This window comes from Carcharhinus amblyrhynchos, chromosome 7 (genome assembly GCF_965287045.1).
Source record: "Carcharhinus amblyrhynchos chromosome 7, sCarAmb.v2.hapA, whole genome shotgun sequence".
NCBI classification, from domain to species: domain Eukaryota; kingdom Metazoa; phylum Chordata; class Chondrichthyes; order Carcharhiniformes; family Carcharhinidae; genus Carcharhinus; species Carcharhinus amblyrhynchos.
This window is the reverse complement of record NC_137330.1, coordinates 106437617-106698908: the sequence shown is the minus strand read 5'-3', so window position 1 is coordinate 106698908 and position 261292 is coordinate 106437617. Positions and strand designations below refer to the sequence as shown.

Sequence of the window (261292 nt, the reverse complement as noted above, 5' to 3'; positions counted from 1 at the left end):
TAATTTCAAATGGGTTCCAATGGTACCTATTTTCATTCATGTACAGAATGTGAGCCAGCATTTTGGTGGCACAGTGGTTAGCACTGCTGCCCCACAGCAAGAAGTCTCACAACACCAGGTTAAAGTTCAACATGTTTATTTGGTAGCAAACACCACTAGCTTTCAGGGCTCTGCCCCTTCGTCAGGTGAGTGGGGAGTTCTGATCACAAACAGGGCATATAAAGGCACACACTCAGTTTACAGAACACTGATTAGAATGTGAGTCTTTACAGCTAATCAAGTCTTAAAGGTGCAGACAGTGTGAGTGGAGAGAGCATTAAGCACAGGTCAAAGAAATGTGTATTGTCTCCAGACAGGGCAGTGAAATGTTGCATCCCAGGCAAGTCATGGGGGTTACAGATAGTGCGACGTGAACCCAAGATCCCAGTTGAGGCCGTCCTCACATGTGCGGAACTTGGCTATCAGTCTCTGCTCAGTGACTCTGCGCTGTCGTGTGTCATGAAGGCCGCCTTAGAGAATGTTTACCCGAAGATCAGAGACTGAATGCCCGTGACCGCTGAAGTGTTCACTAACAGGAAGAGAACAGTCTTGCCTGGTGATTGTCGAGCGGTGTTCATTCATCTGTTGTCGTAGCGTCTGCATGGTCTCCCCAGTGTACCATGCCTTGGGACGTCCTTTCCTGCAGCGTATCAGGTAGACAATGTTGGCCAAGTTGTATGAGTATGTACCGTGTACCTGGTGGATGGTGTTCTCACGTGAGATGATGACTTCCGTGTCGATGATCTGGCATGTCTTGCAGAGGTTGCTGTGGCAGGGTTGTGTGGCATCATGGCCCCACTGCTAGCCCCACAGCACCAGAGTCCCGGATTTGATTCTGAACAGTCACTACTGTCTGAGTGGAGTTCGCACGTTCTCCTCGTGTCTGCGTGGGTTTCCTCCGGGTGCTCCAGTTTCAACCCACAGTCCAAAGATGGGGTTAGGTGGATTGGCCATGCTAAATTGACCTTGAGTGTCAGGGGAATCGTTGAATCTATGTAGTGCAGAAGGAGGCCCATTGAGCCTACACCAACAACAATCCCACCCAGGCCCTATCCCCAGCAGGTAAATACGTGGGGTTATAGGACAGGGCCTAGGTAAGATGTTCTTGGTGCAGGCTTAATGGACCACTGTAGGGATTTATGGACTCATTGCCCCCTAACTTTCCTCTATTTCAAAGGGCATTTCAGGTCAATTACATTGCTGTGGCTTTGGAGTTACGCGTAAGCCAGACCAGGTAAGGATGACAGATTCCATTCTCTAAGGGGGATGGGCTTTTATGACAATTGACAACGGTTTCATAGACTTTTAATTGCAGATTTTTTATATTGAATTCAGATTTTGCCATGATGGAATTCAAACCCGGGTCCCCAGATCTTGCACTGGGTCTCTGGTTTACCAAGCCAGTGACAATACCACTACACCACTGCCTCCCCTGCAGTTTCACTTGGTGAAACTCACTGGCTTTTCTTCTCCAATCCCATTCCCTGAGTCAGAAAGCTTTTGTTTGTGGGCAATGTCAAAGCTGGGCCCCAATCCTATCCTCACCCAAAGGAAGGTACATCCTTGTTGAGGAGAGGAAATTATGCATGGTTCTCCAGGTATGGCCTCACTAAAGCCCAGTACAACCACAGGAAGACCTCCTTACTTCCTTGCGCCAACTTCCTTGCGATAAAGACTAACATACCATTTACCCTCCTGGCATGCCAACTTTCTGATTCACAGATACCTAAATCCTGCTGCATGTGGACATTTACAAGTCTCTTATCTTTTAAAAAGAATGCGACTTTTTTTATACTTCCTGCCAAAGTGGGTAACGATCCCACGTTACACTCCATCTAACATCTTTTTGCCGAGTCACTTAACCTGGCTATAGTCCCTTGCAGCCGCTGTGTGTACTTTTCCTGTCTAACTTTGTATTATCAGCGATCTTGAATACTTGACACTCGGTCCCTTCCTCTCCGTAACTGATATAGACTGTATGTTATTCACAAGATTCAACTATTGAGCAATGAGAGCATATCTTCCAATAATTCTCCAGAGAGTACTAGGGAAACTGTATGCAAGTTTCATAAAGTGGGCCAGATGTGAGGGGGGGGGCTGAGGGAAGTGGTAAGGTAGCAGTATATCAAAAAACCAGAAGTGTAATGAACAGACTTTATCTTGAAACATGCTTTTGTGTTTTCTAAGACTTTTGATTTGATTTATTATTGTCGCATGTATTAGTATGCAGTGAAGAGTATTGTTTCTTGTGCACTATACAGATAAAGCATGCCATTCATAGAGAAGGGAAGGAGAAATTGCATATCATGGTGTTACAATCGTAGCTCGGGTGTAGAGAAAGATCAACTTAATGCAAGGTAGGTCTGACAGCAGCAGGGAAGAAGCTGTTCTTGAGTCGGTCGGTACGTGCCCTCAGACTTTACAGCTTTTTCATGATGGAAGAAGGTGGAAGAGAGAAAGTCAGGGTCGTGGGTCCTTGATTATGCTGCCTGCTTTTGAAGGCAGTGGGAAGTGTAGACAGTGTAAATGGGTGGGAGGCTGGTTTGAGTGATGGACTGGGCTTTGTTCATGATGGTTTGTAATTTCTTGAGTAAATCTGGGGTGTTTGGATGGATGATTCCTGCATGAGGGTACACACGGGAATATTCCGTTCCCAATGCTGGTGATCTCTGACTAAAGGACAACTGTGGCAATGCGCTGACCATGTGAACAGACTGACACACTTAGTGGTTGAGGGGACACTGTTTGCAAGGAGAAGCAGTTAGCAAACTTAGAAAATTTGATTACAACTGTCATAAGGATGCAAATCACATGCGTGACCTGATCTCTCTTCTGGTCCTTCCCTCTCCAAGTGACGGTAAACAATAAGATCTGCTCATTGTGTTTTCAAGGGCTCCTGTAACGCAAAAGCTTAAGCGATAGGCGGAAACCTCCAGTCACCACTGTGCTGTACTGTTGTGAGGGATGTTACCTGCAGTTATTGGTGGGAGTTTATTTGCTGCACAACCTCTTACCCTCTCAAATCACAACACCAGGTTAAAGTCCAACAGGTTTATTTGGAATCACGAGCTTTCGGAGCGCTGCTCCTTCATCAGATGAATGGTCACTCACTTTCACCTTCACTGATGAAGGAGCAGCACTCTGAAAGCTCGTGATTCCAAATAAACCTGTTGACTTTAACCTGGTTGTGAGACTTCTTACTGTGCCCACCCCAATCCAACACCGGCATCTCCACATCATGACTCTGTCCATCGATGCAGGTTGTCTGAAAACTGGACATTTTCAGAATGCCAGGGGCGGGACTTTCTGGCTGTACTCACCCCAAGACCGGAAAATCCCACCAGAGGTCAGGGGACCTTTGCATGGTCTGCCCCTTCCTTCCCCCCCCACCCACCCGTTCCAATTCCCGTGGCAGGTGGAACAGGAAGATTCCGGTGCATGTGTCAATTTTAATTGAGTAAAATGAAAAAACGAAGACCTGGAGATGTTGGCTAAATGTTGCTTTGCCATGAGATGACGCCTGACTTGTTATCCTCTTCGCCGTTTCCATGCCGACACATTGACACACTGCAAGCAACCCTCGACCCCCGCCAACCTGGCTTGACCCGAACTGCTGACGTCCCGAGCCAGCCAACCCGAAATCTGGCAGGCTGTGACATCCAGCATGGCCTGGGTCCCAGGTTGCTATTTCATTGAGATACTGGACGTGCGGACGTCTTTATTTTTTCATTTCACTCCATTAAAATTGACGCATGCACCGGAATTTTCCCATTCCATCCGCCACGGGAATTGTAACGGGTGGGGGCTGGGGGGGGCCATGCAAAGGTCTGTTGACCACGGATGGGATTTTCCAGCTGCGCTCACTCCAAGTCCTGAAAATCCCATGAAAATGTCCAATGAATTGTGCAAATTGATGACCTTGTATTAAAGATCAAACCCTCCCCCACCAATAAACAGGATTTCTTTTAGGACTCCAAAGAGTGAAAATGTTCCTGATTTATGGTCAACACAGTCACTCACGTAGATTTTGCAACCATTGTAATGACAAACCAGAGGATTCAATGACCACAATAACTTCTCATATTTTTAGCCTTTAATTAATTCCATGTTCCCTCCTGTTTCACAGTGCTGTTTGATAGATTGGGTGCACTTACATTTAAGATTTTTAAGATTAAGGTGTAAAATATAAATTAAATTTTTCTGGTATTCTGCTGTTTGAGCCGGGAGGCTTGGCTGCACATTGATAATAGCTTTATGCATATTGTTTCTTATTTTCTCACCCTCCGTACAAGATTCAAGACACTGTAGCCCGGAACTCAAGGTAGGCGCACATCTTCAAGCCAAGGCCTCTTTTCCTGACACAAAAAGCAGTGTGGGAATAAAGTTTCTACCTTTAAAGGAAATGTCATTGCAAAGTTCACTCCAGCATAAGGAGTGTCTGATGGTGCTTCCAAGGCAGTGCTAAATTCAAAACAGGCTCTATTTCAATCCACACAATATGCTCGAGGTGTGCGCTGGGGTTCCTCTGTTGAGTAGAAAACAGGGATTGAGGCGGGTCTGATAACCCGGTCCAGAATCGTGACTTGCATTGAAAAGTTGTTGACCATAAGTCACGCACCTGATTCAACCATTGTGAACTTAGCCACGCAAGATTTCTCACCCGATAACTTTGCACTGTAATCTTCCCACCAGTGGTGTGGACATACCTCAATATACCCCAGCACACGAGTTCGTTTCACTCAATTTATTAAAAGTACCTGTTTTAATCTTGCAGACATCCAGAGCATGATTCCCATCTGCTCCGGCACTTTGCTCAACACATTATCAGAATTTGATGGTGGCGGTTAGAGTAGATTACAGGTCTGTAAACTCTGGTAGTCCAGAATGAGCGCTGTTTAATAGATCTAGGAAACCACTTGACATTGGCAGGCAGTCCCAAACTACCCTCTCCTCATCAACCATCCATAATAAAAATGCATCACGGTGGAAACAAAATAAGAAACTTGCTCGATAACCCTCCCTCCGACCCATGCCCTATTGCACACAGCCTGGAGATACTGAGACCACCTGTGAGGGCATCTAGCTTAAAACAGACTGGGTATCTCTCCATGGGGCAGCACGGTGGCACAGTGGTTATCACTGCTGCCTCAATGCACCAGGGACTCCGGTTTCATTCTGAGTTTGGGTCACTGGCTGTATGAAGTCTGCACGTTCTCCCCATGTCTGGGTGGGTTTCCTCCGGGTTTTCCGGTTTCCTCCCACAGTCTGAAAGACTTGCTGGTGAGGTTCATTGACCCGAACAGGCATTGGACGGTGGCGACGAGGGGAATTTCACAGTAGGGGAATTGCAGTGTTAAATGTAAGCCTTACTTGTAACCAATGAATAAACTTTACTTTTACTTTCATTTCAATGGCTGAGCGTCACTTCAGCTGATACCTCAAGGTGTGGTGGAGGCAGCCCCCAAACAAATCCTTCTTTCACCCAGAGGGTAGTGAGAATCTAGAACTGTCTGAAAGGGTGATGGGACCCCTCACAGCATTTAAGAAATATTTAGATGGGCATTTGAAACGCTACTTCATACAAGGCCAGGGACCGAGTGTTGGAAAGTGGGATTAGAATAGATAGGTGTTTAATGGCTGGTGCCGCCACAATGGGCCGAAGGGCCTCTTTCTGTGCTGTAAAACTCTATGGGCACGATCTTCCCGGCCACACTCATACCCCACCGCAGCGGGGTCAGAAAATCCTACCAGGAACGGAGGTAAGATTCTGGCCTATGACTCTTCTCGGTGCTGTACCTAGAAGCATAGAATCCTACAGTGCAGAAGGAGGCCATTCGGCCCATCGAGCCTGCACCGGCATGCATTTACGCTCGCTAGTCCCCTCCGACGCTAAGGGGCAATTTTAGCCAATCAACCTAACCCGCGCATCTTCGGAGTGTGAGAGGAAACCCACGCAGACACAGGGAGAACATGCAAGCTCCACACAGACGGTGACCCGAGGCAGGGAATTGAACCCGGGTTCCTGGCGCTGTGAGGCAGCAGTGCCAACCACTGTGCCACCCTGATGAAAAGCATCACTAAAGCCAGTGCTCGGGAAAGCTGGAACACCAGTGGATGAAGAGACAGTTTCGCAGCCTGACAAACCCTGTCAGCCGCTGACGTGACAATAGTTTCGTTGTCCTTTTATCTTCAACGGTGGTTGGTAGCTTTGGGACTTATTTTGCACGTTTTCAAATCACTGGACTGGGGAAGAAGGGAGTTCCCCGTCTTATAAAAAGCCCAGAGTTATTTTTGAAAAAAAGATCGTAACATCTGTTGACATCAGGAAACTCTAAAATCCAAAACTTTGCAAATAAAATCTGTCAATGCACCTGAAGAAAAAGGTCAGTGAGGAGCTGGCGCAGGCCATTCGGCCCTTCGAGCCCATTCAATCAGATCATGGTCGCTCTGGGTGTTAAACTTTGCTCTACATGCCTGCCTACCCCTATCAATTTTCGCCCTCTTGCTTATTAAGAATCTAAAAACCTCTGACCTGAAGATGCCACCTCCACTGCCTATGAGGAAGAGAATTCCAGAGACTATCAACCTTCTGAGAAAAGGAATTTCTCCTCATCTCTGTTTTAAGTGTTTTCATTGTTAAACAGTGATTCCCACTTCTAGATTAGGTTCGTTAAGACAACAACAGGAAATGTTGGAAAATCACACAAAGTCTGGCAGCATCTCTGGAGAGAGAAACAGAGTTAATCTTTTGAGTGCGATATGACTTTTCTTCGGAACATCGAGAAATGATTGACTAAGGGCGGGATGAGGTGACAGACGCAATGTCTGCCCCAGCCAGCTATCAACAAAGGCAACTCCTAGGCTCCAATTTGCTGCTAAGCTCTAAGCGCCACCTCTTCCCACACACAATGGTTTTGATCCAGCAAATCCAAGAACAAAAAAAATCCTGACTCCGCAGGAATACATCCTCAAATCCCCACAGTACAGAAGGAGGCCATTCAGCCCAACAAGGCCCTATTCCTGTAACCCTACACATTTACCCTGCTAATCTCCCTGACACAGAGGGGCAATATAGCATAGCCAATACACCTAACCCGCACATCTTTCAGACTGTGGGAGGAAGCGTAAACTCCACACAGACGTGACCAAGGCCAGAATTGAACCTGTGTCCCTGGCGCTGTGGAGTAACAGTGCTAACCACTGTGCTACCATGCTGCCTCGCAGCCTTTGCCTAACATCTAGGAGAAGTGGTTGGAGGTATGCCACATGACTTCACCCAAGCTGCTCGAACTTGTGATATTGCCCTGTGGATCCAAACTCAGGCACTGCTTGTTTGACCTCTGAAGAGATCAGGACTCCAGGCCGCAATCTCTTACCACTGAGCAAGTGGCAGCAGAAAGGACTCTGCCCCTCATCAAAACAGCAAACTACTGGAACTGGTGCCTTCGAGACTAACTCAGCTCTATGTACATAGAACATAGAACACTACAGCACAAACAGGCCCTTTGGCACACTAGTTGCGCCGATCACTTGTATACCTACTAAGCCATAGACCTATCTATAACCCCCAATCCCATTAAACCCCATATACTCATCCAGAAGTCTTTTAAAAGACCCCAGCAAGTTCACCTCCACCACCACCGACGGCAGCCGATTCCATTCACTCACCACCCTCAGTGAAAAACTTACCCCTGACATCTCCTCTGTACTTGCTTCCCTGCACCTTAAATCTGTGTCCTCTCGTAGCGACCGTTTCAGCCCCGGGAAATAGCCTCCGAGAATCCACCCTATCTACTCCTCTCAACATTTTATAAACCTCTATCAGGTCGTCTCTCAACCTTCGTCTCTCCAGGGAGAAGAGTCCCAGCTCCCTCAACCTATTTTCATAAGGCATGCCTCCCAGTCCAGGCAACATCCTTGTAAATCTCCTCTGCACCCTTTCAATAGCTTCCACGTCCTTCCTATAGTGAGGCGACCAGAACTGCGCACAGTACTCCAAGTGGGGTCTGACAAGGGTTTTATAAAGTTGCTATAAAGTACCTTCTCTCCTGGTGGAAGTCTTGGTTCTGGAAAGACAAATCACCCTTCAACAGTCAACATCCCCTCTGGAGAAACATTCCATTAGAGTTTTGATTCCCAACTCTAGACTCACATAAAGTTATAACTTGCAACTTCATTGTGGTCTTGCCCTGAACACCTATTCTTTCTCTTAGCCCTCTTTTAGGGTACGAGCGTAAAAAAGGGGCAAACGTTGTGAATGTTGTATATGTGTGAATTAAACCAGCCCCTTCTATTTTATCTTGTGTTTGCTGTGCAAGTTATTCATATGAGATTGGAACACTCCAAATGCAAGGGTTGGAGAATTATGCCATCACTTACAAAAGAGAGGAAATCAAAAATCTAAAGCACCTTTCTGCTTATGGACAGGTTGTGAGTGGTGAAATCAGTATTACTTAAGTGATCCCCACTCCTGTCAGCAACAAAAGGAATGAGACAATAAAATCTAAGTTGAATTTAAATGAGACTGGGTGACCCACTCAATTAAAACAATAGCATTTCAGCCCTGGCACCTGTATTTATATTTAGCTAAATCACATTGCCTTCTGCTGCCAGATTCAACTCTCTTCCAAATGGGCACAAGTCCACAGCAGAAAACCACCAATAAATCAATACAATTACCAATAATTCAACGCCAACAGGCAATTTCAATCAGAGTTGCCAGACTAGTGTCGTAAATTATGATCTTTTGATACAGTGCAGAATGTGGTATTCTGCTGATGTTGAGATTATGATGCATTGCTGGGGTAAAGCAGAGAGGGGCCTACTCGAAAACTGGCTTTACTCAGCCCGAGACTGCTTGGTACTGACAATTAGTGGGATGATTTCCCCTCAGCGCAATTTGTTAACAGCATTGCAAACAAATGATGTAAGAAATGTCAGTGAAAAAATCCTCCAGCCATGTTTACAAAGAAATTACAGCACAGGAGCAAGCCCTTTGGCCCTTCAAGCCTGCACCGACCATGATGTTCGACTGAACTAAAATTGGGGACCATATCCTCTATTCACGTCCTATTTGTCAAGACACCTCTTAAAAGTCACTATCGTATCTGCTTCCACTACCTCCCCCAGAGCTTATAATAGAGGTAAGCCTTTTAGGACTGAGGTGAGGAGAAATTTCTTCACTCAGGGGGTGGTGAATGTGTGGAATTCATTACCACAGAAAACAGTTGAGGCCAAAATGTTGTCTGATTTCAAGAAGAAATTAGATATAGCTCCTGGGGCTAAAGGAATCAAGGGATATGTGGGGGAATGAGGGATTAGAATATTGAATTTGATGATCAGCCATAATCAAAATGAATGGCATGGCAGGCTCGAAGGGCCAAATGGCCTACTCCTGCTTCTAGATTTTATGTTTCTATGATCTTGCTAATGTGCAGAGAAAATGGAGGAAATCTTTCTCTCCATGGTGGCGAGGACAAAAACGTATTCCATTCTCCTGCTGACATGCAGGAAGTGTAATAAGTCCTCAGAGGTAGAAGTCCCTTCACCGAGCTCCCCTATATTTACAATTCCAACAGCAGCACACAGAGTGCTATCAGTCAGCAGGCTACTTTCGGGAGTGCCAGAGGAACTGACACACCCAGTTCAATACAAGGAAAAGACTCCCTGATTGGCCCATCAATTGACTCCTTAATCAGGGACATCTTTTGTTGTCCAACCAAATAAACAAAATCAAATTAACTTCGGGCCAACTCAAAAGGGGCAGCTCTCTAAAGAGAGGGAAACTGCCCAAAACAAGACAAAGCTGAACTTCTTAATCAGGGAGTTCATATTCCAATAGGCCAATCTCAATGGCCTGGTTGAAGTCATTACAGGAAGTCCTACCAATGAAGCTACTGTGTGGGGAATGGTTCATGAACTGAGGTTAGCCTATAGCTGGAGGATAATTCAGCATCCTGCTTTATCAAGCATTGGATTCCAAAGACCACACTGGATTCTGTACCGACCCTTAGTTTGGTCAGTCCTGTGTTTGGCCCAGAAAACCCCTATTGTGCAACTAGTTTATCTGCAGCAGGACTGTGTGTCATTTCTTTGATGCCTATTGATTTATTATCCTGGAGGATTATGGAATTTGTGCTACGTTAAAATTTAGCTTTGTCCTTAAGCCAACTACAGATCAAATGAGAAGTCAAATGAGATTTGTCTTTGGTCCATGAGCTTCTTTGAAGATGTAAGTTACTGTTTATTGTCTATTCTTTTAGCTTTTTGATATTTCAACATCTCTTGCAAAAATATACAAACACATAGATGTTTCTCAATCTCACCAGCCTGTGATTAAAACAAGTCAGGCGTTGTTCCTCATGGAGCAATGCTGGGACCTTTGCTGTTAGTAATATGTATAAATGATTTGGAGGAAAATATAACTGGTTTGATTAGGAATTTTGTGGACAACACAAAGATTGGTGGAACTGCGGGTAGCGATGAGGACTGTCAGAGGATACAACAGGATATAGATCAGTTGGATACTTGGGCAGAGAGATGGCAGGTACAGTTTAATCCGGACAAATGTGAGATAATGCATTTCAGAAGGTCTAATACAGTTAGGAAATACACAGTAAATGGCAGAACCCTTCAGAGTATTGATAGGCAAAGGGATTTGGATGTATAGGTACACAGGTCACTGAAAATGGCAACACAGGTGGAGAAGGTAGTCAAGAAGGCATATGGCATGTTTATCTTCATCAATCAGGATATTGAGTTTAAAAATTAGCAAGTCATGTTGCAGCTTTGTGGAACCTTAGGCCTCATTTGGAATACAGTGTTCACTTCTGGTTGCCACACTACCAGAAGATGGGGAGGCTTTAGAGGGGTACAGAAAAGATTTACCAGGATGTTCCCTGGCATGGAGGACATTAATTATGAGGTGAGGTTGGAGAAACTTGGTTTGTTCTCAGTGGAACGATAGAGGTTGAAAGGCGACCTGATAGAAATCAACAAGATTATGAGGAGCATGGACAGAGTGGATAGTCAGATTCTTTTCTAGGGGGAAGAGTCAATTACCAGAGAGCATAGGTTTAAGTTACGATGGGCCAGGTTTAAAGGAAATGTAAGAGGCAGGATTTTTACACAGAGGGTGGTGGGTGGCTGGAACTCATTGCTGGGGGAGATAGTGGAAGCAGATACAACAGTGATTTTTAAGGGGTATCTTGACAAATACATGAATAGGATGGGAATAGGATGGGAATAAAGGGATATGGTTCCCGGAAGCGTAGGGGGTTTTAGTTAGTGCAGCATGGTTGGTGCAGGCTTGAAGGGCCTATACCTGTGCTGTAATTTTCTTTGTTCTTTGTTCAAAAGTGCCAAAAATATTGTACAGCACTCAATGCCTGGCACAGTGACTGTGGAGTTTGTGGCCAAGTGCTGAAATGGTAACGATTGTGACCCATGTATGATGTAGAAATGCCTCTACTTCCTCAGGAGGCTAAGGAAATTCGGCATGTCAGTTACCACTCTCACCAATTTTCACAGATGCACCACAGAAAGCATCCTATCCGGATGTATCACAGCTTGCTATGGCTCCTGCTCTGACCAAGGCCGCAAGAAACTACAAAGGATTGTGAATGTAGCCCAGTCCATCACGCAAATCAGCCTCCCATCCATTGTCTCTGCCTACACTTCCCGCTTCCTCTGAAAAGCAGTCAGCGTAATCAAGGACCCCACGCACCCTGGACATTCTCTCTTCCACCTTCTTCCATTGGGAAAAAGATACAAAGGTCTGAGGTCACGTACTAACTGACTCAAGAACAGCTCCTTCCCTGCTGCCGTCACTTTTGAAGTATCTTAAGTTGATTTTTCTTTTCACCCTATCTGTGACTATGACAGTATATTCTGCACCCTCTCCTTTCCTTCTCCCCTATGTACTCTATGAATGGTTCACTTTGTCTTATAGCGCACAAAAAGCAATATTTTTCACTGTATTCCAATATATGTGACAACATTAAATCAAATCAAGAGTCTGGTGAAGTAGAGGTGGCGCTGCTTGAGATGCCAGTGAGTGCTCTAAACAGCCCCATACTGTATTGCAGGATGGCTAGAATGAGGCAGAAATCATGAGGGGAGAGCCAGCCATTAACACCACTGGCAGTGCCAGTCTATGATGTATGTTAGCTACAGGTGTCCCTGCAGCAGAGGGCTCACTTATTCCTGACCCCTCATTGTCACCCACTGTATTTACAGGTATCTCCTCTGGTAAAGCTGAGGTGCCTCTGTCAGTAACTGCGGGTGTGAGGCTACCATTGCGACATGAGGGTTGGCACATGTTTGGCTACCTTGGGGTTGTGCCTTTTTCTTTTCATCCGCAAAGTATACATAAAGGAAAACTTCTTTGTTCCAGCATACTGCACAATCGTATACATGCCCCAAGAAATAACAATACCAAAGCATTTAGCTGCTGACAGAAAAGGTGGATATGTGTCTGAGGAAAACTGCAGACCGACCAGAAAACCCACAGGGGATCCAACATGTGATTGTTACAGGCACAATCAATGGTGGCATAGCGGTTAGCACTGCTGCCTCATGGGATCCGGGTTCAATTCCTGCCTTGGGTCACTGCCTGTGTGGAGTTTGCACATTCTCCCCATGTCTGTATGGGTTTACTCTGGTGCTCCAGTTTCCTCCCACAGTTCAAAGATGTGCATGTTAGGTGAATTGGTCATGATAAACTCTCCCTCAACGTGCCCTAACAGGCACCAGACTGTAGTGAGTAGGGGATTTTCACAGTAGCTTCATTGCAGTGTGAATGTACACTTACTTGTGACTAATCAATAAACTTTGCTTTATTTTTACAGTGTATGTTTATGATAAAAATGTACAGGAGTGTAGTGAGAAAAGTTTGACACCAAGACAAGAAGCAAGGCAGTACACAGAGGAAGCAGATTAAGTAACTAATACAAGATAAAGAGAGTAAATAAGGACAGAATCTTTAACACAGCAAGTTATGACTGGAATGATGTCATCAAATGTTGGTGGAATCAGATTCAATGGCAAAGTTCAAAGGGGAATTGATATTTGAAAAGGAAGCCTTTGCAAGACTCCAAGAGAGTGGGTCTAAACTAGGCTGCTCAGGGAGACAAGAGATGAAATTGCTGGGCCTCTGATGGAAATCTTTGTCTCTTCATTGGACACAGGTGAGGTCCCAGAGGATTGGAGGATAGCAAATGTGGTACCATTATTTAAGAAGGGTAGCAGGGAGCTTGATGTCCGTGGTAGGGAAGTTGTTGGAAAGGATTCTTGGAGATATGATGTATGCGCTTTTAGAACAGAACAATCTCATTAGTGACAGACAGCATGGTTTTGTAAGAAGGAGGTCGTGCCTTACAAATTTGGTGGAGTTTTTTGAGGAGGTGACAAAAATGGTTGACGAAGGAAGGGCCGTGGATGTCGTCTATATGGATTTCAGTAAGGTGTTTGACAAAGTCCCTCATGGCAGGTTGGTTAAGAAGGTTAAGGCTCATGGGATACAAGGAGAGGTGGCTAGATGGGTAGAGAACTGGCTTGGCCACAGGAGACAGAGGGTAGGAGTCAAAGGGCCTTTTTCCGACTGGAGGTCTGTGATGAGTGTTGTTCCGCAGAGCTCTGAACTGGGACCTCTGCTATTTGTGATATAGATAAATGATTTGGAAGAAGGTGTAACTGGTGTGATCAGTAAGTTTGTAGATGACACAAAGGTGGCTGGACTTGCTGATAGCAATGAACATTGTCGGACAATACAGCAGGATATAGATAGGCTGGAAAATTGGGCGGAGAAATGGCAGATGGAATTTAATCCAGATAAATTCGAAATGATGCATTTTGGTAGAACTAATGTAGGGGGGAGCTATATAATTAATGGCAGAACCATCAAGAGTATAGAAACACAAAGGGACCTAGGTGTGCAAGTCCACAAATCCTTGAAGGTGGCAGCACAGGTGGAGAAGGCATATAGAACATAGAACACTACAGCACAAACAGGCCCTTCGGCCCACAAGTTGCGCCGATCACATCCATACCTACCAAGCCATAGAACTATCTGTAACTCCCAATCCCATTAAATCCCATATACTCATCCAGAAGTCTTTTAAAAGACCCCAGTGAGTTCGCATCTACCACCACTGACGGCAGCCGATTTCACTCACTCACCACCCTCTGAGTGAAAAACTTTCCCCCAACATCTCCTCTGTACTTGCTTCCCAGCACCTTAAACCTGTGTCCTCTCGTAGCGACCATTTCAGCCCTGGGAAATAGCCTCCGAGAATCCACCCTATCTATTCCTCTCAACATTTTATAAATCTCTATGCATATGGCATATGCAAATGGTATGCTTGCCTTTATAGGACAGGGTATAGAGTATAAAAACTGGAGTCTGATGTTGCAGCTGTATAGAATGTTGGTTAGGCCATATTTGAAGTACTGCGTCCAGTTCTGGTCGCCGCACTACCAGAAGGATGTGGAAGCTTTGGAGAGAGTACAGAGAAGGTTTACCAGGATGTTGCCTGGTATAGAGGGTCTTAGCTATGAGGAGAGATTGGGTAAACTGGGGTTGTTCTACCCGGAAAGACGGAGAATGAGGGGAGACCTAATAGAGGTGTATAAAATTATGAGGGGTATGGATAGGGTGAACAGTGGGAAGCTTTCTCCCAGGTTGGAGGTGACGATCACAAGAGGTCACAGGCTCAGATATCAGAGGGCCGTTTTTTTACGCAGAGGGTGGTGGGGGCCTGGAATGCGCTGCCAAGTAGGGTGGTGGAGGCAGACACGCTGGGATTGTTTAAGACTTACCTGGATAGTCACATGAGCAGCCTGGGAATGGAGGGATACAAACGAATGGTCTAGTTGGAGCAATGAATAGCACAGGCTTGGAGGGCCAAAGGGCCTGTTTCCTGTGCTGTACTGTTCTTTGTTCTTTGTAGGGCTGGTCAGATTATGGCCTGTGAGCCACATCCAATCTGAGGCGGCTTTTCATCTAGGTCTCAAATTTACTGTGTTCAGAGAGACTTCATAGGCCATCCAAGAGAACCTATGAGGAGAAGGCACTGGAGACTTTCCTAGAACAATATATTGTGGATCCAACCAGAGATCAGGCTATTTGGGATTTGGGTATGTGTAATGAGGCAAGGTTAGTGAACAATCTCAGAGTAAAACCTCACTCACCTATGCCCATGCCAATGCATCGTCCTCTAACCAATCTCCGTGGCTGTTCATGTCTCCTGTGCCGACCCAATAACTCAGGAAGTAATGAGGGCATGTCACAAAGGCAGTACTTTAATCATGGGTGACATTAACCTTCATGTGGATTATCAAAATCAAACTGTCAGAAGTTGTCACGAGGGAGAATTCATCGAGTATATTCAGGACAGTTTCCTCAAGCAATGTGTTGTGGATCCAACCAGGGATCAGGCTATTTTGGGTTTGGCAATTTGTAATGAGACAGGTTTAATAAACAATCTCAGAGTATAAGATCCCCTAGGAAACAGTGACCAGAACATGGTAGAATTTAGCATTCGGTTAGAGAGTGAGAATCTTGGGTCAGAAACCATGCTGCACTTAAATAGGGATATTTCACAGGAATGAGGGCAAAGTTGGCTGGAGTGGATTGGGAAAGCGTAGCAGGAAAGACAGATGGTCAGCAATGGGAAACATTTATGAAAATATGTCACGACTCACAATAAAGATATATCCCAGTGAGGAAGAAAGATTCTAGGAAGGGGATAAATCAACCATGGTTAACCACTGAAGGATAAAATTATTTAATTTGATTTATTATTGTCACATGTATTAGTATACAGTGAAAAGTATTGTTTCTTGCACGCTACACAAAACATATCGTTCATAGAGAAGGAAAGGAGATAGTCCAGAATGTAGTGTTGCAGTCATAGCCAGGGTATAGAGAAAGATCAACTTAATGCCAAGTAGGTCCATTCAATAGTTTGATGGCAGCAGGGAAGAAGCAGTTCGAGTCAGTTGGTACGTGACCTCAGACTTTTGTGTCTTTTTCCCAATGGAAGAAAGTGGATGTAAGTATGTCTAGACTGCATGGGGTCCTTGATTATGTGAGCTACTTTTCTGAGGCAGTGGGAAATATAGTCAGTGTCAATCAGTGGGAGGCTGGTTGAGTGATGGACTGGGCTTCTTTCATGACACTTTGTAGTTTCTTGCGGACTTGGGTAGAGCAGAAGCCATACCAAACTGTGATACAACCAGAAAAAATGCTTTCTATGGTATGCTTTCTATATAAAACTGAAAGAAAAATCATATAATGTGGCAAAGATTAGTGGTAAACCAGAGGTTTGGGAAATTTTTAAAAACCAACAAAAGATGACTAAAAAACAATCAAGAAGAAGAGAAGCCAAACTAGCAAGTAATGCAAAAACAGACAGCAAGGGCTTCTTTATATATTTAAAAGGGAAGAGAGTGGCCAAAGTTGAAATAGGTCCCTTAGAAAATCAGTCTAGGGAAATAATAATGGGAAATCGGGAAATGGCAGAGAGTGGGAGAGTCGGGGAATAGGAGGGTCAGGGAGCATCAGAAAGTGAGAGCAAATGGGAAGTTCAGCAAGCAGGAGAGGGAGTGAATGAGGGTCATATCGAAAGAGTTACCATCATTCTTTTATATTAAATTTATTTTTTTTTAAATATGTCATTTCATTTACAAATACTGTGCAGGAAATTAGAAATGTATTTCAGCTTAAAGAGTGTAATAGTCTACTAAATTTTTCTGAACCTGAACACATTGGTTTTCATGTGAGAATCTTATTGTCAAACTATTTGAAGTTACACATTTCAGGAATGTGTCCCTGTAGGTGCATTCTTGAAATGTAGGTGAGAAATTATTGCATGGGTAAGTTGCAAAATTTACCAGTGACTGTGCCCATCAAACAAGGTCATTGACATGGCAAATATTTAAACCGTTCAAAGTTAAATAGTTTATTGATCAATAATTATTTCATCACACAACAAAAACAACATTGTGAAAAAATCTATTTGTCTGGAGGTAAATACCTGATTTATTAAAAACTTTCATAAAATATTCCAAGTCTTAAATCAGAACTTTCATTTTTTTGAATATGATGAAGTGTTATCATTTACACGGAGGTTTGTAACTGCTCATCCTATCTAACTAATTAGGCCAGCTGATAGTTGATTTGATTTGATTTATTATTGTCATATGTATTGGAATGCAGTGAAAAGTATTGCATGTTATACAGACAAAATATACCATTCATAAAATACATAACGGAGAAGGAAAGGAGAGGGTGCAGAGTGTAGCGTTACAATCATAGCTAGGGTGTAGAGGAAGATCAACTCAATATATGGTAGGTCCATTCAAAAGCGTGATGGCAGCAGGAAAGAAGCCGTTGAGTTGATTTTTTCATGCACAAAATGGTGTAACAAATTTTAATGGTGGGTGTTTTCTTAACATTTTTTATGCTCGGTGCTGAACAGCTTACCAAAATGTCTTAAGCCACCCTCCAGCCCAAATAATTGCCAAACCTTGATCTAAATGGATAGCTCATCCAAAGAGTTGTACATGCATGATGGCCCGCTTCTTTATAGTGAGATGCTACAATGCCTAAAGAACATTAACATATCACTTCCAGCCAACGACAGTCCCATAAATCAATATGAGATGAAAATTGTTCATGACCTTCTTAATGCATTCTTGTGAAATAACCATTTTGAGTTGTTTTGACAAGTTACCAACCTCCATCTTAAATAGGCTGATGACTTAATTAAATTATGCAGATAGAAAGTTGAGACAAGAGCGTTAATCAGTGTACCAAAATTTTACACAACACATTAATAGATATAGTAATCAGATAGTAATCAGCAGAATTCCAACTTGCTGCTGGAGTATCTGCTGGCATGGCTCTGGTATTGAGATTCTGGCTGTGGCAGTGTGTGACAGTCAAACACCATCATTAAGTGAGTATTAATTTGATTCAATCCAGGTTGGTATTTTTCTAGAAAGCGGGATCTCAATACTAACTGCCAAGCAAGAGTGATATTTCACACACATATAGGTCCTTCCTCCATCCCAGTACGGCATCACCACCACTGGCAGGATGTAATTACGATATGGTCAGTTTACAAAAGGCCTTTTTACTTACAGTCTTATGTTTTTTTTCAATATAATATGGAGGTTATGATTTTAAAAATCTAAAAATAAGACCAGAATGTAAGTTTTTTCTAAAATGAGTAATAAATTATGGCACGCTGGTTAGCACTGCTACCTCACAGGGACCTGGGTTTGATTCCTGGCTTTGCTCACTGTGTGTGTGGAGTTTGCATGTTCTCCCCATGTCTATGTGGGTTTCCTCCTGGTGCTCCGGTTTCCTCCTACAGTCCAAAGATGTGCAGATTAGATGCATTAGCCATGCTAAATTCTCCCTCAATGTACCTGAACAGACACCGGATTGTGGCGACGAGGGGATTTTCATAGTACCTGGTGGAAATGGCGGAGGATTATTTGAATTTGGAGACTGGTCAAATAAGAAGTGAGGACAAGGGGGGCCCTAACCAGGTTCTGGGATGGAGGCAAGGGGGTAAGAGCAATGGCCTAAGGGATAGATCGGATATGGTTGAGAGCCCTGTCAACCACAATGGGTGGAAAGCAAAGACTGAGGAAGGAGGAAGGCATATTAGCAGCATTATTTTGGAAAGTGGAAACGCAGCCCAGTCCATCATGCAAACCAGCCTCCCGTCCATGGGCACTGTCTACATTTCCCTCTGCCTCAGAAAAGCAGCCAGCATAATTAAGGATCCCACACGTCCCAGACATTCTCTCTTCCACCTTCTTCTGTCGGGACGTTAGGATTTCTATGAAGTATGGTCCACTCCTCCATCTTTTACCATGGATAGAACATGGAAACAGGCCCCAGGTTCACCTCAGCTGGAACAGGGATTGTTCCCCATGGTCTTAGTATCAATCTGATCCAGATATGCATCCCCAGACATTCTCTCTTCCACGTTCTTCTGTCGAGATAAAGATACAAAAGTTTGAGGTCATGTACCAACCGACTCAAGAACAACTTCTTCCCTGCTGCTATCAGACTTACCTTGCATTTAAGTTGATCTTTCTCTATACCCTAGCTATGACTACGACACTATACAGTAACAGTATACTTCAGCGCTCTCTCCTTTCCTTCTCTATAAATGGTATGCTTTGTCTGTATAACGTGCAAAAAACAATACTTTCCATTGTATACTAATACATGTGACAATAATAAATCAAATCAAATATGATCATTACTCAACTATGTGAAATCTCTGTCTTCACTTGTACTTCCCTGCTTGGGAGACATTCATGATTTTTACCCGTTTGTGCAAATCTGTCTTCTAAAATGGTCTTTCATTCCTTTTCGTTGATTTGTACAGCTTGTCCTTTCCTGTCCAACTGTGGAACACAAACCTCTGACAGTTAAAATCTTTTCTTAGATCGGTGAGTCTTCTGAGCTCTTTGTTGTGAACGAGTGTGTTTTGCTGAACATGAACCACACAGTCAATCATCTGTGTTTCTATTTTTCTTTATCTGGCTTACACGATAATGAGCAGCCTCAGTGTGTGTTAGGCTGAGCAGGAACTTGGCTGCTGCCAAGTTACTTTATGGACTTGAGGCAAATTGAACTAAGAGCTACTTAGCTCTGATGAATGGTCCCAGACCTGAAAGACCTTCCCACCATACCAGGTAATATCCTGGTAAATCTCCTCTGCATCCTTTCCAATGCTTCCACATCCTTCCTATAATGCGGCGACCAGAACTGTACGCAATACTCCAAGTACGGCCGCACCAGAGTTTTGTACAGCAGCAACATGACCTCATGGTTCCTAAACTCAATCCCTCTACCAATAAAAGCTAACACACCGTACGCCTACTTAACAACCCTATCAACCTGGGTGCCAACTTTCAGAGATCTGTGCACATGGACACCGAGATTTCTCTGCTCAACCACGCTAACAAGTAACTTACCATTAGCCCAGTACTCTAATCCTGTTACTCCTTCCAAAGTGAATCACTTCACACTTTACCGCATTAAACTCCATTTGCCACCTCTCAGCCCAGCTCTGCAGCTTGTCTATGTCCCTCTGTAACCTGCAAGATCCTTCCACACTGTCCACATCTCCACCGATTTTAGTGTCATCCGCAAATTTACTGACACATCCTTCTACGCCCTCATCCAGGTCATTTATAAAAATGACAAACAGCAGTGGCTCCAAAACAGATCCTTGCGGTACACCACTTGTAACTGAACTCCAGGATGAACATTTCCCATCAATCACCACCCTCTGTCTTCTTGCAGCTAGCCAGTTAGAATTCAATAAAAAGTATCTGGAATTAAGAATCTACTGATGAGCATGAAACCATTGTCGATTGTTGGAAAAACCCATTTGGTTCACTAATGTCCTTCAGGGAAAGAAATCTGCCCTCCTCACCTTGCCTAGCCTACATGTGATTCCAGATCCACAGCAATGTGGTTGACTTTCAACTACTCTCGGGCAACTAGGGTTGGGCAATAAATGCTGGCCAGCCAGCGATGTCCATGTCCCACGAATGAATAAAAAGATTAGGCCATGCTGTGCTGAAATACATTTAAAATATTCATCCTTGTGTTCAAACCAATCCCTGGCCTTGCTCTTCTCTACTTCTTTAATGTTCTTCAGTCCTACAATTCCTCCAGTTCTGCCTCCTTAACATCCCCAATGTCTTTCCCGTCACCATCGCCTTACAGGCTAGTCAGCAAGTTTTGAGGTTCCCTCTTGTAACAACTTGTGTTTATGTAACTCCTTTAATCTTTCACAAGGCTTCACAGTGTCAGAATCAAGAAATGGATACTGAAACGAAGGACCAAATAATTGGGGGTGGGGGGAGTGGAGGGAGGGAGGGAGGAGAGGCTCATCAAAACATTAATTTCAAAGGTCACTATAAATAGGGTCCTTAAGGAAGAGAGACCACTGGAGAGGTTTTATTGAGAGAATCTAAAGGCAGGTCTTGCATCCAAATGAGAGGTGAAAGCACCAGAGGTTTGAATCAGAGGGACAGTGAGTTGGTTGGGGAGAAAATGGTATAGAGTTGGGAGCTTACTGAGATAAAGAGAGGAATACATTGTAGGACTGAGGAAATACAAATATAAGGATTTTAAATTGGAGGTATTGATGGATGACGTAAGTCATTGCGGTCAGGGCTCATGGGTAATGGGGACCTGATGTGGGTTAGGGTGCAGAGAGTTTTGGAAGAGTTGTATGCAGAGGATGGAGGGGAGGAGTGGAAGCATCATACATAGACATACATGAGGGTTTCGGGATTCTCCCAGTCCTGTGCCTCAACGTAATCTGGTTCATGCCCAGCAAGGGTGCGACCCAGATTAGCATATTTAAATAATCAGCTGAATTCTCCCTGAATTCATAAATTCAGGGAGAACTGGACTAGCCATATAAATACTGTGGCTACATGAGCTTGTCAGAGGCTGGGAATCCTGCAGGGAGTAACTCACCTCCTTACTCCCCAAAACCTCTCCATCATCTCCAAGGTTCAAGTCATTAGCCTGGATGAGTGCAACTCCAACAACTCAAGAAGCTCACCACCACCCAGAACAAAACAGCCCACTTGATTGGCACTCCATCCACAAACATTCACTCCCTCCACCGCTGACACACAATAGCAGCAACGTGTACTATCTACAAGATGCACTGCAGAAACTCAGCAAGGCTCCTTAGACAGCACCTCCCAAATCCTAAATGCTGTCACCTAGAAGGACAAGAGCAGCAAATCCCTGGGAATACCACCACTTGCAAGTTCTCCTCCAAGTCACACACTATCCTGACTTGGAAATATATCATCATTCCTTCATTGTTGCTGGGGTAAAATCCTGGAATTCCCTCCTAAACGCACTGTGGGTGTACCTACTTCACGTGGACTGTAGCAGTTCAAGAATGCTGCTCACCTACACCTTCTCAAGGGCAATAAATGCTGGCCTAGCTAATGAAGTCTAGAACTCTTGAATGAATAAAAAAAATGAATTCATTACCATCTCACGTAAGATGGTTAAAAGACCATCTCACTGGAACTAGGTTTATCTTCAGAATGAAGTTCCTCGCCAGTGAGAATTTACAAAGCTCAGTAGCACAACTGTAAATAATGGCGTTCCCATGGTGAGTTTCACCTCTTCCATGACTTTGGGGTCAGTAGATGTGACTTTCTTCTTCTTGGGGACCTCGCAGAGAGTCACTCAAAGTTTATTAGCAAACACTGTGTCAAGGTTGGATATGACAGGTGGGTGAAGTCTGGAGGTAGGGTGGAAGGGCAAGGGAGGCAGGCAAACAGTGGGGGGGAAGGATGGGGAGAGAAGCCACAAAGCAGGTGTTGGAGGCGGGAAAGTGTCTGGGGAAGAAGGTGGGAGTGTCTTAGAAGATTAGGTTGTGCCGTGGATGGTGAGGTCCGGGAGGGGGACCTGGGGAAACTGGTGATAGGATGAAACAGTCACAGGAGTTGGGGGGGGCATTCGGATGGCATTCGGAGGATTTGGCAGGTCAGGGTCCATTGTTTGGGGAGAGCTGGTTATGGAAAGGGACTAGACAGGTGGCTTGGATAATGGGTGGGCAGGTTCAGGGTGGGCATGGAGTCAGTAGTGGGGTGTTGTCTCTGAAGTGAGGGATGGTGAGGTGAATCATGATAGGATCCAGAGTAATGGGGGAGGTTCAAGGGTCAGAAAGGGGAAGGGACTGCTGATATTGGGTGGGGGATTTGGGGGAATGTTGATGGGTGACAGGGAGAGAGTAAAAGCTGGTGGAGCGAGTTTGAACTGTGACATTTATCATTTTTCCAATCATTTTCCACCACATAGTTAGACAATCAGTCAGATCCCTGGAGATGAGAGGAGAGTCCTTTCAGCTGCTGCTGGAATTTGTAGTCAACACAAGTAGCTAAATGGACACCCTGATAATTATGAGGCATTGGGATGTCAAAGATGCTGCGTCACGTTCTCTCCTTGGTGAAGGCTGCATTGCAGCAGGTTTGTTCCCAACTTGTGACAATCATAACATCCCATTGAGATGTGGAGCTGTCTTTCATTCTGTGCCATTTGTCATCAGCTGCAATCAGAGGCAGGGCTAAAGGGAGGGAGATGGATAACTCCAAGGGTCATAGCTAGTTGATAAAAGCTAACTCATGACTCCAAACCTCTGAATGGTCATGGCTGCTGAGGAATCATGCGATTAATCTTTCTTTATGAAGTTTAAAGTGTGGTGGAGACTAGTGGAAAAACATACTGAGTGAGGCTGCTTGCATATGAGTGGGCATCACACAGGTCAAAGACAAATCCCTCTGTGCAGAGTCACATATGAATGGGAGGAACACAGATCTCTGATCCTCCAGGATGTCCTTTACTAGGAAGGGCTGGGGTGGGATGCCCTCTAAACAGGATCCAGCTGAAGGGCATAAAAGTTTTCTGGCTTTGAGATAGAGGAAAACCTGTAAAGATCATGCTCACTAAATGTGTCACTTCATAAAATCACACAGTGCAGAAGGAGGCCATTCAGCCCATCGAGTCTGCACTGACCACAGTCCCACCCAGACCCTGTCCCCATATCCCTTACGCATCTACCTTAGCTAGTCCCCCTGACACTATAGGGCAATTTAGCATGGCTAATCCACCTAACCCACACATTTTTGAACCGTGGGAAGAAATGGGAGCACTCAGAGGAAACCCACACAGACACATGGAGAATGTGCAAACTCCACACAAACAGTGACTCAAGCCGGGAATCGAACCCGTGTCGCTGGCACTATGAGGCAGCAATACTAACCACTGTGCTGCCATACCAACGACTCAGTCACACATCAACTGACGATTGCAAGCTGCAGGTACCCCTGTCTCGGTAATGGATCTCACTCAGATGAGGGAGTCCATCGCTAATTGGAACAGGGCCAGGAAGAACACGGGGCTACGCAGCAAGAGGCAGTGGGGCCTCTAATGTCAAGATTCTGGTGAATGAGGTCCAGAGCAACGTCAAGCATTGGCCTGACTATGAGCTTATCGCCTTTAAGCAGGGTACTCTTATCTACAGATGGGTGAAAGGCAATGCCAGAGGTGTCCTTGTATGTCTCGGCATGTGGCTGCCCACATCTGCCAGCTTCTCCAGTATATACTGCGGCCACAAGGACTCTGGAGGAGTGGTGCAGAGTTCCTGGCCTGCAGTGAATGAATATCTGACCAAGTTCCATTCAAATATAGCACCAGAGTCTTCGACCCCCAGAGGTAGTGGCAGAATGGGCAGCTTCCTGCCCCTCTGATCAGGAAATTTGCCAAGCTCCTTGCAGCTCCATAACTCATGAGCTCAAAAGCAGAAGATCACATGTGTGTCTCAGTGTGAACATAAGAACATAAGAAATAGGAGCAGGAGTAGGCCATCTAGCCCTTCGAGCCTGCCCCGCCATTCAATAAGATCATGGCTGATCTGTCGTGGCTCAGTTCCACATTCCTGCCCTCTCCCCATAACCCTTAATCCCCTCTCTTATCAAGAACCCATCAACCCGCTTCTTAAAAATATTTAGCGAGGCAGCCTCCACCACTTCAACGGGCAGAGAATTCCAGAGATTCACCACCCTTTGAGTGAAGAAGTTCCTCCTCAACTCCGTTCTAAACCGCCCCCCCTTTTATCTTGAGGCTGTGGAGTGGGGCAGGGGGAGGTGGGAGGGTGGATTGCTTGGAACCTTCAGAGGTCCTTCACTGCTGTTGTCCTCTAGGTCTCAAGGGGTCCGGCAGCTGGTGTGCTTGGTTTCCCTTCTCAGATTCCCCCTTGCTGGGCTTGTGGTCATTTCTCCGTTGAGGGGAAGCTTGGAGGTGGGTGGGAGTGGGTGAGATCACAGGGTCAGCACAAGGGGCAACTGTGTGGTCCCTAAGTACAGTCCCATGAAATGTCAAGCTGCATTGACAGTGGAGGTCTCACAAGGATGGGGACGGGGGTGGGGGGAGGTGGGGGTGGTGTGGGGGAGGAATTGACAGATGCAGTCCAAATGAAAGCTCGCTCTCAGGCCATAAAATGCATCCTCAGGGTATCAACTGTCTGGAAGGGAAAAGCCACTGGTTGTGGAGGCCAGAATGTCAGGGAATAAAGTCAGAGTGCTTGGCTGTTCAAGATGGAGGCTCATTTAATCCTCAGCCAAGCAGCTACTCTGTCCTACACAGCCCTCAGCCTTGCACAATGCACTGCAGAGCTGGAGCACCATCCTGCCCTAACCTAGCCCTCAGCCTTACACAATGCACTGCAATGCACTGCAAAGCTGGAGCACCATCCTGCCCTCAGCCTTACACAATGCACTGCAGAGCTGGAGCAGCCTTCCTGCCCTAACCTAGCCCTCAGCCTTACACAATGCACTGCAGAGCTGGAGCACCATCCTGCCCTAACCTAGCCCTCAGCCTTACACAATACACTGCAAAGCTGGAGCACCATCCTGCCCTCAGCCTTACACAATGCACTGCAGAGCTGGAGCAGCCTTCCTGCCCTAACCTAGCCCTCAGCCTTACACAATGCACTGCAATGCACTGCAGAGCTGGAGCCGTCAATCAATGGGGCGAAGGCGGGGGGGGCGGAATGGACGGGAGCAGCAGCCAATCGGCGCGGGCGGAACCCAGATTGCGCAATAATGGCGCTACAGCCAATGGGGAAGGGCGGGGTGGGCGGAGCTGGCTGTCAACTTACCTGTCAAACCGCAGGTTGGGCCAATCAGAGGGCGGAAGGGGCGGCCAGGACTAGCCAATGGGAGGAAGGGGGCGGGATATCCGACCCCCCGGTGTGGCGGTGGAGCCGGGAGAGCGATGCTGCAGTGCAGCTGTTAGAGAGAGAGAGGGAAAGAGGGAGGGCAGAGAGGGGAGGGACAGAGGGAGAGAGGCTGTGAGGGACACCCACTCTGTCCACAGACACCGGGCCCTGGGGAGGGATGCGCCAGGCGGGTGGGCAGCTGCAGGCCGTGTCGGGAGGATGAGCGGAGCGGCGCCATGGAGACAGCGGCATGGAGACAGGCCCGCAGCCTCCCTGAGCGCTGCACATAGCGGCGGCGGCAGCAGCAGCAGCAGCTCAGCCTGACCCTCAGCCAGTCCTTCCCTCCCTCCCTGGATCCTGACCCTGAGTGAGGCCGTTATTTATTTAAAATATATAATTATATATAATCCCCCCCCCCCCCCCCCCCCCGCCCGGCACTGAGGATGTTGGCGGTCAGGATTGTCACCGCTGACTACTACATGTCCAGCCCGGTCAAGGGTCTGGACGTTTGCTTCTCCGAGTTCCGGGAGAGTGAGGTGAGCCGGGTGCCCGTGGTTCGCATCTTCGGGCCCACCGTAGCAGGTAAGGCCGGCCTGGCTCTAACTGTACTGAAATGTTAGCCCCGCACTGAGGGCAGGGCAGGGGGGAGCTGGGCTCTCCCATTCAGCGCTTGCCATTTTGTCAAGTCCTGTCTGCAAAACACAGGCAGCCATGAAGCAAAGAGCTGTGTAACATATGCAGTGTGTGTGTATGTTATATATAACTATGTGGATATGTTGTATATAACTGTGTGGGCATGTCTGTGTATATGTTATGTACAACTGCGTGTTATATGTAACTATATATGTGTATGTGCATATGTCTGCGTGTTATATATAATTGCACGTCTGAGTATATATTGTTTCTATACGTCTGTATATTACATAATTATGTGTGTATGTCTGTGTACGTTCTATGTAATTGTGTCTCTCATAATTGTGTACACATCTGTATGCATTATATAATTGTGTGCATATATAATATAATTGTGTGTGTGTGTGTGTGTGTATATATGTATGTATGTGTATGTATATATATATATATAAAATGTGTTATGGCCACCCACTGTGTTGTACATGTAATGGTGCTAACCCACCCCGCAATGTGGGAGATCTCCATCTGCGGTGCTCATTCTCTCATGTTTTCACTAGCGGTTTGATTTCTGCTGCAAACTATTTAACGGTTCTGAATGTGTCTGGTGGGAGGGAGGGATATTTGCTGATCTTTTCATTAACTGTTCAGAGAAATTATCCCCCCTCCTCCTCCTCCTCTGTCCCAGGTCACTTTTTTTTGTTTGGATCGTCATCATGTCAGCTCCCTGGTATTAAGTTGAACCGTTACGCAAAAAAAGTGTTGGGGACAGGACAAGCTGTCTTTTAGTTTAAAAATAATGTGAAGCTCAAGAGATAAAAGGAGCGGGTCGTTGCTATGCACACTCGCAATCACGAAAAAAAGGTGTGGTTTTAGTTAACATATTTTCATCTTCCATGCACAGTATTGAAATATTTTATTTGCATATTGTAATAAGTGTTGACACGAGTCGCCATTTTTACAGTGGAGGACCTGCAGATCGTTTTTCTGGTCACAGCCCTACCACGCTTGTCAAATATGGATCTGCTATTGTAAGATGTCAGTTGTATATTTACTGTTAATGAACTGAGGTGATAATTCTCCTCTCATGCTGTCTGCACGTGTTCGATTATATTTTATCGACCTGATGTTTTTTCCCTTGAGAATCCTAATGAGGGGCAGTGATTCCTCCTCTTTGGAAAAGACTTTTTTTTGAAGTGGAGAAACATAGAAGATGGGAGTAACTTCCTGAAATCTGTAGATTAGCACTCTGCCCTGATCTGGGCATTCTTTCTTTCATAGTGTGCATTGGGCCTGAAAAAAATATGTTTGCAGCAAGATATCTATATCAAGCCAATCTCGTAGTGCACTTTATTACTAAGTACAAGTTTAATTTATAAAATTCACAACCACTAAGCTGCCTTGCATTCAGTCAAAGTAAATCTATGTATCCGCCTTCTAAAGAGCATGTAATTATGCTGAACTTCACTAGTATTGTATGTCATTATTTGTGGCACAAATTGGTTTGTCATCTTAAGTGCAGCATAACATTAAGATTATGTTTACATTATATTGTATACATTATTATATATATTATTTACATTATATTACATTATGTTTAGTGTATTTGTGTAAGTTTCCTAATACTGATTGTCTGAAAATGTGGAATCCAACTTTGTTGACTGTAATGTAGCAAATTGAGATGAGGCTTTGGTGCTATGTTGTACTTTTCATCAGCTTAATATCTTGCTGTTGCCAACTCTTGCCATGAAGTTGTTTATTTTGGCAGGTCAAATAGGATGGCAGAATATAATATTAATGGTAGGACTCTTGGCAGTGTGGACGATCAGAAGGATCTTGGGGTCCGAGTTCATAGGACGCTCGAATTAGCTTTGCAGATAGAGGACGTGGTTAAGAAGGCGTATGGTGTACTGGCCTTCATCAATTGAGGAATTGAGTTTAGGAGTCGAGAGATAATGTTGCAGCTATGTAGGACCTGGTCAGACCCCATTTGGAGTACTGTGCTCAGTTCTGGTCGCCTCATTACAGGAAGGATGTGGAAGTCATAGAAGGGTGCAGAGGAGATTTACAAGGATGTTGCCTGGATTGGGGATCATGCCTTATGAGGATAGGTTGAGGGAGCTTGGCTTTTTCTCCTTGGAGAGACGAAAGATGAGGGGTGACCTGATAGAGGTGTGTAAGGTGTTGAGAGGTATTGAATGAGTGGGTGGTCAGAGGCTTTTTCCCAGGGCTGAAATGGTTGCCACAAGAGGACACAAGTTTAAGGTGCTGGGGAGTAGGTACGGAGGAGATGTCAGGGTAAGTTTTTCACTGAGTGGTGGATGCATGGAATGGGCTGCCAGCAACAGTGGTGGAGGTGGATTCAATAGGGTCTTTTAAGAGACTTTTAGATAAGTACATGGAACTTAGTAAGACAGAGGGTAATAGGTAAGTCTAGTAACCTCCAAGGTAGGGACATGTTCAGCGCAACTTTGTGGGCTGAAGGGCTGATGTTGTGCTGTAGCTTTTCTATGTTTCTAACCATAGTTGCTGTCACTATAATGTTGCAACATTAATGTGGAAGCAGATTTGTGGCAGGACCATGACACGTTAGTGTTTCCTGACTTTTCTATGCTGTTACCATTGATGCTGCCATATAAGTCAACCTCTGAAGCCATCCACACACCACCACACCACACACACACACACCCCCCCCGGCAAGAATCCGGATGGACTTATACGTTATGCATTAAAGTGAGTCGCTGGTGTCAATGGTTGCTATTTTGAAATGTTATCAACACTAATGCAAGGGGTGAGTGTGCCTTAAATTCCTGCACATCTTTGTGCCACAGCCCATATCGCTGACTTGTAAACTTGTGCCCAGTTATGAAGTGCTGGGAAGTAAAACATGTATTTATGGGGTGAAAAATTGCATCTGCTATTGCGAGCTGTGGCTTAAAATGACTTATCTGCAGAATATATGCAAAAACATGATTTTGGTATCTCTCGTATGCTATGTTGACTTGTATGTTGCAATTTGCTGTAATTGAAGCTGTCTGTGATTATTGAATTTTTGAGCTTATGGTAGGAGTTGGGTGTTTGTGCAAGTGGCTGTATGACTTATAATTGCCAGCTTATTGGTTGCATTGTGCTGTCCACAAGTGACACTGACTGAAAACTTCAGAACGTGTTGGTGAAAAATATTTGATTTATTATTGTCACATGTATGGGATACAGTGAAAAGTATTGTTTCTTGCGCACTATACAGACAAAGCATACTGTGCATGGAGAAGGAAACAAGAGAGTACAGAATGTAGTGTTACAATCATAGCTAGAGTGTAGAGAAAGAACAACTTAACATGAGTTAGGTCCATTCAAAAGTCTGATGCTAATGTAGTTCTTTTTCACCCTTTCCAAGAAATGAAACTTTGCCCATCAACTTCCCATATCCAATCTAAGCTCACAGTCTGTGTATGCTCCTGCAGTGTGAACTGAACTTCATTTTTATGGACTTGTTACCTCTTCACTTGTGGTTGGCCAGAAGGAGGCATGCTTCAGATTGAATTGTGACTGTGCTGACTTGGTACCTGTCTTGAAATATAGAAGATTTGCAAATGTCATTCAGTAACTGTGACCTGATTAAATTTGAGTGTAATTTGGGTGCCTGGAATCAATTGGTTTAATTTTCTGCTTGTATTGCATTATTACAGTGGTTGCAGTGTGGTGAATTAGCACTACTGCTTCACTGCACCACGGACCTGAGTTCAATTTCGACCTTGGGTGATTGTCATTCTCCCTGTGTCTGCGTGGGTTTCCTCCCACAGACTGAAGATGTGTCGGTAAGGGGGATTGATCTTGCTAAATTGTCCCATAGTGTCCAAAAATGTGCATTATGTGGATTGGTCATAATAAATACACAGGGTTACAGAAATAGGGTGGGGGGAGGGGGCCTGGATAAGATGCTGTTTGAGTTGATGCAGATTCAATGGGTTGAACTGTATGAATTCTGTGGATTATTGGAGATGTTATAACATTTTAAACCTGTGTATTTTGCTTTGATTTTATTTTTGTTGTTGAAAAACCAGATTGTTGTTCTTACTGGCTTTCCTTTGGTTTGGGCAGCAGGCATGATGGCACAATGGTTAGCACTGCTGCCTCATAGTGTCAGGGACCTGGGTTCAATTCCTGGCTTGGGTTACTCTGTACTGAGTCTGCATGTTCTCCCTGTGTCTGCATGGGTTTCCTCCCACAGTCCAAAAGACATGCTGCTTAGGTGCATTGGCCATGCTAAATTCTCCCTCGGTGTACTTAAACAGGCACCAGAGTGTGGCAACTAGAGAATTTTCACAGTAACCTCACTGCAGTGTTAATATGAGCCGACTTGTGACACTAATAAATAATTCCATTGCCTCCCTTTCTTCTTTAAATTTAGGTTTTGTTTATATATTTTTCCGCCTTCTCCTTATTTTCATTTTGTTCTTAATCGTTGTGACCAAGGCAGTGGTTTTCTTGGCCCTTTAATAAGAGTGTGCACAAGTGGTCGAGAATCCTTGATAAGTGAAGAGTTTGTGTCAATCTATGAGGTAAAGTTGGGTAGGTGAGTATGGGGGTTAGAGATATGGAGAGAAGTTTGTATATGCAGGTTGAACACATTAAAGACTGTTTGGTCCAGATTACTGTTTCTGCATTGTAATCTTTTGATTGTCAACTCTTGTTGGGTCTTGGCATTAAACACTAAACCCAAATTCTCATCTATCACCCCTGCAGGTTTTCAGCAAAGGTCAGTGGGGGCTGAATCTTTTTGGTTGGCCCTCTTCTTCCTGGCTTGTGGGCACTGAGGCCAGTTGTGGCTCCCTTTTGCTGTCATACCGGAGTACGTCCCTGGGATCAGTTGACCATGAGACATTTCTGGACTTACTAATATGTGGCTGCAGCATCAGTTCTGTTATATGGACTGACAAGTTTCATGGCGTAAGCACACTTACTGGGGATGGCGTCAGTGAAATGGTTACACGATGGAACAGTGAATTCTAAGCAGTCATTGTCAACGTTGTGTGGCAAAATTCTTTCTTCAAAGGACTTTGTTTATATGACATTTCCACAACCACTGGATGTCTCAAAGTGCTCTCTGCAGCCACTTAAGTGTAATCATTGTTATAATGTAGAAAACACAGCAGCCAATTTGTGTTTTGTAAAGTTCCACAAATTGCAATGTGATAATGATCAGATAGTCTGTTCATTTTTTTTGCAGTGTTGATTGAGGGATGAGTATTTCCCAGTGTCAGAGGTAACTCCCCTGCGCTGCTTTGAAAGAGTGCGCCAGAATAAACAGGGCCTCGCTTTGCCATCTTTTTCAAAAGACGGCTCCTCCGACAGTGCAGAGCTCTTAATACTGCACAAGAGTCGACCTTGATTCATGTGCTCGAGTCCGGGACTGGGACTTGACTCGGATGAGAGTGCTACTGAGTGAACCATGGCGCATATACTCTGACATGCTATGATTGAGCAACAACTGAAACTGTCCCTATATCAAGGCTTTAATGACCAGAAAAACTTTACTATGAATTCAGTTCAGCCCCTCTACTAATGCACCCCTGCTATATGCTTTCATATATTATAACCCTATCTAATTTCCAACCTTTCTTCCCCCACACCACGTCCAAGATCCATTTCTTGTGCGACCTGTTCCATTCTCACTGAACCCATTCTTTCTGAACCCCGATCCTAACTGGTGTTTTCTGTGTTTTTTCTTTTTCCTGCCATTCGTACCAAGCCCATGCTAGATTTATGAAAAAGCAATCTATTAATCCTCCGCGATAACTCTGTATGCTTTCCTCCTTCCAAGTATTGAACTTCTCTTTTGGCTAAGATCAAGTGTAGTATTGACGTGCTGTGCTTAGTTGAAGTCATTAGATTACATTTTAGCTTCATTTGAAGCAATTTTTATAAGTGGCATCTCGGCCTTTTGGCTAAGATGCAAATGAGATCAAGCCTTGGAAGAGGAACATTATCTGCTCCAATCAGCTTGGATCATATAGATCAAGCCCGAGACAGGGGGTGAGACTCCTGTCTTGTCAGTTTGGATTGGGAATGTCTCAACTTGTTGAGACTCTAAATTGGACTTGATTTGATTGAATTGGAATAAAAAACAAAAAAAAACTTCCTTTAAAAGGAAGATTTTCTCCCTCTGTCCATGAAAATTGCTACCTTGTTTCTAACTTCCCTGCACTCTTCAAAATAAATCTGAACACTGTCATTGAGTTGACCTCATGTGGATATGTTGTCTGGGTCAGAGGCACCATTCAGATCTGTAAACACCTCTTTGGTAGTGTAAGTCCATCCCAACACAATGTCTACTCAGATGATGGCATAACTCAGGCTTGTAACAAAAGTGAGGCAGGTGAGAAATTACTATAGAACATAGAACACTACAGCACAAACAGGCCCTTCGGCCCACGAGTTGCACCGATCACATGAACACCTACCAATCTATAGACCTATCTATAACCCCCAATCCCATTAAACCCCATATGCTCATCCAGAAGTCTTTTAAAAGACCCCAGAGAGTTCGCCTCCACCACCACTGACGGCAGCCAATTCCATTCACTCACCACCCTCTGAGTGAAAAACTTACCCCTAACATCACTTCTGTACTTTCCTCCCCGCACCTTAAATCTGTGTCCCCTCGTAGCGACCATTTCAACCCGGGGAAATAGCCTCTGAGAATCCACTCTATCTATTCCTCTCAACATTTTATAAACTTCTATCAGTTCGCCTCTCAACCTTCGTCTCTCCAGGGAAAAGAGTCCTAGCTCCCTCAACCTAACTTCATAAGGCATGCCTCCCAGTCCAGGCAACATCCTTGTAAATCTCCTCTGTACCCTTTCAATAGCTTCTACGTCCTTCCTATAATGAGGCGACCAGAACTCCAGATGAGTCCTGACAAGGGTCTTATAAAGTTGCAGCATTACCTCCCGATTCCTAAACTCAATCCCTCGATTAATGAAGGCCAGTACACCATACGCCTTCTTGACCACATCCTCCACCTGAAGGATGAAGATGAAGTCAGTATTTAATAATCTTCTTTATTGCTCAACAAGTGAACATACAATTGTGATTAGACTCACTCAATTCAGAAAAAGCTTGCATAACACTGCAACCGTATATTTAGTGTTTGCGTAGTCTCGGAGTCAATAGCTAGTCAGTGGCTGTGGAGTTCTTTTAAGTCCATCTGAGTTTAGTCAGCAGACACTCCTCAACAATGGGAGTTATTGTTTGGTCTGCACCATAGCTGCAGCTTCTCTGGTCTTGGTGACCCCACTGATGATGATTGTAAAGAGGCTTTGGCCAATCCAAAAACATTTTAACAGGGTCAGTTATCATAGTGATGACTCAACGCTGGGTGGATGAGCAGTGGGGTCCATAATGAGAGAATGCTTTCTGGTGGGTACCTTCTGCTAATCCTTCTGCTATGGGTCTTCAGCTGTTACTCCTCAGAGTGACTGCTGGTGGGTTGAGACGGGCATCGAATGAGGGCAGGTGTGTGTTGCACGTAGTCTGTTGCAATTTCCATCCTCATATGGAATGGGATTGGGGATGTGGGGTTACAATATTGCTCAGGAATGGGAGCTGTGTTAGTCAGGGAGTTCCTATGATGCACGTTGTTGAGTTGCCTATCGGTAAACGTGGTGTGGGCACATGTTTATCATACTGGCATAAACACAGTAAGAAGTCTCGCAACACTGGGTTAAAGTCCAACAGGTTTATTTGGTAGGAAACACCACTAGCTTTCGGAGGGTTGCTCCTTTGTCAGGTGACTGGCGAGTCATCTGACGAAGGAGCAGCGCTTCAAAAGCTAGTGGCGTTTCCTACCAAATAAACCTGTTGGACTTTAACCCGGTATTGAGTTTTTTTTTACTGTGTTTACCCTAGTTCAACGTCGGCATCTCCACATGACTACCATACTGGGGCACAGTAATCTGCAGTCAAGAATGTGAAGGCAAGAACAGATGTCTTTTTAGGGTCTTGGCCAGTTTACTGAGGTTGTCGGTTTAAGTTTTTTATTCCGCGGTCTTGGTCAGGTACTGTCTATTTGTGAAGATCCCGTCAAGGATAATGCCTAGATAAAATCATGGGAAGTTTGTGGCACGGAAAGATCGTATCTGTGCCAGCCAAAAATGAGCCTTCCGGCCTAATCCCCACTTTACAGCATTGGGTCTGTGGCGCTGCATTTCAGGCGCATATTCAGACACTTTTAAAAATGAGTTGAGGGTTTCTGCTAGGCTTTCAGGCAGTGAATTCCTCACCCCCACAGTCCCCTGGGTGAAAAGATTTTCTTCTCTTTTCTAATCTTTCCATCAGTCCCTTTAAATCTGTGTTCCTCTCTGCTAAAATGAATGTGTCTTTCCACTCCACTCTATCCAAGTCCTTCCTAATTTTATACATCTCATTCAAATCTCTGCTTGGCCTCCTCAAGAACAGTCCCAGCCTATCCAATTTGTCCTCATAGCTATAATTTTCCAGTTCTGGCAACATCCTCGTAAATCTCCTCTTTATTGCAGTTGCATCCTTTCTGTAACGAGGTGACCAGAACTTGGATTATGGCCCAACTAATGCTTTATGTAGTTCCGGCTTAACCTCTGCCCTTCTATGCCTTGGCTAACAAATTAAAGTATTCTGTTTTCTGCCTGCTTAACCACTTTATTGACCTGTCCACCGACCATCAGGAATGTGGGTGTTCACTCCAAGATCCCTCCTTTCCTCTACACAGTATATCACAGTAACTTCATGGCAGTGTTAAAGTAAGCCTTACTTGTGACTAAAAATAAACTTTACCTCTGTATCCTCTCATTTATTGCAAAATCCTTTGCCTTGTTTACCCTCTCCAAATTCATCACCCCAGACTTCTCCATTCTTCCATTCGCCATTTTACTGCCCTCCTGACCAGTCCATTGATATCTTCCTGCAATTTACAGCACTCCTCACTATCAACTGCATAGCTTTGTTTTTGTGTTGCCTGCAAACTTCTTGATCATTCCCCCTACATTTATATTCAAATCATTCTGAATGCCGAATTCTGCTATTTTGTATGTTCGTATATGCTAGAAAAAACCAGGGGACCAAGTACTGAGCCTTGTCGGGCATCAGTGGAAACCACTTTCCAGTCAATAAAACACCCATCAACTGTTGATCTTTGTTTCCTGTCATTGAGTCAATTTTGCATCCAGCTTGCTATATTCCCCTGGATCCCATAGGCTGCTTTTTTTTTAACCAGTCTGCTAGTGGGTCTATGTCAGAAACCTTCATAAAATCATGTTGATCACGTCAACTGCACTACTCTTTTCAACCCTCTTTGTTACTTCCTCAAAAAAATTCAATCAAGTTATTCAGACATATCCTTAACAAATCCATACTGACTGTCCTTTACTAATCCATGCTTGCCTATGTAGCAGTTTACCCTGTCTCTCAATTACTGGCTGGCCTGAAATTATTTGGTCTACACCTCACTGTCTTTGTAAACAAAAGTGCAATGTTAGTAGATCTCCAATCCTCCAGCACCTCATCTGCATTCAACGGAGATTGGAAAATTATGATAAGACCCATCTCAGTTTTCGCCCTGGTTCCTGGGGTATGTTTCAACTGGCTCTGTGATGTATCAACTTTCAAGATGCCAATCCCCACACATTCTTTCTCCATTTCCCACATCAATACTTTAAAACCCTCCTTAACTATGTCTGCATTGTCCCCTTCTTTTGTGAAGACAAAGTATTCATTAAGAGCCATACCCACATCCTTCACCTCCACTAATAGGTTATCTTTTTGGTCTTTTAAAAGCCCGTACTCTTTCCATAGTTATCTTCTTAGTCATAATGTATTGACAGAACTTCTTTGAGTTCTCCTTGATTTTACTTGCCAATAGTCTTTTATGCCACTTGATTGCTTTCCTACTTTTTTGATTTCACCCTCTTTATATTCTCCCCTTGGCTCCCTGTAGTATTGTTCTTGGTGCTGGCATAAGTTTTTCTTTTCTGCCTTATTTTTTCTGTCTTATTTGCCATATAAGTCCTTGGACAGTCAGAGATTTAGCTGTCCTACACTTTTTCTTTGTGGTGGCATCTTTATTGTGAACCACTTGAATCTCCACTTTGCCTCCCATTGCCCTACCATTGATTTACCTTCACGTTTGCTGAATCACTTCTAAGCCTAGTAAAATTGGCTTTCCGCCAAATTTTTGTTTTGTCCTTGTCCTTTTTCATAAATAAGTTAAAAGTTGACTGAACTACGATGGCTATCACCAAAATGCTCCCCCATTGTCACTCCTTCCACCTGGCCAGCTTCATTACTTAAACCAGGAAGAACTGCACTCTGTTATTTTGCTTGCTACATACTGGCCATAAAGTTCACTTTAAAAATTCTGCTCTCTCCATTTCTTCCACGCTAAAACTATCCCAGTTAAGATGGGAGTCATTGAAACCACCTGATATTATTGCTGTACTGTTGTTTGTGTTTAACATAACATAGAACACTACAGCACAAACAGGCCCTTCGGCCCACAAGTTGCGCCGATCACATCTATACCTACCAAGCCCAGGTCTGACAGCATCCGTGGAGAGAGAACAGAGCCAACGTTTCATGAAAGGTCATCCAGACTCGATGTTGGCTCTGCTGTCAGACCTGCAGAGATTTTCTAGTATGTTTTGTTTTTGTTTCCGATTCCAGCGTCCGCAGTAATTTTCCAACATTTTCCAATAACCAGGATATTGGCCGGCAGTTAGGTCATTTTGGGTCTTTGCCTGGTTTTGAGGGGGCCATTGATTTTAAACAGGTACTACAATAATGAATAGGCTATATGTATTCACATTGGCCATCTTGAATGATATAAACAAAATAGTTTGCCCAATGTCAGAATTCTGTGTCTGAGTTTGGCTAGAGTTGTCAGCAAACGTGAAGAGCGAGACAGACATCTCCCAGTACAATGAGTGTGAGATGTTTATTGAAGTGAGCTAATAAATTACTTATTGCATACTGAGGGAACAGAATTCAATGTTTAGTTCTCTGCACAAGTGTTTTCCCCATCGTCACAAATGTTTACCTTTAAAATGCAACACTTAAAGGTGATAATCCTTTGAAGAAAATGGCAAAGTTATCTTGCAGGTATGCTGATGTTGCATTTCATAAGAAATAGGAAATAGGAGCAGGAGTAGGCCATCTAGCCCTTCGAGCCTGCCCCGCCATTCAATAAGATCATGGCTGATCTGTCGCTGCTCAGTTCCACTTTCCCGCCTTCTCCCCATAACCCTTAATCCCCTCTCTTATCAAAAACCCATCAACCCGCGTCTTAATATTTAGCGAGGCAGCCTCCACCACTTCAACGGGCAGAGAATTCCAGAGATTCACCACCCTTTGAGTGAAGAAGTTCCTCCTCATCTCCGTTCTAAACCGCCCCCCCCCTTTTATCTTGAGGCTGTGCCCCCTAGTCCTACTGTCTTTCTTGAGCGGGAAGAGTCTCTCCACCTCTATCCTATCCATCCCATTCATCATCTTATATGTCTCAATGAGATCTCCCCTCATTCTTCTAAACTCTAACGAGTACAAGCCCAGTTTATTCAGCCTCTCCTCATAGCTCAACCCCCTCAACTCCGGTATCAGCCTAGTAAACCTCCTCTGCACTCCCTCCAAGGCCAAAATATCTTTGCGCAGGTGCGGTGCCCAAAACTGCACACAGTACTCCAGCTGCGGCCTCACCAATGCCCTATACAGCTGCAGCAAGACCTCCCTACTTTTATATTCAATCCCCCTCACTATGAAGGCCAGCATCCCATTTGCCTTCCTGACCACCTGCTGCACCTGCAAGCTGGGTTTTTGCGACTCATGCACAAGGACCCCGAGGTCCCTCTGCACCGTCGCCTGCTGCAGTTTTTCGCCCCGTAAGTAATAGTCCTTCCTACCATTCTTCCTACCAAAGTGGACCACCTCACACTTGCCAACATTAAATTCCATTTGCCATTTCCTGGCCCATTCGCCCAGCCTATCTAGATCCTTCTGCAGACTCTCCACACGCTCAGCACAATTTGCCGTTCCCCCAATCTTGGTGTCATCAGCAAATTTCGACACCCTACACTCGGTTCCCTCCTCCAGATCATCTATATAAATGGTAAAAAGCTGAGGCCCCAGCACCGACCCCTGGGGCTCTCCACTAGTCACCATCCGCCAATCCGAATAGCACCCGTTGACCCCCACTCTCTGCCTCCTATTTGACAACCAATCCTCTATCCACGCTAACACCCTACCCCCAACTCCATGTCCCTCGACCTTCTGCAATAACCTCTTGAGGTACTTTGTCAAACGCCTTCTGAAAATCTAGAAAGACCACATCCACCGGCTCTCCTCTATCCACTATATTCAATCATACCACAGCACCAAAACGATAAGCAATGTTGTTTGTGTCTGCCACCACCTTTGGTTATCCCTCCTTGACCTCTGCAGATCAAAAGAGAGAATGCTGGATAATCTCAGCAGGTCTGGCAGCATCTGTAAGGAGAAAAAAGAGCTGATGTTTTGAGTTCAGATTTTGCTTTCAGATTCCAGTATTCACAGTAATTTGCTTTTGACCTCTACAGAGTTTGGCATGTTCAGTGCCGCTGTCGTTCTCCAACACAACTTGTGTTGCCCAGCTCAGTCAGAATGCTGTTTTATTCATTCATGGGACTTGAGTGGCACTGACAAAGCTAGCATTTGTTATCCATTCTCAGTTACCCTTGGCTAGATGACGGTGATCAACCTTAAACTGGTGCAGGCCATGCGTGTAGGTACAGCACAATGGAGAGTAGCAATTATGATTTCAAGTCAGGATGGTAAGCTAGGTAGAGAACTGGCAAGTGGCAGTATTTCCATATGTCTGATGCCTTTGCCTTTCTAGGTGGTTGGAGGGTGTTGTTGAAGGAGCCTTGGCAAGTTGCTGCAATGCATCTTTGGTAATGATGTACATTGTGCCACTGTGTACCAGTGATGGAGGGACTGAATACCTAGGGTGGTGTTTGGAATGCCAATCAAGTGGGCTGCTTTGCCTTAGATGATGCCGCACATCCTGGGTGTTGGAATTTCAGCTGTCCAAACAAGTGGATAATATTCCATTCCTGACTTGTGGCTTGAAGACGGGGGACAGGCTTTGGCGTGACAGCCACTGCAGAATTCCCAACCTCTGACCTGCTCTTGTCATCATTGTATTTATGTGGCTGGTCTGGTTCAGTTTCTGGTCAGTGGTAAATCCTAGGATGTTATGTTAGGAGATTTAGCAATGCTAATGCCATTGAATGTCTTTAAGTTTAAAGTTTATTAGCGCCTTATATTAACGCTGCAATGAAGTTACTGTGAAAATCCCCTAGTCACCACTCTCGGATGCCTGTTCGGGTACATGGAGAATTTAGCTTCATCCAAGCCTGGAATTGAACCCTGGCACTGTGCCAAAGAGGTAGTTAGATTCTCTCTTGTTGCTGATGGTCATTGCCTGACACTTGTGTGGTGGAAATAGTACATGCCACTTACCAATCCAAGCTTGAATGCCCAAGTTTTGTGGGCAGGTTCAGCATCTGTGGAGTTACAAATGGAACAAAGTATAGCACTGCACAGCAACAGGCCATTCGGCCCACCAAGTCTGTGCCATACAGGTGTCTGTCTTATATATTTTCTTGCCTGTTCATGGTCCGTATCCCCCCCCTTCCCTGCCTATTCACGTGTCTATCCAGATCCTTTTGAACATTGTTATAGAATCTGCTTCCACCTCCTCAGGCAGGGCATTCCAGGCATTCATCTCCCTGTGTGTGGAAAAATTTGCCCCTTACACCCCTTTTAAACTTTCCCCCTCACACTCTCAACCTAGTAATTGACCCTTCGACCCTGGGAAAAAGACTCTGACTATCCACTCTATCCAAGCTTATCATAATCTTGTAAACCTTTATCAGCTTTCCCCTCATCCTCTGACTGGCTGCAACATGATTTTCTAATTCCTACACTGTGTCCTGACCGATAAAGTCCAGCATGCCATATGCCGCCTTGACCACCTTGTCCACCTGAGTTGCCACCTTCAGGGAACTGTGGATCTGCAGGCCTAGTTCCCTCTGTATGTTAATGTTTCTAAGGGCTCTACCATTTACTATATACTTTCCTTCTGCAGAAGACCTTCCCAATCGCATCAGCTCACGTTTGTCCAGGTTAAATTCCATCTGCCATCTTTCGGCCTTGATACTAAATATTGTGCAAACATCCTCAGTACTGACCTTGTGATGGAGGGAAAGTTATTGAAGCAACTAAAGGTGTTGGGCCTAGAATACTGCCCTGAGGACGAAGTGTGTCTGTAATGACTGGGCTCCATCGATGACAAACATCCTTGTGCTAGGTATGTATGACTCCAGCCAGTGAGGAATTCTCACCAGTTTGTGATGACTTCAGTTTTGCTCGGACTCCTTGATGCCGCATTCTGTCAAATGCTGCCTTTATGTCAAGAGCAGTCACTCTTACGTCGCCTCTAGAATTCAGCTCTTTGTCCATGTTCAGAGCAAGGCTGTAATGAGATCAAGAGCTGAGTACTTCTGGTTGAATCCAAACTGAATACAAGTGAGCAGGTTATTGATGAATGATAATACTGGCAGTGACATTTTATACTCAAACAGCAAATAGGGTGCAGGAGTCATAGGTCAAGTTGGGCTTATCCTGCTTTTTGTGGACAGGACATATCTAGGCAATTTTCCACTTTGTATATGCTGGTGTTGTTGCTGCTTTGGAACAGCTGGGCTAGGAATGATCTAGATCTGGAGAAGATGGCCAGATGTTATCAGGGTCATAGCTTTTGCTGTAAGAAGTGCCATTTCTTGATATTGCACAAAATGGATTGTATTATCTGAAGACTGGAATCTGATGCTGGGCTCAGGAGGAGGCTGAGATGGATTGTCCAGTTAGCACTTCAGTCTCGTCATTTGCACTACATCATTGAGGATGGGGATACTTGATAATCCTTTTCTGGTTGATTTTAATTGTTCACCGGTTGCGGGCAAAAACCTGGTTGTCAGGTGTGAGACACTCTTGGGGTTGCTGTCCGTGGCGCAGGTCTTGCTCATACCCTGATCCTGTGCTGCAGCAGTCACCTGCGTCATCTCCCAAGTTCATCTGGAGATCCAAAGTGAATCGTATCTGAAGGGACACCGTGCATAAATCTCTGGTTAAGGGAGGGAAAAAATGTACCCAAAGCTGCCCTCATCCTGATGGCCACCTTGGTGCGCGACTGCCTCAAGCTATGTGTGGGTCCTCAATGTGCAAACTCCAGTGTCACTATGTACTGAAGTTCTTCTTGTCTCTGATTTTATCAAGGTTTGGCCTGGCCTCGTTGCTGCAGGATACTCCAAGTAGTTCATAGAATCATAGAAATCCTACAGTGCAGAAAGAGGCCATTTAGCCCATTGAGTCTGCACCGACCACAATCCTACCCAGGCCCTACCCCCGCATCCCTACATATTTACCTGCTAATCCCTCTAACTTAAGCATCTTAGGACACTAAGGGGCAACTTTAGCATGGTCAATCAACCTAACCCGCACATCTTTGGACTGTAGGAGGAAACCGGAGCACCCGGAGGAAACCCACCCAGACATGAGGAGAGTGTGCAAACTCCACACAGACAGTGATCCAAGCCAGGAATCAAATCCAGGTCCCTGGAGCTGTGAAACAGCAGTGCTAACCACTGCTTCTGTGCCACCCTTGCACAGCCCAACAAGTAGTTGGGCCATGCCATATCATAAGTCCCTTGTGGAAACATTTATTCAGAAAACAACTTTGACTACAGGGTGATCAAGCAGCGGACTGCAGGTAAGGTCCTTGAGGTCCTGAGGAGACTGCCAGTCATCTGATAGCATGCTTGATCACGAGATTTTTCAACCTCATGCATCTTTGCAAAGAAAGTCTGGAGAAAGATGTATTTCTCGAGGTTCATCCCAGAGTAGCTCAACAAGGTATTTTTTTATCGAGGTTCATCCCAGGTAGCTCAGTGATACAGGACTTTGTGCTCAACGGGCTTGTTCCCAAAGACACACCGAAACTTGGAGGGTGATCAACTCGGTGAAAGACACTCTTTTCTGCCAGAAATTTATTGATCTTCTAATGCAAAGAGTTGTCCCCAACTGAGTGTTGCAGACTGGCACATTGCAAGGCCCAGGACTACGTGCTGAGGAAACATTCAAGCTTGGTGCAGCTGCTTCCAAGGTGAAGTGAGGAAAGGCCACTGTGTGTCAGGTCTTTCAACCAAAGTACACTGAAGCACAGCAGAGTACAACATGACCAGTGTATGTAGTTTGCAGAGAATTTTACTGTCTCTAATGGAAGTGTTGAAATGTATGTAACATTCACATTCCTGAACTGAAGCATCTCGGAGTGCATCTTGATCTCTGGAGAAAATGCAAATATTGCGCTTTACTGTCATAACATTTGAAATGTTTTGTAGTGTCTTTTAGACTTTATATAAATGAAGTATATTTTTGCAAAAAAAAACTGGAAGCTATGGACTGGATCGTTACTCTGAATCATGGAATCCTACAGTGCAGAGGAGGCCATTCAGCCCATTGAATTTGCACTGACCACAAGCTACCCAGGCCCTATCTCAATAACCCCATGCATTTACGCTAGTTAGTCCCCCTGACAGTAAGGGCAGCTTAGCATGGCCAGTCAACCTATCCTGCACGTTTTTGGACTGTAGGAGGAAACCAGAGCACCCGGAAGAAACTTGCACAGACACAGGGAGAATGTGCAAACTCCACACACAGTGAACCAAGTTGGGAACTGAACCCAGGGCCCTGGCACAGTGAGACAGCGGTGCTACCGCACCGCCCTGATTCAATGGGGAATGCCGGAGAGCATGCATCAGCAGCACCAGGCAGAGCAGCTTCAATACAGGACTACCTGCATGCTAAACAGTAGAAGCAAACTGCAACAGAGCACAGTGATTCCACAACAATGGATCAGGTCAAAGCTCTGAGGCTCTGCCTCATTCGGTCTTGGAGGTGGGCAATTAACAGTGGGAGAGGCTTCATAAACATCAGTGATGGAGAACCCAATATGTCAATACAAATACTTCAGGACCTGAAGTTTTTTGATAATCTTAACCCAATAGTATTGAATGATCCGTCTCTGGTCCACAGCATTACTGATGCCGGTCTTCCTTCACTCGCATGTGATGTCAAATTGCTGAGGGCGCTGGATAAAGGCAGGGCAATGGGCCAAGATCTCAGCTTAATTCTGAAGACGTGTCCTCTAGAACTAGCTGTTTCAGTACAGCTACAAGACTGGCACCAACTGTTAAATGTCTAATTTTATGATTCATATAATTGGGGGTTTAAGTTTTAGCTTTTTGTGCCAGTTAAATGCAAGGCAACTGCCAAAACCTGGGTTTAGAATCTTGTAATTACCGCAAATATATTACAATTCAAAGGGTGCATAAGGGTTAAGAGTATGAAAATGATAAAGAACAGATTATCCTGAAAATGATAACAGATTATCTTGAAAATGATAAAGAATAGATTATCTTTGCTTAGCTTTGTAATGGAACCAGTGATTCTGGTAAGATTGCAGTTTGCCCCATTAGACATTCACATTATTTGCATCATTTCCCTAGATCAGAGGTTTGAAATCAACTGGTAAACAAATGAAGGTGTTAAAGTATCCATGAACTTTCAGATCAAAAGCAAGGGTTGGAGATTAGTTTAAATTTCTGTCTGGAACATCCTGGGTGTGCCATATTGATGTGGGAATACAAGGAAGTATTCTTTTGTTCTGGTTATAAATCTTTGACTTCAGCTGTCCATCATTGTAAGAACAGTGTGGAATCAGCTTTGGGACAAGCATTGAGAAAATCTACCAGTAGCAGAGGGCTACCAGGAACCAAGGTTGCCTTATGGTATGGAGTCACTACAGAGTGCATTGGATGCCATGCTCAAACTGGTAGGGGGAGTGGTTCTGCCAGGGATGCTCAGACCCAGATCTTATTCCAACATTTGTCCAAATATGGGCAAAAGAACTGAACTCCTGAAGTGAGAGGGACTGCTGTTGACATCAAGGCAGCATTGACTTGAATTAGGGCATTAGAACGAGTCAATAGGAATTCTGGAGACCTGGGCTGTTTGCAATTCGTACTGAAGCAGTGTGCCCACACGTGCGTCAAAACTTAATCAACGTTCCCCTTGAGCTGGTATGTGGCAACCAACATTCGCACTACACAAAATCAGGTTATCTCCATTTCCAACAAGAGAGAACCATACCATCTCCCCTTGACCTTCGGTGCATTGCTATCACTAATGTTCCATTAACATCCTGGGGAGGTTACCATTGACCAGAAACTGACCCGACTAGCAATGTAGATACTGTGGCTACTAGATTAGGGAATCCTGAGGTGGGTAACTCACCTCCAGACTCCTGACTCCTGTCCACCATCTACAAGGCACAGGTCAGGCATGTGATGGAATACTTTCCTCTTACAGCTCCGGAGTAAGTGAGATTCCAACAACACTCGATAGTACAGGCTGGATACAGTGGAACCTAGGAAAAGGGGACAACGTTTCAGGTTGAGGAGATGATCATTTACGTACAAACATAAAATTCATGAGCAGTTGTAGGCTATTCAGCCCCTTGACCTTTTTCACCACTTTAAATCATAACCAATCTGATTGTGGCCTCAACTCCAGATTCCACCTAACCCAAATAATCTTTGATTCCTTTGCTGGTCAAGGATCTGTCATTCTCTGCCTTAAAAATATTTGATGACTTTGCCACTACCACTCTTGGGAACAGGGTTCCAAAGATTCATGACCCTCAGAGAAATCATTTCTTCTTATCTCCATCTTAAATGGGCGACTCCTTATTTTTAAACTAAATTTAACACTGAGGAGAAATGTTTTTCACTGGATCTAGAATTCTCTACTCCAGGGAGTCGTGGATGCTCCATCATTGTCTACCCCTTGGCGTCAGGCAATTGAGGGATGTGGGGTGTGAATGGGAGCTTGGAACTGAAGTTACCAATCAGCCATGAGTGTGTTGAATGGTGGGCTGTATGATCAGCTCCTCCTCCTCCTCCCATTTATTAAAAAAATGCATAATTATGTTGCTGAATTAGTTAAGTGAGTGTCATTTGGAAGATATTAAAGTTGTAGTGTTTTGGCCAGACTGCACCTTCAGAACTTTGATTTGGGTCGAGGCAAAGTTTTTTTGAGTTGTGGGAAAGCCTAGAAGAATAGGGTGCAAACTATTGACAATGGAAGGCTGAATTGTACTGATAAAATATTACTGAGCCATGGTAACTTAGTAACTAGATTAGCATCCTGGTCAAGTTTAAATAATGGTAATATAGAAATAGGCCATGTAGCTCTTCTGGTCTGCCTTCAATAAGATCATGACTGATCTGTGATCTTAAACCACACCTTTTTGCTTAATATACATTTGTTAATCTCTGGTTCAGAATTAATGATTGTCCTTGATCACCATTTGCAGCAGAGTTCCAATCATCTTGCACTGGTTGTTGTTTCCTAACTTTAATCCTGGAAGGACTTATATGTAATGAATAGACTATACTTCCAGTCTAGACTTCCTGAACAGTGGAAATAAGTTCTGTATACGCTATAAATTTCCCCTTGATCCTCTTCTTAAAAAAAAGTTTATTTAATAGTGTCACAAATAGGCTCACCTGAACACTGCAATGAAGTTACTGTGAAAATTCCCTAGTTGCCACATTCCAGCGCACTTGGCTACACTGAGGGAGAATTTAGCACACCCAGTGTACCTAACTGGCACGTCTGAGAGGGGAAACCGGAGCACCCAGAGGAAACCCACGCAGAAGTGGAGACTGCAGACTCCACACAATGACCCAAGCTGGGAATCAAACAAGGGTCCCAGGCGCTGTGAGGCAGCAGTGCTAACCACTGTGCCACCATGCTTCTGATTTGATTTATCAACTTATTTCTTCACCTTTTTAAGTTCCATGGAATGCAAATATAGTTTATGTAATTTTTTTTGCAGTATGATCTTTTAAGATCCAGATATCATTATCTCAAATGTATGCTGAAACCTTCCAAGACCAAAATACCCTTCCTAATGTACAGTGCCAGGAGCACCTGTGATTTGGTCTAGCCCATTCTATCCCATTATGAAAATGTAGAAACATCGAAAATAGAAGCAGGTTTAGGCCATTCGACCCTTTGAGCCTACCTACCATTCCATTATGATCCTGGCTGATCCTCCATCTCAACACCATACTCCCATAATTTAGTTCTTTAGATCTCTGTATATCCTATTTGAAAACCAGCATTCCTTCAGCCTTTTGGATTATTTTCATTACCTAGTCATGACATTTTAATCTTGTATCAAGACCTTTAAGTGCCTTTGGACTCTGCTGCAAATGTTTTTCACCATTTCTCTTGACCTAAAAGAATAACTCAAAATGTAATTGAATCCAGTAAATCTGTTAAATTGTGGGCTAGTATCAGAAAGGTAAACATATTATTGCTTCAAAGTTCAATGCCATTAGAGGCGCATCTTCATTAAAGGCTGCAGTGGTTAAAAGCTCACCGCTTGTTTTTCAAGCCTGTAAGAGAAGGGTGAAAAAGTGACCTCCTATTATCCCTCACATTCTGAGATAATGAAAAGCACTGAATCTGTAACCAGGGGGCAGGTGAAAGGTCAAAGAGTTTCATCAAGAAAATTGCCTTGAAAGAATAGTCAATTTTTAAAATTCTTTCATAGCACATGAGTGTCACTGGAAAAGCCAGCATTTGTTGCCCATCCCCAATTGCCCTTTAACTGAGGGTAGTTAAGAGCAAACCACATTGCTGTGGGTCTGGAGGCATAGGTAGACCCATACCAAGTAAGGATGACAGATTCCATTCCCTAAAGAGGGCTTATGTGAACCCCATTTGGGGTTTTACAACAATCTGAGCGTTTCAGGGTCACCATCACTGAGACTTGTTTCGTTTTCCAAATTGAATTTAAATTCCTTGGTGGAATTTGAACCCATGTTCCCAGAGCATTAGCCTGGTCTTCTAAATTATTAGTCTGGTGACATTACCATTAAGCCACCATCTCTAACACCTCATACTGGGCTTCACTTGTAACTAGATTGCTTTCGTTAGCTGCTGTGCTTTTGTGAGAATGATACTGGGAGTTCGACTAAATGGCAATAGTGGAGAAGGCAGATATGAGGAAGGTGCATAGGAATGAACGATATGGAAAAGGAGAATAACCTGAAGGAGGTAGAAGTGGAACGGTATCTTGGGGTGAACTGGCAGCAGCATTTTGAGAGGACAGGTATCTGAATCTTGGGCTGGGTTGGTGTGGGAGAATCCCTGAGTTAATGAGGCTATGTCCTCTTTAAAGGGAGAAAGAGTGGAGGAGTATCATAAATCGTCAAAAAAAAAGCCAGGCCGAAGCACGTGAACACAATTTGGAGGCGAAAGCATCTGTGGAAAAGTTACAAACAGAATCTGTGTTACATCTGGAGGGAGCAAAATATAATTATACTATACTATTAATTGCAACCTGGCCTTCCTGTTTAAATTTTTTTAATTCCAATTCAATCAAGTCCAATTCAGAGTCCAACAAATTGAGAAGCTGGCAAGTCAGGGCTCTCACCTCCTGTCTTGGGCTTGATCTGTATGATCCAAGCTGATTGGAGTAGCTCCTCCTCCAAAGTTTGATCTTATTTGCATCTGAGCCGAGATGCTGCTTTTAAAAATTGCTTCAAATGAAGCTAAAACGTAACCTAATGACCAACCAAGCACAGCATGTCAGTACTACACTTGATCTTAGCCAAAAGGCCGAGAAGTCTTGTGAAGGGCTAGGAGATTCTTGGGTACTGATTGACAGGAACTAAAGCCAGGTTTTGTTACAAACTTAGTGTATATTTTACATTCAGTTTTAGGTAGGTCAAATAATATGAACTCAAAATGGAGCTCTAACTTCCAAAAATAATTTCTAATTTTCAAATGAAGAAGTGAAACCAGTCTTGCTGTATGGAGACAATGGGACTATTTGTAACTGGAATCTAGTCAAATAAGTTTGTTAAATAGCAGAACATGTTATGCAAAATACAAGCAAAGGTTGTAGAAACTTTTTCAACATTCAGACTTTCTCTGAGCCAGTCTGTTTATTCCATGTGCAAGATAAAAGCAAAATACTGTGGGGATGCTGGATGGGAAACAAAAGGGCACTAAATGCACACCGGAACGAACCCCAACCCCCAGTGAATCTCAGTGCAAACTGGAGGAACAGCACGTCATCTTCCGATAGGGCACTGTACAGCCATCTGGGCTGAACATTGAGTTCAGTGACTTCAGAACATGTACACTCCCCTCCACCTTCATCCTTTCCATTTTTATTGTGTTTCATTTCGTTCATCTCATTCATCCATTTTATCATGCTCCTTTCTTCCATTTTACCACTTCTCAATTCCAGCTTTCCTCCCCTCCGCTTTACAGGGCAACTTCCATAATCCCCAAACAGTCCCTCAATCATCTGTAATGCTGTTTTGCCAATCTCACATTCTGATCACTTTAATGGTCATTTTTAGCCTATCCTCATTTACACTCCCTTTGTCCCATTCCAGCCACCCTACCCTCCCTCTTATAGAATAAATCTCTGATTTTCTTTGCTCTTAGCTGACAAATGTCATCTGGACTCAACATTGGCTCTATTCTCTCCTACGGATGCTGTCAGACCTGCTGAGATTTTTTAGCATTTTCTGTTTGTTTTTATTCCATATGCAAGTCTGGTTTTGAAAGCAAGAAGACCTACTACAGTGCTCTTCACACAGAAATGAATTGGTGTAAATCCAGAAACTGCATAACAAAGTGTTTTTCTCTCCCTCTTTGCGTTTACAGATTTAACTGTTTATTTGTTGCTCATGAGCGACAGAACACTAAAGATGGTAACATGACCATGCTTCTGCCCAACAGAGACCAGGTTAAAACATCTTACAAAGGCTGTGTTGTGGTGTTTCTCAATTTTCTATGACAATTTAAGTAGACTTTAAGTTAAGCATTAATAATCCTGACTTTTACAAACTGGTCTTGCCTTGAACTTTCAAAAGTTATCTCTGAAGGGGTAGGGCAAGCAGGTGTGCACATAGTGGTGGTGGGGTGAGGTACAATGTTCAAAGTTTGTCACTGTCCCTGTGTAAATTTACTTTAATTCCCGGTCTACAAGTTGAAAACCCTCCTTAATGAAAAAGATCAAACCTTGATCTTTCTTTAATGACTTTGTATATTTTCATTGACTCACTTATCCTGAAATGTTAGAAATTTGTGAAGACAAAACAGCTTGCAAATAACAAAATAACCTCCATGACACTCTTGCTGACTTTTTTAGACATGGAGTTGTGGCTGAGATGATTTTTTAAGAATGTATATCCTAGCAGGTATTTGAATTTCACTTGTATATTGTTAGCTGTACCCTAACCACGACTGTACTGCCATTAGATTTATTTAAATGTGTGTAGATTTAGTGGACATGATTTGAATAATGGATTTATAGCAATTAGTGAATTGTGGTCACCAGCTGTAGTGATCTCAGTGACTGAGTTTCCTACTGAAGATCAAAAATCTTTGCCATGAGTCTGCAAAAGATATTACTAAACTCCACTTGTCAACCACAACACTGACTCACGCATTTACTCTGTCATAGCAGCCAGCATACTTAAGGACTCCCTGGACGTTCTCTCTACCACCTTTTCCATTGGGAAAAAGATACGAGTCTGAGGTCATGTACCAACCAACACAAGAACAGCTTCTTCCCTGCTATTGTCAGACTTTTGGATGGGCTTACCTTGCATTAAGTTGATCTTTTGCAATACCCTAGCTATGACTGTAAGACTACATTCTACACTCTCTCGTTTCCTTCTGTATAGCACGCAAGAAACAATACTTTTTACTGTACATATGACAAATCAAATCAAGATAGTGAAACAAGGTACTGATTCAGGTTGAAATGGTTGACAGTGTACCGTGAAAGCAGCATGTAAGTGTATTTTCCATTCTTCAAACACATGCTCCCTCCACCCTGGCAAAGTAACAAACACCGCACTTCCTCATCTCTCCTTACTGCATCTAATGTGTGCACAACCTGTGACTGACTATCTTTTGAGCTTCACCTGTGCTCCTGAGGATGGCACTGTCAATACCAAAAATTTATTGTGTGGGGAACTATATGCACAAAATTACAACTTTCAAATTGGAGGTGCAATATCATAGTTCTACTGCAATTGCTTTGAGGGGCATATTGGTAATATTGGGTCAGTTTAGCTCAGCTGGCTGGTAGTGATGCAGAATGAACTGGCTGTGGTTATTCATGAAGAGCTGCCTTCTTGAACATGCCTCTCACCTGAGGTGTGGTGATCCTCAGGTTAAGTCACCACCAGTCAGCTCTCCCCCCTCAAAGGGGCAAGTAGCTTATGGTCATCTAGGATTATGGCAATTTTACTTTAAAAGTGCTCAAAAGGGATGTGTGTTGTTGAAGCTTTTCATCTTGTACTCATCAGAATGCCAAATTTCGAATGATCACAATTTATACTACAGGAGAAAAGGTTGGGAAGTTAACAGTGAAGAAAGGAACTATAGGCTCCCCAAGCTGACAGGTAATTCAAAGTAGGTGGAAGGCTTGAGCATATTCCTTTTGTTTGCAGGGAATGGGTTCCTGAGTAGGAATTATGACGACTGTCTTAAATTTGTTGTTTTTGGTGCACTTGGGGCTGTTCAGAAAGTGCTGCCCCATCACTGAATCACATTTAACAATAGATGTTTGATTTTGAGTTTTGCAGTAGTGGGCTGGAGGATCATATCTATTTGTAAAATGTTTTTAGTGTAATAATCTTCATTGGCTGCAGTGTAGACAAACTCCTTAATTAGTTTATCATTACCAGTCTTTCTGAAATTAGCCAAGGAAATTAAAATTTGAAAAATAGATCTCATGATGGTGCATTTTTGCAGCAAAATTTAAAAAAACTTCAATTTATTCAAGGTAGCGATCATATTCTCATTTAATATAGCTTGTTATAAATTCTGCACATTGCCAGTTACTATGAATCATCCATAAATAGCCTCAAAAGCATAGACATTAATGCAGCTATATTAAGTAATTAGCATTGTTATTGATGGAATATCCTGAGCACGTGCTATTCAAATAAATACTGAAATAAACAGTGTTGCAGAGTGCACATTAGTGTAACTTAATGGCATTTTGTTTTTATATCTTGACATAAAATCAAGATAATTCTTGTACATTGGGTGCTTGTTTTGAATTGTCTTTTACAAGCCTTGTATTGAGAAATCTATAAAGGAAGCCAACTCTCTTGTGCTGTAACCCACATGCAGGTTAGAAGTCAACTGGTTAATCAATAGGTTGTTTGAAAACCTTAATGTTATTGTAACTGTATCCTTACAATTACACATTGCTGCTTAATTAAAATAACTACCTCAGAACTGAGCCTGAAGGTAAGTGGGAGCACAAAAAAAACAGTCTTCTATTGGCCTAATGCTCCAACAGTCTGGTTGTGCGTAATACATAAGCTTGATGGGTTCGTTGGTTCACAGTTGAGACCCTCGGCATTGCACCCACAGGGGAGGCAAACAAAAGGGCTGTTTTGTCTGATATGCCAGAAGTGCACATCTCCAGAGAATTGTCAAAATTGGCATCGAGGAGAATGCCGTTTTATTTGATCACTCTCCAGAGGGGATCGGCTGTTAAAAGGGAAGCATCTAAATAGTCTAAATGTTAATTTGGGGCTGGTAAATGGCACATTGCCATATTTGGTTGACTTTCATTCTATGATCAGGTTACTGACTCATTAATCCACTTTATCCTAGTTTTCTTATTGCTTAAAACATACCCTACCACAGAGGGCAGGTGTGCAGCCTATTTCTACAATTGACTCATTTGCAGGTGTAAACAAGATTCCAAGTTCCAGCTTGTTTAACTCCTATATTGCCATCCCCTCAGGTTCCTGAAAGAGAATGTGCCTCAACATACATAACATTTTAACAGGCATGAACTGAACAGTGTGCACTATTTTAGCTCTTAAAGGTTTACGAAAATGAGTTGTTTTTCATTCAGGGGGAAAGTCACGGTCCCAAGTTCTCAGCTTGCATTCAGTGCTTTCTGTATGATCAGTGTGAATGCAGATGCATTGATGATAAATTAAACCTAGACATCTTCGGTTGTCTTGTGGAGTTGCGTAGATATGTGAAATATTGACTGACCACACAACAGTCCAATCAGGAAGGATAATCATTTTGATCTTGTAGATGAATAAGCGTTTTTTCTTGTCAGTTAGGTCGTAAGAGATGGAGTAAACCACTTTTTTTTAATTGATTGCCAGTGTTTCCTTTCCCCTCTGCTGTTTTGCAGCAACAATCAGACTTTGTGTGGGAACAAACCTTAGACCTAGAGTGGTTTTCTAGAAAAGTGTGGGTGTTTCGTTTTGAGCGGTGTTATAAAGCTCATCTATACCACAAGCTTCTACCCAAAAGTGATTCCCATTTTATGATTGTGCAATTGAACCCATTACAAACTACTACAGTTAATTTGGTGAAACTGTTGCTATTAGATGACGGAAGTAACCTTGAATACAGCACTGCTTGCATTGTGGTGTACGTTTCTCAGTTGCATTTTTTAAATTTCTGCTCTGTTTTCTAACTGTGTACTAGTTGGTCCCGGGGGAATATGATTAGTAGACGGAAACTGGATCACCCCAGGGGAGCAGGCTATTGGTGTACGAGTACAGCTGGGGAGGAGAGATGCTCATGGCTCTTGTTTCTCTGCCAACTTTGCTGTTGTCCACTCCGTTCCTCCCAGGTACTGATGCCACAGACTTAGGTTAAAGGAGCCTCTGACTATATTCCAGATCAGGAATAGGAAGGATACACGTTTTGTTGCTGAGAGAAAGATGCCATTGTACTTTTGGTGTATTACATGCAGAACTTTGGCAGCTAATGGTTCCAATGCAGAATTTAAATCTGGAACTGGTTAGAAACAAGTGTTTTTGAAAAAAAATTACACTTTGACAGACTTGGATGTCAAATATTTCAGTGGTGAAATATTATTGTACAACATTAAACAAGATTCTGAAATTTTGGACAGGCGATTAAAATCAATAGGAACAAATTTCTTCAGCATAAAATCCACTACACCAACTTTTCCAGCCTGTAAATCTATTATTGGGAAACATCCCTTGCAATATTTATTTAGGTCATTTTTACACAGTACTAAACATATGCAAACATGGAAGATGCAGTGTTTGGAAAAGTAAAATCAATTTTATTACTGTTTTTATAATGGTTTATGCTTCAGGTAAATATTTATATCTAAAGTATTTTCTGGTTCTCTCACTTTGGCATTCTACAATCCAAAGCCATCAGAAATGTCTTGGTCCCAAGCATTCCAGATCAGAGAGGTTATTATGTGCCAACTTTGAAAAGGGAATTGGGTAAGTGTTTTGAAGAGGGAATAAATGTTGAAAAGAATAAGAGAGTGGGATTGTAGCTGGATAACATTTCAATTAGCCTGCGCAGACACGATGAGCTGAACGCCCACATTCTGCATTGTGTCATGTACAGAGCACCTAACACTGAAGACTGCTGAATCTTCTGGGGCAGAGGGCTCAGAGCTCCATTTAGTCCCTGTGGAATCTATTGCCAGGCTTAATGATTACTGCACATGCTTAAAAATACAACTACTTTTTTTTGATCAGAAGCTGTATGCCTTTGGAATGAACATGAATATCTCACAACATTACAAGCATTATTTCATCCCAGTGGAAGATGGTTATAATGGCTGCAACTTCAGAAATCATCCACTTGTTCATGAAGAAACCCATGTAATTGTTGCCAGTTAACAATCTTGTCTTTTATTGATTGTTAGTCCTATTTTTCAACTATTTTTGATCACTCACCTATATCCATACACATTGGCTCTTGTAGTTTTACTGTGGACTACGTTCTATAGGTTTATGCCAGTTTGGATTGAACACGCTTGTTTGTAATGATGCATTTCTGTATATAGTAGATGCCCAGCTGACTGGGTGCCTCCTAAAAGATTGCAAGCCTTCTTATTTAATGGAAGCTTTCTTTGCACGTATTCCTAATGTTTCTGTTCTATGAGATGGAAAGCCAGACACAATCTCGGAACTTTGGTAAATTCAATCATTCCTTTTCCTGAAACTCTGTATAAAACTGGAAACCGCTTCCCAGCAAAGGTACACACCAGGCTAAGTGACTTAGAACCTTTTATACCTGGACTGCCACCTTCACCTTTGAGCAATACACGTCAGGCAGCTTTGGCATGATGAAAGTGTAATGGTTGTGCACGGCTGTTCAAATGATGCCTCCCATATCTGATGCTTCCAAAGTGGGTTTGTGCAATAGATACAGTGTCCTCACAAAGACCTGAACAAAAATGAGGAGTATTGATAACTTCACCATGCTTGTTGCTCAATTGGAAAGCATACTCAGCAACCTCCTTCCACATATCTTGTGCTTTTAATTCTACCAGTAGCTTGATTAGCACATCTGACTGAAGCCTAGAGTCTGAGATGATATGGAAATGCCTTATTTTGGAACCAGGAAATATTAGATTTTGTAAACTTTATTCGTTGAGATCAGTAGTGGACCATAAGATGAAACAATATGTAGATCAGTATAACTTTTAAAAAGCAAACCTGTCTGAGACTTTAATGAATTTTCTGCAAAATGTTTAATTGAAGTTGAGCTTCAGGTCTGGCACGTCATAAATTCAGTGAGTCTACAATTCAGCTTCTGTAATTTTGAGAAACCAAAGTGACAGATCAAAGGCCCTTAATGCAGATTACCACCTGTGGCTGAGAAGATAAGAACAGTTATGTCAATAAATCATTCAGATGATGCAAAATATATACATTTTGGATGATGAGACAGCAAAGTAGTTAATTTTAAGTGAATCTAACCATAAGTCTTAGAATTACGCCAATCGGCCCACTGAGTCTGCTCCGCTATTCAATCATGGCTGATTGTTTTCTCATCCCCATTCTCCTGCCTTTTCCCCATAACCCCTGATCTCCTTATTAATCAACAACCTATCTATCTCTGTCTTAAAGACACTCAATGATCTGGCCTCCACAGCCTTCTGCGGCAAAGAGTTCCACAGATTCACCACTCTGGCTGAAGAAGTTCCTCCTCATCTATGTTTTAAAGGATTGTTCCTTTAGTCTGAAGTTGTGCCCTCTGGTTCTAGTTTTTCCTACTAGTGAAAACATCTTCTCCACATCCACCCTATCCAGCCCTTGCAGTATCCTGTAAGTTTCAATAAAATGTCCCACCCCCTCATCCTGAGTACAGAGTCCTCGACCGTTCCTCATATGAAAATCACTTCATTCCAGGGATCATTCTTGTGAATCACCTCTGGACCCTTTCCAAGGCCAGCACATCCATCCTTGGATATGGGGCCTAAAACTGCTCACAATGCTCTAAATGGGATCTGATCAGAGCCTTATACAGCCTCAGAAGTACATCCTTGCTCTTGTATTCTAGCCCTCTCGACATGAATGCTAACAGCTATACTAGGCCAGTTTAAACCTGTGAATTGGCTCTTTGAATGCCTAAAGACCATCAAAAGAGTGCAAGGAGGAGTTGTAAGAACAAGGAGCTTATTGCACATTAGATATGTTTTGAGCTCGGGATAAATTCAGGGGAACACCATTCATAATTGTGATTACTATAGAGATGAGGTGAGAGGGGGAGAAAATACCAACAGACCTGGCATTTTAAAAATGACTTGTATTTAAAAATAAACTTTAAAATAATACTTTTTAAATCAAGTCATTAAAAAAAAATTGCAAATTATAGATGTATTCCAGAGACTGGTGGCTTCTGGTAAGTAAAACCACGCACTAGCTTCATAACTCAGTGCTACAGGTGCAAGGATTGAGTTCACAGCTGCAGATTGCTGTTATTCTGCCATAAGAATGGCGTTGTAGTAAGTTCGAACAGAATGCTGCCGTACTTTTTGCAGCATCCAGCAGATGGATCACTGCATCCTATGATGCAGGGGTCGGGACCTTGAGGCATGAAAAATAGGACTTTGCTTTGAACAAGAACAAAGAACAACCCAGCACGGGAAGCAGGCCCTTCGTCCCAACGAGCCCGCGCCGCCGCATCCTCCTACACCTACCCTGCCCTGTGTGTATGTGAGTGGAACCCCTAACTTAGCCAGATTCAGGGGAGAATAGTGTCAATTTGGTATACCAATCAGCCTAAGAGCACATCTTTGGGGTGTGGGAGGAAACCGGAGCGCCCAGAGGAAACCCACGCAACCACAGGGAGAATGCGCAAACTCCCGCAAAGGCCCAAATCCATGTATCTGCACAGCTAGCAGTGCTAGTCACTGAGCTGTTGCGGCACCCGTCTACCGGTCCAGGATCAAGCACACACACCGACACGAAGTACTAGGCCACTCCCAGAACCTCCAAGAGCAGCCCACGCAAGACCCACCGTGTGCATCCCCCTCGTTTGACAACAAGGTGGACCGACACCTGCGGAATAAAAAGACAAAAACGTTAACATGTAAGTCTAACATTTCCGGTGTCGTCCCGAGGCTCTGACCCTATTTAATACCCTCTACTATAACCCTCCATCCTTGTTTCGCTCATGTGTCTATCTAAGTAAACCTTAAACAAGTCCAACGTTCCTGCCTCCACCACCCTACTGGGTAGCGCGTTCCACACCCCCACGACCCTCTGTGTGAAGAACCTTCCTCTCATATCCAAATTATACTTCTCCCCCCTCACCCTTGGATCATGACCTCTCGTAATTGTCCCCAATCTAGGGAACAGCTACCACTATTGACTCTATCTATTCCGTTCAGTATTTTATATACCTCTATCATGTCCCCCCTTAATCTCCGTCTTTCCAAGGAGAAGAGTCCCAGTTTCTCCAACCTTTCCTTGTAACTCTCCTTCCATGCCAGGCAACATCCTGGTAAACCTCCTCTGCACTCTCTCCAGAGTCTCCACGTCCTTCTGGTAGTAAGGTGACCAGAACTGGACGCAAATGCGGTCTAACCAATGTTCTGCATGACTGAAGCATTAGCCGGCAGCTCCTTTACTCTATACCCCTTCCTATAAAGGCTAGCATTCCATAAGCTTTCCTCACAACCTTCTCTACTTGTGTCACCACCTTCATAGACTTGTGAACCTGCACTCCCAGGTCCCTCTGTATTTCTATACTCCTAATCGGTCTACCTTTTATCATGTAGCTCCTCTCTGCATTATTCCTTCCAAAATGCATCACCTCGCATTTGTCAGAATTAAATTCCATCTGCCACCTATCTGCCCAATATACCAACCTATCTATATCCTGCTGTGTCACCTGCCATTCCTCCTCAGTATCCGCCAATCCTGCCATCTTGGTGTCATCAGCAAACTAGCTGATCACACCACGTACGCTCTCTTCCAAGTCGTTTATGTATACTACAAAGAAGAGAGGTTCCAGTACTGAGCCCTGCGGCACACCACTGGTCACTGGCCTCCAGCCCGAAAAGGTCCCCTCGACAACTACTGTCTCCTATTGCCCAGCCAGTTTTCAATCCACCTAGCTACCTGTCCTTGTATCCCATGTGCCTTAACCTTTTCTACCAGCCTACCATGAGGGACTTTGTTAAATGCCTTACTGAAATCCATATAGATGACATCAACGGCTCGCCCATCGTCAACCGTTTTTGTCACCACCTCAAAGAATTCTACCAGATTCGTAAGGCAAGACCTCCCCCTAACAAAGCCATGTTGCGTATCCCTAATCAGATCGCAACGCTCCAAATGCTCATACGTTCTACCCCTAAGAATTGTTTCCAATAATTTTCCTACCACCGATGTCAAACTCACTGGTCTATAATTACCAGTGTTAACCCTACTACCTTTTTTAAACAGCGGTACAACATTAGCTACCCTCCAGTCTTCTGGGACCTCACCTGTGTCCAAAGAAGAGATAAAGATTTGCATCAGAGGCCCAGCAATTTCATCTTTCACCTCCCTAAGCAGCCTGGGATAAATACCATCAGGCCCCGGAGCTTTATCCATCTTTATGCTACCTAAAAGCCTTAGCACTTCCTCCCTCGTAATGGATATTTTCTGCCACTGATCTACAGCTCCCTCCAAGACACTGCACGACACCGAACCCCCCTCCTTTGTGAATACCGACGCAAAGTATTCATTCAGGATCTCCCCCATTCCCTCCGACTCAATACATAACTCCCCTCCTTTGTCCCAAAGAGGACCAATTTTCCCTCTAACCACTCTCTTGCTCCTAATGTAGGAGTAAAATGCCTTTGGATTTTCCTTAATCCTATCAGCCAAAGCCATTTCATGCCCTCTCTTCGCCCTTCTAACTCCCCTTTTTAGCTCCCTCCTACTCTCTCTATATTCCTCCAGTGCACTCTCCGTACCCAGTTGTTTTGACCTAACATATGCCCCCCTCCTCTTCCTGACCAAGTCTTCGATACCCCCTGTAATCCACGGCTCTCTAATCCTACCTTTCCCATCCTTCTGCTTAACCAGCACATGCCTTTCCTGCAACATTTTCAGTTTGCCCTTAAAACTGACTCTGCTTTCTCAGGAAGCAAGGAAATCTGGCATGTCTGCTGCAACTTGCAACAGTTTTTACAGTTGCGCAATAGGAAGCATCTTTTATGGATGTACCAAGACCACAAGAAACTACAAAGGATTGTGAATGCAGCCCAACTCATGCAAACCAGCCTCCCATCTGCTGACTCAGTCTACGCTTCCTGAATGTTGAAGGCTGAGTTGTAGTCAATTAATAGGGGTCTGACAAAGGTATTGTTGTTATCTAGGTATTCCAAGGTTGAGTGCAGGGCCAGGGAAATGGCTTCTGCTGTGGACCTGTTGCGACGGTAGGCTAACTGTAGTAGATCCAGGCAATCTGGGAGACCGGAGTTGATGTGTGCCATGATTAACCTTCCAAAGCACTTCATAATAATTGATGTCAGAGTCAGCAGGCGTGAGTCATTCAGGCACGCTGCTTAAGAACAAAGAACAACCCAGCACGGGAAACAGGCCCTTCGGCCCAACGAGCCCGCGCCGCCGCATCACCCTACACCTATTCTACCCTCCCCTAACTTAGCCAGATTCAGGGGAGAATAGTGTCAATTTGTCATCTTAGCTATTTGTCATCTTTTTGAAGCAGGTAGGGATCTCAGGTTGGAGTAAGGAGTGATTAAAAGTGTCTGCAAATACCCGGCGGCTGATCCATGCAGGATCTTGAGTACTCATCTGGGTACTCCATCAGGGCTTGTTGCTTTCCATGGGTTAAGTTTCAAGAAAGCTGATCTGATGTCTGCGATGGTGACCTCGGATACTGTTTGCCCAACACATCTGGGGCAGATGACATCCTTCTGCTGACCTCTTGCTCAAAATGGGCATAGAATTCATTGAGCTCATCGGGGAGGGGTGCCTTGTTGCCTGCATTTCTACATACCTTCAACCTGTAGCCTGTTAGGCCATGTAGATCTTGCCATAATTGGTGGGTATGTCAAGATGAGCAACTGTGATGCAACTAAAAATATATCAAAAGCTGTTGTGCCTCAATGGGAAGAAAACAAAACAACCTTTAAAAAGGAAAGAAATGGCAAGTTTAAAAAATATTGAACCAAGTAGCAGTATAATTGATGGTATCCCCAGAAAAAAATCACCGGTGTAACAACTGGTGCAGAGAGCAGGCTTTGGCATGGATTCTGAAAAGATGGATAAAGCAGAAAATGCCAGAGTTCATATTGTGTAATTATTCAGACTGCTACCCTTTAAAATTGATTTGGAACTTGAAGCAGCCCAAGTGTCTTTAGATAATTAGGCTTCATCGCTTTTTAAAAAAAAACTGACCTCTTCACTTCATGAGTTGTATTAATTCTTCCCACAGGGACCAGGTATTCAATTTCATTGGCACAGCAGGGGTTTGGCCTACAGCTGGTGTGCCCTGTCCTACACCAAGCACAGGCTTCCACCTTTGGTTAATAACCATCAGTAGCTTAATGGCCTGATCCCCTATCTTCCAGATTAAGGAGCAGGCTCGGGTGGTGCGGACAGGACTTTTCTGTTCCTTCTGCTGCAAGAGGTTGTCTGTATTTTTAAGTCTAAAACAATCTGTACTTCAGAGCTATAATGAGAGAGTGTGGCTTATGTTCACTGTTTTTTGACAGCTTTCCAGAAAATACTTGTAGGGCAATTGAATGTACTCATCACAAACTTCAGTAGTGAAGGAATTGGGTATTTTGTTGTCCGCTCCCTCTTGAGTTAAAGTATGTAAAGGTGTATTTTGCAATGATGGATGCTTTCAACTTCAAAATGCCCCACGTAACAGTTTTGGCTATAAAAACTGCTGAGGGAACATGTTAAGTAACACTGTGCTGCAAATTACTTTTTGGTGTGAACCAAACAATTGTTTTGAGCTCAGTATCTTATTTACTGCCCATTTTATTAGCTCTGCTCACTGGTTTAAAAATAATTACACTCTGATTTCTTCCCACACTACTGAGCTGCTATTGAAGTTATGTTAAATGAAACTCTGCTGCTGTATGCCTTAAGTCAGCATCCTTCTGGAAATATTGAATAAAAACCTATCTTAATGATAAGAAATATCTTGTTCTTTAACATATCAATGTCAAAACTAATGTGTAACTTGTAGAAGTATACTAATGAGTACAAAAATTATACAGTAGATATAGTGAGGGGCTTTAATTATCCGAATATAGACTGGGATAGTAGTGTGAAAGACCAGAGAGGGGCAAGAGTTCGGAGTGTGTGTTCAGGAGAATTTTCAATAGCAGCATGTTTCCAGTCCAGTGAGAAAGAAGGCATTATTAGACTTGTTTTGTGGAAATGAGGTGGGCAAAGTGAATCAGATGTCAGTAAGAGCACATTCAGAGGACAATGATCATTTGATAGTAACGTTTAGGCTGACAATGGGGGAAAAAAACAAAGAACAGTCTGGATAATGGGCTACCTTTAAAGAAGAGTGTGTGCTGGCATAGCTCAGATGTATTCACTTGAAAGGCAAAGTCAGAGTACTGGATGAGGAGAAAAATTAAGAAAAGGAGCTAATGACCAATGCCAGGATCAATGCATTGAACTTGTCATGGGCTATGTGCTGATGGTTTTCATTATTTTCTACCATTTTGTTTATTATTGTCGCATGTATTGAGATTCAGTGAAAAGTATTATTTCTTGTCTGCTATAGACAAAGAATACCATTGATTGAGAAGGAAAGGAGAGAGTGCAGAATGTAGTGTTATACACAGACCGCAATCAGTCAGAATAGGCAACAACACTTCCATTATCATCAAAGCCAGGCAAGACTTGTCCTCAAAGGGATATTTCTAGCAAGAATGTTGGCCATTTAATGAAGAATTTCTACTTGGCAAGGACAGTAAGTGAATAATTTGTATTCTATTCCTGTCTCCTGCTGAGATTGAGTAACTTTGCAAACATGAAAGGGCAAACCTGGGACTTTTGCCACACCTTTTGATCTGGGACGACAGAATCTCTCTCTTGACCCGGGACGACAGAATCTCTCTCTTGACCCGGGACGACAGAATCTCTCTCTTGACCCGGGACGACAGAATCTCTCTCTTGACCCGGGACGACAGAATCTCTCTCTTGACCCGGGACGACAGAATCTCTCTCTTGACCCGGGACGACAGAATCTCTCTCTTGACCCGGGACGACAGAATCTCTCTCTTGACCCGGGACGACAGAATCTCTCTCTTGACCCGGGACGACAGAATCTCTCTCTTGACCCGGGACGACAGAATCTCTCTCTTGACCCGGGACGACAGAATCTCTCTCTTGACCCGGGACGACAGAATCTCTCTCTTGACCCGGGACGACAGAATCTCTCTCTTGACCCGGGACGACAGAATCTCTCTCTTGACCCGGGACGACAGAATCTCTCTCTTGACCCGGGACGACAGAATCTCTCTCTTGACCCGGGACGACAGAATCTCTCTCTTGACCCGGGACGACAGAATCTCTCTCTTGACCCGGGACGACAGAATCTCTCTCTTGACCCGGGACGACAGAATCTCTCTCTTGACCCGGGACGACAGAATCTCTCTCTTGACCCGGGACGACAGAATCTCTCTCTTGACCCGGGACGACAGAATCTCTCTCTTGACCCGGGACGACAGAATCTCTCTCTTGACCCGGGACGACAGAATCTCTCTCTTGACCCGGGACGACAGAATCTCTCTCTTGACCCGGGACGACAGAATCTCTCTCTTGACCCGGGACGACAGAATCTCTCTCTTGACCCGGGACGACAGAATCTCTCTCTTGACCCGGGACGACAGAATCTCTCTCTTGACCCGGGACGACAGAATCTCTCTCTTGACCCGGGACGACAGAATCTCTCTCTTGACCCGGGACGACAGAATCTCTCTCTTGACCCGGGACGACAGAATCTCTCTCTTGACCCGGGACGACAGAATCTCTCTCTTGACCCGGGACGACAGAATCTCTCTCTTGACCCGGGACGACAGAATCTCTCTCTTGACCCGGGACGACAGAATCTCTCTCTTGACCCGGGACGACAGAATCTCTCTCTTGACCCGGGACGACAGAATCTCTCTCTTGACCCGGGACGACAGAATCTCTCTCTTGACCCGGGACGACAGAATCTCTCTCTTGACCCGGGACGACAGAATCTCTCTCTTGACCCGGGACGACAGAATCTCTCTCTTGACCCGGGACGACAGAATCTCTCTCTTGACCCGGGACGACAGAATCTCTCTCTTGACCCGGGACGACAGAGGTATACAGTATCTACTTTATGGCCCATGAACTCAAGAGTCTCAACTTTCTGGGAAGTCGATATTTTTTACTTTTTAATGGGGAAAGAAGGTAGAAGTAGAGAAACTTTAAGCCTATTGATGCTTAAAATAAATAAAATTCAAAAGACGCTTTCTGATTAGTGAAAATGTGAATACTCATAAATGGGAAGGGATTAATCCCGTAATAATTATCTTAGCACTAGTCTAAAGTTTTGGAAACTTGTGGATAATTCTGAAATATGTTGAAATGTATTTTTGCTAACCATAAAGACTTGTTTTGAAAGATTGGTAAACCCTATTACCAAAGATAGTAAGCCCTATTTTACAAAGACTGCAACTTCTAGCCATTAGTGCAGTTCGATCAGCTTTCATTGTATCAGTCATTTCTTTCTGACAGCAATACGGTGAAGTATAATCAATGATAACAAACCTAGAAATGTGAAAGTGTTGCCTGCCGCACAATCCGTTTTAAACCTTATACGGTGGACAAATAACTACGAGCAGACATCTTATTAGTACAACCGATACTTATTTAAACCCACACTATCAATAATCATGCATCCAACCAACAATAAGTTTCCTTACAGGAAAATACTAAAGTTTCAGTCCAATACAAGACCTTGACTTGACTTCGCGTGACTGGCAAGCACCCAAGCAGATATTAGCCTTTATCTGTGCATCGGACTCAGTCGTCCTCTGCGTAGTCTGGTTGTTTGGTCTGGTCTGGTACTCTGGCTCTGGTCTTCCTCCTTTCCTTCTCGGGTGTAGTGGCTCTCCTTGTGCTGGTCGTTGCTGGTGTTAGTCACCATTGTTGTAGCTCGTTCGTGGGTCAGAGAGAGAGAGAGATTCCTGGTTGCGCAGCACCCTTTATACCCTGTTGGGTTTCACACCCATTTTGGCCATTGACAATCAATTGATCAGGATTTGATCCCCCTGATGTATGAGTCCAATCACATGCTGCCACAGCGATCTCTGGGTGTGTCCCCAATGGCCATGTTTAAGTGCTGGAGCCACACAGTTCACATACCTCCCTCCTAAATAAGGGGTCACGGTGCCCTTATGTCTGGTGCACAATCTACTGTGACCAGAAAGTCCGTTTCATTCTGGAGATGACCCATATCTTGTTTATTCACTCGTCAGGGCTGCAGTCTCTGTCTTTAAACTGCAGCCTGTCGTTTTAGTTGCCCAATTGTCCTAGAGTGTTTTACCATTTTAGATGGCCCATTAGGCCACAAATGAAAATACATTGCTAGAAAAGCCCAACAGTCAGTACCTTAGAGAAAAGGCAAATTGATAGTTCAAGTTTGTATCTTAAGAACATGGAAGTGAAGATCAAATTAATTTCTCTGCTTCCTGATTTGGTATTCAGTCGGTATTTAGAAAGTAAGTTAGGAGGGAGAAATTTACTTCAGTGTAAAATGGTCATAGGTCAAGAGGTATATTCTTTTTAAAGTTTATTTATTAGTCACAAGCAGGTTTACATTCACACTGCAATGAAGTTACTGTGAAAATCCCCTAGTTGCCACACTCTGGTGCTTGTTCGGGTACACTGAGGGAGAATTGAGCACTGCCAATTCATCTAACCTGCACATCTTTGGACTGTGGGAGGAAACCAGAACAGAAACCCACACAGATAACAGGAAGAATGTGCAAACTCCACACGAACAGTGACCCAAGCTGGGAATCGAACCTGGGTCCCTTATGTTGTGAGGCAGCAGTGTTAATCACTGTGCCATCCCTTTTTGTTTGCAGTTGTGTGGAAACTTTGCCCTCCTGTTTGCTCTTTGGGCAAAGTATCTAATTAGTGGCATGTGATCAATCTGTATACTGTCCAATCATGACTTTTAATCAAGGTATGCACATAGCTACAGTTTTGAACTTTTATTTCTAATATGTTGAATGCAATCTACTGTGACCAAACTAGGAATAGACCACCAGCCCCTCGAGCATGCACTGCCATTTAATAAGATCGTAGCTGATCTGACTTTAATCCCAACTCCACGCTTCTCCCTACCCCTAATACCCCCCACCCCCACCTTGGATCCATCTATCTCTGCCATAAAAATATTCAAAGATTCTCTTCCTCAAAAGGCAGTGTTAGCAGAGTTCCAAAGACTCATGTCCTTATGAGAAAAAGATTCTCCGCGTCTCGGTCTCAAATGAATGACTTTTTTTTTAAACAGTGACCCCTTCCCCCCTCAGTTCTAGATTTTTCCACAAGAAGAAATATCCTCATCACATTCACCCTGTCAAGACCCATCAGGATCGTGTAGGTTTCAGTCAAGTTGCCTCTTCTAATCTCCAGTGGATACCAGCCTTTCCTCATACGACAACCTACCTATTCCTGGTATTCGTTCACCAAACCCCTCAACTGCTTACAGTGCATTTACCTACATCCTTAAGCACTGCATCAAGCGCAATCTATATTGAGCATTTGGAGTATTGTTTCTCTGTTTGGGTGAATGTTAGTGTCAAGTGAGTGCTCTCATTTACTTATTTCTAAATGATCTCACTTAGAGGTTCATCTGAATTCGGATTTTTACTTTTCTTCAAAGATTTGTAACAAAATATAGCATATCCGAACATACACATATTCACTGCACTACAGTATGCTACTTTCAAAACACTGCCTCTTTACCTGTATTTCAGATTCCACTATAAACTTGAATCTGCTTCTCTGTTCATTTGATTAGATTTCTTCTGCCATTTGACCAAACTTGACTTTTCCTTATCTGTCTTAAAGCCCATGTTTTTCCTGCATGTAATCTTTTCCCTTAGGGTCTGATATTTAGTAAATTGCAAAAGGAACAGCTTTAACAACACTCTTGCCTTTCAAATTTGTACAGCTAAAGGCTGCCTTTGTGGCAGACTTAACAAGGTCCAATCATTGGTGTCATTAATTACAAAGCACCTTATCTTGCAGCAGTGGTTTTTTTATTCTCCTGCTAAACTAATTTTCTAACTTCTCGGTGCCTTTTTTAAACCCTCATTGCAGTAGATCTTTTGCGATCTGTACCTTATCAACCTGTGGGCTAAATGTTAGTTCAATTCTCACTTTTTTATAATTCTCACTGTTACTTCAGCAGTTAGTGAGACCTTGAACTAAGACCATTCCAGAGCAGTAAGGCAATCCTAATTTAAATTTTTTTTTATTTTCTCCTTTTGTTGAAACTGCAGCCAAGTAAACTTAATATTTAACTTTAACTATTCAACAAGCTTTAACACTGGAAAATGATAGAGTTGGTTACTACATATAGCTGCTAAGAGTGATAATGGTACAATCAATCACACCTCTGAAGCAGCATATGATAGTGAAAGATACAGTTTATCGTATCGTTAATAGATTATGGACATGTTTATCGCTATCCTTTACTCATATGTAGATAAATAATTCTTTCTCAGTATTTTTTCTGTGGAGCCATTGTTCCAATCCAAAGTCATTTCCCTGGTACATGTATTTAAATCCCTTGAATAGGTACCAGTGTGTTTGTTTATTCTGATTGCTTCATTATCCGTCTCAACATCAGTTTCTGAGTATGCTTCAATGCCTTATTGATTTTTAAAAAGTTGTCCTTCTCTGCTGAGTCACATCCATTTCGAGCCATGCGGTTTTCCAAGCTGCTGAACCTGTTATGAGGCCTATTCTTCAGTGTTAATTCTCTTTGCCACCTTTCCATATGTCAGTTGCTTCATATGTAACAAATAACAACATCTCTGCATGCACCCCAGTGTTCCCTTGTCATGCCACACATAAAGATGGGGGTTACCTTATTTGGAGATCACTGTTGATCTCGCCCTATATAGTCCCAATATTTTGGGTAGCGACCAGGCCATCAAATACAATTAAGTTCATAAGCAATATGCAAATATAGCAAGAGAAAGTTAACACTTGAATATTCAACATGTTCCTGACTCATAAGAATATACATTGGCTTTTGTGAATTATGCCCATGTGATTTCTTCTGATTTCAACTAGTAAAATGATTTGAAAAAATTCCTCAGTGGTGCAGTTTTCCTCTTTCTAGCTCCCTTGCATCCTCAGTGGGACATCCCATTAATTAGCATTCTATTTCATTCATGGACCCTGAAGCAATTTTAACTGTTCAATACAATGTGCTCATAATATCTTAAACAAAACTCAAACATTCCCATTTGGTTCAAGTTATTAACATTTGGTTTTTTGATTATTTTACAACCCAGGTTTTTCCTCAGCATTGGTTAAATTTATCTGGATCCAGTTTCTAGATACTTTATTAAGTCATTGACACTTCCCCATAATGGAGAACCCCATTCAACATATAAATTTGAAAAAAGAATTTCCAGATTCTCGGTTTGTTTCCATTTGTTCCAATTCACTGTGATCATTAGTTGCTAGTCTCCTTTATCTGGGATCCCCTGATAGTTGCTTGAATTTTGATCTAATTCAAAGAAATTCTAAGTATCATTGTCTATGTTTGTATCCCTTCTGGTACTTCATCAAATAATCAACCTTTCCTCCCAAAGTATAAATTGGTGTGTTTATTTGAAATTTGGCATTCTTGTGTTTGTCCTGATGAGTGCAAGAAGAAAAGTTTTGGTGATGTGCTTCTCCCTCTTGCTAAGCGACAATGAATCCTTTTACAAGTGGAAACAATTTCTCCTTATCTAATCTGTCCTGACCCCTCATTCTGAATACTTCCGTCAAAGCTTCTCTTGACTTTATTTTCTATTCTAATTCTAACTTATATATCCTGCCACGCATTCATCTGATTTGTTCTCTAACTTCTACACTCACTAGCACATGCCACTGGAAGTAATTCTACCTTTTGAGGTTCTGTTTCTACTTTCTTTCCCAGCTCCCTAAAGTCTGTCTGTAATATCACATCCATCTTTTTACCTATGCCATTGATGATTGATTATGGACCACAGCTGTCTTTTCAACTTCCCCTCAGTACTCTTTAGATGTTCTGTGACATTCTTGACCTAGGCATCAAAGAGGCAAAGCATTATTCTGGATTTATAGCAGCTGCAGATTTCCTCCATCTAATCTCTTATCACTGTTGCTTTTTAAATTTCTTCCCCAATACAGCTGAACCAGTGGATTTGGTTCTGACGGCACTGTCCAGAGTACCCATCACTCTCTCCAGTATTCATCTGAGTGCTGGTTGGAGGGTGATGTAGGCTTGCGCGATCTCCTATGTTACCTGCCTGGTCCCCTCTGACAGCTTGGCATTCATCTATTCCCTGTCTGCCTGCAAACCCTTAAGATGTAGGGTGACTATATTTATAAAAATGCTTTTCATGAAGCACTCAACCTTGCAGGTGTACTGCAGCAATGCCTGATGCTGTCGCTCAAGCTCTACAACCTGGAACTAGACCTGCTGCTGTTGTTAACACTTGTTGCACATGTGGTTGTGAAGGACATAAGGTGAGCAACTCACCTCCTGACTCCCCAGAGCCTATCTACCATCTGCAAAGCACAAGTCACTTGCCTGGATGGGTGCAGCTCCAACAAACACTCGAAGCTTGACATCTTTCAAGCCAAAGCAGCCCACTTGATTGGCCCCACATTCACAAACATCCTCTCTCTCCTCCACTGACGCTCAGTACACACTGCTGCTTCTACCTACAAGATGCACTGCAGCAATTCACCAAAGATCCTTAGATAGCACCTTCCAAATCCACAACCACTTCTGTCTAGAAGGACAAGGGCAACAGAGTCATGGGAACACCACTACCTGTAAGTTCCCTTCCAAGCCACTCACCATCCTGACTTGGAAATAGGTATTGCAATTGCTGGGTCAAAATCCTGGAATTCCCTCCCTAATGACATTTTGGGTCAACCCACAGAACGTGGACTGCAGTGATTCAAGAAGGCAGCTCACCACCACCAGCAACTAAAGATAGGCAATAAATACTGGCCAGCCAGCAACATCCGTGTCCCATGAATGAATTTAAAAAAAAAAGGTCCTTGAGTTCCCACATGGAACACCATGGGGTCAAAGTGTCTTGCCATTTTTCTCTCATCTGTGGAAAAATTTGGCATACATAAATAAAGACTCATCAGTCAGCTGCTGCTTATGCTGAGCACGCCACTTTTTAGGGAGATTAGCTGAAACGTTTTTACTCTTAAGTAAAAACCCCAGCTTTAATTAATTTATTGGAAATTCAGAACACCTTGGCATTAGTGTTACTTTTAATTTTAACTTTATACCCTTGATCACATTGGCTTTCATTTTTATCATTAATCAATGTCATACTGTTTTATATAGTTTAGATTAAATTAAAACCTTCATAGTGTGCCCCCCCCCCCCCCACCCCCGTGCATGCGCGTGGTCCTGTGTCACTTTGCTTTCAGCTCTCAGATCACAGCCTACTCTGCCCCCAACCTGTTCCTTACACTGCTCCACTCCTGGCTCTCTTCCTGTTTATTAACATTGAGACACAGGCATGACCTGAGTAATGGACACCATCTCGCACATGAAGACGATCTCCAATCAGAATTGTTGCTGAGAGAAAGAGAGTATTTGAACTTGGTGTTATACATGCAGAGCTTCAATATCAAGCAGTTCCTGCAGAGAAATTTGATTGGGAACAAGATTAGAAACCTGTTTTGTAAAATGTTGCAAGGATTGTGTCTAGATAGTATAGGATTCTTAAGAGGCTTAACGTGGTAAATGCTGAGAGGATATTTACCCCTTGTGGGAGAGTCTAGAACCAGAAGGCATGGTCTCAAAACAGAGATGTGAGTTTAAGACTCAGATGAGGAAGAAATTCTTTGAGGGTTGAATCTTTGGGATTCCTTGCCACAAAACACTGTGGAGACAGTCCTTGTGTACATTTAAGACTGATGTAGATAGATTTTTGATCAATAAGAGATCAAAGGTTGTGGGAAAAGGGCCGGATTTGAGCAATGTTGGATCAGCTATATCCTATTGAATGATGGAGCAGGCTCGAAGGGTCTGATGGCCCATTCTTGTTACTACTTCTTATAGTCTTATGGATTGGGGTCAGTTCAGAGTAAATGTAACCCTGCCATTTAAGCAAGGAGGGAGGGAGAAAAAAGGGAATTACTGGCCAACTTAGCATCACTAGTAGGGAAGATACTAGAAAAGGATGCAATATTAGGCAGTTAGAAAACACTTGACAACACAGATGACATTGCTAGGTGTGCCCAGAACCAGGGGTCACTGTCTTGAGAATAAGGAGTAAACTTTGTAGTTTTGAGATAAGGAGAAATTTCTTCACCTGCAGAGTGGTAAGCCCTGTGGAATTTGCTATCACAAAGTAGTTGAGGCCAAAACATTGTTTTCAAGAAGGAGTTAGATGAAGCTCTTGGAGTGAAGAGGATAGAGCATATGGGGGGATCATCCAACTCAATACCTGTTGCAGAACAAGGCTCAAAGGTTTGAATGGCCTACTGATATTCCTAGTTTCTATGTTAATAGGTATATAAGAACATAAGAACATAAGAACATAAGAAATAGGAGCAGGAGTAGGCCATCTAGCCCTTCGAGCCTGCCCCGCCATTCAATAAGATCATGGCTGATCTGTCGTGGCTCAGTTCCACTTTCCCGCCCTCTCCCCATAACCCTTAATCCCCTCTCTTATCAAGAACCCATCAACCCGCTTCTTAAAAATATTTAGCGAGGCAGCCTCCACCACTTCAACGGGCAGAGAATTCCAGAGATTCACCACCCTTTGAGTGAAGAAGTTCCTCCTCAACTCCGTTCTAAACCGCCTCCCCTTTATCTTGAGGCTGTGCCCCCTAGTCCTACTGTCTTTTTTGAGCGGGAAGAGTCTCTCCACCTCTATCCTATCCATCCCATTCATCATCTTATACGTCTCAATGAGATCTCCCCTCATTCTTCTAAACTCTAACGAGCACAAGCCTAGTTTATTCAGCCTCTCCTCATAGCTCAATCCCCTCAACTCCGGTATCAGCCTAGTAAACCTCCTCTGCACTCCCTCCAGGGCCAAAATATCCTTGCGCAGGTGCGGCGCCCAAAACTGCACACAGTACTCCAGCTGCGGCCTCACCAATGCCCTATACAGCTGCAGCAAGACCTCCCTACTTTTATATTCAATCCCCCTCGCTATGAAGGCCAGCATCCCATTCGCCTTCCTGACCACCTGCTGCACCTGCAAGCTGGGTTTTTGCGACTCATGCACAAGGACCCCGAGGTCCCTCTGCACCGTGAGTGATCACTGCCTAGAGGTGCACTGAAGGCTAGGCATTCTCCAATTGCATCTGTGTTTACCAAGAAAGAGGATGTTGACAAAATCTCAGAAGCGGAGATAGCAGAATTAATGATTGGTATGGAAATTGATACAGAGGAAGCATTAGGAAGACTGCATGGAAAGGCTGTCTTATTCAATGACTTGGCATCCCAGGTTACTGAATTGGAGCTAGCAAAAGAGCTTGCTATAATCTTCTACTTTCCCTGGTACAGGGTGATTCCAGAGGAGTGGAGAGTGGCGTAAGTGTCTGCCTTCTCCAATAAATGTTACAAGGACAGTCCTAGCTGCTATAGATCAGTGAGTTTGACATCAATATTGGGTAAGGTTTTGTATACAATAATCGGGATAAGACACTTGGAGAGATCTGTCAGCTAAGAAGAGTCAAGACGACTTTGTAAAGGGATGATCATGCTTGACTAATCAAGTTTGAATGTTTTTATGAAGAGAATGAAGTGGATGTTGTCTATATGGATGTTAAGAAAGCATTTGACAAGAGGATGATTACCAAAGTTGATGCTTGTGAAATAAGAGAGTTTGTATTAGTTGTGCTTTAGCACAGAAACCATTGTAAATTGTTGGTAAATGTACCGTTTTATAGTGTGGAGAGACCTGGGGGTTTATGTGCATTCATCTTTGAAGGCAGCTAGAGAATGGTGAACAAATCATATGGGATCTTCTGTAGAAAATCAGGGAAGTTTTGCTGAACCTTTACAATCCATTGGTTCAGCCGCAATTCAAGAATTGCAACCAGGTATTTCTGAATGTGAAGCTGTTTGAGAGGGTGCAGAGGGGATTTACCTAAATGGTTCCAGGAATGAGAGACTTTCAGCTAATGGTTAGGATAGAGAAGCTTTGAACCAAAGAAGATTGAGTGGAAATTTGAGTACAGAATTATGGCAGCTTTAGATAAAATTAACAAGGCTGTTCTTATTAACTGATAATGAGGTATGGGGCCACAGATTTGTTATTGGGCGAGAGGTGTGAATGGATAGTGATGTTAGGAAGAACTTGTTTCTGTAGTGAGTGACAGTAACCCAGAAACTTGCGTGTGATGGAAGAGAGATGATGAATTTCAAAAGGAAATTGTATGGATGCTTAGGGTGTATGAGGTGTCAGGGAGGGGTAGTACCTCTGGTGGATGAACATGTCGCTTCCTTTTCAGGCGGTTTATACACCCTTTGTCCCCACCAGGCACTCAGCTCTCACCTGTGGCTCCCCATAGCTGTTTGAATGTGACAGCGGTCACACCCTGGGCAACGGCTTCGACAAACCGGCTAAACCAGGTGAGGATAACCAACGGGTCTCAACCCTCTGAGATAGGGAGATGTCTATCCCAGCATGTGAAAGCAAACTCCAGTGGATTGAGCGGACGAGACCAATGGAAGGTCCAGAGGTCAAAAAGGCGGTCGCTAAGTGTTGTGGAACGCAAAAAGCAGGATGAGCAGAAGGATCTTGGGGTCCGGGTCCACAGGACTCTTAAATCGGCCTCGCAGGTGGAAGAGGTGGTCAAGAAGGCGTATGGTGTACTGGCCTTCATTAATCGAGGGATTGAGTTTAGGAGTTGGGAGGTAATGCTGCAACTTTATAAGACCCTTGTCAGGCCTCATTTGGAGTACTGTGCGCAGTTCTGGTCGCCTCACTATAGGAAAGACGTAGAAGCTATTGAAAGGGTACAGAGGAGATTTACAAGGATGTTGCCTGGACTGGGAGGCATGCCTTATGAAGTTAGGTTGAGGGAGCTGGGTCTCTTTTCCCTGGAAAGACGAAGGTTGAGAGGCGACCTGATAGAGGTTTATAAAATGTTGAGAGGAATGGATAGGGTGGATTCTCAGACGCTATTTCCCCGGGTTGAAATGGCCGCTATGAGAGGACACAGATTTAAGGTGCGGGGAGGGAAGTACAGAAGTGATGTTAGGGGTAAGTTTTTCACTTAGAGGGTGGTGAGCGAATGGAATTGGCTGCCGTCAGTGGTGGTGGAGGCGAACTCGCTGGGGTCTTTTAAAAGACTTCTGGATGAGTATATGGGGTTTAATGGGATTGGGGGTTATAGATAGGTATATAGATTGGTAGGTGTGATGTGATCGGCACAACTCGTGGGCCGAAGGGCCTGTTTGTGCTGTAGTGTTCTATGTTCTAAGATACAGAAGCCGTCCTGGTCATCCACTGCACCTAGTCCCATCTCCAGCTGTCTTGACTCTTGTCTTGCCACTGGATCCAGAGGGGAATTGGGAAGAAAGAGTGAGGCTGACGCTGCGCAAGTCTCCCTCACTCTAATCCAAATCAAGCGTTAGTCTTGACACCATCATCATTGTCATCCTGTTCAACCTTTGAAGCCCTGTGGTGATGGGCAAACGACAAAGCAGCAGGTGCAGATACACTGGGAGCTGTAGCCACGGACCTGCACGCAGACGGCTCAGGTCTAATGGTCATTTTCTGCTGACCGAAGCAGCAGTGAAACTTGCTACCTGGGCAACTGAGCAGTCCTCTTCGGGAACGCACTGCTGACCTCCGTAGAATGAGGAAAGGGCTAGAAAAGGTGCCCTAAACATTGCCTGCTTTACTACACCCTGGCCAGTTTATCACAGCTGGCGGGGATCCCATCTTGTGGTCGAACAAACAAAATAAAACACAAGGTGACACTGCTCACAGTTGGCAGTCGGAATGTGCACATGCTTTTGGGCAACCCTACAGCAGACAAACCAGAGAGAAGAATGGCCTTAGTTGCCAGAGAGCTTGCAAGAACATTGGCATTGCAGCCCTGAGTGAAACTCGTCTTGCCAACGTAGGTCAGTTGACTGAAACTGGAGGTGGATGCACTTTTTTCTGGAGCGGTCACTGCAGCGATGAGCGTTGTGATACTGGATTCACCTTCAGGAGTCACCTTGTCCGGAAACTTGCTAGTCTACCCAAGAGTGTGAACGACCAGCTTATGACATTACAACTTCCGTTACAGAACAGAAGTCAAGCCACCCTGATCAGTACCAATGGCCCCACAATGAACAACCTGGACGAAATGAAAGACAAGTTCTACGAAGAACTAGATGCCATACAATCAACAGCGAGCAGTACCGACAAGCTAATCTTGCTTGGCAATTTCAATGCAAGTGTAGGGTGTGACTCTGCAATCTGGCAGGGAGTCACAGGGAGGCATGAAGTGGGCAAGTGTAACAGTAATAGTCTACTCTTAGTGAAGACCTGTGCAGCACACGACCTCCTCATCACCAACACAACCTTCAGTCTGCCTACCTGTAACAAGATCTCCTGGATGCACCCCCCCACTCTATGCACTGGCATCTTATCAACTATGTCATCGTCAGGAGAAAAGACATGCAGGATGTAAGAGTAACCAAGGCCATGTGTGGTGCTGACTGCTGGACAGATCACAGGCTCATTGTCTCCAAAATGAGGCTCTGCATCAGACCCAAGAGGCGACCACATGGAAGCAAGGATATGAAAAGAATCAATGTGGCCAAGCTAAAGAATCCCAGCATAGCTTCAGCACTGGCTGGATACTTAAAAATCAAGCTTGCTGATCTACACCTCACAGGCAGCACTGAGGACGACCGGGAATGCTTCAGGGATGCTGTCCATTCATCTGCACTGGAGATGCTCGGGCCCTCTATCCACAAGCAGAATAATGAGGAGATACAGGCTCTACTTGTTGAAAAGCACCATCTTCATTGGGCCTGTGAGAACGACCCACCATCTGCTGCCAAGAAAAGTGTTTTTACCAGTGCTTGCAGGACAGTCCAGAATAAACTGTGTGTAAAATGTAGGGTGCCTGACTGAGGCAGATGAAATACAAGGATACGCTGACAGAAGTGACTTGAAATGGTTCTACAAAGCCCTCAACACTCTCTATGGCCCTCAATCTCGTGGGAGTTCCCCACTCCTGAGTACAGATGGTACAACACTCATTACAGAGAGGGGCTCAGATCCTACAGAGATGAGCTGGACACTTTGAAGTCATCCTCAACTGACCGTCATCAATTAACAATGAGGCAATAGACAGGATTCCCCAGGTTGATATCAACAGCACCATGGATGACCCACCAGTAGTAGCCGAAGTCACGAAAGCTGTCAGCCAGCTATCCAATGGCTAAGCCCCAGGGGCAGATGCCATACCCACAGATCTTCAAAGCTGCTGGTCCTGTATTTATCGAGAAGCTCACCGAGTTGTTCCAGTCCTTTTGGAAGCAAGGATCCATTTCCACCCCCCCCCCCCCCCCCCACACACACACACACACACACACACACACACACACACACACACACACACACACACACACACACACACACACACACACACCCCACAAAATTCATTCAGATGGTATGCCAGTTCCATGATGACCAGAGCACTGGATGGCGGAGAATCCTCTGAGGCATTCCCAGTCACCAGTGGCGTCAAACAGGGCTGTGTGCTCACACCCACAGTGTTCATGATGTTTACTGCCATGCTGAATGATGCCTTCCAGGACCATTTTGCTGGAATCAGCCTCAAGTACAGAGTGAATGGAAAGCTCTTCAACCTGAGGAGATTTCAAGCTATTACCAAAGTGAAGGAGACTGTTCTGAGAGATTTCCTCTTTGCCGATGACTGCGCCCTTTATACTGGCTCAGAGCCAGAGATGCAAGTCAGTATGGACAAATTTTCCACGGCTTGTGACAACTTTGGACTCAACATCAACATTAAAAAGACCAAAGTCATGCACCAGCTGCTCCTCGTGCACGGTACACAGAACCCATAATCACAATCAAAGGGCAGAAACTACAGACAGTGGACTGGTTCACTTATCTTGGCAGCACCTTCTCCCAAGCAGTGACTATTGATGCAGAAGTTAACTGCAGAATGGAAAAGGTAAGTTCTGCTTTTGGTAGACTGCGCTCCACTGTATGGGAATGTCGAGGAATCAGCGCAGCAACGAAACTGAATTCCACAGCGTCATGGTACTCATGACCCTCCTGTATGCCTGTGAAACGTGGACTGTGTATCGAAGGCATGCAGGACAGCTCAATCATTTCCACGTGACTTATCTTTACAGAATATTATGCATCAGATGGCAAGACAAAGTACCAGAATCTGAAGTTCTCTTGAGCAAGTCTACCGTTAGTCCACACACTGCTGATGGGAGCGCAAACCCGGTGGGCAGGTCATGTTGTCCGTATGCCAGGTGAGCGCATACCCAAGCAGCTCCTTTTTGGGGAATTCTCTGCTGGAAGACGCTCACATGGAGGGCAGAAGAAACATTACAAAGACACACTCAAGGCCTTTCTGAAGTTGCTTGACGTTGACACGACTACCTGGGAAACGCTGGCACAAAACTGCCCTATCTGGTGCTGCCTCATCCACAAAGGCTGTCAAGCTCATGAAGCAAGATATGTTGCTGAAGCACAACTTGAGCGCGCGAATTGCACAAGTCAGCGCCACCAGCACAACAACTACAGTGTCTACACAAGTCTGCCCAATATGTGCCAGGACATTGTGTCTGAATTGGCCTGATCAGTCATCTTCGGACACACTGCATCCAGCCTCAAAATGGCTAATGGTGTCAAGGTCCTCATCAACGATGGACGAACAACAACATGTATGGATGCTTGGGACAAATAAATTTGTAAAGCTGCAGGGTTAAAGTAGGAGTGGAATGTGACTGGATTGTTCCACAGAGCAAAATGGCTATGCCGTATTTCCTAATCTTAGATGAGTGCCTGTGAGAACTATCCTACTTGACTACTCTTTTCTATCCACCTATATTTTGGCAACATATAGAATCCATTGGTTTGTCCCTTGCCATATTTGTAGTAAAAGCCTTCTGCAGGATCGGGTCTGTGCAAGGTTAGTGTCTGGGAGAGTGCTTTTTTAGACTTTCAAGTTCTTGCCAAGATTCTAAGCTTCAGTTCTCGAGTACTGGTCTTTACCAGGATTACCTGGTAGAGGGGTTGTTATCCCATGAAATCCCTCAATAAATTCTCTGCAAAATCCCACAATTCTGAGACAACACTACAAAGTGCTAACTGCACAAGACCTTTTGTAGTTCTGTCGCAAATTATATCTTGGCTGGACAGGGGGATTTTTGATTTTGATCCTGTTTGTTTCCTCCATAAGTACGATGTTCTTTAGTTTGGTCTTAAAACTAACTCAGCACTTTCTCTCGAAGCAGATAATGCCCTCCCCGTCGTTTCCAATTGCGACAAAGTCATCAATATACTAGATCACATCCGTTTGTTAACGTGACTGCAGTATATCTGCCGTACACTGATTATAGCAATGTGGGCAAGTTGTGAAATCCCTGGAACAACCTCGTCTTGCGTTGATGTCCACAGAACTGAAATATATCCAATGTCTCCTCTGCTCCCCAAATATATTTAGCGCTGCTTGCACATGTCTAGGTTCTTTTATCCTCTGCCCGACTGCCTAATTAGCATTACGCTGTTGCCAATTTCGTACAGCCTGTCTCCTGTTTGGACCTGATGGCCGCCTGGCTCTCCAAAGAGATCAGGCTGTGGTGCGTGATGAATTGAATGTTTTCATTTCAGTTGAAGTGCTGAGGGGTGAAAACATCTAATCTTGCAGAATCTTTTTTATTCAGTATGCTAGGCTAAACTTCCCAGCTTTCTGCCTGTCGAGCTCATTGCTCATTTACTAACTGTCGCCTCTCCTGATGCACCATGTTCCCAAGAGTGAGACAGGACAACAGCAAGGGCTTGAAAGTACAAGTGCGACAATAGATCCAGAAAGACAACCTCCTATTTAAAACATGGTAAGCTCCCTTGATTCAGTTGTGATCGTGCAATTAAACGGCACAGTGACACGTTGGGTAGCACAGTGGTTAGCACTGTGGCTAGGGACCCAGATTCAATTCCTGGCTTTGGTTATTGTCTGTGCGGAGTCTGTGCATTCTCCATGTGTTTGCATGGGTTTCCTCCGGCTGCTCTGGTTTCTTCTCTACAGTTTGAGAGACATGCTTGTTAGGTGGATTGGCCATGCTAAATTCTCCCTCAGTGTACCCGAACAGGTGCTGGAGCGTGGCAACTAGGGGATTTTCACAATAACTTCATTGCAGTGTTAATGTAACCTTACTTGTGACACCAATAAATAAATTTGAGATGGATATAATATATATCTACTGTGTTTAAGAAAATGTTTAAAAATTCAGCTTTATTGTACAGGTAGTCAGTATGCCTGGAGGAATGCATCTCAGATGATGGGAGAGAGGATAATTCCTAATTTTAGCCTTGCAACTGATTACGTTAAGCACAGTTAAAGGACTTTTTTTTTAAACTTGAGTTCTCCTGGGATTTCTGATTAAAGTGATCGACAGAGTCATGTGATGATGTGGTTTATGTGCAGAGCTTGGTCTGTAGCAGAAAGCACAAGTTTTTGCGGAAAGCAGTTAGTTCTAGCTGGGAATTGTTTGAAGGCGGGATTCTGCAAGCTGCTCTGAAACTCGTTTTCTCTGAATGCTTCAAGGTTGTCTACACTCTAAATGCAGTCAGCAACCATAAATATACTTGCTATAAAGTGGCATTTAAGTCTGTCAGAGGAGTGTTGCTGCTTTAGAATTGAATCGGTGATAAGTTAGAAATTAAAGTTGTTTCCTTTTTGTTTTTAAATATTGTTGAACTGTTAATAGTTAAGTTGCTTCATTTGTTATTTATATTTAAACTATTATTAGGTAAAGTTTGTTTTTAACGGTAAAATATCCCTTGTTTGTCAGTAGAATTACTCCTGGAGGGAAGCATCCTATCCTCACTTTTATGCCAAGGTAGATAAATTGTTGGGGTCTAGTCTGGCTTCGCAGAATTCCTTGGGGTTCTAGTCCGGTATCCTAACACAGTCCTAAACCTATAACCATAACTTCAAAGAGGGATACCTGCCCTCAAGATCAAATACGTTTATGATCATTTTGAGACCTCTATTGGCACAGCCGCTCTGTGATCATGGAAATCGTTCAAACTAAAATAAAATGCAGTTGTGTGACTTGAGTTTCTAATCTTCCGTCAAAAAATTGTTTTCATTAGCACCGCTGCAGATGACTTGATAGGGAAAACAACTTAATCAATATTTCACATCAGGATGTGAGCCAAGGTCAAATTTGTGATTCTTTGATTATATCATGCAACATAATTAGACTTCAACATTGTAACCAAGTCTGCACAAATCATCCTTGCTGTTAGAAACATAAATTCTACCCTGGTGAAAATTGGATAATCTTGCTTTCAATAAAATCACCTTCGCTGTGTCCTCCACCATCACTGAATTGCACTGGAACAGCCTTATCAAGGATGTGGTTGTAAGATCATAGGATAGGAGCTGGGGGCAGGCCTTTTGGCCCATCAGACCTGTTCCATGCTTCAGAAAGATCATGGCTGATCTGATTGTGGCTTTAATTCTCTTGTTGATCAAAATCTGTTTAATTAGGACTTGAATATATTAGTAACCCAGTCTCCTCTGTTTTTTGTGGAATAGAGTTGTAAAGAGTAATGAAATTACCCTCTGAAAGAAAAGGTTCCTCATCGTCTTAAATAGGAGTCCTTATTTTTAGGCTGTCTCCCCTAGTTCTGATGCACATGCACACACCTGACCAAACACCCCACTGTGCACACACGCGCACACACACACACCTGCTCTCTATGGTTTGAGTCATATTGCGCGGTGTAGTGTCCTGGGCGGATGCTAACACAGCATGCTGTCTCAACACATCTGCGACAGAACCATGTGCTTGACTGATGCTGCTAATGGACTACTATAATGCTACCAATGGACTAATTTCCCAACACCTCCATGACTAGCATACAAAGGCTGCAGAATCTAAATTTACAGAATGCATTGCTTTCTGCAGCTTCAATAGTGCTTACTGACCTTCTGCTTTGTGTAGGGCAAGAACAAAAAAGTTATGGCACCAGCAAACCTATTTTCCCCTCTATGGCATGTACTGTGTTGACTTGGAAATTTATTGCTGTGTCTGCATTTCTGGGTTGGTATCCTGTGGGTTCCTACTCATGTTCACGTGCAGGGCACAATCACCAGAATGACTGCAACAGACAGCTGTGTTCCACTATTATTTCATAGTAGCTGGACAATTCCATTGATGTGACATTTTCCACCATTTTTAAACAATTATTTTTAAATGGTCCTTGGAAAATTAAAGTTTATTTATTAGTCACAAGTAAGGCTTACGTTAACCCTGCAATGAAGTTACTGTAAACTTCCTGTCGGTGGAACCACCAATATTAAATCTGACTTAGTTGAAGATTCTTTCACTGTGATTTAATTTGATTTATTGTTGAGTGTACTGAGATACAGTGAAAAGTATTGTTTGAAATGTGTGAGGTCCTTAATTAAGCTGGCTGCTTTCCTGAGGCAGCGGAAAGTGTAGACAGAATCAGTGGATGGGAGGCTGGTTTGTGTAATTGACTTGGCTACATTCACAACCCTTTGTAGTTCTTTGTGGTCTTGGACAGAGCAGGAGCCATACTGAGCTATGATATAACCAGAAAGAATGATTTCTGTGATGCATCTGTAAAGGTTGGTGAGTGTCGTAGTGGACATGCCAAATTTCCTCAGTCTTTTGAGAAAGTAGAGATGTTAATGAGCTTTCATAACTATAGCATTGGCACGGAGAGTCTGGTGATGCTTGTGTCACTAAAATCATTTGTGTGTATTTTGCAGTTGTTTCAACCTCAATCATAATTCTAACACTAAAAGAATTGTTTGAGATTAAATAACATCAGACCTGATGGTTTTTACACCTTTCTCCCATGGTAAAGCACAGTGTAGGAAAATTTGGCTGTTTTAAATTTTTATATTTTTATAGCCCAAGTATTTCACTATAAATAGAAATGGTTTGAAGTTGTTACATTCATTTTTAAAATCCTGGCTAATTTGTCAGCTTCCTGATCAGATTCCTCTGTGGTATTTTCTGTCTGGTGTGTCACTAGTCTTCATCTTTGCTTCTCCCTGTGAGGTTTGTATTCTGAGCAATGTTTTTGCGTATAATCCCAGCATTACGTAAGATTGCAAGCCATTTGGTCCATTGATTAATCAATTAACAATGCTTAAAGTAAAAGTATGAACTTTGAGCACGTGACAACTTTCGGGCTCGGGTGTTGTCCAGGAGGCTCGACTCTGAGGTGTGTGGAAGAGGATGTTACAACATTGAAATATTGCCTGAGCGTTCCAGATTTGACTGAAAAATAAATACTTGTAGTTCAGCGCAGTATTCAGTTGACCCTGTTTTTAATCACGTGGCTGCTTACTGCTGCCTGTTTTAACCTGCTGTGTTTGTTGCTTTTAATCACACTTTCCCCATGTTGGACTTGGAGCAGATTGGAAAATGTCTGTCTTGACAGTTTCTAAGACATGACGAATCACAAAACAAACTTGTGTTGGTACTGAAGTATCAGTATCCTGGCGATGATCTTTGCGTCGTCAATGGAGACGGGAGAGGTTCCGGAAGATTGGAGGATTGCGGATGTAGTCCCTATTTTCAAGAAAGGGAACAGAGATAGCCCGGGAAATTACTGACCGGTGAGTCTGACCTCAGTGGTTGGTAAGCTGATGGAGAGGCTTCTGAGGGACAAGATTTACGAGCATTTGGAGAGGTTTGACATGATCAGGAATAGTCAGCATGGATTTGTCAAGGGCAGGTCGTGCCTTACAAGCCTAGTTGAGTTCTTTGATAATGTGACTGAACACATTGACGAAGGAAGTGCTGTGGACGTGGTGTACATGGACTTCAGCAAGGCGTTTGATAAGGTCCCCCATGCAAGGCTTCTTGAGAAGGTGAGAGGGCATGGGATCCAAGGGCCTTTGGCCTTGTGGATCCAGAACTGGCTTGCCGGCAGAAGGCAGAGAGTGGTTGTGGATGGATCTTTTTCTGAATGGAGGTCAGTCACCAGTGGAGTGCCCCAGGGATCTGTTCTAGGACCCTTGCTGTTTGTCATTTTCATAAATGACCTGGATGAGGAAGTGGAGGGATTGGTGAGTAAGTTCGCTGATGACACGAAGGTCGGTGGTGTTGTGGATGGTCTGGAAGGATGTCAAAAGTTGCAGCAGGACATAAATAGGATGCAGGACTGGGCGGAGAAGTGGCAGATGGACTTCAACGCGGATAAATGCGTAGTCGTCCATTTTGGCAGAACCAACGGGATGAATGAGTACACTATCAAGGGCAGGAGTCTTAGTAGTGTTGAGGAGCAGAAGGATCTTGGGGTCCGGGTCTACAGGACTCTTAAATCGGCCTCGCAGGTGGAAGAGGTGGTCAAGAAGGCGTATGGTGTACTGGCCTTCATTCATCGAGGGATTGAGTTTAGGAGTCGGGAGGTAATGCTGCAACTTTATAAGACCCTTGTCAGGCCTCATTTGGAGTACTGTGCGCAGTTCTGGTCGCCTCACTATAGGAAAGACGTAGAAGCTATTGAAAGGGTACAGAGGAGATTTACAAGGATGTTGCCTGGACTGGGAGGCATGCCTTATGAAGTTAGGTTGAGGGAGCTGGGTCTCTTTTCCCTGGAGAGACGAAGGTTGAGAGGCGACCTGATAGAGGTTTATAAAATGTTGAGAGGAATGGTTAGGGTGGATTCTCAGAGGCTATTTCCCCAGGTTGAAATGGTTGCTACGAGAGGACACAGATTTAAGGTGCGGGGAGGAAAGTACAGAAGTGATGTTAGGGGTAAGTTTTTCACTCAGAGGGTGGTGAGTGAGTGGAATCGGCTGCCGTCAGTGGTGGTGGAGGCGAACTCGCTGGGGTCTTTTAAAAGACTTCTGGATGAGTATATGGGGTTTTATGGGATTGGGGGTTATAGATAGGTGTTGATGTGATCGGCGCAACTCGTGGGCCGAAGGGCCTGTTTGTGCTGTAGTGTTCTATGTTCTGTGTTCTATCACAAAGCTGTCAATGCACGCAACCTGAAGGGCAAATGAGGCATTCCAGTTTTGTACATTACATTCCTGTGATGTGCAGTGCATTCCCCTCGATGCTGGTATGTTCCACTTTGTAAAGTGACTTTCAGTTCATGTCCTGTGGTTGTATAATTCATGGTTACATGTATTCAGTGGTGGTGTTAAGAGTGCATTCACCTTTTATAAAGCAAACCTCCACTTTAGGTAGTGCAATGTAGTAAATATGTTCCTGGAAACCACTGCTTTATATTGTAGCAAGGTTTCCTGTTTAAATGTATGTAAAATCAGGAGATGCATTCCCAACCCAGGATTTTCATTCCCAAAGGTGGAAATATGCATTATTTCTCAGTTTAAAATATTAACACCCGACAGTTTACACTGTACAATTCATAAAACCTGATAATACGCACAATCAGAGAAGTGGGTTTTCTTTTGTCTGATTGTGTAGGTTTGAAGAATGCTTGAATAAATTGTTACACATTGCCCTTCCTTTGGTACAGCTACCTGTAGCAGCTGGGAAACTTCCAAAATGTGTTGCAGGTATGTTACTTCGTAGAATCATAGAATCCTACAGTGCAGAAGGAGGCCACTTGGCCCATCAAGTCTGCATCAACAACAATCCCACTCAGCCTTATCCCCATAACCCTATGCATTTGCCCTCGCTAGTCTCCCTTGACATTAAGGGGCAATTTAGCATGCCCAGTGCATCTAATCCGCACATCTTTGGACTGTGTGAGGCAACCGGAGCACCCGGAGGAAACCCATACAGACACGGGGAGATTGTCTATGTGGAGTCTACACAGTGACCGGAGGCTGGAATTGAACCTGGGTCCCTGGCATTGTGAAGCGGCAGTGCTTGCCAATGTGCCTGATGTTCCTGCCTCCTTTTCACATTGTGATAGAGCGCACGTTTTTCTTTGGTTGAAATATGTGTCCTGTTGGGTATTCAGCTCCAAAAAAAAGCCAGTCTCATCCACATTGAAAATTGGCTGTGGTGTGTAGCCTACCTCAATAATAGCCTTCAGCTTGGAAGGATAATTACTGACTGCTTCATTCTGTATTGGCAGCTTCGCCACTCATTCTGGTTAGCAGAAAAGAATAAGAATAAATAGGTCTTTTTTCAGGTGGCACGTAGGAATAGGTGCTGGGATTCCAGCTATTCACAATGTTATTTATTACAATTAGTTCCTTTATTTAAATATCTCCAGATTTGCAGATGATACACAGCTGGATGATTGGGTAAGCTTTGAGGTACTTGCAAATGGCAGCACAGTGTCTAGCACTGCTAATGCAGCACCAGAGACCCAGGTTCAATTCCAGCCTTGGGTGACAGTCTGAGGAGTTTGCGCATTATCCTGTGTTTGCGTGAGTTTCCTCCGGCTGTTCTAATTTCTCCCCTCAGTCCAAAGATATGCAGGTTAGGTGGATTTGCCATAATCGATGTGCGAGGATAGGATGGAGGAATGGGCCTCGATCGAGTACTCATTTGGAGGGTCGGTGGAGAATTGATGGCTTCAGTGTGTTTTGGGTAAGTTGAGTGAGTAGGCAAATGCAAGGCATGCTGAATAATGTGGACAACCCCACATTTATCCACTTTTGTAGCAAAAACATGAAGACACATTATCAGAATGACTGTAGATTGAGAGAGGGGAATGTGCGCCAAGACCAGGGTATCCATGTGCACTGGTCACAAAGTAAGCGTGGAGGTGCGGTAGGTGGTTAAGAAGGCAATTAGTCTATTGACCTTGATAGCAAGAGGATTCGAGTACAAGAGCAGGGATGTCTCGATGTAAGTATTGAAGGCCTTGGTGAGACCACACCTGGAATATTGTGTGCAGTTTTGGTGTCTTTATCTGAGGAAGAATGTTCTTGCTATAGAGAGAGAGTGCAGTGAAGGTTTACCACACTGATTCATGGGATGGCAGGTCTGTCATATGAGGAAAGATAGAGTTGGTTAGGATTATATTTACTGGAGTTTAAGAGAATAGAGTTTAGGAGAATGAGACTTTTGGACGACATGGTAGCACGTGGTTAGCACTGCTGCTTCACAGCTGCAGGGACCTCAGTTCAATTCCCACCTTGGGTCACTGTCTTTTGGAGTTTGCACGTTCTCCTCATATCTGTGTGGGTTCCCTGCGGGTGCTCTGGTTTCCTTCCATAGTTCAAAGATGTGCAGGTTAGGTTGATTGGCTATGGTAAAAAATTGCCCCTTTGTGTTCTGACTTGTGTAGGTTAGAGGGATTAGTGGGTAAATGTGTAGGGATATGGGGGTAGGGCCTGGGTGGGATTGTGGTTGGTTCAGACTCGGGCCAAATGGCCCCCCTCTGCACTGTAGAGCATCTGTTCTATGAAATAAAGAACAGCACAGCACAGGAAACAGGTCCTTCGGCCCTACAAACCCACGCCGCCCATTTTAAGAGTGAGTGCCCTATTCCTGTCTGCCTTCTACCTATGACTTTTGTCTACCTCTAGTGGACTCCACAATAAAAGGGTGCAAATTTAGGGAATTATATGTGTGCCAGATTAAGGGAGATCCAATTTAGGGACAATTTTATTGACACCGATCAGCCTAAAAGCACTTTCATCAGGTGAATGATCTGAAGAAGCAACATTCCAAAAGCTCATGATTCCAAATAAACCTGTTGGACTTTAACCTGGTGTTGTGAGACTTCTTACTATTTTCAAGGAGATGGATATTGCTTTTGGGGCTAAAGAGATCCAAGAATATGGGATGGGGAAGAGAAGCAGGAACAGGTTACTGAGTTGGATGATCAGCCATGATCGTAATTAATGATGGAGTAGATTTGAAGGACTAAAGGACCCACTGTAGCTGCTGTTTTGTATGTTTCTGTTAGTGGACACACAAGAGAACTGTGTATGGCTGCTGCTTATCAGTGTCACCACAAACCTAACACTTAATTTCCGTTGCAAAGTAATGGTTTGCCACCTCCTTTTTTGGGAATAATGCAGTTCTTGTCATTTAATGCATGCTTGCTAGCCATGTTGCAGACTTTACTCCCATTTTACAGGGTCAAATTGAGTAGCAAAATAGAACAATATCTTGGGCGACCTTGCCAGTTGCCCATCTTCTGGGGCGCTCTTTTCCAAATGTGGTGCACTTGTTGTAAACTGTCTGAAGGGCTGTCTTGACCTTTTAATGCACATGTATAAAAATTTACTACTTTCATATTTTTGGAAGAATTCCCTCGAGCTGTATGGAATGTTGATTCTGCAGTTGTGAGCCTGGGCCCTTAGGCTAGCACAGAACGTTGAGTACGCAAAGGCCCACTCAAGCACTCAAAGTCCAATATCTTTTTGAACTGTGCCCATGTTTACCAAACATTTGACAAACTGCTTTGTAACGAGATAACTTATATGCTAAGTGAAAAAACTGATAGTAAATTTTTAACAACATCAAAACAAAGTGTTATTCAGGATCGCTTAGAAACAGGATCTAGCTGCTCCTTGGCAGGGAGATTTGGACTGTCCTCCCATCCGTGTCAGTGTAGATAGTAAAAAGGGAGATCTCATTGTAAAGGTTTGGGTCGGCTGTCGGAAATCTTTTTGAAAACCATATCAAGGATCCTTTGGTTTTGGAGGGAGGTGGTTTTGAATGAGGGATGGTACTTTCTACTCTGAGAAAGTTGAGTTTGTACCCTGAAAGCTGGCACTATGCCCTGAGTTGACAAATTGTTTGATGTACTTGTTGTTTGAGTGGAAAAAAGTGTGGCTGGTAGTGCATTGCATTGTTAGAGACCTGCATTCAGTTGAGTGCTCCTTGTGAAAGTTAAAATTAAAAATAAGATGAATCTCTCAGCGTATTTGACCCATCATTTTGCTCAGGCTCTTATTGGAAATGCTATCCAATGCAACGCTGACTCTCCATGGCCCTGCAAATTTCTCCTCCCAACTATTTCAAACTTAATGTTGAATCTGCTTGCATCCTCTTTCACACACTGCATCCCATCCATATCTTCACGATCCACTGTGCAAGAAAATAAAACTCCTCATTCTCCCTTGACCTATTTTGTTAATCATAACTGTGTTCTTTGGTTACTCACTGTCCTACCACTGAAAATAGTTTCGCCCTATCTATTCAGCTCATAATTTAGCATCAGTGAATTATCCCGTTAACTTGCTTTGTGCTGAGGAGAAAAATTGCAGTTTCTCCAGTCTGAAACTCATCTTTCCTGGAACCATTTTGGAAAATTGTATACATTGGTTTATTTTGCCCCCCCTCATTTTTCCTTCCAGAATGTATCATTCCATTCACTCCATCACTCCAGATACTACCAGAAGGATGTGGAGGCTATGGAGAGAGTACAGAAAAGATTTACCAGGATGTTTCCTGGTATGGAGGACATTAGCTAAGAGGAGAGATTAGAGAAACTTGGTTTGTTCTCACTGGAACGATGGAGGTTGAGGGGTGACCTCATAGAAGTCTACAAGATTATGAGGGGCATGGACAGAGTGCATTGTCAGAAGCTTTTTCCCAAGATGGAAGAGTCAATTACTAGAGGGCATAGGGTTGAGGTGCGAAGGACAAGGTTTAAAGGAAATGTGCGAGGCAAGTTTTTTTTTCATGGAGGATAGTGAGTGCCTGGAACTCGCTGCCAGAGGAGGTAGTGGAAACAGATACAGCAGTGACTTTTAAGAATCATGTAGGCAAATTCATGAATAGGATGGGAATAGAGGGATATGGAACCAGAAAGATAAGGGTTTAATTTAGATGGACAGCATGGCAAGGGACCTGTTCCTGTGCTGTAATTTTCTTTGTTCTTTGTTCATTCTTTGCTGCTACGTGGGGGGCTATTTTTCCGCTCCTGTTCTCCTGAAGTTTGTTACTAACCCCTTTGTTTAGTAAAGCTCACAGCTGTGCATCATCTTCAAACATGAAAGAAATGCCTCCAAACATAATTCCAGCTCATTATTGTATATTAGAAAGCACTGTGGTTCTGACACTAACCCATGGAGTTTTGATAAATAATTTGTTGAATGCTTTGTGTCTCAGCCAATTTTGTATTTCTGCTGCCATTGCTTCTTCAATCCCATGAACTTCAATTTTGCTGATGAGTCTATTGTGGCACTTTATCAACATGCTTTGCGAAGAGCTATGTATATATGTTAACACCTGTTAACGATGACTCTTTAAAAAGTAAATAACTTTTTCACCAAAACCTGTTGAACAATTTGCAATTTCTGTAAATCAAAATGGTAAGATTTATGTAATTTAATCTTATGAAGTGGATATGGTTTAAGAAAAGTTTTGATTGGCAGCACTTTACGCTGTTCTAAAGCAATATCTGAGCTGACAACTTGTTATGAAATGTTAACACATAACTACAAGGAGAGGTGATGGCCTAGCGGTATTATTGCTAGACTATTAATCCAGAAACTCAGCTAATGTTATGGGGGCCTGGGCTGAAATCTGAAAAAATGAGGAAATGGCCATGGCATTGAACAGGTATTTTTGTGTTGGTCTTCACAGCAGAAGACAGAAATAACATGTCAAAAATAAATGACAGCGAGAATATGGCAGGTGAGGACTTAGAAATTATCATTATCACCAAAGAGCTAGTTTTGGGCAAGCTATTAGCACAGACTATTCTCCTGGCCCTGATGGAATGCATCCCAGGGTGCTAAAAGAGATTGCGGGGGAAATAGCAAATGCGCTCATGGTAATTTGCCAAAATTCGCTGGACTCTGGGACAGCTCCAGCAACTTGGAAAGCAGCACATGTGGCGCCACTGTTTTTGAAAAAGGAGGTAGTCAAAACAGGTAACTATAGACTGGTTAGCTTAACTTCTGCAGTAGGGAAATGCTTGCATTTATTATCAGGTAAGAGATAGCAAGACGTCTGGATAGAAAATTGTCCTGTTGGGCAGACGCACTACGGGTTCATGAAAGATCATGTTTAACTAATTTACTGGAATTCTTTGAGGACGTTACAAGCACAATGGACAACAGGGAACCAATGTATGTGGTGTATCTAGATTTCTAGAAGGCATTCGACAAGGTGCTGCACAAAATGTTGCTGTATAACGTAAAGATGCGCAGTGTTACAGTAGTGTATTAGCATGGATAGAGGATTGGTTAACAGAAAGCAAGGAATGGGGATAAATGGGTGTTGTTCTGATTGGTGATTAGTGGCTAATAGTGTGCCTCAGGGATCAGTATCGGGATGCAATTGTTTACCATTTACATTGATGATTTGGAGTTGAGGACCAAGTATAGTGTGTCAAAGTTCACAAGATGACAGTAAGATGAGTGACAGAGCAAAGTGAGAAGAGGGGACACAGTCTGCAGAGGGATTTAGATAGTTTGAGTGAGCAAGAGTCTGGCAGATAGAGTATGATGTTGGTAGATGTGAGGTTATCCATTTTGATAGGAATAACAGCAAAATGGATTATTATTTAAATGGTTAAAAAAATACAGAACGCTGCAGTGCAAAGGAACCTGGGTGTCCTTGTGCACAAATCATAACGTTGGTTTGCAGGAACAGCAGGTAATTAAGGAGGCACATGGAATTTTATCCTCCATTGCTGTAGGGTTATGTTGCAGCTGTATAAGGTGCTGGTGAGGCATCACCTGGAGTACTGTGTACAGTTTTGGTCTCCTTACTTGAGAAAGGATATACTGGCACTGGAGGGCGTGCAGAGGAGATTCAGTCGGTTGATTCCAGAGTTGAGGGGGTTGGCTTATAAGGAGAGACTGAGTAGACTGGGGCTATATTCCTTGGAATTCCTAAGAATGAGGGGAGATCTTATGGAGGGAATAGATCAGATAGAAACATGGAGGTTGTTCCACTGCCAGGTGAAACTAGAACTAGGGGGCACAGCCTCAAAATAAGCAGATTTAGGACTGAATTGAGGAGAAACTTCACACAAAGGGTTGTGAATATGTGGAATTCCCTGCCCAGTGAAGCAGTTGAGGCTACCTCGTTGAATGTTTTTTAAGGCCAAGATAGATTTTTGAACAGTAAAGGAATTGAGGGCTATGAAGAATGGGCGGGTAAGTGGAGCTGAGTTCACAAAGATCAGCTATGGCCTTACTGAATGGCAGAGCAGGCTTGAGGGGCTGGATGGCCTACTGCTGCTCTTGGTTCTTATGTTCTTATGAATCCTACTATGACAGATGTTGGAATTGGAATCCAATATATTTAAAGAATCTGGAATTTAGAACCTACTAATGACGATGAAGCCATCATCGATTGTCAGAAAAACCCATCCGGGTTCACTAATGTCCTTTAGGGAAGGAAATCTGTCGTCCTTAGCTGGTCTGGCTTGCATGCAACTCCAGAGCCCTCTGAACGAGGGCAACTAGGAATGGACAATTAATGTTGGCCCAACTAGCGATGCCCGTGTTCTGTGAATTGATAAAAAAACTTCTACAAATTGCAATAAGTTACCAGATTGAAACAACTGATGCACCATGCTAGTCATGAATAAACATGAGTTTGATGCTTCATTTAAACCTGTAATTGATCTTTCTGTACATTTTTGCTTGATTTCCCCCCCCATTGTTTTGTTTCCAAAGTTTGGAAACAGCTGTGAGGTAAAGAATGCTCATTCTTGAAATTTTTCATCGACTTTGAGTCTATTTGTTAGATCTTTTTAATTGAATGAATGGGAAGCTTTGCTTTTTTTGCTCATGTCCTAGCGTTCATAGTGTGTTCGCTGTGCGAGGGTAAACTATACCTCTCCTAGGAATCCTTAGAGCGTTTGATAACATTTGTAGTCTAGACAGATGTTTGATCCCTTCAGGGCTTGGAGCCTGCAGAAATCATCCTATTCAATGAGAAGATGACTCCATTTCAACACATAATTAGTTGGAAAAGCAGTGTACCAAACTATAATGGAGTAAGGATTTCAGTAATCACCAGTGCATCAAGTCATGTCTAGGGAAGCAGCCACTGTCACTTTGACAAAAAGGATAGTTCGATTTTGTTTTTTGAGGGAGTTTTGCTATTAATCTGTTTCTTGTCTTCCTTCCCTTGTGGATGTTTTAAAATCATTGTTGATGTTTATTGATTCACAATTTCCCTGTAGGGTGGCATGGTGTTGCTGTGCTTCACATAGTGCAACAGTGCTTCACAGCTCCAGGACCCAGGTTCGATTCCTGGTTTAGATCACTGTCTGTGTGCAGTTTGCCTCTTTAATATCCTTTTTAATAAATAAACTTTAACTTAATATTGCTGTGCACAAATGGGATATGTGGGCATTTATCTTCTGCAGTATACAATTTATTCCATTACTGCTTCACGTCACAAGTAAGGCTTACATTAATACTGCAATGAAGTTGGTGTGAAATTCCCCTAGTCACCACACTCCGACGCCTGTTTGGGTCAATGCACCTAACCAGCATGTCTTTCAGACTGTGGGAGGAAACCGGAGCACCTGGAGGAAACCCTAGACGTGGGGAGTATGTGCAAACTCTACACAGACAATGAGTCAACCCAGGAATGCTGGGGAATCTTTGCTTTCAGAGCTTCTTAAGGAAACAGATTTCTACTCCTACTCTAGTCTGTATTTTGTTTTTGGTGACTTCTGAGCTAATTGAGATGAGATACGTTAAATGGAATACTTTCATTTGGATTAGGTACAGCCCTGCTGTTAAATAAAAAAAATTAACCTCCCTTTTACTTTTCCCCTACGTTTCCTGTGTTTCAACTGCAGGAAGGACAGTTGTACCTATGTGGTATTTTTCCACTTCTCTCACCTGGTTTCCTGTGGTTTGAATGAGGTTACCAATAAGTGCTAAATTAGGTCGCTTATTGTGCATGACCAACTAAAATCATACACAGTGGTTTCAACAATGGCCTTTATAACCAGACGATAGAAGAGACTTCAGTCTTGGGCCCTAAAAAGGAAGCCCAGTAGACCACCTTGCCCTTTTTGCTCAATGAGGCGCACTGTCAAAAATCCTCTGTCATGCGTAGGTAACCAGATGTGAGCAAAAACATGCCTAACTTTAGAAACAATTATTTTAGAGCATTGCACTTTTTATACTTCAGTCCTGCTTAATTAGAAATGGTCTGCCATTTGAAGCAAATTGTCTTGATTTTTGATCTGTTTCATAAGCCATTGCCAACTTGCTTGTTAAACAAGAAATTCTGATTAGAGGCACAGTGTCACTATGGAAAATCCTCAATTTGTCTGTCTTATCCTGCACACTTGTATTTTGGAGGAGCGAGCCTTTGGCTAATTGAAATATATGATAATCATGTTTATAGTATCTTCAGAGATAGGCAACCACCAAGCAGATTAATAAATGAAGGTTTATTGGATGAAAATCACTATTTACAGAGTGATATGAAGGTTACTGAACTTCACAAATCCAGACTCCTAACTGCAGGGAAAACCTGTGCTCAGCCCTAGGATCAATTACTGGGGGACACAGGTTTAAGGTGCGAGGGGCAAGGCTTAAAGGCAGATTTTTTACACAGCGTAGTGGGTGCCTGAAACTTGTTGCCGGGAGAGGTAGTGGAAGCAGATACGGTAGTGACTTTTAAGGGGCATCTTGACAAATTCATAGGATGGAATGGAGGGATATGGTCTCTGGAAGTGTAGGGGGTTTTAGTTAAGTCAAGCAGTCAGTGCGGGGTTGGAGGGCCGGAGGGCCTGTTCCTGTGCTGTAATTTTCTTTGTTCTTTGTTTTATTTGTGTGCTCTGCTCCAATTGGCCAAACAGGTCACATGATCTACCACGAGCTCACCCCTTAAAGGGATGCGATACCACAATATTGTTTTAATAAAATGATAGGATGTTGCTAGGCACTGTGGTAGGGTCATTTGAGGCACCAGGTGGTCTTTGCATGGCCAAGGAAAGGTCCTGTGCTCGTGGTTGAGTCATGGCCAAGGCAGAACAAGTGAATTTTCGTTGATGATGGAGGAGGAGCTAGAATCTCAAGGAACTACAGCTGCTGGATCCTTGGGTAAGAGGATTGTTTTCTCTTGAAGCATGTATGAGAGAAAGGCATTGGGAAACCACCTCGTACTTTTTTTTTCCCCTTTTGTTCACTGTGCATTGAAATTGGAAAATGAGGGGCTTGTGTAAGCAACTGAAGAGGAATGTGCAGCAACATCAGCTGTGAAGAAAGGAGCAGAAGACATGCCCTCTGCTCATAAGCACATTCTGCACTACTTCAACTCTGTCCTCTTGTACATCTTCCATTTTCATTGCTTCATTGTTGGTGATTGCCTTCAGTTGCCAAGGCCTTCAGCTATGGAATTTTGTCCCTTAACCAGGGAGAGGGGCAGACTGGTTATTTCTCAGTACCTACCCACTTTGACCAAGCTTTTGCTCACCTACCTCTACCTCCTTAGGTGGTTTATTTTCAAATTTTATTCAAAGCTCCTGTGAAGCATCTAGAGATGATTAGGCCAAGTTAAAGGTGGTATATAAATGCAAGCTGTCTTACCTTTTGTTCACATGAGGTGAAAGAAAAAACATTTGAAGAAATATAATTGTATTGGCAATTTGTACTAAAGCCGTAGATTCCTCACTGCAGAAGGAGGCCATTTGGCCCATCAAGTTTACACCGACTCTGAAAGAGTTGTCACGGTCGGCCCCAGCCAACTAATTCACCTGACCGTAACACCTTTTGGACTGTGGGATGAAACCCACAAACACAGGCCGGAATCGAACTGTGGTGAGGTGCAGCAGTGCTAACCACCGTTGCACCGTGTCATTGTGCCACCCTTGGGGAACCACAGCCAATATTCATATAATATATAGAATGTATTTTTGCAAGATTTTTTACTTGAATTATTCTAGTTATGATTCAGTAGCTACTTTTATGTTGTGCTTTTAACAAAGTAAAACTTCAAATGGTGCCCAACAAATTATCAATAAAAGCACCTTGCCACAAAAGGAGATATCAGCACAAATGCTCAAAAACTTGTTAAAAGAGGAGCTCCTTAAAGGAAGTGATACTTGGAGAGGAAATTTCAGTGCTTGGGTCCAAGACAGCTAAAGGCACAGCTGTTAATGGTGGAGCCATTAGAATCAGGTCAGGAAGAGGCTAGAATTGAACATGCACAGAGCTCTTTTTTTTTTTGGGGGGCTAGAGGAGATTAAAGATATGGAGCGCGAGGCCATGGAGTAATCAGAAAACAAAGGTGAGGAGTTTTTGGACTAGGAGCCAGTATATGTTGGGTGAATGAGTTTGAGTAAAATAAGATAAAGCAGCAGTAGTTTAAGTGGCCTTCAGTTCCATTAGGGTGGCAGATGTGAGGCTGGTCAGGAGGTATGGATGAGGATTTCAGCAGCGAATGAGTTGAGGCAGACATGGAGTCAATTACCAAAGCGGGTTAACTAGTGGCCGTACAGGGATGAAGTAGGGTACTTTAAAACAGATGAATGTGCTCCTTCCTGTTCTAAGAAACTCATTTTGGAGATCTAAACCTGCCGACTGAATAAGCAAGAAGTATAGACGTCACATTGAAACCCTCACCATTGGATGACAGAGTTCTGTGTTTTATTTTAGAAGCTCATCTATACCATTGTTGAAAGGTGTTGGCTATTTTAAGTATGCATTGATTCTTAACTGACTCAAAGCTGAACTGGAAAATTTAGCTTGGTGTTCAACACCTAGCCTTGTGGTTTGAAGAAAACTGTATTCTGTTACTATTTGCTGACCAAAAGCCATTCATTGCAGCTTCCTGCTGTTTCAGCCCCAGAGTTTACAAATTGCATGTGCCAATCTCTAATTATCTGTTGCAGTTTACAATAATTGCTTAAAAGCCAGGCTGTCGTCCACTCTTTAATGGGTATCTCCTATATTTTTCTCAACTCTTCCTCAAGATATTAGGTTTTTTGTATTTTAGATCACAGTAAAAGAGAAATAAATGCTGCTAAACTACCTCGTAATTGTAGTACAAGAATCTTCACACTTGTATCTCAATTATGACTTGATTTCAGCAACAAATGAAATCCAAAGATGTTTTATAAATACATTAGAACAAAAGGCTAGCAAAGGAAAAAGTAGAGCCAATTAGAGACCAAAAGGGTCATTTCCTTTTGTGCGTGACTGACATGGGCATGATTTATAATGAATACTTTGCATCTATTTTCACAAAGCAAAGTGAGATGCAGAAATTGTAGTCACAAAGTGTGAAATGTTGGTTGGCATAATCACAGAAGATGTATTAAGAGGTGTAGAGTATTTGTAAATAGCTTTCTGCAAAGGTGTCCCTCCCATGCTAAGAAAAGGAATGGAAGAAATAGTGAAGATTTTAACCATTTTCTGATCCCTCCCCCTGCCTTGTTGCAGGTGTGGAGGTAGAGGGCTGTCAACATTGTACCAATGTTTAAAAAGGGAAGGAGGGATGCACCAAGTAATTGCAGGCCAGTCAAGTCGACCTTGATGGCAAATCATTGGAGAAATTCTGGGGGGAGTATAAATTGTTATCTAGGTACAGATTTATTAAGGTCAGTCAGCATGGGTTTAAGGAAGAGTCTGATTGTGATTTGAATTTTTTTGAAGAACAGAAGGATCAATGAGGAAAGCACATTTGATATAGTCTATATGGGTTCTGTGTGGCAGACTGGTCAGGAAAAATACCATGCAAATGTCTGTGCAATCTCAGGACAACTAGAAAGCTGGATGCAAAATTGGCTCAGTGACAAGAACAAAGGATAACTATTGGGCGGCAGGCAGGAGGCGGCAGTGGGGACATGGCACCCAGTGGATAGGGAGGGCTCAGTACTGGGTCTTTTGTTTTTCATGCTATTGGAGTGTTTGGGACTGTCAGAAGTTTTATTCTGTATCTCGCATGCTATACCACCTCTGGGAGTTTTGGGACAGTGAGAACTTTTGCCTCACCCACAACCCACAGCAGTTGTTTTCTACCCAATCCCAATACTCATTCCTCCAGCACACTCCCACTGTTGAAAACAAATGAACAATCCACCTGTATCCATTGAACTTGCCGTACTGCATGGCCCCTGCCAGAAGATGTTCGAAACTTACCCAGCAACTAATGATGATCTGCTCATCCAATCATAGGATGCTTTCAATCTATGCAATACATGGAGAAAGCAGCTGGAAATTGGCTGAGCAGATATTGAACATTTTTTGAAGTTCTTTGAAAAGTTTTGAAGTTGGGAGCTGTTACCTACACTTGGACCACTTAAAAATGCCTTGGGACAAGCTTGGCTTAAATCTAAGAGAAGCCTACACCGTAATGGATATCGTACAGTCACAGCAAGTATCTAACAAATATCTGTGTCTCAGTTATGAAAATTCCAGTTGTCTATGCAACCACAACATTTTCAGAGTGAGTTTCGTATTTCTGCTACCCTTTTTGTGGGAAAGTACTTCCTAATTTTTTCTGCTAACTAGTTAAACTCTAGTTTTGATTATATTTAAGCTTCACAATTCACCCACTGGAAGAAATCGATTTTTCATATCGACCCTTTCAAAGACATCTAATACTTTAAATACCCTGGCACTTGAGCCAAATGTGTGCATGTCTTCATTTAACACTTCAAGCCCTGGTATTATTCTGTTGAATTGGCACTGCACTCCATAGGCGGCACAGTAGCACAGTGGTTAGCACTGCTGCCTCATGGTTGTAGGGACTGGGGTTCAAATCTGACCTCGGGTGACAGTCTGTGTGGTGTTTGCACATTCTCCCCGTGTCTGCGTCAGTTTCTTCCAGATGTCCTGGTTTCCTCCAACGGTCCAAAGATGCGTGGATGAGGTTGATTAGCCGTGGTAAATTGCCCCTTTGTATCAGGGGGGCTAGCAGGGTGGATTAGTGGGGTTATGGAGAAAGGGTCTGGGTGGATTGTGGTCCATGCAGACTCGCTAAGCCAAGTAGCCACCTCCTGCAGTGTAGGGCTTCTGTGGTTCCTCCAAGGCCAGTGCTTCCTTCCTGAGGATTGGATACAGCATCTACAGGGGAATCTAACCAGGGCTCCTTACAACCAACGTAACTTTCACCCCTTTTATTTCACGATGACTGGAATTCAAAGCCATAATTTTGTCTTAATTTTTGATTATTTTTGTTAATTGCACATTGGGTGTGGGCATACTGGCAAGGTCAGTATCTTTTACCCTTGAGAAAGTTGTGGTGTTCCCATTGCATCTGCTGCCCTTGTTCTTCTAGGCATTAAGAGATCTCTGAATTAATCATTGCCTTCATTGTGCCAGCTCAACCTTCACTGACTGAGGAAAATAATATTTGAGGATCAGAATCTGAAACCTTAGACTAAGATCATGGTTTGATGGGCAGCAGTAATCTCTGCACTACCATATGCATGGAGACTTGGGCAATCTATAGCAGGCACTTCAAAGCACTAGGGAATTACCACCAGATCTTCCAAATCCAGTGGCAAGAAAGATGACTGAACAGCAACATTGTTTCCCAAATCAGAATGCCCTGCATCAAGTTCGTAATCACTCAAAATGAGCATTGCTGGGCAAGGCTGATCCAAGGGACTTGAGATTAAAGGTCTGAAAGAACTTTTTGTCAGTAAAAACGGAGGACTGACCGAAAGTTGCTAAATCCCCTGAACCTGATTATGTGTGAGTCACCATTGAGAGGTGGTTGGAGAGATAGTGAATATGTTGGTAATGATCCCTCTTTTCTTAAATAGTGAGGTTATATTTGCTACTTTCAAATCTGCAGCAACTATTCCAGAATCAATAGAATGCTAGATGATGATCACATGACTTGCCCCATGGAGATGGTGTAGTGGTATGGTCACTGGACTGGTAATCCTGGCACCTAAGCTGATAATCTCGGAACCCAAATCACCAGATCCAGATCAGTGTGTATAGATCACTAAGAACCTATCCTGGTTTCCCCCCATGCTGGCACTATAGTTAAGAAAGCCCATTAACGTCTCTACTTTCTCAGAAGACTAAGGAAATTTGGCATGTCAGCTATGACTTCCACCAGCATTTTACAGATGCACCACAGAAAGTGTTCTTTCTGATCGTATCACAGTTTGGTATAGCTCCTGTTCTACCCAGGACCACAAGAAGCTACAAAAAGTTGTGGATGTATCAGGCAAACCAGCTCCTGTCCATTGACTGTCCACACTTCCCACTGCCTTGGCAAAGAAGCCAGAATAGTCAAGGACCCCATGCATCCCGGACATTCTCTTTTCCACCTTCGGTCGGGCAAAAGATAGAAAAGTCAGAGGTCACTACCAACCGACTCAAGAACAGCTTTTTCCCTGCTGCTGTCAGACTTTCGAATGGACCTATCTTGCATTAAGTTGATCGTTCTCTGCACCCTAGCTATGACTGTAACACTACATTCTGCACTCTCATTTCCTTCTCTTTGAATGGTACACTCTGTCCATATAGTGTGCAAGAAACTGTACTTTTCGCTGTATGCTAGTACATATGACAATAAATCAAATCAAAACACAGGTTCAAATCCCACCATGGCAGATGGTGCAATTTGAGTTCAATAAAAGTCTGGAATTAAAAGTCTAATGATGACCATGAAACCATTGTCGATTGTTGTAAAAATCCATCTGGTTCACCGATGTCCTTTTAGGAAAGGAAATCTGCCTGAAATTCTTGCCGGCTGGCCGACATGTGACTCCGGAGCTAAAGCAACGTGATTGACATTTAAATGCTTTCTGAAACGGCTGAACACGCAGTTCCAGGGCAATTAGAGGTGGGCAAAAAATACTGGCTGAGCCAGCAACGTTCAAGTCCCCTGAGCGAATTTAAAAACGATCAAAACCGTGCTCGGTCACTCTAACCCTAATGGCAAATTTTCCAAGCTTCTTAGCTAATGTTAATGGGGGATATTTTACAACAGAAAGAAGGACAGGAAATTAGGAATTGCCTACAACAAGAATTCTGTTGGCTCTCGCAAAAGCAGAAATTTGGCTTGCAAGCTGATTGTATTCTGAGTCATTTGAGTGGCTAACCACATAGAGAGGCATGTGGTCCTGACATTTTACTTTGTTTGGTCTTAAGGAGGAAAATCTTAAAACCAGTCCTGAAAGTCCTTGGGACAGAGATATCATAGCAAGGAAGCTTTGTCAGCAACTAATTTGTAAACCTGGGGGACCAACCTAATGATAGAAGAAGCCAGTATGCCATTCTAGTACTTGAATCACTCCATTAATTTTAACATATACTGTTTGAAGCCGTTACATGGTAAAATCCTTTGAGTGAATACTAAGTGTGCTGTCACCGAGTTAACAAAATAACCATACGTTCAAATGGACTACAAAACTCTAAAATATAGAAAGATCATTTATCTTACTCTATTGTTGTCTGATCTCAGCAATTGTGGCACTTTCTGTTCTGATATCAGATGTGAGTGCTATATTTTAAGTATTGTTGGGAGGGAAGCGATGTTTAATGAGGGCCAATGTCCTGCTCAGGTTTATAAATGGTATTCCACAATGTTACTTCCTTTATTCATCATAAATCTCAGACTTTACAAAAAGCCATTTATCCCATTCAGCGTTGCTCCTCTTGTGGAATTAAAAATTTTGACACAAGAGCCTACAATGTGTTCACTGGTGTGGTTATCCCAAGTGTTTATGCCCCAAAGTAAAGATATTTCTGACATGTTTATCAATATATTCATTAGTTTAGTAATTTGGAATTAAATTTAATTGTAAATTTCAAATTAGTTCCAAATTTATGTGTAAGTTGTAAACCACAGGGCAGGAAGGCACGGAATTTGTTAAAATTCTGAAAATTAGCTGGAGCAGAGTAAGCAAAGGACATGTATGAATGGAGCTTTATCAAATGGGCGAGAAATCACTCCTGGGTTTAGCAGTTATAATGCTGTTGAGTATCATGGGCAGTGGTTAGGCTCTCTGGAAATGGTTATTGCGTCGCACTTGCATACAAATATTACTTGTCCCTTACTGGCCCAAGCCTGAATGTCATCCAAGTCTCGCTATATGTCAGCGGGAGCTGCCTCATTACCCCCAGGAGATGTGACCATTCCCACTTCTGACCTTGCGATGAATAGAAAGTCCTCAATGGATGTCATGGGGATATAATTAGACATCTTTGAAAGTAGAAATTGATGAAGTAGCTGAAGATGATTGGGCTTTGGACATCTCCGTAATGTTGAAACCACCTTTCCACAGCTCGTGGAATAAATTTTGAGCAATAATTCAGGTGTCATATGCTATTTGGGAATGGCCTTGAACCAGCTGTGCTGTTACACAGTGACTAATGAACTCAATTCAGTTTCTTTGAGTTGATGGTATAGTGTGTGGTTCCACAGTAATGACAACTGGTTCAATTCCCTCCTAACCACAGAATTTAAAATTGTTACTGTATTGCTGTGGACAGATGCTGACTGCAGGTGTTATCACCTGAGATTATCTGATGCATCTCTTTGGAGCTGGCTGAAGATGGCATTGGATGGAGCCTGGAAGTAAGCGTGACTAAGTGATGTGGTCTGGGGACGCAGGAATAGGAAGTGGTGTCCCTCAGATTGGAATAATACTGATTTATATAACTTTTAAAATATAACATCCTCACTGCACTAACGTTTCAGACTAACGTATTCAGATATTTTGTATTATTGAGTGTTGTTGTGTGGTTTATTTTCCAGTGAGGGTTTGATGGCTTGTTTTGTTGTTAAAATTTACTCCTTTTCCCTGCCTCCCTCTCTAGGTCAGAAGACATGTCTCCATTTGCACGGCACATTTCCATACTTTTATGTTCCATATGATGGTTACGGACAACGGCCGGAGCGGCATCTTCGTCAGCTGGCTTTCAGTATCGACCGAGCATTAAATGTATCCTTGGGAAATCCTTCCTCTGCTGTCCAGCATGTGTTCAGGGTATCACTTGTAACTGGCATGTAAGTAAAACCCTTGTCTTACAACAGGTGCTGTACTGATTCATTGAGTTTGGCCAAGAGTGAGTGTAGTAATGTGAATATAAGCTTTGCCATTGTGTTTTTCCTTGGCTTTTAATAAAATCAATAATACAATTCTCAGTTCTGCCTATGTATTTTGAATAATTTTTAAATGCCAAAATATAATTTAAATGAAAAACAACAATGCTTACAATTGTTCCAGGACCTTTTCAGGTAGATGGTCTAATAGTAAGCTTACGATCACAGAAACATAGAAAATAGGTGGCAGGAGTAGGTCATTTGGCTGTTCAAGCCTGCAACAGTATCTGTCTTGTACTCTAATGTTCAGAACACACTGTACTATTGATAAATGGCAGATGTGACCAAGACACACCTCTACAAGCTACAATCCTACAAGGTGCATCCCTATGGGGGTAGGGCCTGTGTGGGATTGTGGTCGGTGCAGACTCGATGGGCCAAACGGTCTCCTTCTGCACTGCAGGGATTCTGTGGCTGTGGGCCATATGGTGGAAAATGGGATTAGAATAGATAAGTATGTGATGGTCAGCGTGGACATGATGGGCTGGAGGGCTTCTCCGCGCTGTAAAACTCTGACTCTGAGATCCATGAATTTTTCTGCAGCTATCTAGGTGGAGTCACTATCCTCTCAGTTCCATTATCTTGTTAAAACTTGCCTCCCCCATAAGGGATTTCCAGTCCTCAGCAAAGATCTAGCCTCTGAACTTCCTGCAAAGATCTCCAACTTGGACTAGATTAATGACTGCTTGCTTCTCAGGGTTTCAGTCTTGTCCTTCAAGTCTTTCTTCCCTGAATTCCCAAGTCTGCACTCCAGCACTGACACACAACCAAACTGAGCAGAACACCATTGCTCCAGAGGGTTACCATTACCCCAATAGCTCAGGGCAAGGAGTTGCCAACCTTCCAGTATCTTCTCGGCTCTGCAGGCCTTTTCCCAAACCCTCAGCACTTGGAGCTTTTCATCTGCTGCACTTTTATTGCTGAAAGTGTCTTTTAAGACAGATATAGAAAGGATCTTGATTGATAAAGGGATCAGGGGTTATGGGGAAAAGGCAAGAGAACAAGGATGAGAAAAATATCAGCCACAATTGAATGACAGAGCTTACACCTTGGGCCAAATGGCCTAATTCTGCTCCTATGTCTTATGGGAGCCTCTTTCTTTTGTTCTTCTCCCTGTGCTAGTTTCCCCCGTGGTGTTTCTTATCAGTGGTCACCACCATCTGGTGCCATACTCCCTATGGCTCCTTCCGTAGCCCCCTCGTGTTCTGTCACACATTCTCCTCTGATTGGAGTTGCGTGTCCCCCCCACCCCCCCACCCCAATGCATTTATGAAAATCTAGAGGTGGATGCCAACGTACAAGTGGAAGCAGACTCCATGGTTTGCATGTGTTGCCAAGGGGTTGCATGTGGATAAGAGAGGAGGCATTCATGGAGTGATCCTTGAGGGACTGCAAAGACAACTGTGTAGGAACAAGAAGTAAAACCATTGCTGAAGATGCTCTGACCATGATTGGATGGGCAAGAGTGCAGTCAAATCCTACTGAGCAGGAGAATAGACAAGTGGCATCAGAGGAGAGTGGTATGGCTGTAGCAAAGAATTACAAGGAGAGTTAGCGTACCATGGTCACAGTGAACAAAGAAAATTACAGCACAGGAACAGGCCCTTCAGCCCTCCGAGTCTGCATCAACCATGCTGTCCAACTGAATTAAAGCCCCCTACCGTTTTGGGACCATATTCCTCCATTCCCATCCTTTTCATGCATTTCTCCAGACGCACCTTAAAACTCACTATCGTATCTTCCATTACCTCCCCCGGCAGTGAGTTTCAGGCACCCACCACTCTGTTTAAAAAAAAATTCCCTCATTCATCACCTTTAAACCTTGCCCTTCGCACCTTAAACCTATGCCCCCTAGTAATTGACTCTTCCACCCTGGGGAAAAAGCTTCTGATTATTCATTCTGTCAGTGCCCCTCATAATCTTGTAGATTTCTATCAGGTTGCCTCTCAACCTCCGTCATTCCCAGTGAGTGGATGTAATTGATGTAATGTGGGCTATTTTTGTGTTATAGCATATTAGTAATTGAAAGGAATTACATATGGAATTGAGGGGAAAATGAGCAAGAGCTTCTGAGCTTATTTTACATTCAGGGTCTTTGGAGAGGAAAGGGCAGCTGAAACAGAGATTGTAATGGCTGTTTTCAGAAGGGAGGAAAAGCAACATCTGCTGAAAGAGCCTTTAGAATGTCAGCTCGCTTTGTTTGGTGCCAGATGAAAAGTGTGATTGTCAGTGAAGACAAGGTTATTCTTAAAAGATGCAGACTTGCTTTAGGACACAACCTTTATGTCTGTAAATCATCTGAACTGGGAGATAAAGTGTGTTTAAAGGGTTGTAGTTGTTCAGATTAATAAACCCACCTTGGCTCAATTATGTGATTCCTAAAAGAGTTTTTTTTTTAAAAAGACTGGAAAAAAGCTTTTCAGCTTTGGTTTAAGGCAGAGGCTTTAATTCTTAATGAAACTAGAAGCTTTACATCAGGTGTTAGCTGCTGCATTGGCCTAGCATTCCATTGAGTGTTGAGGTTTTTAATGTGTTAAACCATCAAATGTTCCATTTGTGATATATCGTTCTATACAGTGAGATGGAGTGTAACCTATTTATGTTCTGTGGTAGGCTTGACAGATTCTGAGGGCCATTTCACATTACATTTCAAGTATCTTGCTGATAAAACTGTTTTTTTCTCTCAGATTCCCCTTTGCCCCAGTTTCTCCTTCCTCTTGTCCCCACATCCTTCCCCACCGCCACCACCCCCCCTCCCCCCGTCGCCAAGACTTTCTAACGAACATTGCACATTACTTTGCATAAAATGGCTAAAATTGTACTGTTATGTTACAGGCCTTTTTATGGTTTTCATGAGAAAGAAAAGCAGTTCATGAAGATTTATCTGTACAATCCTCTGATGGTTAAAAGGTACAGTGAAATTAACTAGGTATTTACATGTTGTTTTTCAATTGTCATAAACCCTGAACTTACTTATCCGTGCCATGATAACCAGAGAGTTTCGGCTATTGCATAACTTCTGATAGATTGGCGAGATGTTAGATATACTTCTGTTATTTGATATCTGTTCTGAGTGATACCTTTTCTTTGATTGCAAGAGGTAAAAAAAGTGGAGTAAGTCTTTGAACCCATTAGCGCAGTGTCCCCATACTGTCCCTTGCCATATAAACCATAGAATCTCTACAGTGCAGAAAGAGGCCATGAAGTCTGCACCAACTGTCCAAAAGAGCATCCCACCCAGACTCTGCCCACTGTTTTATCCCTGTAATCCTCTGCATTTATCACTTAACCTACATATCCCTGGACACGAAAGGGCATTTTAGCATGCCCAATCCACCTAACCCACACAGCTTTGGACTGTGGAAGGAAACCGGAGCACCCAGTAGAAACCCACACAGACACGGAAAAGATACAAACGCCCCACAGTCACTTGGTCCCTGGCAGTGAGGTAGCAATGCGAGCCCCTGGTCCACCCTGATGAGCCGAGAGGAAGCTGTCTTGCATAACATTCCTGTATAAAGCCTGGTTCCACCCTGCTTGTCAGTTTTAATAAAATACTACTTTCCATTGTATTGAACTCAATCTAAGACTGTACAATCCCTAACTTCAAAATTGGAACAAATTGGAAAAAGGATGTAGCTCCCAATAAATGTGACACATTTATTGCAGGTCCGTTCGTCCATTTAAAAAAAAATCCGGAAGATGTAATGTTCCTGACTCGTATTGGAAATGGAAATCTAGCCTTCCAGTGAACTTGTGCACTCCTAATTCATTAACAATTGTTACAGCACTAGTAGGATGTTTATTTATAAGTGATTTGAGTAAAAGAACACCACAAGATCAGGCCCTTTGGCCCTCCAAGCCTGTGCTGGTTACATTGTCCTATCTAGACCAACTGCTTATATCTCTCTATTCCCCATCTCTTCATGTCTACCCAGATGAGCCTTAAATGTCACTAACGTGTCTGCCTCAACCACCTCACTTGGCAGTGCATTCCAGGCCTCCACCGCCCTCTGTGTAAAAATAAATCTTCCCCCGCACATCTCCTGAAGTTTGAAAGTCTTGATAATGTTTTGCTTCTGCTTCCATATCTTCCTGACTGTTGTATAGCTCCACAAATGTGAATATTTGTAAGTTTAGTCCTTACTATGATATTAAAGAGCTATTGAGGCATTTTGCTGCTAACTGCTCTTGAGGAATCTGAATGCCATTAGAAGGGCATTGGATGCTGTCAACTTTCTGAAGGAGTTGTTTGTTGAGTGCTTTCTTCCAAATCCTCAATTTTCTTTCTCAAATATCCGCTTTTGAGTCGTATGCCACTATCATTTTCTTAATATTCTAATAAGTCTAATTAAAAATATATTCTCTTGATATCTCTGTGTAATTTATGCCTCCTGTTAACAACTGTCCAGTGGAAATATTGCACCTAATGAGAACTATTAATTTTGAACGCCTCAGCAGTTGTGTAGCGCTTCTAACAGAAAATATCCTCATCTGCATATAATCGTACAAAAAATTAATATTGAACCAAAGCAGGAGATATTAGGGTAGAGTGTGATTTTAAAGAAGGTCGTGGATAGGCAGTGATTTAGGGATGCACTTTCAGAGCATGGGCTATTTGTAGTTGAAGGAACAGCTACTTTGATGGAACGGTGTAAGAGGTATGTGAGGTTAAAGTTGAAGAAATGGATAATTCCATGTGGCATGAGGCAGGAGAGGTTATGAAGATGGGCAGGGGAGAAGAGTCCATAGATTGAAAAATGACCGAATTTTTGAACTGGATTTGGTTGACCTGGGAGCTACTGTTAGGTTGGCAACACCAGTAATAGGTTACTGTGATAGTATGATTAGCACACCAGCAGTGGCTTAAATAAGATGAAATTTAAAGAAGGTAGAAAATGGGTGATAGCTCAGGGGAGCATTAGAATAGTCTAGTCTGGAGGTAACAAAATATGGACTGTATGGATGGAGGTGAACAAAATACCCAGGTGGAAGTGACTGGACTTCGTGTCATGGTGGATGTGGATTTAGAATCTTAACTTGGGTGGCATTGTGGTTAGCACTGCTGCCTCGCAGCACCAGGGCCCTGGGTTCAATTCTTGGCTTGGGCCACTGTAAAATCTGCGTGCTCATTCCATATCTGCATGGGTTTCCTATGGGTGCTCTGGTTTCCTCCCACAGTCCAAAAAACATGCTGGTTAGGTGCATTGGCCATGCTAAATTCTCCCTCAGTGTACCCGAACAGGTGCTGGAGTGTAGCAACTAGGGAATTTTCACAGTAACTTCATTGTAGTATTAGTTTAGGCCTACTTGTGATACTGATAAAAAATAATTAGGGTGTCAAGGTTATGACAGTCTGATTCAGCTGAGATGGTGGTGGCCTGGTGAAGGAGATGGAATCAGTGGCAAGTGTCAATGGCTATGTCTTCGGTCTTTCCAATGTTTAATCGGAGGAAATTGCAACTCACCCAGAACTGGACGTTGGAAGAAAATTCTTGCACAATAGAGGAAGTGGAAGAATGAGAAAGGTGATAATGTGATAGAGCTAGGTGTTGTCATGTCTCCGCACGACGTTTGAGAGGTGACATGGAGCTGAAAAATAGAAGCCACTGAAGTAAAGTTTCATTGAGGGACTTCAGAGATCATAGCGCATGGATGGGAAGAGAAGCCTTTGCTGCAGGGATCATCTATTTATTACCGAATAGATTAGAGTAGAATGAGAAGAGGGAGCCCCATTCAGCTGGATGGCAAATGAGGATAGTGTGTGGTTAGCCCTGTTAAAGGCTGCAGGCAGAGAGATAATACAACATATTCCTAGAGGATGTAACTTGTGACTTTGCTCGGCCTTTTCAGTGTTATGAGTGGTTTGACAGGTGACAACAGGTTTACAGCATTGAAGCCACAAAAGAAAGTTAGGCGGTTAACATCTTTGATCAGATCTCCTCTTGACGACCTCCAATGAAAGAAATGCAATATTCTCCTTTTTCTCCTTAATTAAACATCCTGATCCTCAATGCCTTCTTCCTAACTGTCTTCTCAAACCCACCATGACTTTGAGACCCTTCATCAGTACGATACTCAGAACTGGGCACTATATTTTAGCTACCATTTCACCCTTGTACTTGCTTGCTGTTGTCTTGTTGCCTTTGTACTCCATACCCCCATTTGGTAAAATCTAGCATTTCATGTTCTTTTTACATTTCTATCAGCTTGTCTTCATTTTTTTTGTAATGTGCTTATTTCCTCCATCTCCATCAAGATGCATTGCCTCAGTTCTATACCATTACACAGAAACATAGAAGATCGGTGCGGGGGAGGCCATTTGTACCTTCGAGCCTGCTCTGCATTCATTACGATCATGGCTGATTGTCCAACTCAAAAGCATTGTTTACATCCCTTCAGTTTGAAATCTACTGACTGCTTTCCATTCTTTGTATGAGTGCATTCTGTAACACCTTAACTTCAGCAAATGTTTTTTATTCATTCATGAGACATGGGTGTCGCTGGCTGACCAGCATTTATTGCCCATCCCTAGTTGCCCTTGGAGGGCAGCTGAGAGTCAACCACGTAGCTGTGACTATGGAGTCAAATGTAGGCCCACCTAGGTAGGGATGGCAGATTTCCTTCCCTAAAGGACCAGATGGGTTTTTCCGAAAATCATCAATGGTTTCATGGTCATCAGTAAATTCTTAATTCCAAATATTTTTGAATTCAAATTCCACCATCTGCAGTGATGGGGTTTAAACCCAGGTCCCTAGAATATTTAGCTGAGTTTCTGGATTAATTGTCCATTGATAATACCATTAGGCCATCGCTTCCTCTATAAACCACTTGGCTTGAAAATCTGTACAACTGTTGAGAGAGTTTTCTGTATCAGTGCATTCAATGAACACTTTTTCCTTTGTCATGCATGCCTTATTTTCAAATCCATCAAATATTTAAAGAGAGATTTAGTTTGCACAGTTCAGAATTGACACTGAGCCAAAGGTGAATTGTGTCATTACTTAATGATGAAAATTAAGCCAATGGATTGGTGTCTGGATTGAACCTTTGAGACTTGTGTTTGGAATTGACCCTGACAGGTGCCAAGAATATATCTCCTCTCTAATGCTTTGTGAAATGAAAGCTTCTCTACAGTCTCCAGTCTATTGCACATTCAATTATTGTATTAATTTGATATACCATTCTAAACAGAGATGCTCGGGATAAATAATGTGGAAAATGGTCATGCTAACATGTAGAGGTCACTGGAACATTTACATTGTTTTGGTATGTTAAGTGAAGATTGGAAGGAAGTGGGAGGTGTTGTGGCTATAGCAGTGTTCACAGAAAACTTTTCCTTGTATTTACACAAAGGGTGTGACAGTAGCAAAAATAAATTTACATAGAATATAGAATAGAACAGTACAGCATCGTTCAGGCCCTTCGGCCCTTGATGTCGTGCCAAGCTATGTCCGAACCCAAGATCAAGCTATCCCACTCCCTGTCAGTCTGGTGTGCTCCATGTGCCTATCCAATAACTGCTTGAAAGTTCCTAAAATATCTGACTCTGTTATCACAGCAGACACTGCGTTCCACACCCCAACACTGTGAGTAAAGAATCTACCTCAGACATCCCTCCTATATCTCCCACTATGAACCTTATTGTTATGTTCCCTAGTAACAGCTACATCCACCCAAGGAAGAAGTCTCTGTACGTCCACTCTATCTATCCCCCTCATCTTATAAACCTCTATTAAGTCGCCTCTCATCTTCCTCCGCTCTAAAGAGAAAAGCCCCAGCTCCTTCAAGCTTTCCTCATGAGACCTACCCTTCAAACCAGGCAACACCCTGGTATATCCCCTTTGCACTCTCTCCAATGCTTCCACATCCTCCTTACAGTGAGGTGACCAGAACTGCACACAGTATTCCAAATGTGGTCTCACCAAGGCCCTGTATAGTTGCAGCATAACCCCACGGCTCTTAAACTCAAACCCCCTGTTAATAAATGCTAACACACTATAAGTCTTCTTCATGGCTCTATCCACTTAGGTGGCAACCTTCAGAGATCTGTGTTCCTCCATATTCCTCAGAAACTGTTCACCCTGTAATCCGCATTCAAGTTTGTCCTACTAAAATGAATCCAGCATTATGCTGTCAAAAAACAGTACTGAGATTCCAAGTGCATTTGTTTGGATCGATTATCATAACTTTTTTGTATTGCTTTTTAGGGTTTGTGAGCTGTTACAAGGAGGAGCTGTTATGAACAAATCTTACCAGCCATATGAAGCTCATCTGCCTTACCTCCTGCAACTCTTCATTGATCATAATCTGTATGGAATGAATCTTATTCACCTTGCAGCAGTAAAATTCAGAAAAACCCGAAGAAAAGGTAAGTTGCAATCAGTAGTATTTAGAAAAGAGCCCTGGGATAAGCATGTGAGATAGCAAAATCTAACCATCGGCCCTTGAGATTCATTGGCATTAAAGTCACTGAATTGCCCACTGTTAACATCCTGGGGATTACCAGAACAAAGAACAATACAGCACAGGAACAGGCCCTTTGGCCCTCCAAGCCTGCACCGCTCATGTGTTCCTAACTAGACCATCCATTTGTATCCCTCTATTCCCAGTCTGTTCATGTGGCTATCTAGATAAGTCTTAAATTATCCAAGTGCCTCTGCCTCAACCATCTTGCTTGGTAGCACATTCCAAGTTTGTCATTGCTGACCTGGGGAAAAGCTTACAACTGTTCATCCTATCTGTTTCCTTCGTACTTTTATAAACGTGTATTAAGTCGCCCCTCAACCTCCACCTTTTCAGGGAGAGCAACCCTCGTTTACTCAATCTCACCTCATAGCTAATACCCTCCATGCTAGGCAACATCCTGGTAAACCTTTTCTGCGCACTCTCCAACGCCTCCACGTCCTTCTGATAGTGTGATGATCAGAACTGGATGCAGTATTCCAAATATGGCCTAACAAATATTCTATATAACTGCAACATCATATGCCAACTTTTATACTCTATGCCCCATCCAATAAAGGCAAGCATGCCATATGGCTTCTTCACCACCTTTTTCACCTGCGCTGCCACCTTTAAGGATCTGTGGACTTGCACACCCAGATCCCCCTGTATCCATATGCCTGATGGTTCTGCCATTTATTGTATAGCTCCTCCCTGCATTAGATTTACAATACCACAGCCAGAAACTGTACTGGACCACCATATACATATTTTGGCTACAAGAGCAGGTCAGAGACTAGGAACTCTGTGGCGACTAACTCACCACCTGATTCCTGAAAACCTGTCCACCACGAACAACAGGCTGTCCAGACTTTAGTGACTTGAAGTCTACTTTTTTTTTTGACATACACCATATCGTGATCTACCAGCTTGGAATTTCCACACACAGTCTCGGGGACATTGAAGTACAATACATAATATCGGCTTTATACTGCCTGTCTATGGATCAAAAGAAGAAAAACGCACTATTATGCCAAGATTTCCTCCCCTAAAGGGCATTGGGAAGGCAGGTGGGTTCTCACAACAATCTGACACTTTTGTGATCAACATTTCCAGAATTTTAACCTAGTTTACTTGGATTTAAATTTTCCAACTGCATGATGAGATTTAAACTCTTGTCGTTCAGATAATTATAGAACCCCTGTGGTGCATAAGGAGGCTATTTGGCCCATCGACTTTGCACCAACAACAATCCCACCTAGGTCCTAATCCCGTAACCCCATATTTATCCTGCTAATATCCCCCTGGCACTAAGGGGCAATTTAGCATGGTCAGCCTACCTAACCCACAGATCTTTGGACTGTGGGAGGAAACCAGAGCACCGGGAGGAAACCCACGCAGACACGGGAAGAACGTGCAGACTCCACACTGACAGTGACCCAAGACCATGAACCCGGGTCCCTGGCGCTATGAGGCCTCTGGATTACAAATCTAATGATATAACACATGCTACTGTGCTTCAAGTAGCAAAGGTTTAATGTTGTGTAATATTCAGTTGATATTTATACCATGGGTTCAGGATATCTTTTATTTTTAAAATGAATACAAATAAATGAGGACAGTTTTGTGCTGCTGATCCTTACCCACTCTGAATTGCGTTGTGATTCAAAGATAAAATTTTACAATAGTACAGGAAAGACTGCTGTTTTTGCACAAGGCTTTTGCAGCCAACTGGAGTGGATGGGAGTTACTTCTCATCAGCCCGAACAAAATCTAAGTTCAAAGCTGCAAGGCCAATGTCTAACCCAGTTAACAAGTGAAAGTGTTCTAAATCTGTGTTAACTGTATTCTGCTTACATAGAATCATGGAATCCTACAGTGCAGAAACCCATTGTGTCTGCACCGACCACAACCCATCCAGGCCCTATACCCATAATCACATGCAGTTACCTGAGCTAGTCTTCCTGACACCAAAGGACAATATAAGAACATAAGAAATAGGAGCAGGAGTAAGCCATCTAGCCCTTCGAGCCTGCCCCGCCATTCAATAAGATCATGGCTGATCTGTCGTGGCTCAGTTCCACTTTCCCGCCCTCTCCCCATAACCCTTAATCCCCTCTCTTATCAAGAACCCGTCAACCCGCTTCTTAAAAATACTTAGCGAGGCAGCCTCCACCACTTCAACGGGCAGAGAATTCCAGAGATTCACCACCCTTTGAGTGAAGAAGTTCCTCCTCAACTCCGTTCTAAACCGCCTCCCCTTTATCTTGAGGCTGTGCCCCCTAGTCCTACTGTCTTTTTTGAGCGGGAAGAGTCTCTCCACCTCTATCCTATCCATCCCATTCATCATCTTATACGTCTCAATGAGATCTCCCCTCATTCTTCTAAACTCTAACGAGTACAAGCCTAGTTTATTCAGCCTCTCCTCATAGCTCAATCCCCTCAACTCCGGTATCAGCCTAGTAAATCTCCTCTGCACTCCCTCCAGGGCCAAAATATCCTTGCGCAGGTGCGGCGCCCAAAACTGCACACAGTACTCCAGCTGCGGCCTCACCAATGCCCTATACAGCTACAGCAAGACCTCCCTACTTTTATATTCAATCCCCCTCGCTATGAAGGCCAGCATCCCATTCGCCTTCCTGACCACCTGCTGCACCTGCAAGCTGGGTTTTTGCGACTCATGCACAAGGACCCCGAGGTCCCTCTGCACCGTCGCCTGCTGCAGTTTTTCGCCACGTAAGTAATAGTCCTTCCTACCATTCTTCCTACCAAAGTGGACCACCTCACACTTGCCAACATTAAATTCCATTTGCCATTTCCTGGCCCATTCGCCCAGCCTATCTAGATCCTTCTGCAGACTCTCCACACCCTCCGCACAATTTGCCTTTCCCCCAATCTTGGTGTCATCAGCAAATTTCGACACCCTACACTCGGTTCCCTCCTCCAGATCATCTATATAAATGGTAAATAGCTGAGGCCCCAGCACCGACCCCTGGGGCACCCCACTAGTCACCAACCGCCAATCCGAATAGCACCCATTGACCCCCACTCTCTGCCTCCTATTTAACAACCAATCCTCTATCCACGCTAACACCCTACCCCCAACTCCATGTCCCCTGACCTTCTGCAATAACCTCTTGTGAGGTACCTTGTCAAACGCCTTCTGAAAATCCAGAAAGACCACATCCACCGGCTCCCCTCTATCCACTGCCCTAGACACATCCTCATAGAACTCCAGTAAATTTGTCAGACACGACTTCCCTTTAATGAAACCGTGTTGCGTCTGCCCTATCAAGCAATTCCCTTCAAGATGCCTCGCAATTTCCTCCTTAATGACGGATTCTAACATTTTACCTACCACAGACGTTAAACTAACCGGCCTATAATTCCCCGCCTTTTGCCTGGCACCCTTCTTAAACAACGGCGTAACATTAGCCGTTTTCCAATCTTCCGGCACTTCCCTGGAATCCAGCGACGTCTGGAAAATAACCACCAAGGCATCCACTATAACCTCCGCCATTTCTTTCAGAACCCTCGGATGCATTCCATCCGGTCCTGGGGACTTGTCCACAATCAGCCCCTCCAGTCTGTCGAGCACCACCTCTCTAGTAACAGTAATGTCATTAAGACCCTCCAGTCCTACCACCTTTCCATCGCTAACACCCGGCAAATTATTCACGTCCTCCTCCGTGAAGACAGAAACAAAAAAGTTATTCAAGACCTTAGCCATATCCCCATCCCCTACCACTAGCTCCCCTTTCTCATCCTCTAAAGGACCAACGTTCACCCTAGCCAGCCTCTTCCTTTTTATATATTTATAAAAACTCTTGCTATCCTTTTTTATATTAAGTGCTAGCCCAGCCTCATAGCTTCTCCTACCCTCCTTTATCAACTTCTTTGTCAATCTTTGTTGACATTTAAACCTTTCCCAATCCTCTTCTCGCCCACTGCTCTTAGCTACTCTAAATTCCTCCGCTTTTAATTTAACACTTTCCTTCACCTCCTTCGTTATCCACGGCTTATTACCTCTCCTCCTACAGTCCTTTTTGACCATCGGAATAAATTTCTGCTGAACACCAAGAAAGATCTCCTTAAAGATCCGCCACTGCTCCTCAGCAGACCTACCTTCCAACGCGCTCCCCCAGTCCACATTCGCCAATTCTTCTGTCATCCTACCATACTCCCCTCTATTCAAACAAAGGACGCGTGTCCGGGAACCCACTTTCTCCTCCTCCATCTGCAACAGAAACTCCACCATGCAATGATCACTCTCTCCAAGAGGATCCTTCACCGCAAGGTCCCTAATTCTACCCGCCTCATTACATAGCACCAGATCCAAGATAGCTCGCTCCCTCGTCGGCTCCAACACACACTGTTCAAGGAAATTATCCCGGCAGCATTCCAAGAACTCCTCCTCGAGCCCACCTCGTCCAACATTTAGCATGGCCAATCCACCTAACCCGCACATCTTTGGACTGTGGGAGGAAACTGGAGCACCTGGAGGAAACTCACGAAGACATGGGGAGAATGTGCAAACTGACACAGACAGCAACCCCAGCCAAAATTGAAACTGGGTCCCTAGCACTGAGGCAGCAGTGCAAACCAGTGTGCCACAATGCTGCTCCAACATACTGGAAGTATTTTATTCAGGATTTTAGCAGTTGCCTTTACCAAAAGTGCACAATAGCACCTAATTTGGTTTCCATTGTCTCATAAAGTTACTCTTAACCTTTTCCATGCAGAAAGCGTGCACTGTTTGCACCAACCCTGTATATGTGCAATGCACAAGAGCGCACTGCTGACTCTAAATGTGCAGTGCACAGAGAATGTGCGGTCGACTGCAAACTAGTTCCTGATTGGTCAACCACAACCATTGTTTTGGGCACCTTTGATCTACAGGTTGCGTGGATGATTACAGCTCCAACAAAGCAAGAAGCTCGACACCATCCAGGACAAAACAGTCATAAAATTGGTATCCCACTCTCAAGTATTCACTCCATCCACCACCGGCGCACAGAGGGAACCATGTGTACCCTCTACAAGATGCACTGCAGGAACTCACCAAGTCTCCTTAGACTACACTTTTCAAATCCACAACCTCTACCATCTAATAGGACTAGGGAAGCAGACAGATGTAAATACTGCCCCCACCTCCAAGTTCCCCTACGTGCCACTCACCATCCTGGCTTGGAAATATATTGTCATTCTGCAACACCTTCCTAAACAGCACTATGGGCATACTGCACAACATGGATTATGGTGTTTCAAGAGGGCAGCATATCACCACCTCATGAAAAATTTAAGGATGGACAATACATCCTGGTCTAACCAGCCCACGTCCCATGAGCAAGTATTTTAAAAAAAACACAGAAGAATTGTCACCGATTTATTGATTCTGAGTAATGTACTTCTTGATGTTTTCCTGTTCACAATTCTCTTGGGTACCTTTGTCTATGGTGTGGAATTGGCTAAAGCTTGTGGATTGAGTGCTTCTGTATATTTTGGTTTGGGACAGGTGTAACAAATGAAAGCGCCCAGAAGCTAAAAGAAATTACAAAATTATCTGAAAAGTCTTGAAATGAAAGTACATTTTGAAAGCCACTGAGGAGTTTCTATACTTGCCCAGTCAAGCTGTATGAGGATTCCTTTTTAGATAAATATATGCAACACAATGGTAAACAATCCCAACTATGCTTCCGAGGTAGGATAACCTGTTGAAGCGTTCATGTAATGTCCATGGGCACCACCAGAGTTAAGTAACAAAAGCAGCATAATTGGCTAAACTGCTGTTTGTGTCCCACCAACACACTGGCTCTAATCCAACTTGGTTGTTCTGCATCACCTTTACCATCCTAATACCACATAACTTGAAGGAATTAGTGTAATAGTAACGTGAATTTGACCTAAGGATAGGTACAGGCAATCCATATGCATACATCCCTGAGTAGAGCAAGTCAGTTCTAGTCTGATACCATGCTTCAGTGCTGCGCTGTACCAGTACGAAGCCTGACTATGTGACATGTTCTCTGCTAGCTTCTCTTCTGTTCAAAGGGGCAGCACTGTAGCACTGCTGCCTCAGTTTCCAGCTTGGGTCGCTGTCTGTGCAGAGTCTGCACATCCTCCCTGTTTCTATGTGGGTTTCCTCCGGGTGCTCAGGTTTCCTCCCAGAGTTAGAAAGACGTGCTGGCCAAGCGCTTTGGCCATGCTAAATTCTCCCTCCATTACCTGAAAAGATTTTCACTGTAACTTCATTGCAGTGTTAATGTAAGCCTACTTGTGTCACTAATCTATAAAATAGAACTAAACCCTCTGAGCGACAGTTCAAGGTCATCAGAAAGTGATTTTAAAACAGGTGTGATGAGACATAGTGGCCAGAGTTCTCCCAAAAAAAATTCTAAGTGTTGAATTCTTATGAAAACTGGAGTAATTAAAACATTTTTTCAGTAGAATCTCCCCCACTCCTCACTGTAAAAGCCACCAGTGTGAATATCATTATAAATCAGTAGGCGGGCCCTATTCCCACCCAGGAAGCTGACACCAGTCAGCCTCTGCAAATCCCAATTGCTGGCCAGTCTGGGGCCTCCAGGCCAGCCCCAGCCCATCCTGATCGCTGGCCTCCCTCCTTATTTGACCGATCCCAATGGCAGAGTGGCAGTGGGACCCTCTGCCCCCTTGGCATTGGCAGTGCTGGGGGCAGATTGCACTGCCAAGATGCCCATGTCACCAGGTTAGAGTCCAACCAGTTTATTTGATAGTAATCTCACAAGCTTTCAGAAACGGTGTTCCTTCGTCAGATGTGTGGAAGGTTCTGATCATAGACAAAGGAACACCATTTCCGAAGGCTTGTGTGATTACTATCAAATAAACTGGTTGGACTCTAACCTGGTGTTGTGAGACTTCTTACTGTGTTTACCCCAGTCCAACGCCGGCACCTCTATATCAGGATGCCCATGCTCAGGGAGCACCATCCACCACCCCCTGACCCCTGAGGAACCCCGACTGATGCCCGCCCCCCCAACTGCACTCCAGCAGGCTCATTCCTCTAATGCCCCAAAAGTTTGGGGGGAGTTGGGGGGGGGGGGGGGGGGGGCAGTGCTGTTGTAAACCACATGAGTGAAACATTTTGGCAGGGTGGGAGAGGCGAGCAGGCCTGGAAAATTTAGTCCCAGGCCTGCTAATAGTATTTAAATTATAATTAAAATACCATTGAAATGGTGGGTCTGCTTCCCTGTTGATTTCCAGCAGACTGTGCCAGAGGTCTGGCACTGGGAGATACTGTGAAAAGTCTGACAACACCAGGTTTTAGTCCAACCGATTTATTTGATAGTAAACTCACAAGCTTTCGGGTTAGCCCCTTCGTCAGGTGAATGGAGAGTTCTGGCCTCAGACAGAGCATATAAAGCACAGACAGTTTAGAGATTACTGACTAGAGGTCTCTAAACTGTCTGTGCTTTATACGCTCTGTCTGAGGCCAGAACACACCATTCACCTGACGAAGGGGCTAACCCAAAAGCTTGAGTTTACGACCAAATAAATCGGTTGGACTAAAACCTGGCGTTGTCAGACTTTTCACTGTGTTTACCCCAGCCCAACGCTGGCACATCCACATGATGACTGGGAGATACTAGCAGAGCGTGAATCCTGCACGTTGCCCACCCCTGTTCCCCAGGCAATTCTCCCAGCCCGCTGCGCTAAATTAGCTCAGTGGGATGGGAGAATCACAGCCAGGAATCCTAGCACAACAAAGCTCTCGCTGACCAGCACAGTGCAGACCATGTTTACAATTTCTTGCAACAATCTCTGATGCTGGCCTGGTGGAGAGGATGCAAACAGTGGTTTCAGCCACAAAACCACAGAGGGATAAATGAGCAGAATGGACATTTAGCATGCATTTGCGCATGCCCAGTTAGACCACATCTACACGCCTGTGCATCTGGTCAATCAGTTGGTATTTAATCTTTGTGTCTAACTTTGTGTGAAATGTCAGTGAACCCATCTGTACCCTGTATTCAAAGAACCTTTGACACGACTGTTATACTTCAGATAGCTGGTTGATGGAGGATAGTTCTGGAACCAATCTTTTCTTCAGCTAAACATTTGTTTATAGAATGAACAGTTACAAGTATACATCTCCTCCTACTCTATGGTTTCAGTGTCTCTTTATATGTATTTAATTGACTCCAGATAATGCTGATTACCTGCTTATAATTAAACACAACTGATAGACAATTAACAAGCAGTTTACACCCTAGTTTTCCCCAGAGGCCAGTTCCAGGAGGGAAAAGCTGTTGTGTTACTATCTTCATGATATGTCTGTGGTGTGTTGCGAGTGACCTGTGTTGCAAGGGAATTGGAGATGAGGTTATTTTTCCTCTGTTGTTTGACATGTGTTTGCTTACGGTGACATGGCAAGTTCAATGGGCTTTGGTTTTAACCACAGGTGATCAACAAGAAAAATGCCCTCCTGAAAAAGCTGGTTCAGAATTTGGCAACACCAGTAGCAAAGAAAAAGAAAAGTCATGGAAAAGCCCTGTCTCTGCCAAGTCTAAGGGATCACCAACATCAACGGAGAAGTCCTTTACTTGCTCCTTTGTGAGATGGGAAGAAGATGACATACCAAGGTTAGCCAGTAATTAAAAATATTTTGCTTTTCATCTTTGAAAGCCCAAATTTGGCTTTCAGCTTTAAATTTCTCTTTGTTGTGATTCCTGTATTGAGCTATACACGATTACAATATTATTTTGCTATTTAACATGTACACAGTAGAGTAGTGTAACCTGGAAACCTGGACTAATGACCCAGAGATATGAGATCAAATCCCTTCATAAATTCAATGAAGTTTAATTAAATTAAGGGATAGGCATTGGGTGGGGATAGTGGACATTGGGATGGTGGCATAGTGGTTAGCACTGCTGCCTCGCAGTGCCAGGGACCCAGGTTCGATTCCTGGCTTGGGTCATTGCGCAGTTCATACATGCTCACCGTGTCTGTGTGGGTTTCCTCTGGATGCTCTGGTTTCCTCCCACAGTCCGAAAGAAATGCTGGTTATGTGCATTGGCCATGCTAAATTCTCCCTCAGTGTACCTGAACAGTTGCCAGAGTGTGGTGACTAGGGGATTTTCACGGTAACTTCATTGCAGTGGTAATGTAAGCCTATTTGTGACACTAATAAATAAACTTTAAGTAAATATCTGGAATTTAAGAAACTAGTATCAATAGTGGTGACCATGAACCGACTGAATTGTTAGAAGATATTTGTTTCACTGAAACCCTTTGAGGAAGAAAATCTGCTGTTCATACCCATGAGATTCCCACGTAATTAATCTTGAACTGTCCTCTGAAAAGACTTACCAAGTCACTCTTATGTTCAAGAGGGCAACATACCACCACTATCTCAAGGGCAATTGAGGATAGGCATGGGCTTTTCCAGTGATGCCCACGTTGCTTAAGTAATAGTGAGAACCGTGTTTTGTTTTCAAAAAAAGATGATTGGTTTTGGAATCCTGAAGTGTGACACCTTTGACTTATCCGAATTGTTCATTCTCAACATAACCCCGTAACTTTGAGGGAAGATGTGCTGAGGCGAAGGCAGAAACTTGCTGAAAGAGTAAGTTGCCCAGGTTTCGCCTCTACATTTCCCAGTGCTTGGAGTAAGAGTGGTGTTGTCAGATCTTGATTAAATCTGGACGGCATGGTGGCACAGTTAGCACTGCTGGCTCTGAGCACCAGGGACCTGCGTTCAGTTCTGGCCTTGGGTCACTGTCTGTGCGGAGTTTGCACTTTCTCCCCATGTCTGTGTGGGTTTCCACTGGATGTTCTGGTTTCTTCCCACGCTCCAAAGATGTGTGGGTTAAGTTGATTGGCCATGCTAAATTGACCCTAACTTCAGGGGAGTTAGCAGGGTAAATGAGGGTTACAGGAATAGGGCCTGGAATAGGTACAGACCAGATGGGCTACATGGCCTCCTCCTGTATTGTAAGGATTCTATGAAGTCACTTGCCCTTTAGTATATTGCAATGGGGAAACAAGAGTATTTTGAGATAAAAGCTCATTCTTGTGATCCTCTGTTTTAGGAAGGATTTCTGATATATTGAACAAGGTGGTGTATTATTGAGTCATACTTGTTTACCCTCCCATGTATTTCCAGGAATGGACCGAAGGATTTCTACCCATTGAGTTTTTTGTTTCAAGTCATTGAACTGAAATATTACCCCTCTCCCTCCACAAATGTTGCCTGACCTGTTTGCCATGTTTCCAGATTTATTTCAGATTTTCATCATCTACAGTACTTTGCTTTTATATGGGGAGTTTGTATGCTGCTCTGGGCAGTCCTTTACTGTATATCACCCAACCGTGCCTTCAGTCTATTTTTTTCTCCTTTTTATTATTTGAAGGTGTTTTCCCAAATCTTTAAAACTGTTCTAAACTTGGTCAGTTCTATCTGGTGGTACTTCAGAACTTTTCTTGAAGGTAGAGTGGCTTTGCTCAGTCTGCTTCTATTCACTACCAGTCCAGCTTTTAGAATTTATGTTCCTGATAGAGTAGCTCTTCAATCATTTCCATCTTCTTTGAATTCCACCAGCTTCCTGTCCTCAATATCGAGATTATTTTTTAATTTTCCATTTTACAAGTTCATCCAAAGCACTAACCAGTTCTTTGGCCCCAAGCTCGCGCCTTCCATCCTTCCAGCAGTGTCACTTCACTTATTGCTCCACTGCTCCCTTTGCACCATTTTCAATGCTCCTTTCATGGCTCTGCAGTTTAAAGAACAAAGAAAAATAGAGTAAGAAGTCTCAACACCAGGTTAAAGTGCAACAGGTTTATTTAGTATCACAAACTTTTGGAGTGCTGCTCCATCAGGTGAAAAGTACAGTACAAGAAAAGGCTCTTCGGCCCTCCAAGCCTGCTCCGATTATAATGCCCTATCTAACTAAACTACAATTGCATGCACTTATGGAGCTGCATCCTTCCATTCCCTTCCTATTCATGTGTTTGTCTAAATGCCCCTTAAAGTTCTCTTCCATTGCACCTCTCCCATTACATTTCTCTCCACCTTTGGAATTCCTTTTTAAAATGCACGTTTTGGCTATGTCTAGGGCCATCTAACCAATTTTTTTCTAAATGGTACTTGAATTTAATTCTCTCTCTTTCTGCTGTCTTTTTTCCTAATTCCAAGTCTTTTTGCTGTGCTTAAGGTATTTTATCAATGCAAGTTAACCAAGACTTGTTTGGCCTTTGATATTTTGTGTCCATTTCAAGAGTACCAGTCAAGACTCAGCTCTGTTTTGCTTTGCACAAATGTCTTCTGTGATTCATCATTTTTTATTTCCCCAGTCTGGGTTCAGAATCTGAGTACCAGACTTTCAGTTGGGTGCCTGGACCAAGCCAACAGTGGGAGTTTTACCAAGCTTTGCCAATGAACAAACTGGCCAGGAATCAGTTCAGTTATGGTAGATCTTCCAGCTGATATGAGTGGGCTGTTAGAAATTGTATTGGGCCTCTTAAGCCAAAGTTTTCCTACTACATGACTAGAACTAACATTGAGAATATCAACCTCTTTTGCCTCCTCCACTCTCTATCTTTCCAAATGGAAGCCTTTGTTGTATTTACTCCTGTGATTTGGAATACTTAAATTTCATTTTCTTTTATTGTGTTGCCATAACTACCAACACTGGTTTTCTCTGTTAAAGTGGACTGATAATTGACAGGGGAGTGGTGGTACTGTATAGTATTTGATTGGTTTTCAGAGTATAGAAATTAGCTGATATTTAAGGCAGAAACAAGGTCACCAACCTATTTATTGGTATCTGCTTAATTATTCAATACTGAGGAATGAAGGGGCATACAGGAAGGAAGCTATCCTACAGACTTGGGGGAATGTATGGTTTGGGGCGTCTAAAGGAATCCAGGGAGTAAAGAAGCTCTGTTCCTGCTGTCCGTTCTATCCTGAACAGGACTGGCGGCACAGTGCTTAGCGCTGCTGCGTCACAGCCCCAGAGACCTGGGGTTCTGTCCCTGGCTTGGGTCACTGTCTGTCTGTGTGGAATCTGCCTGTTTTCTCCATGTCTGCATGGGTTTCCTCCAGGTGCTCTCACTTCTTCTCACAATCTGAAAGCTGTGCTGGTTAGTGCATTGGCCACTCTAAATCCTCTGTACCTGAACAGGCACCAGAGTGTGGCGACAAGAGGGTTTTCACAGTAACTTTATTGTAATGTTAATGTAAGTCTACTTGTGACAATAATAAATAAACTTTAAACTTTAATTATATATTTATAGTACCTGTGAAAGACTTAAAGTGGAGGATATATGTATTGATGACAAGTTAACTTTGTAAAACAAAATCCATGGCAGATGTGAAATCTAAACTCAATCCAGAAGAAATGTTGAAAGAAATCCTGGCCCCTGCTTCCACCACCTTTTGAGGAAGAGAGTTCCTGAGCTCCAAGAGAAAAATAATTCTCCTCATCTCCGTCATAAATGGGCAACATCTTATTATTAAACACTGATCCCCTGGTTCTAGATTCTCTGACAGGAGGAAAACATCCTCTCCACATCCACCCCGTCAATATCCCTCAGGATCTCAAAAGCTTCAATCAAGTAACCTCTTGCTCTTGTAAACTCCAGGTCTTCAAACATAACCTGTCCAACTTTTTCTTGCAAGACAACCTGCCCATTCCAGGGATTAGTCTAGTGCGCCTTCTCTGAACTGCTAACACATTTACATCTTTCCTTAAATAAGGAGAGCAATACTGTACTGTCCTCCAAATGTAATCTCACCAATGCCCTGCACCACTGAAGCAAAATTTCCCTACTTTCATAATCGATCCCCCCTTGATAAATAACATGCTACTAGCTCTGCTAATTACTTCCCTGTATGCTTTTTATATTTCATACACTAGGGTACCCAGATCCCTCTGAATCACAAGCGGTCTGCAATCTTGGCTGAATTATGACGTTCCTGGTATCATTTTTCCATTTTTTTTAGTGGGAAACCTATTTCCAATGGTATTGTGACACAACTGTGCAAATTATCCACTGTCATGTTGGGGCTCCTTCACATTGAATTTCTTCCTGAGAGTACATTGTGTGATTTTATAACTATTTCTGTTTGAAGATGCTGGATTTGATCAGTTTGCACTGATCCTAGTGTATGTGAATGATGTGCAGTTTTATTGAATAAATTAGTAATGAAAATATTCTCGTTTGCACAAGGCATTAATTCAACTCTTGGTTATGCTGCAGTTCCTTAGTGCTTGAGGATATTGATCGGCAAAGCACCTGTGAACTTGAAGTGGATGCTGTTGCAGCTGATATATTAAACCGTTCAGAAATTGAAGGTATTATAAATATATATAGAATACATTAGAGGATAAAATTCTCTAGCTTTCTCACTGTAATGTTTGCCTCATGTAGAAACAGTATATGATTTACATCTTGCAAAAATAATTTTATATTGAACATATTTTGTATGAGCAGTCTGGTTCAGCAATATGTCCAAATACCTTCAGGATTTCAAGTACAGTTTAATTTTTTTAGAAGTTGTATGCATACTGTGTTTTAATTTGCTCTAATTTAGAGATGGGGCCTGTTTGGTTGCTTTGGGAAAGGAGTTTTGACTACTTTCCTCTGTTTTTCCTCTGTAGCTCAGATTGGGAGAAACCCTGGTTTGCAGGCCATATGGGATGATGAGAAACAGCGTCGTCGTGAAAACAATATGTCCTCACAGATCGAGTCACCGGATTCACAGGGTAACTGCTGTGACTTACAAAGACACAGGTTTTCTGTCATCTGTACTGATCGAGAGAACAGTAAAATGTCATGGTTACTCCGTAGCTCCATCTATAGTATAAATCACAATAGTTGAGACCAAAAAAGTAACGTCATCAATGTACACCAAAATATTCAATTTTGTCACTTCTCCCTCTGCATATTCTACCTGTGTTGCTGCCAGAAATGGAGTTGGGTTGTCAGTTGAAATACAACTTGTATAGTCAGTTTAAATGACCATTTGTAAAACTCATTAGTTATTGGATTTGAATTTTAGCCCCACCTCTTGTGGTTTAAGAGCAGTGTCAGTATGACTGCTGAGTTTTCCACTAATCGGCTTCTTGTTCTGAGACTGTGTCCATGGTTCTGGAATCACCTGCCAGGAAAAACATCTATCCTGCATCTATTCTGAGCCCTTTTCAGAATGTTATATATTTCAATGAGATTGCTTCCTTCTGACCTTTAAGGAGACAGGCCCAGTCTCTTCTCATAAGGCAATCTGCCATCCCAGGAATCAGTCTGGAGAACCTGTGTTGTCCTCTTGCAATAAAGGCCATCAAATGATCTTCTGTTCCATTTGGAGCATGGCCTTTTCTGCATCCCTCTGGATTATCACTTAACTTGGAGTTTAAACAGTAAGAGCTGTAGGAATGTTTACAGATACGAGGGAAGTTATGGATGAAGTGAGTAAATGCTCACAGTTAAGAGTTAATCACTCAAAGGACAATGAGAAGAAATCCTGAAAGTATTACAGCAAGGGATAAATGGATAACCTTGATATTAAAAACATTTGATGTTCATTCTTGTGACTTCCTTCACTGTTCACACCAATGTTTTCCTGTAGTATTCTATATACTATTTCTTTGACAAAAAAAACTTAATCTGTGCTCTATACTATTTTTACTGTAATTTTTCTTGGAGCGTTTAAAAGGAATTTGAGGTGTCCCTTGGGGTGCCCTGTATGTATTGACCTCACTCAACCAATACATAAACTGTGAAAGTCAATATATATTTAAAGAATGGAAAGGAACACATGCATCAGGAGGGAGTCACAGACAATGAGGGTTGACTGTCCTCTGAGCTAATGTTGCAAGGTAAAATTATTATATTATTCTGAACGTTTCAATATCCCATCTGGTCTTGTCAATCAGACTGGAGGGTCCAATCACGATATTAGACATTATTACCTTAACCCCAAACCATTCATTCCCCCAAGTCTGTAGGATAGCTTCCTTCCTGTATGCCCCTTCATTCCACCTGTCAATAGGAATAGATTATTAGCTCACTGCCCGTGTAGATTCCTCCCCCTTTACCTAGAAAGCCTGACCCATGTGATTACTAGTGTCCAAGGCATGATTAACATTTGTGATTTTTAATTGGTGAAAGGAGTCGCTCTCTCGCTAGAATGGGGCTGCTTTTATCAGCATGCGACTACTCCAGCCTTGCTACCCACGAACGAATTTACTCCCTTAAATACCAGGCCTATTAAACTTGCCTTTTGCGTATCCAAAAACAGATAACAGAAGCTGTCTTTCTGTGCTGCATTGTTTGAAAAGAATTTGGCCAGTCTACCCCTGTTTCCCATCATGCTGCATTCAGAACTAACTTGGCCAAGGCGCACAATACATATATATTGCAAATACAATTTAAGGCACAGTATTATAGTAAAATTAAAATGAAGGGCCTCATACTAAGAATTCTATACTACCCCCCCTCCCCCAATCAGAGAGCATGTATAAAATATAGCAGCTATGAGATTAAATAGGGGACTGACAGAAAAATGGAGCTGAGACTGCTGCCAGATCAGTTTTGATCTTACTGAATGGTGGAGCAGATTTGAATGGCCAAACGGGTGTATTTATTCTACTGTGTTCCTATGATAAGGTACCTCACGTCAAATAAATTATTTGTAGGCAAGCAGCGGTGGCACAGCAATTAGTACTGTAGCCCCTCAGCGCCAGTGACCTGAGTTCAATTCGTGGCTTAGGTCACTGTGCAGAGTCTGTACATTCTCCCCATATCTGTATGGGTTTCCTCTGGATGCTCCAGTTTTTCCGCCTCAGTCCGAAAGATGTGCTGGTTAGGTGCGTTGGCCGGGCTAACTTCTCCCTCGGTGTACCCGAACGAGCACCGGAGTGTGGCGACTAGGGGATTTTCACAGTAACTTCATTGCAGTATTAATGTAAGCCTACTTGTGAAACTAATAAATAAACTTTTCTGAAGCCTCCAGAATGATATCAATATTTTTTCTGTAGATCGTGGAGCTGTAAATGTTACTGAGCGTGAAAGGATCTTCCAACGCAGAATAAAGGAGATTCTGCAGCAAAATAACTATTCAGTGTAAGAAGCTTCTTTTCTCATTTATACACATTTTGATTATTTTGATCAAGGTTTTTGAAAGATCTCTTTGCTGTTGTAAACTAGATTTTTGTCGCAATCGGTGGAGGAAAGTGAAGATTTTGAAGCATTCCCTTCTAACTTGACATTGCATGTAGACACGACGTCTCCTGAAGCCCTTACCTGTACACCCGCTAATCTGGTTGAAATACACAGTGATGAGAGAAGTAAGAAATATTAGATCTAAACTCATTTGTTGTAACTTGTGCTTTTAATTTACTTGTACTGCCAGACTTGAGCTAAAGGGTAAAAATGATACAGGTCCTATCCATCTTTATGTATTTCACTACCAATTTATTTTGAATGATGCTTCCCAGTTTCACATTTGTGAATTTCGTAGTTGAGGCTGGTAATTGTGTTAGAAATGGCAGAGTAATCATTATTGACTCAAGAAAGCATGACTCAGCAGAGAGCAAAACTATCTGAACAAAGAAAAGTACAGCACAGGAATAGGCCCTTTGGCACCTTTCTTAAGACCTTTTGCCTGTACAGAGTCCATATCCTCTCATCTCGACCTATTGATGCATCTGTCAGGGTGCCTCTTAGATGTTGCTATTGTATTTGGTTCCACCATTCCCTCTGCCAGCACATTCCAGGCACTTGCCACCTTCTGTGTTTAAAAACATCTCCTTTAAACTTCTCCCTTTTTAGCTTAAACCCATGTCCCCTAGTATTTGACATTTCTACATTATTAAATGGATTAACATTAACGAGACAAAAGCCTTTTTTAACAACAGTTAGTCAAAAGTCCTCATTCAAAAGGCTAGGTACGTAACTTCACCCTCTTACAGTTCTGATCTGTGACCACAGGAGAAGCGATTCTAAATAGTGAGTAAGATAGCTTTCACTCAATGCTGATTTTTATGTGGCATTCAAACAATCAGATGCATTCACTCTTAGTTAGGAGGAGGGCTCTTGTTTAATAAATAAATAATGCTAGTTCATACTGAAAAACATGGGAAAGCTTTTTCCTGCAATAACTAATACAACTGCACTTATATTAAGAGCTTTGTGGTATAATCTGTTCCTCTGAAAATCAAAGATATTTAAATCAAATTATCTATATTCAAATCTTTAATGCAAGTATGACTTGGAATTGTAAAGAATCTATTCTAAGTAATAGATTTATCAGTTAAGTCTATAAAGTGAACTACCATAACTTTATTTAATTTTTTAATTGAATTTTTCAATTCCTAAAAAAACTGCAGGAGTGAGTCAAGGAAATGCAGAGACTGAAGAAGCAATAGTTGATGAAGGAACCATTCTAAACCTAATGGAGAGCAGTCAGACGTTCCAGCCCTCTTCACAAAGGTTAATTCAGTCTCCAGTTTTCAGTGAGTATGTAAGATTCAACACCAATTTTGTACCATTGACATTCTTAACAAAACTGAAATTCAGTATTAAGAAAATCCTCTTAATTATTCCTCTCCCTGGTGGGTATCCTACTCTACCTTAAACTGTTGTATTTTCCCTTTCAGCAAAACCTTGTTCAAAAACCACACTTCCTCAACTTAATTTTCCTCTCTAGTCCTTGTGCATATTGAGCCTTCCACTTGTGTGCTAACCTTTCGCACAGTTGTTACTTCGGTGTACTTCACATCAAGTAAATTACTTGTAGGCAAGCAGGGGCAGCATGGTAGCACAATAGTTAGCACTGCTGCCTCTCAGCGCCAGGGTCCTGGATTCAGTTCTTGGCTTGGGACACTCAGTGCAGAGTCTGCATGTTCTCCGTGTCTGCGTGGGTGCCCTCCGGGTGCTCCGGTTTCCTCCCACAGTCCGAAAAAGACATGCTGGTTAGATGCATTGGCCCTGCTAAATTCTCCCTCAGTATACCTGAACAGGTGCCAAAGTGGGGTGACGAGGGGATCTTCACAGTAACTTCATTGCAGTGTTAATGTAAGCCTACACTAATAAATAAACTTGAATTTTAAACCTCTCCTATGATTCAAGTTTGAATCCTACCATTCAAGTTTCCTGTAGTCCTGAGATGAGCTATAATCAGTCAGTTTTAGCTTTTATTGGTAAAGGGATTGAATTTCAGAGCCATGAGGTCATGTTACAACTGTACAAAATTCAAGTGCAGCCACACTTGGAGTATTGTGTACAGTTCTGGTCGCTGCATTATAAGAAAGATGTGGAGGCATTGGAAAGGGTGCAGAGGAGGTTTACCGGGATGTTGCCTGGTATGATGGGAAGGTCTTATGAGGAAAGGCTGAGGGACTTGAGGGTATTTTCATTCGAGAGAACAAGGTTACGAGGTGACCTAATTGAGGCATACAAGATGATCAGAGGATTGGATAGGGTGGACAGTAAGAGCCTTTTTCCTCGGATGGTGATGGCCAACACGAGGGGACATAGCTTTAAATTAAGGGGTGGTTATTATAGGACAGATGTCAGAGGTAGGTTCTTTGCTCGGAGGGTAGTAAGGGATGCCCTGCCTGCAGCAGTTGTGGACTCACCAACTTTAAGGGCGTTCAAATGGTCAGTGGATAGGCATATGGATAAGATTGGAATAGTTTAACTTAGAGGGTCATTAGATTGGTTCCACTGGTCGGCGCAACATCGAGGGCCGAAGGGCCTGTACTGCGCTGTAATGTTCTATGTTCTGGATAAGATACTGTATGACTATGGACAGGGTGCACTGTTCCTCTTGCCAAACTTTTTGTAGCTGTAGGAACCTAAAAAGTGGTCATGTTAACTTGCTTTTAATTCCCAGCTGAAAAAAATTCAAAGTCCACTATCTCCCATGCCCCTGTGCCCCTGTCGTGCTTGTCTGAATTGCTCAAGGAATAGCACCTAGATGGGATTATGGTTGATGCAGATCAATGGGCCAAATAACCACCTCCTGCACTGTAGGGATTGTATGACCCTTTCACCCTCTGACACTTGGACATCTGGGCTCTCTATCATCTTATCCATTCCCTCTTCTTAACCCTTTCTGTTCTTCCCCCTCCTGGTGCTGTCTTTCTTATTTGTTTTCAACTGCTATGTCAGCATGACCATCATAAATAACATAGAAGTATCTACAAGGTACTCAAACCAAAAGAGGAAATGCTGGAAAACCTCAGCAAGCCTGGCAGCATCTGAGGAGAAAAAAGACCTGATGTTTTGAGTCCAGATGAAAATGTGGAGATGGGGGGGCAGATAGATGGGAGAGAGGTAGAATTGAAAAAAGGGGAGGAAAGAATTGTGGGGCATGGGGGGAGAGGAGAAAAACAGAGTAAGACAATAATGAAACAAAAAGTAGAGAACAGTTAAAAATTTAATGAAATGGCTCTCCCCATATCCACCTGTCGCAGCTTACCCTCTGATTTCAGCTCTGCTGTTTGGCCAGTCACACCCTTTATTCTCTCTATGGACTGCCATTAGCGGCCTTTCCCCTTGTTTTTGTAACTATGACTCATTTTTCATTCCCTCACGCTATAGTATAAGTATCTCCCACTTCCTGTGCCTTTTAGCTTTGACAAAGGGTCATTTGAACTCAAAACATTAGCTCTTTTCTCCCCTTACAGATGCCGCCAGACCTGTTGAGATTTTCCAGCATGTTCTCTTTTGGTTTAAGATTCCAGCACCTGCAGTAATTTGCTTTTATCTCAAGGTGCTCAGTTTTGTAAGCGGGTGAGATTTAATATTTGCAAACTAACACTTTTCAATATGTAATCTATTCAAATAGATGCCAGTCAGGACCAGGCAATGGTGCATCTGTTAGCTGGGTTAGAGGAGGACGGATTCGGGAATGCAAGATCCCCGTTTGCACTTGGTCGATCTTCACAACAATCTGCAGGAAACTGTAGCTATCAACAGAATAGTGATGATGAAGAAAATGAGCCCAAAATTCAAAAAGAAGAGTTGGAACTCAGTCTAATCATGTCTCAGCGTTGGGACGATGATTTTTCAGATAATGTTGGGAAAATACGGTAAGAAATTTATACATCTCGTGTATCAAACTCTTGGAAAAGCCAATTTTTAGCCGCTTTGTCAGTACTTAATTTTTATTCTTATATAGAATCATAGAAACCCTACAGTGCAGAAAGAGACAATTCAGCCCATTGAGTCTGCACTGACCACAATCCCACCCAGGCTCTATATATTTACCCGCTAATCCCGCTAATCGATATGTCTCAGGACACTAAGGGGCAATTTTAGCATGGCCAATCAACCTGCCCCGCATACCTTTGGACTGTGGGAGGAAACCGGAGCACCTGGAGGAAACCCACGCAGACATGACGAGAATGTGCAAATCCACACAGTGACCCACGCCAGGAATCGAACCCAGGAGCATGGTGCTGTGAAGCAACAGTGCTAACCACTGTGCCACTATGCTGTCCATCTATAGACAATATCTATTTGATATTGAACCAAAGGAAGGACAGTATGATAAAAGTTTTAGCTCTAATATTAGCACTCTCTACCACCAGAGCACAAATGCTGTCATGTTATCTGCATTTGTTATTTAATTGTTGACATGAAATATTTGTTTCAGCCCACCGGTATTAGATGTTCTGATGACCAAAGTCACCTCCTTTGGCTCTTGGTAAAAACTCTTCTTGCAACCTCCTCCAGTGCTATCTTTCAGCTGAATCAGTTTGCTTGCAATCTGTATGCCCTGTCCAGTTGAACTCTAAACCCCATAACCCTTCCATTTTTCTGACTGTTTGGGGAGGGGGGTGGAAATTGTTATCGAAGCCAGAGACTTATTGGAATTCTCAATGCAGGTATGCATTAAGAACATAAGAAATAGGAGCAGGAGTAGGCCATCTAGCCCTTCGAGCCTGCCCCGCCATTCAGTAAGATCATGGCTGATCTGTTGTGGCTCAGTTCCACTTTCCCGCCTTCTCCCCATAACCCTTAATCCCCTCTCTTATCAAGAACCCATCAACCCGCTTCTTAAAAATATTTAGCGAGGCAGCCTCCACCACTTCAACGGGCAGAGAAAATCTGCTTTTTTAAAATGAATTGTACAGATATATACGTTTGTTCAAAGTTGCTTAATTCACGAATTTGAATTGTACCTAAAAAGGCCTTTGCATAATTTGATGTGGATTTAAAGAAAAATAGATTATCAAGGGTAGTTCATTATGCAAAAAGTTAGGGAATGGATTGAAGAGAACTTATAGAACATAAGAACATAAGAAATAGGAGCAGGAGTAGGCCATCTGGCCCTTCGAGCCTGCCCCGCCATTCAATAAGATCATGGCTGATCTGTCGTGGCTCAGTTCCACTTTCCCGCCCTCTCCCCATAACCCTTAATCCCCTCTCTTATCAAGAACCCATCAACCCGCTTCTTAAAAATATTTAGCGAGGCAGCCTCCACCACTTCAACGGGCAGAGAATTCCAGAGATTCACCACCCTTTGAAGAAGTTCCTCCTCAACTCCGTTCTAAACCGCCTCCCCTTTATCTTGAGCATGTGCCCCCTAGTCCTACTGTCCTTTCTGAGCGGGAAGAGTCTCTCCACCTCTATCCTATCCATCCCATTCATCATCTTATACGTCTCAATGAGATCTCCCCTCATTCTTCTAAACTCTAACGAGTACAAGCCTAGTTTATTCAGCCTCTCCTCATAGCTCAACCCCCTCAACTCCGGTATCAGCCTAGTAAACCTCCTCTGCACTCCCTCCAAGGCCAAAATATCCTTGCGCAGGTGCGGCGCCCAAAACTGCACACAGTACTCCAGCTGCGGCCTCACCAATGCCCTATACAGCTGCAGCAAGACCTCCCTACTTTTATATTCAATCCCCCTCGCTATGAAGGCCAGCATCCCATTCGCCTTCCTGACCACCTGCTGCACCTGCAGGCTGGGTTTTTGCGACTCATGCACAAGGACCCCGAGGTCCCTCTGCACCGTCGCCTGCTGCAGTTTTTCGCCACGTAAGTAATAGTCCTTCCTACCATTCTTCCTACCAAAGTGGACCACCTCACACTTGCCAACATTAAATTCCATTTGCCATTTCCTGGCCCATTCGCCCAGCCTATCCAGATCCTTCTGCAGACTCTCCACACCCTCCGCACAATTTGCCTTTCCCCCAATCTTGGTGTCATCAGCAAATTTCGACACCCTACACTCGGTTCCCTCCTCCAGATCATCTATATAAATGGTAAATAGCTGAGGCCCCAGCACCGACCCCTGGGGCACCCCACTAGTCACCAACCGCCAATCCGAATAGCACCCATTGACCCCCACTCTCTGCCTCCTATTTGACAACCAATCCTCTATCCACGCTAACACCCTACCCCCAACTCCATGTCCTCTGACCTTCTGCAGTAACCTCTTGTGAGGTACCTTATGCTCTGATGAAGGGTCATCCTGACTCAACGTTGGCTGTATTCCCTCTCCACGGATGCTGTCTGACCAGTGAGCTTTTCCAGCATTTTGTATGTTTCAGATTTCAGCATCCGCAGTATTTTGCTTTTATGTTATTGAAGAGACTTCAATCCATGTTTAAAGAATTTTTATTAAATTCTGAGGAGACATCACACCAGCGGTTAAATGCAGCAATCCACCTCTCTGGTCTTTTGATCACCGTGCAGCAGTGATCTGGTAACTGGTCTCCGATCTCTGTCAAGGCATGTGGCTGAGGCACAAGCATCCAATAATTTGCAGTTGTGTGAAATTTCAACTGACCAATTGACACAGAATTTAACTCACTTTGAAGAATTCTCAGTTACAGGGAGAACACTGGGTTTACCTTCATTCGTTCAGGATTTGAGATTGACCCTGGGAAATCATAGCTTTGGTGAATAGGTCTCAAGTGAATATGAAATAGGAGCAGGAATAGAACCATATGGCCTTTCAAGCTTGCTCTGTCATCCAATACCAATGATGATTGAACTGCCTTAACTTCATTTGGGTCCCAATATTACTTGATTCCCTGAAAAGGCAAAAGTCAGACTACCCCAACCTATCTGGTAAACTCTTGAGGATCCACGATCCTTGGAGTTGGAGAATTCCAAAGTTTTGCAACTCTTCAGTGAAGAAATTTCTCGTCTTCCTCAGTTCGGCATGTTAACACAATGGTCAGCCTGCTGCCTCCAGGTGCCAGGGACCTGGGTTCAATTTCTGGCTTGGGTCACTGTGGAGTTTGTGCGTTCTCCCTGTGTCTGCGTGGGTTTCCTCCGGGTGCTCCGGTTTCCTCCCACGCACTGGTCAGGTGGATTGGCCATGTTAAATTCTCCCTCCGTGTACTCGAACAGGCGCCGGCATGTGGCAATTAAGGGATTTTCACAGCAACTTCATTGCTGTGTTAATGCAAGCCTACTTGTGCCACTAATAAATAAATTTTAAACTTTAAAATGTTTGATCCTTTATTCCACAGCCCCCAACCAGGGGAAATAACCTTTTGTGTTATCATATAACCTGGATGCAGTAAGTTTTTCAATGAATAGGCTATTGCTTATGCTGAAAATGCATGAAGTTGATGAATATCTTTGGTGCAGAGTTATTTGAAAAGGTGTAATGTTTCAGATTTTCAGAGAAGAATCTAAGTGATTGCTCATCAGAGGAAGATAACGCATTCTCTGATGGTCAGACAGAGTGGCGAGGAAATCGAAACATGATGGCTAATCTTTCCATCCCTCAACTTGATGGAGCTGCAGATGAGAACACTGGTATGTGTCTTTGTTGTCTATGCTGTCACCCATTGTGATTTTAAGGGCTAAGATAAGCTTGCGTAGCATGCAGGTATTTGATGGTTTGGGAGGGGAGGTGGATAATTACATTCTTAATGCTATGGATTAATTTCAAGCTGTGGCAAGATTGAAGATCCCCTTCAGCTACGTGTTGTTACATCCTTGAAGATCCAATAGATTTGTCAAACAAAATTGTTCTATTCCAGAAAGCCAGACACTAGGATAGAGCTGGAACCTGTACTGTTTATAGATTTTCATGTACAGGCGTTCACATTACAAGCATGCTCTTCCTAACTCAAGCCTCCACTGTTTCAATCTGTTCTCCTTTAAAAGCGCACAGTGAATCCCCACTTAATGGTTCAGTAAAGTTATGTTGACTCTGCCTAATCATTTATAATTTTCAACTTTGACAAAGGGTCATCTGGATTCGAAATGTCGGCTCTTTCCTCTACTTACAAATGCAGCCACACCTGCTGAGATTTTTTCTCTTCAGTTTCAGATTCCAGCATTTGCAGTAATTTGCTTTTTTTATAATTTTCTATGTGCCCTAACAGTTTAGTAGATTCCATCATTTTCTTGACAACTGGGGTTGAGGAAGTATGAAACCTTGGAGTGCAGATCCACAGGTCCCTGACTTTGGTGGAATAGGTGGACAAGGTGGTCAAGAATGTTTTCCTCTGTTGGATAAGATATTGAATGAAAAGCAGCAAGGATTGTAACGATGGAATGGTATAAAATGCTCATGTAGCCACAGCTGGAGTTTTGTGTACAGTTCTGGCCACTACATTACAGGAAGAGCGTAATTGTTGTGGTGACAACAGGAGATGTAAAGAATGTTGGCAGGGCTTGAAAACTGCAGCCAAAAAGAGAGATTAGGATTGTTTCCTTAGAACACAAGAGGCGAGTGTTGATCTAATGGAAATGTTCAAAATTGAGGGGCCGAGAATGGGTTGACAGGAAGGACTCGTTTTCTCCTAGCTGAGGGGTCAGTTATCGTTGATCACATGTTGATAGAAGAATTACAAGGGACACGAGGAAAACCTTTTTCACCCAGAGGGTGGTGAGCATTTGGAATTCACTGCCTGAATTGGTGATTGAGGTTGAAACACTCGACTCATTTAAAAGGTACCTAGATCCGCACGGATTCGTTAAGGGGAAGTCGTGTCTGACAAACTTATTGGAATTCTATGAGGATGTGACTAGTGCGGTAGACGGAGGGGAACTGGTGGATGTGGTGTTTCTCGATTTTCAAAAGGCGTTTGATAAGGTGCTGCACAAAAGGTTGCTTCAGAAGTTTAGGGGGCATGGAGTTAGGGGGAAGGTGTTAGCGTGGATAGAGGATTGGTTGTCTAATAGGAGGCAGAGAGTGGGTATCAATGGGTGCTATTCTGATTGGCGGTTGACTAGTGGAGTGCCCCAGGGATCGGTGCTGGGGCCTCAGCTATTTACCATTTATGTAGATGATCTGGAGGAGGGGGCTGAGCGTAGGGTGTCGAAATTTGCTGATGACATGAAGATAAGTGGGAAAGCAAATTGCGCGGAGGGTGTGGAAAGTCTGCAGAGGGATCTAGATAGGCTGAGCGAGTGTACTCCATCTGCCAGGTCCTCGCCCAATGTTAGCAAGTGTGAGGTTATCCACTTTGGCAGAAGTAATAGGAGGGATTACTATTTAAAGGGCGAAGAGCTGCAGCATGCTACGGTGCAGAGGGACCTGGGGGTCCTTGTGCACGAGTCGCAAAAACCCAGTCTGCAGGTGCAGCAGGTGATCAAGAAAGCGAACGGGATGCTGGCCTTTATAGTGAGGGGGATAGAATATAAAAGTAGGGAGGTCTTGCTGCAACTGTGCAGGGCACTGGTGAGGCCGCAGCTGGAGTACTGTGTGCAGTTTTGGTTGCCGCACTTGTGCAAGGATATTTTGGCCTTGGAGGGAGTGCAGAGGAGGTTCACTAGGCTGATACTGGAGATGAGGGGGTTGGACTATGAAGAGAGGCTGAATAGACTGGGCCTGTACTCGTTGGAGTTTAGAAGGATGAGGGGGGATCTTATAGAGACGTATAAGATAATGAAGGGGCTGGATAGGGTAGAGGTAGAGAGATTCTTCCCGCTCAGAAAAGACAGCAGGACTAGAGGGCACAGCCTCAAGATAAGGGGGGAGCAGTTTAGAACGGAGTTGAAGAGGAACTTCTTCAGTCAAACGGTGGTGAATCTCTGGAATTCTCTGCCCGTTGAAGTGGTGGAGGCTACCTCGCTAAATATATTGAAGACACGGGTAGATAGGTTTTTGGTAGGCAAGGGGATTAAGGGTTATGGGGAGAAAGCGGGAAAGTGGAACTGAGCCACTTGAGATCAGCCATGATCTTATTGAATGGCAGGGCAGGCTCGAAGGGCTAGATGGCCTACTCCTCCTATTTCTTATGTTCTTATGCACCTGGAATGCAGTAACCAGCAAAGCCATGGACTAGCTGTTAGAAAATGGGATTAAAATGACTGACGAGTTTCTTTCTGGTCTTTTTCTCTGGCCAGCGCATTCATGATGAACTGAATGGTCTCTTTCTGCATAGTAACTTTTCAATGGTTCTATAGTGGTGTTCCCTCAGGGCTCGGTATTTGGACCATTGCTTTTTAAATTTATGTTAATGACCATGATGTGGGTGTGTGAAGCATAATTCCAATCTTTGCAGGTGTCACGAAACTTGGAAGTATTGTGAATTGTGGGGAGGATAATGGTAGACTTGCACATAGAGGGACTGGTGGAAAGGGCAAACACATGGGAGGCTAAAATGTGATGTGGTGAAGCTTGAGGTGATTTATTGTGGTACAAAGAGCGAGGAAAGGCAATATTAAAAGAAAAAGGATTCCATTCTTAATGTTGCTGAGGAACAGAGGGACCTGGAGGTAAATGTACGCAAATCATTGAAGGTGATAGGGCAGGGTTGAGAAAGTGGCTAATAAGACACACCGGGGCCTGGGCTTTGTAACCAGAGTACAAAAATAAGGAAATGATGGCTCAGTCTGAACTGGAATCGTGTGTCCAGTTCTGGCAGCACACTTCATGTGGGAAGTGAAAAAAATGGTTCTTGGATGAGGGCTTTCTGTTGTATGGATAAATTGGTTTTTAAAAAAAGACGAGGCTATCCCCCAAGAGATGAGACGATTGAGAAGCGATTTGATTGAGGTGTTCAAAATCATGAGAGTTCTGGACAGAGTAGATGGAAACGCTATTCATGTTAGTGGAAGGGCTGAGACAGATTTGAGATGATTGGCATGGTGAGGAAATACTTCTATGCAGTGAGTGGTTAGGATCTGGAATAAATTGTCTGAGAGGGTGATAAAGGCAGATTTAAATCGGGGCTTTCAGTAGGGAATTGGATAATTATCCAAAGAAAGAATCTGCAGGGCTCTAGGGAAATGAAGGGCAAGTGACATTAGCAGCGTAGTTCAGTTGAATAGCAGAGGTCAAATGGTGGCCTCCTCCACTGTAGCCATTTTACTGTTCTTGAAATAAACCTCATAGAATGCAGGCAAATATATATTACGGGATATTTCATTAACACTGAAAATTCAGTCTATATTGTAGTTTAAGGAGGTAGGAATGATGGTGATTTTATTCGCAATGTTTATATTTGAATTGGTATCCAATACAATAGCAGAATAAGCATACTGAGGTAATGGGAAAGCACTTCAGGCAGCATTCCTTTGGAGAGAGTGGCCCTTTAATCTGTCTCCAATGTCAAGGAAACAGGAGCTGTGGGTCACAGTGACTGCAAGTCAGTTGCGATAAGCTCCTTTTTCTTAATCAAATAAGAGTGTAGCCAGGACCTGTCACCCTCACCACACTGTTCTCAGTATCTCCTTTTCTCTCACTTCCCCTGCTGCCTTCCCACTTTTTGCACCTTCAGACCTCATGTTAACAGTTCATTGGATTGGTCAACTCTCTTAGAGCTGAAATGTGAAAAACATTGTTAATTTTCCTAAACTAAAACAGAAATGGCCTGCCATGACCCAATGGTAAGGGTTGATTAGATAAATTCCCCAGAGCTTTAACTGCTACTTTGCAATCGGAATTTGCTTTTTATTTTGCACATTGTTGTCTTTGCAGCCACTAACTGGATAAATTTGTAGACTTTTTTGGTTAATGTTATTATTTAGCGAAGTGCTTCTATTGCTTTTCAAGGAGGTGGAAATGCAAATAAGGTATAAACTTTAATTTATAAAGTGCCTCTTGGGGTATCCCTGAGGGCATCATAGGGTTAATTAGTTTGATTTTTTTCCAATGATTAAACTGCTGAAGGGCGTTGGGGCACTTTCAGATTAGACAAGGTAGTTTTATAGTTCAATGAGCATTCAGTTGTGGAGTTGATATTTATGAAACACGAAGCTTTTAATATTGGCAGCATATCGAAAGCATCTAGAAATCTCCAATTATCAAGCTCCCAGCATGGTGCCATTTATATCAAACCAGTGCTGTTTTTGATGCCACAGTGACATCCTTTTGTCACCTCCAGTCATTTTTGGGATGAGCTGTCTGCTTTATTTCTACGTTAAGCAAATAATCAAGCTCTCACACGTGGATCTGAAATGTTCTCTCACTTTTTCTGAGATAGACACCTATCTCCTCTTCCCCGTTCTGGCTGCATGGATCCCGTCAGTGTTGTGTTTAAATATAATTCAAAAGGGATGTGTTTGTCCAGAAATTGTCACTTCCTTGCAGTTTTGCCCAGCAATTTATTTCCCCCTCTTGTTAGTTCCTCTGACCACATGCCACATCTACTTGAAAAGGAGTAAGGTTATAGGGAAAGAACAGGGGAGTGGGTCTAAATGGTAGCATTTTGAAAGTGAGTACAAGCATGAAAGGCCTGAATGACCACCTGTGCTGAGTGATTAACGCTCGAGGAATACTTGCATCCTACTTGGTCAAAGGCCTTTGTCAATACTTTATAAACTTACAACAAGGTGATGAGTGCAACATCAAGCATGACTTGGCCTTAGCTCTTGTGGGCAAGTACTCAGTGTAAGTTAGCCTGAATAAACAACTTTGCATATGTTGAACACGAGACTGTTGCAATTGCTTTAAATTTGACAATTTTACTTTGTTTATTTTGGGGAGGGAAAGGAAATTGCACAGTGACTGCTTTGAATACTTTTCAAAGATGCTGATGTGTGAAGATTTGTCCCATGAACTAACCTCAGCTTAGATACAAGTGGACAGCATAGGAAGAGAAAGAGAGGGAGAGTGCGAAAGTTGGTGCCAATGTGTTTTCAATATTACAAAATCTGTTGGCATTTTATTGCATTGAGTTGAGCTATTTTCATGTTCTTATCCTTCAGTAATTCCATGGCTGTTTTATTGAACTTATTGAATTTTAGATAACACTTTAAATGAAGATGGTTCAAGAACTCATTCTACGTTAGCAGTGCGAGACAAAGTGCTGACAAAGACTACGTTTCACAAAGAGCCTGTGATATTAGACCTGCCATCATCTGATCATGTTGAACTACAGTACAACCATGCAGGTACCACACCGCATACGCTTGATGGCTTGAACTCTACAGAATTACCTTCATATCAAAATTCATTCATCACAACAAAAAAGCCTGAACACTCTGTTTCTAACTTTACGAATGAAACCGGTTATGATTTAAAATACAACGCACCTAGTGAAGAAATCGGCCTTTGCAATATGAAGTTTGCGGATGCTAATATGATAGATGGATCTGCAGATGCAGTCTGTGAAAACAAACGTATAACCAGTGACTATGAAAGTCATGTGCCATCACACACTGATAGACTTCAAAGGGTAAAGCATTATATCAGCATTAACTGTGAGAAGCATTTGTCATTTACACACCAGACACACCTAACCAGTGAAGATGAATTTCATAGTAACTCAACTCGCAGTTGCTTAGTTGGGCGGATAGCTAATAAAGTGCCTCATGTATCTAATAAAAAAGAAAACAATGTGTATGATAAACCTTTGATTCCCCTAATAGGTCTAAAAAATGGAGTTCAGCTTTTTGAAGAGCATAAAACTACTGCAACAGATACTGAAAGCAACATTGAGAAAAGCCGTAGTGAACTTAAAATCAGATATGAAGACTTCCAGGCAACCCAAAGAGAGAAGACTGTTATTGATCAGCATGAGGCACAGTACACATTTTTCCCCAGTGTGGTACTTCCCAACTGCTTGAAATGTCCAGAAAAAGTCTTCAACAGGACGTCTAAACTTCAGAAACAAGATGACCGCAGGCTAAAGCTCAAGTTGAGTAAAAAGAAATCAAACATTAACCAGTTGACAGAACACTGTACAGCTGCAAAAATAAAAAGTGCCCAATCCACTGAACTGAACTCTTGTGGCAACAGGACACTGCAAAATGACACATCGCCAGATCATCATTCGCTAACATCTTTAGATAACGGTCTTCCTTTGGAATCTCAGGCTTTTAACAAGGAAGGGTCGCTAGACAATAACCTCGAGGGGCAGTCGTTTCGGTTAGCTTGCAGCAAGTATACACTCCGAACAAAGCGGAAAGTAAGCTACGACACTGAAGAAGGTGAACATGGCCACGGTTCAGAAATCTTCAAGGCCAATCCGATTCGGCCAGAATATTCAAAAGCCAATGATAACAGTACAGACCGTTCTCAGCGATCACGCAAAAGGAGAAGGCTTAACAAGAAGGAACCCCCTGTGATTATAAAATATATTATTATTAACCGATTCAAGGGTAGGAAGAATATGCTAGTTAAGATCGGGAAAGTGGATTCAAACGAAGACCACGTTATTCTCGATGAAGATAAACTGCAAAAATATCACAAGATTTCACCATTAAAAGACTGGTGGCCCAAAGTCACTGAACCTCCTCTTGTTATCAAGCCTTTTGCAACACCTACACCAAAGAGAGGGAAAAAACCAAAAGTTCAGTCGAGCTTAAAAAAGAGAGCTGGAAGATTCAAAAGAAAGGAAAAAATTAGCGTCACGAGCCAAACTCAAGTAAAAAGAAGTGCAAAGAAAGTAGAATTTTCGCCACTTTCCCCACCTTCGCCTTGTTACAGTGCTGAGGCTGATGACTGTACAACTGAATATAAAGACGTAATGTATAAGCTTGGTTTTATGTCCGAAAGACTGCCAAGTCCTTCTAAACCATCACCACCTCGTTGCTGGTCACCAAGTGAAATGCAAGAGGATGGAATGCCATCCATTGCATCAACAGAAGACGACGTACTTGTAAGAGATAGTGACCCCTGTGTTTTAAACAGTTCTGACCATTTGTTGCAAGGCAGTAGAAATCGTGGCAAAAAGCAATGTTTAAAATCCAGAAAAAAATCCCCTTGCACGGCTGGCACTACAGTTAAAAAGAGGAGAGTATCCCAGAAAGCCAAGCAAGTGACAGATGATGAAAAAGATGATCAGCAGTTAAAGCAGCACAAGAAAACAAGAAAAAGATGGACTCGGAAACAAAAAAGCACAGTTCTCGAACCTGCTGAGAAGCAGGGAACACTTCAAAGTTCAGAACAGCACGAGCAAAAGGGAAGCCCCGAGCTCATTGCTAGTGAACCGAATTTGTCCTCCAAAGAGAGAGCCATCAATAAGTTTTATGGAAATTTTGATAATGTGCATGTTGCAGAATCAGACCCCATTTCCAACACTGATGAGCAACCCAACATCCCCCTGAGCGTCTGTTCCACAGGGCATGTTCCTTCAACACAACCTTATTCTGAGGAAATTCAGGGCGATTCTGCGGGCTACTATTGTTCTCTGCTGGAAGCCGATGATAACACAAACCTGCCTGACTTCTCTTATCCACCAGGTGAGCACGTCTCAGACTCTCTATCTCAATTGGCCACATGTTCTCAGTCCCAACTGCATTCCAGTCTGCCTTTCAGTCTAAGTAAAACAAGTTCTTCATGCGGACATGCCGAGTCTATTTATGTGTTGGATAACAAAGCTCAAATGACGGAGAATTTCCCATTGTCAATGGGCACAAACCTCGCGTCACAGGCACCGTTGAGCCTTCCTCAAAGTGAGCATTGTTTTGATCACTTAACAGCCCCTTCGATAGATCAGCCTCACCCTCAGTCTTTACAGTACTCTAACCTGCCAGTTCAGTCAACCGAAGACATGTTCAGACTACAGAGAAACAATCCAATGCAGCAGAGGTCGCAGCTTATGAGCCGCACAAAAACTGGCGGTGGTCTGCATGTTTCTGAAGCACGAGGGAGGCAAAATGGAGAGAACGTGCAAATGTATAAATCTGACCAGAAGTCCACATATTCTCAATCAGAGCTGGAGATTGATGGCAAAGTAAATTATCCACCCCAATCATGCCAACGATCCAAAAGTCATCAACAGTCAAAACCCGCTTTACTGATTTCTGAGGTAAATCAACATTCAGCGTGTCCACAAGCAAACAGTGTCACAGATTTGCCTGTCAGGATTTCTCCACTAGCCAGTGAAAAGGACAGTCAGTGTCTTAACTTTACGCCATGTAGCCATAGTAACTCGAAGAAAGTTTTGGAAAGGGAACAAGAAACTGGCAACATTTTGGATATATCAGATTTCACGCCTCCAAGAATAAAGCCAAGATCTGTGTCAGAAACTTTCCTGGAAGCCAATATCCTGCCACATTCTCAGAAACCTGAACTCAATATAAGGATAGATGGCCAAGCATCTGTTGGTAATAGTCAGTCTAGTCTCACCGTTTTGAGAGAGTTGCTGCAGAAAAGGCAGCAGAAAGCACACCAAGGGAATGTTCAAGCCCCTTCACCTAAAGCACCGTTTCATCGAAGTATTTCTTGCCCAAGTGAACAAAGTGAACTCAATAAAAGTTCCACTAACATTGATTTTTCTGGTTTTCTCCCGGCTGCTGATTCCAAGTCCCCAAAGGATGCTGGTTCTAAAAAGACTAAAAACACTAGAAGTGCAAAGATTGCACCAAAAAAGGCCAAACCTTCAAAAAGAGAGCTCACTAAGAAATCTCAGACTTCACAATCTAAATGTCCCTTTTCTGACGATAGCCCTGTTTTTCATTCAGACGCAGGCTTTGATAGTTACAGTTTTGACAGTTTATCGCCTGAGCTCCCGCCATCTTACAACTTTGACATTAACACTGTTGGACAAACCAGATATTGTACCATATATTCTGGGTGTCAGTTCATGCCAGCAGCTGAGCAAAATCTGCCTCAGAAATTTTTGAGTGATGTTGTTCAGGAATCTGTTCCATCCCAGGCCGCTATGGAGACCTGCGCTTACAAGTCCCAGAACAGTAAAATGCAGCACCCTGACCAAGTGCACCAGTCTGCAGAAAGTACTGAGTGGGCCAGGTCTGGCTCGATCAGCCCCGATCTGTTTGAAAAGTCCTTTTTAGACAACGGAGACAAGTTGAAACAATTAAATGAAACATCTGAAATGCCCATTCAGAATGCACTGTCAAGCTCATCAGAATCATCTAGCACCCATTTGTCTGGAATGTCGACTGTGGAGCTGAAGGATCAAACCCCAGATCATTGTTACGACTCTTTGGAGAATGGAACTTCCTGTAGTCCTGCAAAGTCATCCAGCTGCCAAATGATGCTGCTGGATGAAGGAAGTGGAAGAGAATGTGACCGCTCTGATGTTTGTTTGTCTGCCCTCTCCACTGGTTCAAGTCCAAATGGAGCTGTAGGGTTTATTGGGGATGACATGGCAGCAATAAGCTGTGACGATCCAGAGCTCTGTGCTTCCAAGTACAGCAATGGTTCCCCAGCGACATCTCATAGCTCTCCAGCGTCCGTTAGCTCCCCGTTACAGACCAAAAATAGCTGTTACATCAGCCGCGTGTCGGGCGCTCACATTTTAAAGCCTTTAATGTCTCCACCAAGCCGAGAGGAAATAGTGGCAACTCTGTTTGATCATAACCTGGCAGAAACTGTCTACCAAGAACCATTCTGCAGTGATCCTTCGGATGCTCCGGAGAAACCCAGGTGAGAAGTCTAACTGCCCCTCCAGCAATGTAAAATCATGAACTTATTAACTAAGAAAAGTCCTTTTTTAGAATTAATTATATGATGTTGCCCCATAGTGACAGGAACATTGGTTTAAACTGTTTGGTTTGTAGATTGATAAAGGTATGATATTCAGACTGTATAGTGTAACTTAATTTTTTTCTTGTTTTTGTATAAATATTGATGCTCTAAAACTGGTTCTTCCGGAGTGATATTTAACATATACAATCTCTGCACCCTCTTAGAAATTCACTCTTTCAATAACTTAGGTGAATTCTTAACTACCTGGAATCAAGCTCTAATCATTTAATACTCTTGCCAATAAATTTCTTGTTGCCATAATGATTATTGTATTTGTTTAGCAGTTTTATTAATTTTTGCATAAGTAAATTATTTTAGAAAGTAGATCAGAATCAGGAAACTGTTAGAGCACAGAAGAGGACTATCTGGCTGATTGGAGTCCACACTGGCTCTCTGCTAAAGCAGTTTAGTCAGCCCCATTTCGTGCCCTTTCCGTGTAATCCTGCAGTTCCTTTTCCTTGCAGGTGCTTTTCACAGTATTTGTCTCTACCTGTACATTTCAGATTGTACACATTTTGCTATGTTTTAAACAAAAGTTTTCTTCCTGTTGCATTTGATTCTTTTGCTCATTACTTTAAATTTATCCTCTGGTTTTTGGCCCTTCCAACGAAGGGAACAACTTTTCTCTCTACTCTGTCCAGACTCCTCATGATTTTGAAAGCATCTATCAAATCTTCTCAAACGTTCTCTTTAAGGAGAACAGCCCCACTTCTGCCATCTACCTTCATCCTGGAACCATTCTAAATCTCTGCTGTACTCTGTAAAGTTTCATATTCTTCCTAAAATACTGTGCTGGAATTGGTAGCAGATACATGGGAACACAACCACTTAAATGTTCCCCTCCAAGCTCCACACTCTCCTGACTTTTTTTTTTATTAGTGTCACAAGCTTACAGTAACACTGCAATGAAGTCACTGTGAAAATTCCCTCGTCACCACACTCCGGTGCTCGTTTGGGTACAACGAGGGAGAATTTAGTATGGCCAATGCACCTAATCAGCACGTCTTTTGGACTGAGAGGAAACCGGAGCACCTGGAGAAGACCCACCTAGACACGGGGAGAACATGCAAACTCTACAGAGACACTGACCCAAGCCGGGAATCTGTGCCACCATGCCGCACCTAAATACTCATCAGCCAATGATTTATCTGGTTCTCTGATGTCCCACTTGATTTTCTCTGTATGTGGACTAAGTCCTACCACTGGCAGCATCAGCACCATGCCTGTTCTCTGTCTCACCCCCTCTTCTGCATTTTGAAGCCTCCGGATCTGTTGAAAGTCTGCCCCACCCTCCGTGCTTCTTGAAGTCTGTCAGCTGGATGATACGCTGTTTGTTTGGTGCTTCGCATCCAGAATGCTTGCAGATTCCATATTTGCCTCCCTTGAAATATGTTTCTTTCAGAATTCATGTTTCAAAATCAATCTCTCCCTTCTGTGCTGTAACATTCTGATCCTTCAGGTTTATTCCTCCTGGTTCTGTTTTGAGAATTGTTGGCATTTTGACCACTCACTTTTGTACTACAAGGTAAACTGGGCTGAGTATGCAAAGGAGTGCTGAACGTAGCTTTGTGCTGGCAAATTGAACATTTTTTGTTTTTTGCTAACCTCTGTTTAATCTCTCAACTTTGGTGCAATGTGTGAGGCCCTATAAATTTAAATTGTGTGCACTAATATCAGGCAAATAACCCATCTTTGATTTTGTACTGCCTTGTTTGGTGGTGAATGCTTTCTATAGACAACCAGTGTCACCTGAGGTTTTTAACCCTGGTGGTTTCCTAAGAGTGGTGATGAAAACCCATGTTAGGTGTTAGAAAACTTGGAATAGGTGCTGACAAATCAACAGGAAATTGTTGTTATAAGAATTTCCACAGGGCCCTGCTTCAATGTTGTTTCTTTTGTAAAGGTAAATGCAGATAATTTCTTGCAAAAGAAATACAACTGCGATTGTTTCCCAATTTAGTCATTCTGCCTGAGTGCTGGATACAACACTTGGGGCATAATGGTTAGCTTTGCTGCCTCACAGTGCCATGGACCCGGATTTGATTCCCAGCTTAGGTCACTATCTATGTGGCATCTGCGTATTCCCTCTGTGTCTGCATGTGTTTCCTCCCGTAGTCCAAAGACATGCTAGTTAAGTGCATTGGCCATACTAAATTCTCCATCTGTGGCGACGAGGAGATTTTCACAGTAACTTCATTGTAGTGTTAATGTAAGCCTACTTGCGACTAATAAACAAACTTTTAACTTTTTTTGTTGTAAAGAATGTACCAAAAACACCAACAAAAGTCTCAGTGAGATGAGTTTTATAGATTTATAGATAAATTTATCTGTTAGATTCTTCAAAACAAAGCAGACTCTCAATCTTTCTTGACTTCTGCAAAATGGAAGTTTAGGGTGATTATCTCACCTGATTAGAACAGAAGAGGTAAGCAAGTGATGAACCACAAGAGTCAGATGGTAAGAATTCCGCGGTTTTTATAATTGCACATGCGCACAGGATGTAGGAAGATTTTAACTTGTAACTGGTGTGGCTTTGATTAGAGTGAGATGAGGAATATCCAGCTGACTCAATTTTTTTTCCTTCAATGCCAGGGAGATAGGAGGACGGCTATTGATGGTTGAAACTAGATTAGCTAATGAATTGCCGGAGTTCGATGGTGATTTTTCGTTGGAAGGGCTGCAGTTCTGGAAGACAGCTTTGTCAGCGATGACGCAAAATGCGAGACCTGGCTCCCCAGCTTTTACTGCCAATAGACATTATACTGTGCAAAAGCTGGGGGCTGGTCTAGGAGCTTCTGAAGACCGAAAGATTATAATCCTGCCATGTAAAAGTCCACCTAGTTTACAGCGCGTGCAGTTGTGGCTTCAGGCTAAAAGAGAATACGAGCATTCGAAGAAACGCTCAAAAACTCTGCCTGGTCTTGCTGAGCATACCAACCAGAATCCTTGCTTACAGCCTTCACAAGAAAATAGGACTTCTCCGGCTGAAGAGTTGCCTGTGGCGATTTCTGCAGTTGCAGAGCAGGAGGAAGCACAGCCAAGTGAAGCTTCCTCCTCTCCTGAAACACCGCTGCTCAAAGTCGCCGAGCAGAACAATGTGAAACCTCTCTCTCCAGCAAGCCAGTTACCAAAAGCAACACAGCCGCTTGAAGATGATGATGATTACTACCGTGGCTACAGTTCGCCTGATTCACCGCTGTTATCCCCGTGGCAGCAACCAGCTTCTCCGAATGCAAGGCATTGGGAATCAAACGAAGAAGGTAGGGATATCCTTAAACCAACAGTAGCCTCCTGCACAGAGACAGCAGCAGAAGATTGTCCATCACCGACCAACAATAGCGTGCCTTCAAGTGCGGGACAGTGTGATGAGCAACAGCCACCAAGGCCACTTCCTCAGTCTAAAGAAAAAACTGCTGAGAATTCTGCACCTGTTCGACATAGCACACCTATCGCACAACGGGTTAGAAGTGATGGAATCCCTGATGTTCTTTACTGCACCCCTATACAAATGGGTGAGTAGTCATTCATTTTCAGCTCTTAAACTGTTTTATTAGATATTACTATAATTCTCTGCTGCTAATTTCGTGTTGAAATTTCAGTATAGCACCTTTTGTATAAGTTTTAGTAGGACCCCCTTGCAAAAAGTGCTCAGATTTAATTTCAACTGGGTTTAATTGCTCCCTTTATTGTCAAAATGTAAATGACTATAGATTGTATTATTTGAGGTTTTGTTTAAACGAAGTGTGAGTGTTTTAATCCATTATTAAAGTCAGAGATTTGGGCACTTTATTTTGGTCCAGTGTTTTAAAGTTTAAAAAAAAAATTAGGTTTTGATGAAATGATGTCAAAATTATCTTTATCCTCCAGAACCTGGAGCCTAAATATCAGACTCTGATTTCTGTAGACTAGGGATTTCCTCCATTTTGAAAACTGTAGCCAACGGAAAAAGTAGCATATTAATATGTTCAACATTTAAATTTGGCGTTGCCGGTAAGAAGCGTGTTCTCATTCTCTTACCTCTGTTCTTACCACATTGTAATTTTAAAAGTAGCTGCTTTGTTTAGCAGTGTGCTATAACCAGGTTAAAATAAATTCTGTTTTAGGCAAGCTGTCTGTCAACTCCACTCAATTGCTGCTGCTTCCACTGAGCCATCCTGCTTTCAAACAGTCATTATCAGATACTTTATCATGGGATTCAGTGTGCTGTAAATCTGTTGTGCTTGTATTTTCTCATGTTGAACTTCCTACCGTCACCTGAGCACTGCCCATACAAACCTGATCTATCCAGTTACTATATGGGCAAAAGTAAATTGGGTTATTCCAGCTGTCTTTAGGCATTAAAGTAGTTCAGTAATGATGCCATTGAGAGGAACCGCTTCACTGGTTGCAGATTTAATTAAACCACAAGCAAGCTAAAATATTGAACTATCAAGAGAATTACAGAATGAGCATCACCTCCTTAAATACCGCCTCCATCTGTTTACCCCCTCTTTAAACTCCTTTATAACACCACTTTGACCTAGTCTACAATAATGCTTCTTTTGCTCAGCATTCATTCCTCTTTTGAACGTGACCTCTACTGTTTCAAAGGACAAGGGCAACAGATGCATGGAAGCAACTGCAAGCTCTCCTTAAGCCCCTCACCATCCTTAGAATTATATCGCTGTTCCTTCACTGTCAAAATCATCGAACTCCCTTCCTAATGGCACTGTGTGTACCTGTATCACTCCATTTAGATGCACTTGCCTGACCACCTGCAAATAGTTAAAATCTCTGTCCAACCCAAAAGAAGGCTTTTTACTTTTTGCTCCCTTGTGCTGTTCTGAGTCAGTACTAGGAAATGCAAATGAGCAGAGTGTTTTGCCTTTTTGTTCACAACCCCCAGAACTGCTTTTGAAAGTACCTGATAGGAATGGTTCCTTGTTGACTCAGTTGACCTGCTCTGGATGGGAAGTCACAAGGCACTATGTAGAGGCTTTTTTTTACTCTTTCATATGATGTGGGTGTCACTGGCTTGGCCAGTATTTATTGCCCTTGAGACCCCCACTTTGAACCACTGCACCGCAAGTGCAAATACGTAGTGCCGTTAGGAAGGGAATTGCTTGATTTTGATCCAGTGATTGAAGGAACAACGACGTAATTCCAAGTCTGGATGGTGTAAGGCTTGGAGGGGAACTTGCATCTGTTGCCTTGTTCTTCAAGGTGGTTGAGGCCGTGTAATCTCGGAAGAGGTAAGCTTAGTGATCTTGTCACTAGACTAGTAAACCTGAGACTCAGAGTAATGCTCAACCAGGGCAGATGGTGAAATTTGAGTTGTTTTTTTTAAAACTGAATTAAGAATCTACTGATGACCACGAAACCATTGTTGATTGTTGTAAAAACCCAACTAATTCACTGATGTCCTTTAGGGAAGGAATTCTGCCATCTTTACCTGGTCTACGTGTGACTCCAGAGCCACAGCAATGTGGTTGTCTGTTAAGTGCCCTCAGTTCAGGGCAATTTGGGATGGGCAGTCAATGCTGGCTCAGCCAGTGACACCCGCATCCCCTGAACAAATATTTCAAAAATCTAACAGTATTGGGTGCTGAGCTAAGAAAGGGTTATTATTGTACACTTGGTCAGAGAAGTGTTATTAAAAAGGAGCTTAAAAGAGAAGAAGGAGGTAAACAGATGGAAGAGGTGATGCTCATTCGGACATGAGAACAAGGAGCAGGAGTGGATATTTGGCTGATTTTTTTTTGTTTTTGCGGACTCGACTCACTTACCCACCTGCTCACCATAACCCTTAAGAACATAAGAAATAGGAGCAGGAGTAGGCCATCCAGCCTTTTGAGCCTGCCCCGCCATTCAGAAAGATCATGGCTGATCTGAAGTGGATCAGTTCCACTTTCCCACTTTCTTCCCATAACCGTTAATTCCCCTGTCTATCAGAAACCTATCTACCTGTGACTTAAATATATTCACTAAGGTAGCTTCCACCACTTCAATGGGCAGAGAATTCCAGAGACTCACCACCCTTTTGAGTGAAGAAGTTCCTCCTCAAATCCAATCTAAACTGCCCCCCCGTCTTATTTTGAAGTTGTGCCCTCTAGTCCCGCTATCCTTTCTAAGAGGGAAGAATCTCTCCACCTCTACCCTATCTATCCCCTTCATTATCTTGTATGTCTCTATAAGATCCCCCCTCAGCCTTCTAAACTCCAATGAGTACAGACCCAGTCTATTCAATCTTCCAGTCTTCAGTAATTCCATTACTGTTCAAAAATTTATCTATCCTGCGCCATAAAAACGTTCAATGAGGAAGCCTCAATTGCTTCACTGGGCAGGGAATTCCACAGATTCACAATCCTTTGGTAAGGAAGTTCCTCCTCAACTCAGTCTTAAATTTGTTCCCCCTTATTTTGAGACCGTACCCCTAGTTCTAGTTTCACCTTCAGTGGAAACAATCTCCCTTATCTATTCCCTTCGTAATAGAACATAGAACACTACAGCACAAACAGGCCCTTCGGCCCACAAGTTGCGCCGATCGCATCCATACCTCCCAGGCCATAGAACTATCTGTAACTCCCAATCCCATTAAATCCCATATACTCATCCAGAAGTTTTATAAAAGACCCCAGCGAGTTCGCCTCTACCTCTACCACCACCGGTGGCAGCCGATTCCACTCACTCACCACCCTCTGAGTGAAAAACTTACCCCTAACATCTCCTCTGTACTTGCTTCCCAGCACCTTAAACCTGTGTCCTCTCGTAGCGACCATTTCAGCCCTGGGAAATAACCTCCGAGAATCCACCCTATCTGTTCCTCTCAACATTTTATAAACCTCTGTCAGGTTGCCTCTCAACCTTCGTCTCTCCAGGGAAAATAGACCTAGCTCCCTCAACCTATCTTCATAAGGCATGCCTCCCAATCCAGGCAACATCCTTGTAAATCTCCTCTGCACCCTCTCAATAGCTTCCACATCCTTCCTGTAGTGAGGCGACCAGAACTGCGCACAGTACTCCAAGTGGGGTCTGACAAGGGTCTTATAAAATTGCAGCATTACTTCCCGACTCCTAAACTCTCCCTCGATTAATGAAGGCCAGTACACCATACGCCTTCTGATATGTTTCTATAAGACCTCCCCTTATTCTTCTGATTTCCGATGAGTATAGTCCCAGTCTTTCCTCATAAGCCAACCCTATCAACTTTGGAATCAGCTGAATGACCCTCTTCGTTCTCTTGATAGTCCAGTATTTTAGCTTGCTCATTGTTAAATTAAGTCGACAACTCATGAAGCATTTCTTAGGCTCCTCTCAATGGCATTATTACTTGACTATTCCAAGGCCATGAGACAGCTAGATGCAACAAATGATGTATAATGTGTCCTTTTACTTATAAAAATGCATTGTACTGGATGAGCCATTCAAACCACAGGGATGTTACAGCATTTAAAGATTCTATAATTTCATTCAGCAATAAGAGGTGATGTTTAAGGTTTATTCTGATTCTCGGTCAGATGTCAGCTTGGATTTAATAGCATCTCCTCACTTATATTACCAAATTCTGGTCCTAGCTAAACTGGATATAGCGTACACCTCGGTGAATGTTACTGGTTTGGATTTATGATTTTTTTTGTTTAATGTCTGAATTATTTTAATATATTCAGAGCCCAGGCTTCAGAAGACAAGTCAAAGAAGGGCAAGTAATTCTGATACTTTGAGGAGAGTGCTACTGACGACTCAACTTAAGGTAATGCACAAGCTGAATGTTCATGTACTGCAGTGTTTTTAAATATGCGTGGCTGCAGGGTTTGTTCCCCTGCAGGCATTTGAAGATGCTAATTAAAAGTTTATCCAGCCTGTGTCTTTTTTATTCCAATTCAATCAAATCAAGTCCAATTCAGAGTCTCAACATGTTGAGACATTCCTGATCTAAGCTGACAAGACAGGGTTCTCACCTTCTGAATCAGGCTCGATCTACATGATCCAAGCTGATTGGCGTAGGCATCACTTGCATCTTAACCAAAAGGCTGAGATGCTGCTTTTAAAAATTGCTTCAAATGAAGCTAAAATGTAACTTAATGACTTCAACCAAGCACAGCATGTTGATCTTAGCCAAAATGCATTCTTATGTTTCTGATTTATTGTTAATGTCTTAATGGCGATGAGACTGGTTAAAATGTTACCTACTGCTTGCTGTGCAGCATAGTGGCTAGTACTGCTGCCTCACAGCGCCAGGGACCTGGGTTTGATTCCAAGTTTGGGTCACTGTCTGTGTGGAGTCTACGTGTTCTCCCTATGTCTGTGAGAGTTTCCTCCAGTTGTTCCAGTTTCCTGCCATAGTTTGAAAGATGTGCTGGTTAGGTGCATTGGCCATGTTACATTCTCCCTCGGTGTACCTGAACAGGTGCCAGAGTGTGGTAACTAGGGGATTTTCAAAGTAACTTCATTGCAGTGTTAATGCCAACCAACTTGTGACATTAATAAATAAATTTTAAGAATAAATTAAATGATAAATTTGCCGTTTAATAATTTTGGAGAAAAACTGATCGGTGAGGAATGCAACATTTGTAACTTTTATTCCATGTTGCAAAGAGCTGAATTAAGTAATTAAGATCTCCCTCTTGCCTAGGGGCCTGCCTTAAGTGTAAAATTGTAAAGGGCCAAGGTGGAGATATCTTCTTGCTGAAAAGAGAGACATGTTCCTGAAGCATTTCATCTTGCACTCACCGGGTCAAACACAGGAGCACCAATTATTTGTCCTGATGAGTCCAAGATGAAAAATTCAGCAACAAGTCTCTTTTCTGCAAGATTCAAGATCTGTACTTTATCTTTACATCTAAAATTGATATAAAATGTCACTTTATAGAATAAACATTCATAGTTCTATAAATTTATTGTACAAATTATATCATAGATTCCCTACGGTGCAGAAGAAGACCATTCAGCTCGTTGTGCCTGCATCGACAACAATCCTACCTAGGCCCTATCCCCGTAACCCCACATATTTACCCACTCAACTCTCTAACCTACGTGTCCCAGTGCATGATCAATGCAGCTAACCCGCATGTCTTTGGACTGTGGGAAGAAACCAGACCACCCAGAGGAAACCCACACTGATATGGGGAGAACGTATAGACTCCACACAGACCCAAGCCGGGAATCAAACCCAGGTCCCTGGAGCTGTGAGGCAGCAGTGCTAACCGCTGTGGCACTATGCTGCATTATATGTGTATTATGATCTAAATTTGTATTATCCACATTTTTCATTCTATTCTGTCACATTTATTCGATTCCAGTTATTCTTCCATTTGTTAACTGAAAATGTTCAAGAATTTGGCCTCCACAGTTCCCTGGGGTAAAGAATTCCAAAGATTCACCTCTCCTCAAGAGAAGACATTATTCCTCAAATCCTTAAACGAGGACCCCCTTATTCTGTCCTCTGGTTCCGCACACTCCCATGAGTGGAAACACCCTCCCAATATTTGTCCTGTCTAACTCCCTGAGAATGTTTGAATCATTTCATTCTTCTGAACGCCAAGGAGTACTGACCAAAGCTATTGAATCTTTCCTCATTTGACTGTCCCTCCATACCGAGGATCACCCTAGTAAACTTTCTCTGCACTGCCTCCAATCAAGATGTATGTTTCCTTTAGTAAGCGATCAAAACTGTATCTATAAATTATAAACCTATAAAAGCTATAAATCAAATCAAGTATTCTTGAAAAGAAAGGGCTCAGAATGTAGCATTACAGTCATAGGTAGGGTGTAGAGAAAGATCAACTTAATGCAAGGTAGGTCCACTCAAAAGTCTGATGGCAGCAGGGAAGAAGCTTTTCTTGAGTCAGTGGGTGTACGTCCCCAGACTTCTTTATCTTTTTCCCGACTGAAGAAGGTGGAAGAGAGAATGTCCGGGGTGCGTGGAGTCCTAGATTATGCTGGCTGCTTTGCCAAGGCAGCGGGAAGTGAAGACAGAGTCAAGCAATTGGAAGTTGATGGACTGGCCTTCATTCATGACACTTGTAGTTTATTCCAGTCTTGGATAAAGCAGGATCCATACCAAGCTGCAGTACAATCAGAAAGAATGCTTTCTATGATGCCTTCTGAGAAAGTGGAGGTGTTGGTGGGCTTTTCTCACTATTGCATAGGTGTGGAGAGACCAGGACAGGTTATTGGTGATCTGGACACCTAGAAACTTGAAGCTCTCGACCATTTCCACTGCATCCCCATTGATGTAGACAGGGGCATATCCTCCACTGCGTTTCTAAATTGGCCTCACTAGTACCTTGTACAGTTGCAGCCACACCTTCTGTTTGAAGGCCTCCACCTTCAACAACCAGTTCTTCATCCAGATACATGCAACAGCCATGGAGAGGGACCAAATTTGAACCTCAGTATGCCAACATCTTCATGCACAGGTTCGACACGGATGCCATCATCTCACATGAGAACACCATCCACCAGGTACATGGTACGTACTCTTGCAACTCTGTCGATGTTGTCTATCTGATACGCTGCAGGAAAGGTTGTCCTGAACCATAGTACATTGGCGAAACCGTGCTGACGCTGCGACAATGGATGAATGGAACTACTTGACAATCACAGGCAGGAGTGTTCCCTTCCAGTTGGGGAATGCTTCAGCAGTCAAGGGCATTCAGCCTCTGATCTTTGGGTAAGCGTTCTCCAAGGTGGCCTTCATGACACACGACAATGCAGAATTGCTGAGCAGAAAGCAATAGCCAGGTTCCGCGTACATGAGGATGGCCTCAACAGGGATTTTGGCTTCATGTCGCACTATCTGTAATCCCCACAACTTGCCTGGGCTTGCAAAATCTTACTGGATGTTCTAGTTTGAGACAATTCATACCTCTTAAACCTGTGCTTAACCCTCTCTCCATTCGGATTGTCTGCATCTATAAAGATGTGATTACCTGTTAAAACTTGCATTCTAACCATTATATTAAGTCTGTGTCTACGTATGCCCTGTTTGTGAACCCAATTCTCCACTCATCTGATGGAGGGACAGCGCTCTGAAAGCTTGTGCTACCAAATAAACCTGTTGGAGTTTAACCTGGTATTGAGACTTCTTACTGTCCTTAGCCAAGTCCAGCACTGGCATCTCCACATCTTGCTGCTGACACTGGTGCCGAAGGGTGTGAATGTTTGAAATGGGGGTCAATCAAGTGGGCTGTGTAGTCCTGAATGGTGTTGAACTTCTTGAATGTTGTTGGAGCGGCACTCATCCAGACAAGTGGAGAATATTCCATTACACTCCTGACTTGTGCCTTGGGGAGTCAGGAGTTGAGTTGCTGCATTATGTAAGATGGATATTGTAATAGGTTTCAACAGACCATGCCTTTTGTTTGCCCCTCATTGTTCACTCCTTTTGTCGCCAGCAACATAGGTGTTTAATCTTGGAAATGTTTGAGTCAAATACAGTATTTGAACTACTTAGTGCACGATCTTATCCCACCGCTTCTAACTAATCTCTGTGGAACTGTCAACTAACTTAACTTTAGAACTCTTGCAAAGCCTCACCCACACTCTGATTTACGGCTATTGTGCTGATGATCAGTGGGCGTGCGCTGCATGTACAATTCGTTATTTAAGTCACAGGTAGATAGATTTCTGATAGACAAGGGAATTAAGGGTTATGGGGAGCAGGCGGGAAAGTGGAACTGATCCACTTCAGATCTGCCATGATCTTATTGAATGGCAGGGCAGGCTCGAAGGGCTAGATGGCCTACTTCTGCTCCTATTTCTTATGTTCTTATGTGCTGGATATTACAATAAATTGTTGCTGTTGGAGACCTGAAATAAAAACAAAGTACTAGAAAAACTCAGCCAGCCTGACTGAATTTGAGAGAAACAGACAAACTGACATTGGTATTCGTGCAATTATCCTGATGAATGCAAGATGAAAAACTTCAACAAAATGTGATTTTCAATATCAAGAACAAAGTATAGTGAAGCACAGGAACAGGTCCTTTGATCCACCAAGCTTGCACTAATCACTTTGTCCTACCTAGACCTGTATCCCTCTATTCCCCACCTATTCATGTGTCCATCCAGGTAAGGCTTAAATGTCGCTAACGTGTCTGCCTCAACCACCTCATTTGGCAGTGCATTCCAGTGCCTCACCACCATCTGTGTAAAAATCTTCACCCACACGTCTCCGCCCCTTACCTTGAACTTGTGTCCCCTTGTAATTGTCATTTCTGCCCTGGGAAAAAGCTTCCAACTGTTCAACCTAACTACACCCCTCATAATTTTATAAACTTCTGTCAGGTTTGCCCCCTCAACCTCCGTCTATTCAGGGAGAGCAATCCCAGTTTGTTCAATCTCTCCTCATAGCTAATACCCTCCATACCAGGCAACATCCTGGTAAACCTTTAATGTTCTGTACTTCAAACCCTCCATGTCTTTCTGGTTATGTGGCGATCAGAATTGGACAAAGTATTCCACGTATGCCCAAACCAGCATTTTGTATGATTGTAACATGATTTGCCAACTTTAATACTTCATTCTCTTGCTAATGAAGGTAATATCCAAAATGGCTCTTCAGAGCTGAGCAAACATCTGCTTAAACCAAACTAATTGTCATTCTGAAGGTTCTTTGATTTGTTGACAGACTGTAACTCATGCTTTTACTATTCTAATGCTGGATAGTCCTTTGGAGCTAGCTTGTTGGTTACAGTGGTTATTGACGCAGAGCCCAGTGGGTTTTGCATGATGCATCTGCAAACAAAGAACTTGCTTTAAGATAGCATCTGAAACTGGTGTTACTGCAGATACAAGCAACATCCCACAAACACACTGTTGTTCGATGGACATTTGTCAATAAAGTCATGGTATACAATGTGCAGATTTATGACTACTAGTTCATTTCACATTGAAGTAGATCATGGTCTTGAGTGGTTCTCCTATTGGCGAATAAACATCTAGAAACACAACTGCAACAGGTGGGTGCAGTGGTCCCGTGGTTCACACTGCTGCCTCACAGCATGAGGGATCCAGATTCAATTACAGCCTCGAGTCACTTTCTGTGTGGAGTTTGCACGTTCTCCCTGTGTCTGCGTGGATTTCCTCTCTCACTCCAAAGATAAGGTTGATTGGCCATGCTAAATTGCCTTTTAGTGTCAGGGCGAATAACTGGGTAAATACGTGGGATTACAGAGATAGGATCTGGGTGGGATTGTTGTCAGTGCAGGTTCGATGAGCTGAATGGCTGCCTTTTGCGCTGGAGGAATTGTATGAATTGAAATACTGTACATCAAAGTAAGTCTGTTTTTGGCACTTGAGTAGCTGCATCTTGATGCCCAGTTTGGGTCACTATCTGTATGGAGTTTGCACATTCTCCCCGTGTCTGCGTGGATGTCCTTGGGGTGCTCCGGTTTCCTCCCACAGTTTGAAAGATGTGCGAGTTAGGTGCATTGGCTGTGCTAAATTCTCCCTCAGTGCTTGCGAACAGGTGTCGGAGTGTGGCAACAAGAGAATTTTCACACTAACTTCTTGCAGAGTTAATCTAAGGCTACTTGTAACATTAATAAATGAATGAACTTTAAAATAAAGTTTAAACTTTGCATTTTATTCCAGAACCAGTTTGCTTTTCAGTCGGCAAAGAAAAGCATGTCTCAGATAGAGGGGCCAACCCTGAACAACTCTTACGGCTTTAAAATCAGCCAACAAAACCTCCAGGAGGCAAAAGCTTTGCATGAGGTATTGTACTTTGTCTATGCAGGTTAAGGTCATTTTTTTAAAAAAATAAGCAAAGCACGGCTTTCTTTGTATAGAAAAAGAATTGAAAAGATAAGTTGGTTTTAATTTGTATAGGCTCTGCTGCACTTGGGGTTCTGGGAACATTGCTGGCCTCCACTCTTTAAAAAAAAAGGAACATGGAGGCATTGGAGAAGATGCATAAAAGATTCACTAGAATGATACCGGACTGAGGTACTCATCAGAAAAGATTGAACAAGTTGGGGCCCTCTTAGAGGGCCAACATAGGAGTAATATCACTGGATTAGTAATTGAGGTCCAGGTCACTGCTCCAAGGACATGGGTTCAAATCCCACCACGGCAGCTGGTGGAATTCAAAGTCAATTGATAAATCTGGAGTACAAAATTTGTCTCTAACGGTGACACAAGACACTATAAAAACCCACCTAGTTCACTAATGCACTTTGTGTGACTTCAGACCCATGGCAATGTGATTCTTAACTACTATCTGAAATGACCTGGCAAGCCACTCGGCCCAAGGGCAACAGAGGCTGGCTTTGCCAGTGATGCCCACATCCAGTAGTTTTTTAGGATAGATATAGTGTATCCACTGGCTGGGGAGACCAACACTAACGTCTGTAAGTATAAGCTAATTAATAAATCCAAGTGAAAATTCAGGAGAAACTACTTTAACCACATGGAACTCCGTACTACAAGTGGATGGTGAATCAACAAGCAAAGACGTATTTAAGGAAAAGCTAGATGAAAATGAGAGAGAGGAGCAGAAAAAGATTAGATGAAGATTTGTTTTACTTTTAAGGTTGTATCCCCTTGTACTTGTTTACCCAACCCATCAAGGGTCATATTTTCTTATCTACCTTTTTGAATCCCTTTATTATCTTGACTTAAACAATCTGATTAGATAATTTGTCAACTGTTCATACTTAAAGGGGTACCAACCAATTTATGGTACTTGTCCTTTTATATACCCCCCCCCACCCCCGGCCAAAGACCAATATACCTTTTGAAGTTTGGCTCTGTTCACTATCCAAGAAGGTTAAAAGTCCTTTTTGTTTTAGAATATAGTTTTGAGCACAATTCCAGATGGGTTGAAACTTTGGTTTTGCATGCCTCAGTGCACTTTCCTAATTCATGTTGGAATGTGGGTGTTGGAAATCGAAATAAAAACAGAAAATGCTGTAAACACTCAACAGGTGGGCGACACAGTGGTTGGCATTGCTGCCTCACAGTACCAGGGACCCAGTTTTGATTCCAGCCTTGGGTCACTGTCTGTGTGGAATCTGCATGTTCTCCGTGTTAGCATGGGTTTCCTCCGGGTGCTCAGCTTTCCTCCCACAGTCTGAAAGACGTGCTGGTTATGTGCATTGGCCATGCTAATTTCTCCCTCAGTGTACCCGAATAGGTGCTGGAGTGTGGCGGCAAGGGGATTTTCACAGTAACTTCATTGCAATTAATGTAAGCCTATTTGTGACACTTTTAAATAAACTTTAAAACAAAACAGGTTGGACAGCATCTGTGGCAATGTTTCAGGTCTCTGAAGAAAATTTTCAGACCTGAAATGTTAATTCTGTTTTTCTCTCCAGATGCTGCCTGACCTACGAAGTATTTCCAGCATTTTCTGTTTTTATGCATTTTTTTTTACACCCTCTGCTTGAAGTAACGCTTAGAGTTTTTATAATTAATGTTTAACTGCATTAGTCCTCTGACCTGTTTGTCCTTGCAGGTGCAGTACCTTGTACTCATGAGTATGGAGCTACATGCCCGTTCCAGGCGTGATTTGGAGCCTGATCCTGAATTTGATCCCATCTGTGCCTTATTCTACTGCATTTCTTCTGATGCACTACTACCACAAACAAACAAAACTGAAGTTACCGGTGCTATAGTAATTGATAAGGGCCGTATCTGCTCCAACAGAGGTGCCTCTCCTTCCGGTATGAAGCAATAGGCCAAATAGTCACTTGTTGTTTATTGTTGCTGTTAATAGTTGACCATAATTGGCATCAATAATTGTTGGATACAGTATGATAAATAATTAAAATAATATCATTAGCATGCATGGATACTGGAGAATACAGAAACTGTTCAATAAGCCGCACATTATCACCAGAATCAATGGCTATTATGTACTTGCGGTGCCAATGTTTTACATGTTGAGGGAGAGCAACCCATTTCTGTTCACATTTGTTTTATGAAGACAAATATTCATTCAGGTGACTAAGTGCACTTCAGTATTTACATTTACTCAATTTGCTGCTGGAATCCACTCGGGACCTCTTATGCTTTACTCATTTGAAAAATTATAGTTAAATGGAATGAATTAATTGCAGTAATTAATTCACTGCTTCTTAAATTAATCCATAATTTGGTGGTCTTGAGCCCCGCTAAACAAACCCTGTGAACGATATTATTGTACACAGGTGGCACAGTTGTTAGCACTGTGGCCTCTCAACACCAGGAACCCAGGTTCAATTCCAGCCTTGGGTCACCGTCAGTGTGGAGTTTGCACATTCTCCCCGTGTCTGCATGGGTTTCGTCCGGGTGTGGCAGTTTCCTTCCACAGTCCAAAAATGTGCAAGTTAGATTGATTGACCATACTAGATTGCCCTTTAGCAACGGGGGCTAGCAGGGTAAACACGTGTGGTTATGGAGATGGGGCCTGGGTGAGATTGTTAATCAGACTCAATGGGCCAAATGGCCTCTCCTGGCACAGTAGGAATTCTGTGATTAGAATAGCAACCTGCATTTACATGGTGCCCTTTAATGTAGAAAAATATCCAGTGACTGTATGCTATTTATGCATGAGCCAAGGTCGGACTGTACAGATGTCCACTTCAAGAACGTGAAATTGGAAAATGCAGAATCTCTTGTGATTAGCAATTCTTGAACATGGTGTCCCCATACGTGTCAATTTTTCTAATTCACCGAATTGCTGAAGTAGTCATTCTTGTGTCACTTAGTATTATAAGGACATTGCATTAATGACTAATCCTGTCCTTGCCAACATGACGACTTTCTAACTGGAATAACTGCATAGCAACCACAGATAGCAATCGTTTCTTCCGTTCCTACAATTGGACACTGAGACCAGTTTCAGTGCCCAGCTGTAAACCCACAGATGTACAGTGGGGGAGACTCCACGTTAATACTTGGATACCAGAAAATGATACCTTAATAATTTAAAAATCGGACATCGCAGATTGACTGACTTAGCTGATAAAACATTAGATTCCCTCCTGTAAAATTTTGCTCACCATCTATTTAAAGCTGCATTGTTCAATGTGCATGCTGCCTTCTAGCTGGTAATATTTTATATCGTTTCCTCTCTAAGATCATCTGGGGAAAATAAGTAAACCACGATTTCATTTTAATGAATAGCAGAGGCCTTGTTTTACACCAGATGCTCTGAGCTGATGTACTGTTTTTACAGCACCAGGTGTTACTCTGAATTTCCAGGCTTCGTTATGTTAATGGCAAAATGTTTATTCACTATTTCAGGAGTCAGGAGCAAACCCCCACTGCTCGTTCGATCTGGTGTCACAGGTCTTCAGGTTTCTTACGTGAATGACGAGAAAGAGCTATTTCAGGAACTCATTAATAACATCAGAAGGTATTTTTTATAACCATCTCAGAGCCTCCACTGTTGCCGCAACCCCCACGTTCCTAACTTAGTCATTGTGTCCTGCAATGACAATAATGAATATTTCACTTTGGGTAATAAAATCTGTTTCTTTGAAAGGGAATGAAATTGGGTGGTGTCTTAATGCTGATGGAAATAACTTTACCTGGTGGGCCCACAAAGCTAATGCTAACATACTCTAATGATTGATCTGCATTTGGCATGTGTTGCTGATTGTTGCTCAGTGATGGTATCTGTTTGTGTTAATGTTTTTGATTAATGCATGTTCTGTATAGAGAGAGAAGAAGCTACTATTCTTCACTAGGGCAATGTTCTACTCTCAACAGAAGCTGTAAAGAAATGCTAACTCTGCTTGTCTCCACAGATGCTGTCAGTCCTGCTGAGTTTATCCAGTATTTTCGATTTTAATTTCAGATTTCCAACATTGCAGTATTTTGATTGTATTGGATTTGTTAAAGACAGATTGTGCTTACCTATCTTGATTCAGTGTTTTGATACACCAGAGGTGTTTGAGGATAATGTGTTGACTTATACATGGACTTCCAAAGGGCATTTGGTGAAGTGCCATTAATTGGCTTATCAGCAAAGTTGGTCGAGTCACAGAATATAGAATTACAAAGAAACATGTAGAAGCAAGAGTGGCCATTTGGCCCTTTGAGTCTGCTCTGCCGTTCATTATGATCATGGCTGATTATTGAATTCAGTACCTTGATCCCCTGCCATTTTTCCTCATATCCCCTGGTCCCTTTAGCCCCAAAGGCTATATCTAATTCCTTCTTGAAATCATACAACATTATGGCCTCAACTAAACTCCAATGAGTATAATCCTAAATAACTTTGCCTTTCCTCATGACAGACCTGCCATCCCAGAAATCAGTGATTGATGCATAAGGACGCCAAGGTCTTGCTGAATGTCTACCTCTCTCAATTTACACCAATTCAAATAATAATCTGCCTTCCTATTGCTACCAAAGTGGATAACCTCACATTTATCCATATTACACTGCATATGCCCACACACTCAGCCTGTCCAAATCACGCTGAAGCATCCATGCATCCTCGTCACAGCTCACCCTCCCCCCCACCCCCCACCCCAATTTTGAATGATCTGCAAATTTGGAGATAATGCATTTAGTTCCTAAGTCCAAATCATTAATAATACAAACAGTTAGGGTCCTAGCCCTGATCCCTGTGTACGTACTAGTCACTGCCTGCCAATTGGTAAAAGATCCATTTACTTCAGCTCCATTTCGTGTCTACTAACCAATTTTCTATCCATTTCGACTTGTTACCTGCAATCCCATAAGAACATAAGAAATAGGAGCAGGAGTAGGCCAACTAGCCCTTCGAGCCTGCCCCGCCGTTCAATAAGATCATGGCTGATCTGTCGTGGCTCAGTTCCACATTCCCGCCCTCTCCCCATAACCCTTAATCCCCTCTGTTATCAAAAACCCATCAACCTGCGTCTTAAAAATATTTAGCGAGGTAGCCTCCACCACCTCAACGGGCAGAGAATTCCAGAGATTCACCACCCTTTGAGTGAAGAAGTTCCTCCTCAACTCTGTTCTAAACCGCCCCCCCCCCTTTATCTTGAGGCTGTGCCCCCTAGTCCTACTATCCTTTCTGAGCGGGAAGAGCCTCTCCACCTCTATCCTATCCATCCCATTCATCATCTTATACATCTCAATGAGATCTCCCCTCATTCTTCTAAACTCTAACGAGTACAAGCCTAATTTATTCAGCCTCTCCTCATAGCTCAACCCCCTCAACTCCGGCATCAGCCTAGTAAACCTCCTCTGCACTCCCTCCAAGGCCAAAATATCCTTGCGTAAGTACGGCACCCAAAACTGTGCACAGTACTCCAGCTGCGGCCTCACCAATGCCCTATACAGCCGCAGCAAGACCTCCCTACTTTTATATTCAATCCCCCTCGCGATGAAGGCCAGCATCCCATTCGCCTTCCTGACCACCTGCTGCACCTGCAGGCTGGGTTTTTGCGACTCATGCACAAGGACCCCGAGGTCCCTCTGCACCGTCGCCTGCTGCAGTTTTTCTCCACGTAAGTAATAATCCTTCCTACCATTATTCCTACCAAAGTGGACCACCTCACACTTGCCAACATTAAATTCCATTTGCCATTTCCTGGCCCATTCGCCCAGCCTATCTAGATCCTTCTGTAGACTCTCCCCACCCTCCGCACAATTTGCCTTTCCACCAATCTTGGTGTCATCAGCAAATTTCGACACCCTACACTCGGTTCCCTCCTCCAGATCATCTATATAAATGGTAAGTAGCTGAGGCCCCAGCACCGACCCCTGGGGCACTCCACTAGTCACCATCCGCCAATCCGAATAGCACCCATTGACCCCCCACTAATCCCATGCACTGTAATATTACATAGCAGTCTGTTAATGAGAGCTTTTAGAAAGTCTAAAACTACATCCACAAGTTCTCGGTCAACTCTACTAGTTACATCTTCAAAGAATTCCAGTAGATTTGACGAGCATGATTTTCCTTTTGTAAATCCATGCTGACTTTATTTGATGTCACTGTTTTCCAAATGCTGTGCCATGAAATCTTTGATAATGGACTCTAGCAACTTCTCTACTACTGGCATGAGGCTCACAGGTCTATAGGGGAGGCGATGGCCTATGGTATTATCGCTAGACTATTAATCCAGAAACTCACTAATGTTCTGGGGACCCAAGTTTGAATCCCACCAGGGCAGATGGTGGAATCTGAATTAAATTAAAAATGCCTGGAACTAAGATTTTACTGATGACCATGAATCAATTGTTGGAAAAATGCATCTGGTTCACCATTGTCCTTCAGGGAAGGAAATCTGCCGTCCTTATCTGGTCTGGCCTACATGTGACTCCAGATCCACAGCAATGTGGTTGACTCTTAAGTACCTTCGGGCAACCAGGGATAAGCAATAAATGCTGCAATGTCCCACAAATGAATAAAAAAAAGTTCCCCCTCTCTCTACCTCCCTTTTTGAATTATGGACTTATGGCTCTCTCCAATCTCTAGGAACTATTCCCGAGTCCAAAGAATTTGGAAAATTACCACAAATGAATCCACCATTTTTAGGACCAGTTCCTTAATATTCTGGGATTATCAGGCCCTGGAAATGTATCCGCCTTCAATTCCATTAATTTCCACGTAACGATTTTTCCACTAATACTAATTTCCTTCAGTCCTCACTAAAACTTACACTTCTCACAACTTCTGGTAGGTACATTGTTTATGCCTTCCTTTGAAGACAAATAGTTCCTTAGCCATTTCTTTGTAGTGGTAAATGATTGTTTCAGACTGTAGGAAGGTATAGTAAATTTGTCTGGGGTTTAGAACATAAGAAATAGGAGCAGGAGTAGGCCAACTAGCCCTTCGAGCCTGCCCCGCCATTCAGTAAGATCATGGCTGATCTGTCGTGGCTCAGTTCCACATTCCCGCCCTCTCCCCATAACCCTTAATCCCCTCTGTTATCAAAAACCCATCAACCCGCGTCTTAAAAATATTTAGCGAGGTAGCCTCCACCACTTCAACGGGCAGAGAATTCCAGAGATTCACCACCCTTTGAGTGAAGAAGTTCTTCCTCAACTCCGTTCTAAACCGCCCCCCCTTTATCTTGAGGCTGTGCCCCCTAGTCCTACTGTCCTTTCTGAGCGGGAAGAGTCTCTCCACCTCTATCCTATCCATCCCATTCATCATCTTATATGTCTCAATGAGATCTCCCCTCATTCTTCTAAACTCTAACGAGTACAAGCCTAGTTTATTCAGCCTCTCCTCATAGCTCAACCCTTTCAACTCCGGCATCAGCCTAGTAAACCTCCTCTGCACTCCCTCCAAGGCCAAAATATCCTTGCGTAAGTACGGCGCCCAAAACTGCACACAGTACTCCAGCTGCGGCCTCACCAATGCCCTATACAGCTGCAGCAAGACCTCCCTACTTTTATATTCAATCCCCCTCGCTATGAAGGCCAGCATCCCATTCGCCTTCCTGACCACCTGCTGCACCTGCAGGCTGGGTTTTTGCGACTCATGCACAAGGACCCCGAGGTCCCTCTGCACCGTCGCCTGCTGCAGTTTTTCGCCACGTGAGTAATAATCCTTCCTACCATTATTCCTACCAAAGTGGACCACCTCGCACTTGCCAACATTAAATTCCATTTGCCAGTTCCTGGCCCATTCGCTCAGCCTATCTAGATCCTTCTGTAGACTCTCCACAGCCTCCGCGCAATTTGCCTTTCCACCAATCTTGGTGTCATCAGCAAATTTCGACACCATACCCTCGGTTCCCTCCTCCAGATCATCTGTATAAATGGTGAATAGCTGAGGCCCCAGCACCGACCCCTGGGGCACTCCACTAATCACCAACCGCCAATCCGAATAGCACCCATTGACCCCCACTCTCTGCCTCCTATTTGACAACCAATCCTCTATCCACACTAACACCCTACCCCCAACTCCATGTCCCCTGACCTTCAGCAATAACCTCTTGTGAGGTACCTTGTCAAACGTCTTCTGAAAAGGCTGAAAAGGTTTGTATTGGGATAACTGCTAATGAGCTAGACTGGGTACAGAGAACAATTTCAAACTTCACAGATGTCATGAAATTTGGTGTTGTAGACTGTGAGGTGGATCATGGAATCCTTACAGTGCAGGAGGCAGCCATTCAAGTTTCTTCAACAGAGCATCCTGCCTGTTACCAATGTATTTATCCCACTAATTATCCCGCAGATTGAAAAACAGCAAATGTGATGCCACTGTTTAAAAAAGGAAGTAGGCAAAAGGCAGGTAACTATAGGCCGGTTAGCTTAACTTCTGTAGTGGGGAAGATCCTTGAATCTATCATCAAGGAAGAAATAGCGAGATATCTGAATATAAGTTGTCTCATTGGTAAGACGCAGCATGGGTCCATGAAGGACAGGTCGTGTTTGACTAATTTGGGGGAATTCTTTGAGAACGTTACATGTGCAGTGGACAATGGGAAACCTGTGGATGTGGTGTATCTGGATTTCCAAAAGGCATTTGACCAAAGATTGCTACATAAGATAAAAGTGCACAGTGTTACGGCTAATGTATTAGCACTGATAAAGGATTGGTTAACTAACAGAAGGCAAAGAGTGGAGGTAAATGGATGTTTTTTCTGGTTGGTGATCAGTGACTAGTGGTATGCCTTAAGGATCACGATTTACAAAGATGATTTGGCATCTGGGACCAAGTGTAGTGTGTCAAAATTCACAGATGACACTAAGATGGGTGGAGGAGCAAAGTGTGCAGAGGACGCTGAAAGCCTGCAAAGGGATATAGATAGTGGGCGAGGGTTTGGCAGATGGAGTATAATGGTAAATGTGAGGTCATCCATTTTGGTAGGAATAACAGCAAAATGGACTATTATTTAAATGGTAAAAATTGCAGCATGCTGCTGTGCAGAGGGACCTGGGTGTCCTTTGCAGGAATCTCAAGGAGTTGGTTTGCAGGTACAGCAGGTAATTAAGAAGGCAAATGGAATTTTGTCCTTCATCGCTAGAGAGATGGAGTTAAAAACAGCGAGATTATGTTGCAGGTGTATAAGATGCTGGTGAGGCCACACCTGGAGTACTGTGTATAGTTTTGGTCTCACTTGAGAAAGGATATACTGGCACTGGAGAGGGTGCAGAGGAGATTCACTAGGTTGATTCTGGAGTTGAGAGGGTTGGCTTATGAGGAGAGAAGTCAAGGAATTCAGGGTTCTGGTGAGTGGGTGGGTAAGTGGATCCAGTTCCATAACAATCAGCCATGATCTTATTGAATGGCGGAGCAGGCTCGAGGGGCCAGATAATCTACTCCTGCTCCTAGTTCTTATGTTCTTATGTTCTAATCCCCCTAACCATACATCTTTGGACACTAAGGAGCACTTTAGCATGGCCAATCCACCTAACCTGCACACCCTTAGATTTTGGATCTTTGGACTGTGGTAAACTTTGAGGACTTTGGCTGGCAGAATGTGTGAACACTTGGCAGAGCAAACTTAATGCAGAGAAATTTGCATTTTGGTAGGAAGGACGAGGAGAGTAAAAGTGTGATTCTGAACTGAGCGCAGTGGCTTTATGTGATCAACTCATCGTGGTGGTGTAAATTGAGAAACAGATTGAAAAGGCAAATGTATTCCTCGGCTTTTTAAATAAAGACTAGGATATAAAAGCAAGGAAATGAGGATGAATTGCCCAGTTCTGGGCACTGCCCTTGAAGGGAGTCAAGGCATTAGCAAAGATGCAGAAAAGATTCACAAAATTGGTTTCTTGATGAATTGGAGAAGCTGAGGTTGTTCTCCTTGCAGAAGAGAAAATTAAAAGATTTGATAGAAAATTTTGAACATGAGATGTCGAGACAGAATAGGTAGAGAGACTATTTTTAGCAGAGGGTTTGAGAACCACAAGGCACACATTTTAAGGTGATTGACCATAAAACCAAAGGAAACATAAATTATGCAGCACGTGGTTAGGTCTGGGGGAGACTGCCTGAGTGTGCGATGGAAGCAGATTCTTTCAAGTCTTTCAAAAGGGAATTGGATAACTACATGAAGATGAATGTGTGGGGCTGTTGTAGAGAGGTAACATGAGCTTGGACATGATGGGCCAAATGGCCACTTTCTGCGCTATTATGATTCTATTTTCAGTATTTCATGGGCTGTGCTCACCAGTGGCTATGGACCAAATGTTGGGCTGAAAAGATGGGTTCTGAAAGAGTTGATAGAGGGGACAGGAGTTCCTGAGAAGCGGGGCTGTTGTGGAATGAATGGAAAGGGAGGTGCATAAATGACCAGGTAGATAACAAAGGGCATGAGAGTTGACATTAGAGTGATGTAAGCTGCAACTCCTTAAAGAGAGACCATAAATGAATTTAAAGACCAGATTTCAATGGTGAAGCTTTTTAAAAGAAAATTAAGACTTGCATTCATGCCTATGGGAGTTTACAACCAACGAAATACTTCTTGAAGTGTTGTCGCTGTTGTTGTGACATATGTGGCCCCCCAAGTGTTTCCTTTGCTAATTCCTTTTTACCAGGAACTGTCGAGGACTAGTACAAAGAACAAAGAACAACCCAGCATGGGAAACAGGCCCTTCGGCCCAACAAGCCCACGCCGCCGCATCACCCTACACCTATTCTACCCTGCGTGTCTACGAATAGAACCCCTGACTTAGCCAGATTCAGGGGAGAATAGTGTCAATTTGGTAAAACCAATCAGCCTAAGAGCACATCTTTGGGGTGTGGGAGGAAACCGGAGCGCTCGGAGGAAACCCACGCATCCACAGGGAGAATGCACAAACTCCCACAGACACAGGCCCAAATCCATGTATCTGCACAGCTAGCAGTGCTAGTCACCGAGCTGTTGCGGCGCCCTTCTACCGGTCCAGGATCAAGCACACACACCGACACGAAGTACTAGGCCACTCCTGGAACCTCCAAGAGTAGCCCACGCACGACCCACCGTGTGCATGCCCCTCGTTTGACAACGAGGTGGACCTCCACCTGCGGAATAAAAGACAAAAACGTTAATCACAAGCCTGCCTTTCCGGTGTCTCCCGAGGTTCTAACCCTTATTTAATAACCCCTACCATAACCCTCCATCCTCGTTTCACTCATGTGCCTATCTAACTGAACCTTAAACGAGTCCAATGTTCCCGCCTCCACCACCCTACTCGGTAGCGCGTTCCATACCCCTACAACTCTCTGCGTAAAGAGCCTTCCTCTCATATCCAAATTATATCTCTCCCCCCTCACCCTTAAATCATGTCCTCTTGTATTTGTAACCAATCTAGGGAGCAGTCTCTCACTATTGACTCTGTCTATTCCCTTCAGTATCTTATATAGTACTTGAACAATTTTCCACAAACCTTAATCTCCATGTTCCCTCAGAATTCATTGAAGGGCGTTCTATTGAACTTTTGAAATTAATGTGACTGTTGCCTGCATTCGTTGTGTACCTCCTGTGAAAATCCCTTGGTGGAAGACTACAGAGGGAAATGTTATCAAGTACCAAGCTAATTTGCAAACTCCCAAGCAGCCATGTGATAATGACCAGATAATTGTTTGTATGATGTTAGTTGAAGGATCGATATCAGCCAACAAACTGGGGATTAACTCCCAGGCTCCCCTTCTAAATAGATCTATCATTTACAGCCACCAAGTAGGCTGTATCGTTTTAACGTCTTATCTGAAAGATGGCATCGCCAACCCTTCAGCACTCCCTCAGTACTGTTCTGGACTGTCAGCCTTGGTTTTTGTGCTCAAACCCTGGAGTGGGACTTGAATCTGGAAGCTTATGACTCAGGAGAGTATGCCAACAACTGAGCCACAGATGATGCATTTTATAGCAATTAGCACTGTGAATATATGTCGACAGCAAACATTGATGGGCTGAGATGGATGGTGTTACAATAATGGAAGTTGGCAATATTTGGTGACAGAGTAAGATATGGGATCAGAGACTCAATTTGCAGAATGGTAAGCCACTGAGATTGTGAAAAGTTGAGTTTAGCCTGAGACAGTGACCGGGGAAGGAGATTGAATTGGTGACGAGGGCTGGCGGATTTGTGGTAGTTCTGAAGGTGGCTGAGGAAATTGCAGCTCCTCTATGTTTGGATGTTGGATGAAGAAACAGACAGGCATGGGGTCAAGAGAAGCAGTGGAGAGCTGAAGCTGTTAATCATCAGTGTGTGCATTGAGACTGGCATCATGTCATTGGGAGATATCATTGTGGGTGAAGAATAGGGAGACGTTGTAACCTTGATAAGAACTCTGCAGCTAGCTACGTGAGGAGAGATGAAAATAGAAGACATTGCTGCAAATGCTCTTCTCCCTTTTACTAGTGCTTTCATGTGTTCTTTGAAAGAACTGAGGGAGGGTATGCACATGTGCACACATCGTGTACAGACAAGGTGTCAGGGTGAATGCAAGGGTAAGGCACCAAGAACACCTGAGAAAGTGTCTTTGAAATGTTCTCACTGTGCAAATTCTGGCTTTCCAAATGATTTGTGCTTCTCGTATTTTAATCTTTCTGCACAATGAAACTGAATGGATAGTTAATTAAATAATCATATTGAACTTGTGTTAGGTACGATCCTGATATCCTGCTGGGATATGAAGTCCAGATGCATTCTTGGGGCTACCTTTTTCACCGAGCTGCTGCGTTAGAATTTGATCTTTGTCGAATGATCTCCCGCATTCCAGGTAACACTGATTTAAAATTGGCAAATACACCTTGAGAAAAAAGAAGCCAAGACATTAAATACTGAAGGAGGGATACCTGTGAATAAGTTGCCTTGCATAAAAGAACAGAATTTGCAACATAGAAACATGCCCTTTAGCCAAACAGATCTGTCAGTATTTCTGCTCCACACAAGTCTCCTCCAACTAATCCTGTCAGTAGACCATTCTATTCCCCTCTCCCTCATACTTGCCTTACTTGTTTTAATCATTTCAGCACAATGGCATTTTTGACGTTTAGTTTGCCACTGGGAGACCAGAACAGACTTGCTGAAGGGAGAGAGAAATTAAAGTGATGGTTGGGGTGGAATTGAGATTCATAGGAAGTGTAGAAGATAGCGAGTCAGTTTACAGAATGATTCATGATTTTTATTTTGCTATCAAAAGTACTGAGGTGAATCACCTATGTTTTCAGCAATTAAATGTAGCTAGCAGATTGTCTGCAATTTTGCCAAAGGTATCTGTAGTGTTCAGTGGTTTGATTGAGATGTCTGCAAACCTGACTGAGCACTCCTTAAAATGAGGTGATGCTTTACTGTGCAGGATGGTGTACACATTTTACCACACATTCAGGCAGAGACTCTTCCAAGAGTCAAACCAATGAATTCTTATTCAACAGCCTGCATATCTTTGCAAAACGGTTCCAGTCAAAGCATGTGTTACACTTAAATGGCTCGAAGCGTATTTCCGCAATTTGAATATTGTTTAAAAGGTATGTGACCGTGATAGGGTAATGTTGATGAGAGTGCTTGAGATCACTTTGTCTGTAACTCTTACCCTAGAGCTGGTTGGGCTTAGACTCTGAGTCTATGGATGCATTGCTAATCATCAGTGTGTGCATTGAGACTGGCATCATGTCATTGGGAGATATCATTGTGGGTGAAGAATAGGGAGACGTTGTAACCTTGATAAGAACTTTGAACTTAACATGGCAAGTTCAATTTGGACTGTCAAGTTTGTGTTTTTTCCATGAGGAAACATTTCCTAATTCATTCAGAGTGAGCTACTAGGGCTTAGGTTCAAAGGGCTTTGGAGAAAAGGGCCAGGTAAGTTTGCGTTGCATTCGTTCAATATTACTACAGGGAATAATGGAGAGGCATGTGATGTGCTGTTGCTGTATGATGTGGGAGCTGGTGGACCCCAGGGTCCTTCCATGTGACCATGTCTGCAGTAAGCGCTGGTTGCTGGAGGAGCTCCAGCTCAAAGTAGATGAGCTGGCCTCTGAGCTACAGACACTGAGGCTCATCAGGGGGAGGGAGGGTGCCATTGATAATGGGGTGCAAGAGACATCCACCCCCCTAGACTGGCTAACTCTAAGGGTCAGGAACAGGAGGGGGCTGCAGAGAGGAAGGAGGGTGGGGACCGGAGGAAGGAGGGTGGGGACCGGATGCCTCAGCGCCTCAATCTGCATAACAGGTTTGAAGTTCTTGCGTCCAGTGTGGACGAGAACGAGGGCGGTGAGCTTGGTGAGCAAACTGCACCCGGTACAGTGATGCAGTCACAGGTCATAGGCAAAGAGAAGGTGAAAAGGAACGTAGTTGTAATTGGGGATAGTGTGGTTAAGGGAATTGACACTGTCCTTTGTCACAATGACAAAGTGCACAGAAGGTTGTGTTGCCTGCCTGGTGCTCGGGTCCAGGATGTCGCATCTGGGCTGCAGAGGAACGTGGAGTGGGAGGGTGAGAATCCGGTCGTTGTAGTCCATGTGGGTGCCAACGACGTAGGCAAAATGAGAACTGAGGATCTGGGGAGGGAGTTTGAAAAGCTGGGAATGGAATTAAAAAGTAGAACCGACAAGGTGGTTATCTCCGGACTACTGCCTGAACCAAGTGCAGACGGGTGTAGGGTTGATAAGATTAAGGAAATGAATGGGTGGCTCAGGGATTGGTGTGGGAGGAATGGGTTTGAAGTTATGGGGCATTGGCATCAGTATTGGGGTAGGTGGGACCTGTTCAGGTGGGATGGGGTTGGTCTGAACCGTGCTGGGACCAGAGTCCTGGCGAATCGTGTAAATAGGACTGTAGTTAGGGCTTTAAACTAATTGGAGGGGGGAGGGTATGAGGGTAGGTGACATTACGGGGCCTAAAGTAAAGGAGAGGGTGCAGGTAAGGGAGGAGGCCAAGGATGTCCCAATAATAAATGGAGTAGGGGGCGTGAGTATGGTTGGTGACATTCTGGCAAATAGGGTACAGGTGAAGGCTGGGATGAAGGCACTTTATCTGAATGCACGAAGCATTCGGAATAAAGTGGATGAGCTGGTGGCGCAGATCGGCACAAATGGATATGATCTGGTGGCCATTACAGAGACGTGGCTGCAAGGTGACAGGGACTGGGAGCTGAATGTTCAGGGGTATCAAGTGTTTAGGAAGGAGGAAAAAGGGGGGGGGACATAGCTCTGCTGATTAAGGATAGCATCAGGGTGGTAGTAAGGGATGATATAGGAACCAAAGAGCAGAACGTGGAATTGTTGTGGGTGGAGATTAGGAACAGCAAAGGAAGGAAGACGCTGGTGGGTGTCGTTTATAGGCCCCCGAAAAATGATCTGAAGGTGGGGCGGGCTGTTAACGTGCAAATAAATGCAGCGTGCAGGAATGGAACGGCGATAATTATGGGGGATTTCAATCTACATATTGATTGGTCGACTCATGTTGGACGCGGTGGGCTTGAGGAGGAGTTCATGGAATGCTGCCGGGATAGTTTCCTCGAACAGTGTGTGTTGGAGCCGACGAGGGAGCGAGCTATCTTGGATCTGGTGTTATGTAATGAGGCGGGTAGAATTAGGGACCTTGTGGTGAAGGATCCTCTTGGCAAGAGTGATCATTGTATGGTGGAGTTTCTGATGCAGATGGAGGAGGAGAAAGTGGGTATCCCGGACATGTGTCCTTTGTTTGAACAGAGGGGAGTATGGTAGGATGAGAGAGGAATTGGCGAATGTTGATTGGGGGAGTGTGTTGGATGGTAGGTCTGCTGAGGAACAGTGGAGGATCTTTAAGGAGATCTTTCTTGGTGCTCAGCAGAAATTTATTCCGATGGTTAAAAAGGATCGTAGGAGGAGAGGTAATCAGCCATGGATAACGAAGGAGGTGAAGGAAAATGTTAAATTAAAAGCGGAGGCGTTTAGAGTAGCTAAGAGTAGTGGGCAAGAAGAGGATTGGGAGAGGTTTAAATGTCAACAAAGAATGACAGAGAAGTTGATAAAGAAGGGTAGGATAAACTATGAAGCTGGGCTAGCGCTTAATATAAAAAAGGATAGCAAGAGTTTTTATAAATACATAAAAAGGAAGAGGCTGGCTAGGGTGAACGTTGGACCCTTAGAGGATGAGAGGGGGGACTTAGTGGTAGGGGATGAGGAAATGGCTGAGGCCCTGAATAACTTTTTTGTTTCGGTCTTCACGGAGAAGGACGTGAATAATTTGCTAGGTGTTAGCAATGGAAAGATGGTAGGAGTGGAGAGCCTGAATGAAATTATTGTTATAGAGAGGCAGTGCTCGACAGACTGGAGGGACTGATTGTGGACAAGTCCCCAGGACTGGATGGAATGCATCCAAGGGTTCTGAAGGAAATGGCGGAGGTGATAGTGGATGCCTTGGTGATTATTTTCCAAATGTCGCTGGATTCCGGGGAAGTGCCGGAAGATTGGAAAACGGCTAATGTTACGCCGTTGTTTAAGAAGGGTGGCAGGCAAAAGGCGGGGAATTATAGGCCGGTTAGTTTAACGTCAGTTGTAGGAAAAATGTTAGAATCCGTGATCAAGGAGAAAATAGCGAGACATCTTGAGGAGAATTGTTTGGTAGAGCAGATGCAGCACGGTTTCGTTAAGGGGAAGTCGTGTCTGACGAATTTATTGGAGTTTTATGAGGATGTGTCTAGGACGGTGGATAGAGGAGAGCCAGTGGATGTGGTCTTTCTTGATTTTCAGAAGGCGTTTGACAAGGTGCCTCACAAGAGGTTATTACAGAAGGTCAGGGGGCATGGGGTTGGGGGTAGGGTGTTAGCGTGGATAGAGGATTGGCTGTCAAATAGGAGGCAGAGAGTGGGGGTCAATGGGTGCTATTCGGATTGGCGGTTGGTGACTAGTGGAGTGCCCCAGGGGTCAATGCTGGGGCCTCAGCTATTCACCATTTATATAGATGATCTGGAGGAGGGAACCGAGTGTATGGTGTCGAAATTTGCTGATGACACCAAGATTGGTGGAACGGCAAATTGTGCAGAGGGTGTGCAGAAGGATCTAGATAGGCTGGGCGAATGGGCCAGGAACTGGCAAATGGAATTTAATGTTGGCAAATGTGAGGTTGTCCACTTTGGTAGGAATAATGGTAGGAAGGACTATTACTTACGTGGCGAAAAACTGCAGCATGCGACGGTGCAGAGGGACCTCGGGGTCCTTGTGCATGAGTCGCAAAAACCCAGCCTGCAGGTGCAGCAGGTGGTCAGGGAGGCGAATGGGATGCTGGCCTTCATAGCGAGGGGGATTGAATATAAAAGCAGGGAGGTCTTGCTGCAGCTGTATAGGGCACTGGTGAGGCCACAGCTGGAGTACTGTGTGCAGTTTTGGTCGCCGCACTTACGCAAGGATATTTTGGCCTTGGAGGGAGTGCAGAGGAGGTTTACAAGGCTGATTCCGGAGTTGAGGGGGTTGAACTGTGAGGAGAGGCTGAATAAACTAGGCTTGTACTCGTTAGAATTTAGAAGAATGAGGGGAGATCTCATTGAGACGTATAAGACGTTGAATGGGGTGGAGAGACTCTTCCCGCTCAAAGGACAGTAGGACCGGAGGGCACAGCCTAAAGATAAAGGGGGGGGCAGTTTAGAATGGAGTTGAGGAAGAACTTCTTCACTCAAAGGTTGGTGAATCTCTGGAATTCTCTGCCCGTTGAAGTGGTGGAGGCTGTCTCGCTCAATATATTTAAGACGCGGGTTGATAGGTTTTTGATAGGCAAGGGGATTAAGGGTTATGGGGAGAGGGCGGGAATGTGGAACTGAGCCACGTCATATCAGCCATGATCTTATTGAATGGTGGGGCAGGCTCGAGGGGCTAGATGGCCTACTCCTATTTCTTATGTTCTTATTTTCATTAAATTGAACTTTAACCAACAAACTCATTTATAACCGATTGATTTAATAATGTGCCAAATTGACATGTAGAAGCCAGTTGCCGCAATGCTGGCATATATTATTTGATGGGTTCGCCAATTCCCTGGGACTTCTAGCAGAATAAGAACATAAGAAATAGGAGCAGGAGTAGGCCATCTAGCCCCTCGAGCCTGCCCCGCCATTCAATAAGATCATGGCTGATCTGAAAGTGGTTCAGTTCCACTTACCTGCTTGCTCCCCATAACGCATATCGTTGGATCATCATACTTTTCCTTGGTCCTAAGAATCTTTCAAGAGCAGTTACTGCTGTATTAAACGTAAATGTACTTTCTATAGCTGCTTAAATATTTGCTGGCTTTCTGCTCTAAGACAATGTGCGAGTATCACTGATACATCCAAGCTGTCCATTGTTGTAGTAAGCAATCGGTATTGCTCCCAGGACATGGGGGGGCCTCCTGGTTCTGGAGTTGGTAAAGTTGAACTTTTCTCAACTATTCCTACCCTCACTTTTTGTAATATATTCACCATCTTGTTTCTATGCCTTTATATATCTGTCTTATCTCAGTGCAGAGATGAAATTAGTTCTAAATCTACAGTAGGTTTATTTATAGTATTTAAAGTACCTCAGCAAATACAGGATTTTTTTCACATGCTCTCAGCCAAGATTCTAGAAACGCCTGGATGGTGGCAGTCACTTAATACTCTACCTCCATCTACAGGTTTAAGCAATCAAGTGCCATGCATAGAGATTAGTGAACAGACTAGCATAACCAAACACAGATCAATCAAACTATTGAACAGTACGGTATCAAGTATTGCAAAATGGTATTGTAGAAGCAGAAATGTACCAGCTGTAAAAGTTGACACGGTAAGGGGGACCATTTGAAGTTTAGTGATCACAGTTTTTGAGCATCTGAGCTGATCTTGTCCATTGCTGTTCATTGCATGGGTGGAGTCTAATGTAGGTGACATTGTCTCACCCATGTTATCCCTATTTGGGAAGGCCTGCTGCATTAACTAGCTATTGGGCACTAAACTAGGCCTTCCCTCAGATCAAGGACCTCAAGGGCAGAAGTCTTGCCCATTGACAGCAGCCAGCAAATAGGAGGCTGGCAGTTCTGTGTTACTCGGCAGTACAATGTTATATGCAATCCTGAAAGTTGGGCCATTTGGCTCATCAATCTGCCTGATCTTGCAGCATTACACATTTAAACTGACAGGGCATTTGTACATTTCAGCACACCATACCTTCTATCCATATTGATCACCAGTTGATTACTGCCAGGGGGGTGTTGGCAGTAATAGAAGGAGGTGACTGTCCCCTGCCCTTGATCAGATCTTTGAACAAGCCCACTCCAGAGGTCTGCCAGCAACACCAACAGGAATCCACTGCTGCTGCTGCATAAATACCAGGCACTGGCCTTCCTGTCCCAGACTTGCATAGAAACATAGATGATAGGAGCAGGGGGAGGCCATTTGGCCCTTTTGAGCCTGCTCTGCTGTTCATCATGATCATGGCTGATCATCCAACTCAATAGCCTAATCCTGCTTTCTCCTCATAACCTTTGATCACATTTACCACAAGTGCTTTATCCAGTCACTTCTTGAATACATTCAATGTTTTGGCATCAACTACTTCCTGTGGTAATGAATTCCGCAGGCTCACCACTCTTTGGGTGAAGAAATATCTCCTCACCTCCATTCTAAATGGTCTACCCTGAATCCTCAGACTGTGACCCTTGGTTCTGGACTCCCCCACCATTGGGAACATCCTCCCCGCATCAACACTATCTAGTCTGTTAGAGGCTTAATCAAGGCAAAGGGGTCCCCACCTGCTACCTTTCTGCCCCACCTCCAAACTTACCTCAGAGAAGGGCATTAAATTCCACTCTCTGCTTCTCCATCTTATTCCCATTATCTGGCTGATAGCCCAACTTCTAGACCTGGCCCTGTGCAGGGTAACCACCCTCCACCTGCAGAAGTTACAACAAATTGAATGTGTTTAAAATTTCCATTACTTGAAAGGGAATAATGAATTACAGATGTTTAAATTTATCCAAATAAGTTGAAATATTTACATGAGCTTTAAAGTAAAATTGCTTATTTTGATTTCTCATTTATGATCGAGACCTAGTTAAATTATATCAAATCCATTTGTACTTAAAATGCTTAATCAGGCGTGGATAAGTATATAAATTATCATTGCTACACAGAATACAAAGAACAAAGAAAATTACAGTACAGGAACAGGTCCTTCGGCCCTTCAAGCCTGCACTGACTATGCTGCCCGACATAACTAAAGCACCCTACCCTTCCGGAGACCATATCCCTCTATTCATGTACTTGTCAAGATGCCCCTTAAAAGTCACCATCATATCTGCTTCCACTACTCCCCGGCAATAAGTTCCAGGCACCCACTACACTCTGTAAAGAATCTGCTTTGTGCATCTCCTTTAAGCCTATGCCCCCTAGTAATTGATGCTTCCACCCTGGGAAAAAGCTTCTGACTATCCACTCTGTCAGTGCCTCTCATATTCTTGTAGACTACTATCAGGTCTCCCCTCAACCTCTGTTGCTGCAGTGAGAACAAACCAAGTTTCTCCAATCTCTCCTCATAGCTAATGCCCTCCATACCAGGGAACATCCTGGTAAATCTTTTCTGTACCGTCTCCAATGTCTCCACATCCTTCTGGTAGTGTGGCAACCAGAATTGAATACTATACTCCAAGTGCGGCCTAACTAAGGTTCTATCAAGCTGCAACATGACTTGCCAATTTTTAAACTCAGTACCCCAGCCGATGAAGGCAAGCGTGCCATATGCCTTCTTGACTATCTTCTCTACCTGCATTGCCACTTTCAGTGACCTGTATACCTGTACACCCAGATCACTTTGCCTATCAATACTCTTTAGGGCTCTGCCATTTATTGTGTATTTTTATCTGTATTCGACCTTCCAAAATTCATTTCCTCACATTTGTCCTGATCTAAACTCTATCTGCCATCTCTCCACCCAAGTCTCCAACTGATCTATATCCTGCTGTATCCTCTGATGGTCCTCAACGCTTTCCGCAAATCCACCAACCTTTCTGTCGTCTGCAAACTTACTAATCAATCCAGTTATATTTTCCTCCAAATCATTCATATATTGTATATACAATATAATATATGTATTACAGCTAAAGTCCCAGCGCTGATCCCTGAGGAATACCACTTGTCAAGCCCTTCATTCAGAAACGCACCCTTCCACTGCTACCCTCTGTCTTCTTTGACTGAACCAGTTTTGTATCCACCTTGCCAGCTCACCGCTGATCCCGTGTGACTTCACCTTCTGCACCAGGTTCAGAATACAAAGCAAACATTATTTTAAGACTTATACAAAAGTATAAAGAGGTTCCAAAAAAACTTGGCACAAGTATGTTATGGAATTCTGACACTTTTTATTTTATTAGATGATGATAAAGAGAATCGGTTTGCTGCAGAGAGAGATGAATTTGGTGCCACTGCCATGTCTGAGATAAATGTTGTGGGACGGATCATTCTCAACGTATGGAGAATGATGAGGAGTGAGGTAACTGCTCATTTTTGTAATATACAAGTGGCCGAAACTGGATAACTTTGCATTAGCTAAGATAGAAACTATATCAACTTTATCAAGCTTAGTTGAATGAAAAAGAAATTGAAGGGATGTTGAAATGGGTAAATTATTAAATCTGTTTGTTTATAGAGCAAACACTGGTAATGATTCATAGAATCATAGATGGCCATTCAGCCCATCGAATCTGCACCTACCGAATTCCCACCTGAACCCTATCCCCATAACACCATGCATTCCCCCTGACACTAAGGGGCAATTTAGCATGGTCAGTCATCTTTGGAGCGTGGGACCCGTGCACCTGGAGGAAACCCACACAGACACGGGGAGAAGGTGCAAACTCAACACACAGTGAACCAAATCGGGAATCGAACCCGGGTCCCTGGTGCTGTGAGGGAGCAGTGTTAACTACTGTGTACCGTGCTGCCCATTTTGTGTTGAGTGCCCTGCTGTCATGTTATGAGTTTTACTTTGTGGTGTCCTGTGCATTATGTCACAACAATACACAGTAAAATAACCTTGCAATAAATGATGTCCATGATCACCAGAAAACCATGTGCTCAAGTTTACAATACACAGCTCCAAAATATCTGTATGCCACTCTCCTTTCATATTATTCTGGAGAATCAATGTCTCTCTGCTAGGCCCCACTTCTTTATGGGTTTCCAAAGAGTTAAACAATCCTACTTTGGCTGCTTTACACTGACAAAAAATCATAAGCAATTGGTTCCTATGTTTTGCCTACACGCAATTCAGTCAAAGGAAGGTATCCTTACATCTGCAAACAGCTGCATTTCTACAGTGCAAAAGTGGTTCTGAAAGAACAGTTGTCCTTTCTTTGGGAGAATGAGACAGGTTTAATCTCTTCGTGTAAACTTGAACAAATTATCTGTTGAGGCCAACGTCTTTCCTAAACTGTGCTGTGCAGCAAAGTGTTCTAAATAATCTCCTTTTCCTTTTGGTTCCAAAGTCTTTGTTGCAACTTCCTGAGTGTTTTAATTGGATTCCATAGCTTCTAATAGAATTGCCATTGAAATTCCAGCTGAAATGATGGCAGATGCTTGGTTACGCTTCACTTTAGAACACATTTGTAGGACATTTTGAAATAATTTGCAGCACAGGCCAAAACTGTCAGGGGAACATTGATTAGTGGTGTTGAGCAGGGATCTGTTCTGGGTTTCTTGTCCTTTGTGTTATGTAAATTTACTTCCGTTATCCTTTAGTTTCTAAACGGACAACTTGGGCAGATCGAAGAGAAATCATTGGATTTGTTCACGAGCTTTCTCTCTCTTTTACCATAGGAACTCTGGTTATATTTAAAAGCAAAACATGAGGTTTAATTAATTAACTCAAGTGAGTAGCAGTTTGTATCGAATAAACAATTTTTTACATTTTGACCTGCACTGCGGTTTATTTTGAAGCATCCTGCAGAAGCATTTTGAGATTACATGTCTAACCAAACAGTTGTTGGCATTCAGTTGCTTAAAAGAAATGCCACTCAGCAAACTCACTGCCAGTTACAATAAAAGACTTTAGAAGCTGAATAAAATGGGAGCTGTTTAGTACACTTTGCAACTGAGTACAGTTCATGCGGAAAGCATTGAACTCAAAATATGATTCAATCATTGTTACACGTTTGTAATACCATACTTTAATTGCCATAATTACATTGCATACTGGCCATCTTTAGAGGAACAATGTAAAGTTTACATCTTCTAATCGGTTTCAGTAACTGACAGGTGTCAGATATCTTCCCTGTCTGGACCATGATAGTAAAAAGTCTGACAACACCAGGTTTTAGTCCAACCTATTTATTTGATAATATTCTCATGCATTTAGTAGATATTTCATCTTTTTGTACCCAAACCTATCTCAATGGAGCAAATTTCAACCTGAACGTTATTGTGTGATACCTTCACTGGCATACTGTTAATTACCTTCATGTTATGCAGAGACTTGGTGAGACCACGTCATGAATACTGCATGCAGTTTTGGTCTCCTTATTTAAGGAAGGACATAAATGTATTGGAGGAGGTTTAGTAGACTGATGCTTCTAATGAGCGGGTTGTCTTATGAGGATAGGTCGGAAATGCTGATCTTGTTTCCATTGAAGTTTAGAAGAGTTGAGGGCTGACTTGATTGAAGTAGATAAGATCCTGAATGGTATTGGTGAGGTGGACACTGGAAGGATGTACCCTCTCATGGGAGAGTCCAGGTCCTAAGGAGTACTGTTTTAAAAGGAGGGATCGTCCTTATAGAACTGAGGTGAAGAGAATTTTTTTTGAGTGGTTGCAACTGCAGCTGTTTGCCTCAGAAGGCTTTAGAAGCTGGGTCACTGAATATTTTTTCAGGCAGAGGTAGATCAATTCTTGTTGGCAAAGTTATCGAGATTGATGAGAATGTGGAATTCAAAACACAAACAGATCAACTATGACATGGAATGGCAGAGTAGGCTCGAAGGGCTGAATGGCCTACTTGTCCTATTTTGTATGTCCTGATAACTGTCTAGAAATGTGTACAAAATGCAGTGATTTTTGTACAGTATTGTTTTTTCCTCTGACAGATTGCTCTCAACAATTACTCCTTTGAGAACGTAGTCTTTCATGTTCTTCATCAGCGGTTTCCACTCTTTTCCTTCCGTGTCCTGTCTGACTGGTTTGATAATAAGACCGATCTGTACAGGTAAATGTTTTGGAGCTATATTTTAGTAGTTAAGTAGAAAGCTTAGATCTGGATTATTTTTAGATTCCAGTTTACAACTCTTTGATCCATATTAAGTTAATCTAGCTAACATTAAATGAAGAAATAAAGCAACCACACCAAGAACCAGTAGTAGCAGACCTGCAATACAAAGTAAAAATGGTTAACTAAATTAAACTTGGGCGCACCTTCCTTTTGCTTCTCCAAACGTTTGCTTGACAGAGTTGATCGGGGGGTAGGGCCTGGGTGGGAGGTCGGTGCAGACTCGATGGGTCAAATGGCTTCTTTCTGCACTGTCGAGTTTCTGATTCTATGAAACAATCTGGTGTGGTGGGAGGTGCTGGAAGGTGCAGAGAATTTGGTTCTGGGCCTGCGAATAGTGTGCTAAATACGATGTAAGTACTGACCCTGCCTCCCAGCCAGTTTCTGGCACGGCTCAGACACTCCAGAAATCTGCCTTGGGAGGCACAAACGCAGCGCAAACACTCACGGGAAACTGGCGAGTCTGCCGACACGTGATTCTCCTGGCAGTGCAGCGGGCTGGGAGAATCATGGCCTATGAAATCCCTACAGGGCAGAAGGAAGTCATTCGGCCCATCCAGTCTGCACAGACCAAAATCCCACCCAGATCCAATTCTTGCAATCCTATATATTTGCCCTGTTAATCCCCTGACACTGAGGGGCAATTTAGCATGGCCAGTGCATCTAACCCACACATCTTTTTACTGTGGGAGGAAAATGGAGCACCTGGAGGAAACTCATGCAGACAAGGGGAGAATGTGCAGACTCCACACAGACAAGGACCCAAGCTGAGAATCGAATCTGGGTGCTGAGAGGCAGCAGTGCTAACCACTCTGCCAGCCTGTATTTCTGCACTGAGCAAAAATGAATTTAGAAGAATGTTCATGACTTTGAATAAGACACAATCGAGAATTTCTTTGTAGTCAGAATTCCATAATAAACCCGATAACCTCAAGTGTTTTGGTGCTTCCAACGTTTAGGAGTTCCTTTCATGATTGCAGGTGGAAAATGGTTGACCATTATATTTGCCATGTACGTGGAAATCTACAGTTGCTGGAACAACTGGATTTAATCGGAAGGACAAGTGAATTGGCACGGTTGTTCGGTATCCTCTTCTACCACGTGCTGACGAGAGGCGCACAGGTTAGTCGTTTAAACTCTGTGCCTGGTGCAGAAGTGATCCTGTGGTTCTTGTATATTACCATTTATTATAATTAGACTTTCTTTGCGTTATGTAAATTGAATGCAGACGGTTCAGAAGATGTTAGGGTAATATATCTGTGTGAAAAACATAAACTGATGACTTTTTACCTTTTTCCTGTGCACTTGTAATTTGCAAGTATTCAAATTCTCTTGAACAAGAAAATCATTGAAGAAAATCATGCAAAGTTTTTCTGGCACTTTACGTTTTGTCTGCAAGTAGAATTTTTGTTCAGTTGAACCTTTGACAGTGAGGCACGACTGCAGCCCTGTCCTGCACTGCCTCTTACCTAAGCATCATCTAGGCAATCTTGTTCTCTGAAATTTAAGCTGAACTATCTTTTGGAAATCCCTCTTGGAAAAGGGGAGGGAAAAGTGTTGGTGTAGTGGTAATGCCGCTGGGTAGTAATCTAGAGGCCCAGGCTAATGATCTGGGGACGTGGGTTCAAATCCTAAGGTAGTAGCAGGTGGAATTTGAATACCATTAATAACTGCAGTTAAAAGTTACAGTAACTATATGACATTGTCATAAAAACCCAACTCATGTCCTTCAGGGAAGGACTCTGGCCTGTATGTCACTCAGTTGGATCAAACTGCTACGAAGTGTAATAAAAGAAATGAAACTAGACAGACCACACAGCATCAACCTAGAAAACAACAGCAAACCCAACCCTGTTACTAACATCTGGGGACATGTGCCGAAATTTGAACAGCTGTCCCACAGACGAGTTAAGCACCAGCCTGATATAGTCACGGAATCACACATACGAAACGCTGACAGCACTATGGCACCCCCATCCCATGACAGAATAAGAAGATTTTTAATACATTGCATAAACCATCTGGATTTTTGTGTTTTAAAGCAATAAACTAATTGTAAATCATCTTCCGTTTTGCATCGACTTATCAGCTAGGAACATAATAATACTTGATACTAAATCCACATCCTACAGCAATAGTCAAAAAACAATATTTTTTACTCTCCCAGTAAAATATTTAAAGTCTTGTTTATTATTCACAAGCAAGGCTTACATTAACACTGCAATGAAGTTACTGTGAAATTTCCCCTAGTCGCCACAGTCCCAGCATCTGTTCGGGTACACTGAGGGAATTTAGCATGGTCAATGTGCCTAACCAGCACATCTTTAAGACTGTGGGAGGAAACCAGAGTACCCAGAGAAAACCCACGCGCGCACAGGGGGACTCCACACTGACAGTGACCCAAGCCAGGAATCGAACCCAGGTACCTGGCACAACATAAGTGACAATAAATCAAAGCAATAGCCTGGGCCTCTGGATTCTCACAATTGCATTATTTCACCAATAATAAAAGGTGTATAAAATTTTTGAATGACTGAATAAGGTGCAGCCTACTGTTTGCTTTGTGTAGCAGAGGCCACAGCATTGGCAATGCTGTTTCCCTTTTAACCAAAGACTTACTGTTTGAGTTTAATCATAACTGTGGCCATAGTTATGCTAATTAAACTTTACTTGCATGGGTTAAAAGGAAAAAAAGAGCCTCATGAAAAGTTGGGATATGTTGTGATATTACTAGAGAAGGGATATATTGGCACTGGAGGAGGTGGAGAGGAGATTCACTGGGTTGATTCCAGAGTTGAGAGGATTGGCTTATGAAGAGAGACTAAGTAGACTGGGGCTATACTCATTGGAATTCAGAAGAGTGAGGGGATCTTAGAAATATATACAATTATGAAGGGAATAAATAAGATAGAAGCAGAGGAGTTGTTTCCACTGGTAGGTGAAATTACAGTTAGAGGCTCAAAATAAGGGGGAGCAAATTTAGGACTGAGTTGAGAAATTCTTCACACAAACAGCTGTGAATCTGTGGAATTCCCTGCCCAGTGAAGCAGTTGAGGCTACCTCTTTGAATGTTTTTAAGACGAGGATAGATTTTTTTGAACAATAAAGGAGTTAAGGGTTATGGTGAGCAGGTGGGTAAGTGGAGCTGAATCCATGAAAAGATCAGCCATGATCTTAGAACATAGACATAGAACATAGAAAAACTACAGCACAAACAGGCCCTTTGGCCCACAAGTTGCGCCAATCATATCCCTACCTACTAGGCTTACCTATAACCCTCAATCCTATTAAGTCCCATGTACTCATCCAGAAGTCTCTTAAAAGACCCTATCAAATTTGCCTCCACCACCACCGACGGCAGCCGATTCCACTCACCCACCACCCTCTGAGTGAAAAACTTACCCCTGACATCTCCTCTGTACCTACTCCCCATCACCTTAAACCTGTGTCCTCTCATAGCAACCATTTCAGCCCTGGGAAAAAGCCTCTGAGAATCCACCCAAGCAATACCTCTCAACATTTTATACACCTCTATCAGGTCACCTCTCATCCTTCATCTCTCCAAGGAGAAAAGACTGAGCTCCCTCAACCTAACCCCTGGCCCCCCCTGTTGATTGAAGAAATTAAGGCTTGGACTTCAAGGACAGAGGAAGATCCCTTAGTCTAAGGAGCCAGGGAGGGAGAAAGGCTGCAGCGAGTGGGGATGGGTAGGCAAGTGTCTGAATGTCCTCCTTCCCCCTTCCCAGAGAGAAAATGTAATCAGTTACAAAAAGAGGAAAGGGCAAAAGAGCACTGCTGAAATAAGGGAAAGATAATCAGAGGTTAGCAGGAAGGGTCAGAGAATATAAACTGAAGAGTAAGGCAAGAAGTTGCAAAAATAATAAAAGAATCAAATCCACTGATTTTATTGCACACCACTCTGGCAACAAGGTAAGTGAATTGATGGCACAAATAGATGTAGTCAAATATGACTAAATAATCATTATGCCGATATGATGCAAAGTGACCAGGGCTGGGAACTTAATCTTCAAACATGTTTGACATTTAGGAATGCTAGTCAGTAAGGAGAAGGAAGTTGGATAATGTTAATAAAGGAAAGGACCCGCCCATTAGCGAGAAAGGATCTTAGATTGGTGAATCAGTTTCGGTGGAGCTAAGAGTAGCAGGGGGACAGCAAATATGGGTAGCAGATATTGGATGGGATCCTGTTCATTATACAAAATTGTTAAATGTAATGTAATAAGTGGGCTAAAAGCCCGATTCAGGGGCCTCCAGCCATGCACCTGACTCCCCAGAGGGAGGTCTGCCTGGTGGGCTTTATTGTTGCTCATGAAATACAGGGACCTGACGCCTTGGATTTGGGGGTGGAGGGGTGTTGAGTGGCAGAAGGGCAAGGAGTGCCCATGTGCCCCTCTGCTACTGCCAGGCTGAAGTGGAAAGGTCCCCCAACAGTCTTGTGGGTTGGGAGAGTGCTGGCTGGGGGTAAGGAGTTTGTTATACTACAGGTTAGAAACTCCAAAGTGTTTCCTGAAGTCCACCTGAATCATGAGTTCTGCAATCTGAATTTGGCTGGCGTGAACATGAGATGTTTCACTTCCAGTATTATTCAGCTAACTCACTAAGGAGCTTTCATCAAACTATTTATTTAAGTATATTGCTAATATGTATAGAAAGAAAATTAACAATAACTTTCATAAACAAGAGAATATAGGAAACGCCCCATTCAAACAAACATCCCATAAACAAAAACTTTTTCTGCAGGTTTAACATAGCAAAGACTATTGCTCACGTGATACTGGAATTTAATCCTTTGGTTGAACGCTGCAGTTCTCTTGAGGCACACACAGGCAAGCTTGGAGTCAGAACATCTCCCTAAAACACCAGGGAGAGAGATTCTAGTCAAGCCAGTGTCCAACAGCAGATTTTCTGCCCCAGGAAGGCCAGGAACCTTTCCAGCTAACAGCACAATTTCCAAAACCAGACAGAGAGGGAGAAACACTACTTTCCAGTATAATGGTCAGCCCCTTCTAAACTAAAACAGCAACTCAAAATTGAAACCGAAAGAGTTCTTGTCACCTGACCTATCAAGCAGTCTTCCTCCTAACAATGCAGGGTCATAAAACAAATTCCAAAAAGTACCTGAGGCCCACAGTAAAAATAAACAAAACCCCATTGAAGCATCAATAAAGGACTTCTCCAGGAAGCCTGGCAGCAATAAAAAAAAATGAAGCTGTGGCTGCAGGGAACATGACTTTTTTTTAAAAAACTTCTTAAAGGTGGACAAATGTCGAAAGCTGATCTTGGGTTCTTCCTTCAGATGGCGATCCCATAGTTGGGCTGCCCCTCCTCCCCCTGGAAAACCTGACAATCACTCTTGACATGGTAATTTCAGGCAGCTTCTGTTTGGAATCTTCATCCTTTTCTGTATGCTGTGAAATCTTTGAGGTGCCCTGGTCACTTTACCATCCATGCTCCCGGACACCTAAAAGCATTCAGAATCACATCCACACTCCATTGTGTGGAAGAGATTGCCCTTTATCTTTCAGATGCCCCAGATGTGAGAAGATCCTTTGAAGTGCTCAGACTGACAGGGAATGTCAGTTTCAGTAAAGGAAATGTTAATTTTGTACTCTGAATGAGCAGCAGGTGCAGTCTGGTCACTTTGACCTACTCAGACAGCTGAACAGCAGACCACACATTTCACTGTTGTTTCAAGCTAGCAGGTATCTTTCCCTTTTCACCAGGCGGCGCAGGCTCATTGGGCCAAAGGGCCTGTTTCCCGGGCTGTTTTTGTTCTTGTGCTCACTCGGTTTAGACATTGTCTGAGCCTTCCTAAAAAGCTGAAAGCCCTTTAAAAGCTTTGAATCCCTTTGGAAAGCTTTGTTTGCATTCAATTTCTCACTCCAATACCTTTAACTAACCTTTGACAGCTTGATGCTTTAACACAGCAGAGGAGAGCTTTTGGTTGCTCCTTTATAATGGCAATGTTTAGAAACATCCTTGTTTCAGTAGGTCCAAATAGCCAGAGAAATTATGTTTATAAATATTGTTTAGAAAAGAGGAACTGAAAGCTCTTTCCTGTTGAGGTAAAGCATCAAGCTGTCAGTCAAAAGCTGTGGTACTGGAGTGTAAAATTGAATGAAATCAAAGGTTTTCAAAGCTTTTGAGCTTTCTAGGAAGACTCAGAAACTTAGCCTCATTGTTTGAACACGGCATTGTTTTTGAGTGAAAGGGAAAGATACCTACTAACTTGTAAGAACAATGAAGTGACTGATCAGTTGTCAATCACAGTGGGTCAAAGTGGCCAGGCTGCATTTGCTGCTCATCCAGGCTACAAAAGAGATTCCCCCTGTTATTCTGAGGACTTCGAAGGGATCTTCTCACATTTGGAACATCTGACAGAGAGAAGGGGTAATCACTTTTACAGAATGGATTGCTATTATAATTGGGGGTCATGAATTTTAAAGTGACCAAGCCACTTGAAAGATTTCAGTACACAGACAAGAATGAGGATGTTGAACAGAAAGTTGCCTAAAATCATGTCAAGAGTGATCTTCAGATTTCCCAGGGCTAGAAGTGGCAGCCTAGCCATGGAACCCCCATCCAGGGGGAGAATCCAAAGGCTAATATCTTCCCTTAGCTCATGCTCACTCAACCCCCAAGCCCCTCCCCTGAGGTCACAGTATCACTGCCAAGATGTCAATGTCAGGTGTCAGTACAAGGTTGGCACTGCCAAGGGGCAGAACCTGAAAGAGGTGCCTGAGGGGGCCCCCATATTGGACTGCTTTTCTTGGGCGGTTGGTGAGGCCTATGAATGGGGCAGGGGGCACCCTCATGCCTATATGGTGTTAGTCAGCTATTCTTTTAGTGGTGGGGGGAGGATGCTTCTTTTGCTATGGAGTTGGGGGGTGCTCCCCTTGCCATTTGTGGGGACCAGGGGTAAAGTGTCACCATTTCTATTGTGGGGAAATGGGAGGGCTGTCTCTGGACGCTGAGATCAGTGTGTCCGTTTAAAAACAGCGCCCTGATCTCTCTGAAGGTGGGCTGGTGGGCTTGTTCTGCGGCATGCCTTTATTTGCATTGTTCAGGGAGGTGAACCCCATCCTCTCAGGCACTGCTAATATCAGTGGGGAGCATGCTGGTTCTCCCACTGGTGGGAACACTTGGAATCAATTCAGATGAATCGTGCCCAGTGTCACGTTGGTGCGGTACCTGTCTTTCATAACTTGAGCAGACTGAGCCACCTTGTTGGATTGGGTGGAAGAGAGCTTCATTCTGCTGCAAGTGCAGTATTTGCCCTGGAAGAGGGTCTTTGAAATTCTTGCCTCACCTCAGAGTTCAGAACTCCCCAAGGTTGAAGGTGACATAGTGGCACAGTGGTTAACGGTGCTGTCTCACAGCGCCAGGTTCAATTCCGGTCTTGGGTGGCGTCTGTGTGGAATTTGCAACTTCTCCCCATGTCAGCAGGATTCCTCCGAGTGCTCCAAAGATGCGCAGGTTGGTGGATGGGCCATAATAAATGCTGGGGGTGGGCTTGAGTAAGATAATCTTTTGGAGAGTTGGTGCTGACTCGATGAGCCAAATGGTCTCATTTTGCACTGAAGAAATTCTGTGATTCCATAAAGGAAGAAAATGGGCAAAACGAAACTGTTATGGTTGACCAACAAGCAGTCTGTGTAACACATTGTTATGTTTCCAGTATCGTGTGGAGTCAATGATGATGCGTGTTGCGAAACCAATGAACTACATCGCTGTAACTCCCAGTGTCCAACAACGATCTCATATGAGAGCTCCTCACTGCATTCCTCTGGTGATGGAACCTGAATCACGCTTCTACAGCAACTCGGTCTTGGTTCTGGATTTTCAGTCCCTTTACCCTTCCATCATCATCGCTTACAACTATTGCTACTCTACATGCCTGGGCAATGTTGACTATCTTGGAAAGTAAGACCTCTTTCTTTTCTATTTGTATTGTGAGTTGTACTGTCCACTGATACAGCAGAAGGGACTCCCGCGCTCAGGGCACTACCTGGTCTGGAGTAAGAGAGATTGTGATAGGGCCGGTGGCAGAGTCTTACTGCCCATTGTCCCACATGGAACCAGAGGAAATCTCTGTTCACTGACTGGCCTCAATGACGATTGGATTTGAGATGGTTCTGAAAAATAACGTTAAAACCAGACTGCCCTCAGGTGGCCATTTAAACAGCTTAAATTTTATTCCAGTTGGACAGTAAATGATTCTACTGCAGCTGATTTGCATTCTATTTAATAATAATATTCTGTAAAATAACACAGCTATATTGCAGCAGAATTTATTTTCTGTTGAGGATCAATCAACTTAGAGTCATAGCGGTTTACAGCATGGAAACGGGCCCTTTGGCCCAACTTGTCCATGCTACCCAGTTTTTAACCAGTAAGCTAGTGTCGATTGCTGCGTTTGGCCCATATCCCTCTATACACATCTTACCCATTTAACTGTCTAAATGCTTTTTCAAAGACAAAATTGTACCTGCCTCGCTACCTCTGGCAGCTTGTTCCAGACTCTGTGTGAAAATATTCCCCCTCTGCACCCTTTTGTATCTCTCCTCTTTCACCTTAAACCTATGCCCTCCAGTTTTAGACTCCCCGACCTTTGGGAAAAGATGTTGACTATCTAGCTGATCTATGCCCCTCATTATTTTATAGACCTCTATAAGATCACCCGTAAACCACCTATGCTTCAGAGAAAAAAAAAACTTAAAATAAGTGATACAACCAATGTAATAGTGAGACAAAGGTCAGTTCATCTTGTAGGAAAAAGTGAAGATTTGCTATATAACTGAAAATACGCTAATTGAAATTGTTTAACTGAGATTTTTAACACGTGGCCATGGTCAGCTGTCCAGCTATGTTCAGCTAAATGAGGCAGTAATTCCCTTTAAAAATTAAGTTTAAACTAACTGTACAGTATAATTCCTGCCAATTTATCTCATTTTCAATAGTACCATGAGGGTGCAAGTATCTCAGCCTTTTGGGTTAGATCAAGCGTTGGTCGGATCAAGCCAAGATTGGGTCTAATGCCTTATTAGCTTGGATCTTGTTTGCCTCTTTTGTGGGGACTTTGAATTGGATTCAGTTGGAATTTGAATTTGGTTTTTGGGGCGAGTAAGGAATGGATTTGGGTTTGTCTGGTCCACTCTGAGCATTGGCTTTGTCACTTTGAGAATGGAGTAAAAAGGAATTTAAAAACCATGAAGGTCTAATTGTTCTAGTACTTTCAATGTAATCAACTGGTTGTGAAATATTGACTTTTAACAGTTTTTGTTTTTGTTTGAGCTTCCAGCCTGAAACTTGTTTGCAATTTGAGAATCTGGAAGTCGTTTCAGAAGCGACCTCTGTCTCTATCCACCCTACAATGTCGATTGCTCCCTAACCAGGAGGGAAATAATACGAGATGAAGTGGTGCCATTCACTGGCAGCCTGTTGTCTTTCATTGCTAATCACAGTCTGTGCTCACAAGCCAGATTTGCTTGTTTCCTCATAAAATGAGAAAGGAGAAAAGTGGCTGTGAAGATGCCATCACTTTGTCATAAGAACTAGGAGCAGGAGTCAGCCATCTGGCCCCTTGAATCTGCTCCACCATTCAATAAGATCATGGCTGATCCTTTTTTTTTGTGGACTGAGCTCCACACACACACACACACACACACACACACACACCCCCCCCGCCCACGCTCACTCACCATAACCCTTAATTCCTTTACTGTTCAAAAATCTATCTATCCTTGCGTCAAAAACACTCGGGTAACCTCAACTGCTTCAATGGGCAGGGAATTCCACAGATTCACAATCCTTTCTATGAAGAAATTCCTCCTCAACTCAGTCCTAAACCTCCTTCCTCTCATTTTGAGGCTATGACCCCTAATTCTCGTTTCACCTGCCAGTGGAAACAACTTCCCTGCTTCTATCTTATCTTTTCCCTTCATGATCTTATGTTTCTATAAAATCTCCCCTCATTCTTCTGAATTCCAATGAACATAACCCCAGTCTACTCAGTCTCTCCTCAGCCTCTCCTCATAAGCCAACCCTCTCAACTCCAGAATCAAACTAGTGAATTTCCTCTGCACCCCCTCAAGTAAGGAGACCAAAACTCTGCACAGTACTCCAGGTGTGGTCTCACCTCCTTATACAGCTGCAACATAACCTCACTGTTTTTAAACTCCATCCCTCTAGCAATGAAGGATGAAATTCCATTTGCCGCCTTAATTAGCTGCTGTACCTGCAAACCAACTCCTTGAGATTCCTGCACAAGGAGCGACAGGTCCCTCTGCATAGCAGCATGCTGCAGTTTTTTACCATTTAAATTTAGTCCATTTTGTTGTTATTCCTACCAAAATGGATGCCCTCACTTATACCAACATTGTACTTCATCTGCCAGACCCTCGTCCACTCACTTATCTATATCCTTTTACAGACTTTCAGCACCCTCTGCACACTTTGCTGTTCCACTCATCTTAGTGTCATCTGTGAATTTTGACACACTACTTGGTCCCCAACTCCAAATCATCTATGTAAATCGTAAATAATTGCAGTCCCAATACTGATCCCTGAGGCACACCACTAGTCACTGATCGCCAATCAGAAAAAGACCCTTTACCCCCACTCCTTGCATTCTGTTAGTTAAACAATCCTCTATCCATGCTAATACATTATCCATAACATTGTGCCCTTTTATCTTATGTAGCAGTCTGGTTCGGCACCTTGTCCAATGCCTTCAGGCCCGTGTCCAGTACAGTCTGCTGGAGAAAGTGCAGAGTTACACTGATGGCGCAGGAGGCAGGGAGAGGGAAAGGTTCTGTTTTGTGGTATCTACCAGGAAAAACAAAACAAAACCACTCTGACAAAGGGTCATCTGGACTTGAAGCATTGGCTGTATGGATGCTGTCAGACCTGCTGAGATTTTCCAGCATTTTTGTTTTTGTTTCAAATTCCAGCATCCACTGTATTTTGTGTTTATCTTAAACATTGTCCTTCTATCTTTCATCAGGGAAGAAGAGTTTAAGTTTGGCTGCATTTCCCGGAAAGTGCCTCCAGAACTACTTCATCGACTTTGGAATGATATCACTATATCACCTAACGGGGTGGCCTTTGTTAAGGTCTGAATTGATCAACTTAATACAGTACTGAAGATAAAAACTAGTTGAGGGATGTTTTAAAATCAATCCAAGGATATTGAATGCTCTATTATTGGGGTTATTATCGATTGAAATACCTCAGTATAGGGTGCTGTGGACAGTATGCAGTGAACTAAACACACACTGCCTGGTTCAAATTAAATAGGGGGACCAATTCTGAGCAGAGAAGTTTATTGATGGCCCAGAATCAGCAAAAGTGGCCAAAAGCACAAATCTCACCTGTTCATGCATTGTCGATCCTAAACCTTGATTTAAAAATCATCTGCTCCAAAAATAAAGTCTCTGCACTGGTGGCTGGGGTTGAACATTGAGATATGTATATGAAGAGTTTGTTTGTCCTCTTCCCAAGCACCAGTGAACAAAGAGGCTAATCTCTGTCCCATATCTTCTCAAGGAACCGTGTTCAGTTGAGAGTCTTCTCTGGCATGACCCTGCAATGTACCAGGGACAGGCTAAAAAAGTCAGTGGCAGCTCTGGCACCAGAAATCGCTTTCATTAGTCAGGTAAAGACTGAACTGGCTGGGGCTCTTGAGCCTGAGTGAAGTTTGAGGAGTGATTTGACCCAAAGTATTTTAAAATTGGTAGGATAGATAGAGATGTTCCCACTGTGCAGGAGACTAAAACTAGGAGTCCTTAATAAACCTAATAAGGAACTTGAGAATAACTTCATGTATACCGAGTGGTTAGAATGTGGAATTTGCTACCACATGAGTAGCTGAAACAAATTGCATTTAAGATGTAAGTATATGAGGACAGAAACAGGAGTCATGGAGGTTTACAGCATGGACACAGGCCCTTCAGCCCAATTTGTCCATGCTGCCCTTTTTTTTGAAACCCCAAAGCTAATCCCAATTGCCTGCATATGGCCCATATCCCTCTATACCCATGTAACTATCTAAATGCTTTTTAAAAGATAAAATTGTACCTGCCTCTTCTACTACCTCTGGCAGCTTGTTCCAGACATTCACCACCTTCTGTGTGAAAAAATTGCCCCTCTGGACACTTTTGTATCTTTCACTTTAAACTTATGCCCTCTAGTTTTAGATTGCCCTATCTTTGCAAAAAGATATTGACTATCTACCTTGTCTATGCCCCTCATTATTTTATAGCCCTCTAAGGTCACCCAGCAACCTTCTATGCTCCAGAGAGAAACGTCCCAGTCTATTCAGCCTCTCCTTGTAACTCAATCCGTCAAGTCCCGGTAGCATCCTAGTAAATCTCTTCTGCACTTTCTAGTTTAATATCTTTCCTATAATAGGGTGATCAGAATTGCACACAGTATTCCAAGTGTGGCCTTACCAGTGTCTTGTATAACTTCAACAAGATGTCCCAACTCCTGTGTTCAATGTTCTGACCAATGAAACCAAGCATGCTGAATGCTGCCTTCACCACTCTGTCCACCTGTGATTCCACTTTCAAGGAGCTGTGAACATGTACCCTTAGATCTTTGTTCTGTAACTCCCCAGTGCCCCACCATTAACTGAGTAAGTCCTGCCCCAGTTCAATCTACCAAAATGCATTACCTCGCATTTGTCTAAATTAAACGCCATCTGCCATTCATCAGCCCACTAGCCAATTGATCAAGATCCTGTTGCAATTGGAGATAACTTTCTTCACCGTCCACTATGCCACCAATCTTGGTTTCATCTGCAAACATACTAACCATGCCTTCTACATTCTCATGCAAATCATTAATATAAATGACAAATAACAGTGGGCCCAACACTGATCCCTGAAGCACACTGCTGATCACAGCCCTCCAGTTTGAAAAACAACTCTCTACAACCACCCTCTGGCTTCTGTCAAGAAGCCAATTTTGTATCCATTTAGATACCTGGATCCCGTGAGATTTAACTTAAACAACTACCACCATACAGTACCTTGTCAAAGGCCTTTCTAAAGTCCATGTAGACAGCGTCAACTGCACTGCCCTCACTGACCTTCTTGTTACCCCTTCAAAAAATTCAATTAAATTTGTGAGACATGGTTTTCCACTCACAAAGCCATGCTGACTGTCCCTAATCAGTCTTTGCATCTCTAAATGTCTGTAGATCCATGCAGGCATTTAGAGATGAGGGCATGCAGGTTAAATGATGAGGGGTAGGAGGTGCATTAGTACAGCGTAACTTAGTTGGCCGTGTTCCTAGTGAATGGTAAAGCATGCTCAAAAGGCCGAATGGCCTATTCCTGTTCCTGTTTCTTATGATCTCATGATCGATGTCAGTAAATTTCTAAGCATTGAATTCACTTGTTTCTCAACTGATTCAAATTAAGGAAAACTGCAAAACAGAGGTTGATACAATGATGTGGGATAATGTTTAAATGTCTTTCTAAGATACTACTTTTTCGGTAACTTGTTGTTGGATTTGCAGCCAACTGTGCGCAAAGGTGTGTTGCCAAGCATGCTTGAAGAAATACTGAAGACCAGAATAATGGTGAAACAGTGCATGAAAGCCCACAAGAAGGACAAAGCACTTACAAAATTGCTTCATGCTCGACAGCTGGGCCTGAAGCTCATCGCCAATTTCACTTATGGTTATACCGCTGCTAACTTTTCTGGAAGAATGCCATGTGTTGAGGTATGTTAATGATCTGTCAAACACATTTTCCAAAATGATGCTTTCTCAATATAAAGCCTTCATTTTAGTCAAACGTGGGCTGCGTCAATGTATAGTTATGCAAATGTATTGAGTGGCTTTGAGCTTTATTTATGCCATTTATTTGCTGTAATTCGTATGCAAATATAGTGAAATTGTTTATTGTATGCTATTATTATTGCTGGAATGATACAGCAATAAGTTTTAGGAGGACTGACATTAGTGGTATGAGCAGCTAGGTGACACGTGCAACTTAATGTAGACAAGTACAAGTGTGAGCTAATAGATTTGGGGAATTAAACCAGGAATGGGCATTTAACATTGAATGGAAGTATGTGGCTGTATGGGAGACAAGTGATGCAATTACATAAATCACTTTGGGATTTATAACAGTACTTGGAAGAGGTAATGATGAATATGTACAATGGAATAGTTAGGCCACCTGAGACTACTGTGCAATTTTAAATATCCTAATTTCTCTATTAAATGAAAGTTTTGACTTTATGGCGCCAGTCGCAGAAACTTCAAATCCAAGAAAACCGTTCTGACCAAAATTTCTCAAAAACCTTCATAATTCCCAATTTTATTAAATTTACACTTCGCCTTTTCCGCTCCAGTAGAAATAACTCCTACATTTTGAGCTTCGCTTCCCGTCTCTGTCATTATTCTCATGAACCTAGGTTTCACTTTGCACTGGTAGAACTGGTCCCTTTCCAAAGGCCATGGATCTGAGCTCAGTTTACCTTCGTACAAATAACTGTTAATCCACTGGAGTAGTGTGATCTAAATTTTCATTTTCTAAGTCCTGATATACATTAATGATCTAGATCTTGATGTGCAGGGAACAGTTTCAAAGTTGCAGATGATACAAAACTTCAAAATATTGCAGACTGTGAGGAAGATGGTGAAGAACTTCAGAAGGACATGGGCAAGTTGGTGGAGTGGGCAGATAGGTGGTAGAGAATGCTGAGAAATGTGTGGTGATGCATTTTGGTACATGGAATATGAGGAGACAATACAAAAGTTAATAAATAAATTGTTAAGGAGTGCAGGAGCAGAGGTACCTTGGTGTATATGTGCATATATCATCAATGGTAGGGCAGCTGGAGGGAGCAGTTAAAGCTTACTGTATTCTGAGCTGTATTAATAGGGACACAGAGTACAAGAGCAAGAAGGTTATGCTGAACTTCCTCAGCTGGGGTACTCTGTACTGTTCTGGGCACCACACTGTCGGAAGGATGTGAATGCATTTGAAAGAGGTTTACAAGAGTGGTTCCGGGGATGAGCAACTTCAGTTACGAGGGTATATTGGAGAGGTTGGGACTGTCCTCCTCAGAGGAGAAAGTTCAGAGGAGATTTGATAGAGATGCTCAAAATCACGAGGGGGCTGGACAGAGCAGATAGGGAGAAACTGTTCCCCCTCATAAAAGGATCAAGAATGAGAGGGCACAGATTTAAAGTGATTTGCAAAAGGAGCAAATGTGATGCGAGAAAAACTTTTTCACATGGCGAGTCGTTGGGGTCTGGAATGCACTGCCTGGAGGTGTGGTGGAGGCAGGCTCAATCAAGGCATTGAAAAGGTGTTAGATGTCTCTCTGAATAGAAACACTGTAAAAAGTCTGACAACACCAGGTTTTAGTCCAACCTATTTATTTGATAATATACTCACAAGCTTTCGGGTTAGCCCCTTCGTCAGGTGAATGGAGAGTTCTGGCCTCAGACAGAGCATATAAAGCACAGACAGTTTAGAGATTACTGATTAGAATGCGAATCCTTACACCTAACCTGCTGTTCAAGACCTGAAGTGGCTGATAATGTGAGTGGAAGGAGCACTGATCACAGGTTAAAGAGATGTGTATTGTCTCCAGACAGTACAGTAAGTGAGGTTTTGCAAACCCAGGCAAGTCACGGGGGTTACAGATAGTGCGACATGAACCCAAGATCCCTGTTGAGACCGTCCTCATGTGTGCGGAACTTGGCTATCAGTCTCTGTTCAGCGACTCTGCGCTGTCGTGTGTCGTGAAGGCCGCCTTGGAGAATGCTTACCCGAAGGTCAGAGGCTGAATGCCCGTGACCACTGAAGTGTTCGCCAACAGGAAGGGAACAGTCTTGCCTGGTGACTGTCGAGCGATGTTCATTCATCCGTTGTCGTAGCGTCCGCATGGTCTCCCCAATGTACCATGCTTCGGGACATCCTTTCTTGCAACGTATCAGGTAGACAATGTTGGCCGAGTTGCAAGAGTATTTACCATGTACCTGGTGGACGGTATTCTCACGTGTGATGATGGTACCCATGTCGATGATCCGGCATGTCTTGCAGAGGTTGCTGTGGCAGGGTTGTGTGGTATTGTGGTCACTGTTCTCCTGAAGACTGGGTAGTTTGCTGCGAACAATGGTCTGTTTGAGGTTGTGTGGTTGTCTGAAAGCAAGAAGTGGGGGTGTGGGGATAGCCCTGGCGAGATGTTCGTCTTCATCAATGATATGTTGAAGACTCCGGAGAAGATGTCGTAGCTTCTCTGCTCCGGGGAAGTACTGGACGACGAAGGGTACTCTGTCCACTGTGTCCTGTGTTTGCCTTCTGAGGAGATCGGTGCGGTTTTTCGCTGTGGCGCATCGGAACTGCCGATCTATGAGTCAAGCACCATATCCTGTTCTTATGAGGGCATCTTTCAGGGTCTGGAGGTGTCTGTCACGATCCTCCTCATCTGAGCACACACGGAGCAGTTGAACCAGGGACACTCCTCGTCACAATGGATGTCTCAGCGCTCTACACCAACATCCCCCACAACGATGGCATTGCTGCGACTGCCTCAGTACTCAATGCTGACAACTGCCAGTTTCCAGATGCAATTTTACAACTCATCCGCTTTATCCTGGACCACAATGTCTTCACCTTCAACAACCAGTTTTTCATCCAGACACATGGAACAGCCATGGGGACCAAATTTGCACCTCAATATGCCAACATCTTCATGCACAGGTTCGAACAAGACTTCTTCACTGCACAGAATCTTCAACCGATGCTGTACACTAGATACATCGATGACATTTTCTTCCTTTGGCCTCATGGTGAACAATCACTGAAACAACTATATGATGATATCAACAAATTCCACCCCACCATCAGACTCACCATGGACTATTCCCCAGAATCAGTTGCATTCTTGGACACACGCATCTCCATTAAGGACGGTCACCTCAGCACCTCACTGTACCGCAAGCCCACAGACAATCTCACAATGCTCCACTTCTCCAGTTTCCACCCTAAACATGTTAAAGAAGCCATTCCCTATGGACAAGCCCTCCGTATACACAGGATTTGCTCAGATGAGGAGGATCGTGACAGACACCTCCAGACCCTGAAAGATGCCCTCATAAGAACAGGATATGGTGCTCGACTCATAGATCGGCAGTTCCGATGCGCCACAGCGAAAAACCGCACCGATCTCCTCAGAAGGCAAACACAGGACACAGTGGACAGAGTACCCTTCGTCGTCCAGTACTTCCCCGGAGCAGAGAAGCTACGACATCTTCTCCGGAGTCTTCAACATATCATTGATGAAGACGAACATCTCGCCAGGGCTATCCCCACACCCCCACTTCTTGCTTTCAGACAACCACACAACCTCAAACAGACCATTGTTCGCAGCAAACTACCCAGTCTTCAGGAGAACAGTGACCACAATACCACACAACCCTGCCACAGCAACCTCTGCAAGACATGCCGGATCATCGACATGGATACCATCATCACACGTGAGAATACCGTCCACCAGGTACATGGTAAATACTCTTGCAACTCGGCCAACATTGTCTACCTGATACGTTGCAAGAAAGGATGTCCCGAAGCATGGTACATTGGGGAGACCATGCAGACGCTACGACAACGGATGAATGAACATCGCTCGACAGTCACCAGGCAAGACTGTTCCCTTCCTGTTGGCGAACACTTCAGTGGTCACGGGCATTCAGCCTCTGACCTTCGGGTAAGCATTCTCCAAGGCGGCCTTCACGACACACGACAGCGCAGAGTCGCTGAACAGAGACTGATAGCCAAGTTCCGCACACATGAGGACGGTCTCAACAGGGATCTTGGGTTCATGTCGCACTATCTGTAACCCCCGTGACTTGCCTGGGTTTGCAAAACCTCACTTACTGTACTGTCTGGAGACAATACACATCTCTTTAAACTGTGATCAGTGCTCCTTCCACTCACATTATCAGCCACTTCAGGTCTTGAACAGCAGGTTAGGTGTAAGGATTTGCATTCTAATCAGTAATCTCTAAACTGTCTGTGCTTTATATGCTGAGGCCAGAACTCTCCATTCACCTGACGAAAGGGCTAACCCGAAAGCTTGTGAGTATATTATCAAATAAATAGGTTGGACTAAAACCTGGTGTTGTCAGACTTTTTACTGTGTTTACGCCAGTCCAACGCCAGCATACCCACATCATTAGAAACACTGTGCAGAGGTATGGGGGAAAGGTAGGGGAGTGGCACTAAGTCATGACTGGAAAAGCTTGTACAGACCTGATGGGTCAAATGGCAGCCTCCTCTGCCACAACCCTTTTTTTGATACTTTGAAATGTTTATCACCTCTGGGTAAATTTAACGTTTTCTACTTTTAATAAAACAAATGAAAGAATGCTGTGAAGAATTTTTTTAATCAGATAAAAGTTGTGTCAAATTAGGATGTAATATCAAATATTTGTTTGTACTGATGTTTTTGATTTTTTTATATATAGATTGGTGACAGCATTGTTCTCAAAGCAAGAGAGACCCTTGAGCGGGCAATAAAGTTGGTGAATGAGACAAAGAAGTGGGGAGCCCATGTTGTGTACGGAGACACTGATAGGTATCAACTGTTGATCAAACTACAATCAACTACTGTGTTAAATAGCTATTTAATAGTTAATGTAGCCAATACCAGATTTCCATGTACCTGGCAAAGATCAAAACCAAAATACAAATGTTGGTAATCTCATCTGGAAATATAAGAATCCCTCGGTGCAGAAGGAGGCCATTTGGCCCATTGAGTCTGCACTGACCACAGTCCCACCCAGTCCCTATTCCCATGACCCCACACATTTACCCTCCCAATCCCCCTGACTCTAGTGTCCATTTACCATGGCCAATCAACCTAACCGGCACATCTTTGGACTGTGGGAGGAAACCGGAGGAAACCCACGCAGACACAGGGAGAACATGCTAACTCCACATAATGTTCCAAGGTCAGAATTGAATCCAGGCGCAGTGAAGCAGCAGTGCTAATGATTGCTGATCTACATGTAAAGAGGAGTAATGTTTTGCATATCACCTTTCATCCAAACTGTTTTTGACATGAAAACCTGATTACTGGGTTTGCAGGATGTGGCTGCTCAGAGGAAGCCCAGTTTTTAGAACATAGAACATTACAGCGCAGAACAGGCCCTTTGGCCCACGATGTTGTGCCGACCAGTTACAAAACAATGACCCACTAACCTAAACCAATCCCTTTTCATCCATAAACCTATCCACGGATCTCTTAAACGCCCCCAAACTAGGCACATTTACAACTGCAGCAGGCAGGGCATTCCAATCCCTCACCACCCTCTGGGTAAAGAACCTACCCCTGACATCCGTCCTATAACTACCCCCCCCCCCCCCCTTAATTTAAAGCCATGCCCCCTCGTGCTAGCTTTCTCCATCCAAGGAAAAAGGCTATCACTATCCACCCTATCTAAACCTCTAATCATCTTATATGTTTCAATAAGGTCCCCTCTTAGCCGCCTTCTTTCCAGCGAAAACAACCCCAAATCCCTCAGCCTCTCCTCATAGGACCTCCCCTCCATACCAGGCAACATCCTGGTAAACCTCCTCTGCACCCTCTCCAAAGCCTCCACATCCTTCCTGTAATGTGGGGACCAGAACTGCACACAGTACTCCAAGTGCGGCCGCACCAGAGTTGTGTACAGTTGCAACATGACGCTGCGACTCCTAAATTCAATCCCCCTACCAATAAACGCCAAGACACTATATGCCTTCTTAACAACCTTATCTACTTGATTCCCAACTTTCAGGGATCTATGTACACATACACCTAGATCCCTCTGCTCATCCACACTATTCAAAGTCCTCCCGTTAGCCCTATACTCGACACATCTGTTATTCCTGCCAAAGTGAATTACCTCACACTTTTCCGCATTAAACTCCATCCGCCACCTCTCGGCCCAGCTCTGCAACCTAAGTCTTCCTGCAAACTATGACACCCCTCCTCACTATCTACCACACCTCCGACTTTGGTGTCATCAGCAAATTTACTAATCCACCCAACTATACCCTCGTCCAGATCATTAATAAAAATTACAAACAGCAGTGGCCCCAAAACAGATCCCTGAGGCACACCACTCGTAACCGAACTCCATGATGAATAAGAACATAAGAAATAGGAGCAGGAGTAGGCCATCTGGCCCTTCGAGCCTGCCCCACCATTCAATAAGATCATGGCTGATCTGTCGTGGCTCAGTTCCACTTTCCCGCCCTCTCCCCATAACCCTTAATCCCCTCTCTTATCAAAAACCCATCAACCCGCTTCTTAAAAATATTTAGCGAGGCAGCCTCCACCACTTCAACGGGCAGAGAATTCCAGAGATTCACCACCCTTTGAGTGAAGAAGTTCCTCCTCAACTCCGTTCTGAACCGCCCCCCCTTTATCTTGAGGCTGTGCCCCCTAGTCCTACTGTCTTTTTTGAGCGGGAAGAGTCTTTCCACCTCTATCCTATCCATCCCATTCATCATCTTATACGTCTCAATGAGATCTCCCCTCATTCTTCTAAACTCTAACGAGTACAAGCCTAGTTTATTCAGCCTCTCCTCATAGCTCAACCCCCTCAACTCCGGTATCAGCCTAGTAAACCTCCTCTGCACTCCCTCCAAGGCCAAAATATCCTTGCGCAGGTGCGGTGCCCAAAACTGCACACAGTACTCCAGCTGCGGCCTCACCAATGCCCTATACAGCTGCAGCAAGACCTCCCTACTTTTATATTCAATCCCCCTCGCTATGAAGGCCAGCATCCCATTCGCCTTCCTGACCACCTGCTGCACCTGCAGGCTGGGTTTTTGCGACTCATGCACAAGGACCCCGAGGTCCCTCTGCACCGTCGCCTGCTGCAGTTTTTCGCCCCGTAAGTAATAGTCCTTCCTACCATTCTTCCTACCAAAGTGGACCACCTCACACTTGCCAACATTAAATTCCATTTGCCATTTCCTGGCCCATTCGCCCAGCCTATCTAGATCCTTCTGCAGACTCTCCACACCCTCCGCACAATTTGCCTTTCCCCCAATCTTGGTGTCATCAGCAAATTTCGACACCCTACACTCGGTTCCCTCCTCCAGATCATCTATATTTACCATCAACCACCACCCTCTGTCTCCTATCCGCTAGCCAATTCCTGATCCAATTCCCTAGATCACCCCCAATCCCATACATCTGCATTTTCTGCAGAAGCCTACCATGGTGAACCTTATCAAACGCCTTACTAAAATCCATATACACCACGTCCACTGCCTTACCCCCATCCACCTCTTTGGTCACTTTCTCAAAAAACTCAATAAGTAAGGCATGACCTACCCGCCACAAAACCATGCTGACTATCTCCAATCAATTCATTACTCTCCAAATAACTATAAATCCTATCCCTAATAATTTTTTCTAAAACCTTGCCCACAACAGAAGTGAGACTCACCGGTCTATAATTCCCGGGAAAGTCTCTGTTCCCCTTCTTAAACAATGGGACAACATTCGCTAACCTCCAATCTTCCGGTACTATACCAGAGGCCAACGACGACCTGAAGATCAGAGCCAGAGGCTCTGCAATCACTTCTCTTGCCTCCCAGAGAATCCTGGGGTAAATCCCATCCGGACCAGGGGACTCATCTATTTTCAGACCCTCCAGAATATCCAGCACATCCTCCTTATCAACTGTAACACTGTCAATTCTACTCCCCTGCAACCCACTGTCCTCCTCAGCTATATCCATGTCCCCCTGCGTGAACACCAAAGAGAAATATTGGTTCAATGCCTCTCCAATCTCCTCCGGTTCCACACATAACTTCCTGCTGCTGTCTATAACTGGCCCTAATCTTGCCCTAACCAACCTTCTATTCTTGACATACCTATAGAACGCCTTAGGATTCTCCTTAACCCTATCAGCCAAAGTCTTCTCATGTCCTCTTTTAGCCCTTCTTAGCTCACTCTTCAACTCCCTCCTAGCCAATCTAAAGTTTTCTAGTGCACTACCCGAGCCCTCACGTCTCATCCGAACATAAGCCTCCTTTTTCCTTTTAACCAACGAATCAACTTTTTTGGTGCACCACGGTTCCCTAGCCCTACCAATTCCTCCTTGCCTGACAGGGACATACCTATCACGGACTCGCAGTAGCTGCTCTTTGAAAAAACTCCACATTTCGGACGTTCCCAGTCCCTGTAATCTCCTAGTCCAACCTAAAGTTTTTGACTGACGTCATTCTGACTTCCTCATACGGGCCCAGTTGGCCAACCTAAGAATATTTGTAAAGGATAGAAATCTCAGTAGTGAGCTGCCATTGGAACCTTGATCTTGGACCATCTTGACCCAGTAACTGAGAAGAGTATTAGCATACCAGTACACAAGTCAACCAAATGTCATAAGTACAAGAACGTCCTAAAAATCTGTGACATCAAATGTATCCTGGCCATATACCCAGACCATGATTAAGACTGCCTATTTCCACCTCTATAAGCTCATCTGATTCCACTTCTGTCTTAAATTACCTGCTGCTGAAACCATCATCCATGCCAGTGTTATCTCTAGACTTGACTAATCCAACACCAAACAGCCTCTTTCGTTCTATCATCTGTACTTCTTTTCACACATTCCGATCACTTAATGGACACTTTCAGCACCTTTCTCAGCCTTCTGTATCCTCATTTCCATTCCCTTTTTCCCATTCCATCCCCCCACTCTCATAGTATAAATCCCTATTGATTCCCTGGGCTCTCACAAAGGGTCATCTAGACTCGAAACGTTAGCTCTATTCCCTCCTCACAGATGCTGTTGGACCTGCTGAGATTTTCCAGCATTTTCTGTTTCTGTTATCCGTTCCAGGTATTAGTTGAGTAAACTTTCCCAGAATTGCTTCCAATGCACTTAAATAAAGTGTCTGATACTGTACAATGTATTCCAGATCTATTCTCTCTAATAATCCATATAACTGAAGCATAACCTCCCTATTCATGTATTCAATTTGCCTTGCAATAAACAATAACATTCTGTTAACTTTGCTGTATTACTTGCTGTACCTGCATACTTTTGCAATCCATGCCAGATCATTCTGCATCTCAGCTGTGCAATCTCTCACCATTTAGATCATATACTTTTTTTATTGTGGGCACTCTCACATATTCCCACATCATATCTATTTGCCACATACCTCACCTGTCTTTATTATTTTGTAGCCCCATATTGTCCTCTTCTTAACTCACTTTCCTCCCTATCTTTGTGTCATCAGCAAATTTAGCAACCATTCCTTTGTTCCTTTTGTGCAAAACATTATTTAATTGTCAAAACCTGAGGCCTTAGCACTGATCCCTGTGGCACCACACTCATCACATCCTACCAACCAGAAAATTACCTATTTATGCCTACTCTATTTCCTTTTACAAAACCATGATTACCTTGAATTCTTCTAAGTACCCTGTTCTAACGTAGTTTCTAACGTTTTCCCTATGATAGATGCTAAGGTAACTGACCTTTTGTTTCCTTTTAATTGCCCTCTTACTACATTCTGAAAAGGCCTAACAAGCTATTCAGTTTAGGAATTGAATGCCTTGCCAGCAACATCTTCATTTTATGAAAGAGTACGTGAAACATTTCCAATCTCCTCTAGCTCCCACAACTGAGAGAACTGCAGTCACTGAGACCATAGAAACCCAATAGTGTAGAAGGAGGCTATTTGGCCCATTGAATCTGCACCAACAACAAACCCACCTAGGCCTTATCCCCACCCCCACATATTTACCTCACTAATCCCTCTAACCTGCGTATCTCGGGATACTAAGGAGCAATTCAGTGTAGCCAGTGCACTTAACCTGCACGTCTTTGGACTGTGGGAGGAAACCAGAGCACCCGGAGAGAACCCATACAGACACAGGGAGAATGTGCACACTCCACACTGACAGTAACCAAAGCCAGGAATCGAACCTGGGTCCCAGACACTGAGAGGCAGCAGTGCTAACCACTGTGCCCCCATGCTGCCTCTCAGTAAATGCTGGCCTAGCCAGCAACGCCCACATCTGATAAAAAATTAATTTTAAAAATTCTCTAACTCTGGGCTTTTGAACATCCTCAATTTTAATCAGTTCACAATTGGCAGGGCTGCTAACCTCTGAAATACACTTCCTAAATGTCTTCATCTCTCTACCCTTTTCTCATTAAAACCTAACTCAGTGACTAAGCATTGGGTCATCTGCCTGAATATCTCTATGTGGCTCAGAAGAGGCATATAATTTTAATGGTGTTTTGTGGGATTTCTTATTCCATTCCGGTACAACAGAAGCTTAAAATCCTGAAAAGACATCACCGATCTGTCACTCACCTGATGAGGGAGCAATGCTCAAAGTTTGTGATGCCAAGCAAACCTGTCGGACTTTAACCTGGATATTTTGAGACTTCTTACATACAATATTGTCATTGGTCTAGCACTCACTTTCATAGGACACCTTCAAGACAACTTGGGATGGGCAATAATGCCTGTTTTTCCAGCCACTCAAAACAAGTAATGATTCAGGTCATCTGTTTTTTTAAATTGAAAGAACCATAATGAGGGAATAAACTGCTTCATTACCAAACAGTAGTGCTAAAAGACCATTTATAATTCCATAACCAGAAAAAATAGCAAAATGTGGGAATGGTGGGCGATTGAAACATTAGCACGTTAGAAATAGAAACAGGAGTAGATTGAATGTCCTGTGTAACCTGCTCCGACACTCAATATGCCCATGGCTGATTGTGGTCTTCCCTCCAGTTGCCCATCCTGCTCTGTATCTCGTGATTCCTTGGTCAATAATCTTTCCAAGTCTGTGGTAAATACATTTCAGTGGGCGGTGGGGGGGGGAGGGATAGATAAAGAATTTCAAAGATTCACAGCCCTCCTGAGGGAAAAATGTCTCTTCGTCTCAGTCTGAAATGATCGTTCCTTCCCCCCGAGGCTTTGCACTCACGCTGTGGATTCCCCAGTGGGAGAAATAACCTCCAAAAAAATTCTGAATGATTTTGATGAGATGTTTCAAATGGGATTATCCCTCATTCTTCTAAACAGAAAAAAGTATCGGTGAGGCTGGCACAAAGTAAAACAAGAAAAGCTAAGCTGCAAATGTAAATTGAAAACAGAAAACGCTGTTACTATTTGCTGTGGTTGTCTGAGTTGATTTTGTTCTTGTGCAGCATGTTTGTGCTATTGAAAGGAGCCACCAAGGAACAGGCTTTCAGGATTGGACAGGAGATTGCTGATGCTGTGACTGCCACAAACCCAAAGCCTGTGAAGCTAAAGTTTGAGAAGGTAAGGTGTCCCCTTTTCAATTACAGGCAGAAAGTAGAGCACAGATGTAACTACATTACTCTGCATTTCCTGCTGAGTAAGTTAGTTTACAAAGCATTTGATAAAGTTCCACATAAGGGATTTCGCGCAAGATTAAAGCGCATGGGATTGGGGGGAGTGTATTGAGATGGATAGAAACCTAGTTGGCAAAGAGGAAACAAAGAGTAGGAATTAATGGGTGCTTTTCAAATTGGCAGACAATAACTTGTGGGGTGCCACAAGGATCGGTGCTGGCCCCCAACTATTCACAATATGTATTAATAATTTGGATGAGGGAACAAAATGTAACATCTCAAAGTTTGCAGATGATCCCAAGTTGGGTAGGAGGGTGAACTGTGACCCTGAGGATGCAGAGATCCTTTAGCATGATCTGGACAGGTTGGGTAAGTGGGCAAATCAATAGAAGATGCAGTATAATTTGAATAAATGTGAGGCAATTCACTTTGGAAGTAAAAAAGAAAGCAGATTACTATCTTAATGGGAAAAGGGAATGTACAGTGGGACCTGGGTGTCCTTATGCACCAGTCACTGAAGGTAAGCATGCAGGTGCAGCAGGCAATAAAGAAGGCAGATGGTATGTTGGCCTTCATTGCAAGAGGTTTCAAGTACAGGAGCAGGGATGCAATTATACAGGGCCTTGGTGAGGTCACACCTAGCGTATTGTGTGCAGTTTTGATCTCTCCTTCTGAGGAAGGAGGAAGTGCAGCAAAGGTTTGCAAGGCTGATTCTGAGGGATGGCAGGACTGATGGATGAAGCAGGATTGATTCGGATAGGATTATTTTGGCTGGAGTTCAGATGAATAAGGGGGGATCTTGTAGAGACTTATAAAATTCTAACAGGACTAGATAGGATAGATGCAGGGAGGATGTTCCTGATGGTGGGGGTGTCCAGAACCAGGGGTCACATTCTGAGGATGCAGACCATTTTAGGACGTTTCTTCACCCAAAGAGTGATGAGCCTGTGGAATTCATTACTACAGGAACAGTTGATGCCACAACATTGAATGTATTCATGAGGTGGCTGGATATAGCACGTGGGGCAAATGGAGTCAAAGGTGATGGGGCGAAAGTAGGATTAGGCTATTGAGTTGGATGATCAGCCATGATTGTAATGAATGGCAGAGCAGAATTGAAGGGCCAAATGGCCTCCTGCTCCTATCTTCTTTGTTTCAAAGATCTTGCTGACCAAGTTGTCTGATCTTGATCATACAGTTTTGAAGGGATATTAACATATTGAAGATCAGGTAATGCCAGTAAATTCCTAGGCTCTTTTTCAAGTTCCAGTTTCTTTGAAAGTTTGAGAGTCTGCCTGAGAAGCAGCAAATAACATAAGTAGTGGTGAAGAAGTTCTGAGATTTTGTACAACTAATTCACCTTCAACATCCTTGACCAACTATCACAAGATACTGCTTTTAATGTACAAGTAATTTAACTGTTTAGCTTAAATTGAAAGGGATACTCTATTCTATCCTTAGTAAGGACAACATAATGATGTAAATAGGGTTGTGGCTTCTATTACTCTTGCACATCATTCCAATATGATGAAAATGAAGAAGATTTCGTCACATCCTCAATATTTCATAATAATTTGACAGTTTAAACAGCCTCAGATTAATCACAATTGCTTTGCTTGTGATGTTCTGTTGCTTAACCAAAAGTCAAACTCTAAAGAGTTATGGGATGTTTTGTTTTGTTCTAATAGGTTTACTTACCGTGTGTTTTACAATCGAAGAAAAGATATGTTGGTTATATGTATGAGAGTTTAGACCAGAAAGATCCTGCATTCGATGCCAAGGGAATCGAAACTGTGCGGAGAGACTCCTGTCCTGCTGTCTCCAAGGTAAGATGTATATATTTTTATTGCATAGAATCAGAGCTAAAGTTTTGAGGACCCAAATTCAAATCCTGCCATGGTAGATGGTGGAATTTGAATTCAATTTTTAAAATAAAATCTGGAATTAAGAATCTACTGATGACCATGAAACCATTGTCAATTGTTAGGAAAAACCCATCTGGTTCACTAATGTCCTTTTAGGGAAGGAAGTCTGCCATCCATACATAGTCTGGCCTAATGCCAGTCCACAGCCACAGCAATGTGGTTGGCTCTCAACTGTCCTCCAAGGGCAGCAAGAGATGGGCAATAAACACTGGCCAGCCAGCGATGCCCATGTCCAATGAATGAATGAATTTTAAAAAAAAACAAAAGCCATGTTTATAATCCAGATTGTTGACATTTGATTGCCAGTGATGCTGATAAAATGGGACTTCACTTGAAGACAGTCAAGGGCCCGCCTAGGTTATGTAAGTTTTGGTGTGGGCCTTCAACCTACAACCTTCTGTCAGAAGTGAGAGTTCTACCTGAATCGTCTGGCATTCAAATTTTGAAATTAGTTTGGCTGCTTTAGCTCATAGGGTTAATACTGCACAACTTCTGGATAAGTCCAAGAATGAACTCCTGCTGTTCCGTATCATAAGCAAGCAGCAGAAATGAATGAATTTTAATAGTGTGGATGGACTGCTGAGTGACATGTGGGATGGATAGTTCACGGCTGACCTGGTTCTCTGCAGTTATAAGAGTGATAGCCGAACAAAGTTCTGATCTTCTGTTCTTTATCTGAAGTCTCTTGAAAGAGACTTGGAATCCAAGAAATGAGATGTGTGCGTGTGAAAGATGTTCATTTGCTTTTTAAGGTATGTTCCCAAACCTATCCAGAGGTATCATGAGTCCAGTAATATGGGTGTTATTTTAATGCAGTACAAATATGTTTATATAGCTAGTTTTGAGCCAAATGCTTTGTGTATCACAGGGATATCTGCTGTTGTTTCATTTGTGAACCTTTCTACAGATTCTAGAGCGCTCAATAAAGCTGCTGTTTGAAACAAGAGACATCAGTCAGATCAAGCAATATGTTCAGAGGCAATGCACCAAGGTACTGGAAGGGAAAGCCAGCATGCAGGATCTGACTTTTGCCAAAGAGTACCGTGGAAGAGATTCCTATCGCCCAGGGGCATGTGTCCCTGCTCTTGAACTGACCAGGTGAGTGGTGCTGATATTGGTTTCAGGAGGGATGAATGGTTGTTGGTTCTGTTAAGTGGTTTGAAAAGTAACTCTGTGAATGTAACATTTAGGCCAATGGAACTCGGTTGGGGGGGGTGGGGTGGAGATGCCGCCTGGTTAGAACAAAGCAACCAGTGCACTATGGTAAATTACATCTCACAGCTGTGTCTCATCCTCTGGAGGATTTATAAATCTTATTTGAATAAAAATTGTAATTAAAAGTTTGATTAGGCTACTAATAAAATTAGAAGGCTATTTAAGTACCAGCTCTCGAGTGGATGAAAACTTATTAGCGCTGTTGAATATAAACAGAAAAGTTGAAACACATTCAATTAACATTCACAGAAGTATCCCCCAGGATATTGCTAACTTGTGGTCTAGTTCCAGCATTCAGCATCCTCCTCCAACTTATTAAACTAACAAATCCTCATGGCCACATCGTGTACACACCAAATTGTTGATGAAAGGTTGAGTAAGAGGAACGTATTGGTAGAATTAAGCAGTAGTGAGAATAAACGGGACTGGACAACGGTGGCTGGACTGCAAAAGGATGATGGTATAGTTCCAGGCAGATGTTTCCTCTTGTGGAAGTGACTAGAACTAGGGGCGCAGTTTAAGGATAAGAGGCCTCTGTTTTAAGATGGAGATGGGAATGCCCCCACCCTTGCCAATCAAAATGAGTCCAGACTATCTTGTTGACCCTGATGATGCATACTTTTGGTACGAGGTGACCTCTGGCCCAGGTGGAGACCGATCTAATTCTTTATTGAAAGTACCCAGTGAAGCAGCATTCAACACTCAAGCCTATTCCACTGGTTTATTCTTCTGTAGGAAAAAAGAACTTCCTAATACCCAACCTATTAGATTGTAAGCTGCTCCTCTAATCCATCTGATTTAAATAATTTATCGCCATAAAAATAAATTTTTCCAAATTAAACCCTGACCAAAGGCCAATTCCCCAGAGCATCTAAATCTGTTTGTAGTTGAGCAACTCCTACACTCCCAACATTTTAGAGCAGTAATAAAATAATAGCTATTCAAATTGAAACCACTGGAGTGAATGAAAGCTTTCTTCAGTGCAGTTACACCACCATTGAATGCAAGTGAATAGTTACAATAAGTGTACAGTCAATAGAAACAGACCTCTCGAGTCTGCCCCACCATGGCTGATCATCAAGCTCGATTCCACTTTTCTCCCAATCTCTATGTTCTTTGGTTCCACCTGCCACAAACCCAGTCTCGCAGCAATGTCCTTGGCCAGCTCCATCAGTAATGGTGCTACCGAGCCAATCCTGATAGACGTTGAAGTCCTCCAACCAGAGAACGGTCTCTGCCTTTCCAACACTCTACACTACCAAATGGTGCTCAATGTGGAGGCGTACTGATTCACATTTACACACATTTACCCCACTAATTCCTCTAGCCTACACATCTTGGGACACTATGGGCAATTTATCAGAGCCAATCAACCTAACCTGCACAGCCTTGGATTGCGGGAGGAAACTGGAGGACCCAGAAGAACCCATGCAGACATGGGGAGAATGTATAAGCTCCACACAAATAGTGACCCGAGGCCAGAGTCGAACCCAGGTCCCTGGAGCTGAGAGGCAGCAGTGCTACCCACTGTGCCGCCTATCAGTAAATTCAGTAAATGTAAGTATGATTTAGTAAATGTCAGGCTTTTGCTTGGCTCACTGATGAGATTGTTCCCCCAATTTTGGCAAATGACACAGACTTTGCAAGGCTGAGTATGCCATTGTTTCCAGTGCCCAAGTCAATGCCAGGCAGTGTCCAGTTTTTATTCATTTTTAATTTTACTGTAGCTGTTTGATATGACTGAGTGACTTGCTGGGCAATTGCAGAGAGCTGTTAAGACAACCACATCGCTGTGGGTCTGGACTCGCTTGCAGACTAGGTAAGCATATTGTCCCCTCTGAAGGACATTAATGAAGCCCCCAGATGGGTTTTTATAGCAATTAATAGCTTCAAGATGCATTTTGAGAGCAGCTTTCAATTGAATTTAAGTAAATGAACTGAATTCTGCTGGTTGCTGTGCTGGATTTGAACCAGTGACCCCCATGGTATGAGCCTAGCCCTCTGGGTCACCAGTCCAGTGCCACCATCTCCTCTCATCAGTCAGGTCTCCCTCACTGAATGTGACCACAATTCCCTTTTCGTCATTACTGATGTACTCTGTTGTCTTTTGACAAGGTCCCACACAAGATTAGTGAGCCAAATTAAAGCTCACAGTATGGGGGGTAATGTATTGACGTGGATAGAGAACTTGTTGACAGACAGGAAACAGAGTGGGAATAAATGGGTCCTTTTCAGAGTGGCAGGCAGTGACTTGAGGTACCGCAGGGTTCAGTGCTGGGAACCCCAGCTATTCACAATATATATCAATGATTTGGACGAAGGAATTGAATGCAATATCTCCAAATTTGTAGACGACACTAAGCTAGGTGGCAGTGTGTGCTGTGGAGTAGGATGCAAAGAGGCTGGTTGGTGACTTGGACAGGCTGGATGAGTGGCCAAACATTTGGCAAATCAATACAATGTGGATAAATGTGAGGCTATCCACTATGGTGGCAAAACCAGGAAGGAACATTGTTATTTAAACGGTGGCAGTTTAGGCAAAAGGGAAGTGCAGTCTGACCTGGGTGTTATGTGGAACAATCGCTGAAGGTTTGAATGCAAGAGGATTTGAATATAGGAGTAAAGATGTCTTGCTGCACTTGGAAGGGCTTTAGTGAGGCCACGTCTTGAGTATTGTGTGCAGATTTGGTCTCCTAGGAAGGACATTCTTGCTATTGCAGGAGTTCAGCAAAGGCTCAGCAGACTGATTTCTGGAATGACAGGACTGACAAATGAAGAGAGACTGGGCTTGTACTCACTGCAGTTTAGAAGAATAAGAGGGGATCTCATTGAAACATGTGAAGTCCTGATGGGACTGGACAGGCTAGAAATGGAAAGAATGTTTCCAATGTTGGAAAAGTCCAGAACTAGGGGTCACAGTCTAAGGAATAAGGGGTCAGCCATTCTGGACTGAGATGAGAAAGAACTTCACTCAGCAAGCTGTTGGGCCCAGTTCGTTAAATATGTTCAAGAGGGAGCTGGATGTGGCCCTTGAGGCTGAAGGGATCAAGGGGTATGGAGAGAAAGTGGGAGTGAGATACTGAAAGTGCGTGATCAGCCATGATCATATTGAATGGTGGTGCAGACTCAAAAGGCCAAATGGTCTACTCCTGCACCTACTTCTCTCTCCAGCAATTAACTTGGAATATCAGTTCTTGTATTCAATTTAACATCACTCAATGAACAATTCTGTAGATTATCCTTTTTTGGTAAATAAATATATTCATCGTTCATGATGAGGGAGCATAACTCAATCCAATTTTTCTTTTAAATTGCCCACGGTTGATCAGACAAAATCTGTCCCTTCCAGATTTGTTGGCTGCCATTGGGTTATTGTCAGATGGGTGTCCTTCCACCTAGTTCCAAACGGCTGATTCAATTTGTTTTCTGAATTTGAGGTGATTTTAATGAGCCTGTGGGTTTGCCTCTGCCCCGCTCTCTGAATGTGGGGCAGTTTATTTTTTTCACTCTCATCTTTCAACTCACTCAAAATGGCTGACAGCACTGAATACTTGTGTTTAACTTTGATCAGCAGTTAACATGGTTTAGAACAAAGAAAATTACAGCTCAGGAACAGGCCCTTCAGCCCTCCAAGCCTGCCCTGACCACGCTGCCTGACTGAACTAAAACACCCTACCCTCTATTCCCATCCTATTCATGTATTTGTCAAGAGACCCCTTAAAAGTCATACCGTATGTTACAGGAAAATCGGAAAAAGACTAATCCAAATGTGAAGGTTTGAGGGGAAAATTGCAGGAGCATGAGATTTAAAGTCAATGAAAAGGTAGTTATGGGAAGAAGACTGCAATGTATTAAACAGAGTATGGATCCAGTAAACGTTACCTCAAAATACCAGAATCAGAGACTGAATTATGGTTGGTAAATACATTTAATGCAGCTACCAAACAAAAAGTATTTGCTCATACTACTGAGAATTTGAAACTTTTTTTTCCGGGTAAGGGAATGAAGGTGGAAAGATAAATGAGTGTATTGTACAGTGCATCATAAGTTAATGAACCATTCGGGTAGGATCTGGGCAAAGAACTTATCCTCAGCCCCAACCCTTTGTTTTGAGAGTTTACTTTATAGAAAACTGCTACTGTGGTCCAGGTGTGGGTGGGCTGTGGGTCACTGGCTAAAATGCATCATGAGGATTGTGAGGAACAGATTCCACCCCTGTGGGAGCTGAGACAGCAAAAGGCAAGCGTTCTGATGCAGCACTGCTACTGAAGCACCTGAGAAGAATGCCATTCCACCTGCAGCCCTGCACCCGCTCTTCTTGGTGACTGCACTTTGTTCAGCGCCATCTTGACAGTGTAAATGGTCACATTCCATTGGAAATGACCCTTTTTTTTGTCCCCACTCTTGCTGAAAATTAATTGCATTAATATCATGGCTCACCCTTCAGAATGATGTTGGAACATCAGAAGATACCAAATCGAGTCATAAAACATTCAAAAAGAAAATTGTTCCAGGGGCTGCTGTGAATTCAGACTGAAGCACTACCTGAGATGCAAGGTCTCATTCTGATGTGTCCTTTTTATGGAAACAAGCGCTGAAACTTTAAGTGGAGGGGGAAATATTGATTCTTTACAATCTACACAGTTACACTGCTTTTTTTAAATTGTTCCATTGTGCTTTCAAATCTTTCTAGTTCACATCCCTTTTACCTTTTATTTATTAGTGTCACATGTAGGCTTACATTAACATTGCAATGAAGTTACTGTGAAAAACCCCTAGTTGCCACACTCTAGCACCTGTTCGGGTACACTGAGGGAAATAGCATTGCCAATGCACCTAACCAGCGCATCTTTCAGACTGTGGGAGGAAACTGAAGCACCTGGAGGAAATCCATAAAGACACGGGGAGAACGTACAGGCGCTGCACAAACAGTGACTCAAGCTGGGAATTGAGCATGGGTCCCTGGAGCTGAGACAGTAATGCTCACTACTCTGCCACTATAGCTTTTAACATACAGAAAAGCAATCCTAAAATCCATGCCCAACGGATAGTTTTTAGGTTGTCATTTGTATCACATTTGTTCCTTCAGATTGGAAAATGGTGAATCCAGGTCCATATATTCCACTTAAGTGAGCAATAAATGCAATGTCTGAATTTGTTGTTTTCAAACATCTCCTGCATTTCTTAAGTCTTTTTTTGGTGGGTGTGGGAGTTGGACACTGGCCAACTTTGCTTATACCTTTATACTGTTCTGTACCACTTGCTGCTGTGGTGGGATTTGAACTATTCTGTGTTCAGTAGGTTGGCTCTACAATAACTCAGCGTATTGAAAGTGGGCCAGAAAAGGAGGTGGTTCCACCGACATGCAAACAAATTCACAAATATGAATGGTTTTACTTGATCTCTGATTTCCTCCAGCCCCAATATTCCAGCAGGAATCTTCCAGGTCTTCAGTGCTATCTCGTTCCTCCTTCTGCCCTCATTGCTCCCTTCCTGGCACCTGTATCTTGCAACATCCCTTCCTGTTTTTTGAAAAATATATATTTTGTTAAACACCAGGTCCATTGCTGTAAAGTTCTGAGATGCATTTACATTTCCTGTGTGCTACGGGAATGTATAATTTGCGAAGCAACACTCTGGAAGGGTTTGTCTCTGTTTAATTTGTCATTTTTTTTCAGCCTGTGATTGAAGGATGCTTCCATGTGACGCCATCTGTTGGTTAATGCAGAATTTGCAGTGTCCAGTGGAGCTGCATTGAACCAATTTGAATCGAATATTTTAAAACACAAAACGTTAACACAAATGGGCCTTCAAATCCCATCAGTGCAGTGAATCCTGATGAGTGCATCCAGGTAGAGGAAAGGGGCGAAGGAGCTATTGAAATAATGCTACTCTTGCCAGGTCCCCTCACTGAGGGAGTAAATATTAACTGCACAAATTGCTAACACTGGCCTTGTTTCTAAATAGGAGGATGCTGTCATACGATCGCCGTTCTGAACCCAGGGCAGGCGAGAGGGTTCCTTACGTCATTGTGTATGGAGTCCCAGGCCTGCCCCTCATTCAGCTAGTCAGACGGCCGATTGAGGTGATGCAGGATCCCACCATGAGACTGAATGCTACCTACTACATCATGAAACAGATCCTGCCACCCCTCAACAGGATATTCTCTCTGATCGGTGTGGATGTCTTCAGCTGGTACCATGAGTTACCCAGGGTAAGAATCACTCCGACTTATCAAAGCAAGCCAAAAAAAAGAAAATGCTGTAAAATCTCAGCAAGTCTGGCAGCATCTGTAAGGAGAGAAAAGAGCTTTGACATAGGGTCATCTAGATTCGATGTCAGCTATTTTCTCTCCTTACAGATGCTGCCAGACCTGCTGAGATTTTCCAGCATTTTCTGTTTTGGTTTCAGATTCCAGCATCTGCAGTAATTTGTTTTTTTTTCCTCAAAGCAAGCATTAGATTGTATCTTGTTTTCATTGATCTGCTCACTGAGTTGTATTTAAGTCTCTCATATATCGGGAATCTGAACAAGACACTAATGCAAAGGCGTTTGATAAGTTCCCCCGTGCAAGGCTTATTGAGAAAGTGAGGGGGCAGAGGATCCAAGGGACTGTTGCCTTGTGGATTCAGAACTGGCTTGCCCACAGAAGGCAGAGAGTGGTTGTAGATGGGTCTTTTTCTGCATGGAGGTCGGTCACCAGTGGAGTGCCTCAGGGATCTGTTCTTGCTGTTTGCGATTTTTATAAGTGACCTGGATGAGAAAGTGGAGGGATAGGTTGGTAAGTTTACCGATGACACAAAGGTTGGAGCTGTTGTGGATAGTTTGGAGGGATGTCAGAAGTTGCAGCAAGACATTGGATGCAAGACTGGGTGGAGAAGTGGCAGATGGACTTCACCCCAGATAAGTCTATGGTGGTTCATTTTGGCAGGTCAAATTGGATGTAGGAATATAATATTAAGGATAAGACTTGTAGCAGTGTGGAAGATCAGAAGGATCTTAGGGTCCGGGTTCACAGGACTCTCAAATCGGCTTCGCAGGTAGTAGATGTGGTTAAGAAGGCATATGGTGTACTGGCCTTCATCAATTGAGGAATTGAGTTTAGGAGTTGGCAGATAATGCTGCAGCTTTATAAGACCCTGGCCAGACCCCACTTGGAGTACTGTGCTCAGTTCTGGTCACCTCATTACAGGAAGGATGTGGAAGCCATTGAAAGGGTGCAGAGGAGATTTACAAGGATGTTACCTGGATTGGGTGGCATGTCTTATGAGGATAGATTGAGAGAGCTCAGTCTTTTCTCCTTGGAGAGACGGATGAGAGGTGACCTGATAGAGGTGTATAAGATGTTGAGAGGTATCGGGTGGATTCTCAGAGGCTTTTTCCCAGGGTTGAAATGGCTGCCACAAGAAGACACAGGTTTAGGGTGCTGGGGAGTAGGTACAGAGGAGATGTCAGGAGTAAGCTTTTCACTCGGTGGTGGGTGTGTGGAATCAGCTGCTGGCAGCGGTGATGGAGGCGGGTTCAATAGCGTCTTTTAAGAGACTTCTGGATGAGTACATGGGACTTAATAGGATTGAGGGTTATAGATAAGCCTAGTAGGTAGAGATATGTTTGGCGCACTTTGTGGGCAGAAGGGCCTGTTTGTGCTGTAGTTTTTCTATGTTCTATGATCCCTATGGCCCTCCACTAGTTACTGCCCTTATTGCTATTTGCTGCTACAGAATTAGCATCAGAATTAACACCGGTTTAAATCTGAGCTAACGCTGCTTCTTTGTCACAACTCAGATCTTCTGTTCCATGGATTAATTCCTCACTCTGTTCCAAACCACCTGCACAATGCGACTCTGTATCCTGTTTTTGTTCGGAATGTCTGAAAGCACTCAACCTGATCTCTTTCTAATACTCATCCAGAATAAAATGACCTTGCGGATCCATTAATGTTTCAACTATTCTAACTAGTGTTTTTGTAATTATAAGTAGCTTGCATTTTAAATTTTTGATCCACTTGGATGAATGGCTGTACAGAGCACGGACAAATCTGGAACAATATCAATGCAGACCAATGCCTATAGTCAGAGTAAAATTCTACTGAGGTGGGGGGGGGGGGCTCATGTTGAATGTCAGGTTTATAATTCAGTACAGATTCAAAGTGAACCACAGAGTACAGAAAAGGAAAAGGTTAATATTGAACAAAGAGGAAAATAGTCACCCAGTCTGGATGGGATGTATTTAGGATGCTGAGGGAAATACATGTGGAAAGTATAGATGTTCTGGTTGCAATTTTCTAACCCCCCCTCGTATTCGAGAGTGGTGGCACAGGTCTGGAGAATTGTAAATATTTAAATCTGCTTTCAAAAAAGGGGAAATGATTAAACCCAAGGACTCGGGCTGGGTAGGACTGGCATCGGCCCAAGGACTCGGTTGGCCTGGCGTCAGGCTCGGGGGGGCCGGGTTGGCCCGGCGTCAGGCCCAAGGGAATGGTTTGAGATGTATTTGTGGCTTGGAAAAATATGACCTAATAAATGAAGGCTGCATAGATATGTTGAAGGCCTATTATGTTCGACTAACTTAATGATGACATGGTTGATGTTGTATCATGGACTTAGAAAAGACAATTGATTAAGTATCATATAATGGACATTTTATCAAAATTGAAGAGCATGGGATTAAAGTGGCTGCTTAAGAAATTGGCTAAGGAATGAAAGGTAGAGGGTAGAATAGTTCTTCAGTCTGGGCAGGGGATACATTGTGGTCCCCCAGGGATTACTGCTTGTTTTGATGATGTGGACAATGGTAATCAGGACAGTCTGCTTCTTAATTCCTTACGGTTATCTACCTTCTGTAAAACGCAATGTTCAGTTTTCACTTGAAGGAATTCAGCAAACCCAAACACTGCCAAATGAGAGAGGAGCTTGTTCTCTGGTAAAAGACCACCACCTGACAGATGGCCGAGATCATAAAATTATAATACCCCTCCCCCACCCACCAGAGCTGTTTAATTGGACCACAATTCAACCCTCCTTCATATTACAAATCACAGTCAAATCACTCCTAAGTTTACACTTCTATAAAGAGTATCATTTGCCTATTGTGATAACTAAGATGTTTTGAACTGAGAATTAGTCTTCATCCCATTCACCCTTTTCCAAAGCTTCTAAACCCACTATGTGCGGGAACCAAAGTAGACTCAGTATTTTAGGTAAGGGTTAACTGAGGTTTTGTCAAAATAGCGTGCTGTGTCTTGTAATTAACTTCTAAGTGTACCCCAACATCTTGATCTCTCCAGTTAACACTTCACAGAATTGCATGTGGGCTTTTACACTTCAGCACTAAAGGTGTCATTCCATGAGCACAGACTTGTGGACCTATGTCTAAGTTTGTTATAATGGATAGCCTTGTTACCTTGTAGGTACGGAGCCTGGGTTACAGCCCAGTGACAGCAACATTGTCAATATTTCAGATTTCCAGAACTGCAGCATTTTGCTTTTATTAGAAACATTGCCAATCGTCTGTCTGCATTGAAGTGTCTGTAATGAGCTGCCAGGGGAGGTGATGGAAGCAGATACAATAGCAATATTTAAGTGGCATCTTGACAGCTACATCAATAGGCTAGGAATAAAGGGATATAGACAGCGTAGAGGCGAAATGGGTTGAGAAAGGTATTGTGTTGATGCAGGCTTGGTGGGCCGAAGGGCTTGTTCCTGTACTGTTCTGTTCTTTGACAGTCTAATTCATGATGGATGTGACTGTTACGTACTTCCATGTAAAGATATAATTAATGATTTGGCATTAGCATTGCAAAGAATGACAGTCAGCAAATTGTAAAGTTGCTTTTTTGCCCCCTGGAGCCTATCATCTCATTTTAATTTTATCTGAATACTTCAAAAGAAAGTAGAAAGAAACTTAAGCAAGGAGAAAGGAGGGCTAAAAGGAGTCAAGAAAAATCATTGGCCAGCAGGGTTAAGGAAAATCTCAAGGCTTTTTATACATGTAAAAAGAGCAAGAAGGTAGCCAGGGAGAGGGTTAGCCCACTCAAGGACAAGGGAGGGAATCCCAGAGGAAACGGACGAGGTATTAAATGAGTATTTTGCATCAGTATTCACCAAAGAAAAGGACTTGGTGGATGATGAATCTGGGAAAGGATGTGTAGATAGTTTGAATCATGTTGAGATCAAAAAGGAGGTGGTATTGGGGTTTTTGAGAAACGTTAAGGTAGACAAGTCCCCAGGGCCTGATGGGATATACCCCAGAATACTGAGAGAGGCAAGGGAGGAAATTGCTGGGGCCTTGAGAGAAATCTTCGTATCCTCACTGGTTACAAGGGAGGTCCCAGAGGATTGGAGAATAGCCAATGTTGTTCCTTTGTTTAAGAAGGGTAGCAAGAATAATCCGGGTAATTACTGGCTGGTGAGCCTTACATCAGTGGTAGGGAAATTATTGGAGAGGATTCTTCGAGACAGAATTTACTCCCACTTGGAAATAAGTGACCTTTTAGCAAGAGGCATCATGGTTTTGTGAAGGGGAGGTCGTGTCTCGTGAACTTGATCAAGTTTTTCAAAGAAGTGACAAAGATGATTGATATGGGTAAGGCAGTGGATGTTGTCTACATGGACTTCAATAAGGCTTTTGATAAGGTCCCTCATGGCAGACTGATGCAGAAGGTAAAGTCGCATGGGATCAAAGGTGAGCCGGCAAGGTGGATACTGAACTGGCTTGGTCGTAGAAGACAGAGGGTAGCAGTGTAAGAGTGTGTTTCTGAATGGAGGGCTGTGACAAGTGGCATTCCTCAGGGATCAGTGCTGGGACCTTTGCCGTTTGTCCTCTAAATCGTTTATATATATTACAGTGTAACTGGTTTGATTAGTAAGTTTGCGGATGACACAAAGGTTGGCGGATTTCCAGCTAGCAATGAGCATAGAGGATACAGATCGATTGATGGCTTGGGCAGAGAGATGAAAGATGGAGTATAATCCGGATAAATGTGAGGTAATGCATTTGGGAAGGTCTAATACGGATAGGAAATATACAGTAAATGGCAGAACCCTTCAGAGTATTGATAGGCAAAAGGATCTGGATGTACAGGTACACAGGTCACTGGAAGTGGCAGCGCAGGTGGAGAAGGTAGTCAAGAAGGCATACGGCATGCTTACCTTCATTGGCTGAGGCATTGAATTTAAAAATTGGCAAGTTGTATTGCAGCTTTATAGAACCTTAGTTAGGCCACACGTGGAATATAGTGTTTAATTCTGGACACCACACTACCAGAAGGATGTGGAGGCTTTGGAGAGATTACAGATAAGGTTTACCAGGGTGTTGCCTGGTATGGAGGGCATTAGCTATGAGAAGAGATTGGAGAAACTTGGTTTGATCTCACTGAAATAACGGAGTTTGAGAGGCAACCTTACAGAAGCCTATAAGATTGAGGGGCATGAACAGAATGGATAGTCAGAAGCATTTTCCCAGGGTGGAAGAGTCAATTACTAGGGGACGCAGGTTTAAGGCGCAAGGGGCAAAGTTTAAAGGAGATGTACGAGGCATGTTTTTTACAGAGGGTAGTGGGTGCCTGGAACTTGCTGCTGGGGGAGGCAGTGGAAGCAGATACGATAGTCTCTTTCAAGGGGTGTCTTGACAAATACATGAATCAGATGGGAATAGAGGGATTCTCCCTACCCTGGAGGGTAGGGGGGTTTTAGTTTAGTCAGGCAGCATAGTCAGTGCAGGCTTGGAGGGCCAAAGAGCCTGATCTTGTGCTGTAATTTTCTTTGTTCTTTTATTTTTTTTAAACTGTCTTCTACACTACAAACCGACCGGGGCCTGATGGCGTTTATCCTAGGCTGCTTAGGGAGACGAGAGATGAAATTGCTGGGCCTCTGACGCAAATCTTTGTCTCTTCTTTGGACACAGGAGAGGTCCCAGAGGACTGGAGGATAGCGGACGTGGTACCATTGTTTAAAAGGGTACTAGGAATAACCTGGGTAATTATAGGCCGGTGAGTTTGACGTCAGTGGTAGGGAAGTTGTTGGAGAGAATTCTTAGAGATACGCATTTAGAGCATGGCAGTCTGATTAGTGATAGGTAACATGGCTTTGTAAAGGAGAGATCGTTCCTTACGAATCTGGTAGAATTTTTTGAGGAGGTGACGAAAACGGTCGACAAAGGATGAGCCGTGGTTGTCTGTATGGATTTCAGTAAGGTGTTTGACAAGGTCCCTCATGGTAGGTTGGTGGAAAAGGTTAAGGCTCATGGGAAACAAGGACAGATATCTAGATGGATTAAGAACTGGCTTGGTAACAGGAGACAGTAGTAGTGGAAGGCTCTTTTTCTAGCTGGAGGTCTGTGACTAGCGGTGTGCCGCAGGGCTCAGTACTGGGACCCTTGCTATTTGTAGTATACGTAAATGACTTGGAAGAGGGAGCAACTGGTGTGATCAGCAAGTTTGCAGATGACACGAAGATGGCTGGACTTGCTGATAGTGATGAGCAGTGTCAGGCAATGCAGCAGGATATAGATAGGCTGGTAAATTGGGCAGAGAAATGGCAGATGGAATTTAATCCAGATAAATGCGAGGTGATGCATTTTGGAAGAAATAATGTAGGGGGGAGTTATACAATAAATGGTAGGACCATTAAGAGTATAGAAATGCAGAGGGACCTAGGGGTGCAAGTACGCAAGCCCTTGAAGGTGGCAGTACAGATGGAGAAGGTGGCGAAGGTGGCTTATGGTATGCTTGCCTTTATAGGGAGGGGTATAGAGTATAAAAGCTGGCGTCTAATGTTGCAGTTGTATAGAACATTGGTTAGGCCGCATTTGGAGTACTGCGTCCAGTTCTAGTTGCCTTACTACCGGAAGGACGTGGAGACCCTGGAGAGAGTGCAGAGGAGGTTTACCAGGATGCTGCCTGGTATGGAAGGACTGAGTTATGAGGAAAGATTGGGCAAATTGGGGCTGTTCTCCTTGGAAAGGCAGAGGATGAGGGGAGATCTAATAGAGGTGTATAAGATTATGAAGGGTATAGATAGAGTGAACAGTGGTAAGCTTTTTCCCAGTTTGGATATGAAAATTACGAGGAGCCACGGGCTTAGGGTGAGAGGGGCGAAGTATAATTCGGATATTAGAGGGAGGTTTTTCACACAGAGGGTTGTGGGGGCTTGGAATGCACTGCCAAGTAGGGTGGTGGAGATAGGTACGCTAGAGTTGTTTAAGGCTTACCTAGATAGGCACATGAGCAGACTAGAGATGGAGGGATACAAAAGATTGTTCTAAAGTTTGAGCTTCTGGGGATTCCGCGAATGTCTGTTTAAGTTGTGCATGTTGATTGATGTCTTTTCTTTTTAATCCACAGGTGATTCGGTCCGCCTTGTTCCCCAACAAGGGGCATACACGCGATGGGTCGTGCGAGGGCTGCTCTTGGACGTTGCTTCGAGAGTTGCCTAATGCTTCACGTTGTTAGTGTACGCTTACACTGGACCATCTGACGGGCAACATGACAGCTCAGTGACTATCACTGTTTGCTGTGCAGACACATGGATTTGGGCCAGTGTCTGTGGGAGTTTGCACGTTCTCCCTGTGCTTGCATGGGTTTTCTCCGGGTGCTCTGGTTTCCTCCCACACCCCAAAAACGTGCTCTTAGGCTGATTGGTGTTAACAGATTGTCCCTAAATTACGCATCCCTCAATCTGGTTATCATTCCTTTATTGTGGAGTCCAATAGGCATAGAAAAGGTCATAGGTAGAAGAGGGAACTCAATGTTAAAATGGCGGCGTGGGCTCATTGGGCCAAAGGGCCTGTTTCCTGTGCTGTGTTGTTCTTTGTTCAAAATGTAAAGTAACTAAATCAAGTGCTCCTAATTTTTATGTTTAATCTGTTTTTATTTTAGGTCCAGAAGGCGTTTTCCACAGCTTGCAATGTACAGGATAGTCGTAAAGGGACTATCTCTCAGTATTTCACCACCCTGCACTGTCCAGTCTGTGATGAGTTGACCCAGCTAGGTATCTGTAGCAAGTGTCGAAGCAATCCTCAGCAAGTGGCTGTGATCCTTCACCAAGAAATTCGAGAGTGGGAACGGAAACAAGCTCAGCTGCTGAAGGTACTTGTGCTCAATTATTAAAACTAGAAGGTTGGCAGGTGCTCTGCCGAAAAATCAAAGACAAACAACATAATGGATCTAAATGGACAATCATTTAAAATTCTCTTAATGAATCTCACCAACAATTTTAACAATAAATAAATAAATATTTGAGGCTAGATTTTTCTCCTCATTCTACCCCAGAATAGCAGTGTGACTGATGGTGAAGCCTACTCCTGCCTAGCCCTGACTGCAATTACAAAGAACAAAAACAGCCTGGGAAACAGGCCCTTCGGCCCAACGAGCCCACGCCACCATTTTAACATTACCAGTCCCCCCCTCCACCCATGACCCTTATCTATTGTTTATGGCATTCCACATTGAGGGAAACTAATTTAGGGACAATTTATTACCTCCAATCAGCCTAATAGCACATCTTTGGGGTGTGGGAGGAAACCGGAGCACCCGGAGAAAACCCACGCAAGCACGGGGAGAATGCGCAAACTCCCACAGTCACTGGCCCAAATCCATGTGTCTGCACAGCAAACAGTGATAGTCACTGAGCTGTCGTGTTGCCCAGCATCTGGTCCAGTTTAAGCACAAGGTTTCTCTCCGTTTCTCCCTCATTTGAGGTCCTTCCTTTGGGGCCTCCCCTTCTCTCTCTCTCTCTCTCTCTCTCTCTCTGTTTTAATCCCCTTATTTGAGGAGAGATTTTCTTTCATTAGAAGCAGTTCAGAGAAGGTTCAGTAGGATGTTTGCTGGTATGGAGGGATTGTCTTATGAAGAAAGGTTAAACTGGTTGGGACTCAGTGAAATTTAGAAAAATGGGAGGTGATCTCATTGAAATACTTAGGATTCTTAAGGGGCTTGACAGGGTGAAGTCTGAGAGGATGTTCCCCTCATGGGAGAGCCGAGAACCAGAGGACATAGCCTCAGAATAAAGAGGCACCAATTGAAGACTCCTCGTCACAGAGAGCTATGGGAGCAGAGTCCTTCGGTATATTTAAGGCTGAAAGATTTTCCATCGGTGAGGGAATCAAGGGTTATGATTGGGAAATATATATGGGAAAGAGCAGGAAAGTGGACATGAGGAATGTTGGATTATCCATAATCCTATTGAATGGTGGAGCAGGCTTGAGGGGCCAAACGCCCTACTGCTGTTCCTTGAATATTTACCTTTAGTGGTTATCTATAAACTTGGTGGACTGAGAACTAATTCCGAAGACTTACTTTCAACATCCCTTATTTATACAAGTGTCTGAGATTTAAGTTTGAGGTTTTCTTTTGGTGTCCTGATGAACATGGCTGAAACGCCATCAATTCTATGATTCAAGTTTATGAGAGCTTCCAGCGTGTGTAATGGCTCTTTGCAGTGACAACATTTCAAATAGAAGTTTATTCCTTCCTTGTCTTATCTCCACTGTCTCATTGTCCCATCCCCTCTACCTCCCTCCTTTCTGTGCCTTTGAGAGTCTATAAGAATATACAAACTAGGAGCAGTAGTAGGCCATCTGGCCCCTCAAGCCTGCTCTGCCATTCAATAAGATCATGGCTGATCTTTTTGTGGACTCAGTTCCACTTACCTGCCTGCTCACCATTATCCTTAATTCCTTTACTGTTCAAAAATTTATCCTTGCCTTAAAAACATTCAGTGAGGTAGCTTCAACTGCTTCACTGGGCAGGGAATTCCACAGATTGATAAACCGTTGGTTGAAGAAGTTCCTCCTCAATTCACTCCTGAATCTGCTTCCCCTTATTTTGAGGCCATGCTCCCTAGTTCTAGATTCACCTGCCAACGGAAACAATCTCCCTGTTCCTATCTTATCTATTCCCTTCATAAACCAATCCTCTCAACCCCAGAATCAACCTAGTTAATCTCCTCTGCACCCCCTCCAGTGCCGGTATATCCTTTCTCAAATAAGGAGATCAAAATTGTACACAGTACTCCAGGTGTGGCCTCACCAGCACCTTATACAGCTGCAACGTAACCTCACTGTTTTTAAACTCCATCTTCTAGCAATGAAGGACAAAATCCATTTGCCTCCTTAATTACTTGGTGCACCTGCAAACCAACGTTTTGTGATTCTTGCACAAGGACACCCAGGTCCCTCTGCACAACAGCATGCTGCAATTTTTTCCTACTTAAATAATAGTCCACTTTGCTGTTACTCCTTCCAAAATGGATGACCTCGCAGTTACCAACATTGTACTCCATCTGCCTGACCCTCGTCCACTCGCTTAGACTATCTATATCTCTCTGCAGACCTTCAGTCTCCTGTGCACATTTTGCTGCGCCATCTTAGTGTCATCTGCGAATTTTGACACACTACACTCAGTCCCCAACTCCAAATCATCTATGTAATGCATGTATTTTTCACCTCCCCCTCTCCTCCATGCCACTTCTAGCTCTCCCACTTTGAAAACCAAATACACCAAGATAATGGCTTATGGAAAGTCACAAAGTTAAGCTAACTTGCATGAGTTACATTCTTGAACTGTGATGCCAAACACCATTCTGTAGTTGGTTTGCTGTGTATTTCTAATGCCTAACAGACTGCAGTTGTTAGGACCTCTGCCTTCTTTTGACTAGCTGAGTAGTCATGAATTTTTTTTTGTTTTTAGATTTGCAGGAATTGCACAGGCTGTGTGGATAAACAAGTTCAGTGTGTGTCACTGGATTGCCCAGTCCTGTATAAGCTGTTCAGCGTCACTCGTGACCTTACAAAGGCCCCATATCTTCATCAATTGTTGGACCAGTTTTAACACTCAAATCCACTTGGGGCATTGGCTGGTGCGTGTGTCTCATTTTGCTCATTTGCATTTTAATTGTGTGTACAGCAACCCTGGTCGTGGTTGAGTTGTGCCATGACTGCAAAAGCTGAGCTTTTACAGCCTACTCAGTTGAAGCATTTGCCATATCTATTTTCGAGCGTGAACAGTACGCTGTCTGTTGCAGTGCCGAGGAAGGGTTTATTAGGTAATCACTTCACTTGTTGGGAGATCATTTTTTTAAAAGCTAAAAATGTGAGCCTGTATCATTTCCATTGTAATGGGTGATTTGAACAGCCCTGTAAATAAGTGTACAGTAATATTTCATATGCAATTATGGTAAATGGAGTTTTGATCTATGGGCACTGAAATGGGGATAATTATCAATGGTGCAAATTTCAAGCTGCATATGTTTACAGATGATTTTCTACTATATATTGAAGTTTTATGTGTTGTATGTTTTAACAACTTTTTTCAATTATATATATTTTTTGTTTACTTTTTTTGATAGTTGCTTTCTCTAGTGTGCACCGTAGTAAACTTGCAGTACAAAATGTAGCAGTTTGTTGAGAGCACTGTCATGTTGATGTTTCTGGGTGCTTTGCTACGAAAACAATCATGGCTAGACAAGATTTTGGAAACAGTGCTGTGTGGGGTTGTTGCAATATCTTGATTATTTATTCGGATTATATATTATGGCACTTCATGTCCTTTTTAAAAGTTTATATTGTTTTCAAAGAAAAGCTTAACAAGTTTCTCATTATGTCCAGTCTGATTTGCCAAAATTTGTACAAATGAGGTACTTTTTTTCAATGGTTGTAAAGTTGTATGGAAATATAAAGGAATTATATGATCCTGTTTATTTTGTAGCTTCTGATTTGTTGGACTCTTCTAACCATCCTGTGAACTTTGGAATTTTTCTTTCAAAAATATTTTTTGACATTGTTGCTGAATTAGAATAAATCAGATTATTAAAAATGTACCTTGTTTGAAAAACCAGGTGGTCTGTTTTTTTTGGGGGGGGTGGAATCAAACTGTGGGACATACATGGACTGGCAAAGACCATGGGAACTTACACGTGAGAACTCCTTATGTCCCCTATTCCACATTTGTTTCTATGCCTCTCAAGTCTTAAATGTTGTTAACGTGTCTGCCTCAACCACCTCACTTGGCAGTGCTTTCCAGGCCTCCACCACCCTCTGTGTAAAACAAAACCTTCCCCTGCGCATCTCCACCAAACCTTTATTTCCCCCTTATCTTGAACTTGTGCCCCCTTGTAATTGTCATTTTTGTCCTGTGGGAGAAAGCTTCCAACTGTTAACGCTATCTGTACCCCTCATAATTTTATCTGGTCGTCCCTCAGCTTTGTCTTTCCAGGGAGAACAATGTCAGTTTATTCAATTTCTCAAATTGAAAGAATCTTCAGGACAGTTCTGAAAAGAATTGGTACTGCTTTGATTTGCTGCACAGTGTAGGTTAAAAACCAACCTGGAGTGGGTCCAGGTTCCTAAAACCAGGATATTGTTCCTAGGGATGTTTCTTTAACCAGTTCAAGATTCTTCATTTTCAGTAGGAAAACTGCAACTTAATTTTGTGATTCAACTCCAGATAGCTGATAGTTATTTTGGTTTCTGGCCATAATAATTTTAAAAGCATCTTTATTCAATGGGTATTGTGCCATCAACATTTGAGACTTGTGAAAAATCCAGGAAAAGGATCAGGGTCACAGTGTAACGTTGGTTTTGCAGGTTTGAGTGCAATTCCAGCAACATGCACATTTACTCAGTTGCTATATAAGTTGAGATTTGTGCTTTTTTTTACATAGATTGAACAATACAAATCAATCAGTAAATACAGAATTCTTCCCTGGTGGAAAGGCTTTAATTTGTAGATTTGCATTGGAATATGGATTCTGTGGTTAAATGTCACAAAAGGTTCAGACAGCGAGTAAATGAAAGGATTTGTTCAATACACTCATTGAAGAAACAAGTACATTCATTTCTCATCTCAGTGGAGATGTAAATGTAGAAGAATCTGATTCCAGCATGCTGACACACACACTTTACATAACTTGGAAGCTCTGTTACCTTTTGAAAGGATTAATAAAGCTCCTCTAAGTTCCTGAAGTTACATGGGTATCACAAACTGCAGAAATTTTCACCCATCCACTCAACAGCAGATCAGTGTACTTGTTAAGGAGGGTGCCTGCAGTTTCATGTTAAGATCTATATCAAAATAACAATCTTTATCTATCAATCAGTGAGAGGTATCCTAATATTCACACCTCTATTCATTATCAAAGTACAGGACTCATGGCAATCAGCTAGCAATTCCATCATACATCTAATGGACAGTAAGTAACTAGTTTGCCATTCAGAATTATTAATCTGCCTAAAAGATCACAGTGGAACTCTGCCTCTCATGGGATGAGGATTCAGACAGATTCATTTGGGGGTGGGGCATGTGAAATGGCACATTTTAGGAGAATGTTTCCAGTATGCAATAGCTGCTGTTCAATAAAACAGATTACAGCAAATTGGTATTATGATTTGTGACAATTTGTCAGTAATTAAAGCAGAGTTTCTTTGTTAGATATAAAGGAGGCATTGGTAGCTGATTACATTTCATTGTAAGCAGCCATTTGTACAAGTTTGATTTTCAGTGTAAATAAATTCTTGGAATTCATTTGGCACTCATTTTAGTCAAGGCAATAATGACCAAGTCTGGTATATGTGTGTTATGGTATTCCCCTCACTTACCCAATCTAAAGGCTTGCTATGCACAGCTCGAGGGTTTGTGCAAGCCATGTCCAAATCCATAAAACTGAATATCGTTGGGTTGTTTTTCTGGTTGAACAAGGACAGGACAGGAATAGGCCCTTCAACCCACCAAGCTTGCGCTGATCATGTTGTCCTATCTAGACCAACTACCAGTATCCTTCTATTCCCCATCTATTCATGTGTCTATCTAGATAAATGTCACTAACATATCTGTCTCAATCATCTCACTTGGCAGTGCATGCCAGGCCCCCACCACCCTCTATATAAACTTCCCCCTCATATCTCCACTGAACCGTTTCCCTCTTGAACTTGTGCCCCCTTGTAATTGTCATTTCTGCCCTGGGAAAAAGCTTCCAACTATTCACTATATTTATACCCCTCAATTTTATAAACTATCAAGTCACTCATCTTTCCAGGGAGAACAATGCCAGTTTATTCAACCTCTCCTCATAGCTAATATCCTCTGTATCAGGTAACAGCCTGGTAAACCACCTCCCTCCAAAGTTTCCACATCCTTCTGGTAGTGTGGTGACCAGAATTGGATGCAGTATTCCAAATGTGGCTTAACAAATGTTTTATACAATTGTAACATAATTTGACAACTTTTGTATACAAAAAAGTGTTCCTAAAAATGTAGCTTCAACTGAATGGATTGGAAAGCACATTTAATTAAACTGCTGCACTGGGAGGCTGAATTGTGAAACTGATAAGCAGCTGGATTCCAGTTCTTACAAATTCATAAATATTAATATCCAGAAAGAAAACTGAAAAACATAATAGGTTAGAGATGTGTACAGTCCAAATCACATTTACAATAAAATTGCTGTAATTATATGTAAACCATAATTTCTTTTATAAACTATCTCCCAATCAACCAACTATTTACAAATCAAACTGCTTTCACATACCAGAGACTAACTTCCACTTATATATAGTTGATTGATAATTTTTTTTAAAAAATTCAGTTTGCAGGGTATCCCAATGTGATTATTCAGCACAATATTCAAATCTCACAGCTTGTACGGTCAGTTCACAACATACACAAAACTTTCCAAACATTCCAATGAGGGACTTTTCAAATTTTCAGCGGTTCTGGTATACTACACTGTTACCTTGGATGGTATAGCATCAGCAACCACAACTTATAATAAAGTGACTAATTCATTTGGAATAATGGAAATGTAGTTTTGATATTTCAATCCCACAGAATCTGTTTTGCATGGAGTTACTGATGTAATTTCAGTTGCTTGTTACTACATTTCAAACCTGCAGACTTTCTTACCACCCCCCACTTCCCCAAGTGCACACCCTTCCAGTCAAGACAAGCCTTATATACAGACAGACCAGCTTGTGCATTCTTTTTAAGCTAGAACAGTAGTGCTGTCAGGGATTGCATCTGCTCCCAAAAGCAAGCCACATTTCTGAGACATTCAAAATCTTTGATTTCCTATGCTTAACATTGCCATTAGGTGGACTACAACCTGAGAATTTCTGTTCCGATGACTTTAAAATGCAATTCAGCCCACTGGCTCTTAACAAATACCAAATGGGTCTTTTTTAAAGATAAGTGCATGGAACCTTGGAATGAAGCAGTACAGAAGCTGGCTATTTAATGCATCATATCTGGACCAGCTCTCCATCTTCCCTGCTCTTTAACTTCACAATTTTGTTTTTCATTTTCAAGTCATTATTCTTGTATTTCCAGTATGTTTCACACACACAGCACCCACATGAAGCTGAGTGTCTGAAAACTGAATTACACATTTCACATCCAACCTTTTCCCCAAAAAGTGTAGTGACACAGGTTTTTCGGGATTCCCTCCTGCAGTAAGGTAAGTGAATTACAGAGAATATTTGCCACACGATGTTCTTTCTCAAACTAGTTCTGCAACCCAATGGGTGGACCAGTTGAAGGGAGACGAGTGTTAAAAATCTGACATAAAGAGAAACAATATAGAGCATAACCAGGACTAGTTCCCCACAGATTGAGTCTGTAAATCTGCTGTCAGCAAAACTTCCCTGCACCCGAGCCAGAAATTGTCATGCAAATTCAGACATCAACATCAACATAAAATCTACTCATTTAAACCAATGCTAATTTAGCCTAATAATCACAGAATTACAAGCAATCTGCTTATGTAGTCACATTTTAAAAACAGACACACGAGGATTAAAATCAGTTCAAGTATCAAGTCATCTTGAATTCTTCCAGCCTGTCATCTGCTGACACACCTGTAAACATACCCAAATTTCAGCTTAGTTTTTTAGTGTTCAATCATTTTTTTCTCTCTCCAAGTGAAGTAGTTTCTTTCTTGGTGAGCCACCGAGATACACAGGGGAGGAGAGTGAAGGGAACGCGCTGTGTTCTGGAGAGACTCGCTCAGTGGACTTTGTAGAAGCATTTCTAGCTGGCGTGCCATCTGTGTCAATCTTTACGTCGCTCATTTCAATCACTTCAAAATCAGCATCATTCCAATCCTCGGGCAGCTCCTCACTGATTTCATCTTCATCAGGCCCTGACCCCAGCAGAGCTTTCCGGTCATCACTGACGGGCTGGATGCTGCTCGGGGATGAAGCCAGCTTGTACATCACTGGGAACAAGATGGCTGTCATTGCTGAGGTCCCTAAAGCCGTCAGCATCAAGATAGGGTAATGCTTGATGGCACTGATGCCCTGGAGAAATCCTACCAAAGCTGGAACCACCATTTCGCCCAACGCAGCACCAAAGACGAACAGAGCTGCCGCCTTCCCGGTGGTGTTTGTGTACTGCTTGATCCAGGACACACCACTGGGAAAGGTGGCTGCCATTGAGATTCCATAGAAACCGCTGCCCAGCCACAGAGCGATGACATTAGTGTTGTAGAGCGTCAGAAGCAGGGAAGAGATGGTGCAGCCGATTAGACTGAACAGTATCAGAGTTCCCGGGTAAAAGCATGTGGCTAAGAATATTGCGATTCCTCTTCCAGTGGCAAACGTCCCCCAGAACAAGGAGTTTAAGCCCGCGGCCTGGTTGTCACCAAAGTGAACGAAGTCTTTGGCGTAGGTAAAGATGTAGGATCCATAGGCCACCTCAGCACCCACATACCAGAAGAAGAAGGAGGAGAGGAGGAAGACAATAGCATTGTGGTACCTCGCGAATTGAGCCTCTGCTGAAGAATTACCAGGCCTGCTCCGGCTGGAACCGTTCTTTACATAAATAATGAAGAAGGATATAGAAATTAACAAGACAAAGCTTCCAATAACAAGGTACGTCCAGGTGAAAGGGTCAGCTTGTTTCAGCATGTCCACCATTCTGGCCACTTCACTTTGCGAGCTGTTTCTCGTGTTGGTCAAGAGGTTATTCCCGGTCCCGTTGAAGCTCTTCCCCAAGTTCCCCAACAGCGGCTTTGCCAGGATCGGAGCCACGAACGCACCCAAAGCAAAACTGAAGTGCAGGGCCTGCATGTAGGGCCCGACTTTCCTGCCCCATATCAGCAAAATCAGCAAATTGCCACCTGTGAACAAAGCAGTAAGAATGCTTATTGGCTGCAACGGTTTCAAACCCCAGGCAAGGTCAGCACTTCTCAGTTATCTGAAAAACTAATGGTGTTATCATTAAAACACAACAGCTATAAGCATACAGAGCAGCACAGGCTATTTTTTAATATTTACAGGAGCCTCCCTCCTGCATTTTTGCCCATCCCTAGTTGCCCTCAAGAAGCTAATGATAAGCCACCTTCTTGAAACACTGCAATCCCTAAGGTGTAGGTACATCCATTGTGCTGTTAGGGAGGGAGTCCCAGGATTTTGATCCAGTGACAGTGAAGAAACGGCGATATATTTCCAAGTCTACACTTTTCTCTGAAGCGTAGGAGGCTTAGAGGTGATCTTATAGAGGTCTATAAAATAATGACGGGCATAGATCAGCTAGACAGTCCACATCTTTTTCCAAAGGTGGGAGAGTCTAAAACTAGAGGGCAAAGGTTAAAGGTGAGAGGGAGGGGGTACAAATGGGTTCACTCAGCATTTTTTTTCACACAGAGGGAGGCAGTAGCACAGGCAGGTACAATTTTATCTTTTAAAAAGCATTTAGACAGTTACACGGGTAAGATGGGTAGAGGGATTTGGGCCAAACATAAGCAATTGGGGCTAGCTTAGTGGTTTAAAAAAAAGGGCGGCATGGTCAAGTTGGGTCGAAGAGTGTGTTTCCATGCTGTAAACCTCTATGACTCTTAGTCAGGATGTGTCCATGTTCTGCTAATCTCGGTGACGGTGACAACAAGTTTGGATGTTGCTGGCAAGTTCAGATATAAGAATTTGATGGTGGTGGCAGCTCCTCAGATTCACACACGATCCTAACTGATCGAATGAGCTGGCGCAAGATTAGTGTAGGGAAGACCTTCACAAGTACGAATACGGAGGTAAATGGACAGTCTTTGCAAACACAGTTTGATAATGGAATCTGAATTTGATCTGCATCCCCAGGATGGTGGGAGAACGTACTGCACGGCCAAACTGGTATAGAAGCTTAACGTCAAGAACAAAAACGTTTATTGTTGAAACCTAAAACACCAACACAAAATAACTGTCAGGATATTCGGGACTGTCAAACTCAGCTTAATGTGGCAAAGTCTACTAGCACAGTAGCCAAAGTTGATGTAGTGGTATTGTCATCTCATAATCCAAAGACCCAGAGTAATGTTCAGAGGGAACCTGGGTTCAAGTCCTGCCACAGCCGGTGGCAAATTATAAAGTTTAATGATGACCACTGTCACCCGGTTCACTAATGCTCCTTTGGAATATTGCTGCCCCTTTGACCCACTGATTCTGAACTTCGGCCACATCCACACGTCTGCTCAGCGACATACGACAGCGCTGAGCAGAAACTGATAGCCAAGTTCCGCACACATGAGGACAGTCTCAACCGAGATCTTGGGATCATGTCGCACTATCTGTAACCCCCATGACTTGCCTGGGTTTGCAACATTTCAGTTAGTGTCCTGTCTGGAGACAGTACACATCTCTTTAAGCTATGCTTAATACCATCTCTACTCACATTGTCTGCACCTTCAAGACTTGGTTAGGTGTAAAGAATCACATTCTAATCAGTATTCTGTAAACTGTGTGTGCCTTTATATGCCCTTTTTGTGATCAGAACTCCCCACTCACTTGACGAAGGAGCAGCGCTCCAGAAGCTAGTGGCGTTTACTACCAAATAAACCTGTTGGACTTTAACCTGGTGTTGTGAAACTTCTTACTTCTATACAAGAAAGCCAGGTACGATCTAAAGAGATCCATCAAAGGTGCCAAAAGACAGTACCAAACCAAGCTAGAGTCCCAGGCTTGCCATACCGACCCCCACCGGCTATGGCAAGGTCTGCAAGACATAACAGGCTATAAGATGAAGGCACGTAAAATTGCCGGTTCCAATGCACCCCCTCCCTGATGAGCTCAATGCACTCTACGCCCATTTTGAGCACGAGGTCAGTGAGAGCATGCCCTCCAACCTGGAAGAACCTGTATCTGAGGTCACCATTGCAGACGTCAAAACAGTCTTCTTGAAGATCAACCCATGGAAAGTGCCTAGCCCAGAAGGGGTACCCGGACAAGCACTCAGATCCTGTGCAGATCAGCTGGGGGGGGCAGTATTCACAGACATCTTCAATCTCTCTTTACACCGATCAAAGCCCCTATCTGCTTCAATGAGACGACTATCATCCCGATACCAAAGGAAAACCAGGCAGCGTGTCTTAATGACTATGGACCGGTTTCTAGGAGATCCCCTCTCACATTTCTAAACTCCAATGAATATACAAAATTAGGAAACATATTCAGACAGGAGACAGTTCAGGTGAGGGTCCACTAATTAATACAAAAGAACAACACAGCACGGGAAACAGGCCCTTCAGCCCAACAAGCCCGCGCCACCATTTTAACATTATGAGTCCCCTCTCCACCCATGACCCTTGTCTATGCTTATGGCATTCCACATTGAGGGAAGACTAATTTAGGGACAATTTGTTACACCAATCAGCCTAAGAGCACATCTTTGGGGTGTGGGAGGAAACCAGAGCACCCGGAGAAAACCCATGCAGGCACAGGGAGAATGCGCAAACTCCCGCAGACACTGGCCCAAATCCATGTGTCTGCACAGCAAACAGTGATAGTCACTGAGCTGTCGTGTTGCCCAGCATCTGGTCCAGTTTAAGTGTACACTAACAACATGAAGTACCAGGCTACTCTCGAAACATCCAAGAGCAGCCCTTGTACAACCCATCGCGTGTATGCCCCTTAATGGACAAGGTTTGGAAACCCTTAACTCTCACACAGAGTTCCGGAATCTTGATCTTTTCACACGTGAAAAGAAATTTGGGATGATTTGAGTGAAATATTTAATGCTGGACTCAAACACGTGTTTGAATAAACTAAGTCCAGAAGAATGAGGGGATGTGAGCACAAAAACCAGCTGCAAACACTGGGAGAGTTGCTGGATGAGACTGTGGAGAAAGCTGGAATGATTGTGTACAAGGGGCAGAGGACAGACCACGTAGTCATAGAGGTTGACAGCATGGAAACAGGCCCTTCAGCCCAACATGTCCACGCCACCCTTTTTGTTTTAGTCACTGTGATCTTCTGAAACACATTATCAATTTAGGAATTGAAGGATTTACAGAAAATTCCTTACCGCTGAAAAAAACAATTTGCACACAAGAAGCGCTCGATTTGCACAGAAGAAAGTGGTCAAGAGCAAATGGCCCCTCATGGTCACTGAGGGGTAAAGTTTGATTAGGACACTGGGTATCAGACAGGTAACTCAGGATGTTTTATGGCCTTCTGAGGGTAAACATTTCAGCCGAACAACTGAACTTGATTTTTGTCTTGGGAGTCGTACTTGAACCTGGAACCTCATGACTCACACATAGTGCCAACTTGGTGTCTGTGTGCTACTCTTGCTTCTGTTTAAAGTTTATTAGTTTCACGAGTAGACTTACATTAACGCTGCAATGAAGTTACTGTGAAAATCCCCCAGTCACCATACTCCGGCACCAATTCAGGTACACAGAGAGAATTTAGTATGGCCAATGCATCTGACCAGCACGCCTTTGGACTGTGGGAGGAAACTGGAGTAAACCCGGAGGAAACCCACGCAGGCACAGGGAGAACGTACAAACTCCACACAGACAACGACCCATGGCCGGAACTGAATCCAGGTCCCTGGCGCTGTGAGGCAGCAATGCTAACCACTGTGTCACCCAGAAAGCCTACGGCACCTGATATTCCCAAACAGTCTCCCATCCAAGTGCTAACCAGGCCTGAGTCTGCTTAGCTTCCAAGATCAGGCGTTTTCAGACTAGTATGGCCGTAGGCTGAGGAAACGAGCTGGAGTTTTGAAGAATGACTTAATTGAAACTAACAAAATTCTCACAGGGCATGACAGAGTAGACGTGGATAGGATATCTCCCCTGGTTGGTAAGTCTGGGGTCGGGGACACAGTTTCAGAATGAGGACGGCCATTTAAGACCCAGATGAGAAGGGAGTTCTTCACTTGGAGCCTGATGAAGCGATGGAATTCTCTACTCTGAAGGGGTGTGGAAGCTCAATCACTGAGCATGTCCAAAGCAGATAGATTTCTGGAGACTGACATCAAGGAATATGGAGTTAGTAAAGGAAAGTGTTGAGGTAGAGAATCAGCTAGGATTTGAACTGAATGATGATACAGACTTAATAGGCTAAATAGACGGTGGAAGAAGATCTGGGTGGTTGTACTGCAGGCTTGTGGCGGACTGAAAAGATTGAGTAGGTGGACATTAACAAAGAGGATGTGTTGGAAATTTTGAATAGCATCGAGATAGATAAGTCACCGGGACCATTTGGGACATACCCCAGGTTACTGTGGGATGCAAGAGAAGAGATTGCAGAGCCTCTGGCGATGATCTTTGCATCGTCGACAGAGACAGGAGAGGTTCCGGAGGATTGCGGATGTGGTTCCTATATTCAAGAAATGGAATAGGGACAGCCCAGGAAATTACTGCCCGGTGAGTCTAACCTCAGTAGTTGGTAAGTGATGGAGAAAATCCTTACGGACAGGATTTGTGAACATTTAGAGAAGTTTAGTACGCTCAAAAGTAGTCAGCACGGCTTTGTCAAAGGCAGATCGTGCCTTATGAGCCTGGTTGAGTTCTTTGAAAATGTGACTAAATTCATTGACGAAGGAAGAGCGGTAGATGTGGTTTATATGGACTTCAACAAGGTGTTCGATGAGGTCCCCCAGCAAGACTTCTTGAGAAAGTGAGAGGGCATGGGATCCAAGGGGCTGTTGCCTTGTGGATCCAGAACTGGCTTGCCTGCAGAAGGCACAGAGTGGTTGTAGATGGGTCTTTTTCTGCATGGAGGTCAGTCAGCAGTGGATTGCCCCAGGGATCTGTTCTGGGATCCTTGCTGTTTGTAATTTTCATAAATGACCAGGATGAGGAAGTCGAGGGATGGGTTGGCGTGTTTGCCGATGACACGAAGGTTGATGGTGTTGTGGATAGTTTGGAGGGAAGTCAGAAGTTGCAGCATGACATAGATAGGATGCAAGACTGGGCAGAGAAGTGGCAGATGGACTTCAACGTGGATAAATGTGTAGTGGTCCATTTTGGCAGGTCAAATGGAATGAAGGAGTATAAATCAAGGGTAAGACTCTTAGCAGTGTAGAGGATCAGAAGGACCTTGGGGTCCGGGTCCATCGGACTCTTAAATCGGCCTCGCAGGTAGAGAAGGCGTACGGTGTACTGGCCTTCATCAATCGAAGGATTGAGTTTAAGTGTCGGGAGATAATGCTGCAGCTTTACAAGACCCTTGTCAGACCCCACTTGGAGTACTGTGCTCAATTCTGGTCGCCTCATTACAGGAGGGATGTGGAATGTATTGAAAGGGTGCAGAGGAGATACAAAGAACAAAGATTTACAAGGATGTTGCCTGGATTGGGTGGCAAGCCTTATGAGGATAGGTTGAGGGAGCTAGGTCTTTTCTCCCTGGAGAGACAAAGGATGAGAGGTGACCTGATAAAGGTGTATATGATGTTGAGAGGTATAGATCGGGTGGATTCTCAAGAGGCTTTTTCCCCAGGGCTGAAATGCTTGCTACGAGAGGACACAGGTTTAAGATGCTGGGGAGCAGGTACAGAGTAGATGTCAGGGCTAAGTTTTTCATTCAGAGGGTGGTGGGTGAGTGGAATCGGCTGCCGCCAGTGGTGGTGGAGGCAAATCGATAGGGTCTTTTAAGAGACTTCTGGATGAGTACATGGGATTTAATAGGATTGAGGGTTGTAGGTAAGCCTAGTAGGTATGGATATGATCGGCGCAACTGTGGGCCGAAGGGCCTGTTTGTGCTGTAGTTTTTCTATATTCTAAATGGCCTCCTCCTGTTCTTATGTTCCTAAGGGTGGCGTGGTGGCACAGTGGTTAGCATTGCTGCCTCACAGCACCAAGGCCACAGGTTCAATTCCCAGTTTGGGGCACTGCCTGTGTGGAGTTTGCACTTTCTCCCCTTGTCTGCATGGATTTTCTCCGGGTGCCTCGGTTTCCTCCCACAGTCGAAAAGACATGCTAATTGGGTGCATTGGCCATGCTAAATTCTCCCGCAATGTACCTGAACAGTAATCTCATTTCACTGATAATATAAACCTACTCATGATGCTAATAAAGTTCAACTTATTCTTATCACATGGTTTCTTATAGAAGAGTGAGTTTCCTTTAGTAAGCGGTTTTTAAAAAGACATTAGGTGTGCTAAACAAGGGACAGTCGTGCATTTCAAAGGATTTTACTAACTTGTGTCCAGGAAGCCCATTGAAATTCCGATGAGGGACATCAATGCCATCAGTAGTAGAGCCTTCGTACACCACGGAATAGTGAACATTCCTAACGCAGTCATCAGCATCGAAATCCCTGAGGAGGTTTCCATAGGAACAGTGTCAACTACTAAGTCAGGATTCGTACAACACAGGTTCTCATATCTCTGAAGATTTGAGGCAGCTCAGATCCTCGAGTTGTTTCATTCATCCCTTTGCACCTGGTTAAAGTGTAATTACCTTAGTGAGGAGTCTGCTGCTAGTTAGGAGAGGCGGTTAATAGGTGAGCTTTGCAGGTAACAAAGATTTTGGCTCCACTGTTCATGTATAATGAGCAAATTGTGTTTGCTGTAAAGGTGGGATCGCATTGACTGCTTTCCTCCCTCAATAGCAGATTCATTTTAACTTGCCGATTTCAGGCAGCACCTGCTCACCAGTTTTCAATTCTAGACTGTCCAAGAAAGGTCAGTGAGGCAAAAATCATCTTTTATTCTCTCAAATGATCAGTGTGGGCGTGGATGCAGAATGATTAGCACTGCTGCCTCACAGCGCCAGGGACCCGGATTCAATTCCTGGCTTGGGTCACCGCCTGTGCAGAGTCTGCACGTTCTCCCTGTGTCTGCGTGGGTTCCCTCCGGGTGCTCCGGTTTCCTCCCACAATCCGAAAGACATGCTGGTTAGGTGTATTAGCCAAGCTAAATTCTCCCTCGGGGATTCTCAGTAACTTCACTGCATTGTTAATGTAAGGCTGCTTGTGGGATTATTAAATAAACTTTAAAATCAGTGCCAAGTGCCTGAAATTGGGGTTAGGGAGAGAGCAATCGACAAGGAAGAAATCCAGGGACTGGTGAAAGAGACAGAGAAATTAACCAATGGGAGAGGATGTCAAGGTGGTAACACTAATTCTCTCGGTCTGTACAATCCTATAATGTACCGACCCACCGTTTATAGTGGGTGTGTTGGTGCTAACACTAATGCTCATTATACATGGTACCAAACCTGCAGAGCTCACCTATTAACCACCTCCCATATCTAGCAGCAGTCCCAGCCAGATCCTCCTTGTCAGGTGGATTACACTTTAACAGGTCACTGAAACAGCTTGCGGACCTGACATGGGCTAAAATCTGCCAGCTGTGCCCATGTCCCACAAATAAATATAAACAAAATCAAATGGCACAAAAGGCAACCATTTGGCCCATCACACTCATGACAGCTCTTTGAGATTGTCAAACTGCACCCATTCACCGCTCTTCATAGCCCTGCAACTCTTTCTTTGAATCACTTACTGAATCGCCCAAAATAATCGGCACCATTAATCAACTGGCACCTTTGTAATCAACATTTGTGTTAATAGTTTACCCAATAGAAAGTGAACGATTAAACTGCTTCTAAATGAATGTCAATGCTGAAATCATACTGCCTCAGGTGTGACATTCAAATACTCATCATTAGGCAGTCAGCTTAAAATTTTCTAACCCAACTCAGACTGTGATCATTTCACACCATTCGCCATTCAGACAGTAATCGGTTCACACCGTTCTCCATTCAGACTGTGACCATTTCACACCATTCTCCATTCAGACTGTGACCGTTTCACACCGTTCTCCATTCAGACTGTGACCGTTTCACACCATTCTCCATTCAGACTGTGACCGTTTCACACCGTTCTCCATTCAGACTGTGACCGTTTCACACCGTTCTCCATTCAGACTGTGACCGTTTCACACCGTTCTCCATTCAGACTGTGACCGTTTCACACCATTCTCCATTCAGACTGTGACCGTTTCACACTATTCTCCATTCAGACTGTAATCGTTTCAAAGAACAAAGAACAAAAACAGCCCGGGAAACAGGCCCTTCGGCCCAACAAGCCCGCGCCACCATTTTAACATTACGAGTCCCCCCTCCACCCATGACCCTTATCTATGCTTATGGCATTCCACATTGAGGGAAAACTAATTTAGGGATAATTTATTACCACCAATCAGCCTAATAGCTCATCTTTGGGGTGTGGGAGGAAACCGGAGCACCCGGAGAAACCCACACAAGCACGGGGAGAATGCACAAACTCCCACAGACACCGGCCCAAATCCATGTATTTGCACAGCAAACAGTGATAGTCACTGAGCTGTCGTGTTGCCCAGCATCTGGTCCAGTTTAAGCGTACACTAACGACATGAAGTACTAGGCTACTCTCGAACAACCAAGAGCAGCCCTTGTACGACCCATCGCGTGTATGCTCCTCGTTGGACAAGACACCATTCTCCATTCAGACTGTGGCCGTTTCACCTCATTCTAGAATCAGAGAAGCATCGAATCCTACAGTATAGCAGGCCGTTCAACCCATCGAGTCTGCACAACCACACTCCCACCCAGGCTCTATCGCCATAATACCAAGCATTTACCTTAGGTACTCCCCCTGACACTTGGGATCTATTTAGCATGGCCAATCCAACTAACTTGCACTTCTTTGCACTGTAAAGGAAACCAGAGCACCCGGAGGAAACTCACACAGACATAGTGAGAACGTGCAAAATCCACACAGACAGTGTCCCAAGCCAGGAATCAAACCTGACACTGTGCCACCGCGCCGCCTGTGGTCATCTGACAAGACCATTCTCTGTTCATTCTTCTGCTGATGTCTTGAACTTACCAATTAATAAATGAGGATTTATGTGGTCAAAGAGTACCCCGCCAGTCAGGCAGCCTCCTAAATAGCCCAGAGAACGACCCACAAAGATATAGGAGATGTCACTGATATTTTTGTCAACGTTGGTTGCCAACTCTTTAAACGTAGGTCCCAGAATAGCAATCGTCATCCCCTGAGCAGAGAGAAGGAAAACAGTAGTCACTAGACATTATAGATGAGAGATAGCACAAGTAAGCAGCTTTCGTCAGCACTGAGCTGTTAACTCCACAATGCTCCTCAGTACCAGCTTAACCTGCCTCATGTCATCCCCACACCTTCTGCCTACATTTCCAATTTGCATTTTATTTTTCATTCTTCAGTTTTGCAATGTGCTTTTTTTTAAAAAAGTAGGATTGCGACAAGGAATGGGAAGACTTCTTTCTGGGAGTTTGGTTTCTTAGAGGAGAAGGGATGGGAAGGGAGTGTGGATCTTCCTTGGGAGAGCCTGTTAACCTGAGGAAACTCCAACTGGAGAACGTGACCAGGGGCTGAGCAATGATCATGAGAGGAGCATACTCAGGAAGTGAGGATAACTGAGCCAGCCCGAGAGAGGGGCTGAAGTTTCTTTGGCAGTGGAGTGCTGGAATAGTTACTTATTTTGTATTTTCTTTTTAGAGTCACACACCGATCTTTTGGCTGGAGGTGGTGGTGGTGGTGGTGGTGGTGGGAGGGTGGGGGGTGGGTGGAATCTGACTAGCACTCTCTTGTACGTATTTTTTTAAATTTTTTAGTCACAAGTAGTCTTACATTAACACTGCAATGAAGTTACTGTGAAACTCCCCTAGGTGCCACATCCCAACGCCTGTTCGGGTGCACTGAGGGAGAATATAGCAATGGCCAATGCTCCTAACCAGCATGTCTTTCGGGCTGTGGGAGGAAACTGGAGCACCCGGAGGAAACCCATGCAGACACGGGGAGAACATGCAGGCTCCACACAGACAGTGACCCAAGCTGGGAATTGAACCTGGGTTCCTGACGCTCTGAGGCAGCAGTGCTAACCACTGTGCCACTATGCTGCGTGTGAGTTGCGTCTCTTCAACACACTGGGATCAATGGGTTTAATCATTTGGAAGTTTAGAGCAAATCTGGGTTATTCTTCTGCTTTTATTTGATGTACCTGCCAGTCAGTCCCACAAGGAATCCGAGGCTGGGTTCCCAGACCAGGGGGCTGCTGTCCCTCCTCCCAGTCAGTCCCACAGAGTATCCAAGGCTGGACTCCCAGGCCAAGCAGCTGCTCTCCTCCCAGTCTCCACTTGCCTGCCCTCTGCCACCCTTCAAGCTTGTGCAGCTATTGACTATAAGCATAGTAAATGTGGTGTTTATGAGCAATCGAATCATTTGAAAAAAGTGGGTGCGCCATGGAATTGTTAGTCTCATTGAAGAGTGCCAGGTTACTGAAAAGGTTAGGAACAACTTGTGTAAAGGATAATAATCAGGCAGCACAGTAAAATTCCACCCTGTTACTGATTGTGATGCTTGGTATTTCTCTGGTGAGGGAATTGTAATCACCCGAGTTTACTTTAAAGAGTGAATCACACAAAATCAACTGAAAAAAATTGATGTCTCAGGCCCAAAATAAATAAAATGTTAATGTTTTGGAAGAAACAAAGGATAATAAAGATAATTAATACTTAAACGGAAAACATGCATCTTTCACATTCCCAAGTGCCCTCGGGCGGCACGGTGGCACAGTGGTTAGCATTGCTGCCTCACGGCACCAGGGACCCGGGTTCAATTCCCAGCTTGGGTCACAGTCCAAGTGGAGTTTAAACGTTCTCTCCGTATCTGTGTGGGTTTCTTCCGGGTGCTCCGGTTTCCTCTCACAGTCCAAATATGCGTGGGTTCGGTGGATTATAGAGTCATACAGTTATGGTAATTTACAGCATGGAAACAGGACCTTCGGCCCAACTTGTCCGTGCCGCCCGTTTGTTTTTAACCACTAAGCTAGTCCCAATTGCCCACATTTGGCTCATATCCCTCTATAGCCATTCTACCCATGTAACTGTCCAAATGCTTTTTAAAAGATAAAATTGTACCTGCCTCTACTACTAGCTCTGGCAGCTCATTCCAGACATTCATCACCTTGTGTGTGAAAAAATTGCCCCTCTGGACCCTTTTGTATCTCCCCCCTCTCACCTTAAACCCATGCCCTCTAGTTTTAGGCTCCCTAACTTTGAGAAAAGATATTGACTATCTAGCTGGTCTAAGCCCCTCATTATTTTACAGACCTCTATAAGATCACCTCTCAGCCTTCTACACTCCAGAGAAAAAAGTCCCAGTCTATCCGGCCTCTCCTTATAACTCAAACCATCAAATCCCGGTAGCATCCTAGTAAATTTTTCCTGCACTCTTTCTAGTTTAATAATATCCTTTCTATAATAGGGTGATCAGAACTGTACACTGTCTTCAAAGTGTGGCCTTACCAATGTCTCGTACAACTTCAATAAGACATCCCAACTCCTGTGTTCAATGTTCTGACCAATGAATCCAAGCATGCTGAATGCCTTCTTCACCACTCTGTCCACCTGCGACTCCACTTACAAGGAAGTGTGAATCTGTACCCCTAGATCTCTTTTTTCTGTAACTCTCCCCAATGTCTTACCATTAACTGAGTAAGTTCTGCCCTGTTCAATCTACCAAAACGCATCACCTCACATTTATCCAAATTAAACTCCATCTGCCATTTGTCAGCCCACTGGCCCAATTGATCAAGATCCCACTGCAATCCGAGATAACCTTTTTCACTATCCACTATGTGGGTGGTAGTCATGATGTGGAGATGCCAGCGTTGGACTGGGGTAGGCACAATAAGTAGTCTCACAACATCAGGTTAAAGTCCAACAAGTTTATTTGGTAGCACGAGCTTTCAGAGCCCTGCTCCTTCATCAGGTGAGTGCTGGGGGAGGCTAGGGAGGCTTGTATTCACCTGTTAAGGTGTACTCACCAAATAAACCTATTGGACTTCAACCTGGTGTTGTGAGACTACTTACTGTGACTGTCCGCTATGCCACCAATCTTGTGTCATCTGCAAACTTACTACCCATGCCTCCTAAATTCTCATCCAAATCATTCATATAGATGACAAAAACAGTCCCTGAAGCACAACGTTAGTCACAGGCCTCCAGTTTGAAAAACAACCCTCTACAATCACCCTCTGACCTCTGTCATCAAGCCAATTTTACATCCATTTAGCAACCTCACCCTGGATCCCGTGAGATTTAACCCTTATGCAACAATCTACCATGCAGTACTTTGTCAAAGGCCTTGCTGAAGTCCATGTAGATAACATCAACTGCACTGCCCTCATCACCCTTCTTGGTTACCCCTTCAAAAAACTCAATCAAATTCGTGAGACATGATTTTTCACTCTCAAAGTTATGGTGACTGTCCCTAATCAGTCCTTGCATCTCTATATATCTGTAGATCCTGTCTCTCAAAATACCTTCTAACAACTTACCCATTAAGATGTGAGGCTCACTGGCCTGTAGTTCCCAGACTTTTCCATGCAGCCCTTTTTAAACAAAGGCACGATATTTGCCACCCTCTAATTTTCAGACACTTTACCTGTGGTTGTCGATAATTCAAATATTTCTGCTAGGAGACCCGCAATTTCTTCCCTAGCCTCCCAGTGTCCCGGGATATATTTCATTAGGTCGCAGGGACTGATCTACCTTGATGCACTTTAAGACTTCTAGCACCTCATCTGTTATGTGTACACTCAACACATCACTATTATGGATATTTACGGATGCTAAATTGACCCTTTGTTTCGGGGCACTAGCTAGGGCAAATGCACGGAGTTACGGGGATAGGGCCTGGGTGGGATTGTGGTCGGTGCAGACTGGATGGACTGAATGGCCTCCTTCTGTACTGTAGGATTCTATGACTCCGATTTGAAGCACTGACACTGTTGCTATTGACAAAAGCAGCCAGTTTGCTGGCTGAGGAATGAGAGACCAGGAAAATTCCTCTAGTCCTCCTCTTCAGATGGTGCAGGGGGATCTTTGAAAGGCAGCACCGATAACATGGAAGCACTCCCTCAGTAACGCACTGGGGTTTTAACCTGGAATGGGAGCTCAGGGTTGAAGCTTGAACCCACCAAGGCCTTTTTGACTGAGAATGCTCTCACCAAGCCGAATTGAGAGGGGTTAATGGATGTTGTTATTTACAGTCACCCTCAACTCCTTTCCCCAGCCCTACGGAAGTGCACATGATGTTGATACCGCCTCTCACTAATGGACCCATCACAACGGAGCAAAGGCAACAAACACCAACTCTTTCAGCACCACTTCATCAAGGAAATGGCTTTTATTCTGATTAGAAGCATGATTGGAACTTATCCAAATGAGAATTAGCAGGTTTAATTGGATTAAGATCAAAATTGCAAAGCAAGCCTCCAGCAGGCTGGCTCACTTCACTCTGAAGTCAGGCAGCAGCGAGTACCAGAGCCTGCATACCTACATAGCTCATGCAACTTAATTCCTGCTCATTTAGCTACAACAAATGACCTTTGTCCTTCTGCTATGGAGGGGATGGAGCAGATTTCATGTAATGTCTGTGTGGCTGCCAATATGACAGACCACTGGCCCTTCACAATATGGTTCTCCCACAAGAGAGTTCCAAAAACCACATCAGCACCCCATGTCTGAAATCAACTCTGAAATTTAACTTGCAAAGTTATGGATTAGTATGCAAATAGTCTCAGTGTAATTGTATATTTGTATTTCTCTGCAGCTGAAAGAATTTCAGCAAAGATATAATTACCTGGGTTCTCTCATCATAATCTCTCTCCCCTCATCATCTTCCCACTGAAGAATAGTACCCATCCTAAAATAATCCTGGCCTGCTGCCTTCCATGGACTCAACCATTCTACCCAAAGTTCTAGTGGGCTATGTGTTGCATTGCATTCTCTCAGTCTGTCCCTGTTTTCTTGTCATTTCCAATTCCATTCCCAATAAAATACTCATCCAACTCGGATACGAAAGTTTTTTGATTTGATTAATGAGCGTAATGTGAAAAGTATTGTTTCTTGCAGGCTATACAGACAAAGCATACTATACATAGAGGAGGAGAGAGTGCAGGATGTAGTGTAACAGTCATAGCTACAGTGTAGAGAAAGATCAACCTAATGCAAGGTATGTCCATTTGAAAGTCTGATGGCAGCAGGGAAAAAGCTGTTCTTGAGTCGGTTGATACATGACCTCAGATTTTTGTATCTTTTTCCTGACAGAAGATGGTGGAAAAGAGTATGTCTGGGGTGCATGGGGTTCTAGAACATAGAACACTACAGCACAAACAGGCCCTTCGGCCCACGAGTTGCGCCGATCACATCAACACCTACCAATCCATAGACCTATCTATAACCCCCAATCCCACTAAATCCCATATACTCATCCAGAAGTCTTTTAAAAGACCCCAGCAAGTTCACCTCCACCACACTGACGGCAGCCGATTCCATTCACTCAGCACCTGGTTATGCTGGTTGCTTTTCCAAGGCAGCTAGAAGTGTAGACAGCATCAATTGGTAGGAGGCTGTTTTGAGTGATGGCCTCGGCTTCCTTCTTGCGATCTTGGACAGAGCAGGAGCTATACCAAAGATACACCCAGAAAGAATGCTTTCTATGGTGCATTTGTAAAAGTTGATGACAGTCATAGTGGACATGCCAAATTTCCTTGGTGTCCTGAGAAAGCAGAGCCTTCGGTGAGCTTTCTTAACTGTAGGCAGGGGGGACAGGACAAGTTGTTTGATTTGGACACCTAAAATCCAAAGCTCCCAACTATTTCTACTTTGTCCCTATTGATGTAGACAGGGGCATGTCCTCCACTGCACTTCCTTAAGTTGATGACCATCTCCTTCATTTTGTTGACACTGAGGGAGAGATTATTTCATTTCACCAGTTTCTCTATTTCTCTCCTGTACTCGGTCTCATCATTGTTTGAGATCTGACCCACTACAGTGATGCATCAGCAAATTTGAAAATTAAGTTGGAAGGGAATTTGGCCACACAATCATAGGTGTATAAGGAGTATAGTAAGGGGCTGAGGAGACAGCCTTGCGGAGCACCTTGTGGGAAAGTGTTAACTAATTAACTTTTTGGGGAATCTGTTGCACACTGGCACTATCCGGTGGTGGTGGTGGGATTATAGTTTTTGTTCACTAAGTGAGCACTTGCCTAGTTTTACCTGAATCATCCTCATCATTTGTTCTCTGAACATTTTTAGAATGTACTAATGTTCTTCAGGAAGCTCGATAGTCCCAAACAGTCCCAACTCTACATGTATCCAGGGTTGGATTAAATTAGATTAAATTCTCATCAAAGAATCCACTCTGGTATTCAACGAGACTTGATCAGTTTCACATTGACTGGAAATCTTTAGCGCAGTCACGAATCACACCAGATCCTTCCCAGATTTCCTAGCCATCATTTTCACCTCTATATGCGTCTTGACCTAACAAAATCACTCTGCATTAGTCAAAATTAAAATCCATCTGTTATTCCATAACCCTAACCCACAACAAGAGCAATGTTCAAATATTCTAGTTCTGCCAATCATTTCACTAACACAATGTGCTAATCTCGGAAGCAACTACCTCATTGACATCATTTTTAATGGTTCCTTAATAAAGTGAGATTTTGTTTTAGAAAAGCAGTGCCTCCTGTCACATGGCAAAGTGAAGCAGCCAGCATCGCAATAGCATCCACAGGAGACTCAGATAATTCACCTCAATTTAACAAAACCACAAATCCCTGAGTAGAAACGATTCTCAAGGCTATAAAATAGCTCTTGGCATCAGATGTCTGTCCGAAGCTGCCCCAACCACTGATCCCAGAGCGTGCTCACCGTCTTGTATCCTCTCCAACACTGCCTGAATAAACAATGCAAATCCTCCATCATATCTTCTCTGCACAAGGAGACAGCAACAAAGAGAAAGTGAGTTCCACAGGCAGGGCAAGTAATATGTGACATGTGCCCATGACACTGTGGGTAGCACTGCTGCATCACAGCGCCATGGACTCGGGTTCGATTCCTGACTTGGTTGACTGTGTGGAGTTCGCATGTTCTCCCCATGTCTGTATGGGTTTCTTCCGGGTGCTCCGATTTTCTTCCACAGTCCAAGATGTGCGCGTTAGGTGGATTGGTCATGCTAAATTGGCCCTAAGTATCAGGGAAACAAGATAGGGTAAATACATGGGATTATGGGGTTAGGACCCAGGTGGGATTGTTGTCAGTGCAGGCTCGATGAGCTGAATGGCCTTCTTCTGTACTGTAGGGATTTCATTACATGATTACATCACATGATGAATCTTTGTTGGCATCATGCATACATTCACTGTCCAATACAAAACACAGACCTATTACTTGCCATGTATATAGCTCCTAGATGGTCAGTAATGGAGCAGAAGTGCCAGTAACATACCAACAAGACTTCATCTATCTGATTCCTTACACAATTGACACCTCATTAACAAATGCACAACCAGTTAACACAAACTATTTGCATAAGTACTTCCAGAATTTGCCAGTAAAACCTACCAATTAAGCGCACCATAGTCAAATATTGTCATTATTTCAATCTAAATCTAAACCTGCTTTCGAATTCGCAAGATGGCAACACGGTGACACAGTGGTTAGCACTGCTGCCTCACAGCAACAGGGTCCCGGCTTGGGTCACTGTCTGTGTGGAGTCTGCGCGCCCTCCCCATGTCTGCGTGGGTATTCTCCAGATGTTCCGGTTTCCTCCCACAGTTCAAAGATGGGCAGGTTAGGTGGATTGGCCATGCTTAAATTGCCTCTTAGTGTCCACGGTTAGGGGGATTAGTGGGGTAAATATGTGGGGTTATGGGGTTGTGGAGATGCGCCTCGGTAAGATGTTGTCAGAGAATCAGTGCAGACTCGATGGGCCGAATGATCTCCTGCACTGTAGGGATTCTATGAGTTAACAATTGAAATCAAGCCATGTATCCCTACTCCTCACACTAATCCTCAATAAATCTTCAACTAGCTATGACTTTGCGCCGCACTAAGTGGAATCATGAAGTTCTTTCACTCACAAAGTCCACTCAAGAGCCAGAGAAAACAGTGCCACTCAGCACTTCTGAGGAAGCACAGTTGAGAGAGCCCCATCTAGACTCCATACTGGAGCACGACATGAGTCTGTGGGTCTTCTGACACTCAGTGCTCTGACCTGTCAGCACTCAGTAGCTGGTGTCACCAAGAGGATGGGGCTTGGGTCAAGGGTAGAGGAGATTTTTTTTAATTCATTCTTGAAACATTGGCATCACTGGCAAAGCCAGCCTTTGTTGCCCATCCCTAACTGCCCTTGAGGAGGTGGAGTGAGCTGCCTTCTTGAAACGCTGCAATCCATGTGGTGTAGGTAGACCCAAAGTGCTGTTAGAGAGAGCTCCAGGATTTTGACCCAGTAATTGCGAAAGAACAGCGATATACTTCCAAGTCAGGATGGTAAGTGACTTGGAGGGAACTTGCAGGTGGTGGTGCTCCCGTCTAACTGCTGCCCTTGTCTTTCTAGATGGTAGTGGTTGTGGGTTTGGAGGTGCTGTTTAAAGAATCTTGGTGACTTCCTGCTGTCAGTAAGCATCACTGACGGAGGGAGTGGATGGTTTGTGGATATGGTGCCAATCAATGGACTGCTGTATCCTGGATGGCTTTGAGCTTCTTGAGCGTTGTTGGAGCTGCACCCATCCAGGCAAGCGAGGAGTATTCTATCACACACCTGACGTGCCTTGTAGATTGTGGACAAGCTTTGGGGAATCGCAAGGTGAGTTATTTGCCAGAGGATTGCTAGCCTCAGACCTGCTCTGATAGCCATGGTAATTATATGGTTCATCCAGTTCAGTTTCTGGTCAATGGTGATCCCCAGGATGTTGACAGTGGAGGATTGAATGATTGTAATGCCATTGAATGTTAAGAGGTGAAGGTTAGATTCTCTCTCTTGCTGGTGACAATCATTGCCTGACATTTGTGTGGTGTGAATGTTATTTGCCATTTGTCAGCCCAAGCCTGGATATTGTCCATGACTTGCTGTATTTGGACATGGACTGCTTCAGTATCTGAGGAGTTGTGAATGGTGCTAAACATTGTGCAGTCATCAGCAAACATCCCTACTTTTGATCTTACGAAGGAAGGGATGTCATTGATGAAATAGCTGAAGATGGTTGGGCCTAGGACACTAGCCTGAGGAACAGCTGCAGTGGTGTCCTGGAGCTGAGATGAGACGATTGATCTCCAACAACCACGGCCATCTTCCGTTGTGACAGGTATGATTCCAACCAGCAGATGGTTTTCCCCCTGATTCCCACTGATCCCAGTTTTGCTCTGGCTCCTTGATGCCACACTTGGTCAAATGCTGCCTTGATGTCACCTCACCTCTGGGGTTCAGTTCTTTGGTCCACATTTGAACGAAGGCTGTAATGAGGTTGGGAACTGAGTGACCTTGGCAGAACCCAAACTGAGCATCTGTGAGCAGGCTGCTTGGCAAGTGTCATTTCAGTAACTGGTGTCACCAACAGGATGGGACTTAGAACATAAGAACATAAGAACATAAGAAATAGGAGCAGGAGTAGGCCATCTAGCCCTTCGAGCCTGCCCCGCCATTCAATAAGATCATGGCTGATCTGTTGTGGCTCAGTTCCACTTTCCCGCCCTCTCCCCATAACCCTTAATCCCCTCTCTTATCAAGAACCCATCAACCCGCTTCTTAAAAATATTTAGCGAGGCAGCCTCCACCACTTCAACGGGCAGAGAATTCCAGAGATTCACCACCCTTTGAGTGAAGAAGTTCCTCCTCAACTCCGTTCTAAACCGCCTCCCCTTTATCTTGAGGCTGTGCCCCCTAGTCCTACTGTCTTTTTTGAGCGGGAAGAGTCTCTCCACCTCTATCCTATCCATCCCATTCATCATCTTATACGTCTCAATGAGATCTCCCCTCATTCTTCTAAACTCTTAACAAGTACAAGCCTAGTTTATTCAGCCTCTCCTCATAGCTCAATCCCCTCAACTCCGGTATCAGCCTAGTAAACCTCCTCTGCACTCCCTCCAGGGCCAAAATATCCTTGCGCAGGTGCGGCGCCCAAAACTGCACACAGTACTCCAGCTGCGGCCTCACCAATGCCCTATACAGCTGCAGCAAAACCTCCCTACTTTTATATTCAATCCCCCTCGCTATGAAGGCCAGCATCCCATTCGCCTTCCTGACCACCTGCTGCACCTGCAAGCTGGGTTTTTGCGACTCATGCACAAGGACCCCGAGGTCCCTCTGCACCGTCGCCTGCTGCAGTTTTTCGCCACGTAAGTAATAGTCCTTCCTACCATTCTTCCTACCAAAGTGGACCACCTCACACTTGCCAACATTAAATTCCATTTGCCATTTCCTGGCCCATTCGCCCAGCCTATCTAGATCCTTCTGCAGACTCTCCACACCCTCCGCACAATTTGCCTTTCCCCCAATCTTGGTGTCATCAGCAAATTTCGACACCCTGCACTCGGTTCCCTCCTCCAGATCATCTATATAAATGGTAAATAGGAGGGTGGGGATAGAAAACTCAGTATGATTTAAAAGTAAGGGTCTGTTGACAGAACAAACAGATAAACACGTGTGCTGTGGATCAGTTAGTGTAAACTAGTAAATCCTCCGAGCCCCTTACAAGCAAGAACTCACCAAAGACAACACTTACATATTATTTACATTCATTATGGCTTGCCAATAATGCAGTATGCGTTTTATAAAATATGCTAGTTTGACTTGCCTGAAGCATGCCAAATATTAGAAACCAGTTCAAAAGTACCAGCTACTTGCTAATATTTGCGTTAAGAATCCTTAAAATAAACACAGGGGGAGAGGGAGTGATAGTGGAAATCTTCTTGAATCAGCACCAAGATTCAGCTTAAATTGAGAGCACCACAGCACTATCTGAAAGCTCACCATTCAACTGTCAGGTGACAAAAGAAGCTTCACCAGATTTCCGTTCCCAAAGAAACACAAGATTCAGCACTTTGACTTACAACAGGGTGGCACAGTGGTTAGCACTACTGCCTTACGGTGCCAGGGACCCGGGTTCAATTCCAGCCTCAGGTCACTGTCTGTGTGGAGCTTGCACATTCTCCCCTTGTCTGTATGGGTTTCCTCCGGGTGCTCTGGTTTGCTCCCACAATCTAAAGATGTGCAGATTAGGTGGATTGGCCATGGTAAATCGACCTTTAGTGTCAGGGAGATTAGCAGGACAAAAACGTGGGGTTATAGGAAAAGGGTCTAGTTGGGATTGTTGACAGGGCAGGCTTGATGGGCCAAGTGGCCTCCTTCTGCACTGTAGGGATTGTATGTATGAATGCGCTGGCTGTACGCAGAACTGAAGTTGACACTGGCTAGTTGACTATTGATGATAGCATGATCTTATTGAATGGCAGGGCGGGCTCGAAAGGCTAGATGGCCTACTCCTGCTCCTATTTCTTATGTTATGTTCAATTCCAGGAACTTGGCACTGATTTTAAAGTTTATTTGATAGTCTCACAAGCAGCCTTACATTAACAATGCAATGAAGTTACTGTGAGAATCCCCAAGTCACCACACGCCGGCACCTGTTTGGATACACTGAGGGAGAATTTAGCATGGCCAATGCATCTAACCAGCACGTCTTTCAGACTGTGGAAGGAAACTGGAGCATCCAGAGGAAACCCATGCAGACACAGGGAGAACATGCAAACTCCACAGTCACCCAAGCCGGGAAATGAACCCAGGTCTCAGCCGCTGTGAGGCAACAGTGCTAACCACTGTACCTCCGCGCATGGGGTTGTGGAGAGGAGACAGGGTCTGGGTGGAATTGTGGTCGGTGTAGACTCAATGGGCCTCCTGCAGTTTAGGATTCTTTGATTTTGATAAAGAATAGGGAGGTTAGCCCCAGGGTCCAGAATTATTTCTCAAATCAATATCATTAAAATCAAATTAATAGGACACCAACTCACTGTTTTTCGCGGTGTACTGTCATATAAACTAACCGGTTATATGGCAACTGTGACTACATTCCAGAAAAATTATTCCATTGGCTGTAAAGTTCTTTCTGACGTTGTGAAAGACACTTAATAAATGCAAGTCTACCTTTTCTCCCAAAACTCCCATAAACAATTCCTACAATGTGGACAGGTGGTTTTGTGGCATCATTCACAAACATACCTTCCACATAGCTCACCCTTCCATTTTAAATTAACAGGAGAAAACTCAAACCATTACCGAGTTAAATCATTATTCATTGGGTAAGAGCAAGTCACCTGACAGGCAGGGTGCTGCAGAATGCAAAGCACATGGGTGACAGGATGGGGAAAATCCTCCAGGAGACTTAACTCCGACAATTTGGCTTGCGACAGTGAGTTTGTGTGGCAGCGTGTGTGAGATACATTCATGCGAAAACTATTTTGGAATGCAATATGGGCAGTGTGCAAATCTATCACTTGTGTAACCAAGGGTATCACTACCCTTCCCAATGTGAATAAATATACAAGTAGAATCATGGAATGGTTACAGCAGAGGAGACCATTCAGTCTATCACCTCCATTCTGGCTCTCAGCACCCTGTATTCTTTTTCCTCATCAGGACCTTATCCGATTCCCCTTTGAAAGCTCCAATTGGATCAGTTTGAACCACACTCTCAGGCAGTGCATTCCACATCCTAATACTCACTGCATAAAAATTCTTTTTGTTCTTTTAAAATCAACACCCTCTGGTTCTCCACCTATTTGAAGAATGTTCTCATGAAGTTCATGATACCCCATCACCCATATGGGATGGCACGGTGGCACAATGGTTAGCACAGCTGCCTCACAGTGCCAGGGAGCTGGGTTCAATTCCTGGCTTGGATTACTGTCTGTGCGGAGTCTGCACATCCTCACCGTATCTGTGTGAGTTTCCTCCCATGGTCCAAAGATCTGAGGGTTAGTTGGATTGGCCATGCTAAATTGCCCCTTAATGTCAGGGGGACTAGCTAGGGTGGATGCGATGGGTTGTGGGGACAGGGTCTGGGTGGGATTGTGGTCAGTGCAGACTCAATATGCTGAATGACCTCCTTCTGCACTGTAGGATTCTATACTCCCAAGTTTGTGTCATCCAAATTCTGAAAAATGGCAAGGGGAGAGATTCAGACATTCTGCTCCCTATTTCTGGAAGATCCCATTTCATTTTTGTTAACAGGAGGAAGGGGGCACAGTATGAATTAGACAGGTAGAAAGTCAAACTCAGCAGGACATCTGAAACTTGTGCTAGGTTCACATAGATTCCATTCTCCCCGTTAGTCGGGTATCCCCATAGTATCAAAGTCACAGATTAATGAAGGATGCATAAATACTTTTGTCGGGCAGATCAGATCTGTTTAAATGTCATGATTTGAGATTATTTAAATCCTCTGGGTCCTCTGGTTTCCTCCCACAGTCCAAAGATGTGCAGGTTAGACAGGGGGGTGTTTCCATGCAGCCAGGTCAGCCCAGATAGGGAATCTTCCCAATCTGATCTTGCTGCCTATGTGGCAACAATCATGCCTTAAGGTCCTTAGATCAAATCGTAGTTAGAACACCAACTCCTGGGAACTCCACTTTCCTTCAACTGACCTTCAACCCAGAGAACATCCATTAAAAACTATTCTTCCCATCACATAACGAATTCCATATTCAACGTCTCTAGCTTTCACACCAGAAGCTGTGACTTTTCTCATAAACCTGTTGTGTGGCGCTGTATCAAACGAAAGTCCATGCATTGCACATTACTCCCATCGACCCTCCTTGAAAACGTCCAGCAAGTTAGTCAAACACTATTTCAATGGAAAGAAGAGCAAGAGGGTAGCCAGGGAGAGGGTTGGCCCACTCAAGGACAAGGGAGGGAATCTATGTGTGGACCCAGAGGAAACAAGCGAGGTATTAAATGAGTACTTTGCGTCAGTATTCACCAAAGAGAAGGACTTGGTGGATGATGAGTCTGGGAAAGGATGTGTAGATAGTTTGAGTCATGTTGAGATCCAAAAGGAGGTATTGGGGTTCTTAAGAAACATTAAGGTAGACAAGTCCCCAGGGCCTGAAGGGATATACCCCAGAATATTGATGGGCAAGGGAGGAAATTGCTAGGGCCTTGAGAGAAATCTTTGTATCCTCACTGGCTACAGTGGAGGTCCCAAAGGATTGGAGAATAGCCAATGTTGTTCCTTTGTTTAAGAGGGGTAGCAAAAATAATCCAGGTTATTACAGGCCAGTGAGCCTTATATCAGTGGTAGGGAAATTATTGAAGAGGATTCTTCGAGACAGGATTTATTCCCACTTAACAACGAATGAGATGGGAACAGAGGGATACGGTCCCCGGAAGTTAGTTAAATCAGGCAGCATGGTCGATGCAAGCTTGGAGGGCTGAAAGGCCTGTTCCTGTGCTGTAATTTTCTTTGTTCACAAATTGAGGCTGACTTTCCATAAATAACCCACATATATTTCTCTAAGTGAGTGAATCGTGGGTAATAATATAGGTAAAATCATAGCATCCCTACCGTGCAGAAGGAGGCCATTTGGCCCATTGTGCCCACACCAGCCAGAATCCCAGCCAGGCCCTATCCCCGTAACCCCACGCATTTACACTAGCTAGTTCCCTGACACCAAGGGGCAATTTAGCATGGCAACCCACCTAACCCGCACATCTTTGGTCTGTGGGAGGAAACCAGAGCACCCGGAGGAAACCCACACAGATACGGGGAGAATATGCGAACTCCACAGTGATCCAAGCCGGGAATTGAACCCGGGTCCTGGTGCTGTGAGGCAGCAGTGCTAACCACTGTGCCGCCACACCGCCCACATAATGCTGAGTCTCCACCACAACCCACCCTCATCGACCATCCCCCCAAACCAATCCCAACTACCCCTGCCCCCTCCCCAACCCCCTCCGTACTAAACACCCTTCCCACTCCCCAACAACCAAAATTAATCCCCCTTCCTCCCTTCTCTGTCTCTCCCCTGAATTTCTCCCTCACTCACAGACGCTGCCCCCCACCTCACCCCCCCCAAAACCCTCTTTCCCCATCACCCCCCCACAACCCCTTCACCACCCCCTCCCCCATTACCCCCCTCAACTCCCCCCTCCCCAACAACCCATTCTCCCTCCCAATATCACCCCCACCTTCCCCTTCCATATCACTCACTCCCCATATCCTCCCCTATCCCTCACAGACAGCCTCCCTCCCTCACTCCCTCTCCCCCCACCCACTTCCCCCCCCCACTCACCCACTCTCCCCCTCACCCCACTCCCCCCTCCCCCCACTCACCCCTCCCCACCCTCACTCACTCCCCCCCTCCCCACCCTCACTCACTCCCCCCCCCTCCCCACCCTCACTCACTCCCCCCCCCTCCCCACCCTCACTCACTCCCCCCCCCCTCCCCACCCCCCTCACTCACTCCCCCCCCCCTCCCCACCCCCCTCACTCACTCCCCCCCCCCCTCCCCCACTCCCCCCCCCTCCCCCACTCCCCCCCTCCCCCCCCCTCACTCACTCCCCCCCCCTCCCCCCCCTCACTCACTCCCCCCCCCCCTCACTCACTCCCCCCCCCTCACTCACCAGCCCCAGGAAGGCTCCACACAGAAGGCAGGTATCCACACAGCGGCCGCCGGGAGCCGGGGCCCGGGTTCACTCTGCCCGCGGCCTCCCCCGGCCTCTGGAACAGGCTGCCCTCCTGCTCCTCCTCCTCCTCCTCCCGCAGCGGCCCCGCGAACCGCACCTGTTTCCGGCCCCCGCCCGGGCGGCCCGGCATCGCCACACAGCCCGAGGCCCGAGGCCCCGTCCCAGCGCCGGCGGCTCGGCAGCACCGACTCCCCGGATCCGGGTCCCAATGGCGGCGGCGGAGGGGGAGGAGCAGCGACACCGCCCGGGAAACACCCCCCCCGGGAAACACCCCCCCCCCCACACACACAACCCCCCCCTTCCGGGAAACACCCCCCCCCCACTCACAACCCCCCCCCCTCCGGAAACATCCCCCCCCCCCGGAAACATCCCCCCCCCCCCACACACAACCCCCCCTTCCGGGAAACACCCCCCCCCCGGGAAACACCCCCCCCACTCACAACCCCCCCCCCCCCCCCGGAAACATCCCCCCCCCCACAACCCCCCCCTCCAGGCAACACCCCCCCCCCCCCCCCCCCCGGAAACATCCCCCCCCCTCACAACCCCCCTCCGGGAAACACCCCCCCCCCAAGAAACATCCCCCCCCCTCGGGACAACCCCCCCTCGGGAAACACCCCCCGGGAACATCACCCCCTCCCCCCAGGAAACACCACCCCCTCCCCCCGGGAAACATCACCACCCCACCCCCACCAGGAACATCACACACCCCTGGGGAGATATAACCCCCTCCCCAGTGAGACATTACCCCTTCCCCCCAGGGAAACATCCCTCCCCCCACCCCCCGGGAGTGATGGAGGTTGAGGGGTGACCAGATAAAAGTCAACAGGATTATGAGGGTCATGGACAGAGTGGATAGTCAGAAGCTTTTTCCCAGGGTGGAAGAGTCAATTACTAGGGGGGCACAGGTTTAAAGTGCGAGGGCAAAGGTTTAAAGGAGATGTACCAGGCAGATTTTTTATACAGAGAGTAGTGGGTGCCTGGAACTCGTTGGTGGGGGGAGGTAGTGGATGCGGATATGGTAGTGACTTTTAAGGGGCATCTTGACCCATAAATGAATAGGATGGGAATAGAGGGATATGGTCCCCAGAAGGATAGGGGGTTTTAGTTAAGTCAGGCAGCATGTTCAGTGCAGGCTTGGAAAAAGAATGTCCCCAATTGTGGGGGAGTCCAAAACTAGGGATCATAGTTTGAGGATAGGGGTGCAGTGATAGTGTTTTAGAACTGAGGTGAGAAGGAATCTCTCAGAGGGTGGTGAATGTGTGGCATCCATTACCACAGAATATAGTTCAGGCCAAAAAGTCTGTGATTTCAAGAAGAAATTAGATATAACACTTGGGGTAAAGAGATATGGGAGGAAGGCGGGGGGTGTGAAATCAGGATGTTGAATTTGATGATCAGTCATGATCATAATGAATAGCAGAGCAGGCTCGAAGGGCTGATACACCGAAAAACCCCAAGATATACAGCAGAAGCCGACTGGAATATACACCCAAAACTCCCAGGATATACAGCAGAAACAGTCTGGGATATACACCCAAAACTCCCAGGATATACAGCAGAAACAGACTGGAATATACACCAAATCTGATTGAAATACATAAATCCCTAGAGGAGTTGATAGGGTTGATATCAGGAAGATGTTTCTGCCTGACATTGATGGGACACAGTTTAAGAATTAGCGGTATACCCTTGTAAGATGGAGAACATTTTCTCTCAGATGGAGGTTAATATTTTCTCTCAGATGGCAGTTAGTTTCTAGAATTCTAACCCCAGAGCTCTGGAGTCAATGGGTAGAATTTTCCCATTTTTTGGCAAAATGTCATCCCAGCGGGAAAAGCTGATCCCAGCATATCAGCTGTGCTGCCGGCTTTCCTGCCAGATCTTTAGACACTTCGGAAAAAAGAATGAAAGGGATGGGCCCCATGACATTATGATGGTGGGAGTAAGGGTGCCCCAATGTAAATGAATACAAAATGTGAAAACACCATCTCCTCCCCCCACCCCCCACACAACCCGACCTCCCCACAATAGCACACCCCCGTCAGCTCATAATCTTGTAGACTTCTATCAGGTCACCCCCAACGTCCGTTGTTCCAGTGTGAACAAACCAAATTTCTCCAACCTCTCCTCACAGCTAATGCCCTCCAAACCAGGCAACATCCTGGTAAATCTTTTCTGTACCGTCTCCAAAGCCTTCACATCTTTCTGGTAGTGTGGGACCAGATTTGAACACTATATTCCAAGTGCGGCCTAACTAAGGTTCTATAAAGCTGCAACATGACTTGCCAATTTTTAAACTCAATGCCCTGGCCAATGAAGGCAAACATGCTGTATACCTTCATGACTACTTCTCCACCTGCATTGCCACTGTATACCCAGATCCCTTTGCCTATCAATACTCTTAAGGGTTCTGCCATTTACTATTTGTTTCTTATCTGTATTAGACCTTCAAAAATGCATTACCTCACATTTGTCCGGATTAAACTCCATCTGCCATCTCTCTGCCCAAGTTGCCAACAGATTTATATCCTGCTGTATTCTCTGATGGTCCTCATTGCTATCTGCAAATCCACCAACCTCTGTCATCCGCAAACTTACTAATCAAACCAGTTACATTTTCTTCCAAATCATTTATATATATTACAAACAGCCAAGGCCCCAGCACTGATCATTGAGGAACACCACTTGTCACAGCTTTCCATTCAGAAATTCACCCTTCCACTGCTACCTCTGTCTTCTTTGACCATGCCAGTTTTGTATCTACCTTGCCAGCTCACCTCTGATCCCATGCGACTTCACCTTCTGTACCAGTCTGCCATGAGGGGCCTTGTCAAAGGCCTTACTAAAGTCCATGTAGACAATATCTACTGCCCTTCCCTCAATCATTTTCATCACTTCCTTGGAAAACTCAACCAAGTCCATGAGAGATAACCTCCCCTTCACAAAACCAGACGCAACCTCCCCTTCACAAAACCATAGCTCAGGAAGGATGTGCTGGCCTTGGAAAGAGTCCAGAGGAGGTTCACAAGAATGATCCTTGGAATGAAGAGCTTCTCATATGAGGAACAGTTGAGGACTTTGGGTCTGTACTCATTGGAGTTTAGAAGGATGAGGGGGGATCTTATTGAAATTTAGAGGATACTGCAAGGCCTGGATAGAGTGGACATGGAGAGGATGTTTCCACTAGTAGGAAAAACTAGAACCCAAGGGCACAACCTCAGGCTGAAGGGACGAGCCTTTAAAACAGAGGTGAGGAGGAATTTCTTCAGCCAGAGAGTGGTGAACCTGTGGAATTTTTTGC

At 43.7% G+C, this 261292-nt stretch overlaps 2 protein-coding genes and 1 pseudogene across 2 annotated transcripts; 1 reads left to right on the top strand and 2 right to left on the bottom strand.

The window, feature by feature from the left end:
* The first annotated feature begins 26262 nt into the window (after window positions 1–26262).
* Window positions 26263–228047, top strand: rev3l (REV3 like, DNA directed polymerase zeta catalytic subunit). Its single transcript, XM_080192921.1, has 32 exons — window positions 26263–26414; window positions 101063–101252; window positions 104184–104258; window positions 109559–109719; window positions 118234–118414; window positions 123036–123130; window positions 123437–123541; window positions 125816–125900; window positions 125985–126124; window positions 127166–127291; window positions 129631–129874; window positions 133422–133564; window positions 138953–143543; window positions 146238–147157; window positions 151292–151374; window positions 157221–157343; window positions 159085–159292; window positions 160857–160968; window positions 170102–170217; window positions 178797–178915; window positions 181503–181621; window positions 182662–182803; window positions 189381–189625; window positions 192708–192816; window positions 195228–195434; window positions 200199–200308; window positions 206916–207030; window positions 208772–208909; window positions 209916–210106; window positions 216191–216437; window positions 224100–224309; window positions 226911–228047. The coding sequence occupies exons 1-32, from the start codon at window positions 26276–26278 to the stop codon at window positions 227049–227051; spliced, it is 9930 nt and encodes a 3309-aa protein (XP_080049047.1). The 5' UTR covers window positions 26263–26275; the 3' UTR covers window positions 227052–228047.
* An 854-nt stretch (window positions 228048–228901) lies between these two features.
* Window positions 228902–258181, bottom strand: slc60a2b (solute carrier family 60 member 2b). Its single transcript, XM_080192920.1, is given in 5 exon segments — window positions 228902–233331; window positions 239630–239746; window positions 242303–242471; window positions 257929–257980; window positions 257982–258181. Coding segments are annotated over 5 exon segments (1701 nt in total). The 5' UTR covers window positions 258122–258181; the 3' UTR covers window positions 228902–232108.
* On the bottom strand, window positions 237076–237184 carry LOC145345751 (5S ribosomal RNA; annotated as a pseudogene).
* Window positions 258182–261292: the final 3111 nt, after the last annotated feature.

Excerpts from the sequence above, each read along its gene's own strand:
- rev3l (XM_080192921.1), top strand. The coding sequence starts at position 26,276 with ATGTTGGCGGTCAGGATTGTCACCGCTGACTACTACATGTCCAGCCCG. Across the intron at positions 26,415-101,062 it reads CTTCGGGCCCACCGTAGCAG|GTCAGAAGACATGTCTCCAT; the intron begins GTAAGGCCGGCC and ends CTCCCTCTCTAG. Across the intron at positions 123,131-123,436 it reads AAACCGTTCAGAAATTGAAG|CTCAGATTGGGAGAAACCCT; the intron begins GTATTATAAATA and ends TTTCCTCTGTAG.